At 53.2% G+C, this 234,214-nt stretch overlaps 51 protein-coding genes across 51 annotated transcripts; 27 read left to right on the top strand and 24 right to left on the bottom strand.

The window, feature by feature from the left end:
* Positions 1-16,415: 16,415 nt before the first annotated feature.
* On the top strand, positions 16,416-19,948 carry HRG_03333 (reverse transcriptase (RNA-dependent DNA polymerase) domain-containing protein; the record flags this gene model as incomplete). The annotated part of the gene is made up of 8 exons (XM_044861804.1): positions 16,416-16,818; positions 16,884-16,905; positions 16,988-17,799; positions 17,867-18,462; positions 18,704-19,080; positions 19,146-19,587; positions 19,675-19,831; positions 19,923-19,948. 8 exons carry the CDS (start codon positions 16,416-16,418, stop codon positions 19,946-19,948), a joined length of 2,835 nt encoding a protein of 944 aa, XP_044722830.1.
* Positions 19,949-21,006: 1,058 nt separating this feature from the next.
* On the top strand, positions 21,007-23,352 carry HRG_03332 (uncharacterized protein; the record flags this gene model as incomplete). Its single annotated transcript, XM_044861803.1, has 4 exons — positions 21,007-21,150; positions 21,229-22,311; positions 22,384-22,776; positions 22,837-23,352. The coding sequence occupies 4 exons, from the start codon at positions 21,007-21,009 to the stop codon at positions 23,350-23,352; spliced, it is 2,136 nt and encodes a 711-aa protein (XP_044722829.1).
* A 2,350-nt stretch (positions 23,353-25,702) lies between these two features.
* HRG_03331 (reverse transcriptase (RNA-dependent DNA polymerase) domain-containing protein) lies at positions 25,703-28,574 on the top strand (the record flags this gene model as incomplete). The annotated part of the gene is made up of 6 exons (XM_044861802.1): positions 25,703-25,878; positions 25,938-25,965; positions 26,032-27,438; positions 27,517-27,934; positions 27,992-28,458; positions 28,536-28,574. The coding sequence occupies 6 exons, from the start codon at positions 25,703-25,705 to the stop codon at positions 28,572-28,574; spliced, it is 2,535 nt and encodes an 844-aa protein (XP_044722828.1).
* A 6,008-nt stretch (positions 28,575-34,582) lies between these two features.
* Positions 34,583-37,301, bottom strand: HRG_03330 (retrotransposon nucleocapsid protein; the record flags this gene model as incomplete). Its single annotated transcript, XM_044861801.1, has 9 exons — positions 34,583-34,585; positions 34,648-34,834; positions 34,880-35,060; positions 35,118-35,624; positions 35,673-35,842; positions 36,178-36,221; positions 36,358-36,429; positions 36,496-36,509; positions 36,599-37,301. The coding sequence occupies 9 exons, from the start codon at positions 37,299-37,301 to the stop codon at positions 34,583-34,585; spliced, it is 1,881 nt and encodes a 626-aa protein (XP_044722827.1).
* A 1,503-nt stretch (positions 37,302-38,804) lies between these two features.
* HRG_03329 (tc5 transposase DNA-binding domain-containing protein) lies at positions 38,805-39,419 on the top strand (the record flags this gene model as incomplete). Its single annotated transcript, XM_044861800.1, has 1 exon — positions 38,805-39,419. The coding sequence occupies one exon, from the start codon at positions 38,805-38,807 to the stop codon at positions 39,417-39,419; it is 615 nt and encodes a 204-aa protein (XP_044722826.1).
* Positions 39,420-39,581: 162 nt separating this feature from the next.
* HRG_03328 (uncharacterized protein) lies at positions 39,582-40,127 on the top strand (the record flags this gene model as incomplete). Its single annotated transcript, XM_044861799.1, has 1 exon — positions 39,582-40,127. The coding sequence occupies one exon, from the start codon at positions 39,582-39,584 to the stop codon at positions 40,125-40,127; it is 546 nt and encodes a 181-aa protein (XP_044722825.1).
* An 18,409-nt stretch (positions 40,128-58,536) lies between these two features.
* HRG_03327 (uncharacterized protein) lies at positions 58,537-59,096 on the top strand (the record flags this gene model as incomplete). The annotated part of the gene is made up of 2 exons (XM_044861798.1): positions 58,537-58,688; positions 58,772-59,096. The coding sequence occupies 2 exons, from the start codon at positions 58,537-58,539 to the stop codon at positions 59,094-59,096; spliced, it is 477 nt and encodes a 158-aa protein (XP_044722824.1).
* Positions 59,097-61,073: 1,977 nt separating this feature from the next.
* HRG_03326 (uncharacterized protein) lies at positions 61,074-61,445 on the bottom strand (the record flags this gene model as incomplete). The annotated part of the gene is made up of 1 exon (XM_044861797.1): positions 61,074-61,445. The coding sequence occupies one exon, from the start codon at positions 61,443-61,445 to the stop codon at positions 61,074-61,076; it is 372 nt and encodes a 123-aa protein (XP_044722823.1).
* Positions 61,446-69,180: 7,735 nt separating this feature from the next.
* On the bottom strand, positions 69,181-70,895 carry HRG_03325 (nitrate assimilation regulatory protein nirA; the record flags this gene model as incomplete). The annotated part of the gene is made up of 5 exons (XM_044861796.1): positions 69,181-69,382; positions 69,451-69,648; positions 69,753-69,990; positions 70,060-70,199; positions 70,297-70,895. 5 exons carry the CDS (start codon positions 70,893-70,895, stop codon positions 69,181-69,183), a joined length of 1,377 nt encoding a protein of 458 aa, XP_044722822.1.
* A 6,749-nt stretch (positions 70,896-77,644) lies between these two features.
* On the bottom strand, positions 77,645-78,307 carry HRG_03324 (C2H2 finger domain-containing protein; the record flags this gene model as incomplete). Its single annotated transcript, XM_044861795.1, has 1 exon — positions 77,645-78,307. One exon carries the CDS (start codon positions 78,305-78,307, stop codon positions 77,645-77,647), a length of 663 nt encoding a protein of 220 aa, XP_044722821.1.
* Positions 78,308-78,942: 635 nt separating this feature from the next.
* On the bottom strand, positions 78,943-82,168 carry HRG_03323 (PIF1-like helicase domain-containing protein; the record flags this gene model as incomplete). Its single annotated transcript, XM_044861794.1, has 6 exons — positions 78,943-79,762; positions 79,821-80,245; positions 80,466-81,017; positions 81,083-81,410; positions 81,478-81,572; positions 81,770-82,168. The coding sequence occupies 6 exons, from the start codon at positions 82,166-82,168 to the stop codon at positions 78,943-78,945; spliced, it is 2,619 nt and encodes an 872-aa protein (XP_044722820.1).
* Positions 82,169-82,199: 31 nt separating this feature from the next.
* On the bottom strand, positions 82,200-85,026 carry HRG_03322 (ATP-dependent DNA helicase PIF1; the record flags this gene model as incomplete). Its single annotated transcript, XM_044861793.1, has 6 exons — positions 82,200-82,538; positions 82,597-82,963; positions 83,100-84,107; positions 84,168-84,640; positions 84,820-84,898; positions 84,965-85,026. 6 exons carry the CDS (start codon positions 85,024-85,026, stop codon positions 82,200-82,202), a joined length of 2,328 nt encoding a protein of 775 aa, XP_044722819.1.
* Positions 85,027-86,964: 1,938 nt separating this feature from the next.
* Positions 86,965-88,093, top strand: HRG_03321 (uncharacterized protein; the record flags this gene model as incomplete). The annotated part of the gene is made up of 2 exons (XM_044861792.1): positions 86,965-87,407; positions 87,694-88,093. The coding sequence occupies 2 exons, from the start codon at positions 86,965-86,967 to the stop codon at positions 88,091-88,093; spliced, it is 843 nt and encodes a 280-aa protein (XP_044722818.1).
* Positions 88,094-88,968: 875 nt separating this feature from the next.
* Positions 88,969-89,747, bottom strand: HRG_03320 (PIF1 protein; the record flags this gene model as incomplete). The annotated part of the gene is made up of 3 exons (XM_044861791.1): positions 88,969-89,036; positions 89,090-89,306; positions 89,388-89,747. 3 exons carry the CDS (start codon positions 89,745-89,747, stop codon positions 88,969-88,971), a joined length of 645 nt encoding a protein of 214 aa, XP_044722817.1.
* A 32-nt stretch (positions 89,748-89,779) lies between these two features.
* HRG_03319 (ATP-dependent DNA helicase PIF1) lies at positions 89,780-93,918 on the bottom strand (the record flags this gene model as incomplete). Its single annotated transcript, XM_044861790.1, has 9 exons — positions 89,780-90,124; positions 90,197-90,300; positions 90,826-91,301; positions 91,447-91,544; positions 91,742-92,242; positions 92,374-92,511; positions 92,594-93,251; positions 93,694-93,698; positions 93,757-93,918. 9 exons carry the CDS (start codon positions 93,916-93,918, stop codon positions 89,780-89,782), a joined length of 2,487 nt encoding a protein of 828 aa, XP_044722816.1.
* A 5,657-nt stretch (positions 93,919-99,575) lies between these two features.
* On the bottom strand, positions 99,576-100,774 carry HRG_03318 (C2H2 finger domain-containing protein; the record flags this gene model as incomplete). Its single annotated transcript, XM_044861789.1, has 5 exons — positions 99,576-99,765; positions 99,829-100,151; positions 100,199-100,442; positions 100,511-100,647; positions 100,733-100,774. 5 exons carry the CDS (start codon positions 100,772-100,774, stop codon positions 99,576-99,578), a joined length of 936 nt encoding a protein of 311 aa, XP_044722815.1.
* A 3,069-nt stretch (positions 100,775-103,843) lies between these two features.
* Positions 103,844-105,088, bottom strand: HRG_03317 (uncharacterized protein; the record flags this gene model as incomplete). The annotated part of the gene is made up of 1 exon (XM_044861788.1): positions 103,844-105,088. The coding sequence occupies one exon, from the start codon at positions 105,086-105,088 to the stop codon at positions 103,844-103,846; it is 1,245 nt and encodes a 414-aa protein (XP_044722814.1).
* A 3,716-nt stretch (positions 105,089-108,804) lies between these two features.
* Positions 108,805-109,574, top strand: HRG_03316 (putative lysine decarboxylase domain-containing protein; the record flags this gene model as incomplete). The annotated part of the gene is made up of 2 exons (XM_044861787.1): positions 108,805-108,967; positions 109,033-109,574. 2 exons carry the CDS (start codon positions 108,805-108,807, stop codon positions 109,572-109,574), a joined length of 705 nt encoding a protein of 234 aa, XP_044722813.1.
* A 415-nt stretch (positions 109,575-109,989) lies between these two features.
* Positions 109,990-110,904, bottom strand: HRG_03315 (proteasome subunit domain-containing protein; the record flags this gene model as incomplete). The annotated part of the gene is made up of 3 exons (XM_044861786.1): positions 109,990-110,634; positions 110,693-110,804; positions 110,867-110,904. 3 exons carry the CDS (start codon positions 110,902-110,904, stop codon positions 109,990-109,992), a joined length of 795 nt encoding a protein of 264 aa, XP_044722812.1.
* Positions 110,905-111,711: 807 nt separating this feature from the next.
* On the top strand, positions 111,712-113,053 carry HRG_03314 (aminotransferase class-V domain-containing protein; the record flags this gene model as incomplete). Its single annotated transcript, XM_044861785.1, has 3 exons — positions 111,712-111,999; positions 112,072-112,619; positions 112,684-113,053. 3 exons carry the CDS (start codon positions 111,712-111,714, stop codon positions 113,051-113,053), a joined length of 1,206 nt encoding a protein of 401 aa, XP_044722811.1.
* Positions 113,054-113,432: 379 nt separating this feature from the next.
* Positions 113,433-115,352, top strand: HRG_03313 (mnmE helical domain-containing protein; the record flags this gene model as incomplete). Its single annotated transcript, XM_044861784.1, has 3 exons — positions 113,433-113,729; positions 113,816-115,245; positions 115,334-115,352. 3 exons carry the CDS (start codon positions 113,433-113,435, stop codon positions 115,350-115,352), a joined length of 1,746 nt encoding a protein of 581 aa, XP_044722810.1.
* A 2,968-nt stretch (positions 115,353-118,320) lies between these two features.
* HRG_03312 (trehalase domain-containing protein) lies at positions 118,321-120,974 on the bottom strand (the record flags this gene model as incomplete). Its single annotated transcript, XM_044861783.1, has 3 exons — positions 118,321-118,587; positions 118,722-120,685; positions 120,743-120,974. 3 exons carry the CDS (start codon positions 120,972-120,974, stop codon positions 118,321-118,323), a joined length of 2,463 nt encoding a protein of 820 aa, XP_044722809.1.
* Positions 120,975-121,481: 507 nt separating this feature from the next.
* On the top strand, positions 121,482-122,315 carry HRG_03311 (uncharacterized protein; the record flags this gene model as incomplete). Its single annotated transcript, XM_044861782.1, has 1 exon — positions 121,482-122,315. The coding sequence occupies one exon, from the start codon at positions 121,482-121,484 to the stop codon at positions 122,313-122,315; it is 834 nt and encodes a 277-aa protein (XP_044722808.1).
* A 408-nt stretch (positions 122,316-122,723) lies between these two features.
* HRG_03310 (formin-like domain-containing protein) lies at positions 122,724-127,917 on the bottom strand (the record flags this gene model as incomplete). The annotated part of the gene is made up of 5 exons (XM_044861781.1): positions 122,724-124,366; positions 124,422-124,940; positions 125,010-127,277; positions 127,326-127,623; positions 127,681-127,917. 5 exons carry the CDS (start codon positions 127,915-127,917, stop codon positions 122,724-122,726), a joined length of 4,965 nt encoding a protein of 1,654 aa, XP_044722807.1.
* A 2,102-nt stretch (positions 127,918-130,019) lies between these two features.
* HRG_03309 (uncharacterized protein) lies at positions 130,020-130,571 on the top strand (the record flags this gene model as incomplete). The annotated part of the gene is made up of 3 exons (XM_044861780.1): positions 130,020-130,046; positions 130,114-130,460; positions 130,514-130,571. 3 exons carry the CDS (start codon positions 130,020-130,022, stop codon positions 130,569-130,571), a joined length of 432 nt encoding a protein of 143 aa, XP_044722806.1.
* A 545-nt stretch (positions 130,572-131,116) lies between these two features.
* HRG_03308 (uncharacterized protein) lies at positions 131,117-132,448 on the bottom strand (the record flags this gene model as incomplete). Its single annotated transcript, XM_044861779.1, has 2 exons — positions 131,117-131,998; positions 132,251-132,448. The coding sequence occupies 2 exons, from the start codon at positions 132,446-132,448 to the stop codon at positions 131,117-131,119; spliced, it is 1,080 nt and encodes a 359-aa protein (XP_044722805.1).
* A 596-nt stretch (positions 132,449-133,044) lies between these two features.
* Positions 133,045-134,215, top strand: HRG_03307 (hus1-like protein; the record flags this gene model as incomplete). Its single annotated transcript, XM_044861778.1, has 4 exons — positions 133,045-133,087; positions 133,140-133,245; positions 133,310-134,135; positions 134,189-134,215. The coding sequence occupies 4 exons, from the start codon at positions 133,045-133,047 to the stop codon at positions 134,213-134,215; spliced, it is 1,002 nt and encodes a 333-aa protein (XP_044722804.1).
* A 573-nt stretch (positions 134,216-134,788) lies between these two features.
* HRG_03306 (sec23-binding domain of sec16) lies at positions 134,789-140,747 on the bottom strand (the record flags this gene model as incomplete). The annotated part of the gene is made up of 5 exons (XM_044861777.1): positions 134,789-135,013; positions 135,191-135,378; positions 135,440-135,843; positions 135,928-136,134; positions 136,204-140,747. 5 exons carry the CDS (start codon positions 140,745-140,747, stop codon positions 134,789-134,791), a joined length of 5,568 nt encoding a protein of 1,855 aa, XP_044722803.1.
* A 1,203-nt stretch (positions 140,748-141,950) lies between these two features.
* On the top strand, positions 141,951-145,957 carry HRG_03305 (haloacid dehalogenase-like hydrolase domain-containing protein; the record flags this gene model as incomplete). The annotated part of the gene is made up of 5 exons (XM_044861776.1): positions 141,951-142,177; positions 142,226-142,788; positions 142,888-145,277; positions 145,344-145,753; positions 145,840-145,957. The coding sequence occupies 5 exons, from the start codon at positions 141,951-141,953 to the stop codon at positions 145,955-145,957; spliced, it is 3,708 nt and encodes a 1,235-aa protein (XP_044722802.1).
* Positions 145,958-146,749: 792 nt separating this feature from the next.
* On the bottom strand, positions 146,750-149,688 carry HRG_03304 (sucrase/ferredoxin-like domain-containing protein; the record flags this gene model as incomplete). The annotated part of the gene is made up of 4 exons (XM_044861775.1): positions 146,750-147,418; positions 147,473-147,842; positions 148,619-149,232; positions 149,314-149,688. 4 exons carry the CDS (start codon positions 149,686-149,688, stop codon positions 146,750-146,752), a joined length of 2,028 nt encoding a protein of 675 aa, XP_044722801.1.
* A 634-nt stretch (positions 149,689-150,322) lies between these two features.
* Positions 150,323-152,654, bottom strand: HRG_03303 (transmembrane amino acid transporter protein; the record flags this gene model as incomplete). The annotated part of the gene is made up of 3 exons (XM_044861774.1): positions 150,323-150,493; positions 150,558-151,831; positions 151,874-152,654. 3 exons carry the CDS (start codon positions 152,652-152,654, stop codon positions 150,323-150,325), a joined length of 2,226 nt encoding a protein of 741 aa, XP_044722800.1.
* Positions 152,655-155,552: 2,898 nt separating this feature from the next.
* Positions 155,553-159,683, top strand: HRG_03302 (amino acid permease domain-containing protein; the record flags this gene model as incomplete). Its single annotated transcript, XM_044861773.1, has 11 exons — positions 155,553-155,727; positions 155,785-156,002; positions 156,051-156,322; positions 156,381-156,828; positions 156,875-157,039; positions 157,094-157,537; positions 157,592-157,883; positions 157,963-158,939; positions 159,024-159,110; positions 159,180-159,229; positions 159,383-159,683. The coding sequence occupies 11 exons, from the start codon at positions 155,553-155,555 to the stop codon at positions 159,681-159,683; spliced, it is 3,429 nt and encodes a 1,142-aa protein (XP_044722799.1).
* Positions 159,684-160,363: 680 nt separating this feature from the next.
* On the top strand, positions 160,364-161,740 carry HRG_03301 (uncharacterized protein; the record flags this gene model as incomplete). Its single annotated transcript, XM_044861772.1, has 1 exon — positions 160,364-161,740. The coding sequence occupies one exon, from the start codon at positions 160,364-160,366 to the stop codon at positions 161,738-161,740; it is 1,377 nt and encodes a 458-aa protein (XP_044722798.1).
* A 236-nt stretch (positions 161,741-161,976) lies between these two features.
* HRG_03300 (cobW/HypB/UreG, nucleotide-binding domain-containing protein) lies at positions 161,977-163,086 on the bottom strand (the record flags this gene model as incomplete). Its single annotated transcript, XM_044861771.1, has 1 exon — positions 161,977-163,086. One exon carries the CDS (start codon positions 163,084-163,086, stop codon positions 161,977-161,979), a length of 1,110 nt encoding a protein of 369 aa, XP_044722797.1.
* Positions 163,087-163,537: 451 nt separating this feature from the next.
* HRG_03299 (uncharacterized protein) lies at positions 163,538-163,944 on the top strand (the record flags this gene model as incomplete). The annotated part of the gene is made up of 2 exons (XM_044861770.1): positions 163,538-163,664; positions 163,751-163,944. 2 exons carry the CDS (start codon positions 163,538-163,540, stop codon positions 163,942-163,944), a joined length of 321 nt encoding a protein of 106 aa, XP_044722796.1.
* A 1,528-nt stretch (positions 163,945-165,472) lies between these two features.
* Positions 165,473-167,279, bottom strand: HRG_03298 (PUL domain-containing protein; the record flags this gene model as incomplete). Its single annotated transcript, XM_044861769.1, has 2 exons — positions 165,473-166,945; positions 167,007-167,279. 2 exons carry the CDS (start codon positions 167,277-167,279, stop codon positions 165,473-165,475), a joined length of 1,746 nt encoding a protein of 581 aa, XP_044722795.1.
* Positions 167,280-168,462: 1,183 nt separating this feature from the next.
* Positions 168,463-168,663, top strand: HRG_03297 (uncharacterized protein; the record flags this gene model as incomplete). The annotated part of the gene is made up of 1 exon (XM_044861768.1): positions 168,463-168,663. One exon carries the CDS (start codon positions 168,463-168,465, stop codon positions 168,661-168,663), a length of 201 nt encoding a protein of 66 aa, XP_044722794.1.
* An 896-nt stretch (positions 168,664-169,559) lies between these two features.
* On the top strand, positions 169,560-171,311 carry HRG_03296 (GDA1/CD39 (nucleoside phosphatase) family domain-containing protein; the record flags this gene model as incomplete). Its single annotated transcript, XM_044861767.1, has 3 exons — positions 169,560-169,791; positions 169,848-171,186; positions 171,254-171,311. 3 exons carry the CDS (start codon positions 169,560-169,562, stop codon positions 171,309-171,311), a joined length of 1,629 nt encoding a protein of 542 aa, XP_044722793.1.
* Positions 171,312-171,601: 290 nt separating this feature from the next.
* Positions 171,602-172,811, bottom strand: HRG_03295 (uncharacterized protein; the record flags this gene model as incomplete). The annotated part of the gene is made up of 3 exons (XM_044861766.1): positions 171,602-171,976; positions 172,034-172,609; positions 172,668-172,811. The coding sequence occupies 3 exons, from the start codon at positions 172,809-172,811 to the stop codon at positions 171,602-171,604; spliced, it is 1,095 nt and encodes a 364-aa protein (XP_044722792.1).
* A 677-nt stretch (positions 172,812-173,488) lies between these two features.
* HRG_03294 (ras family domain-containing protein) lies at positions 173,489-174,494 on the top strand (the record flags this gene model as incomplete). The annotated part of the gene is made up of 7 exons (XM_044861765.1): positions 173,489-173,518; positions 173,589-173,642; positions 173,710-173,805; positions 173,886-174,065; positions 174,121-174,165; positions 174,226-174,328; positions 174,385-174,494. 7 exons carry the CDS (start codon positions 173,489-173,491, stop codon positions 174,492-174,494), a joined length of 618 nt encoding a protein of 205 aa, XP_044722791.1.
* A 2,122-nt stretch (positions 174,495-176,616) lies between these two features.
* HRG_03293 (glycosyltransferase sugar-binding containing DXD motif domain-containing protein) lies at positions 176,617-177,447 on the top strand (the record flags this gene model as incomplete). Its single annotated transcript, XM_044861764.1, has 1 exon — positions 176,617-177,447. The coding sequence occupies one exon, from the start codon at positions 176,617-176,619 to the stop codon at positions 177,445-177,447; it is 831 nt and encodes a 276-aa protein (XP_044722790.1).
* Positions 177,448-178,091: 644 nt separating this feature from the next.
* On the top strand, positions 178,092-179,629 carry HRG_03292 (acyl-CoA dehydrogenase, middle domain-containing protein; the record flags this gene model as incomplete). Its single annotated transcript, XM_044861763.1, has 4 exons — positions 178,092-178,115; positions 178,181-178,257; positions 178,313-179,057; positions 179,120-179,629. The coding sequence occupies 4 exons, from the start codon at positions 178,092-178,094 to the stop codon at positions 179,627-179,629; spliced, it is 1,356 nt and encodes a 451-aa protein (XP_044722789.1).
* Positions 179,630-180,492: 863 nt separating this feature from the next.
* Positions 180,493-180,991, top strand: HRG_03291 (spo12 family domain-containing protein; the record flags this gene model as incomplete). Its single annotated transcript, XM_044861762.1, has 3 exons — positions 180,493-180,620; positions 180,741-180,827; positions 180,904-180,991. 3 exons carry the CDS (start codon positions 180,493-180,495, stop codon positions 180,989-180,991), a joined length of 303 nt encoding a protein of 100 aa, XP_044722788.1.
* Positions 180,992-181,353: 362 nt separating this feature from the next.
* HRG_03290 (50S ribosome-binding GTPase domain-containing protein) lies at positions 181,354-182,927 on the bottom strand (the record flags this gene model as incomplete). The annotated part of the gene is made up of 5 exons (XM_044861761.1): positions 181,354-181,939; positions 181,997-182,428; positions 182,514-182,538; positions 182,814-182,842; positions 182,899-182,927. 5 exons carry the CDS (start codon positions 182,925-182,927, stop codon positions 181,354-181,356), a joined length of 1,101 nt encoding a protein of 366 aa, XP_044722787.1.
* A 333-nt stretch (positions 182,928-183,260) lies between these two features.
* HRG_03289 (torus domain-containing protein) lies at positions 183,261-184,532 on the top strand (the record flags this gene model as incomplete). The annotated part of the gene is made up of 2 exons (XM_044861760.1): positions 183,261-183,864; positions 183,925-184,532. The coding sequence occupies 2 exons, from the start codon at positions 183,261-183,263 to the stop codon at positions 184,530-184,532; spliced, it is 1,212 nt and encodes a 403-aa protein (XP_044722786.1).
* A 95-nt stretch (positions 184,533-184,627) lies between these two features.
* HRG_03288 (ureF domain-containing protein) lies at positions 184,628-185,643 on the bottom strand (the record flags this gene model as incomplete). Its single annotated transcript, XM_044861759.1, has 2 exons — positions 184,628-185,394; positions 185,493-185,643. 2 exons carry the CDS (start codon positions 185,641-185,643, stop codon positions 184,628-184,630), a joined length of 918 nt encoding a protein of 305 aa, XP_044722785.1.
* Positions 185,644-186,065: 422 nt separating this feature from the next.
* On the bottom strand, positions 186,066-188,069 carry HRG_03287 (spindle pole body formation-associated protein; the record flags this gene model as incomplete). Its single annotated transcript, XM_044861758.1, has 4 exons — positions 186,066-186,385; positions 186,635-187,639; positions 187,694-187,966; positions 188,015-188,069. The coding sequence occupies 4 exons, from the start codon at positions 188,067-188,069 to the stop codon at positions 186,066-186,068; spliced, it is 1,653 nt and encodes a 550-aa protein (XP_044722784.1).
* A 4,848-nt stretch (positions 188,070-192,917) lies between these two features.
* On the top strand, positions 192,918-199,595 carry HRG_03286 (kinase; the record flags this gene model as incomplete). Its single annotated transcript, XM_044861757.1, has 11 exons — positions 192,918-193,470; positions 193,528-193,779; positions 194,462-194,706; positions 194,763-196,892; positions 196,951-197,155; positions 197,201-197,289; positions 197,343-198,336; positions 198,398-198,641; positions 198,717-198,816; positions 198,870-199,142; positions 199,239-199,595. 11 exons carry the CDS (start codon positions 192,918-192,920, stop codon positions 199,593-199,595), a joined length of 5,442 nt encoding a protein of 1,813 aa, XP_044722783.1.
* Positions 199,596-200,923: 1,328 nt separating this feature from the next.
* HRG_03285 (eukaryotic aspartyl protease domain-containing protein) lies at positions 200,924-202,679 on the top strand (the record flags this gene model as incomplete). The annotated part of the gene is made up of 3 exons (XM_044861756.1): positions 200,924-201,335; positions 201,390-202,328; positions 202,390-202,679. The coding sequence occupies 3 exons, from the start codon at positions 200,924-200,926 to the stop codon at positions 202,677-202,679; spliced, it is 1,641 nt and encodes a 546-aa protein (XP_044722782.1).
* A 634-nt stretch (positions 202,680-203,313) lies between these two features.
* HRG_03284 (short chain dehydrogenase domain-containing protein) lies at positions 203,314-204,325 on the top strand (the record flags this gene model as incomplete). The annotated part of the gene is made up of 3 exons (XM_044861755.1): positions 203,314-203,368; positions 203,428-203,940; positions 203,997-204,325. 3 exons carry the CDS (start codon positions 203,314-203,316, stop codon positions 204,323-204,325), a joined length of 897 nt encoding a protein of 298 aa, XP_044722781.1.
* A 17,289-nt stretch (positions 204,326-221,614) lies between these two features.
* HRG_03283 (uncharacterized protein) lies at positions 221,615-222,232 on the bottom strand (the record flags this gene model as incomplete). Its single annotated transcript, XM_044861754.1, has 2 exons — positions 221,615-221,630; positions 222,108-222,232. The coding sequence occupies 2 exons, from the start codon at positions 222,230-222,232 to the stop codon at positions 221,615-221,617; spliced, it is 141 nt and encodes a 46-aa protein (XP_044722780.1).
* Positions 222,233-234,214: the final 11,982 nt, after the last annotated feature.

Genomic DNA, 234,214 nt, shown 5'->3' with positions numbered 1-234,214 from the left:
TATCGTCTCTGGTGAGTCGTACCGCGGCGACGTCCGCAAGGTTTCGCGCGAGCAAGACACCTCTTCACTTATACGCTCTTCGGAGGCGGACTCTCGCATGGCACCGGCTGAGTGGTCGGGTGTTGAGGCAGAGTAAGCACTATCGGATGCTTGCGGTATAGGTGGAATGCAGCGGTCATATGGTGTAGGCGCAGTGACGTTCATCAGAGTCTCGCATAAAGGATCCTCTGACGCCATTGAAGCTGCTTCCGTCGTGCTGGTGGAAACAGGTTCTAGTGCTGGCCTTGTGGTCGTACTTGACTGTTCAAATGGGCCTGGGACCTGCACTGCCTGTGTCGGCGATTCCTTGCCCCTCAACGGACAGTGCTTTGACGTCTTGATATGACCTGGTGCGTGACATCTGCTGCACTTTCTGGGGGCTCTCTTGCTACCTTCAACCAGCTCAAACCCAGATGGCTCGCGCCTCGTGCTTGTCGCTGGCTGAATACGACGCAGACTAAGTCGATCAATAGCTCGTTGAGGTTCCAAAATAGGGAGCGGCTGAACCTCATCTCGCTTCAAATGCCAGTGCGGATGGAAATGCTCCAGCGAAAGAGCTCGCTTTTCGTCTTCTAGTTTCTTCAGAGTCTGAGAGCATGGAAGTCCATGCGATGATGTGAAAGTCTGACTGCAGAGCTCCTGTTTGGCTTCTGGGTATAATTGCCGTTGCTCTTGTACCTTGCGCAATGCATGATGCGAGACCCAACCTCGTACTGCCTCGAACAAAACTCCAGAAACATCCAGCGGAAGCCTTATTTGTTGGGAGACTCGCACGTGCTTAAGCTCCTTCAGCTGGTTCGTGATAGCGTGCTTCATTGCCTGCCAAACGTCAAAGAGGTCAAACGTGGACGTTTTGATGTGCGATTTCATCAGCGAATGAATGCCTTCAGCCCTGGATCTTACACATTAGTTTCTGTTACGTGCTACAGAACGCAAGTCACCTGCCTTGGGGTGGCCACGTTCCCGAAATGCAAATGTTTATCCACCCAGCCTTGACGATCTTCTACTTGTGCGGGTCGAGCCAGTTTCGTCGGGTGACGCCACGATCGAATGCCAGAACCCAGAGAACTCATTCCAAGAGTCGTTTTTGGTCTGATCCGGAGTTGCGTGATCACCTTTCGGGGTAAAGAAGGGCCGACAACGTTGAAGAACAGCCTTGTTCACGTGCCACAGGCAAAGTAACGCTTTGGCAAAAGCGAACCAGATTGCAGCGGCATTCATCGCCGCTATGCATCGATCAGTTAAGATGACGGATGGCAGATCACGCTGGTACAGAGTTCTGAGATGTTGCAGGGCCCAGGAGTAGTCCTCTGCCGATTCACCGGACAAGAAGGCAAACGCAATGCAAAAGGACCTCTGGCAGGAGTCGACGCCAACCATGTCAAGGAGTGGCATCTCGTACTTGTTCGTCTTATAGGTGCAGTCCAATAACAAGACGTCTGGGTTACATTGCAAATATGCAACAGAATCCGGATGGGCGAAGAAGATGGCTGTGAGTCGGTTGTCGGAGTCCAGCTTGATTTGGCACCAGAAGCCCTCGCTATACAACTGATCAACCTATTGCAGTACGAGATGGGCAGCAATCATTAATCTTGAGTGGAATAAAGCTCTTGATTCTTCTATCTAGAGAGGGAGTGTAAATGATCTTATATAGCTAGAAGAACAGTGGAAGTGAATGAATAACCCAGCTGTTGGGTTGTGGCTGTGAAAAGCGTAGGCAGGAAGGTTAATTGCCTGCATTAGCCTAGGTTGACTGGAAGACAAAATGAGTCTTGGCTGAGTATACGGCCGAATATGCCTCGGCTGAGGGAATGGTGAATAAGCCTTGCAAAAGAAAGGTTGATGAGGCTTGTAGATATTGATGTGCCAGTGTAACAGTGCAACACAACCAGTGCTTGTATGCTGCTTTGGCCTTCTCGCAGATCCCTCCTTGTCGCTGCAATCCGATTGTATATGTCTCGCTGCGTTGCGAGTGTGTCTGAGTGAGTGCTTGTGCACATAGGTTCGTATGTCGCGCAGGGCGGTGCCAGATAATGCTAGGCTTGAAATAAGGGATTTTCCGATGATCTGCCGGATCTGGTGATCTGCCGGATTGCGGCGACTTCGCACGCTCAACATCAATCGACAATAGCTCAACAACAACGGTGCCAATTGACGTATCCTTTGATTTCCTGAATCATCAGAAGCAGTGAAAGTCTGGCATATATTTAGAACTTTTATCTAGGGGCAATGCGCTGCGGTGCTGACATCAAACCAAGCAACGGCCAAAATAGGATGCCGACAGATTGTGTAAGTCATTTCAGCCAATACAGCAAAACAGAACATTATTGGCTTTCATCGTAGGCTTTAATCATGTGGGATTCTCCCATTCTATCCATAGTGCAGAACTTGGCTCAGGATACTGCAAAAAATGGGGGTTGGAAGGGCGAGCTGGATAACTTCATTCTACGCACCCGTAATGAGCCAGATTGAACGTGATTCGACGGTACAAGCATCTTCTGAAAAGAACCTATCTATGCATCTGAATGTAAGGTTTATTTTTAGCTTGAAATTCAGTGCGCGAGGCTCCGCTTTCACACCTGACAAGGAAAGACGTGCACGAAAATTGAGAAATTCGACACCCTACCCTAAAACACGTATAACATGGATGAAATGGGCTTTCTATTCCTTATGAGCATTTGAACGAACAGGGTATTCCTCTTATTATAAGAAAACAAGGCAAAATTGCTCGGCGTATTAAAAAATGGCAACCCATCCTCCCTTACGTTCAAGATGTGCGTCAGTCAAGAGATGGCATCGCTGCCCCATTTCTCATCCACCAAGACAAGCCAGCACAAACTCTGGACTTTGGTTCGTGAAACGTGAATCAAGTCGTCAATAAATATTTTTAACACGTCAAAAACGAGGTGGACGAATCACAATATTGAAATGAGCAGCTCACCGGTACGTTCGACCGGTTTACCAGGGTGAAAGCTCGAAACGGTTGTGCTTATCGCCTTTGGTTCCCGATGGCCACTTAACCATTTTAGTATCGAATTTATGGAGTGGTGTGACCGGCACCGAGTGATCGTTGTGGTGTTTCCTCAATCCATTCATCGGCTGCAACCCTTGATGTATCGTTATTCAGCCTCTCTCAACAGCGTATACGCATGATCTTATCCAGTACACAGACAAATCAAAAGGTTCATTGGATTGCTGAAATCGAAGATCTAGACTGTGTTTTGGAACGCATTTCAGGAAGTAGTCGAGAAGTCCTCTGTTGATGCTGGCCGCAACAGCCGAAGGCTGAGCAGCACCTCGGGAGCCCTCAATATGAGTTTTAAGTGCTTGATATGAGAGTTAAAGTATGCAGAGAACAAGTAGTCACAAGAACCAGCGCAGGCAGACCGGTAAGGCTTCAAAGATGATCTCTTCTGCTGTACAGATTCTAGTGCAGACGAGGTGTTTAGCTCTAAAATTGTGGCTCAAGCTCGCCAAAAATGACAGTGAAAGGACTCAAAAGAAAGAGGAGGCTCTGAAGAAGGAGGCCTGAAAGCTTCAGCGACAGCAGAAGGCAGCGGAGCAAAAGCTCTCGCTCTAGAGAAGAGGAAGCAATGAGAGGCGGAAATTGGGAGAAAACGACGGATGACGGAGGCCGTGAAGCAAAATAAGGAGATAAATTGGCATTATTAACAAGAGCTGAAGATTTTGAAAGTGGAAAAGCCACAGAAAATGCAGAATGAGCGACGGTGGCTTCTGAGGGTCGCGAGAGGAGTCAGGATGTTCACGCTGCAAAAATTGTCACTCTTCCGTTCACACCAGAGCGGGCCATAGCATTGCAGGTACCAAACACACTATATAATAACGCAAATAATAAGGCAATGATAACTTCAAACGACATATCCTGTCCTCAAAGGCCCTCTTTAGCTGTTGATAGTGATCGGGAGGCAATGGGTGCATTTCGGGACTTGCGCGATCGGAGAGTAACAGAAGACGACCTCGATGGCTGGATGACTTCAAAAAAGATTGAGTGGCATCTTTGAGCATTATTAACTGCTCTTATAAGATTTTAGAACAATTCAAATAGTATTCGTGAAGTTATTCTCAGTTCTTTGCTGGAATGCAATGAGCCCAAAATCCGGCGAATCGCCAGATCCGGCAGATCACCGGAAAATCCCTTAGTCGCCGACGATGCGCCGGATGGGCAGACGGGTCCTCGCTTGGTGGATGATTGTGCCTGGCGCATTCCTCGTCTGGCCGATGCGTCAATGCCCACGTGGTTCCATCTCTTGACTGTTTGGCCAAGACTGAAAACTTGCAGCCAGTTCTTCGACTTGTGGTACGACGGACTCGTTCGGTAGAAGCACTTGGCGGTGGTTTGTTTCGATCACAAGCTAATATCACCCTGACGCTGTCGCGAAGAACGGCCCATGGTCGAGTCAACCAGGTCACCCATGGGTAGCTAGGGCAGCAAGGGAGCTGATAACCAGGTCTGAACGAGGAGGCTGAAAGCTCCTCTTAAAAGACTGGAACATCTCCAGTCGAGAGGCTGGGAACCCCAGGTCCCCAGCCTCCTGAACACATTACCTTTACTACGAAAGAGGGATATAAATAGGGGCTTGGGTTTAGGGCAGAAATGGAGGAGGACAGAGACACGGAATACAATATGACCTTTCTGCTGACTTTCTTCGTGAGAGTTATGAGCCCGGGAGAAACAGAGTTTCTGGAACTTCCGTGTGCACAATATTGCGCCTTCAACAGTGCCAGCAGGCACTCCCATTTATCGAAGATCAAATCCATCTGATCACTCATACCTTTATCCCTTTACCCTTCAAATCGCAATGTCGAAGAACACCAATTCCACCCGCCGCACGATTCTCTCAGAACCTCAGGACTGGGATAAGTGGAATAAGGAGCTTCGTGCGAGGGTTGACGAGACCATCCATGGACTAGTATTTGAGGAAGGAACAGTCCGTTACAATCCCCGTTCGGCCTACGTTTTCCGAGTTTGCTGCCGGTGTTATAACCTATGCAGGCCTCACTTCGGCTCAGCAGAAAGCTTTCTCGGCAGCCACTTCACATTATGAAAATATGCGTAAGGAATACCTATATGAGAAGAAGCTAATTAAGGAAGCTAGAACGGCAATTACGGAGTCAATCGGCACAGCAAAGATGATTTCGTTGCGTGAGGAAGATACACTTCGTCAATGGATGACAACACTGGAATCTTCAACCGCCCCTACCAAAGGATTTATGACTGAGCGAATCAGGAAGCTTTACTCGAGTCATCTTCGAAGCTACTCAAAGAGCAACAACATCCCTGAGTGGCTTGTCAAATGGGAAGAGATCATACAGGAAGCTATACAGTACTTCCTAATGGAAGTGCTTACTGGCCAGTGGCTGCGAGATATTGCAACAATCATTAAGCCCTTAGTGATGGCTATGCAACAATCTTCCTTGAAGAGAGCAGGCGCCTTGACGAGGATGCGGCTAGAAAGATGCAACAAGCATTTGATCGACCTGCATATGTGGCAGCAGCACCGTGGAAGCAGCAGCGGCCCCGCACCAGGAGTAGCGGCACCAGCACCCGCAGCCTCACCTTCCCGTTGGACGTTCCAAATTGTTGCAAGAAAAATCAGGGAAATTGCGGAACAACAACCGCAAAGAGGAATCAAGCGAGGCGGGGCTTTTCTTACAGATGACCCAATAGACGATTCGGAGCCAGAAGCACAGCCGAAAAGAAGAGAGCGAAAGGAGGATACAAATCCTTCATCTTCGTCTCGAAAACGCTGCCCTGCTTGCGAAAATAGGCACGAGCTTTCAGAGTGCTGGCAGCTGTTCGAGAAAACAGACCTTCCTACTACAGGGAAAACAGCAAGCTACGAGAGAAAGCAGAAAAGGCTCTAAAAGTGACCCTGAGCTGCAGAGGAGAGTCAATGAGATCAACAAAGGTTTGGCTTAGCAACTAAAGCCAGTTGGAAAGATTGTTGGCACAGCAAATCCCGCCTTCGTCTATTCAGCCGATCAGAAACCGACCTCTATAGACTACCCACTCCGTCACTCGACCCTCCTAGACTCGGCGGCCTCCTTACACGTCTGCAATAACCTTCCCGCTTCCGCTCCTTTAGAAAGGCCAGGAACGAATATCTAGTCACAGGAGACACAGAAGTCCGGATAGAGGGTTACGGAAGAGTCAATGTTACGGTTACAGCTCCAGACGGAACCCTCCGGCAGCTACGGTTAAAACGGGTTGCCTATTGCCCGAGATTCTCAGCCAACCTTGTTTCTTTTCAGTCTCTTCAGGAAGAAGGGATCTACTGGGATACCTTTACAAATCCAACCCAGCTGGCCTATAAGGAAGGGAGGAAACCAATTTGCGTCTTATTCCGAAAGCACCGTCAGTTTGTGCTAGATTTCCAACCTGCAATGCAAGACGACCTCGATGAGGCAGCTTTAAAGCTACAAAGGCACGAAGAAGGACCTCTCGAGACCCTAGGCCTGTCGCAACAGCTGATTCGGACCTTTGGCACGCTCGCCTCGGTCACCCTGGCCTCAAGCACTCGAAATGCTTGGCCAACGAAAGGGTATTCGCATTAAGGGCCCAAGGACCGTTGAGTGCGAACCATGCGCCCAAGGAAGGGCCTATAGACAGGTCTCAAGGCGAACCCCGAATAAGGATCGAAGTCATCCTTGCGAAGAAATCTGATCGACTGGACCGACCTATCCCCTGATTATAAGGGATTCGTTCGAGTGATGTTCATAACAGACGCCTATTCAGGCATGATTTTCCCTACTTTCTCCGGACCTATCAAAACAAACACAACTGGGGGCACTTAGGGACTTCGTTAGCTGGATGAAGCTTCGATTTGACTATAGTGTAAAGACCATTCGTTCAGACGGAGAACTCTTTACTAAGGCAACTAAGAAGTGGCTTCGAAAGAAGGGTATCTCAGCAGAACCCTCGTCCCCAAACACCCAATCCCAGAATGGAGGTGCCGAGAGATCAGGAGGTGCCCTAATGGAGAGGGCCCGCAAGATGAGGATAGCTGCAAAGCTTCCTCACGATCTTTGGAAAGAGACCGTGGAAGCGGCCTGTTATTTGAAAACAGGACCCCACGGAATCCAAAAGCCAGACCGGACTTATCAAGACCTTCTGATCAGGAGAATCTGCATCGACAGCTGTGGATGACCCCTTTGGAGCTATTTACAAAAAGAAGGAACCCGACCACAACCAGCATGCAACTCTTCAGGCGTACGGCTGTAGGGCCTACGCAATGACTGCCAACGCACAGTTGAAGAGGAGAAGGCTACAAAGCTCGATCCAAGAACTCACATCGGCTACCTGGTTGGTTATAGTTCTACGAATATCTTTAGGATATGGGTTCCCTTGCTTCGGAAGGTTATTTCAACCCGGGACGTTACATTCGACGAAAGAACCTTCTTCGACGGCAAGCTCGAGCAACCACCGCTGCTTGCAAATATCGACGAGCTAGTCGAAAAAGTCTCTATTCCAGAGGATCAGCAAGTAAATCAGGAAATCCTTGATGAAGAATCCGAGTCTGAGGAAGAAGACCTCTTTGAAGAAGAATCTGACGAGGAGGAGGCACAAGACCAAGAAAAAGCCAACGAGGAACTCTTGCTAACGCCGCCGCCATCTGAAGATGAATTTCAAGCCGTTCTATCAGTATTTCTTCCTGTCGCTACCCCTGAGGGTGGGGAGGAAATCTGCGTTAATAAATCCTTCGGTTTCGACTCCTAAGAAGAAAAGAGTTACCTTCTTGGAGCACTTAACGCAGGAGCCACTTGATCATACAGGGATACGCCAGGAAGATCAATTTCAAGACCGATTTCGGGACTTCTATCCCCAGAAGATCAGGAATATGCTCCATGGAACCTTCAATGCTGGACGAATCTTCAAGCCAAAGACACAAGGGCCGCATAAGAAGAACCTACCCGAACCGCCAGAGACACAGAAGCAGCTCGAAAGGCACCCTTATAAAGAGGAATTCATCAAAGCTCAGAAAGACCACCTTGCCTCACACGAGGAGATGGGGTCCTTTCTCGAGGTTCCTTGGAAGAGGGCTGCCGGCAAGCAAATTCTAGGCTGCAAGTGGGTCTTTATTTACAAGACAGACAAGCACGGGATCCTTCAAAAGTGCAAAGCTCGTCTCGTGGTCTGCGGCAACCAGCAGGAAAAGGGGGACCTTCCTACCCGGGCTACGACCTTAGCCGGGATGTCGTTCAGGGCCCTAATGGCGATTTCGGCAGAATTCGACCTCGAGCTTGATCAAATGGATGCAGTCAACGCCTTCGTCAACTGCCCACTCGAGGACGAGGTAGTCTATATGAGGATGCCTCCCGGATTCGTTAAGCCAGGCAGAGTTCTGCTACTTAGGAAGGCCCTCTATGGCCTACGACGATCGCCACTCCTTTGGCAACAACACCTTACCGGGTCCCTTAAATCCCTAGGCTTTCAGACAGTCCCACAAGAACCCTGTGTTATGAGAAAGGAGCAATTCTTGTCTTCTTTTACGTGGACGATATCATCTGGGCCTATAAGAAAGGAGACCAGGAGGTTGCAAAGGAAGCGATAAGAGGGCTTCAAGCTCGATATCAAATGACGCTTCTTGGAGAGCCTAGGTGGTTCCTCGGGATACACATCCTTAGGGATAGATCTCAACGAACGATTTGGCTGACGCAAGACGCCTATATCGAGAAGATCGCCCATAAGCTCCTAGACCCAAGCAGGCTCGTCTCAAATCCCCCTGATACTCCAATGGCATCTGAGGAACTGCTTCCCTCAACGAGCCAAGCAGAGAAGGGTTATTTACACAGATTTCTGCAAAAGGTTGGATCTATACTATTTGCGGCTATCTCAACGAGGCCGGATGTTGCTTTGCGGTCTCTCGACTAGCAAGGCACAACCAGAACCCCGGCGAAATACACCAGCAGGCAGCCGACAGAGTGATCCTTTACCTCTACGCCACACGATCATATGGTATTAGGCTAGGGGGTAACATGGGTCGAAAGGCTGCTGCTGAGATCTTCCTCTGTTCGAGCGATGCAAGCTTTGCGGACAACTCAATCGATAGGAAAAGTTCCCAAGGTTACGTCATGACACTATTTGGCGGACCAATTGCTTGGAGAGCTTCGAAGCAGGCCACAGTCACTACGTCAAGCACAGAAGCCGAATTGCTAGCTATATCAGAAGCTGCAAAAGAAGCTATATTTATTAGTCGGTTGCTGCGATCTCTGCAAGTTCAAATCCCAGAGCCGTTGTTGCTTGAGTCTGATAACACACAAACCATCAGACTGCTTGAAGAAGCTAGTGCAAAGCTCTCTACGAGACTTCGACACGTTGATATCCATCAGCATTGGCTTCGTCAAGAGACTCAACAAGGAAGGATCAAAATCCAATGGGTTCCAACGGCCCGAATGCGAGCGGACGGCCTTACGAAGGCCCTCCCTTTCCAAAAGCTACAAAATTTCCTCCGAATGATAGGGGTAGCTGACTTACGGAGCCGATTACAGCGAGAAGCCCGATTGGAACTCCTAGCTGACAAGATCAGAGCCAGCAGGAAAGCAAAACCCCCAACTAGCTTTGCAATAAAGGAGGGATTTCCCTCTGGCTTAGCTCAGTAATATTTGGGAGGTCACTTCCCCTGCCGCGTATACATGGCCCAGCTTTTCGCGAAGGAGTCCTACGGTTCTCCCTTCTTAATTCCGAAATGATGTCCCTCCGTCTAGGAGGCCCTATAAGGCTGATCTAGCTGTTCCCTATGGGGTAGGCTACAGCTAAGGGGGTGTGTCGCGAAGAACGGCCCATGGTCGAGTCAACCAGGTCACCCATGGGTAGCTAGGGCAGCAAGGGAGCTGATAACCAGGTCAGACGAGGAGGCTGGAAAGCTCCTATTAAAGACTGGAACATCTCCAGTCGAGAGGCTGGGAACCCCCAGGTCCCCAGCCTCCCTGAACACATTACCTTTACTACGAAAGAGGGATATAAATAGGGGCTTGGGTTTAGGGCAGAAATGGAGGAGGACAGAGACACGGAATACAATATGACCTTTCTGCTGACTTTCTTCGTGAGAGACGCGGCCGTTTGCTGTCTTAAGAGATTTATTTCCCTGTCGTAAATGCATATATCCTCGAGGTTTCGCCCAGGTGTTGATAGCCGCTACTAGAGATTCACGAGATTCGTATGTCCCTTCAGGCGGGAGAGTGTCGCTGGGGAATGCTGCTTGATCCATCTTGTGACACGCGCGAATTCCGACGCGACCGAGCGCGAAGCGGCGCGACCGCGCTGAAGTGAAGTTCCAATGCCTGACAGTGGTTGTATAACGGCTGACGTAATTTGGGCACCCAGGGTGCGCCGTCTGAATGGGCACCCGGGTGCCCATGTATCGGTCGCCGGATAGCGGCGGCGCCGGCCTCTACCAACTCGACGAACCGCTTCAATTCCTCATCGGAGCTGAGACGGATCTTCCCATTCGGAAGCAGATCAGGGACTGGAAGACCTTTGATTCTCCTCTCTAGGGTGTAGAATAGGCTGCACCTTTATAAGCGATACGAATGAGTGACTAGAATCTGATAGAAGGTTCTGTGACGGTTAATTTGTGACTACTGTGCGAGTTAGGGTTTCAGACTGTCGGAGGCCGATGTACCCTGTGTGACAGTTCATATGAGGCTTCACCTGGCTACATTCATGATTACAAGTCGTGTTGCTGTTAAAATCAAGACCATGATTACACCTCCGCATAGTATTACGACGCCCTCTCGAGACCATAATGGCCACACGCCGAGCTGTGCTCGTCCTTTTCTTGGGACCCTGCCAGCTTCTTTGGCCGGACGGTGGCTTGACTAGCTTCATCTCCCCAGCACAGGCATCTCGATGCGTTCCAAGTATCGTCGCGATGTACCTCACACCTTACTCCGTCTCCGCTGGCTTTATCCCTGGCTTGTGACCCGTGGGCTCCCCCACCGCACTCAAAGGGAATCAATCCATCGACTTCAGGCACTTCCAATGATAGCAGTAGTGGGAGGGAGTACCAGGCGAGTTCGCCATGCATTTCCACTCCGCACACTGGTAACGGGAGGTCAGTTAGCAAAACAACATATGCCAAGAACCTTGAGGCCTGCTCCGTCGGGCTGAAGGGAGGTATACCTGTGCCGACCGCGACGGGAGTTCCTGAGGTGGAGGTTGGGCCTGAGCAAGCTGGAGAATGCCGAAAAATAAGGCAACCGGAGACAGCTTCATTGTGAGGAGAGAGAGTTCGTCGCAGACTCGGGTTATGCAGTTCTTCAAAGACAAGCTGGTAGTGTTTGACGGTGTGCCATGAAAGCTCCTCAAGGGGCCACGCCAGCCTTTATATCTGCTGCTGTCAGTGCCACCTAGGTACGGCCGACCGCTCAACTTGGCATCTTGTGAGCGTGGTGGGTTCAAATGCCATTAAAGTTCGAGAGATCCACTGCTAAGAGTCCATGGCAACGAACAGCCACACCGCTTTACCCTATTAGCCGGCGGCCTCGCAGTTACGGTTAGTGACTAGACTTTTGGCCAGGCCAAAGCGTCGAAGAATAGGGACACAAAAGGGTGAGTTGAGCATGATCTTTCCTGGCGGGACGAATATAGTGGAGAGGTCAATTAATGATGTACCCGCATTATGCTAACAGAGGGGAGCGACTGCAATTCTACTAGTTAGCGTGCTCTTGATGTGCTTATTGCCCCGCTGGTTGCCTTAAAGCCTCCCTACGTCGGAGTGGAATGGTGCATGTCACTCGGGTATTCAATGACCTTCTCTTGCCGCCGTGCGGGATCCTGATGTGTCAACGTCAGACGGCTGCTTGTTGCGGCTCAGCTTGTCGATCTCTCAACTTTATGTTGCAAGGTTCATGTTTGGGCTTGCCCGTACGCGGGCCCGCGTGGTCTAGTTTTCGTCCGACCCTTGCATGATTCGGGATAATGACTCGTTAGTGCGGGATACCGATGGCAATGCAGTGGCAGTTCCCAGGGAGACAGGACAGTGTGGGATGCGGCGCTCTATTTATGCTGGTTTGTGCCCGAGCGCGTCACATACGAGGACGACCGATACATGGGTACCCGGGTGCCCATTTAGACGGCGCACCCTGGATACCCAAATCACGTCAGCAGCTTTACAACCACTGTAAAGGCGCTGCAACTTCAGCGCGTATGCGCTTAATCCTAGTGCGTGCGCCAACCGAAAGATCGGACGATACAGTGCTGTAAGACAGTTCTTTTTAGACGACACTGCACCAACGAAACGTTCATGGTATTCTACACTTTGACAAAGATACCCGTTGGCAGGTCCCTTTGTAAGCCAACTAGGGGCCCCTACCCTTAGTTGGGCACAAAAGGCGTGGACAGCCCCAAAACTCGTGGACAGTTTTAAGAAACGTAATCCACCCCCTTCCCGGTCACACCCCCTACCCGCTCAAAAATTCTCCACCGACGCGACCCGCACCGAACACAACAGACGGCAATTGATTCCAAGAGACAAACAAGCAAGTCAATTCAGAACTGTCTATCTATTACACGTCCGAGCATTGTGTTCAAAAGACCTGCATTTACTACACCGTGGTGGTGCACGCTGTCTTGGGACGCATAGCTCTTCTTCTCTCTGCCGTCGGGCCTGCTCCTCCTCGACAAGTTGTTGCCGTGCCTGCTCATCCTCCCTTGCCCTCAGTCTGTCGCGAAGCAGATTTGATGTTCAATTGAACATACCGCCTAAACAACAGGTGGCTTGATTTTTCGTGACACAGTCGCCTAGCGCGTTCCTCTTCCTTTTCTCGCCGTCGCTCGGCCCGCTCTTGCTTTTCTTGTCGTCGCTTGACCCGCTCTTCTTCTTCTCCCCCCCGTCGCTTTATCCTAGCCGTGCAACTCTCCCCTGTAAAAATTCTTCTCTTCTGCGGGCTGTTAGCAGCCTGTTAGTGGATAATTATTTTCAGGTCACCCGACCATGCTTCTGCCTCTCTAGCCCTAACGGGGCTCTAGCAAGCACCAAAGGCAGACTTTGGAGAGTTCGTCTCCTCTTGGGAAGCTGGTCTCGAATAACGGCATGCCTCGCGCTGCCTCGCCTTCTGCCGCCTCGCGGCATCGCCTTCTTCTGCCGCCTTTACTGGCTGGCCTCGACTTCTGCCGCCTCGCGGCCCGACTTCTTCTCGCCCTTCCTGGCACGCCTCGCGCTGCCTCGCACCCTCTGCCGCCTTTACTGGCTGGCCTCGCCTTGTGCCGCCTTGCGGCTCTGACTCCTTCTGCCGTCTCGCGGCTCCGACCTTTGCCGCCTTGCGGCCCTTTCTGCCGCCCAGCGGCCACGACTTCCTTTGGACTGGTGGGCCGCGGGGGCCCCGAGGAGCTACAAGAGCCTAGAGCTCAAGGCCTCACCCGGGTGTCCCCGGGCTGCACACCAATCGACAACACCTCCACCACCTGCTTGCTACGAGGAGCAGGCACGGGGACTTCGCCGACTGTCATAACCACGAAGTGGCCCGGATCGAACGCTCCTGCGGAGAAGACAATCGCCATCGGGGCGAATCCCCGACTAACATTGCTACGGGGCTTGCGGCCGGCCCATGACTTCGTGGGCTTTCTCAGTCACCCGGCCTCGGCCAAAGACTGACTACTATTACGGCTTCACTGCCGTGCCTGGAACCCGCTGACGGGGAAAGGGCCCCGAATTTCCGACCGGCCTCAGAGCCTCAGAATTGCTAGATGGAGTGGTTAGGTGCTACACACGGTCCTTAGTCCAGGTACTCGGGATATTCTATGTACCTATGTCGCGAAGCAGATTTGATGTTCAATTGAACATACCGCCTGAACAACAGGTGGCTTGATTTTTCGTGACATCTAGACCCATTTACCAAACCCCGCAGTCATGATGCTACTCAACACGTCCGAAAAATCCGAGGCCCGTTCCAGAAACATCAGAAACATCGCTTGTTCGTCATTACCTGGACGTTATGCACCAGCCATCAATCCAGGCCATGAACAGCGATAATGACTCATTTGGCTTAAACGACTTTGCTTCACCCTTGATCACTACTTGAAGCGGTAGCCGCCCCATAGATCCGCTCCTGTATCGACGCAGATCTACTTGCAGTGGTGCAGCCCTTGTTTGGAGGTATTTGCTTTGTCTGCCGCTCATAAGGGCACAGGTTATTGTCTTTCAGGGTGTCACTGTTTCCTTGGTGCTTCTACTCCAAAGCTTCGACTAACGTGTTAGCTCAGTAAGTCGGCCTGGGACGTTCCATTCTGTTACGCCTTTTTGCGTGTCGGCCGAGCGGATCCTCTTGCGGCAAACGGATATTGACGTCAGCTGTCCAAGGCATCAGATAACGACATATACCCTATACCGCACGCCGTCGCACAAGGTCTCGTGACCATGTGCCTGCTGAGGCCTCCGCGGGTTGCAAGGCCCTCACCACTTTTTGTTGACCTATTTACAGGCAGCTTTTTCCACTACGCCTGGATGTCCCGCTGACGGGCGACGGGCTCATTATGGATATGCAGCATGTAGATAGCCACTAGCCCAGCACGTCCTGTGCTCCCTCGCGGAGACCTGAGCGGCCTACGGCTGCTGGACGAAAAATACATTGAATTGAATTGAATTGTACTGTTATCGGCCATCCTTCCTTGTATTTTTACTTTCTTGGCACGCAAGTGTTAAGAAAGTAGCATATTCTCACATACTTTCGCTTAACAAGTGCTCTTGACAAAACTCCAATTGAGCCGCGCGCAAGCGCCGGCAGCGGCCATGGCACCAGCCTCAGGTTCGCATGTCGACTCCAATGCCTCGAGACAAGGCAAACGATCGCCGCCAAATTCAGCGGCTCACATATCGCATCTCCGACCTCGCTACCCGACGGAAGCTCGCCGACACGACTCGTTTCCCGCGGCCCAGCAGCTGGCCCAGCCAATCTCTTCCACCGAAACGCCTGAAGCTGCCGTCACGGAAGGAGCGCAGCTGGAAGAAGCCCCGAATCTCCTCGACTCGGCCCAGTCCACTGAGCACGCGCCAGTCTCAATTCTCGAAGCGGCCACGAAAATTGCTCGCGACAAAACGGCAGCCCATAACGCCAAGCTGGCAGTCTTACGGGTCTTTAGCGAATCATTCGAACAAGCAGCAAAGCAGTTCACGTCTGGCACCGAAAACAGCATCGCCAAGCAAGTCGCCAAATTTCTCAAATTCTGGACTCAATCGCTTGCCGAACTCGAGGAACCACCGAAGCCCACGTACAGCAGCGTTCTCGCATCCGGCAAGCCGAAGCAAGGACAGCTGGCCTTACAGCCTCCGCCCCACCACAGCGAAAACCACAGACCACCACTCGTCTGCCAGGACGACCGCCCGTAGCCCCACCGAAGGAAGACCTCCGTGTCTTCGTCCGACTTGACGCTGACGCTCCGGCCCGAAACCACGAAAGATACGCAATCCGGACCCACATCGCCGCTAGAGTCGGTATTGACCTGCGCCGCATTCCGGCAGCCTTCCCGGTAAACACGGGCTGGGCCATCCAGGCATCGGATGTGGCCACGCGTGACTTACTTGTGCAACGGCAGGCGGATTGGGCCGTAGACCTGGAAGCCGCGGCCGTCGAGACAAGCCAGAAATGGCATTCTTATGTAGTGGCCGATTGTCCTCGTAGGCTCACAGACCTACGAGGTGTCGTGATCAACTACGAGGAGGCTGTCAAAGAAGAGATTACCTGCCAAACCGGACTGAAGCCCATCAGCATACGTCTATCGCGACACGACTCGGGTGACATGCCCACCCAGACCCTGATTGTGTCCTTCCTGGAACCCACACAAAGACCCTGGAGACTATTCGGCGCCAGCCGTCTCGCCCGTTACATCGACAAACCCAGCATTCCTAGCCAATGCAATAAATGCTGGGATTTCCACGCTCGCCACAGCTGCAACCGGACGGCGCGCTGCAGACGTTGCGGCAAGACCAACCATCGTAGCCAAGAGTGCGCAGCCCTCAAGCAGTGCGCAAACTGCCTCGGGCCACATTGCGCTGATGACCCTAAATGCCCTGCGCGCCCCAAGCGCGTTCATGGCATTGTACGGCGCCTGACGAAAGAGGAGAAGGGTCTGGTGAGGCAGGCGGGAGCTCAGCTCTTCGCGCAGCAGAAAAGACAGACACCAAACCACAACGTGCCCGAGCAGTCTTGTCAGAGCCCTGATTCGAGTCAGTTACGTTCTTCGGAGTCGCAGGCAGCTGGAGAGGATGGAAGCTCCGGCAGAAGCGCCACCCAGAGCGAGCCGCTTCTCACCCTTGCATTGTCGTGGCCACGACGCCGCCGCACGCTAGCGATAACAACCAGTTCACCCCTGTCGTCCCGTCGAAGAAACGACGCACTAGCCCTGTGACGCTGCCCTAATGCATCACCGTCATCCCAACAATCGAAGCGACAGGAGGGCCTTGCGAGTCTTCCAAGCCAACGTGGGCAAGATCCCTCCGGCGCATGACACTGCGCTCGCGCTGGCTGATTCGGAGCGATACGACATTATCCTGCTGCAGGAACCATGGACAGGACTTAAAGACGGCCGATGCCTCACCAAGACGCATCCGGCCTACGACACATTCTCACCCGTCACCGACTGGGACGGCCGCGACACTCGTCCGAGAGTCATGACATACGTCCGGCGCTCCGCAGGCCTCGTCGCTGATCAAAAGAGACCTGCGGCGACTCGTGACATCCTTTGGCTCGCCGTGAACGGGACGACAGTAGTTAACTTCTATCGGCAGCCGGACTACGACGCGGCTTTGGAAATACTGCTGGGTTGGTGCGCGACGGATAAATGCCTTGTATCTGGCGACTTCAACGCTAAGCATCCCAGCTGGCAGGCCGGCCGACAAGAGCACCGCGGCGAAGACATCGCGTTCTGGGCCATGGATAACCGACTCAGCTTATTGAATGCTGTCGATGTCCCGACTAACGCGCGCGGCAGCACGATCGATCTCGCCTTCTCCAATATACCTTTGGCGGACGCGATTGTTGAGGATCATTTAGCAACCGGGTCCGACCACTTTACTCTTAGTATCACGCTGCCTAGTCAAGCCCTAGCACCCCTTCCATTATGCAAGATCCGCCTCAACTCCGATGAGGAATTGAAGCGATTTGTCGAGCTGGTAGAAGCCGGTGCAGCTTTCATCCCGACTACAACCTCAACTCCCTCCGAGCTGGACAACTTTGCGTCGGCGCTGGTGGACCTTCTTGGTTGTGCAGCGAGAGCTGCTGGCCGACCAGTCCGTAAGACGACGCATGGGGCGCGGTGGTGGAACGAAGAGTGCGCAAAGGCGGCGGCCAATTATCGCGCGTGGAGGAGGGTGTACCCTCTCGGCTTCGACCGAGAAGTGCAGCTAGCCAAGCGGGAGCTTCACAATGCAGTGCGCCGAGCAAAACGCCTTTACTGGCGTGATTTGATCGACAGCTTTGCCGACGGCGACTCCGTCTTTCGGGCGGTCCGCTGGCTAAAATCCTCAGGGCCGTGCCAGGCACCTCCCCTGCAAGTAGACGGCCGAGTGTACGAGACGCAGCTGGAGAAAGCCACCGCCTTGCGGCGAGCAACTCTGGAGCGGCGCACAGCGAGCGACGACATCCCAGACCCGTGGATTCCCGTGAACACGGATAAGATGATTCCCTTTCCCGATCAGGTCTCCTTCGAGGAGGCTCGCGACGCCACTCTACGCACCGGGAACACATCTCCAGGCTCGGACAACATCACGGTGCGGATGCTTCGCGCTGTCTGGCATGCAATCGGCAGTCCATCAGCTGTATCAAGGCTGCCTCACCATTGGTCACCATCCGAAACCTTTTCGGGAGGCAGAAGTGGTTATGATCGCCAAGCTAGGACGCAGAGATCTGTCTACACCTCGCGCCTGGCGCCCCATCTCCCTTTTGTCTTGTCTCGGCAAGGGCCTCGAGCGGCTCATTGCACGGCGTCTAGCGTGGGGCTCAATCCACTTCGGCGTACTACACCCACAACAAGCCGGCGCGCTTCCGAAGAGGTCGGCCGTGGATCTCGTAGCTGCCTTGGTTCACGACATCGAGGAGGCATTCGCCCGGAAGCAAGTCGCAACCCTGGTGACCTTGGATATACAAGGCGCCTTCGATACAGTTCTCTGCAATAGATTGGTCCTCCGCTTACGAGAACAAGGATGGCCATCGAACCTCGCGCGCTGGGCCGGCTCGTTCATGCAGGACAGATCGGCACGCATCCGCTATCAAGACATCGTGACGGATTCATCGCCCTCCAGTGCGTCTGCCGCAGGGTCGCCCGTCTCGCCGATCCTCTTCCTGTTGTACACGGAGCCGATATATCGCCTAGGTCACTCTCAGGGACGCTTCGGCTACGCGGACGACACTGCCATTCTATGCGTCGGTAATAGCCTTGATGAAACGACCGCCGAAGCATCTCACCATGTACGTGAGCTTCTTTCGTGGGCGCCGCTAACGGGATCTCTTTCGACCCCGACAAGACAGAAGTGATGCACTTCTCTCGAACGAAGCCCAAGACGGCGCCGCCGGTGCTCCACGGCGAGTTTGAGAAACGGCCGGATCGAGCGATGCGTTGGCTCGGCGTTTGGCTCGACAGCTCTCTCTCTTTCAAGACACACGTCGAGAAATGGACGGCCAAGGCGCAAGCTGTTGCCTTTCATCTTAGGAGACTGACGAACACGAAGCATGGCCTCTGCCGAGTGCTATGCGACGAGCCGTCTGCGCTTGCGTCATCCCCGTGCTACTGTACGCGGCGGAGGCCTGGTACCCTGGTCCGAAAAGCCCGCGCTGGACGAAGCCTTCCAAGGAGGGGCCGTCGGGGATTGGCAACCTCGTCAAGAAGATGAGCAAGGCACTCTACACGTCTCTTCGGGCTATTCTGCCAGTGTGGAGGACGACACCGACGAACGTGCTGCACAGGAGGCGAGAATACCGCCCGTTCCTCTACTCCTCGAAGGGCGTCGGACGGCCTTTGCTGCGCGCCTTAAAGCTCTCGACGAAGCTCACCCGCTCGTCCAGCGCACGTCGCGACCAAAAGCTCCCGTCGTGACCGTGAACAAACTTATCAAGTTGAAGTACCAGAAACAGCCACAGCCCTTCCGTACCAGACTGCGGCGAGCCGACGAAATGCTATCGAGCTGCCCGAGACCTGCTTTACTGCAGCGCGGATTTGCCGAAGAGCAGACTGCGCCTCTGCAGAGTGCATCGAAACACGAGACGGCGAAAAAATTTCGCGACTGGCTTCAGGCACTATCGCCCCGAACTCTTGTCGTCTACTCCGACGGGTCTCGTTCTGAGGAAGGCCACATCGGATACGGCTATGCTGTTCACCGGGACGGATCCACCGTCTTGAGCGGCAAGGGCCGTCTTGGAACAGCTGAGGTTTTCGACGCTGAGGCGAAAGGTGCATTGGAGGGGTTGAAGGCTGCGGTGAGCCTTCCAGAAACTGACCGCATCTTTGTCTGCCTCGACAACCTCGCGACCGCAACATGCTTACGGGGCACGCCGAACGACTCCTCGCAAGAGGTCTTCCTTGACTTTCAATCTTTGGCGCGAAAATACGGAGCTGTGGAGGTCCATTGGATCCCCGGCCATGCTGACATCCCAGGCAACGAGGAGGCTGATGCTCTGGCAAAGGCGGGAGCATCACTGCCAGAACCCGCTGATGGCGAACCGACGCTAGCGCATCTGCGAAAAATTGCCCGACTGCAGCGGAAAGAGGCTTTCAGTGCCTGGTGGGAAACCTCTGCGCCGGAGCGATACAGAGACCTGAGGCTTAAAGCCACAACCAGCTGTCCGTCAGAATTGGCGCTCTCTCGGCCCCTGCTTCATAACTTGCTTGCAGCAAGAACCCACCATGGGGATTTTGCTGACTACCACGAAAGGTTTGGTCACGACGATGCGCGACTGACGTGCTCGTGCGGACGACGAAAAGAGCCAGCACACATCTTTTACTGCAGAAAGGTTGCGCCACGGCATCGTATGCGGCTTGCACCTTCGCCGCCTGCAGCCATCAACCGCGCATTCAGCAAGGACATTGACAAATTCGTCAGGCTGGCGAAAGCGAGCTCCTTCTTCGGAGGGATCTGCCCACGCCACTAGACGGTCATCATTCTCCTCTCTCACCCTACCTTTTCCTCTCAATTCTTTCTGTTACCTGCTCCGATCTCGGGCGGCGTCAAGGTCTCGCGACCATGCGATCGCCGAGGTCATCAAGGGCTGCAAGGCCCCAGAAGCAAATTGGCTGATCTGACCACGGGACAGCTTTCTCTTCGTGCCTGGACGTCCCGCTGACGGGCAACAGGTTTGTCATGAGCGCCGTTGAGCCGATGAAATGCTGGATAGTGGGTGAAGTGTACGATATGTAGCATGTAGACACCTGCTAGCTCAGCACGTCCTGTGCTCCCCTACGGAGACCTGAGCGACCAAAAGTTGCTGGACGGAAAATACACTAAACTAAACTAAACTATTTACAGATCCTCCACTTTCGACTGCAACACCCAGAAGCCCCACATTTTGCTCCTATCCGTACATTTCATCCTCCAATTTCGCCATTGACAGGCCTGCGCTCTGCTGGTCCGCTGCGTCCCCGCCGCTGTATTTGCACCTTTGCTACGTGACAAAATTCAAAGAGATAAACGCTGAGGTACATGGAGCAGTGTACTGCGGGGCCGGATGTCCATGCCGCTAACCTATTTCGACACTTGTGTGACGGATTTTGGGGTTTTGCAACAGTCACCCCTATAGCCTGCCGTATACCATGACGCCTAACCGGTTAGTGGAGTTACATGGTGTGGAGTTACATGGTGTGGAGATACATGGTGTGGAGATACAGGGTTTCAGGGAAGCTGCGCGACGCGCACGTGACCAGTCGCGTCTTTTGATTCTAGTTACTTGTTTCCTCTCCTCGGTTTTTCGTTTTTCCTCTAACAACAATCAATCAGCCCATGCTCACTGTTCAAACCCAAGATGACCCTTTCAGAGCAACAGATCAGCATCATCTCAGAGAACCCGCTCAATGATACCTTAGATCGTTTCCGGATCAAGCTAGGCGATTGCGACCAAAACGACCAATTACTGTGGGATGAGATTGCAAGTCTCGTCGGAGCGTTGGTTAGCTCTACGGCGGCATTTCGCCTCCCTTTCCCAGACGCAAGCGGCAATGTGGCTACGAGGCTATTCTCAATACAGCAGCGTGTTCGAGGAGGTGGGATGACTCTTGAGCCATTCCGCCCTCTCATTTCCTCTGTCGTGGACAATGCTCCTGACGTCAACATTTGGGATGCCGTCCTCAGTCTCATCGACACCCTCAGCTCCCTCACTCCCCCTCCATCCAGCATCGTCCCAACCTACAAGGGAACACCCGTCAAGACCAGCTCGAGCCGACTTGCCGATAGCGAAACTCGCGACATTGTCGAAGGAGAGCTCTTCTTCGAGATCAAAGACTGCACCTTTCGCAATGTGGGAGGATTCTGCGACAAGTTCTTCGACTCCAAGAGCTGGCGCAAAGAACAGAAAGAGATGCTTAATAGGATGATGGTGGCGCACGACGGAAAGAAATGGACGAACTTCCCGTCCACTCCCGATGAAGACCCGGTCTGGACATGGCTCTGTGCGCTTGAAGAACGCTTCTTGACTGATGCACCCCACAAGTTATACACCACCCGAACCGCCAACCAATTCAAGGAACGGAAAGGCCAGATGGATCTCTTCTTTCAAAAGCCAGCCAGGAAAGCCAACAGCACCTTTACCTACAAGGACGTTCTCGTTGTTGGAGAGCAAAAGAAATCGGACAAGTTCAAGGCGACTCTCCTCCAGCTCACGCGGTATGTGCGGGGTGTCTTCGCCGACCAGCCGACGCGCCGATTTGTCCACGCGTTCTCCCTCTGCGCTTCCAAGATGGAGCTCTGGGTCTTCGATCGGTCTGGGCCATACAGCTCGGGGTCATTCGACATTCACAACGAGCCTGATAAGTTTGCGCGAGCTCTCGTTGGATATGCCACAATGGATGACGACGAAATGGGCCTAGACGTGTTCATTGAGCGAAAGAAAGGTCATCGCTATGTCACTTGCGCTGACACGAACGGCAAAGAGGTGAGGATTGAGTTGAAAGAGCTGCTGGTCAGACAGCGGGCCGTGGTATGTCGTGGGACTTGTTGCTACCGAACGCGAAAAGGCCATGTCGCCAAGCTCTCGTGGGCATCGGATAAGCGGAAACCGGAGGTGGAGCATCTCGAGCTCGCAGCGAAAAGAGGCGTCAAGGGGCTGGCGAGAGTTGAGGCTTATCGTCCGATCACCACAATTGCCGACATGCGGAAGGGGTTGGTTTTTCCAAAACCTCATAAGTTTCGGGATGAGGAAGATGTGCCTCTGTACGACATACCGCCTTCCGGCCCCAAGAACCCAGAGATTACCGACTTGCAAAGCTCTTTCGCTATCGTTAGCGTCAAGAAACTGACCGACAAGCGCAAGTCATCATCTGAGAACACAACACGATCAAAAAGGTCGCGGTCTAACAGCCAGAAGTCCAGGCCAAACTCGGATTTTGAAGAGCAGCGGCCAAGCGACAAGTCAATACTGAGTCTGTACACACCCAATCCTGAGGATCCCTTTGAGAACCGAGTCTACTCCTGCCTCGTCACTTCACCAGCCGGCCGCGTCATTAGCGATTTCGGATCAATTCTTGAGCTACTAGAGGCACTCCGAGACGCTATCAGAGCACACCAGTCGCTCTATACCGTTGGCAGCATCCTACACCGAGATATCTCCTCTAACAATATCATTGTTACGGATCCGAAGATTGCTGATGGCTTCAAGGGCATGCTTATTGACCTCGATCTAGCCAAAGTCAAGGACAGCGGGCCGAGTGGAGCACGGCACCAGACCGGTACAATGCAGTTCATGGCGATCGAGGTGCTGCGAAAGGCCGACCACACTTACCGTCATGACCTTGAGTCGTTTTTCTACGTCCTCCTCTGGATGTGTGCGCGCTTCTCATGGACCAACGGGTTTAGCGGCGAAGAGGAGCCGCCTCAGGAGAGCGTTCTGCGGAAGTGGGAGATTGGAGGTTTCAAGGATATTGCGCGAACCAAAGCGTATCACATGAGCGTTGATGGTCTTGAGGAGGTTATGGATGAGTTCCCAGAAAAATTCCGCGTCCTTAGGCCTCTCTGTCTGAGGATTAGAAAGATTCTCTTTCCCTTGGATAAGGACGAGAGGATGAGTGTTGGAACCCCTACAGGGGATCCAAGCCAACTCTACAACTCCATCATAGTAGCATACGACGAGGCTATCGGTAAACAACTGAACGATTGATATTTTGCACAGCTTGAGTTTGCCACCAAGACAGACAGATTCCTAATAGCCACAATTCTGGACCGGTACACTCCTGAGAGCCGCTCACCTCAATGCAGGTCTCCAGAGGTTACTTTGTTTTCCGAAGCTGATGCCGAGGTGGACAACCGTCCCCTTGTCATGAGACTTCGTACGCGGAAAGCTTCGCCACCTTCGGACCTCCCATGTATATGTTTAATGTATTGTCAAGACGAGGGGAAAGAAATCAGCATGATCCTGCATCACGCTCATCCCTGATACCCACCGCAGGAAAAGCTGCGGGCCTGTCTGCATCGTACAGTGGCGTAACACGGATCACTCGCTTTAACGGATGTCACGGGCTGTGCCCGGCTTGGTGGACCCGGTTGTACCGGGTCCGGTGGGTCGTGCTCGGGTGGCAGCACCGGCCCCGCTCCGCGGACCCGGAAGCTGCGAGAACATTTCTGTGAAGGGTAATATAAGCTCGCACTCGAGGCTACGCCTCAAGTTCAGCTTCCTTTCCTCCTCAGCTCTAGATAGACAACACATAGGCACCTGTTAGTTGAACAAACTCCGGGCCAGCCTCTTACATATCTAGAGCTCACTACCGATGGATTCAACCTTTGCCGACGAGAGCTCCCCGGAGCGGACCTCCCAGCTCCTCATGCAGATGATGAGCCAGATGGCTGAGCAGATGCAAAGTTTGCGTGCCGACCGCGATGCCGATCGCGACGCCACGCGCGAGCAGATTCAACTGCTGCAAGACAGTCTGACGTCCTCGAGGCCAACGCCCTTAGGGACCGAGTCGGAGAGCAGAGCGGAACCTCTGCATGAACCGAATCGTTTGGTCGACACATCATTGCGGAAGACCAGGCCGACTCTCCCAGACCCACCGCGATTCGAGGGCGCTCGATCCAAGTTTCGCGCTTGGCTGAGCGAGATGAAGAACAAGCTTCGTGTAGACGGAAGGGTAATTGGGAGTAAGGCGGACCAGTTCGCCTACATTTACGCGCGGTTAGGGGTGCCCTCAGCAAATGACGATCGCGTATGTAGAAGCCGGAGGAAGGGTGAAGACTCAGATCCGGACCAGTACCTCCAATATTTGGAAGAGTGCTATGGGGACCCGAACGCCAGGACTCGCGCGCTGGAAAAATTACGATCCTTGAGGCAAAGAGATAAGGAAAGCTTCGCGACACTGCTTCCTCGCTTCGAGAAAGAACTCGCTGATTCCGGCGGCGCTACCTGGCCGGAAGAAGTCAAAATCAGCTACCTGGAGGGCGCCCTGAGTCCGGAGTTGCGACTGGCAACTGTCTACGCGGCGCCCACTCGCTCCACGTACTCGGAATGGGTCCAATCTCTTCAGAGGCTGTCCTCAGGTCTAGAATGTGTGGAAAAAAGGAACGCCCTTCGAAGCGGGGGTGCAACTCACGATAGTCGAGGCCGCGACGCAGACGGAGATACCAAGATGGCAGATGTCAACCGTACTAGTCATGAGCCGAAGAAACGTCGCAACGCAGATGCGGCGCCCAAGAACGAGCGCCGCTGTTATCGATGCGGCCGGAAGGGTCATCTCGTCGCGGAATGCCCAGCTCATTTGGTCTTCCCTGGCGAAGCGAAGAAAGATCGGCCTACGACCGCCTGCGTGAAGCGGCCGGATACTAGCGATGATTCAAAATCGGCTGCAACATCCAGTGGGGATGACGAGCCGATGGGAAGACAGCCCCGGCGCGAAAGCGGGCGCCGGGGCCTTCGAAGGCAGATATCCATGACTGGAAGGCGTTCAAGTCGCGTATGAATAGTCGACCCGTGCTCGTTAATGCACGGCTCAACAGAGGTAATCCGATACGCGTTCTAGTCGACAGTGGATGTGACTGCTATGCCGTGATTGACGAATCGATCGTCCAAAAGTTTCGGATTCCTCTCGTCGATTCGAAGTCTCGAGAGATCGGGGATTCTCGAGTCCTCAGAAAGTGTCACGTCGCCGGGAGTTGTGGCTGTCGTTGTCGAGACCGCCGGTTTTGACGAACGCATCTTTGCGTACGTCGTCCCAAGCCTCGGCCAGGATATGTTCCTTGGCCGGCCTTGGATGGAGAGGAACCAGGTCGTGTACGACGCTGCTAAGCGGCAAGTGTACCACGGAAGAGCAGGCGTGACGGTACGCCTCGTAGGGCAGGAAGAGCCCGCCAAAGTACGCGCAATTCGGAGCGCAAGACTTGTGTCGGCAGCCGTGTTCACGGCGGAGTGCCGGCGTGCAAAGAGACGCCAGACGTGCGACGCGTTCTCGATACGAGCGATCAGCTTGGCAGACATAGAAAAGGCGCTTCAACCGAAGCCGCCAGTTGATCCGAGCAAGATGGTTCCAGCGGAAGTGTTGAACGAGTTCCGCCACCTGTTTTCACCAGAGGAGGCCATGAAGCTGCCGCCACACCGGCCAGGTGTGGACCACGAGGTAAACTTGCAGCCTGACAAGAATGGGAACGAGCCGCCCCTGCCCTGGGGACCGCTTTACAACATGTCACGCGAAGAGTTGTTGGTCTTGCGAAAGACCCTGAAGGACCTTTGGACAGAGGGTTCATCCGAGCGAGTAGCTCAGCGGCTGCCGCGCCGGTGCTGTTCGTGCGAAAGCCGAATGGAGGGCTGCGATTTTGCTGCGACTATCGAGCGCTGAATGCAATCACCAAGCGCGACCGATATCCACTGCCCCTCATCGCGGAGACCCTACAGAATCTGGCCAAGGCTAAGTGGTTTACCAAGTTGGACGTGGTGGCCGCCTTCCATAAGATCCGCATGGCTCCGGGACATGAGGGAAAGACCGCATTTCGCACGAGGTTTGGGCTCTACGAGTGGCTCGTGTGCCCTTTCGGCCTGAGCGGCGCCCCGGCATCATTCCAACGATACATGAAAAGTGTGTTGCGCGAGTGGCTGGACGACTTTGTCACAGCATACCTGGATGATGTGCTGATCTACTCGAGTGGTTCGAAGGCGGATCATGAGGCTAAGGTGCGACGAGTTCTCCAAGCACTCGCCGACGCTGGGCTGCATCTAGACCCAGCGAAGTGCGAGTTTTCGGTACAAGAGGTCAAATACCTTGGGTTCATCGTCAACGCAGGGAAAGGAATCGCCTGCGACCCCGAGAAGCAGCGTGCCATCCGCGAATGGGAGGCCCTGACCACGGTGAAGGGTGTCAGAAGCTTTCTGGGCTTCGCCAACTACTACCGGATCTTCATCCCCGACTATGCCAAGATCACGCAGCCTCTAGATGCCCTGCTTAAGAAAGGAACTGCCTTTCGTTGGAGACGAGCGGAGAACGAGGCGTTTCAGCAGCTGAAGCGACGATTTTGCGAGTCACCTGTGCTCAAGCAGTGGGACCCGAGCCTCCTGACCTTTTTGGAGACAGATTGCTCAGGCTACGCATTGGGAGGCGTCCTGTCTCAGGAAGGCCCAGATGGACGTCGACACGCATGTGCCTTCTTCTCGAAGCGACTGTCGCCAGCGGAGTACAACTATCCCATTCACGACAAGGAGATGCTTGCCATCATGAGATGTCTCGACAACTGGAGCGCCGAACTTAGGAGCTGCGGCCCATTCACAATCCTTACCGATCACCGCAACCTGGAGTATTTCATGACACGCCAGAAGCTCACGGAACGGCAGAGCCGTTGGGCAGCCGAATTGTCCCAGTTCGACTTCAAGCTCGAGTATCGACCGGGAAGCGAGGCTGTCGTGCCCGATGCGCTGTCCCGCCGCGAACAAGACAAGCCACAGGGCATTGACGACGAGCGGGAACAAGGAAGAATGATACAGTTGATACCGGATAGTGCCATTCCATCATCGACAAGAGCATGCATCAACGCGATGAGTTCTGAGTGTTCAGAGACATCCACCCTGCCGGAGATGAAGGTCTTCGAGGAAGCGGACCTGCAGCAACTCTGGGACGAAACGGTGGAGAAGGACTCGATATTCCGGGCAGCCTATAAGGCAGTCCGCGATCGCGAGCGTGCCTTCCCGCCCCCGCTGGGCCTGAAGATCCAGATTTCAGAGTGTGCGATCGACGCAGGCAAAAGGCTGACATTCAGAGACCGTATTTGGGTGCCGGGTGGATCCGGAGAGACGGGTAACCAGGAGGAAGCTGAGAAAGACCAGTTGAGAACCCGCATTGTGCAGCAGTCGCATGACTCTGTTGCGACCGGTCATCCCGGCAGGGAAGGTACGCTGGCTATCGTGGCTCGGCGATTCTACTGGCCTGGACAGTCCCAGCTGGTTCGCCGGTTCGTAGCCAATTGCGACACCTGCGGCAGAGCACACATCTGGCGTCAGTCGAAAAGGGGATTTCTCAAGCCTCTCCCGATTCCAGATCGACCCCGAAGCCATTTGTCCATGGACTTCATCACAGATCTGCCGCCTACTGGACCGAGAAAGGCAAGGTACCTGTGGGTGATTGTGGACAGACTGACAAAGGCTGTGACCCTCGAAGTGATGGACAACATGGAAGCTGAGCCGTGTGCAAAACGTTTTCTCCAGTGTCATTACCGATTTCACGGAATGCCACGGTCCATCGTCAGCGACCGCGGGAGCAACTGGCTAAGTAGGTTCTGGAAGAGGTTCTGCCGTCTTGCAGGTGTCACGCAGAAATTGAGCACAGCCTATCATCCTCAGACGGACGGAGGGCCAGAGAGAATGAACCAGGAGATCGAGGCCTACCTGAGAGCCTATGTGTCGTACGTGCAGGACGACTGGGGAGAACTGCTCCCTGCCGCGCAGCTGGCACTCAACAATCGCGAATCCGCAACGACCAAGATCAGCCCCTTCTTCGCTGAGCATGGTTACCACGTCGATCCCATCAGCGTCGAAGAATCGGAAGAGCCACCAAGGGATAGAGAGGAAAGCAGAGCTGATGGCCTACTCAGTCGCCTGCAGGAGGTCAATGAGTACATGCAAGCAGTGATGGCCGCCTCACAGCAACAACAAGAAGAGGCAGCCAACGCAAAGCGACAGCCTGCGGAGCGGTTCGAAGTTGGTGACAAGGTGTGGCTCTCGATGGCAAACTACAGATCACCACGACCGTGCAAGAAGCTCGACTGGCTGCATCACAAGTACACAGTCACGAAGGTAATTAGTTCGCACGTCGTTGAGCTCGATGTTCGTGGTTCAATTTACCCGCGATTCCATGTTGACCTTTTGCGGAGGGCGCATCAAGATCCGGCTCCTGGCCAAAAGGTGGATGACGCACAGCCACCACCGGTACAAGATGAGACCGGCGCGGATCTGTGGGATGTCGACGAGATTCTCTGCGCGAGATGGAAGAAGCGCGGACGAGGGGAATTCAGGCAAGCACTAGTGCGATGGACGGGCTACGCAGAGCCGACTTGGGAGCCACTTGAGTGGTTGCAAGGAACAATTGCGATGAAGGCATTCGAGGACAAGTACGGGCCAATCAAGACCAATGATCTCACGAAGAGAGCATGCAAGTGGGCATTGATTGTTTTAATAATGGGTGTTTTTTTTTGTTGTATTCCGTCGTGTCTTTTCTTCTTGCAATTGCCCTCTTCTAGGCTCCCTATTTATATCCCTTTTTCAGTTGTATAGGTACAATATCTAGGAGGCTGGGCTCCTTTCCCCAGCCCCCCCTTTGCATACTGACTTTCCCTAGTCGCCGAGGGCTCTTTCAGCTTCCCCCGTATATGCAGTCTCTCTACAGCCTGTGTGGCTGCCTAATGCGGTCTCCTAATAGTCTTCTGCAGCCTCAGAATTCTCTGCAGGCTGCCTTTCTGTCTAGCCCGTCGGGGCCCTTAGCTGTATGCCCCTTATGGTCACCCCGAGCTCAAGATCTCAGACGTGCTTCGCGACAAATGATGGCCCTAGGGAGAGGTACGAGACGCTGGCAGGAAAGCAAGAACCCCGCAGACGCCGACCTGGTCGGAGGGGAGAAAGGGGGCTAATGTCACGGGCTGTGCCCGGCTTGGTGGACCCGGTTGTACCGGGTCCGGTGGGTCGTGCTCGGGTGGCAGCACCGGCCCCGCTCCGCGGACCCGGAAGCTGCGAGAACATTCTGTGAAGGGTAATATAAGCTCGCACTCGAGGCTACGCCTCAAGTTCAGCTTCCTTTCCTCCTCAGCTCTAGATAGACAACACATAGGCACCTGTTAGTTGAACAAACTCCGGGCCAGCCTCTTACAACGGATCGAATATTCAATTAGATCACTTATCCTAACTGGTCGCCTATTTTAACGGATTACTCCCTTTGACGGATTAAATCTTCTATTAGATCTCTTATTTTAACGGATCACTCGCTTTAACGGATCAAATGTTCTATTAGATCTCTTATTCTAACGGGTCGATGGTATACAGGAACTTCGGCGAGAACTTGGACGCTTGAGGGCCAACGCACACTCTAAAATCATTTTTGACACTTCCATCGGAATCTACACCCTCGATTCGCCCTCGGCGCGATGGCGCGCCGCGCTCAGAGCGTCGGAGGGTTGGACGAGGTGCCGATGGTGATCGACGGCGGCAAGAAAGGGTTGGCGCAGAGCATGCACGATACATTTCCACTACTAACCCCATGCTCAGCAGCTCAATAAGCCGGACGAGGAGGACGATGAAGAGGAAGGCGAGGAGGAGGTGAACAATTGAGCGTTGATGTTTCCCAACTCGACCGCCACGGTGGCGGCAAATATCTGTAGGGCGTGATAGAAATGCGCTCTGCTGGTCCGCTGCGTCCCCGCCGGTGTATTTGCACCTTCTGCTACGTGACAAAATTCAAAGAGATAAACGCTGAGGTACATGGAGCAGTGTACTGCGGGGCAGGATGTCCATGCCGCTAACCTATTTCGACACTTGGGTGACGGATTTTGGGGTTTTGCAACAGTCACCCCTATAGCCTGCCGTATTTGGCCCCGCAACCGAAAGTAATTCCTCGGAGCTTCTTTGCCGCTACGGCATACAACCCTTGTCTCTTATAAAGACGCTTTATAAAGATATTTACATTACGTAGCAGATTCCTCCCGTATGCATTAATCTTCAATTTATGTGTGTATCTCTCGAAACCTAAGCCAATTCCCTATAACTCTATTTCTCGCCTTTCTTAATCATCGTTGGCCGTGTTTATTATAAAAGGCCTAGCAAATTCTTTGTACTGATATGAGCTTACCTGTTTATTTCCAAGATATATTCCTCGATAGTATTTATTCTCGCTCTCTGAGTATCTTGTTCTCTCCCACGATGCTCTTCCATCTTAAAGGCTTCTTCTTTGTCCTACTCTTAGAGCAAGCCTCTGCGCTTGGACATAATGTCCTCAACGGCAGTAAGTTACCTTTGGTGGCGAAACTGCGTAAATTAACCGCCATCTTAGATATGTACGGCGGCGATGGAAATGTTGTTCCCAGCAGCCACCCTATCTCTGAAGAGAACACTATTAGTTTTCAAGATCCAGTGACCCCGCCAATACACACCAAGAGAGGGGGAGGGGGAGGCCTCTTGGTCGGATCGAGGCTATTTTCCGGTTCAACTACTTGCACCACCTATTCGGACTGTTCCTGGTGTTTCTTTTATCAGAGATGCTGCGTACGTAGCTACGGGAGTGGATCGTGCGAATGCGGCACAAGTGGGCGGGAAAACCAATGTCATTAATACAGACATGTTTTGCGAGTCCCGATCGGCAAGGACAGGCTGCGGCGCCGAAGACCGCCGAGCCTCGGGGGGTGTGATCATCTCGCGAAGAGAGGGTGCAAGTGATGAATAGATTAAGTTCCTTGTCCTTATATTCTTCTTCCTCCCTAACAAAAAGTGACTTCTTATAGTTCTGTCACCTGTGGCTGCCTTGTGGTGGCGATGTCGCCACCCAGGCCGCCTAGATGACGTTGTCATCTAGAAGGTTCGATACCACCGCTTAACAACAACATTATTCATCCTTCTCAGTCACCTTTGCTAGAGTCAGCCCGACTAGGTAACCTCCGGACCTAGATCGTTAACCCGTTTTCACGACAGATCAAAGACAAGGCGCGTGCAAATTTCAGACTTGCAAACAGATAGATCAAATCCAGATATATTCAAATCAAATCAGATATATCCAAATCAGATCAAATCAAATCACCTCTCAGGTTATTCAAATCAAATCAAATTGACCTGCAACATATTCAGATCAAATCAGATCGCAGAGGTCGGATTTATTTGGATATTTGACTATCTGAATGGCAGCTTCAGGGTAAGCCTCTGCCCACCAAACCTGCCGACGAGACCTCGTTGATCCTCGTTTTGAGTTCCCACTTAGGGACCGGAGGAGGCTTGGGGTCGAACCTTAACGCGTGACGCGCAAATTTTCATCTTGGCGCGCACCAGCGGCTTTACGCATCGTCAATTGTGATCCTGCAAATTTGCGCAGCGTTTCCCAGGCCATTCCCCCAGCATCAACCCGATCCGCGGTTCTCGCGCGGATGCGCTTCATGATCTAGTATGGCCCTATCTCCCAATACCGAAAAAAATGTCGTGCCAGTGATTCAGGCGCGTGCTTTTTCTTCCAGTGTCACAGACAATGCTCCCCAATCCAGTGCATCGAATCCAACAAGAGAGCATGGATACGACATTGAGAAAGACAGCTCTGGTCATCGGTTTTGGCTGTGTAAGATGTGTCACCGGAAGAGGGCCACCGTAACGCACATATACGACGCTGCATCTACGAGCCAGGCGAGCGCCCATATGGCAGTTACTCACCACATCAACAAGGACGGGCCGATGCCAGCTCAGAGAAAGAAACAACGCACTTTGCTCGACATGATTGACCTGGATTCCCACCAGCCTAGGGAACAAGCTCTGATGAATGCTTTCGTCGCGTCCTTTGAACCTATTCGCTTTCAGCAGCTGCTCATCCGCTGGGTGACTTGCGATAACATCCCATTTCACAAGCTTGAAAGTCCGTATTTTCGCGACTTGATGGCATATGCGAATGGAGCTATCGTCGACTCGGGAAGTCTTCCCACACATAGTACATTCCGCGAATGGATTGTACGGTCGTTCGATCGGCATAAAGGCGTCGTGACAGAATTGCTCAGTCGCTCGCTTAGCCGCATCAACGTGTCTTTTGATGCATGGTCCTGTCACACACAGGATATCAGCCTCCAACAGGCTAACCCCTACCATCTACACTATGCCAAACAGCCACACCAACCATCAACATTATGCACACATTATAGGCACTTACACTATATAATCAGATGCTTCTAGCATCTCCCAGCCACTCCTTTATGTCATCTATAAAGATGTTGCTCCTTTTCCCCTCTAGATAGCTAAATGAAGAGTTCTTCCACTTCCTGATCTTCATGCTTGCTGCTGCTCTACACCCCGTGCGATAGGTCCTCTCGTAAATTCACGTCCCTACTCGGACTTACCGTCCATTTTCTCGATGACGAAGGCAAGTTTCGAACGTTTCTCCTCGGCCTGCCTCGGATCGAGGGTCGCCACAGCGGTGGGAACCTTGCCGACCGAGTGAGCGAGATAATCCACGAGTACGGCTTTGAGAGCCGCGTGGGATACTTCGTGACGGACAACGCGGAAAGCAACGACACCTGCCTCGGGCACCTCAGCTCCGAGATAGGATTTAGGAAGCAGCATCGGCGACTTCGCTGCTGTGGGCATATCATCAATCTTGTCGCCCGATCCATCCTTTTTTGGAACAGACGTCGACGCCTTTGAGGAAGATTGTCAAGCTGAGAAAGAGATCCAGGATGACATGAAGCTTTGAAGGTGCAAAGGTCCCATAGGAAAACTCCACAATATCGTCCATTGGGTGCAAAGGTCTGGTCAGCGCATTGAGAAGCTTCACAAACTGCAGTCCATCGAGAACATTGCCCTGAACCTCGAGGATCAAACGACCTACGATGTTATCGTGGACAACGCGACTCGTTGGAACTCATCCGAAGCCAGAGTTGGAAATCGATCTTATAGATCGATTTTCGAGCCTGATCGATCGAATTTTATCGATCGTCACCTTCAATCGATCGATATCGATCGATCGCTGTTTGATTCGAATCGATCAATACTAAAAATCATCCCTATCTAGGGTGATCTTGCCCATCAGTTGAAGAACTTGCCTCCAATTGTCCCCTTCAAGCAGACCAAGAGGAAGTGTGAAAGGCCTCTAGTGAGTTGATACAACTAACTAGTCCCTATGCTGTTTACTATCAAGATAGAGAAGAAAGAAAGAAAGAAAGAGAATCTACTACATGAGAGCACAATAGCATTTTATAGCTTCGAGCCAATGGAAGGTTCTAGAAGCTAGGCGGCGCAGCCGCCGTTAAAGCAACTTGCCCGTTACATTACCCCTCCTTCCAACGTTTCCTCTTCCGGGGATCGTGGCAATCTGTGGCAAGATGACTTGAGAAGGTGACACTCCTTTTATGCTTCTTCCATTGCTTCCATGCATCGGTGTGTCGAATAGTAGTAGGGGTTCCACGTAGGCTGCGAGTAATCATGCCATTTACGAGCACCTTCTTATGCGTACCTTCCATTCTTTCATCCAGAATTCTTTCAACAAGGTACATCTTTCGCCGTCCACCAGCACCGGTGGGGCACTCTCTTGATCGAGTTTCTGCGAAGGCAATGGGTCTCCGGGACTGGCCGGAGTAGGTCGACGTGAAAGACTGGATGGATGCGCCCAGGCACATCCAACCTGTAGGCATGTGGGCTAACTTCCGCGAGCACTTGATATTTGGCATGTAGCCAATCGAGCTTCTTGCAGGGTCGCGATGTTTTGACATTTCTCAAGTTGAGGTATACCCAATCCCCAGGCTCGTGTCTCGGTGCGGCTGTCCTGTGCTTGTTGGCTTGCGCTTGCTGTATTTCCTGGGCCATAGCTATCGCTGCTTGCGCAAACTCCGTGGCGTCCTGTAGTCTCTGAATAAAATCCTCCGCTGTCGCTTCCCCCTGCGTCGTGTCTTCCGTTCTTCGATGCTCAACTAACTGGATTGGCTCGTTGTGGTAGCCGTGCATGAAGAAGAACGGACTCAGTCCGGTGGAGGTTGCTTCCCTCTCGTTAATAGTCGCCATCGCGATTGGAAGCAAGTCTAACCAGTTCTCCTGCAGATAATTCGTCCATATCCGAAGAATCCTCTCTACCTCTTGGTTCATTCGTTCTGTTGCACCGTCGGTTTGTGGATGGTACGCCGTCGACAACCGCTGCTCGATCCCTAGCATCTGACAGAAACTTTTCCACATACCACTGACAAACTGGGGACCCCGATCACTGGCGATAGCCGTTGGGATGCCATGGACAGGGTAATGTCGTTCGAATAGTCTTCTTGCAACCGCTTCTGTGGAAATATCGTTCAATCCTTCGAGTTCGACGCCTTTGGTGAGTCGGTCCGTGACCACCATGCAGTTCGTCGCGCCATCCTTCCCCGACGGTGGGAGGTCAGTGATAAAGTCAATGGTAATTTCGCTCCATATGCGTTGCGGAATAGGGAGCGGCTTTAGGAGTCCTTTCTTTGTATCCCTCCAGATGGTGTTTCGTCCGCAAACCTCGCAGTTGCGCACAAACCGACGTACATCGCTAGCGGCACCCGGCCAGAAGAAGCGTCTCGACAGAGTCGAGTACGTGAGGTCCCTTCCAGGATGTCCGGTGATATGAGAGTCGTGAGTTTCCTGGATGATCCTCGTACGTAGCGGCTCCGAACCGGGTATCCAGACGCGTTCTCTAAAGCACAGCAGGCCTCTATTGTCTAATGAGCACTCTGAAATGCTGACAACCTTCTCCTTCTGTAATTCTGTTGGCAAACTCTTCGCTCCATCTGCTACCAGCTTCGTGAGTTCTTGATAGAGCTTGTCTTCTTGGCGTGCGGCGTGCCACAGCTGCTGTAACTCCTCATCTTCAAATATCCTGATCTCTTTTCCGAAGTTGATTTCCTGGGCACCCTCGGTGTTGGTAGACAATGTCGATATTGGGACCCTTCTAAGGTGATCATCTTGGAATAGCCTCATAATGCGTCCCTTTAGTCGTTCATCAGAGTGGTTGGCCGGCATATCCTGGTCCCGTCGAGAGAGTGCGTCAGGCAATCCGCCCTTGCGGCCCGGCCTCCATTCGAGTTCGAATTGGAACCTGGACAGGAACTCCGACCACCGCACTTGTCTCTCTGTCAACCTCCTTTCCGAGTAGAAGTATCTCAGGTTCTTGTGGTCCGTTAGGATCTTGAAGTGCTCTACTGCCCGTAGCTCTGGTTCCCACTGCTCCAAACATCTGAGAATGGCGAGTAGCTCCTTGTCATGGATAGCGTAGTTCGCTTCGGCTGCCGAATGTTTCTTCGAGAAGTATGCGACAGGTCGTACCAGTCCACCCTTATCATCTCTCTGCAAGAGCACGCCTCCCGACGCGAATCCTGAAGCGTCTGCTTCAAGATAGTCTCCTTTCTGGATGGAAGTGTGCAGGATCGGGGCCGTGATCAACAGGTCCTTGAGCTTCTCGAAGGCTTCGTCGCACAATCCATCCCAACGGAATGGCGTCCTTCTTCGTTAGCCGCGTTAGCGCTCAGCTATCACCGAGAAGTCTGGCATAAATATCCTGTAGAAGTTCGCGAATCCGATGAAACTCCTCACGGATTTAACATTCGTCGGGGTTGCCCATCCCTTCACAGCCTCAACCTTCTCTGGGTCGACTCGGATCCCACACTCCGCCTCGATGATAAACCCAAGGTATTTCACAGCCTTGACTTCGAATTCGCTCTTGTTGATGTCCAGTTGCAGCCCAGCATCCATCAGTCGTTGGAGGACCTTGCCGACTTTGTCGCGGTGGTCTTGCAGGCTTCAGAGGAGAAGATCAGGACATCGTCGATATATGCTGACACAAAATCGTCTAGGTAATCCTGGAGCGCGCTGTTAATGTACCGCTGAAAGGCTGCTGGTGCGCCTGTCAGGCCGAATGGAACTACCAGCCATTCGAAGGATCCATAGCGCGTTCTGAAAGCTGTCTTTTCTTCGTCGGCGGGGCGACCTGATCTTATGGAACGCTGCTATTACATCTACCTTGGTGAACCACCTTGCCTTGGCTATAGTTCGCAAGGTCTCGCTCAGTAAGGGCAAGGGATAGCGGTCCCTCTTCGTTATATGGTTCAAACCTCTGTAATCCACGCAGAAGCGGATGCCTCCACCGGGCTTCTTCACCATAAGGACTGGTGCTGCGGCTGGCGAGCTGCTGACTCTAATAAATCCCTTGTCGAGTAGTTATGTGAGGGTCTTTCGTAGCACCAATAGCTCCTCGCGGGACATGCTGTAAAGCGGTCCCCAGGGTAGGGCTTCTCTCGGCCATGCTCGTCTTTCAGCACTTCGATCTTCAGGTCCACACCTGGCCGATGAGGGGGCAGCTGGTCGGCCAGTTGCTGAGAGAAAGCTCGAGACCACTTGTGGTACTGTGGTGGCAGCTTCTCCATTACGTCAGTCTTCGGTTTCGGTCTTAGGGCCTTGTCAATATCCGCCATTGTGACCGAGTGAACTCCAATGCCGCCTTTGCGTTTGTCACGGCGTGCTTCCGCTAAAAAGGTTGCGGCCATGACATTAGAGACGTCTAGCTGGGGAGGCTGGTAACGTCGTCGGTCTCGTACTTGAACTCCACTGGACCCGATCTCGAGATATCCTTCCTTTGCGTGGATGTGAACATCCTGGTCTTCCATCCATCGTTTACCCAGGATCATGTCCCAGTTAAGATCGTCGATGACGTACATGAAAACACGATGCTGCTGATGTCCATCGAGGTCGATCGACACATACGTGATCTTGTCGATTTTGACCTCCTTGCCGTCTCCCGCTGCATTCTCCAAGATGCGCGGCTGGACGCGTATATGTGGCAACTGGAGAGAGTGAAATGTGCGCTTGCTAACCGCGCCGTAGCAGAGGCAGCCATAGTCGACAAGAGATGGCACAAAGTCTGTGCCGTTCACCCTGACGTCTGCTATGAACGGTTCTCCGTCCATTTTTGCTTTTCCGCTCACATCCCATTCTCTCACAGCCGCCGCGTGTCCTAGTCTGAATCTTCATCGCTATGAGACGAAGCTTCGTCTTCGGCGATCTCGGCATTAGTGACCGCTGGTCGTGTCGGAGCCACGGCATTGACCTGAGTGCGACGGGTCGCGTTTGCGGGTCGGATAGGCGCAGCCAATGGGCAGCGCTCGATCCTGCAGTTGTCTCTTCCACAACGAAGGCAACGCCCTTCACGGTAACGGGCGTCCATCTCGGTCTGATCGACCCACTTTGCACGCTTGCCCAACAGCGCTTGGTCTTCTGGTCGGTTGGATTGGTGACCATATGTGTTCTTATCACTGCGGGTGCGCGCAGCGTTCACTTTCGCGGATGCTTGTAGAGTTGGCTCCCATTCCATCATGTCCTCTCGTCTAACTTCAGTTTTCTGGCCGGACTGTTTCTGGGCGGCCTGGCCTCCATGGTTCTGGTGGTTGTCATAGTTGTCCGAACTCTTTGTGTTGCCTCGGGGCCTTTTCCACTGACCCAACAGTTCCATCTGGCTGCTCAGCGAATCGCATCTCCTCGCCAGCCCAACGTAGCTGCTGATGGCAGAGGGGTCAGAGCCTATAAGGGCTGCTTTCATTTTGTCGTTTAGTGCCTCCTGGGTAGGAAATCTTGCTGTCGTCTGGCCAATACTCGGCGTTGGCATTGGCGATCTCCTCTCAAAGCGGGGTAAAGGACGTGAATGGTTCATTCTCCCTTGCTTAATCGAATGCAAGTTGCGTGTAGCTCTCTGCTTGCGATCCCTCTCCCCGTACAACAACTCGAGGCGGTTGAGTAGTTCAGCAACATTGAACGTTTTCTTCTCGGTTTGCATCTCCACAAATGTGGTCACGTTGTCTTTAGCCTTGCCTTCTAGGCTCATGAAGATGTACATAAAGTGGCCCTCTGCATCTCCAAGGGCTTCTTTATCGACTCGTAGTTTTCCTTCGGTTTCTAGTTTCCAGCTTCGCCACTGGGCCTTGTCGCCGCCGAATTTCGGGATGTCTCGTAATTTGGGGCGCTTGGTTGGATGAGGGCTGTGAGTGGCGACTACATGGATGTCCTCGATGGGGACAGCCGGGGTGACAGATGGCGTCGGCTTTGGGAGTTCAGACGAACGGGATTGCTGGTGTTGCTGGAGTTCCAAGGCAATAAACCGTTCTTCAAACTGGGTATTTCTTCGGGAATTCTCTTCTCTCAAACTTCGTATCTCGGCAACCAGGGCGCTGAGGACGTCCGGCTGCATGTTGTTATCTTCGGCCATCGCGACTTCGCTGAACGTTACCCGTTGGTCTAAGCGTGGTGGGGCCACGGCAGCCCACTAAAGGTCTTACGCCCTTTAGTTGGCACAAAAAATCCGTGACATCACAAAAATTCCGTGACAGTCGCCTCTCTTTTGAGTACCGTCTCAATTGCCGTCAACGCGTATTTTCAACCCAAACCAACTTGAGAGGTTATTCTCTATTTCATACGGTATGACTCCCAATGACAATGCCCTAGCCGCCGCGCGAGACGTCATCGCCTCTCGCCGGCCGCCTAGAGCGGCCCTACGTCGTGCCACAACACCACAACGAACCCCCCTTTCTATCCGCAAAGCGGCTCCTAGGTACAAAGTCAATAGAGGCGCTGTCGAGAGGGCCATCCGTTCTTTGGAAAACCCATTTGCCCGAGGTCAGGGGCGCCCAACTGCGTTGACCGAGGATGAAGATAACGCCCTTGTGGCGTACATACAGTGGATGGAGCGTACTGGTATTCCAGCGGGAAAGGAGCAGCTTGAGGCTGCCGCAAATACAATCAGGCAGCGACGAGATCCATCATCAAGACCTATGTCTCAGAACTGGCTCGCAGGCTGGCGCCAAAGTCACCCTGAGGTCAAGAAGACTTACTTGAAGGCCGTCGAGAGAGCACGTGTCACACATAGGATATCAGCCTCCAACAGTCTGACCCCCTATTCGCACAGTCCGTTTCCACATTTCCCCACAGAAACTTCTAGGAGGCATCATCAACGCATCAGTGGCTTCCAGATGATCCGATCAGATGCTTCCATTCACTACCATTCCCTTCCATTCTCATATTCAGGCAGTCTATAAAGATCTCGCCTCTTTCCCACCTTAGATAGCAGAATCAAGAGTCTTCCAGTCCCTGATCTTTATGCCCACTTGCTCATCCTCCGTGCGATAGTTATGAGCCCGGTCTGCCATTGACTGGGTATCTTATTCTCGTTCATTCCGCTGCGCAGAATAGCTTCCACAATGAGCTCAGCTCTAGATCTTGATGGCTCTTCCAAGGGCACCGTGCTCAACGGCCCTTGCGACTGGAAACAATGGATTTCTATCATCAAGAAATTCGCCACGTCCCACAGTCTTTGGGACTTTCTGGACCCTGCCGTCAAGGAGGGTAAGCCGGTTCTTCAGCAGCCAGTTGAACCAACATTCCGACAAATCAACCACGAAGCATCTGATCTCGTGGATCTGACCTCGGAGGAATTTCGCCGTCTCGAATTCCTCCACACCCAATACCGCTCGAAGCTTCAAGGGTATAGGGATCAAGTGAAGGCACTCGCCAGCCTTCAACAACACATCGTCAAGACCATCGGCAACTACTACAGCACCATTGCCGAGGAACACGACGTTGCAAAGCAACTTGCCTTGCTTCAGGCTCGTGTGGCCCCAACCGACTGGGCACTCGAGAGGAAGTTGTTCAGCGTTATCGTTCCACCCTTCAGTCGCCAAACAGGACCAAGATCGAAGCTTGGGTCACCCAATGGCAGAAAGTCCTCACTGAGGCAAAGCAATTAGGGCTTCCTGATGTCCAGGACCTTCGCCCTACCCAAGATTTCCTACAGGCTGTTTCGTCCATCAACGCCCCATTCACAGACTATTGGGTCAACAAAATGGAAGACGAGGCCGTATTCGGCAAGCCTGATTGGAAGACCGACTTCCCGGACGGCATTAAGATCAGTGAGATCTTTGAACGAGCTCACCGAATCAAGGCCGCCAACAACAGCAAAGGATCATTCGGAGCTGCCTTCCAAGGCAAGGGAGAGAAATCGGAGAGGAAAGAGGACAAGCCTAAGTGGTCTTCAAGCAAGAACGCTGATGGTGTTCCTATGTGTGTCTGCGGAGAATATCACCGCTTCGTAGATTGCTTCTATCTCATCAAATCAGCTCGGCCTGATGGCTGGACTCCTGATCAGAAGGTTGAGAAGAAGATCAAGAAATCCTCGACTCCAATCCATGGGCAAAGAAGATGACGGAGAAAGCACAAGACTTCAAGAAGAAGGAAATGGAGAAATCGTCCGACTCCTCCGTTAAAGGTACAGCGTTTGCCGGTCTTCTACCAGCTCCTGACAACACACCGCCTCCTCAACACCTCCATCAACCAGTTTCTCGACGGAAAGGCAGTCTACCCGCTGTATGACTCCTTTATCCTTGATTCCGGATCAGACACACACATTTGCAACAACCGATCCCGTTTTCTTGACTACACCGCCCTTGCAGAGCCAGAAGAGCTCTTTGCAGGCGATAGTCAACTTCAGATCCTTGGCTACGGCACAGTCCGTATGAAGCTTGAAGAAGGAGGACTTTTCAGCTCAACGAAGTTGCCTTCGTGCCAAAATTCCACACCAACATCGCATCCCTCGACCGCTTTCTTGCGAAGGGATACAACTGGAATCCACTATCTGGACGCGTCTCTAAAGACGATCAGATTATATTTCATACGAAACGCCGCTTTCGTCAACCGGTCATCGAGTTCAACCCGATTAAGGACTCTCACGCCTCCAACTTCACATCTTCATCTGCACCTCGCGCAGTGAAAACAGCAGATGCTACGCTTTGGCATAAGCGCCTAGGTCACTTGAACGCTCAAGCCCTAGAGCATCTTGTTGAGAACACGACGGGTTCGAAGATCAAAGGCCCAGTTACCATCGATTGCACCGCGTGTTCCTTGGGAAGGGAAAGAAGGTCGTCTCGCCGAACCCCTCAAAACCGAGCCCCAGACCATTCTGGAGAATCTACGTTGATATCTTCAGTATGAACACCTCATTCAACGGCAAGGAAGCTGTTCTTCTTATCAAAGATGAATTTACAAGCATGATCTTCATCTACCTTCTGAATGACGCGACACAAGGGTCCGTTATGACTGCTTTGAGAAACCACGAGGCAATGGTTCAACGCCAATGGAATCTCAACATTTGCATTATCCACCGTGATAACGATCGTTCTCTTCAGAGTGCGTATGAGAGCTGGATCGAGGAAAAGGGATTCAAGATGAACCTTCTGCCCCTTACACTCCCGCTCAAAACGGTTCTGCAGAGCGATCTGGGGGGGTAATATCTGCCCAGGCCAGAACAATGGGAATTGATGCCAATTTACCATCTGATCTTTGGCCAGAAACCTGGAAAGCTGCAGTGTTTTTGCACAACAGATCGCCCATGCAGAACCACAGCTTCCGAACGCCTTTCCAGCTGCTTCATCAGTGGCTGCGAGACAACAACAGAGACATAGGCTACCAGCAAGACCAGCCTGACATCACGTTTCTCAAGGCATACGGCTGCAGAGCCTATCCCTTGACACCCCAGGCCATTCAGAACAGACAGAAGAAGGACCTAAAGACCGACCCTCACACAGAAATCGGTTATCTCGTTGGATATGATTCCACGAACATTTTCAGGATCTGGATTCCGTCCACATCAGAAGTCCGAAGGGTCCGAGATGTGACCTTCAATGAAAGCATCTTCTATGACGGAAATGATCAGCCACCAGAACCTATCCCGCATCGCGTGAAGTACAGCTTCCAGCCCACATCGAGGACGAGTCGGATTACGAGGAAATCCCCACTCAAATCGATGAACCTGAACCTGACCCCGTTGAGCAATCTCCCTCAACCTCAGACCAAGGAGACGCCACCACGATTGTGGTACAACCCGAACCATCTGATCGCGAGGACTCGGATGATCAGGATGAGTTTCATGACATTCAGCACCCATATCCGACACCGGACCCCGGTCCGAGTGACTCTCAGCCACGGCGCTCAGCCCGCACTCCAAAGCCTCGCAAGCTCAGTGCTTTTCGACCAACACTAAGGGTCAATTCCACAGCTCTTTCTTTCTCGGCAGAGAAGAAAAACTTCACAGACGACACCTTCCTCCCGAACCTACGACGTATAAGGAACTTCGCACCCACAGATTTGGTCCTCAGTTCAGAGAAGGGCCCACGCCGAGTGGAAAGCACTCCAACAGAGAGGAACCTTCAGAGCGGTCCCCAGAGACCAGGTCACGGGCAAGCTTTTGCCACTTACCTGGGTCTTTAAGTATAAGTTCGACAAGCATGGCTTTCTTACAAAGTTCAAAGCCCGTCTTTGTGTTCGAGGAGATCTTCAACAGCTAGGTGACAAGGACACCTATGCAGCAACCCTTGCAGGACGTTCTTTCCGGATTCTCATGGCCATCACCGCCAAATTCGACCTTGAGACCCGACAGCTCGACGCAGTTAATGCCTTCACAAACGCCCTCTTAGAAGACGAGGAGGAGGTCTATGTAGCCTTCCCAGACGGATACTACAGACAGGGATGGGCTCTTCGCCTCATGCGAGCCCTCTATGGCCTCCGACGGTCCCCTCTTCTTTGGCAGAAGGAACTCACTGCTGCATTCAGAGAGCTTGGTCTTACACAGTGTCCCGACGAACCCTGCATCTTCCAGAACGACTGGCTCACTGTTTTCTTCTTCGTTGACGATATTGTTTTCCTCTATCGCAAGGAAAACGAGGACGCAGCTGATGAGATGGTTGCAGCCCTCAAGAGGAAGTACGCGATGACAGACCAGGGAATTACAATGGTTCCTTGGTATCAGAGTCCTGCGTGACAGACCCAACAGGAAGCTTTGGCTATGCCAAGACTCCTACATTGAAAGGATGGTTCAACGGTTCGACCTTCAACGGCGTGACCACTTCAGAGGAGCCTTTCCCGTGCAACGAAGTCCAGCCGCACACAGGGCAGGCTTCTCCAGACCAAATTCAGCTATACCAGAGCAAAGTTGGATCACTGACCTACGCCGCAGCTATCACCCGCTCGGACATAGCCAAGCCAGCGTCTAAACTAGCTGAATTCCTCAACAACCCTTCCGAGCATCACTCCAAGCTCGCAGACCATCTGATCGAGTACCTTTACGCCACTAGGTATCTCGCCATCCAGTTTTCAGGAAAACCCTGCCTCGACGAGGATGTTGTTCCTCAGCTCCACGCTCAACATCATAGCGATTTCCAAAGCGCATCCGACGCTGCTTTCGCTGATGATAAAAAGACTCGCAAGTCATCCCAGGGTTCAATCCTTACCCTCTTCGGCGGCCCTATTGCTTGGAAAGCCGGTAAACAGGATACAGTCACCACTTCTTCCACAGAAGCTGAATTGCTTGCTCTCACGCACACGGCAAAGAGACTATTGCAACCTTCCGTCTCTTTGAGCAGCTCTCTTAAGCTTGATGGAATTCCGACGATCCAATGTGACAACCTTCAAACCATTCGTCTTGTCACACAGGATATTCCACGCCTCCGCACAGCCCTTCGTCACGTTGACATCCACACCTGTTGGGCTAGGCAGGCATTTGAGAAAGGCCTCTATAAGCTCACTTATACGCCTACTTCCCAGATGATTGCAGACGGCCTCACCAAAGCTCTGCCAGGCCAGAAATTTGCTACTTTCGTCAAACAACTCGGTCTCATCGATATCTCTACGTTGCTAGGGATCTAGTTTCTTTCTTCAGTTTGCACTGCCCACTAGCCAGCACAACCTGGGGGGGTATGTCACACATAGGATATCAGCCTCCAACAGTCTGACCCCTATTCGCACAGTCCGTTTCACATTTCCCCACAGAAACTTCTAGGAGGCATCATCAACGCATCAGTGGCTTCCAGATGATCCGATCAGATGCTTCCATTCACTACCATTCCCTTCCATTCTCATATTCAGGCAGTCTATAAAGATCTCGCCTCTTTCCCACCTTAGATAGCAGAATCAAGAGTCTTCCAGTCCCTGATCTTTATGCCCACTTGCTCATCCTCCGTGCGATAGCACGGAAGTATTTTGAAGCGCAGAGTGTTGAGGAAGTGAATGACTTCTTCTCTAACCTCGACGAGACTATCAAGAAGTTTCGCATTGGGGCATCGGAGATTTGGAATGAAGATGAAGCCGGCATTCGGATCGGCTGCTTGCGAGAACGCGTACACGTTCTCGTGACCCGCACCACACGCGTGAAGAGTCGGGTGGAAGTTCTCGATCCGGCGAATCGAGAATCCTGCACAGTTATTGGCACGATCAATGCTGCAGGGGACTCTCTTCCTCCTGGATCATCTTCGCGCATTTCCTACGAATTGGGCCGGTATCGCTATTGATAGTGGCGTCCGCTTTGCTCAATCACCAACCGGCTTCAGCAACGCTCAGATACATCTCGAATGGGCGAGGCACTTCAATCGCTGGTCCTGGGCATCCTCAGCGCAAGCACAACGCTCTGGGAAGTCACTAGAACAATGGTTTGGCTGTGATGAGCATCTTCGTGTTCCAAACCTTGGGATGACGACGGTTGAGGCACCTCCGACCCAACGGGACGAGAAGATAGGATTTTCCGGTTGCTCGTTGTAGATGGCTTCACAGGGCACACGACTCTCGAATTCGCTGAATACTGCATCAAATTTGATATCATCATCGCCATTCTCCCCCTCATTCCACACATCATGCAGCCGCTGGATGTTGGTGTTTTCCAACCACTGAAAGCGGCACACCAGAAAGCTCTACGAAAAACACTCGCAGAGGGCCACCTTGCTTTCTCGCGGGTTGACTTCCTCAACGCTTTTCAAAAAGTCTACGAGGCTGGGTTCACGCGCCATAACATCATTGCGGGCTTCGAAAAAACAGGTCTTTACCCGGTGACACCAAAACCCGTTGTTGCAAGGCTTCTCAACGAGCAGCTTCGGCAGCAGAGACTTGTGAACCCGGCTTATAACTCACTTTTGCCTAATGAAGCCCGTTTCCAGATCGCTGCGGATACTACGAACAGGATTAGGCAGCGGTACCATGACGTACTGAGTTCACCAACTCGTGAGGGTTTGCGTCAGACTGCTAAGGTGGTGACAGAAGCCCTCATCCTGCAATCTCAAGTCAATCCTTTATAAAGGACCGAAATAGCCGTATAGAAGCGTGGGCAAGCAGGAAGAAGCGAGGCAAGATCGTTAAGCCGTCCGGTCAATTCATCACGAGCTGCAACATCGAGGACATCCAGCGCGAATACGAATGCAGTCTCGAGCAGCATACCAAGCGGCAAACCCGGCGAGCTACGGATGCATCTCAAACGAATTCGCGACGAGATGGCGGGTATAAGGGCGGATTACAGCGCTAGCAAGAAGCAGGAAGTCAACGGGAAACTCAAGACGATGAATTTCAAGCCTTGGCTACAACATACGGGGCGTGATATTGAGTTCTACACACTCCAAGAGTCCCACGAGACATTCACAAAGGCCCTGAAAGAACCTAAAGCAGACCCATTCTTTGTAGACACTACAAAGGCGAATAACACTGCAAGCGATATCCTCGCCCGCGCAGTTAGGCGGCCGCATCCCCTAGAGGATATGTCGTCTTTACCTGGCAGTGAGGATACAGTTCACTTTCACGGTCTCGGCCCCTTCAACAACGACGACGAAGACGACGGAGAAGAGTACAATGATGACGAAATGCTCCAGCGATCTATAGAGGAAGACATAGCATTGGGGGAATCGTGGATGCCTTCATCGCCTCCAGTTGTCATGGCTGAATCTCTCGCAGATACTCCATGCCCACAACATCACACTCGGCCCTACGATAACATACAAGAGATGCTACGAGACTTTCGTGAGCAGGGTGGGAGTAGAGTTGCGTTGGGTCATTGGGCTCCAAGGTGGCGATCAAAGCACTAAGACGAAGACGGGGCATGGGGAGCTGGTCAACCATCAACGCAACGCCAACCAACTCAACATAGGGCCAAGGTTGATCAACTCAACGGAGGAAAAGCTTATTAATCGGTCAACTCACTCAACTGAGGGCTGAGGTTGAGTTGGTTGCGTTGATCGCCACCCTGGGCATGTTGATATACACCAACACTGGCTACGTCAGGAAGTGCAAGGAAGCAGAATACGCCCTCGTTGGGTTCCAACAGCTGAAATGCGAGCCGATGGGTTGACAAAAGCTCTCCCAAAGCAGAAGCTAGCGGAATTCCTTCGGCTGATTGGGCTTGAAGAGATTGGTGAAAGGTTGAGACTGGGGGCTAGGCTGGAGGCGCTGAAGGACAAGATCAAGGACTGTAGGGAACACCGAATGAGGCCGTCTCACGACCTACACGAACACTAGCCCGGCTCAACTGAGGTTGCCCTTGCAAGTCTGGTTGTATCTGTTCCCTCTGCTAGGGATAGGCAACAGCTAAGGGGATGTGTCGAGAAGAAGGGTTTAAGACTTGGTCCTGAAGCCTGATAGCTAGCTTAAGGTGTAGGGACGAGACAGGATGAAACTGGGAGGACGTGGCAAGCTGACGCGGAGAGAGGGTGCCTATGCATTAGTAAGTCAGCAAAGAAGGAGATGGAAGGCTGAAGAAGAGAGGGCAAAGGGCATAAATGGGAGAATGGTACAGCAGACAGGGAGGAAAAATGGAAGAGAACACATGCATCCTAAAAACATTATGCCCCTTGCCCTGCTCTCTTCGCGAGAGCTCCCGACCCGTGCGTGTACGGACCCGTGGATCTATTGGCTCCCAGGAAGGAGATGGAAGACTGAAGAAGAGAGGGCAAAGGGCATAAATGGGAGAATTGTTCAGCAGACAGGGAGGAAAAAATGAAGGACAACACATGCACCCGAAAACTTTATGCCCCTTGCCCTGCTCTCTTCGCGAGAGTACTACTACCATTCTTGACTTTGATGCAACACGGTCCCCCTGACTGTCATGCTTGCCCGCTGTGGTCTCTGATCCATGCGCGTGTGTATCTAGAATATGGACGAAGAGATATTCTCTAGACGGCTTGCGTCGCTCCCCTCCCATGGAGTTTCGTCCTTGATTCTACGCAACAATTCCTCCTTTTGGGCGTTTCTCGGCCTGATTTTGAATGGGAAATCGGCCGGGTAAGCGATAAGACCTGGTAAAGCCCCGAGCTTGACGTCAATCTCCGATCCATCTTCGGCAACGGCTTTGCTAACTTCAAAAAGCGAAAGAGTTTGTGCGATGATGAGGAAGAGGTTTGAGTCGGCAAGGAACTGGCCCGGACAAATTCTGCGCCCGAAACCGAATACGGCGAATCGAGGATCAGGCTCGTTGCGCGGCGCGGAATATCGTTCTGGGTCGAAGGCGTCGGGGTCGCGGTGGACATTGGGGTCATGCGTGAACCACCAAATTGCCGGTAGTAGATGAGCTCCCTTCGGAATATCGTAACAGTCGTACGTGGTATCCTCGCTGATTGTGTGGGCGGTTCCTATCGGTGCCACAGGTAACCAGCGAAGAGACTCCTTGGTTATCCCGTTAATGTATGGCAGCTTGTCTCGATCCACAAAGCTCGGTAGTCTATCCGGGCCGGTCACGCTGTCAATCTCTTTTTGTGCCTTCCTCTGCACCTCTGGGTATAATAGCATGGCCAATACGAAGCTGCTCAAGTTGGAAGCAGACGTATCTGCGCCCCCGCCAAACAGTATCGCCGCCGTGTGCTTGATTGCGTCCTCATACTGACGCAAGTCTTTTTCGGAGTCGCCTGAACCTTCCTCTCTGTACTCTTGAAGCAGTCTTGAGACGTATGACGGCCGATTGTTGCCACTGTCCATTTGCTTGCGAACAAAGAGGTAGGGTACGTCGGCAACTGCCTGGTTGATTTGATCCCATCGTCGAGCCGTCTCCTTGAACTTCATGCCGGGAAGACTATTGGGGAGATGCCTGAGCGCCGGCACGATATCCACCATCCAGTGCATGGGAGTAAAGGCAAAGGAGAAATTCGTCATCATTTTGTCGATGAGGTCGACCAACGGATCGGACTTTTGCTGTTCGATGGAATAGCCATATGTTATCTTGAGAATGATGGCACCTGTGACGCTAATTACGAAATTAGATAATGAACATCTAGCTGCCACGCAACAATTAATCCGTTATACTATCTCCGCTCCAGTAATGCAACAAATCCATGGGGTTCTTTGGTTTGAGGGCATTTAATGACGAAAGAAAAATAAAAGCCTACATCTTGAAAAGCTTGAGCAAGTTTTCTGGCTCACGCGAGATGCGTATCAGAAAATGCTGCACTTCTCCGTAGACAATGTCGTTATACCTGGTGGCCGCTGATTTAGTGCCAAGCTGTTGATGAATCAGCTTGCGGTGCCATCGATAGGTATCATCGAACTGGCGACCAGGCAGAAAGCGGTTGAAGCCACATAGCTGGTGAGCAAATTGCATCGGCGGTCGGCCGGACGTCTTCCTCGCCGCTTTCTCCAAGAGCTCAAATGCCGCTCTTCGGTCGTGAATGATGACAAGCGTCTGGCCCAGTACGGTCACGGAGCTTACCAGGCCGAATGCATCTTTATGCTTGAGCCAATGCTGATACTCTGGCACTCCTGCCGGGGGAAGATCTTTGAGGTTTCCGATAATGGGCCACGGCTTTGGTCCCGGTGGGAGTTTCAATGCCGATTTTCGTCGGAAGTATCTCAGAAAGACTAGAAAAATTATGGCAAGAACGACGCGTTGCACAATTAGCAAAGTCGCCATGGTGCCTTGAGGAACGAAAGGATGAGGAACGAAAGGACTTTATGCCCGTGGCTTTGAGTGAGGAACGAAAGGACTTATTATTATTATTATTAAAATACTGCGTCACACCTTGCACTTCAGGGATGTGGTGCAAGGCGTACAATCAGCCGAAGGCTGCGAGTCTGGCCAACAGTCAACCAGTCACCGAACAATCAGTACAGTACTCCAGGCGCCCAGGCGATATCGTACACTGTACCACGTGCGCCGTTGCAGAGGCCAACTGGCTGCCAAGGTTGGACGTCAGCATCAGACGGGCGCCAACGCATACGGGACTCTGCTTCGCAAGGTTGCCTGCCTTGTCGTCAGGAGCAGCAGCAGCACCGGCACCAACGCTCATAGCCATGACCTGGATGACAGGCCGGCCTAGGCGGTCGAGGTGGTAGTTGTTATACTCGTTAACCCTGTCTTTCGTGGCGTATACTCGTAGGGGATTGACGAACATGGCCACCTCCTGATTGTCCAGCTTCGTCTGCACGCGGCTGGAGAGGAGCTTCCAGGACTCCTGGAATAGACGGTGCAGTCGCAATTGATCGAGGGCCGTGCGAAATGTGCCCCCTTCTGTTCTTTGCCGCGCTGACGCTGGGCAACCGTCAAGAAAACCGTCTTGTCGAAGCGCCGATGTGCATTCCTGCCCTTGATCTCTACTCCTTGCACCTCCTTGCACCTCCTTGTCGTAATAAAGACGCTTCTGCAGCACAGGGGAACTGAAAGAAGTCGCCAAGCAGGAGGATATTTAGACCACTAATGAACTCTCGTGATCCATGCCTGTGCAAAGAGAGCGTGGGCTTGGTTGTGAGAGAATTTTTCCATGGCTAAGAGCCGCGCAGCAAATAAAGGAGCAGCTGAGAAAGGAGCAGCTGAGAAATTAGTGGCTTCCCGATACCCACTTATCTACTGACGGGTAAGGCAACCCCGCACGGGTTGCGCAATAGGCCTTTCGGAACGAAGACGGAAGACTGGGTTAGAAGTGAGAGAGTGAAAAACCCAGAGGGTGAGAAGGAAAGAAGGCAGGCGGTAGCGTCAGGGACTAAAGCATGCAGGAAGGCATGTCCATGCGGTAGCAAGCGGCGATTTATGCCTGGCCTGGGGCGTCGTGCCTGCAGCGGGAATGGGCAGAAAAAGCAACAAGGCAAGCAAAGCAGCGATGACATGTGCGGGGTAAGTGAGGGAAAAGACTACAAGAGAAGCATAAAGGAAGGAATGGGGGAGAGGAACAGAGGCGTTTATTTAATCTACCAGGCAAAAAAACAACGACACCATGGCTACCCGGACCATATCCGTCAAGTTCTGGTGCGACTTTGGGGCGACAGAGCTTGAATACAGGCATAGCATCCCGGAGACACTCGTCACGCAAGCAGGGCGAGCTCAGCCGGGTAGCGAAGACGGTAGACGATTTTTACAATGGATAGGGCCAATTCTAAAGGAGCACGAGGCAGCATGTCGGAAGGCGGCAGAGGCATACTGCGAGAGGTGCAGCGAGCCGACCAAAGATATCCTACAGAGCCCAATGTCGTTCCTCCACGCAGAGACTCCCTTCGTCCTCGTGGTCGTGTCGTGGTTTTGCGGCCAAGAAGAGTGCGAAATAATGATGAGGCAGCTGGCAGGCAATGCAAGACACGGTGGCGGAAATGGGGAAGGCAGACAGAAGTACAGGGCCGAGGCCGAAGCAAGGGCAGGAGCCGCAGAGCACGGAAGGGAAGGTATGTCGGGTGTGCGGAGAGACGGCCGGGGCTAGGTGGTGCAGCCGATGCAAGGCGGTGGTGTACTGCAGCACGAGCACCAAAAAGAGGACTGGAAGGCGCACAAGAAGGGACGTAAGCCAAAGATAAGCTGGAAGAAAGCTACAACGTTTAGGATATAGACAAAGTGATGACGAAAATCGGGTATATTATTAGTAAGTAAGGTTATTAGCTTGTGTAAGGTTAAAGGTGTTGCGAAGTGCGAGGTAGCAAAAGATGTATCTTTTTTTGTGTTCTGTTCGCTCTCCTTTAGAGAAGAGCGGAAGGCTACGTCTTATATAGACACAGCTGACAAATCCGACATGACCTAGAACCTTCTAAAGACAACCAGTCTCTTCCAGCAGAAGCTCAGTCATCCTCCTTGCATCTCACTCCTTTTGGTCCCTCAAGCCTGGATCGTGACCCTACTTTTCAACAAAAGGAATAGATAATAGCCTCATACATGGAGTAAGAGAGTATGAAGTAGCCAGTTTGTAGACCAAATGTAATGTTTAAAAATAAATGTAGTAGATAGTATAGGTTATCCCTTGTAAGGACAGTAGGTATAGATGGTGATAATATTCAGGTACTGGGATTATTTGTCCTTGCGTTGGCGGAGGGGCCGGGCAGGCGGGTCGGCAGTGCTCGCAGTGATAGAGTCAAGAAGGGAGCCCAGGCCGGCAGCCGGGGCAGGAGCGGGCGGGTCACCGGGCGGCCTAGAGGACAAGGCGGATGGTTGGGGGGAGGAAGAAGTGGCAGGCGAGCCAATAGTGCTCGAGGAGGAAGAAGGAAGGGACTGCCGCTGCTGCAAGAGGCGCGCCCTCTTGGCCAGGACATCAAGCGCGCCCGGGCAGGCGTGTTTAGGCGGCGGCGTCACAGGATCAGCGACAGCCGGTGCCTGGGCCTTAGAAGGCGTGGGCGGCGCGGTCGACGGGGGCGTGGCAAGCGAGTAGGAGGCGGCGCGGACGAGGTCGAATGCAGACGAGGCAGAAGAAGGATGACGCCCGTGGGGCGCGGCCAGCGGGGAGGCGGAGGCAGCCGCCGCCGCAGAAGGCCTATCAGGAAATGTCCAGCTACCCGTTGGTCTAAGCGTGGTGGGGCCACGGCAGCCCACTAAAGGTCTGACGCCCTTTAGTTGGCACAAAAAATCCGTGACATCACAAAAAATCTGTGACAGCTGACTTCCTTCAAGATCCTATCCCAAATGCCTTTCACTAGAGTTTTTCAGCCCAACCCAGAATTTGATACCTATTAAAACGGAGCAGACTATCGTGATCCAGAATGAAAGCGTCCTGTTGGCCGCACGAACCGTTATCGCGTTACAACGGCCGCCAGGGGCTATCCTGGAACCTGCCGAAGCACCATGTTCGACATCCCGTTTCATCCGCAAAGCAGCTTGCTGGTGGAAAATAAACAATGTAGCTGTATAGAGGGCAGCTTTTAATATAGTTGGATTCTTTTCCCGGGCTCTGGACCCCGTCGACAGTGGATAAAGATAGCGCCCTGGAGGCGTACATGCAGTCGTGGCACGTCCCGGTATGCCAGCAGGCAAGGAGCAGCTTAAGCTGCCATATATACGAGACGACAGAGAAATCAAGCCATAGAATGTCTATAGTCACGTAATTTGCTCGTATCCTGGCACGAAACCCGCTTGTTCATTGAAAAGACTTATTCAAGTCGCCGAGAGAGCACGGGGGTTTTTCGAAGCGCAAAGCATTGTGAAGGCCAGTGGCGTCTTTTCTAACCCCAAGAGAACATAATAGACACTTGTGTAAGAGTCTTGGGGATTCGGGGTCAAAATTAAGTCGGGTCGGGACCGATCATTCGTGTGTAGACTGTAATACTAGCACCACGCACTAGAGTCGAATAGAAGTTCCCGAGGCAGAAAAGCCACAATCATGCATGTTTATGAGCAAATAAAATGCTCTGGAATGTTTCACTTTACCTCAGGCTTGTTCCGCGCGTTCCATGCTACGATTTGGGCTTGTAAATTGCTATTGATATCAGCGTCTGCTTTGCGCGGGTTCGGCAACGCTCGAATATTTCCTGGATGGACTAGACGCCTCTACCGCTGGTTCTGTCGTGAAAACGGGTTAACGATCTAGGTCCGGAGGTTACCTAGTCGGGCTGACTCTAGCAAAGGTGACTGAGAAGGATGAATAATGTTGTTGTTAAGCGGTGGTATCGAACCTTCTAGATGACAACGTCATCTAGGCGGCCTGGGTGGCGACATCGCCACCACAAGGCAGCCACAGGTGACAGAACTATAAGAAGTCACTTTTTGTTAGGGAGGAAGAAGAAAAAAAGGACAAGAAACATAATCTATTCATCACTTGCACCCTCTCTTCGCGAGAGGTTCATGGCGTCTTCTGCGCACTAAAAGGCACGCTCAGGCCTCGGGAGACAGGTCATTTGGCTGTAACAGGTATCTTCCTTTGCCAAACTCAGGGAGGACTGCATTGCTACAGTCGACTGCAAGAGATGGAACAGAAGCGCTTATCCCGCAAATCCAGGTCGAGCCCTCCATAAGTGAATGCGGCAAATGTATGGAGAAGCAAAAATGCAGGAGGGTGCGTGGCAATTTCGGCGAGCCGTTCGGTCTGTTCATCAAGAACTGCAAGACAAGCTCAAGCAAAGCTTAGCTTTGAGAGTCACACCGAGCAGGGACCCGGTGACAGCAAAACTTGCATTCGAAGCAGCTTCGCAATTAGTTACCGAACTTATGAGTTAATTGAAGCGCTGGCAGAAATCAGAACGAAAATCCCCCAAAATAATTAACGCCCAGGTTACAACTCGCCGGGGGCGAGCGGACGTTACACTTGAAGAGTCTTCCAAAACGAGACCCTCTACAAAGGCGCCTCTTAAAAATTACAAGCACATACATTATTTACTGACAATAAAAGTGCAAGTAGCAGCTCAGGATATGTCTTTGTCTGCGCGGAGCGGAGGCCGCACCCACTCGAGAATAGGTATATCATAATGTCGTCGTTGCTCGGCAAGGTTGATATAGCAGCCCCGTGGCATAGACCGCTTTAACGGCAACGAGAACAACAAAACTAGTGACTATAATGTTTATAGAGATATACACAGAGCGGTAGAATTCAAGGACTCAAGGAATTCTTCTTCGTCGCCGCCCAATTAGGGTGGCTAGATCTCTTGCGGATACGCCGTGTCCTGAACATCATATCCGGCCATTTCGTAACATACTGGAGACGCTAAGTGACTGGATGAAGCAGTGTAAAGGCTCGAAGAAGCACAAAAGAGGTGCTAATATCGTGTAAACGCTTGCTACGGATCTCTAAAGGCAGGCAATTGTCTCGAAACCCGTCGGCCAGCGGGTTAAAAATGTCGCCAAAGACGTAGCCTTTTGCTTTTTCTGTCAATATATGAAGTTTTTGAGCTTATCATAGAAGCTGGTAAAAGTGATTGTTTGAGATAAAAACGTCTATTTCAAGGCTGTGTGAAGCGATTTGTAGAGATGCACCCATTTTCACTGGCCAGAATTGGCGAGGCAGCTGTCACGGATTTTTTGTGATGTCACGGATTTTTTGTGCCATTTAAAGGGCGTCAGACCTTTAGTGGGCTGCCGTGGCCCCACCACGCTTAGACCAACGGGTAGTCCAGATGACGTTCCTTCCGTCTGTCCACGCTCTGTGGTACGCTGGTGCATCCTAGTAGGTTAAAGTGGAGCCCAACAACGAACTGCGATGATGCATTAGCAGCACAGCAGACCAACAACGCAACGATAGTGCTCACCAATCACGAGTCATGAATAACCAAAGCGGCACGGGGTGCACTCTTTGTTGCCGCCGCCTTCCTCGTCCTTGACCATATTTTGCACTTATAGGGGGGGGGAATCAGGTTTCTGCATGGGACGAAAGAAAGTGGAGCAGAATGTGGAGAGAGGAAGGTACGGCACGGTTAAAGCCTACGATTATATCTGCAGCCCTGAATTAAGTCACGTCAGGTTGGCGCATGGCGCTAATTACCCCGGTCAACCCGCCGACCAAGGTTCCCGTTGGGGCTCCAGCGCAAGCAGAGCGAATTTTCCGCCTGTTCTCGCCATCTTTGCAGCCACGTAGCGCACCCGCAACAACGTGCGCACGGCTGCACTTCCGTAGGCAGGGGACGGCGGTCGAGGCGATTTTCATGGTATGGGTGTTTCGGATTTCAGTGGCCGTTTCGAAAATTTGGCCAGAAAGTCAAAGAATTGTTTTTTGCACGTATTCACCTTGTTGTGTGCTGAGCCAGTTAAGAAGCGGCAAATCATGGTACCCCCCTGGCGCACGAACTCCACTGATTGGCGCACTGGCGTTCCCGCTTATTGTCGTAAGGCAGAATTTCGGTAATATAGCATGTTGTTGGAACGCGAGCAGGAAGGGCGGAGTAGGTCACCTGCCAGGTCACGTGGGGCATTCGGCTGAGATGAACCAATCAAGTATGGCAAAGAAGCTCTAGGCACCGCCTCGCAGATCACAAAACGAGCGATCACCCCACAACTATTTGTTACACCTTCCTGCAATCTTCCTACACGCTCTCTTCATGCCTGAGGCCGTCCACCGCGATGGCCGAGCCGGTAGGACTGGCTTCCGGGCTATTGGCCCTGGCTACGTTCGCCTTCCAATCCAGCATTACGCTTTACAGCACTGTCCAGAGTTTTCGAGACCATCCCAAACGTGTGCGCGATCTCATTGACGAGCTTGAAGCTTTGAGCGGAGTCTTAGGCCCACTTACGGAGACGGTCAGTGCCGTCCATACTGTCGACCTCTCAGCGCTCGATCGACCGTTGCTGCGATGCGGCCATGCCTGTGCAGAGTTCAATCAGGAACTCATGAAATGCGTGTCGCAGTCCGGGGGGACTCAGACCAGGCTTTCTAATCATACGCGTATTGTTTGTTTAAACCATATATTGCCCATATATTGTCAATAAACCTATACCATACGGAATTATCCGTATGACCATATATGGCCATACGCGGTATAAAGTTCCTCCGAGGTTGAAATGCTTGGCAAGTGGGCACTTGATATTATTTGGTGGGAAGAATTGCCTACCGACATATGTCAAAAAAAAAGCTATCGCGATAAGACTTACGTGCAACTGACGTTTGGTGAAGTTTCAACAAGTCACAAAAATTTAGTGATTTAAATTGCATGGACGGGTGGAGATAGCGCGAGAACGTAGATCGCCTCCTCAAACTTTGCCAGATAAAAACAGAGGATTCCTCATGAATATGGCTAAAGGAGTGTAGGGTAATCAACGTTGCTTAGACCGTCAGGAAACATAATTCGGAAGCTAAGAGTGAATTGCGTGTAGAATTGAAAATATGATTGCAGGTAAAAGTAACGTTGGATACTTGAGTTGAAGGTCATATTTGGTTCAATCCGTGCATTCCGCGACTCTCGTGGTGAGTTCTCTCGTTAAGTAGTTTGGCCGACGACAATTTCTCCATTAAAGATGGATGGCGTCGTGACGGATACGGAGGTCATGAGCAAATGACGTCATTTCTCGTATGGGCAATATAAGGGATTTTCCGGTGATCTGCCGGATCTGGCGATTTGCCGGATTGCGGCGACTTCGCACGCTCAACATCAATCGACGATAGCTCAACATCCACGGTGCCAATTGACGTATCCTTTGAGTGCCTGAATTGTCAGAAGCAGTGAAAGTCTAGGATATATTTAGAAGTTTTATCTAGGGGGCAATGCGCTGCGGTGCTGACATCAAACGAAGCAACGGCCAAAATAGGATTCCGACAGATTGTGTAAGTCATTTCGGCCAACACAGCAAAACAGAACATTATTGACTTTCATCGTGGGCTTTAATCATGTGGGATTCTCCTATTATATCCATAGCGCAGAAATTGGCTCAGGATACTGCCAAAAATGGGGGTTGGAAGGGCGACCTAGATAACCTCATTCTACGCACCCGTAATGAGCCAGATTGAACGTGATTCGACGCTACGAGCATCTTCTGAAAAGAACCTACATATGCATCTGAATGTAAGGTTTATTTTTAGCTTGAACTTCAGTGCGCGAGGCTCCTCTTTCACACCTGACAAGGAAAGATGCGCACGAAAATTGAGAAACTCGACACCCTGCCCTAAAACACGTATAACATGGATGAAAAGGGATTTCTATTCCTTACGAGCATTTGAACGAACATTTTATTCCTCTTATTAGAAAACAAGGCAAAATTGCTCGGCGTATTAATAAATGGCAACCCATCCTCCATTACGTTCAAGATGTGCGTCAGTCAAGAGATGGCATCGCTGCCCCCATTTCTCATCCACCAAGACAAGCCAGCACAAACCCTGGACTTTTGGTTGGTGAAACGTGAATCAAGTCGTCAATAAATATTTTTTAACACGTCAAAAACGAGGTGGATGAATCACAATATTGGAAAAGAGCAGCTCGTCAGTACGTTGGACCGGTTTACTAAGGCGAAGCTCGAAACGGTCGTGCTTTTCGCCTTTGGTTACCGATGGCCACTTAAACATTTTAGTATGGATTTTATGGAGTGGTGTGACGGGCACCAGATGATCGTTGTGGTGTTTCCTCCTCATTCCACTCATCGGCTGCAACCCTTGATGTATCGTTATTCAGCCTCTCTCAGCAGCGTATATGTATAATCTTCTTCATTGTACAGACAAATAAAAAAGGTTAATTAAATCGTTGAAAATGAAGCTCTAGACTGTGTTTTGGAAGGCATTTCAGGAAGTAGTCGAGAAGACCTCTGTTGATGCTGGCCGCAACAGCCGAAGGCTGAGTAGCACCCTCGAAAGCCCTCAATGTGCGTTTTAAGTGATTTATATGAGAGCTTAAGTTAGAAGAGAACAGGTAGTCACAAGCACCAGCGCAGGCAGGGCGGTAAGGCTCCAAAAGATGATCTCTTCTGCTGTACAGATTGGAATGCAGACGAGGTGTTTAGCTCTGCAAAAGTGGCTCAAACTCGCTAAAGAAATACAGCTTAAGGACCCCAACAAAAAGAAGAGGCTCTGAAGAAGGAGACCTGAAAGTTTCAGCAACAGAAGAAGGCGGCGGAGCAAAAGCTTTCGCTCTACAGAAGAGGAAGCAATGAGAGGCGGAAATTGGGAGAAAACGACGGATGACGGAGGCCGTGAAGCAAAATATGGAGATAAATTGGCACTATTAACAAGAGCTGAAGATTTTGACTATGGAAAAGCCCCAGAAAATGCAGAATGAGCGACGGGTGGCCCCTGAGGGTCGCGTGAGGAGTCAGGATGCTCACGCCGCAGAAATTGTCACTCTTCCGTTCACACCAGAGCGGACCATAGCATTGCAGGTACCAAACCCACTATATAATAACGCAAACAACAAGGCAATGATAACCTCAACCCACATATCCTGTCCTCAAAGGCCCTCTTTAGCTGTTGATAGTGATCGGGAGGTAGTGGGTGCATTTCGGGGACTTGCGCGATCGGAGAGTAACAGAAGACGACCTCGATGACTGGATGACTTCAAAAAATATTGAGTGAAATCTTTGAGCATTATTAATTTCTCTTATGAGATTTTAGAATAATTCAAATAGTATTCGTGGAGTTATTCTCAGTTCTTTACTGGAATGCAAGGGAGAAAAAAACCGGCGAATCACCCGATCCGGCAGATCATCGGAAAATCCCTTATGGTTTATTTCACCATATGAGAATAAACCATACACCATAAACCATACGGGTCCGTATGGCATATGGCGTATGGTTAGAAAGCCTGACTCAGACGACCTTTCGGGGGTGGGCTAAACTCAAGTACATGGGTGATGATATCGACGGATTTAGGCGGTTGTTATCCGGCTACAAGTCGACAATCACTATTGCCCTCACTGACGCCAATCTGTACGTTTCACGGTCTGCAAGCCACCACCCTCCATAAAATAAACCATTCAGTAACAACTCTAATGTTTATGCTGTGAATGTAGCCGCGTATGCTCTGCCACCGCCGAGACCATTCGAAGCTACAAAGACCTTGTCGAGACAGCGCACAGTGACCTCCGGGCTCACCTCGAAAGTATCGACGAGAAAATAGGTGTCTTTCTCGCAGACGCCATATCGGAGACCGGCTCAGGCGCGCCAGAATTGCAAACCATGCAGGAAGAGCGATTGAGCACGCAGCGATGCCTTGAAATTTGTGACCAACTGTCGAAGCATATCGATGAATTTCAGCTGGCCACCAAACGCAGTGGAAGCTCGTCCGAAAATGAAGAGCCAGCTACGTTCCCCGAAAGGTCGTCAATGAGGGTCTGAATGGGTGCAGGAAGACCCTTGACAACACAGTCGTGAAACTGGGACAACACGAGAAGGATTTGTTCGATCGCTTGCTGGGAAAATAAAGAAAGTGCCTGCTTCTGGGGATACTTCCGAGATTGCGAGGCTGCGTGAAGAATGGGAAAACGCGCGCCAAAGCTTGAGCATTTGTTCTGAAGCAAACAAGCGCTTAAAGGAAAACATTAGCATTATTGACAACTACGCTACAGGCGACGCCATGCAGTTCATGGTTTCGACTGACGGAAAGACGATTCACGGACAAAACAAGGGACTTGGATGGAGGAGCAGGCAAGTAGGGGGTCACCTTAGTGATGAAACGGTCCGGCAGATATCACGGGACATGATCACACTTAATATCCAAAGGCCCAAGGAGGAGGAATCTCAATTGCAAGACAATGCGTATCCTGGACCTGATGTCGGTGCCAAAACAGAGGCCAGGTCCCAATTTGGGGCAAGGTACGGGCGAGGCTTCATGCTATCGCCCAAGTCTTCTGATACACCCAAATCTCCTGGATCTTATTCGGGAAAGTAAACTGACTTTTGCGGACGAGGTTATGGGGGCAGGCCGTGGCCAGCCACATCATTGTCGATTTGGACCACGCAAGGGACTATCTCTTCTTGACAGGCGGTTGTTGGTTAGGCAGCCATGCAGCGTTACTGTTCATGGCGGCGTGCCTGTATACGTGCGTCCAGTTGTTCAATCTGCTGATACGTCTTGCTCCATGTGCCCAGAGTGTTGCCGCTCGTTTGGGGTTCCTTTGTAGTATTAAGCTACCATCCTAAGCTGGTGTCAGAACAGCGGTTCTGCGGCTCGTCCGAATGAGGAAGGTGGCAACGATAGTGGGCACACAGAAGAGGTCAATTGGAGCTATAGGCACGGCTGTGTGTGTGTAAAGGCGATGTGTGTGATGCCCCCTTCCGGCTAGGAATGTGCCCCTTTTGGGCCCGCAGAAATCTCAGCTGAATGCCCCACGTGACCTGGCAGGTGACCCATGCCGCCCTTCCTGCTGCGCCGTTCCAACAGCTGGCCATCTGTCACGGGCTGTGACCGGCATGGTCGACTAGGAAGCGTTCAAGCCACCAATGAACGGTCGACCCGTCAACAGAGGCTACTGAATACGCTCTCGTCGACTATGGATGTGACTGTTACGCCGTGATCACGTGGCATCTTCCCAATGACAGATTCGTGCTCGATATATATTCTTCGTGTAGCCGAAGAGTACTCGGACCCACCCTCGGCGCCTGCTTAGCGAGCGCGACCGGGCCTACCATGCCCCACCCATCGCCTGTTACACCCCCTTCACCGGTACCGCAAAAAGGTGCCTTGACCATACAAACTATATCAATTGAATTGAAGCTATTAGCCCATAATAAATTATAAAAGAAATACTACTCTGTAGTGCTTTCAATGTTTAATTGCCGTGGACTGTTGGGTTTTTGGTCTGTCTCCGCCCATGTGTAAGAAGGCGACGAATCAGGTGGCTTTACCCTCCTTCCTCCTCCTCTTCAACCTGACCAAATGCACCTTCAATCGCATATAGCACCTCTTCATCGCCCTGTGGAAGCACATAGACATTCCTAATATATATCGGAGGTTTATGAACATATTATTAGGATTGGGGATCATTCTTTCCTTCCTTGGCCTCATGCGATGCAGCGTAGCCGCCGAGGCCTGAAATCTCTGATCCTTCAACACCAACTCTGCTCCTTGCGCTCAAACACTCTAGATATCTTTCTCAAAGTCTTCTCGAGGCTACTAGCTTCGAGATTTTTTAGCCTGTGGAGTTGTCGGCTCGTGCTCCTCGTAGGTCTAGCTTGGCGTATAGCATCAAAACCATATTTCTCTGTCTGGTTAGACCCAGTGAAAATGACGCGTGACCTTGAAGCCACGGTAGTTGAGATCTAATGTTAAGATCTCCAGCACTATACCGCCGTCGATATCTTTACTGATGATATTTATCCCTTTTGGTCCGACATCGAGCACAAGATGCCGTCACCGGCGGTAGAGTCGCTCATACTGTCGCTCATACTGCCGTTCATGGTGCCGCGCAGGATTCCGTACGCAAGGAGGATAAACGACAGGGTAATTACGAGCTCAATAAGCCACAGCAGTTGGGTGACAATGATACTGACGACGATACACGAGACCGGCTGGCCGATCCGGAGCATGCTCTGGGTGCGGAGTGACCTCGAGGCGGAGCAAGCGGTAACGCAGTCAGCGGATTTGACGGCGGTAATCCTTCGGCTACCGGGCCGAGATCTGATGGTAGTGTCGGTATACGTAGAGTAGAAGAGCGAGGTGCTATCGAGGCGGTAAGAGAACTGCATGGATTAGTGGTGGGCTTCCGTGGTGGAACTGGACGTCGTCGCGGGGACTTTAATCGCCACGATCTGCTCTGGGAGGCGATGAGGTAGCAACAAGAAGACAAGGGAAGCGCAGCCGATCATCGACCTGATGAATGACTGTGGGCTCTGCAGCCTGCCGCGAGGCACCAAGACGTGGCAGGGCCAAGACTCGGAAAGCACCATTGATCTAGTGCTTGCGTCGGCCGAACCGAACCGGCAGACGAGATGGTGACATGCAATATACACCCCATGGAGCACGGATCGGACCATACAGTTCTTGATGAGGGTGACGAACCGTATGTTCACGGAGCGTCCCCTGTCGCAGGTCGAGGTCGTCGCTCATCTTCTAGGATCTCAGCCGAATTTTCCAATGGCAGCGCCTAGGCGTACCTAAACACATACCGGTACTAGCTGTACTGGCACGTCTTTCGACGATTGCGGCATCTGCGACAAGTAGCGCATGGGTCACAGATGATCCCCTGGATGAGTCGGTCGTCGTCGAAGAAGCAGGCCCCAGGATCTCCGCGTCGAGGCATATCAGCACCGTGGAGATCTCCTGCGAGGCCTATGCCTGTACGACTACGTATCGCTGGTCAGACTCAAACGCAACAGCAACGACGGGAGCTGTGGGGCTAGGGGGGAGGTGCCTTTCGATGATGGGCGGGCACCAGGAAGACGCTGGGTTCAGGTGCTCAGGCGGCCGGGAAAGCAGGCCACCGTTTGCCTTGACGGCTACCTGAGCAAGACTTTGCCCACGACGAGGACTCGTGTCATCGGAGGTTTGCGCGAAACCGATTCGCCGGAGGATATGGGAGACGCTAATTTTTTTCCACCTTTGAAAGGGCAACCGTGCAGCACTTTGTGCTATTTGTACCATGGGAGTCTTTCATGTGCGAAGAAATGGGCGACATCAACAGCATCTGGGCGCGGGCGCGAGAGGCGCTGGCTCCGAGAATATCATGTCTCGACGACATCGTGCCGATATCGTGCGGCTGGTTCGACGATCAGCCGAAGACGCAAAACGCGATGCTAAGCAATGGGCATCCTCATCCGGAGATGCCTATCCGACGGTCGCACACGTGGAAGGGGCGGGACGGACGAGGCGGGCGCAGAATCAACAGCGACGTATCAGTCCAAACAGCATCGGAAACGCAACGCAGCTGATCGACGTCGTCCGAGGTGCACTGGACTCGAATCAGGTGACGGCCAAGTCGCCGGAGCAATGGCGATGATGCAACAGCTCTATCGGTTCCATCGATCAGCGCTTTCCTCGACGGCCGAGCTGCAGGCCGCCGTGGTACAGTACCCGAACAAGGGGCGAGACGGATAAGCATGTAGGGGCGGGTATTTTCCGGGGTCGCACTGCCACCGTAGGATCAGGTCAGGGCCACCAAGTCGCAGCAGATGAGTGCCTCGAAAGAGAGGGAGAGGATGATCCAAGGCATACAAAGTATAACCGTGGTCCGAGAAAGCGACTGCCGTGCTGCGTTGCGGAGGGTCATGGTCGGCTTAGCTGGCTTCGAGGAGGTCGATGTCGAAATGGCGATGGCCGACTTCGACGAGACCGCAGACGACGTAGAGGCGGGAATGCAGGCTTGGCGGGCAGAGAGTTGGCAACACGGCCGACGCTGAACAAAACGCAGTCGATCGCTTTCCCAATCATATGCTGCCAGCTCGATTTGATGCGACAAAACGACGGAGGCGAAGTCGGCCAACTCTGCCAGTTCGTCGGTGGCGAGGGCAGGACTGGCAAGTCGCGAATCATCGAGGCATTCGTCGAGTTGTTCAGTAGGAGGAGCCTTTCGAATCGCCTGCTGATCACGGCGACATCAGGACTGCCGCAGCGATCATCAACAGTATCACGATCCACTTCCACCTGCGGGTTCTCCAAAGACTAAGGGGCGGCCGCGAACACGGCCAGAGATCTTGTCGAGTGTGACTGCCAACCAAGCGGACCGGCTCGTCCATGGCCAGTCTCGGATGGATTGGCGGGAGAAAGACGCACTGGTCATACCATGCGCCATCTTCGTCAGAACATATTTCCATGTTATACCGGGACGCTGATCTATGAGCGGAGAATTGTTGCAACGCCGTGGTAGAGTGATGGTGAAGTCAAGAGGTTGGCGGAGGGCTGGCATGACTAGATCACCAACTGTTGTAGAGGCGAGTGGCGGGGAACGGGTTGGTCGAGGAAACTCGGGGTGTCGCTCCTAGACCCTTCCGCTGCTGCCTGGTGCTCGGCGCCAGCTCACTTTCTGGCTGCAGTGAAGACGATTTTGCTTACCAAGAGGGGTTGCAGTCCTTACAGCTCAGTACTACCAAGCAGCAAGAAGCTAGGATGCTGTCAATCGCCCAAGACGAGGACTTGCTGCACTGTTGTGAAGCCAGAATCGGCCGCAGGTACGGTAACGGGAATCCAGGCACCCATGATGAGCGGAAGGGTCTAGGAGCGACACCCCGCGTTTTCTGTACCCAGCCTTCTCCCCGAACTTCTCTTTGCGACAGCTGGTAATTTTGTCCTACAGTACCAATCATCCGCCAACCACTCACTTGAGTTCACCATTATTCCGCCATAGGATAGAGCCGCTACTAGATGTCCAAGGCACATGTTCAAAGGCTCATACCGGCGGCACAATCACAACCGCGGCCAGCCAAGTCCCTGCGAGCAGAGTCCCCCTGCCTGGCCGACCCCTGCCAGAAGTATCGCTTCCCAGAAAATGAGGCAATGACAACGACAATAACGACGACTTCGAAAGCGGTGTCGATACTCAGGCTGACAACCCGAGGGCACGACCCCATCTAAGCTTGAAAGCTCTCAGGACGACAGCCTCGCACAAACCAGCAAGCGTCAGGCAGTTGTATTCACCGGCGAACGACGATGACACCTCGCGCGAGCCCAGCTGCGTTTCCACTACAAGCGGAGACATGGGAGGCGTTACAATGACTGCCTGGCGGGGCTATAGAGCTTTCCAACCGATCAGCGGGAGCAATATTTGCCTTTACAAGTTCCATTATACGTGCTATCTCGCACTGAATGATCGCCTCTTCATTACGCCTGTTGGCCCTAACGGGGCAAGTATCTCTCGATACTGGCATGGGTGCAGAGGAGCACGCAGGCCATTGGACCATAGACCGGCCGCCACGTCTGGGAAACGACTTCATCCACTGATCCATCATCAGTCAGATTGATACCGCTTCACAAAGCCGCAGACGCTTCTGATTGGAGCACATTGTCACCTCATCGTACATATCTCGGCCCGGAGGCTTGCTGGGCGGAGCCTACGGCGGTATGGCGGCGAGCCAGTCGTGGACAGCAGTCAGTGCGGCGGGTGGAGGGCTGCCAGCTCAAAGGTCTGCACGGCGATGAATTGCGACGTGACGGCGTGGTCTAGAGCTAGCCTCTAGATGGTAGCCAGATACGCCGGACGGAGAATGGCTTGGGCTTCTGGATTTGCGTCTCGTATCACACCGTTTCCGGGCTGCCCACAGCGACTCGCATACCCGCAGGAGAACGAAAATAGGCGGAGGTGCCCCTAACCACATACATGGCGAAGTTCCATTGCGCCGACATCACAGGAACGACATCCGTGTAGGAGAAGATCACGAGATGTCCTTACGCGAGGTTTGCCTATAAAGACCATACATTCCGACTCCATGTGTCTTCGTCTCCTCATCCTACCTCTACAGTCTACACTATCCTCGTCACGTATTTCCATCCTTCTCACACTCTCCCGTCCACAGCGCCATGGCAAGTAAAAAGCAAATAGCGACAAACTCACCGGCTGGTCAGCCCGGGGCGGAGAGAGGTCAATCCGGGCCGAAATATATTCGCGAATACAATGTCGACGACTCCAGTTGTGATCCCGTTTTCGAAGGTCACATCGAATTGGAAGAACTTACCTATGTGAACGAGGCACTTAAATCCTGCCACATGCCAGCAGACAGTGGAATCGATCATGTCGGCTGTAATGAAACTGCCGCTGCGAGCACTACTTGTACATGTGGCAGCCTCTTTGCTGTGACGGACCGCAAGATCAGAGACCTTTGCTACAACGAGCACTGCGAAATTCGAAATCAGCTGGCCGACATCAGCTCTCGTCTCGGCGCCTTAGAAGCTCAACTTGCCAATACCAAACCCGTCTGTCAGAGTGCCACAGCACCAAGGATCGCAAACGGCATGCCAAACAGGACCCGCAGCAGCAGCGAGACCAGCCACCTCATGGGCCCGCAGAGCAGGCGCTGGATGACGAACCACGCGCGCGTCGCCGAAGCGGTGGAAGGCATCGGAAGACTTGCCCAGAGGGGCGAGCGGAGCCGCGAAAACAGTGAACAAAGTCAAGCTCTCACGAGTCTGGCTCGGAAATAACCAAGAGTGCCCGCCATGAGTATACGTTGAAAGGCCCAAGAGAGCATGGTGGAGGGCCGGAGGGCTCTGGAGGTCTGAAACAATCGGGGCCGATACCACGCTGGAAGGAGTACATTTTGCGCTGATGACGGACGTTCTTTTCTTGAAGTCGAGATTAACGGCGGCAGCCACCCATAACGCTGCAATGGAATGACGAGACCGAAGCCTTCGAGGGCAGGATATGCTGAGGGAAATGAATCTCCTCATCGGTTACGACGAGATGTTTGAGATGCTCTGCAACCCCTATCAGGCGTGTAGGGATTGGCGGGTTTGTCAAGTATGAGTACAACGGATCACAATAGTCTGCTAGAGCCTAGTCGTACTGTACGGTTTGCAACGAGACGCAGCATTTGTTGCAGATACGAGTGGGATACTACTTTCTGGAAATAGCGCTGGGGCAGAGATCAAGTGACAATATACATGCGCCGGTTGCCGTGAAGCCGTTTTGGGTTGGCACAGGATGCCAAGGAGGTCGCATTCGAGCGTCCAGCCGTGAACATGTTTTGCCGTTCATGGCTATTGCGTTGCGAGGTCAGTAGTCCCACCTAACCTTCGAACTAGAGGTGCCGAATCCAGTCACGACAAATAACTTGGCAAGGCAGAATGGGTACTTATGTCGCAAGGGCTGTCAGCCGCAGCGACGAGATTCACGACGTCGTCATTAGACGGAGCAACCCACCCGCATGCTACAAGTCTGAGTTCGCCTCGAGGGCCATAGATTCAGTGGAAATGGAGCAGGGAGGACATCGTTTATAAGTTGGATTACGACTCCCTCCGCTCATCCCAGAGCTTGTGCTAAGACTCATTCCGTCATACATTCGCCATCCTCTGGTTGAACAGCCCTGGACTACAAATATTCAGCCAATATGCCATTTCCGTTGCATCTCTTATGTGAACTCCTCAGTGAACTCGAAAGAAATCACACGAGGTCTTTCAGTATTCAGAAGACCCAGGACTTCGATGTGCGCAGTCTTGTTGGCTGGTTCGACAAACATGATACAGCCATCCCACGTCTAGGGTCAGAAGCCGTGGCATTCTTGTCATGCCTCTTTCCCGAACGCAGGCCGGACCGAGTTTTCGGCTTGTCAAAATTCAGCTCGAAAGGATTGTCCAACAAGCACAATGTCTTGGATCGTCCCGAATGAAGGAGCTACAGATATGGCAAACCAGGAACGGCCCGGACTTCGCAACTTGTGTTGAGCGCGTTATGGCTATAACGGACTGCGAACCAAGGATGGGTCCGAAAGTGACTCTGCAAGAACTTGACGATGTGCTCGATCGGATTGCAGCCTTCTCACCTTTCTCGTCCGCTGATCTGCGAGAAAAACTGAGCGGAAATACCGTCAACCCTGCAGCAGCTCGGACGATCTGCTCATCAGTTTGTTCCGAAGATTGAACAGCTTTGAGGCCAAATGGCTGGTTCGCATGCTATCAAAAACTACAATCCGGCCTCTGTCCCAGAAAGACTGGCGATGGGCAGATTTCATCCGTTTTGTGGAATCTCCTCCGTTTTCAGAATTCAATCCAAGTTGCCGTAAGTATCCTAGGGGACTTGAGATCCGGAATACACCCCTACAGGCCGTGGTAAATCCCTGGGAAGAGTTGAGGAAAGTCCTACAGCCGCAGGTTGAGTCATGATTGAACGGCCAGCTTATGCGAAAGCAAGGAGCATCAAGCATTGCTGCCACTTGGCTGGCTCAAGACTAATGAGCGTGGGCGGAAATACGATGGAGAATACTGTCAACTTCATGTTGACTTAAGCAAACCAGGCCTGCATCAAAATATTCTCCAAGAGTGGGAGGGACTCTACCATCGACCGCATTGGCCTTCATCGCGCGTTACGAGAAAGCCTCAACCTTGGCACGGCAGGCTGCAGGATCAAGAAACAATGCATACTGGAGGGCGAGCTGCTGGTATGGAACGACGACAGTAGGGTAATCGAGCCCTTCCACAAAATTCGTAAACACGTCAGACGATCAGGACGGCTCCTTGGGCGGCCCAAGACCCCATTCAATATGAATGAACATCTCATGATTATGTTCTACGATCTTCTGTTGCTGGACGACACGGTCTGCGCTAGAAAAAGCCATGCTAAGCGGCGACGACTACTTCGGTCTCTGGTTCGCCGGACCCTGGTCTTTCCGAGGTCGGGTTCCGCGAAGTGGTTGCATTCTCCTCAGCCAATGCTGCTGAGCGGCTCACTGAACTATTCGCACGAGCCATTACACAACGGTGGGAGGGACTGGTGCTGAAAGGTTGCAACGACCTTACTTCACCTCCGATTGCGACAAGTCATCCATCAAACTCAAGAAAGACTACATTCCAGGCCTCGGTGACTCTGCCGACTTCACTATTGTCGGTGGCAACCATAGCGCGGAGGACGAACAAGAGATTGGAATTGGCAAGCTCTGGTGGACGTCGTTTTTTATCGGATGCATGGAAAATAAAGATGAGGTCTGCCGTTATAATTCTAAGCCAAGACTTCGCATCATCGACATCATCGACAAACATGGCATCCCGAAAGACCATATGCAATATCTCAACCGACATGGATATTTCACACAAATACCCTTCATTGAGTCCACGCCAAATTTTGACGTGGTCTTGGACCCGACCGTGGACTACGCCCAAAGGCGTTATTTCAGCATCCATTTATAGTAGAACTCGTGGGATCTGGCTTCGACAAGCCCGCAAATGCACGGTACTATACTCTACGGTTTCCACGAGTGTTGAAGATACATGGCGATCGCTCGTTCACTGCTACCACTAGCTTCGACGAACTGCAGGAATGGCTCAAAAATGCTCAGAGATACCTGACAATTGCGAAGGGAAGAAAATTCTTGGCTAAGGAGGTTGCGAGGTCACAGGCACTGGCTTGGGTCATCAAGCCTTGGGACATCAAGGCGATCTCCTAGCGTCGATTCAGTTTCTTTGGACATTCAAGCCACCAGCCCAGATCAGAGGCAACAGGAAAACGGGGGGGAAGCGGTTGAGCTCCGAGCCTGATAATATTTCCGTCGATTCATCGAAGAGAAGGGTGGATTCGGACAGTCCATGGCATAGTACAGTCAAACGCGTAAAACAGGACTAGAAAATATGTGTATGCATATTGAAGACTTACGCAATGGGTGGGTAATTATCAAGATTCGGCGTTTGGCAAGAGAGCAAAAGCACTGTGGCTGCCTTGTCCAACGGCGTTCGAACCCGGTGAGGCGATTGCCTTGCTACTTGTACTGAAGCGCGCCCGCAAAGACCCCGGCCGATGCGAGAACCCGTTAAGTTACAACAAGACTCTGTCGAGTCTACTCTGCATCACCATAAATCGGTAAGATATCCTCGAAGCATCTTCTCTATGGATGAGGCCATTCGACGGTTGGAGCTCATCTCTGCCAGCAATTGGCTCGCGTGGGCCATTATGGGCACTTTGGCGGCAGTCGGGGAGGGGGACACGTCTTGATAGGTGCTAAACCCGTCCACGCTTGAAACATCCGAGATGGTCGCCAAGGACAACTTTCTTGGTTGGAAAGGTTGCGAGCCAGCCAAGGCCACAGAGTTGCATGTTGACTCAATTGTAAGCCATGCAGGGCAGAGGCACAAACAAAATAGGGGACGAATGGGGAGACGCGTCTAAGGGTGAAGAGCCTGCTGTAGGACTGCGACAGGGTGAGGATAGAGTCCGCAGCCTGGAGACAGATTTCGCGGGGTCGGACGTCGGAATCAGCCAGGACAAGGTTGGCGAGAGGGCGGAACAGGCAGAGTAGGCAGAACTGATAGTACATGCTACATGCGGGCAGTCAGCCGGATGATGCTGTCTCTTCTCCCCTCTGTGTCTCTCGGCCCCCTCCCGAGTCCTGTGAGCCGGGTTCTTGTGTCTGTGTACATACTGGATAAAGAGTACAAAGGGGGTGTCACTGCCGCCGGTTTTGGGTAGGGAGAAGAATCCTTCGTACCAATCGAGACACTCGGTATACACTGCCATGACCTCGGCTGTGTCGAATCGTCCGTTTGGGGTATGGGTTGCTGATGAGAGGAGCTTGTACACCCATTCCGTGAGCTGGAAGACTCTTGCTGGAATGAGCTGTAGATTGCGCAGTTGCGAGCCGCGTGCTTTCAGGGCAGGGTCTGCAGCCGTGTTACGGTGCGACTCTGATTGGATACAATTCCTGGGTATACCTAACTTGATGCATTCACCTGGTGTAGTTCCGCTGCCGCACTGGCCGCCAAACAGGTACTCGGCACTGCAGGCGGATTGGTCTAGAAATATTGAGTCGTCTTGTAGCTTGCAACTCGTAGACATGGTGAAGACTTGGCCCGTCGTGAGACGAAGTATGCTGTGTGCGGAATCCCATCAGTTTATGCTTCGGAGGAGTCGGGAACAGGGGCTGCAAGCGGTTTACAGACCGAATCAGGGACACGGCGCCGCGGTACGAAGTAGCCCAAACTTTGGCATATTCTCGGCCTCGGAGCCCATCAGGGCTCTTGAGGACAAGATTGACTATCCTAGCGGCAAAGGAGTCGGCAAGCGCTTGAGCTTCGGCCTCGCGCCCGCAGGTAATCTGGTAGAGCGAGAGAATCCCGATGGCCTGTATATCTGGGAGGTTGGCCGAGGGCCGGTTCTGCGGATAATGGCCTCGGCCTTGTCGAAAGTGGTTTGCTTCCGCACTTGAAGCCAGGCCCGGGCTCTCCGCTTCGTCGCTGATCTCGTGGACCACCCGGGTTGCCAGCGCGATGAGCGCGTTTACCAGGGCAGAGGAGCAGTACCGGCTCGAGCCGCTGCAATAGTCTCGGAAGAAGGGTCCTTGCACATGAGGCAGAAGGGAGGTAGTCCCAGGTGAGGAGGGCGTCGAGGATCTGCCGAACCGAAGCCACCGTACACCCGGCGCACGTCCACCTGTCGGTTTGCGCGTGTGATGCATCGTCAAAGGGCAATGACGGGAAACAGGAGCCGCCAGGGCCGGTGTCGAAGTCGCCTTGGGAGCCTCGCTCAGTGTGCTGAGGTCGCTCGAGCCCGAGGCAGAACGGTGCATGGTGGGCGACGGCAGTCGGCTCAGGCAGTGCGGGCAGACGGCTTCGTCGAGAATGGAGCTGGAAGAGCCCGCCGATGATTCCTGTTCACCTCCATCTGACGAGCCACGCCCGTTTTCACCGTTCAGGTGCGCCAGCTCCTGCAGAATGGCTTGGTGAGACTTGGTCCCCTCGACCAAGTCTTGTATAAAGGCATTGCTGACTTCGACGTCGTTGATTGAACATATTGCGCGGAGTAGTCGGTCATGCTCCTCGCTGTACCGCCGTAGACTATCGATCTCGGCCCGTAGATCGTCTTTGGACTTGCGTCGCGGGTGGTCGTATACGCGTCCTTCTCCGGCCTCGTCGCATCTTTTGCACGGTGCCTGGCCATCATCACACTAGAGAGCGAGAAACCAATCAGTGAAAGTATCCAGCTAGGCAGGATATGGGATGAGACAGACGACTGGGGGCTCTTTGGGCTTTGGCTTCGGTGGGCTATCGACTGACCTTTGCTCGTTTCTTGCGGCACCTCTGACAAGCCATTCGTATCAGCATTCGACGGGGCATTGTCTTTGCTGCCAAGTACAGTAGGGGCCCGTGGAAAGGAACCGCCTCCTTATGTAAGGTACGCCTATCGTGCCCGGGGCCAGTCGAGGTCAGACCCTGAGGTATCAAGACAACATGGCTTAGGCGTCACGGCGAGATGGTGGTCAGGGCCGCGATCGCCACGTGCTGTCCATGGCAAGGTTTAACGTGCCGGCCCCGAGGCATGTTTGTGCATACGTACATGCATATATATCTTGTATTTATGTATGTATATATGTATGTACATATGGTTGCCCTGGTCTGCATGAGCTCAGGAGAGGAACAAGGTTTGGTGTTTGGGTCACTACAGCTGCAACACAACATCGCAGACGTCATGCCGACCTCGATGGCGCGCAGGTGGGTCGCTTTCTGTCACGTCGCGCCACATTTTGTCTTGCCTTGTCTCGTCTTTGTCCCCCCGTCATGTCGTGGCGGCCCAAACTAATTGGCAGGGGTAGTTCGAGCACGATCTCACTGCAGCCGATCATTAGCCCAAGGGCGGGGGGTCTTTAGACCCCCACTTGTAAGCTTACCCCTGACTCGTATTGTGTGTGACACACCGCCACTAGCTCGAGGCAACCCCAGGTACGGATACTCAGGATACTTTATGTATCTAGTATGTATGTATGTATGTGTATTTCACCCGGAGGATTTCTCCTATAGGGCCTAGACGTAAAAGCTACTGACATTTCAATACATTAATGCGTAACACCTTAAGCCCCACGGGTCAGCATACGCTACACCAACCTCGCCGCTACTCGCTCCGTGACAGGCCTGCTTGAAGGCCAATTTCTCCAAGTGTTCAGCGTCCTACCTTCAGCAGCTGAAGCGCGGTCTGTCGAAATCCGAAGTCGAATACCTGTGTGTTAGTATTGTTGAAGGTTAGTGCCATAATCGATCCTAAGTGGATTCTCACTTCCGCTGCTTAGCCCGAAGGGCCAGACGCTGCCTGCGTCTCATCCCCAGGGTTCCGCGCCCGACAGTTCCGGCTGTACGATTCGTGTGGTCCACCGCAGGGCACGCACTTTGGCACTGTCTCCTTGCATTCTCTGTGGTGATGTTCTGCTTTCGCGCATCTGCCACATCTTTGCGGCTTCTTGCATGAAAACGCCTTGTGTCCCATCTCTTGACAGTTGAAGCACTGAATCGGTCCTACGCGGCGTTCAAAAACATTGGTGCAGGCGGACTCTCCCGCAACATCGAACCACACGCCGTCCAGAAGTCTTTGCGCGTCACTCTCTTTGGTGACATAGATCACCATTGACCCGTACGCTTTGGCTTTCTCTTTGTTGCTAAGCCAGGTGATCTTGGCAATCGTGACGTAATTCTCGGCTCCGAGCGCCTCAGCTGCGCCCGGCAGAACGTTGCCTTCGGCGTCCAGCACTGCGGTACGCTTGGTGTTGTCGACTTTGACAGGGTAAAGCTGATCTCTCAGTACCCTGGCTCCCGAAGTTACCGTCTTCTGCGCTGCTTCCTTGACCTGCTTCAACTCGGTTTGGTCTCTGCATAAAATTTTGATCCGGTCGGGGTTTCGAGCGTCTGTCACGACCGCTGCGCATTTCCAAGTCTCCTGCCTCTGACTCTTTCTCATGTCGCTCTCTATGGCCTTTCGGATGTTGCCGATCTGCGTCTGGCACCTGTTCGCTTCTTCGACTCGTGATGTGTCCACCGTACAGTAGAGACTATCGCTGACGGCTGTTCGTGCCGATTTAGCTGCTGGTACGGTGCCCCGGTTCATTGTCTGGATCGTCGGCGATGACCCTGCAGCGCTCGCATACGACATCTGCGGACTGCTCTGCAGAGAAGATGCGGCGTAGCCAGGGTCTCTAACTGCGCTCGGATGTGACGAAGCTCATCTCTCATCTCTTTCCCTTGTTGATCCATTTCCTGGATCATCTGCTGTTGCTGGATATGATCTCGTTTTGCGCATCTATCGCTCGGCTGAGCTTTTGCGTTTCTTGACGTGACTCGCTCAAGAGTTCGAGAACTTTCTGGAGCATGGCTCGGCCTTCGTTCGCGCCACTGCTGCTGCTGGCAACTTTGCGCCGCTCAGTCGCGTCACTGATGGCGACATCGTCCGAGGCAATGCGCGTTGCAAGCCTAGTTGCGCGTGTTGTCTTCTCAGCCAGATCGTCGGGCTGTCGCGCGGCTTCTCGAATTTTGGTGCTTGGCCTCACGACGCGTGTCGATCTTTTCGCGGGTGTCGACGCAGGCGACGCGCTTCGCCCCACCATGATCACGGCCTCAGCCGGCGTCTCCATGATGAGGCCCCTCAATGCCTAGCTGGCGTTCGCTTCAGGCTTCTTGTCGAGTTCGTCCGACCTGATCCTATGGTCTTTTTAGCAGCGAAATGACATCGGTTTATTCGGGCGGCTTGGTCGTGACGTCTTATGTATCTAGTCTTCTCTAGCCTAGCACGTCTTTTTGCTTTTTTGGAGATGTCCCAAACGGTAATCAATACTACTAAGTTACTAGTTATAGTAATTAAATCTCGCGATAACCTCACTTTCTGGATGCCAATTGCCTTTGCCTTATGTTACGAAAAGTTGGAGCTACTGTCTAATGATTCAGATGACACTAAGTATCTGGCTTCGCGACACCTCTATGTTATGTCAGACATGTTTGTCGATAGTGTAAGTGCGCCTCACCAATCGTGACTTACGACAGCGCCATTTCCAGAGGGGAAACGCGCATAGCTAAGTTACCGCTAGGTGTGAGGCGCCCTTGCCTAATACGGCTAGACACATGGAAGATAAATATCGCGCATAGAGCGATTAAGGGGGTCCTGGTTTAGGGCCATCCTGCACATGGAGATCGTTGGTCAGCAGCGTCCTGCATCTTTTGCTGCAGGTCATCAATCCTACCACCTGTTCGCGTGGGGCTTAAGGTGTTACGCATTAATGTATTGAAATGTCAGTAGCTTTTACGTCTAGGCCCTATAGGAGAAATCCTCCGGGTGAAATACACATACATACAAACCACCTGTTCTCGGATGGCTGCCGCCACAGCCCAGAAAGGATTAGTTAACCATGAAATTGCACTGCCGGCCGAATCGCGCTTCTGCTTCACCCGACATTCTCGAGATGGTTGCAATATGTACACAGCAATGACCTGACGTCTTCGTTCTACGAGCTGCTATGCCGCAGCCACAGTGTGCTTCCACCTCTCTTAGCACTTTTTCTGCCAGATTTTTGCGTTGTACCAGGCACTACGCCCTCTTCTTGAGATGGCTGCGTTTAGAGGCATATGGAGAAACCCGAAGGTGGGCGTAGTGGAGGGTCTCGTGGCAGCAGCTCGGTTGGAGCGCGATGAAGCGGGATAGTGCAGAAGTACTTTAAAGTAGAGCTAGAGAGAAGAGGAGTGAAGGCGAGGGTGGGAGATGTGGGGTCTCGGAGACGTATGCGAGAGAATGGTCAGGGGCCACAACTTGCGTCACCAAACCGCGTCCTTTTTGGGCGCATTTCAGCGACACTACTTCCAGGTACATGGGCACAAACCGCGATGATGACGTTCGAGGTGCGGCAGGGCTATTTACCTACCCCAACCTCCAGAATTGCCGCTTTTGGCGGCTCCAACACTGTCTGTTGATCTGAAACGTGCTTGTGAACTACGCCCAGAAGAAGGTTAAGACATTTTTCGTTTCTTCTGCGACATAGGCTTTTCCGGCTCTCCGCCCGCCGAGCCAAGAATATAGCGTCTAGATTGGGCAAAAGCAGGCTCAGGTAAGTCTGGTGGGCAACGGTCGTGGACATGCGCGAGTAGTTCATACTCCTGTGGAGCTAATGAGCGCCGAAGTGCTCCTTTATTGTCCTGACTGGCTTACTATGTAACATAGTGTACACTACAGTATTATTTCCGTTTGAGCTGGTCTTTTACCAGGAGGAGGCAGAATTCAGCCGGGCAGGGAGGGCTTTGCACAAACTTCATGCATGTTTCGAGAGACGGCGCACGTCTGGATGGCGTCATCTTGTCCTCTTAGTAGAAGCGATTTTGACCAATGAGAACTGGAGCTTAGAACATCAATAACTCTGGGCTGCGCGTATGATTGGTCAAGTGACGCAAGCTGCATCAGAGGCTGTGCACCTGATGGCCGTTAGGACCTGCGGGACGGAACAGAGTGAGTCAGTCAGTCACAGATCGGAAGAGACAGGGTCACACAACAAGGGGCACGGTTGGTGTGGATGACTGAACAACGATCGGGAAGAAGATCCCTGTGTATCGGACAACGAAAGACTCTTGATTCTCTATCTAAGTGATGGTGAAAAGTTGGCTTCTTATACTTGGAATTTTGGGCTGAGTGGCGATGTCGCCACCTAGGCAGCATGTAACGGGCTAGGCCCTGCTGGACAAGGCAGTGCCTTGTCGGTCTAAGCACTGTTGCTCCAGTAACGGCTTAGTCTATTTTGTTGGAGGATTTCTGTCCTTCTATTTTCCTTTCCTTCTTCTTTCCTCAGCTCGAATGTAAAACGCACGAGGACTACATAGCTGTAATTTACACTATTAGAACCCATCACACAGCATAGATGACGATGTCACCTAGAAGGTTCGAATCCATCACTAATATGGCATTACGAACTGCTTGCTGCCTTTTAGGCAGCACCGTGAATGAGCGTCTTGATCTTGACAGGGCGGTAGAAACCTTTCGCCAGAACGCAAGTACGGTACGGTCAAAGCCTTGAGATGTACCTACGGCAAGCAACTGCCAACTGGTAAGTTAATTTTCTCCTCGATGCGTGATACTGTAATTTCGCATCTCGAATTTTTGTTATTTGAAGAGTTCAAAGAGCATGAGAGGGGAGTATCTGCAGATTATGGAAGGGCCGGAAAAAATTACACGATGTGTATTTCGCGCAGCATCGAAGACTGTGAAGCGTAGACTGGTACACCAGATTCCTAAATACGCTACAACTTGGCGACGCGTGTAAGCCAGGATATCACAAGTATTGCGGCTGCGAAAAATGCAGCGGCTGTACAATGTTCGTTCAACCGCTTGGCAGTGGCTTATTCGATGCTCCACACGCCGGAGCGGGCAACCCAGGGCAGCTCAGGGCAGCTCAGGACAGGCTCAGGCGGCTCCAGGCAGCTCAGGGCAGATCAGGGTAGCTCAGCCCCTGCTCAGGGTAGCTCAGTCCCTGCTCAGGTTCGGCACGTACTTACTCAAGGTGGATCAGGTGGTGCTAATGGAAATACAATAGAGTGTGAACTTTCAAGGGTAGACCATGATTGCTTTGTCGCGCGGCTGGAATAGATCTGAGCGTGTATCCTGAAGCTTCGGGAGGATTCTCGCGGCCAGCCCTTCATGGCAGACTGGTTGCTCGCTAGCTTGCTGGGGAAAAGTAAGATAGCTGCGTGCCTCCCTAGGTAACTGTTAAAGGCACCACGATAGCCCAATTGACCTCCATCATGCCGTAAGTAATGAGCAGGCAAACATTCGAGGAGCAAATTGACGTTTTCAAGAATGCTCGTTCCTTAGTTACGTTGTGTTCTAGTCACATTGACGATCGATGCACTTCCCGCGACTGAGAGCCGATACGATGCCGCCCACGTGGTTGTCCTTGACAATTGGTTTGTTGCAAAGGACGCTGGACGCTCGATCATGCACGCCTTTTATCTAGGTGTGGATTTTTAGGTGGCCCGACGGCCGTTCAAGCGAAAGACAGAATTAATGTTTAACGACGATTACGCCAATACACATTGGAAGAGGTAGGAGCCAAGTACACAAGTTGTTATGAAGATCTAGAAAGGTGCGGCCCAACGGTCCTATTTATGCCGTTGGGTAACTCCATGGGCACCAAATTAGCCATACACGTGAGGTCACTATAGGTCCTGATACATGGCCTTATAATGATCTTTCAGGTGGTCCTTGATAACACCTAATAGCCTAACACTCCGACATTCCTCGTAAGAACGATTGGAACACTTCCACCGCAAAAGTTCCTCTATCACCACCGCGCGAAAATGGACGTCAACTAGAAGGCTGAAGCTCGAGGAACGTAAGTTCTCCTTGTCTCATACTAAAAAGAAAGGATATTCTCCTGATTAGGGAAGTCTGGTTGAGAACAAGGTGACTGCTTTAGCCACACACATAGATTTCGCGCGATGCAGGTTGACCGTGGAGATACCAAGCGATACATTCGATTTGCTACCTTGCAGACCAACAACTTCGATTGGTCAAAGGCATAGCTTAGGACACTGTTCCGTGTATTCGTAGAGCATGGTTCCGCAGATGCTCCATATGGTCCAGTGGCAAATCGCAGATCGAACATCTAATCTCATCGCCCTCGCGTAAATTCGACAAGTGCTTGCGTCGGAAGTGCTTGGACAGGTCTCCAGGAGTGTAAAACTCGCGAATGAGAACCTCCACGGCCCCATCATCTGATGTCAAATCAAGGGCCTTGCCGACACAGATGAAGCATCTTCGAGGCCTGTCCGTGACTGTCTTAATGAAGGTGGACATCAGAGCCGTGAGTTGAGGGCTGTTGATAGGCGGTTCGTTCATGAGAGTAGGCCTAGTTGAGTCGACCGACGCTCGAGCGCCGCGGATCGTCTGCCCTTCCTCGACCATACAATAAGCTACGATGGCGGCGATAGCATTGTCTCTCCGTCGATATTGACCTTCGAGCGTGTTGCCAAGTGGAGCGGCGAGGGCCTCAACCAATCGCTTTTGAGCCGGTCGCTGAGGACAAATGGGAGTGTTCACAGTCGCTTGTTTGACAAACCCAATACCTTGCAATTGCCCCTCAATGTCGTCCACCGCCTGTCTGGCAGTCCATTCATCTCGAATCTTCTGCTTAAGCACCCTCTTCAATCTTTGCTTCTCGTTCCTCAGTCGACGGCGGAGTTCCATGTGCTTCTTTGAACCTGGGCGATGATGCCGAAGGTCTTGCTCTAGTCGCTTGATGATAGGATCAGTAGACACGGATGCTATTTGTTCAGCTGTGAGATCCGTGGGTCTCCGCTTGCTGATAGAGTGGCCGACGCTGCAGGCCTGCCTTATGAGCGCCTGCTGTGGTTTTTGTCGCCGGAGAATACCCCAAGTATCCGCGCAAACCTCCCGTCCCAGGTAGTGCTTCTGAAAGGGATTCGAATTGGCGTGATGCCTTGCCTTGAGGAACGAAAGGACTTTATGCCCCCGGATTTTTTGTCCCCCCGGATTCGCGCCCCTGATTCGCCAGCTTTTGTCCGCTTCTCGTTGGTTGGCTTTTTCTCCCGGCCTGCTTTCCGGTTGGCTTGAAAATTGCCTCTTTCGTCTTGTTTCGTCTTAAAATGGTTGCTTTCCGGTTGGCCTAAAGGTTTGCCCTCTTTCGTCTTGTCCCTTTGCCCTTTGTGCGAATCCCGCCTTCCTGTTGGGTGTGAAAAGCCGTTGCCGTTCCCGCTCAAATTCCCCAATTCCGCTTTCCGGTTGGCCTCCGATTGGCCTGGCAGTTACGTCCATTGCCTTAAGTCTCTTGCTTATACGTTGGCCGTTTCCCGCGTCCGACGTCATTCATGCAATTCATGCCTGTCCAGGGCTTCTCTGTTTCTGCGCGAATTCAATTCGAAGTCGTCGCCGAGCCAGCACAGCGCCTCCCGGACGGTTCTGTCGCTCAGTTCCTCTAGCCTCGCTTGTGCGGCCGTCATCTCCCGGGGGACCCGGTTTCCCACCAGGTCCCTCTCTCGCACCTTCGACACGAGCATGATGCCGTCCAGCGTCGGGCACCGCGACAGCTGCACGTACAGGCTATACGGGTCGCACTGCGAGGGGACGGCACGTCCGCCGACGTTTATCGTCCTCGTCCCTCGCAGCTCGAGCGCGACGCGCTCGAGCGTCCCCCCCTGCACCTTGTAATCCGTGCATGCGAAGGCGGCGGCGCACGGCAGGCCCTTGCGGCTGACGTCGTTCTGCTGCCACGGTCGCTTCCGGTGACACTGGATCCTGACGCTCATGGGCGTCAGGAGGATGGTGCCAGGCGGCATCCCGACGAAGCGGAAGTCCTTGGTCGTCTCCGACCCCAGTATGATCGCCGCCGGCGGCCGAAGTGGATCACCATGTCGGCCGAGCCGATGCCCGGGTGCGCCTTGTCGACGATGACCTCCGCCGCCGTGTAGCCGGCGCCGTTCACCAGCTTTAGCCCCTGGTGGGTGTTGTGGTTCGACGACCGGCATCCCCGGCACGAACATGAAGACGGCCGGCACCGGGATCGCGCTGTCGTCGCCCTGGTTCAACATCATGATGGCCTCTTCCTCGGTCGGCAGGCCGTCCTTCCATTGTGCTCGGAGGAAGATGCGCACCGTCGACCGCTGCTGGATCTGGAACGCCAGGCTCGCCTCCATGTTGAGGTTCCACCGGTTCCTGTTGAGCGGCGTCACCACCGTGATACCCGTCTCCCACGGGATCCGCCTGCCTTCCGGTGGCACCTCGAGTTGAGAGATCCAGGTCCGTGTGGTCCTGCACGCCCCGTCGGATCCGCTTCAGCAGCCGCCGCAGCTCCGGGTCGCCGGCGGCGCGCATCTGCTCGTCCAGAATGACGACGGTCGTGAACCCCTTCCACAGCGCGTGCGCCTTGTCGTGCTGGTGCCGCTGCTCGGCACTGAACGAGTTGTCCTCGTCCCACGAGACGGCCGCGCTCGGCAACAGGATCGACCTCTCCTGGACGGGGCGGAACTGGTGGAAGTCCCCGCAGAAGAGGACGATGGGGATCCCCCCGAAGTCCCGCTTCGATCCCCGCAGCTGGCAGAGCCGCTCGTTGACGGCGTGCAGCGTCCGCGCGCCGAGCATGCTCACCTCGTCGATGACGAGCACGTCCTATCCTGCCAGTCCATCCTGGACTGGCCGTTAACGAACCGCTCCGCCTGCCTCGGCAACCGCACCCCGTCGACGTCCCTCGCCGTGTTCGCGCCCGGCGCTTGGTCCTGGTGAAGCCGCAGGCGGGTGGATGGTGATGCCATTGACCCGCGCCGCGGCGGTCCCCGACGTCGCCGTTATCAGCAGGCGGCGAGATGCCCTTCGCGGCGAAAAGGCCCACGAGTGCTCCGATGACGCGAGACTTGCCGGTGCCGCCCTCGCCGCCGACGAATTGGCAGAGCTGGCTGACGTCGCCTCCGTCTCCTTGCCGCATCGAGTCCAGGTGGCGGCATAGTATGGAGAAGGCGATCGCCTGTTTCTTGTTCAGCGTCAAGCGTGTCGTCAAGCCTTTCCCGGCCTCGAGGAAGGAGGTCGACGGGCCGAGGCGGACTTCCATTCCAGCCCCCGCGTTACCTGCCGTCTCCTCGGCTTCCGCTCGCGTCATCTGCACGTCTTCCTCCCCGAAGCCGGTCAGCACGCTCCTCTCCGCTGCACCACGATCGGTGCCGTGGGCCGGGGCCATGCTTTGTATGCCCTGGATCATCTTCACCCTCTCCCTAGAGGCGCATGTCTGCTGCGACTTGATGGCCTTGACCTGGTCCTGCGGCGGCACCGCAGCCCCGGAAAACACCTGCCCCGGCATGTCGATGTGCCTCCCGTCCCGTTCCCTCACGATGGCGGCCTGAAGCTCGGCGGTCGAGACCAGCGCTGATTGCTGGAAGCGGCACAGCTGCTGTATCATTCCCGAAAGCTCGCGCGATCCGCCGTGATCTGGCTCGCTCCGGCCGCGCTTCGGACGACGTCGATTAGTCGCGTTGCGTTTCCGACGTTGTCGGACTGGTACGCCGAGGCCGCGTCGTGGTCCCCCGGGTGTTGGCCCCCCTCCTCCCCCGCGCCGAGAGCGCCGCCGGGATCCCCGTCACCGCCCGAGGCCGCCCACTGCTTGGCGTCTCGCCTTGCGTCCTCGGCGGACCGCCGGAGCAGTTGAACGTTATCGACGAGGCAGAGAGTTCTCGGCGGCAGCTGCTCTCGCGCCCGCCTCCATATATCATTGATGTCGCCTCGCTCTTCGCCGAGAAAGGCCTCCCACGGCACAAACAGGGCAGCAAGATGCTGCACGGCTGCTCTGCGACGGCACAGTAAGCCCCCCCGCGTCGCGACCCCTCTTCGCCCCGCCGTCTTGCCGAACTTACCTGCGATGGCCCGATTCCTCGTCGTCCTGCTCGAAATCCTTGCTTAGGTAGCCGTCAAGGCAGACGACGGCGTGCTTTCCCGGCCGCCTTAACACCTGCACCCAGTCCCTACCGGCCTCCCAGCCGCTCTCGAACGGCACCTCTCCCAGGCACCGGAGCACCCTTCCTTGCCGACGCGTTGGAGCCTAACGAGCGAGACATAGTCATATAGGCACAAGCCTCGTAGGACGTGTCCGCGATGATGGTACGCCTCGGCGAAGCTGATCCGTTCGCCTGCTTCATCCACGACGACCGACTCGTCCACGGACACGTCTGCGACCGCGGTGCCGCTCTCCTGCCGAAGGTGTCGCCACCGCCTGGAGACGTGCCAGTAGAGCACCGACACGTTCAGGTACGCCCAGGCGCTGCTGCCCGTGAACTCGCTCAGGTATCCCAGGAGATGGGCGACGACCTCGACTTGTGACAGAGCCCGCTCCGTGAATACCCGATTCGCCACTCTCATCAGAAACTGCCGCGTCTTGTTTTTAGTTCCATCGCCGTCGCCGACGACGCCACCACGGGCGTCATCCCCGGCACCCGGCTGGCCGCCGGCCGAGAGAACGGGCAGCAGTTCCGCCGCGGCGGCGACGCGCTTCCACGTCGGGTCCTCCACCTTGGTCGCGTAGTTCGTGACGTAGTAGACGAGCGCCATGGTCTTCCGTTGCGTCGCTATGAAGGAAATGTCATGGTTGTGGCGGAGCCACGGCGATGGCCTTGTTCCACCGGTTCACCATGGGGTGTGTCCTGCGGATCCGCAGTACACCGTCCGATGAGAAGGCAGTCTCCTCGACCAGCTTCCATGGCGCCTTGAAGCGACAGAGGTCGCCCTTTCGCCCCTTGTTGCCCAGGGAGTACTTGACGCATGTCGGGCTATGGGTGTGGATCTGCGTCGCGCCGGCGCAGAAATTGGCTTCCTCTTCGAATGAGGCCGAGAACTGCTCGGCACTGTCCAGCAGGGATGATATATCAGACGTCGCCGAACGCTCCGCCTGGACGGCGCAGAACCCTTCCTGGTCTAAGTCCTAGTTTCCGCGTCAGCCTGCGTCCTCTTGGCCTATGACTACGACGCCCTGCCGTTACCTCGCTAAAGACACTATCGACGTAGCGGACGATTCGCTCGCGGTAGGCCGCCTGTTCCTCCCCGTCTGAGTCGGCAAGCATCGAGCTCAGGCGCGTGTTTCCGTCTAGCCAGAGCAGCCCGTGGACATGAAGAGATCCTCGCTCGTTGGTTTCCACGGCGCCATAGTACTGGCTGATGCGGCCGAAGACCGACTCCCCCCCCATGTTGACGTAATGCTCAAAGAACAGCGTCATCTCCCGGTGGAAGAAGATGGCTGAGCTCATCGGGTCGGAGACGGATAGCCGCACCCGTTTGAATGACTTATCGAGGCTCCGCAGAAACTCCTCGGCCGCTTCGGTCGCGCGCGCGGTGCGCTGCCAGTCGGAGCTTCACCGGTTTCGTGATGTCGTTTGGGTTGATCGTGAACCAGATCGCGGGCACGCCGTAACGGACGATGAGCGCCAAGATCCTATGCCGCATCCCGAGACGGAGCTCTCTGGACATGGGCTGACGATAGCCATACAACGAAAGGCTCCTGAGGAGCTCCTTTACGGCGTCGTCGGTCGTCTTGCCTGTGCTCTCCAGCTCGGCTCTAGCTGCCGCCAATCCGTCTGCGGTCAGCGACCGTACGATGCGCTCCACCTTGCGGAAGTTCTTCCTCGTCACGCTCAGCATGCTGACGCGACGGTTCCTCGACCGCACGCCCATGTTGAAGACGAGGAACGCGAAGATGTGGTGCGTCGCGAACCGGCCGCCGTGGCGTCGCAACACCGTGTCGGCCCACGTCCGAAGGCTCATGTTCCGAGACGACAAGAGGTCCCGCGTCCCGGCCTCTTCCGCCTCGCGCGTGTTGGCGGTGCCTCTGCCCAACTGTACGGTTGCCTCTTCGACCGGTCGCGGCCCTCCGACGCCAAATGGCAACAGCGTGGGAAAGGTCTTTGCGAAAAAGGAGGCTTCGAACGAGTCGGCGAATTCATCCCCGCGGCGAATGCGTATGTGCGGCTCAGAACCATCGGCGTGCCCTAGCTGCCCCCTTGCCGAGGTTTGCACCCACGTCCTCGGGCCCGTGCCGCCGTCGCCTGCGCCTTCGCGGACGACATCGCACGCGAACCGCAATTTGTCCACGTCGGCCACGTCGGGCGGCCCGTCCAACGCAAATATTCCGGATGAGGTCACCTCGTTGATCGTCTTCGCATCTTGATTAGGCTCGCCGCCGCTCTGGCCACGCGCCTCGTCTACCTCGTTTGACTCTGGCTCGTCGTCCTCGCGAATCGTCGTGCTTCCCCCTTGGTTGAGCAGAGAGAGGATTTCTTCGATCTCTACCGCCCCCTCGTCGTCCATGGCCCGCTCCGTGGGCGGCACGACGTGCGCCGTCCGCGTCTTCTCCCACGCCGACGCCTCGTTCCGCTCGAGGCGCCCGTACACCAACGGCGGCACCCCGTCGGCCGAGTCTCCCCAGCTCTCCATCTCCGCCGCGTCGATCTCGATCCCGGCGTAGTGTGGGTTGTTCCTCTTCAACCAGATGAGGGCCCTCTCGACCACTCGCCGCCTCACCGACAGGAGGCTCGACATGTCATGGTGTCGGCCTTACCGCCCCTGCCACGAGACGTGGATCTCGTCCATCACCCGGACGAGCGGATGCGGCAGCACGTTCGTTGCCAGCTCTTGCACGTTGTTCGGGAACACCGTGATGTGGCCCTTGACGTGCTTGGGGTACGTTAGCGTCTGCTTCTGGCCGCCTGAGACGTTGTACCTTGTGACGAACCCATAACATGAGTTCAGCGCGATCAGCTTCTCCTCCACCGGCGTTAGGCCCTTGAGCTCGTCGGGGAAGACGTGCTCGCAACCGAGGCGGCCATGGAGCAGCGCCGCCGGCGACAGCACCCCGCGCGCCAGGTGTCGAGAACACTCCGCGCAGAGCGGGACGGGCTCGCCCTCGCGGAAGCAGCCTCGGCACGCAAACGGCGAGCTCCCACCCTTGGGAATGGGACTCGACAGCCACCGGTCCCATGCCGTCTCCCTCAGCTCTTTTCTTGTGCTCTTCCGGTAGCATAGCATGCACCTCTGTATCGGCAGCGTGTCCACGTCGTGGAACGCCCGATAGAAACGTCGTACCGTCGACACCTTCCTCTCATGCGGTACTGGTATGCACCAGGTTTGCTCGTTGGATAGCCTCTCCTTTACGGCGAATTCCTCCTCAAGATAACGTAAGACGCTGTCTAGGTCTTCCACCTGTAGCTCACTTCTCCTCTGCCTCTGACGGCCGCGTCGACTACGTTTTGTTGGGGGCTGGTCTCGGTCGGGCTCGCGGATCCTCTTTCTCTGTTCCACGGGCTCCGAAGATCTCGCCGCCGCCTCGACTCGCCTCGGCCGATCCTCCTCTCCTACCGCTGCCTGGCGTGGTGGACGTGGTGGCAACCGTCCGGATGACTGCGTATCTCCTGCTCCATCTCCCGGCTCTTTGGGCTGGATTGCCTGCACGGGGGGCTCCCTGACGGCTGTGGAGGATAACCCGAGTGTCGTTGCCGGCCGATCCTGTCCTGCCTGGCGTGACGGCCGTGGTGATAACCGTCCGGATGACTGCAGACCTCCTGCTCTGTCTTCCATCGCTTTCGCTCGGATTGACTGGACGAGGGGCCCCCTAACGACTCTATGCGACCCACCCTCGTCTGAGGAGGGCCCTTGTCCAGCCGTCTTCCTGATCTCTCTGGGCTGGATGGGTTGCGGCGAGTGCTGGCTTACATTCTCTAGCCGAAATCTTGTTAAACATCGCGCTTGCCCTCCATTTGAAGAGGCACCATTGGCGCGCGTCGTATTTTCTCGCGGCCGACTGCCTAGCCGGCTTCCCTGAGGCATCGCTCTTTCGAGTGCTTCTGCCTGTTCTCTTCGTGAGGCCTCCTCGGACACCGGCGCCTGCTTCGCCTCGATAGGCCGTAACCTGCGTGCCGGGCCCGCTCGACCTTCGTGGCCCAGCACCCGCTTCGGTCCCCCGTCCGTTGCACTTCGGCTCGCGTCCGCGGTACTACTCGTTGTAGCGGCGACCGCTGCCCCGACGCACGACCCGCCCTCGCCAAAGGGGATGTGCCCGGCCGCGTCCTGATCTCTTTGGGCTGGATGGGTTGCGGCGAGTGCTGACAGCTCTCCCAGCGGATATCTCATCCTCTTTCTACTTGTCGGTCTCCCTCCCGTGTTTCCCCGGCGCCAGTTGTCCGCTCAACAAGACCCTTCAGAGTCAGCTGCATGCCACCGCTAGGTTGCCTGGCCGAACGGTCTCGGGGCCATCTCCGGCCACAACGGAAGATCCCCTGACGCCTAGGCCTTCGTTTCGCCTGACCAAGACCCCTGGGGCGGATGGTGCTTGTAGAGCAACCCCTTCTCCCTCCAACACTGCGCCAACGGACGGCACAAAACCCCCCATGGCCGGCTCAGCACTTACCGGCCCTAATCTGACAGCGTCCGCTTCTATGATTAGAGGCATATCCCGCACGTTTGTCGATGCTGAGCGTCGCGCTCGCCCTCCCTTTGAGGAGGCACCATTGACATGCGTCGTCCTTCTCCGCGGCCGGCCGCCTCGCCGACTTCCTTGGGCAACGCTCTTTTGAGCGCCTCTGCCTGCTCTCTTCGTGAGGCCTCGTCGGCCGCGGCGGCCGGCTTGGCCTCAATAGGCCGGAACCTGGGTGCCGCGTTTGCTTGACCTTTGTGGCCCGACGCCCGCTTCGGCCCTTCGTCCATTGCGCTCGATCTCGCCGCCGCAATCCTCCTCGTCGCGGCAGCGGCCGCTGCTGCTGCCCCTGTTTCGCACTCTCCTGCCACCGACCTTACCTCGCGGCTACGATTCTCCCCCATGATGGTGCTGTCTTATCGGCAGGGCTCTGCAAACGAACGATAGATTGGGAAGCCTTCGCCCGGGATATGCCCCGAAATTGTCTCGCTCCCTGGCAATGGCGTTCTGCCGTGTTGGCATTCTTCCTACTAACGGTTATATCCTTCCTTGTTGATATCCCCTTTCTGCATTAGACCTCTCCTCTCTCGGACCTGCCGGGCTTCCTTTGGAACCTATCGACAGGCCTATCTGCCGACGGCCTAGTTTTCGGCATCCTATGCCGGTAGCCCTGCCGGACACCTTAATCCGCGTCGCCCTTGGTGCCCGATCAGTACCCAGCTCCGCAACACCACGACGCATCTCTTTGACGTCTGCTTACTTACAGCGGCAAGGCTCCTCGCTCTTCCCGGCGAATCCATACCACTATTGATCTACTATAAGTGCGTTTACGCTCGACTTCTTCCCTACTCCTTTCTTGACGCCGAGAACCCGTCCTTTTAGTGCGTGCGACTGGCCTATCGACCTGCGCAGATACACTATGTCTTCCTCTCTACTTCCTACCGATATGCCCGCACCGCACCTTCGAAAGCCGCTCGATAGCCAAAGGGGCGCTGGCGGTGAGATGTCTATGATGTCTTTTGTCCAGCCGGACTGTCCTGCTAGATTTTCCCACCAGGACGACCACCGCATTAGGGGTCTTAACGCCGAGGCCATGGCCCGCGTCTTCCTGCCTCCGCCCGCCTGGCTGCTCGCGACGGAATATGCGCCCCTCCGATCGGATGCCGCTGATTCCCCGACATCCGTCTTTTTTAGCCTCAACCTCTCCATCTACGGCCAGCCTATTGATCCCTCCGACTGGACCGAAGAGTGGTTTTTCATGCATGCCCGCGTCCACCCCTACGCGCTCGCATGGGAGGTTGAGCAACGCGACGGCCTGGAGTCTGGCACGGGCCGCACCCTTCTCTATACGATGCCCGCCCTTGCCGTCCGCGATCAGGGCTACCAGCCGTAAGCCGTGCCCTGACCCTTCGCGAGTGCCGACGGAACGGTATATGGCTAAGATGGGCCTGAAGCGTTCTCCTAGGCTCTTTGCCTCTATGGGCGACTTCCCTGCATCCCGCCTATTGTTTCCTTTACCGGCCTTGTCGTCGGCACCGGCCACTCCTCGCTGCGGCGGGACCTACTGCCGGTCTAGACGCCGCCCAACTTAACTGTTGCGGCTTTGTCCGCCTTTCTACCTATGTCGCTCCTGGGATGCCCAATAAGGTCCCCTTCAGGGCTTCCACCCGTTCAGGTCTTCGTTATCTTCCCTATTCGCGCTAACCCTGGGCCGTCTTGGGCAGGACTCTCAATTTCAGCCTAACGTCCCCTTTACCTGCACAGGCAAGGTCGCTGGCCTGCTCCGCCATGACGTTATGCTCTACCCCCCGGGCTCTTACCGGGACAACGTCTTTATCGTCGTCCCAGATTCCTGGACTTTTCTCGACAAGGCCGCCGCCGCCGTCACCACGATGGCACCGCTTCTCTCTACGCCACAGAGGCAACAAGCTTCCTCCGCTTCCGCGGCCTTCCAGGACATGCGCGCTGCCTCTTTGTCTTTGATCACCCTGGCTCCCGCCCAGTCCTCCACCTTTGGCTTCGGCTTCGCCCTCGACCGGCCACCTTACGCCGCCCGGGAAACGATATTGCCCTGAGCCTGCCGATACGGCGACGAGGCGACCGTGTCTGCTGCATAAGGCCCCGGTGATCTCGTCTTCCCCTAAGCCCGCCTCCTCTGCCACCCAGTCGTTCTCTGTTTCGGCTGCCTCCGCCGCTCATGAGCCGGACAACCCTAAACCGGGTCCTGACCTACGGGACTCTTCCCTCGATTCCATTGTCGCCCATGGCTTGGGCTCGCCGGCCCGTCCCCTTCGAAACCGCCACCTATATAAGAAAGCTACGGAAATGGAATAGCGTACGCTGCTATAACTTCTTAAATGGGAAGTGTTTTTCGTCCAGCCTGACTGCCCGTTGGTCGCCGTTACCTTTCTGCCTCTGTACATCTGCCCCTTGTGTAGACTTTCGTTCCTCAAGGCTCTTTGCGCAACCCCTGTTGGGTTGCCTCTCCCGTGAGGAACGAAAGGACTTCATTAGCGCGCGGGGAAAAAAGGCCCCAGACTGCTTCACCCCCACATCCTCCGCCTCTGATTGGCTGATTTATTTCCTCTTTCGGAATAAAAGATCCCGTGTGATTGGTCGCCGACCCTTCCGTCCCTCCCTCATCATTGGTCGCTGCCGCCTTCTCTTGCCCCTCTCATGCCTTGCCCTGTTTCCCCCCCGTTTATACTCCTGTTTACCCCTTGCCAATGCCAATGCCAACCTTTTTCCTTTCGTCCGCCGGTTTTCTTATTGTGTCTAAAACTTGCGTCTTTTGTCTTTGCCCTTTTCGTTCATGCCTTTCTAGCGGGTTCTTCCTTCAAGTCTAAGTCGCCCCTCGTTGATCGCTGCTGCCCAGTGCCCTTGTCTTCTTGCCCGCCGGCGCCTCCGTCTTCTCCCCTCGTCACCTCACCTGACAACTCTCCTTGACTCTTCAGCGTCGCCATCCGACCGACGCAAAGCTTCCTCGACAGTCCTCTCGCTTAGCACCTCCAGCCTGGCCTGCGCGGCGGTCATCTCTTCGGGGACTCGGTTGCCCCAAGTCTCTCCCGCACCTTGGACACGAGCGTGATGCCGTCTAGCGTTCGACAGCGCGATAGCTGCACATATAAGCTGTACGGGTCGCATTGCGAGGCACGGCCCTTCCATCGACTTTCGTCGTCCGTGTCCCCGCAGCTCCAGGGCCACGCGCTCTGGCGTTCTGCCCTGCACCTTGTAGTCCGTGCAGGCGAAGGCTGCTGCGCACGGCAATCCCTTCCGGCTGACGTCGTTCTGCTGCCACGGCCGCTTTCGTTGGCAGTGTATCCTGACGCTCATCGGCGTTAACAAGATCGTGCCCGGCGGCATCCCGACGAAGTGGAGGTCCTTTGTCGTCGCCGATTCCAGTAATATCCCCGCCGGCGGCCCGAAGTGGATCGTCATGTCGGACGAGATTCGATGCCCTGGGGACGCCTTGTCGACAATGACCTCCACCGCCGAGTAGCCGGCGCCGTTCACCAACTTCAGCCCCTGATGGGTGTTGTGGTTCACGACGACCGGCATCCCGGCCACGAACATGAAGACGGCCGGCACGGGGATCGCGCTATCGTCGCCTTGATTGAGTACCATGATCGCTTCTTCCTCGGTCGGCAGGCCCTCCTTCCACTTGTGCTCGGAGATGAAGATGCGCATCGTCGACCGCTGCTGGACCCGGAACGCCAAGCTTGCCTCCATGTTTAGGTTCCACCGATTCCTGTTCAGCGGCGTCACCACGGTGATGCCAGTCTCCCAAGGGATCCGCCTGCCCTCGCGGTAGCACCTGAGTTGAGGAGGTCCAGATCCGTGCGGTCCTGCACACCCTGCTGGATCCGCTTCAGCAGCCCCTGCAATTCCGGATCACCGGCGGCGCGCATTTGCTCGTTCAACATGACGACCGTCGTGAATCTCTTCCACAGCGCGTGCGCTTTGTCGTGCTGGTGCCGCTGCTCGGCCTTGAACGAGTTGTCTACGTCCCACGAGATGGCCGCGCTCGGCAGGACGATCGACCTCTCTTGGACCGGCCGGAACTGCTGAAAGTCTCCGCAGAAGAGGACGATGGGGATCCCCGAAATCTTTCTGCGATCCGCGAAGCCGACAGAGTCGCTCGTTTATGGCGTGCAGCGTCCGCGCTCGAGCATGCTCACCTCGTCGATGACAAGCACGTCCTTCTCCTGCCAGTCCATCCGAGACTGGCCGTGGATGAACCGCTCCGCCCGTTTTGTCAGCCGCACCCCGTCAAGGTCCTTGGCTGTGTTCGCGCCGCCCGCCCTTGGTCTTTAGTGAACCCGCAGGCGGGTGGATCGTGATGCCGTTGATCTGCGCCGCGGCAGTCCCTGACGTCGCCGTGATCAGCAGAGGATTCGAAAGGCTCTTCCCACTGAACAGCTCGACGAGTGCCCCAATGATCCGCGACTTGCCGGTGCCCCCTCGCCGCCGACGAACTGGCAGAGCTGGCCGGCATCGCCCTATTCGTTTGTCGCATCAAATCGAGCTGGCGGCATATTATTAGGAAAGCGATCGACTGCCTCTTGTTCAGCGTTAGCCGTGTTGACAACTCCTTGCCCGCCGCGAAGAAGGAGGTCGATGGGCCAAGCTGGACGCGCATTCCCGCTTCTGCGTCGCTAGCCGTCTCGTCGGAGTCGGCTGTCGTCATTTCGACGTCGTCCTCCCGAAGCCGGTCATCACCCTCCGCAACGCAGCTCGGCGATCGCTTTCCCGGACTGCGACTGTGGTTTGTACGCCTTGGATCATTCTCTCCCTTTCCTCGACGCACTTATCTGCTGCGACTTGATAGCCTTGACCTGATCCTGCGGCGGTAGTGCGGCCCCGGAAAATACCCGCCCTGGCATGCTTATGCACCTCAACCCTTGTTCGGGAATCGCGATGGCCTCGAGCTCGGCCGTTGAGCAGAGCGCCGATTGCTGGAATCGACAGAGCTGCCGCATCATTGCCATGAGCTCCGGCGACTTGGCCGTCACCTGATTCGTGCCCACTGCGCCTCGGACGACGTCGATCAGGCGCGTTGCGTCTCCGATGTTGTTGGACCGATACGTCGCTGCAAATTCTGCGCCCGCCTCGCCTGTCTCGCCCTCCTCGACGTGGGCGACCGTGGAATCGCCATCGCCGGATGAGGCCGCCCATTGCTTGGCGTCGCGCTTTGCGTCTTCGGCTGATCGTCGAAGCAGCTGCACGTTGTCGACGAGACATGATATTCTCGGGGCCAGCGCCTCTCGCGCCCGCTCCCAGATGCTATTGATCTCACCTGTTTCTTCGCACAGAAAGGACTCCCACGGCACAAATAGCGCAAGATGCTGCACGGCTGCCCTTTAAGGGGAAGGGGGGGGAGGTTAGCCACTCTGATGATGCCTGCCGGCAGGGCGGTTGCTATACACACCTCCGGTGGCACGACTCCTCGTCGTCGTTGTGGCCGAAGTCCTTGCTCAGGTAGCCATCGAGGCAGACGGTAGCATGCTTGCCCGGCCGCCTGAGCACCTGGACCCAGCGTCTCCTGGCGCCCATCCATCCTCGAAGGGCACCTCCCCCCAGGCCGCACAGCTCTCATCCTTACTGGTGCGTTTTAGTCTAACGAGCGATATGTAGTCGTATAAGCATAGCCCTCGCAGGAGCTCTCCCCGGTGCTGGTACGCCTCAACGTGGGAGATCCTCAGGCCTGCTTCTTCGACAACGACCGACTCATCCAGAGTATCATCTATGGCCGCCGCGCCACTTGCTCGTCGGAGATACGGCCACCGTCGAAAGACTTCCCAGTACAGCAGAGATGTGTTCAGGTACGCCCAGGCGCTGCTGTTGGTGAACTCGGCCGGATATCCAAGAAGATGAGCGACGACCTCGACCTGAGATAGCGGACGCTCCGTGAACACACGATTCGCCACCCTCATCAAGAACTGTCGCGTCCTGTTCCCCTTGGCGGCGTCATCGCCAACAGCACCTCCACCGTCGTCCTGTCCTCCGTTGGCCGTGCCGTCACCCGTTGAGGCGGCCAGGAGATCGGCCGCGGCCGCCACACGCTTCCACACCGGGTCCTCCACCTTCGTCGCGTAGTTCGTGACATAATACATAAGGGCCATGGTCTTGCGCTGCGTCGCAATGAAGGAAATGTCGTGGTTGTGCCGGAGCCCAACAGCGATAGCCTTGTTCCATCGATTGACCATGCTGTGAGTCCTCCGGATCTGCAACACCCCGTCTGCCGTGATGGCGGTCTTGTCGACCAACCTCCATGGAGACTTAAACCGGCATAGATTCCTTTCCGCGCTCCTTTGCCCAAGGAATACTTGACACAGGTCGGGCTATGCGTGTGAACCTGTGTAGCGCCGGCACAGAAGTTGGCCTCCTCGTCAAATGCGGCCGAAAACTGCTCGGTGTTGTCCAGCAGGGAGGAAATATCGGACGTCACAGATCGCTCCGCTTGCACGGCGCAGAACCCTTCCTGATCCAGATCCTATCTTGCACGTCAGCCTGGCCCCGTTTGTCCATCGGACGAGCAATTCAGGTTCTCAGTGACACGTCTTAGCTATTCTTACCTCGGAGAAGACACTATCGACGTATCGTATGATTCGCTCGCGATACGCCGCCTGATCCTCCCCGTGGATGTCGGCAAGCATCGAGCTGAGATGCGCGTTTCCGTGCAACCAGAGCAAGCCGTGAACATGAAGCGCCCCTCGTTCGTTGGTCTCCACAGCGCCATAGTACTTGCCGATGCGCCCGAATACCGACTCTTCTCCGACCTTCACGTAATGATCGAAGAACAGCTTCATCTCCCGGTGGAAGAATACGGCGGCGCTCATCGGATCGGACATGGCCAGCCTTGTCCGCTTGTACGCACTCCCAAGGCCTTCTAGGAACTCCTCGGCCGCGCCGGGATCGCGTGTCCGATATGCCGCCAGTCGCAGCTTCACCGGGTTCGTAATGTCGTTTGGGTTGATGGTGAACCAGATGGCCGGAACGCCGTAGCCAACGATGAGCGACTGGATTTTCCGCCGCATATTGAGCCGAACCTCTCTCGACATGGGTTGCCGGTGGCCGTACAGCGAGAGGCTCCTGAGAAGCTCCTTCACGCCCTCATCGGTCGTCTTGCCCGAGCTCTCCAACTCGACCCTCGCCGCCGCTAACCTTTGCGCGGTCATCGAGCGGGCAACGCGCTCGACCTTGCCGAAGTCCTTCCTCGCCACACTCAGCATGCTGACGCGGCGGTTCCTCGACCGCACCCCCATGTTGAAGACGAGAAATGCAAATATGTGGTGCAACGCAAACCGGCCACCATGGCGCCGGAGCACGATGTCGGCCCAAATCCGGAGGTTCAAGCTTCGGGAGGATACGATGTCTCCGCTGCCGCCCCTGCCTCAGCAGCTCTACCGGTGCCTCGCAAGTTGGTAGGGCCTTCCCGCCTCGGCTATGGCCTCTTCGGCCAGCCTTGGTCCCCAACGCCAAATGGGAACAGGGTCGGGAACGTTCTGGCGAAGAAGGACGTCTCAAAGGAGTCGGCAAACTCATCCCCGCGAGACTCGAATGTATGGCTCACTGCCATCGTCGCCACGCCCTCGACCCCACCGAGGATCCGACCCACGTTCTCGGGCCCGCGCGGCCGTCGTCGGCACCTGCGCCAACAGCGTCACAGGCAAACCGCAGCTTCTCGACATCCGCCACGTCTGGCGGTCCGTCCAGCAAACATGCCGGAAGACGTCACCTCGTTGATTGGTCGAACGTTCTGATCGGGGCTAGCACCAACTCCATCACGACCCGCGCCTTCTTCGTTGGGCCCGTGCCCTTCAGCCTCGCCTCCCGTTTCCTGCCTTTGGTTGAGCAGAGCGAAGAGTTCCTCGATCTCCACCGACCCCTCGTCGTCCATGGCGCGCTCCGTGGGCGGCACAACGTGCGCCGTCCGCGTTTTCTCCCATGCGGACGGCTCGTTCCGCTCCATGCGATCATACACCAAGGCCGGCACCCCGTCTATCGGGTCTCCCAACTCTCCATCTCCGCCACGTCGATCTCGATCTCGGCGTAGTGGGGGTTGCTCCTCTTCAGCCAAACAAGAGCCCTCTCGACGACCCGCCGCCTCACCGACAAGAGACTCGACAGGTCGCTCGGTGCCGGCTTCTCCACGCCCTGCCACGAAACGTGGATCTCGTCCAGTGCTTGCAAAAGGGGGTGCGGGAGCACCTTGGTCGCCAGCTCCTGCACGTTGTTGGGAAACACTGTGATGTGGCCCTTGACGTGCCTCGGATACCTCACGGCCTGCCTCTGCCCGCCCGGAATGCTATATCTCGTGACAAACCCATAGCAGGAGTTGAGCGAGACGAGCTTCTCTTCGACCAGCGTGAGTCCCTTGAGCTCGTCAGGGAACATGTGCTCACAGCCAAGGCGAGTGTGAAGATGGACCGCCGGCGACAGACTCCGCGCGCCAGGCATCGGGCACACTCCGCACACACCGACACGGGCTCGCCTTCGGGAAAGCAGCTCCGGCATGAAAATGGTGAGCGGCCGCCCTCTGGCACGCAGCTTGACAGCCATTGATCCCATCTGATCTCCCTCAGCTCTTTTCTCGTACGCTTGCGGTAGCTATCATGCAGGTCCGTATCGGCAACGTGCTCGCATCGTGGAACGCCTGATAAAAATCCCGCACCGTCGACACCTTCCTGTCGTGCGGTATTGGCGTACACCACGTCTGATCGTTAGACAGCCTCTCCTTCATGGCGAAGTCTTCCTCCAAAAAACGCAGCACACTCGCCAGGTCTTCGGCCCGCAGCTCCCGACTCCTCTGCCTTCCGATTCCACTCCGAATCTGTTTTCTCGGGCGCTCGTCCGGACCAGGAAGACGTTTTCTCTTCTCCCGCCTCCGGGGCCGCCTCCGGGGCCGCCTCCGATCCATGATTTCTTCTCTCCGTGGCTGATTCGCTTCTTCGCAAGCCGTCGGATGCGGCAGCTTTGGCGACGACTGCCCGACTACGTGCGCATCCCTGACACGCCATCCGGCCCTTTGCACTGGACAGGCACCGGGCCGTGCTGGCGAACGTTTTCCACGCCGAACCTTGACCTCAGTCCTTGCCCTTTCCAGCACTCTCCTCGTTCTTGCTGCCGATCAAACTGCACGGGCTCCCCAGCCGCCACCCGCGATGAGCCGCCCACCTCCCTTTGCTGCAGCCTCCGCCCGCTCAGCGAAGCGTCCGCTGGCTCTGCCGCGGCGTCGCCCACCCCCACAGGAGACGGCCCCGGATGCTGCGCCGTACCTGCTGCGTTGGAGACACCCCTGCGGCCTGGTACTCCTTTACCCGCCAACTCCGTCCCCGACGGCGCTTGGGCAAACCAGACGCAATCGCTGCTGCTAATTGCCCGTTTTCTCTTAAGTTGTCGAATACCGGTTCCCTAGGCTGGATGGATCGAAGCTTCGGTACCTCCTTCGAATGAACACTCGGGACATCGCCCGCCGCCGCCGTAACACGTTGCTCCTCATCTTCAGGATCTCCTCCTGAGGCAGAAAGTGCCGATGAGGGCGGACGATCAGAGTCCGCTACCCCATATCTCCACGTTCCCTAGGCAACAGGGGCCTCGGAAGCTGACCCGGTGACTGATGTTGCGCGGAACTTCCGCTGCTAACCATATTATGGAACTTCCGTGCTCTGTTTGACCGCAAACCGCCTCGCGGCGGTCTTCTCGGCAACGACCTCGCAATTGCTTCTGCGTGCTGTCTCCATGCGGTGTCTTCAACCACAGGTTTCCTAGGCTGAATCGGCCGGAACGTTGATGCCGCATTCGCCCGTGATTCGTATCTTCGTAACCGTCCCAGGCTCTCCCCCCGTGCTCTGCGGCCCCTCTCAGAAGCTGCCACCACATCTACACCGGCTCCTGTCGCACCATCTCCGAGCCCCGAACCCGACCGCTCACGTTCTCACCCTCTTCTCCATCCCCGACTGACAACGAACAGGCTTCAGGGTGAGCAACCGCCTCGCTTAACTTCACTGCAGGACTGTCCGCCATGCTGCTGCCTCCTCGACGTCGACTGCCGTAAATTGGCAACAGGCTATAAAGCTTTGGCTCGGAGCACCTCCACTTGGACAGTCTCGCTTGTTGACGACGCTACTTCTCCCGAATGGGAAGCTCCTAACCATCACTTCCCTCATGGCCGTGGCGTTTCTTCCTTATAGCTTCCTATAAAATGCTTCCCTATGGTACCGAGGCGATGCAATACTACCCTCTATATTCCCCGTTACCATGCCTATCTATGTGCGTCCACCGTCCCGGCCTCGCCTGGTCTCCACGTGCGACCTGCTACCCGGCTTTGCCAAAAGCGACCCTTCCATCGCCGTGCTCTCTTTGCGCACTCCAGCGAATCCTGGCCACTGCCGACCTCCGGCACATGGAGATGGCCGCGACAACCGCCTGCCGCACACTTCAAACCATACTCTTCAGCCCTTCCAACACCATCCTACCAACCTTGCGCATCAGTTCACCATCAATACCCGCCAATCCGCCTCGTCGAGCAACAGCCACAAGGCTGCCGGCGATAACATGTCCATGACGTCCCTCATGCAGCCGGACTACCCTTCTAGATTTGCTCCCTCGCCAGCACCAATGTCGCATCAACGGCCTTAATGCTAAAGCGATAGCCAGGACCCCCCTGCCTGTCCTCTTGTAGTCGCTAGCCACCGGAGTCTCGACTTGCAAACCCTCTTGGAAAGTTCTCGTGACCAACTCGCATCCTCCTCCTCAGGTCGACCCATATATCCGACTTCACCGTGTCCCAATAGTAGACTCGACACGGTCGGCACCCGCCTCGCTCAGCCGCACGCAATGCCCATCCAACTACCGACGACCGTCAAAAAGGGAGTCCTGCAATACTACCATAACCTCTTTCTTTCCTTCACTCTCATTCGTTATTGCCCCCTTTGCTATCTACTCCATGCAACGATGACACCGAAGGGGACTACTGGACTTTCTTTCTCCGCAGTCTTACCCACACTAACCTTACCGTTCGCCGACCTCCAACTTCTCGCAACATAGCCATCACCCCTACTCAACTTCCAACCCCCGGCTCCCTACTTCACTCACGACCACAGAACCAGATGGTCGAGACTGCTCGAGAACCTCGCCAGCTCATTCCCGCATACCCCCGCTTCTGATCTATCACCTAGGTAGCATTCACTGACTCTCAAGTCTCCCCGACCCGAGCCACGAGCCCTCTTTCGAGCAGCAAGAAAACCTGCTTTATAGGATGCCTACCTCTACTCTGCCTAACCCTCCTTTACACTTCCACGGTGACCACATCTGCCATGTTCTCACGATGTCGGCCTCCCAGCTCAACGTCGATACCTCGTCCTCCCCGCGGCAACCTCTTGACAGCCAGAAAAATGCTGGCGCCGACATGTCCATGATGGCCTTTGTCCAGCCCGGCTGCCCGTCTAGGTTCGCCTACCAGAATGAGCATCGTGTCAAAGGGCTCAACGCAGAAACCCTAGCGAGGGTCTTCCTTCCAACGCCCTCATGGCTGTCGACTCCAGAGTATGCAGCAATCCGGTCAGATCCTGACAATCCATCGACCTGCATCTTCTTGAGCCTTAATATTTCCATATACAACCAACAGATAATCCTCGGAATGGACCGAGCAGTGGTTCTTTATGGTCGGCCGTGTTCATCCCTTTGCCCTGACGTGGGAAATCGAGCGACGTGATAGCTTCGAGTCGGAGGATGACAACATTACAGAATACACCATCCCGGCTCTCATCGTCCGCGACCACAGCTACCAGCCGTAGGTGTATGCTCCAGACCTCCGTCACCACTACCATCTCTGACGATGGCCACAGAGTCATCCTCGCACCCTCGGCTCGGCGGATGCCTTCCCAGCGATACAACCCATTGTCTCCTTCACGGGACCTGTCATCGGTTCCGGCCGCGACCTTCTGCATGGAAACTCGGCTGCGGCCCTTGACGACACCAGCTGAGCTGTTGCGGCTTTGTCCAGCTCTCGACCTTTATCTGTCCTGGGATTCCGGGCAAACACCCTTCAAGGGCTTTCATCCCTTTCAACTTTTCGTCATCTTCCCATTCACGCCAATCCTTGGACCTCCCTATGCAAGAAGATGACCGAGAGGCGCGATAGCCAGTTCCAGCCGAACGCTCTCCTCACCTGCACGGGCAAAATCGCCGGCTTACTCGATCACCAGATCATGACACATGCCCCGGCCTTCGAGCAAGACTATATCTTCATCGTCGTCCCCGATACATGGACTTTCCTTGACAGGGCCATGTCCAACCAGGCTTCTGCGACACAGCTACTGCCGACGACACCCAAGGGCTCAGTCGGCAACCCCTCGGACTATAGCGATGCGTTGGCCAGGTTTACCTCTACCAAAAAACGCAATGCCGCCCCAAGCGGCGCCTCCCCCACGCCGCCTGCATCTAGGTCAGTCGATCCCCTTATGATGACATCAAAGCGGTCATTGCCCGATCCCGACCAAACCCCAACCAAGAGACCGCGACTTTCTCCAGAAATTTCCACCATAGTCGCCGCCTGTGATAGTCGAGGCCCCGCCAAATCCGACACTTCCTCCTTCTGTCCCACGAAGACCCCGGAGACTCAGAGACGGACACCGAGCCAGTCAATCACCCAGCCACATCCGCCTCTGGCCCTATCAGACCTCCGGCGTCAATCTCTTCCCGACCGCACCGCGCCCGACATCCGCCCAAGAATATTCTGTAAAGCAACGAACGAAACAACACAACATGACAAGGAACATGTTTCATCATCCTCAAACTCAAGTGCGAAAGGCCCTAATGGGATATTTCCTTCTCCTCTTGCTCTCCTTTTCACAAAGACAATCCAGTCAAAACTTCTCCAATATACTCCTTATTCTGTTTATATCCACCACTTATAGCACCTGTAAATCCTCAGAGCCTTCCACTCGCCCACACATGCATTACCCACCCACAACTCTCTTCACCCCTGCCGCCTCTCCACGCCCTTTGCGCCTTTGCAAGCAAAATCTCCCTTGCAGCGGCCTAGGCTGCCTCTCTGACGCTCTGTCTCGATTTCACTCACGATAATGCTCTACGTCTCTCGCCGGATCTCCATCTCATATCTCTTATCTCACTCTTCTTCCTGTCTTCCTCTCACTTCCCCTGTCTCCTATCTCCTGTCGCCAACTCTCTCCTCTCCCCGACTTTCTCCTGTCGCCATCGCCAACTTTCGTTCCGAAAGGCCTCTTTGCGCGAGCCGCGGCTGGCGAGCCTTCCCCTCGTCTAGAGCAAGATTTCGCAGCGACTCGCTGATATCGGCTGAAGCTGGAGTAAGCAACAAGGCTATCGTGATTGGAGGACTTGACGAACCACTTCGATCGAACTCATTGGCCGCATTATAACGCAAGTTGTAGGGGATGGTGGGGTATTCCAACCCCAATATTTCGCCAACCCTTCTGATCCATTGTGCAATCATCTGGTAAGAAAGAGGCTTGTCCTGGGATAGCTCATAGCCGGTAAAGGTTTTCATAGCCCGTCGGAATATATATGTGTCTTTTAGATCGTCCTTGAGCGGCAGAGGTAGCTCCGCTCCTCAGGGTGGATATCAAGATTGGCAAGCTGTGCGGGTGAATTGAGACTTGTTGCTCGGAACGCGCGATGGCGGAAAAGAATGCCTAGCAGGAAGATGTGAGGATTGAGTAGCAAGGAAGGGTCGGCTAAGGTCTCTGGAAGAGGAAATGTTTTCCTAGATTCGCGTCAGCGCCATATCCTACGAGCAGATGAAGCACGGCGTTTCTGGCGTCCTTACGCATCTTTGACACCGAGGTACGTTTTCGTGAAGGCTAAGGTGAAGCGAATCAAAATATTATGCGGTCCACCTTCTGGGTCTTTCACCAGTGCGAGCCGGATGTCTCCAAACCGGAGACGCAGGATGGATGTGGGGCGAGCTCCAGCGGGTGCAAGAAGAAGGAGAAAGAGAACAGCAAGGATCCGAAGTTCCCCAAGCCTGAACGATTTTTTTGTCGTGCTAATTGTCGTTTCGATTTGCTCCTTGAGATCTTCGATCGTCATGCATCGATTCGCTCGCCTCTGGTCGCTCAAGTCATGTTTTTTGGAGAGGTCTCGGAGAACCTGCAGGGTTACCTTGTGACCTATTATTCGGAGGGATCGGGCTGTACCTTGTGCATACGCCGATTTAGTTTCGGCTCGAGTTTGTCTCCAGTGGCTCTCTCGAAGACGAGTCGGAAGACTTTCCAGTATGTGCTCAAAGAGCTGCTCTTCCTCGTTCCTCGCCTTTTCCTGCCATCCTTACCGACCTTCTGGTTGAGGGACCAGTCAAAAAAGTTATACAAAAGCCGCAGGAGCTGGACTCGAGACAGACTCCAAACATTTTTGGGGTCACAACCCAGCACCTCGCAGTACCTGAGGGTAGGACCATTACATGTTAGAGGCTGGGAGTCATAAGGGACATGATGTCGTTGGTGACGTACTGGCGCCATTGTGCGTCGCAGGCATCGAGGAGCAGTAGACTACCGTCGCTATAGTCTTGAGCTTCGTAGGCGGTCTCGTTGAATTTCTCAACGGCTTCCCGGTAGTACTCAGGTGGATGAACGTTGCCACCGAAGAGCTGGACTTGGTCTTCAACGTCAGCGTCGACGAATCCGTCTGCGTCATCGAAGTTCAAGTCCTCTACATCCGTTGCCTCCGCATACGTATCCGAGTGAAGGGCTCAACTTTGTCAAAGAGACCACCATCGTCAAATTCGTTCTCGGGGAGTAAGACGCGTCCGAGTCGTAAGAGATGGCGGAATGGCGTGCTCGGCGCGTCATGGTTGACAATGGATCGTATAAGTCAGCGGGATGCGGCTTTCCGTGAGCTGGCAAGAGGAAAGAGTTTCCACAGTAATGCTTGGTTGTGTAATAGGTAAGATGCTACCAAAATTTGAGGCGGAGTAAGAGCTTCTTAAGTATGACCTATGCGACGCCACCGTTCTGAGCGCTTTGTGGCTCCTTCTTTTGAGGCTAGAAAGAGGTGTCGGAAAGGCACACAGCTTAAACGGGCCGCGGAGGCGTCCCGACGTGGCTCTGCGGGCTGAGCATGATGGGTGACATGCCAAGTACATCGGAGATACTTGGAGGGATGAGCCCGGCGATACATTTGTCCGTTCTCGCTCTGGATTCCTGGCAAATTGGCCGCCACCTTTGGTGGCAGAGACCGTCCAAACGGGTGGTAAATCCGCCGTCTCATAGTTTATTAGAGTATCTTTTTATTTTTTATATAGTATTTCTATATTAATTCTTCCTTAGTTAAATATAGCTTATAGCCTTTATATATATTACTAATAATCTTTTAGTATACTATTATATCGTTTATACTATACTTATACTTTTTTATATTTATAAACTCTATAGTTTAGGTATATATATTCGTTATAATCTTCTTTATTATATTTAACTTATTATATAAGTCTTTAAAAGATTAAGGGTTTAGATACCTTAAAGTAAGTAGCGTTATACTATTCCTTTATTTTAGTATATTTATAGATTTTATATATCTTTAAAAGATATCTTATTAATAAACCGTAATTATTATAGTAAAATAGGAATATAAGGGTATATTCTTATAAGTAAAAAGTAGTTTATAGCCCTTAATCTTAAAGGCGCCTATAACTTAATATATATAAAAAAGGGATATAAATAGATAATAGCCTTTAAAACGAAATTTAGACTATTTAAATATCTAGTAATACTATTTAGACTTATAAATATACTAGCTACCTTTTAATAGATAATTAATAATATCCTATATAAATACTTAGATATCTTTATAGTAGTATACCTAGATAATATATTAATCTTCTTAGATACCTTAGAAGAATATAAGGAATACGTTTATAAGGTACTCCGCGTACTTTAAAATATAAAGTTACTAGTTAAACTAAAGAAAAGTAAGTTTTATATATAGAAAGTAGACTTCCTTAAATATACGACCTTACTAAGAGAGATATAAATATAATAAGATAAGATTAACTTAGTTAAAGAATAGCTAACGCTAAAGAACGTTAAGGACGTATAAAGTTTCCTAGGATTTATAAATTACTATTAACGATTTATTAAAGATTTTAGAAAGATTATAGTACTACTATATAACTTAATAAAGAAGGAAAAAGGATTTATATAAGATAATAAAGCAAATAAAGCTTTTAAATATATTAAGGCTATAATTAAGTAAGAACTAGTCTTAACTACCTTTAATCTAAAACGATAAATCGAACTTAAAACTAATATATTAGACTTTACTCTAAGAGTATAAATCGGATAAAAAGATAATAAAGAAAGACTACGACCGATTATATTTTATTTAAAGAAGCTATATAGCGTAGAACTTAATTACCCTATCTACGATAAAGAATTCCTTATAATTATTTAAGCTTTTAAGGAATTTCGATATTACTTTCTTAGAAGTAAGTATAAAGTTAAGGTCTATCTAGATTATAAGAATATCTTATACTTTATAATAATATAATAGTTAAACGGATAATAGATCTAATAGGCCGAATATCTATTAGAATATAACTACGAAATAATTTATAGAAATTTCTAGTAATATAACTAAGTAGCATACTACTTAAGTATGCTTAGAGTATTTACTAGTAAATTAATATATACTAGTAATCTAAGCTAAAACTCTTAAACTTAAAAGTAAGATTTACGCTATCGATCTTATAGTCTTAGTTTAATATATAAGATAGTATCCTTCTTTAAGATATAAAGATTAATAATAGTATTAACCTATAAAAAAGTATAAAGATTAGTTATATAAGCTTAAAGTAGCTTTAAAGATATCTTATACTCTTAAAAATAAGAATTCTTTTAATAGAATTCGTTTTAATAAAGAGGCTATAATACTATATAAGGAAGATTAAGATTAAAGTAAGAGATTTTATACTTACTTATAGCTTATAGGTATTATTTAATAAAAGATTTTTATAGACTTTCTTTAAATATAAATATAAAGCTAATAAAGGAGAGATAAGTATAGTAATATAATTAATATTACTTTACTAAGTAATTAGAAAGTTAAAGGAAGTAAAGAAGTTAAAGGAAGGAAGTAAAGGAGATAAAGGAAGTAAAGGAGATAAAGGAAGTAAAGGAAATAAAGGAAAGTAACTTTTATTAGGAAGAATAAGTTTAAAGCTATAAGAAAAAGTAAAAAGGCTATATAGTAATAGAAGTAATAGTCGCCTCCTTTATAAAGAGAACTAGATATAAGGAGAATATTTAACTATAATAATAAGACTTTAAATATAAAAAGGATAGTTAAGGTAAAGAATAAGTAATATCTATAGGATCTTATTATTTAATTTAATACTACTTTTAGCTATATAACCTAAATATATTTTATAAGTACCTTATATTAAGATAAGTATAAACGATTAATATAATAAAACTAAATAGGTAATATCTATAGGTAGCCCGAATATACCTATATATATTTTAGGTACCTATTTTAAATTTACCTACCTACTAAGTATTTATAGTAGCCCTAAAATAGCCCGTAGATAGGTATAGGTAGCCTATAAGTAAATACCTATAGGTATTTTTAAGTCTAAACTACGTAAAAGCGGGCTATAAAGTAGAGCAATATATATATAAGGATTATTGATATGTTAATTATTCGAACATTCGATAGAGAAGGGAAATGTTTGCTTAGATCTACATCCGTTTCGGGGAACTAGGGAGGTGCAAGTAGCCTAGCCTTTCTTCGATCAATCAAGCCACCTCCCTCTAGGACTCAGCCAAAGACATTTACTCCGACAAAACCTATTCGCAATAGGGATGCTCGCCTTGGACCTGCGCAGAGACCGTCGACACGGAAGGCTGGCCGGAAACGCCGCCTAGCTTGGCCTCGGCCTTCACCTGCGGCTGGCTGGTGCCGACTTGCGTGGCCCCGGCCTTCGCCTTCGGCTGGCTGGTGCCGGCTTGGTTGGTCTCGGTCTTCACCTGCGGCTGGTTGGTGCTGTCTTGACTCGTGACTGAAACGCCTCGCATGGGCATGAGCACATTGGGGTCACGTGGCCCGGACACGCCGACCCGGATGGAAATCTGGCTCGTCATTGCCTCGCGCTCATCGTGAGACAGAGGCTGCCCAAGGATAACCGCGACGCGCTTGGGAGCGGCCCCGGAACAGACCTGACAGCCCTTTTCGTAAATGGCCTGGGGTGGAACACTGTTGACCTTGACGCGGGACGTGAATCCTTCAACTTGCTCGGCCGGGGCGGCAAAGACGCCACCGCTAATCTGGCCACCATGCAAGGTGGCGGTGACGTAGAGCGGCTGGCAGTAGAATTTGAGATCCGCCATCTCGGCGGCGGATTTGGACGATGCGTTGAGATCCTTATCGTCAGAGGAGCGAGAGCTGGTCATGATGAGCTTGGGCATCGTTTGGAATTCGACCGTCGTGTTGGCGATCTCGGGCTTCACGGGAGTCGCCACAGCGGCATTTAGAGCATCGCACTGCTTAGCCGGCTCATATTGGGCCTCCGCCGCAGTCTGGTTGGTAGGAGGCGGCATTTGCGCGTCCTTGTTCCTCCACTGCCACTCATCCATCAAGGCTGTGAAATCGGACTTTTCCGCCTCCCAGGCTTTGGTATATCGCCCAGCGTCGTAAAAAGTGTCGACCCACCATTTGGCTAAGTTGGGGGTCAGGCTGGCCGGAAGCCCCTTCTCCCAAGCGTCCACCTTGCACTGGATGCAGCATTTGCGAGCCTCGTGGAGACGCTTGCTATTCTCCCACTGCTTAAACCAGTTCCTGGCGGCGCCCGCATCCGTCTTGGACACGGTCTTGGCCGAGGCGACGAGGATGGCGTTCTCGTGCTGCTCGATGGTGCATGGCTTGGTCGATGACTTGTCCCCGTTAAGACTTCCGCACATCTCGTCGACCGTCTCGACGTCCTGCTTGGCGAGGTTGCCGTCCTTGACGGCCTGGTCGACGGGCTTGATCTGGGCCGAGACGCCCTGCAGGGCGGCAAGGGCACCTAGCATGGCCACGGATGCCTTGTTGATCATGATGACTGTCTAGTCCTGGAGCGGGACGATCTTGTTTGGTGATGGTGTGATGTGGGTGAAGGGATGAAACGAAGGACACTGATAGCGAGGGAAGTCAGGGATGGTGTGAAGTTACAATGAATGATGAAGAAACCGAGATATATATCCCGTAGCGAAAGGAATGGGTGCCACCGACTAATGCCAGCGAGAGGCGATGAAAAACAGGTAATCCTTCGTCCTCGGTGGGCCATATTATGCGTGTCGGCTCCGCAGGCCTAATGATAAACTACTCTTGGATCATTCATGCGTCCAAGGGAAGCATGTCATGGCCTCACAATACTTGGTAGGGCCCGACACTTGTAATTCCCGGCACACTCCACTTCTTGTGTGTCTGTGTCATGTTTCGGCCACACGCGAGGTCGTTTACCTCGCTGGACACGCTTGGGGGCTGTCCCTGCGTGACACCATGACATAGCCTAGGAGGGCAGAAGCCAAGGCATAACACCCGAAGCACACACCACCCACGCAAGGTCGCCAAGGTTTTCGAGGTATCTTTTTTCAATAACTGAGACGACTTGAACGGTTCCCCTGATGCACGGCAACTTGGCTGCGGAACAGCCCATGAGGGTTCGCGTTGAAGACCCCTGTTTCACCCCGTATTTCATGTGTCATGCTGCTCGCTCTGGGAACTCGTCCTTGGCCAGTTCAACTCTCTTGCTAGGTTATCCTGAGCGAATCTCGGCGGCGATACGAAATAAGCCTAGGAGTAGTTTTCAAAGACGACTACCTACCTACCTGACTGACTTGACCGGTCCCGCTTCGAATGCGAGCCCCTCAACTTGGCAAGCGGCTGAAGAAGCATCTTGTTGGGTAACCGTATCTGATACCGAGGCGACGTGGACTGGCCAGGCGGAAGCTGAAAAAGCTTGCTGTGGTATATAAATGGAGACAAGCATTGGACTAGGCAGAGATGTCTAGGCCGCTCCGCTGCATGGGTCACCCACGCCTGCCCTCGTGTCCTTGCGCCGCCTTCCTTGAAATTGAGCTCCATGGAGGAGGCACCGAAGCTTCATTTAGCGCGGTTCTGGCTGGGACATGCGGGATTCCGCATTGAAGGATCACGCCATTGCCCACGTGGAGTTCAAGCTGGGTGCGGAGCAGCCCGGTTAACCCTCCTTGATTGAGGGTTGCGCATGATTTCCCTCGTGGCAAGGGCCTCGTCGCTACTGTTCAAAACGCCCCTGAACAGCATGCGCTCGTTTTGCCCCGCGGCAGACAGACAGTGGCTTCAAGGCGACGATCAAGGCTGTCAACCGTAGCAATGCGGCGTCATGTTGACCTGGACGCGATTAGGTATCGTTCTCGTGGCAGCGGGCTGAGTCAATCAATGGCCGGCCGCTTCGTTGATGAATAATACTAATAGTTTTCCAGCCCAATCTAAAGCGTGCGGTGGGGGGCTAGGCTAGGTGGATTTACCATGTCTGGACCGTTATTAGTTGAACCAAGAACCTCGTATCAATGTACGTAGCTGGTTGCTTGACTGGCAATGCGGCGGCATTGCACGTCGTTTGGAACCTGAAATTGCATAGACATGCATGATCCCCTACATGAACAACGTCGTCAGCCCAGCGTACCAACTCCGCCCCGAGTTGCTCATGTCCCGCCAAACCAAGCATTTTCTTGTTGCCCGTGCGGCTGGCAGCAGCCTCCGGCTAACGCTCGTGTGCAGGCATTTCACCCCAGGTGATGAGCATCAGACACTATCTTCGCCTCCCATTAGTCCCTTCCGTTTTCCCTCGTTTCTCACTGCCCTACAACCGGGTTCCCCCTGCCTTCTCGTGCCTGCTCGTCTGTGGCTGTGCCCGTCTTTTGCCTGCGCTTCCTGTTCGTGGATCAGGCGCCGGTCCTTATTCGCCATGTTACGCACGCGCTCATCCCTTTGCTACTTTCACCCTCGCCGTTTACCAGAGCTCAGTCGCCTCCCGCCCGCTTTTACGAGTCATTGGTATGCTTGCATTCGCCTTCATAAAGCAGGCGAGTAAACAAACAAGCAAGAACAACCCACTAGGATTGCAAATACCCCCTGTGGGGACATGCGTTGCTATGATGACATCAAAGTCGGAGTACCTACCTTGACACTGATATTTGACCACAGTTGAAGTAGATACATTTCTTCCCTATCTGGCTGGTATTTAACTACAAGTAGGTGCCTCTGTTCTCAAGCACTTTCCGTTAAAGCGTACAAGCTGCTTGTCAGCTATTGTCTTTACAATCAAGGTTAATAGATATGTACATAATCCGGGATCAGATACCCCCCTAACAGAAATTTTGTAGCTTGACGCGCTACAATGGTTAACAGCTACTTTTTTTTAGATATAGCCAATCACCGTCTCATATTCGAGGTTGTGCTTGCAAGGATCTTTGTAATCCTAGTGGGTTGAACTCTAAGTTATCAATGCTCAAGAAAAGTCTATACATACGCAGGTTTGAGTTGGCCTCTCCGGGCCTGGTTTAGTGGAGAGAGGCCGCCAGAGCTGAATACTAATTAGTACGTACTGGTGGATACTGTAGGGCCCGCGGATCGGCTTCTATTTCAGTCCGTCTTGGCACGTACTACATTACGTACCCACCACTCACCCATTTGCCTTATTGTAAGGCTGGCAGCTGAAATGCCAAGATCAACAAGGCCACGCACGGTGAGCCCATCGGGAGATGAACATGACAAGGTCGGTGGCGTCAATCTCGCATCCGGTCATGTCAAAGAGTGCTGGTAGCGCGCCTTGACAGCCCAGCCTCCCGGGCCGTCATCGAGGGCCGTCATCGAGGGCCGTCAATCATGGACCGTCAATCATGGACCACGTGGTGGCGTCATGCCACAGGAACACAGGAATGCAAGGGGAAAACGTGGCAGGCCATAAGCCACTGCCAGCCGTCGTACATGTAGGTAGTTACTGCACTGCACTGTACTGGACTCCGTACATACGCTCGGCAAGACGCGCGACGGGGCGGCTCACGTGACCGGCCTGGCCCCCCTCCCAAAGCGGGCGTTCAGCGGGAAAAGCCTTGGAGCCAGCCGATGCCGGTCGCCGCTGAACACGGGGGACTAACTAAAGCATCTCACCGCATAGTTATCACCTGTGCCGTCGGATGAGGCAAACACACAAGAAACCACTTGGCCGTCTCACAGTCAACGCGTGACTCTCTTGTGCAGCGTCTTCCAGCGTCGTCCAACACGTAGGCCGGGCGATTACGTGTGTGTGTATGCCATGATGCCACCGCCATTGCCGCCGTAGTGCTCCTCCGTAAGTCCGTATCTCCCTCGCTCCCTCGCTCCCTCGCTCCCTCGCTCCCTCGCCCTCCTGTCTCTCCCTTCCCCCACCTCTGACAATTCAGCGGGAAGAAATCTAAAACCTCGCGCAACCGCCTCATCGCCCCTCCTCTCTGCTGGACCCGCAAACTGAGAATCAGAGGTTGATCCGTGCCGAGTCGTCATTACCCAACTAGTCACTTGACTCGCTCGTCCGTCATCGCAGCTCTCCTCCTCTCCGCTCCCTCCTCCCGCCTCGACACACCCGACACCCTCCCCCCTCCCGCCCAGAAGCTCCACCAAACCTCCAAACACGAGCGCTTCCAGGTTCCCACGCATCGAATCCCCGACGACGCTGCGTGTACATGTCGCATCGCTCTCCCCTGCGGCTCGGTCCGGAGACAACCACGCACCTCGGCACCCCGCCACAATGATCTCGGACGAGGGCCAGAACGGCTCCGCCCTCGGCGGCGGCGGCCCCCCTCGCACCAAGATCTGCGTCTACTGCGGAGCCAGTGCCGGCAGCAGCCCGGCTCACATGGAAATGGCCCGGCAATTGGCCCGAGCCATGGCTGCCAACAACATTGACCTAGGTGAGTCACCTCATGTGACTCTTCTACCGCCCACCCCCCAAGCGGGCTGACACCTCTTCAACCAGTCTACGGGGGCGGCACCGTCGGCCTCATGGGCGAGGTGGCCAAGACGCTCTGCGAGCTCTCCGGGCCCGACTCGGTCCACGGCATCATCCCCGAGGCCCTCGTCAAGTACGAGCGCGACGGCACCTACCAGACCCTCAACGCCGACAACCAGATCGTCCCCGACCAGGCAAAGTACGGCCGCACCACCGTCGTCGCCGACATGCACACGCGCAAGAAGCTCATGGCCGAGGAGGTCTTTGCCGGCGCGCCCGGCTCCGGCTTCATCGCCCTCAGCGGCGGCTACGGCACCATGGAGGAGATTTTCGAGACCATCACCTGGAACCAGCTCGGCATCCATAGCAGGGGCATCTGCCTCCTCAACGTCGACGGATACTGGGACGGCATCGTCCAGTGGATCGACAAGGCCGTCGAGCAGGGCTTCGTCAAGCAGGCTAACAAGGACATTGTCGTCACTGCCACCACCGCCGACGACGCCGTTAGCGCCCTGCGCGACTACAAGGTGTCCGAGGCCATTTTTAAGCTCCATTGGGGGGCCCAGTAGCCGCGTGCGTGCCGAGCTGAGGTGGGAATCGACATGGGCGGGCATCATTTCGAGATGCACACCGTGGTACAGGATGGACGTAGACATGACAGCATTTCTCCCCTTCTTTCTCTTCCCCTGCGGCGTTTCTCGGCGGCGTCTTCGAGGTGGGTTTATATAAAAGGTACGAAACGTCTAGATCTATAGAGACGCAATGAGAATACGCAGCCGCCAATCTTCCACCTGCAGCTCGGGCACCTTGTCTGGTTAGGGAGTCTTTTTTCATTCATCGGGTTCAGGTCTGGGCCCACGGGCGCTGCATTGCAGGGCAGCTTGTATTGTACACGTAGTCTGCGGTAGCAGCAGCAGCCGTTTGTGACGCTCAGCTTGCCTGCTGTTATTCTGTCCCCCCTTTCCCCACAGTGCATGGGGCTCTTCAGCTGTCCACGTCCATACCCTCGCCCTCGTCATCGCCGCCGCCACCGCTGGCTCGGGCCTCGCCCAGCTTCTCGATCCACTGCTTGACTTCAAACTCCTCGTACAGCTTGAACGACTCGATGCCCTTCTTGGGGGTCGTCTCGACGCCTACCAGGCCGACCGACGTGTTCTCCACCGTCAACTCCTTGTCCTGCACCAAGCTCTCGCGCAAGGCCTGGAGGCCGTGCTTGACAAGCTCCTCGCGCGTGCAGTCGGCAAAGGCGTCGATGTTGCGCTCGAGGTACGTCCGCGCCATCTGGGAGCGCGCGCCGATGGCAAAGGCTGTCATCTCTTCCGTCATGCCCGACGGCTGGAACTCGAACAGGTGGGGGCCGCGCTCGTCAACGCCGGCAATGAGCAGGCCGACGCCGTACGGCCGCTTGCCGTAGACCTGGGTGTTGATCTGGGCCTTTTCGCCAATCATGTCGACGAGGGATCGAATGGGCATGGCGCGGCCGTACGTCAGGCGGTGGCCGAGACACTGCTGCTTCATAAAGTTGGAGAGGACGCGGGCGTCCGACGTGAGGCCGGCGATGGCGATGCCGGCGTGCTCGTCGACGGAGAAGAGCTTCTTCTGGTACGAGGAGAGCTCCTCGGCGTTTCTCTGGGGCCGCGTGTCAGCAATGCCGCGAGCTCAGGGCGGTTGGGGAGGTCGGGCGTGCCTTGACAGCGCAGAGGACGGCATGCGTCTTGCTGGCGATGCCGACGACGACGGAGCCTTGCTTTACGGCCTCTGCGGCATATTCGATCTGAAATATCCGGCCCTGGGGCGAGCTGGGCGCGGCGAGTGTTAGCTTTCCAGCGGCCAGCTCCACGCAGGGAACGAGGGCAGGTACAATGTGACGGAGTCGTTGTCGTAGTTGTTTCTGAACATGATGGCTGTGTGGCTACGAGGTCGAACCTCCGATCGCTAGACGGCAGTGATCGGGAAGTGGAAGGGGATGAGGTGTTGCGAGATGGCGTCGATGGTTGAGTGGAACTGGCGAGCAGGCAGCCCCAAGCTTCGTCGTCGTCAAGGTACAGCAGCTGTCGCCGGAGCTGCCCTGCTAGCAGCGGCACGGCGGCACCTCCGCTCCGGGGGTACCTTGAATGATGACTATGCCAGGTGGCTTATGCCGTAGATGCTCCGCTCCACCGCCTGCTTGAAAGGAGCACTGACTGCTTCAAAGTAGTTACATAGGTAAATAATTAGGTACCCCATACGGCACCCTGAGCAGCGTTGCTTCGATGGGACCGACATCGCCGTCGTTGGATGGGCCAGATTCATGAGATGGCACTGGAACACAGCAAACAGAGACTGGAGCGTATGATACACAATGAACACCCTGATGAACAAATTGCCGTTTTCAAGCTGGCATGTTCCCCGCTGCTACTGCTGCTGCTGCTGCTGCTGCTGCTGCATCACCAACGCGATTGGCGGGGCAGAGGAAGACCACAGGGTGGGAAAAGAGAACCCTGACGGTGTGACTACTTAACCTCTGACTCCAACCCATCGTCCGCTGCCTCTGCCGTCTTTTCCCCCATCCCTCTTCGCTCCGGCCTGACTCGTGAAATATTGCCCACCTTGCAAAGATCCCATGACCTGAATTGGACCATCGTCCTCGGGAAATCTAGATCGCGTCTTGCTGCCACCTCGAGCGACTCACACACCGCCCACACCGCGGGCACAGCCATCCTCGTTATGGCGGCCAAGGAGCGGAAAGACGTCAGCTACTTCGGCGCCGGGCCGGCCCTGCTTCCCACCGACGTGCTCGACCAGGCGGCCCAGGCCCTGCTCAACTTCAACGGCACCGGCCTCGGCATCGCCGAGCACTCACACCGCTCCGCCCTCGCCGCAAACATCATCAACGAGGCCAAGGCCGACCTCGCCTCCTACCTCGACGTCCCTGACGACTACGAGGTCCTGCTCATGCAGGGCGGCGGCAGCGGCCAGTTCTCCGCCACCGCCCTCAATCTCGTTGGCTCCTGGGTCCTGCGCAAGCGTTGTGAGGTCTTTGGCGACGCCGAGGCGTCGGACCTGGATCGTCCGGACCTCACGCAGAAGCTGCGCAGCCGCGTCGATGCCGACCTCAAGCTCGACTACATCGTTACCGGCAGCTGGTCGCAAAAGGCCGCCGCAGAGGCCGCCAGGCTGCTGGGCCCCGAGCACGTCAACATTGTGAGCGATGCCCGCAAGCACAACGACGGCAAGTTTGGCCTCATCCCCGACGAGAGCACCTGGTCCCTGTCCCAGGACGCCGCCATGGTCTACTACTGTGACAACGAGACGGTTGATGGCGTCGAGTTCCCCAACTTTCCCAAGTCGCTGGCTCCGGGCTCGGACGGCAGCGGCCCCATTGTCGTCGCCGACATGTCGTCCAACATTCTCTCGCGCAGAGTCCCCGTCCGCAACTTTTCCGTCATCTTCTTCGGTGCCCAGAAGAACCTGGGGTCTACTGGCATCACCGTCGTCGTCGTCAAGAAGAGCCTGTTGCCCCAGCCCTCGTCCGCCCTGATGAGGGCACTGGCTCTGCCGCAGCCGCCGGTCGTCTTGCAGTACGAGACGATCGCCAAGAACAACAGCCTGTACAACACCCTCAGCATCTTTGAGTGAGTCAGCCCGTTCTTGCCACGCTCTGGAGTGGCGAATAATAGTTGTTGCTGATTGCGTCAGCGTCTACGTGGCCGGCCTGGTCCTCAAGAAGCTGCTCGCTACCTACCCAGACAAGGTCGATGGGCAAGAGAGCGTGTCCAATGAAAAGGCCAAGCTCATCTACGACGCCCTCAACGCCAACCCTGACGCGTACCGAGTGGTGCCCGACAAGTCGGTGCGCTCGCGGATGAACATTTGCTTCCGCGTCACAAGAGGCGGCGACACGGACGCGGCCGAGAAAGCGTTCCTAGCCGAGGCGGACAAGCTTGGGCTGACGGGGCTCAAGGGCCACCGCAGCGTGGGGGGCATCCGGGCGAGCAACTACAACTCGATCTCGCGGGACGAGGCCGAGAAGCTGGCCAAGTTTATCGAGTCGTTTGCCAGGGCGTGAAGCGGCGCGGGCTTCACCATGGTGCCTGTGAGGGCTAGTTAGCTTTATGAATGATTAAGAGAGCATGGATGAAGGAATTTTTCAGAGTAGTTTCCATCTTTGAATCGAGACTCGTGTATATAAATAGGTCACATCAATGCCGCAACGTGAGAGGGCGATGGCGGCGAACAAAGGGCCCCGGCCGGTACAGGGTAGCAGCCTAGTCAAGGCCAGTCGCACGCCTCGTTGCCTTCGATCCTAAGCTGCGCCTGGATTTTCTCCTCCGCCATCAGGACGCCAACGAGGGATTCACCCCCACGCGACGCGCAATCCAAGCCCATCGTCGGGCGCTGAATGAAACCCACACAAGTCTCCCATCTCCCGCCCCCACCCCGGTCGGATGCTCCGGCGCGGCTTCAGGCCCGAGCGACTGGCCCGCCTCCGCGTCGCCCAGAGCTCGAATCCCCGTCTCGTCTGGCGCAAGCCTCTGCGCGCCTTGGCCCCCAGCAGCCGGCCGACGGCGCGCGGCGCAGCATCCCTCGCTCCCAGCAGCCGTTGCCCAGGCCTTGGCAACGATGATGGAGGTGCTGCCTCGAGCAGCTTCCCTGCCACGGGCGACACCATCTACGCGCTGTCGACGGGCCGGGGACGAGCCGGAATCGCCGCCATCCGCATCTCAGGGCCGTCATGCTTAGATGTACCGACACGATTACGTTGGCATTTCTTTTTCCACACAGTTAACTCCGCTGCGGTCCCGGCGCTGACATCAGATTCCGATTCAAGGTGTACAGGGCGCTGTGTCCGGCCAAGGCGCTGCCCAGGCCACGATACGCGGCTGTGCGCACGCTGTTTGAGCCGCAGCCGGCACGCGAGCCCGTCGTGCTCGACTCGCAGGCCCTGGTGCTCTACTTCCCGGCCCCGCGGACCGTCACGGGCGAAGACGTTCTCGAGCTGCACGTCCATGGGGGGCCCGCCACCGTCAAGGCTGTGTTGGCCGCCATCCCCCGGTCTCGCTCCAGCCACGCCAGCATCCGCTACGCCGAGCCGGGCGAGTTCACCAAGCGCGCCTTTATCCATGACCGCCTCGACCTGGCCCAGATCGAGGCGCTGGGTGACACCCTCGCCGCCGAGACGGAGCACCAGCGACGTGCCGCCGTCAGGGGCAGCTCCGGCGCCTTGGGCCGCACCTACGAGGCGTGGCGTCAGCAGCTCCTGCTGGCCCGCGGGGAGATTGAGGCGCTCATTGACTTTTCCGAGGACCAGCACTTTGACGAGTCGCCGTCGCACCTCCTGGCCAACGTGACGAGGCAGGTCGCCGACATGGTGCACGCCATCGGCATGCACGAGCTGGCCGGCCAGCGAAGCGAGCTGCTGCGCAACGGCATCCGCATTGCCCTGCTGGGCCCGCCCAACGTAGGCAAGAGCTCTCTCATGAACCTCGTCGTTGGCCGCGAGGCGTCGATTGTGTCGGGCGAGGCCGGCACCACCCGAGACATTGTCGAGGCTAGCCTCGACGTGCGCGGGTACCTGTGCGCCTTTGCCGACACGGCTGGCTTCCGATCCACGGCCTCGGGTGACGACGGCGCGGCCATTGGCGCCGTCGAGGCCGAGGGCATCCGGAGGGCAAGGTGCAAGGCTCAAGAGTCGGACGTGGTCGTGGCTCTCGCGTCGGTCGAGACCGGTGCGCAAGGGCCGTTTCTACACTACGACCTGGAGACGCTCGACCTTGCCGCCGAGGCCGATGCCCGTCTGGTTGTGGTCAACAAGCGAGACTCCGTCGACGATGCCACGCTGACTGCGCTGTTGGCCGGGTTCCGCGAAACCCTCTGCCAACGGAGCCCAGCGTTGGCCGCCACGGAGCCCGTAGCCATCTCCTGCCAGCAAGGCGAATCTCGGGTGCTCGGCAGCGCGGACCCGGGCGGTATCCAGGGCCTCGTCGACTCGCTGGCGGCGGCCTTTTCGCGCATGACGGACATGCCGGCGCACCTGCAGGACCTCGTCGGGGTGACGGAGCGGCAGCGGCAACTCCTGGCCCAGTGCCGGGACCACCTCGAGGCTTTCATGGCCGAGGCGGGCCCGGACGAGGACGGCCTCGAGCCGGACGTGGTGCTGGCGGCCGAGTACCTGCGCTACGCGGCCGGCTGCCTGGCGCGCATCACGGGCAGGGGCGAGGCCGGGGACGTCGAGGAGGTGCTCGGCGTCGTCTTTGAGAAGTAAGTTGAGCGTGAAGACGGCGTTTGCGTCTGCCCTGAGACGAGGTGAAAAAACAAGGGCGAGTCGTTGGTCTAACCGTCTTGATAGGTTTTGCGTGGGCAAGTGACGACTCAAGGCTCACGGCCAGGTTGTACGATATTTCCTCGGGAGCATGGACGCTGCTTCAAGTGTGAGGAAGAAAGAAATTGATTCTGCAATGGCTCTTAAAAGACCAATTCTAAAATGCCACGGCGGAGAGAGCCTCGCATGCTGTTGGCGTCTCCATGCCTGGCCCTGACGAAAGTGAATGCAAACTACTCCCCTGCCCAGTCTTCTGTTTCCTCGGTGAGAGGCAATGTCTCTTTGTGTTTATCCCAACTCCAGGTTATGCATGATGCTGTTGCCGTCCCCCCTTCTTGATGTATGTGGTCCGTCCGCATGCTATTATGCCTTTTTTGATCCCCCCGCTGCGTCCCCAAGAGACTTGTCTATGCCCAGATGCCTTCCAAGATGAGACGCCGTCTATCAAACAGAATGAAAAAAAAAAGAAAGAGGGGAGAAAACCCCCGACCGGGACCGTGAAATGCGTCTTGTGCTGCTGAATCCGATGCCGATGAAAGCAAGTTGACGAAGTGTATTTTTTGTGAGGCTGTCTTTCGATTATGGTGAATGGCGAATGAAGAAGGAGAAGGGAAAAGACAAGGCGACGTGTTCGTCGGCCGGCAGCGCGAAGCCGTTACCGCTTGTCCTCGCCGTCGCCGCCGTCGTTGCCGCCGCCGCCGCCGCCGCGGACGACGTTGTATCCCGAGCGGCCGTAGTCGACGGGGGCAGCCGAAGAGGAGGAGGAGGAGGAGGAGGAGGAAGCAGCCATTTCTTCTTTCTTGTTTGGGAGCTTGGTTTTCTTTTTCCCTTTGGGGGGGTGTTGCAAGGTGTGAGGGCCGAAGAGTTGGATGCTTGAGCGAGGTGCGTGTGTGTGTGTGTATTGCTGGAGTGGGTGGATGGAAAGGGGGGCTGGAGAGAGAGCAAGGCTTGATGAATCGACGCTTGACTTGGGGGATGGAGCGAGAAAAGGACGAGAACGTGGCGAGAAGCCATCGACCCTTTTATAAGCTGCGCACGCACGCAGACACACACACTCTCGCTCCTCGCCGCAACGCGCAGCCATCGTCATCAGCATCAGCAGCATCATCATCATCAAGGCAACGACCCAAGCCACTCGGCAGCCGAGAATAGGAACCACGCTGCCCTCCCCTGCTGCTGCTGCTGCCACCAGCACCACCAGCACCCACGCAACCCCTAACTCGGCCGTCCGTCCGAAGAAAAGAAAACGGGCTCACCCCCCCTCCCCTGGCCCCGTGTCCCGGTAGCCTCGGGGTGCGGCATAGGGCTGAGCTGAAGGCCTCAGCAGCAGCAGGAACAGGAGGCGCGTCGCAGGGGTGGATGGATGGATGGATGGATGGATGGATGGATGGATGGATGGATGGGCGAGAGTGGATGGGATGGGCGAGGCAAGGCGAGCCATCTCTCGCTCTCCCTCTCCTTGTTGATGAGCAAAAGGGCCTGGCCCCCTACAGTACTGCTGTAATTATGTGCCCATACCATGTACGTGTACGTGTACGTTGTATCATGTACAGTTGGTACGAAAAGCAAGTGCCTTGGCTGCTGCCGCCTACCGCTCCTTGCAAGTACTGCGCGCCTACTGTCCCGAGTATGTAAGAATGCACTGTACAGTCTCAGCCCCGGCCTCGGCGACAGAGCTGCTGCCCCTGGCCCAGCGCCGGGCTATCTCAGAGTCAGACGGGCAAGCGAAAGAAAAAAGGAGCCAAAAAGACGAGACGAGGCAGAAAAGGCAGCATCCAAAAGAAAAGAAAAAAACCCCCCGGACCAACCGTTTGCCCATGCACACACCTCCCCCCTCCCATGTCCCAGTTCTTGTGTTCTCGTCACCCTCTTTTCGCCGACCACTCGCATCCTCCATCCTCCGGCTCCCCCCCCCTGGCCGCCTTACAGTGCTCTTCTTCTTCACCATTCTAGAAGGAAGCGCTTAGGACGGGGTAGGGGGGGGGGGCGGGGGGCGGAAACAAAGGAAGCAGAAACGTGTCGGTCCCGGCGTTCCGGACGCGGAAACCCTCCCCGTCATTCCTCTTTTCCTTCACACACACAGCCCGCCACGCGAGCTGGACCCCTGGCCCGACGTCATGCTACCCTCCCCTTTTTTCCGCCTCCCCCCTCGACACCTCGACAGGGCGTGTTTATTGGCCCCCGGTCGACGGGCAGGGCCAACCACGGGCGAGACCGAGGGCCCCGTCGTGTGTCCGTCGTGGTGCGGGCTGCTGCTGCTGGCTGGTGTGTGTAGTGTGCCTTGCTGCTGGCGCCGCCGCCGCAGTGTATGTATGTATGTATGTATGTATGTATGTATGTATGTATGTATGTTAATACTGTATGTATGTATGTAGGTATGTAAGGTATGTATGTGTGTATATATGTGTGTATATATATGTATGTCTGTATGTGTGTCTGTATGTGTGTGTATGTGACCAAAATAGACACACACACACACACACACACTTACACACACACTTCGCCCTCGCCCTTTTTACACTCCTCTTCATAGCAAGGGCTACCAAGCCGGGGCCCCTTGATCCTGTCGACTGCCTGTCGTCGTCGACTGCCTGTCTGCAGCCGTCAGGTCAGCCCTAGCCGAGGGCTTGAACAAAAAGCCAGCGTCAGCACACAACGGACACAGACACAAAACATGGCACCGGCCGGCAGGGCCCAGACCCCGACAAGGCCTGCCGAATCCGTACCTACCTCCGACCTTTGCCTGGCCGCTGAGCCGCTGCAGCCACGAGCCTGTTCGTGCGTCCAGGCAGGCAGGCAGGCAGGCGATGACTCGACGGCCCCGGCCTGCAGTCCCCATTGGCTCGCCTTGTTGGTTCATCGTGAGCACACACAGTAGTGCCAATGACTCTATTTTCTCTCCAAAACAAAAACAAAAAATCCTCCGGACCCTGCCTCCTGGCCTGGCATGGCCTGCCCTGGCCTGGGGCCCGGCAATCATCGTTCCGCCTGCTCGGCCGAATCTTACTCCACGCTCACAGCTCGTCTCGTCCGTCTCGTCCGTCTCGTCCGTCTCGTCCGTCCCCGGCCACTTCCTCCATGGCCATCAGCTTGACCACCAGGCTCGTCCACCCCGTAAAGTGCTGCGTCCGCTGTCCCGCCCCCGTCTCGGGGTTGTACTGCTCCCACGCGAACCCCGTCTCCGCCCAGCTCCTGTAGACCGTCTCCACCAGGTTCCTGCGCAGCTTCGTGTACAGCCCGCGCGCCTTGTCTCGAAAAGGGCCGTCTCTCGTGGCGATGCTCTGCAGGGCGGGAGAAGAAAAAACTGTTAGATCCGCCAACACGAAGCATTCAGGGGTAGCGAAACATCAAAAGGAAAATACTCTGCAACGGAAAGCAACCGATTGGGGGCTGGACACGGGGAGATCAGCCTTACGTGAAGCTGCGTCACGGCCATGTAGTTCATCGGCATCCACACCGGACCCCTCCAATAGTTTTCGTCGGTGCCGTAAAACTCGTCCCGTTGACTCAGGCTGCGGATGCCATGCGCGCTCCAGAGCTGGCTCTCGTCACCCAGCAGCTCCAGAACCCTGCCCAGCTTCGGGTCCTCCGGCTTCATCAGCCCGACCAGGAACGGGAACAGCGACACATAACCCTTGTGGCAGACCAGCTTATGCTCCTCAAACTCGTCAATCGTCGCGTCGCAATAGCACCCTTCCTTGTCCGACCAATGAAGGTCGTCGAGGTTGTGCTCAATCGCATCCAGCTTCTGCCTGAGCTCCGCCGCCTCCTCGGACATGCCGAGCGCGTCCGCCGTCCTCATGAGCGACTTGGTCATCAGCCCGACCCACGACATGAGGTCCACGTGCAGCTCGCCCGGATGCGGCGGCTGCGGACGGGGATAGTCATCCAGCCCGCTCGTTAGGCAGTGTCTTTCCGTCCGGCCTCGCCACCGGTACGCCTCCTTGGTCGAGTACGCCTCGCGGTCGTACGACTTGATATCTCCCTTTTGTGTCTTGCGGAACCAGTCGTACTGCCGTCGGAGCAGCGGATACAGCCGCCGCACATAGTCCTCGCCCAGCTCCACGTTGTCGAGGTGTGCCGTGTACAGCGTCTCGCCCGGCCCGAGCTTCTCCCTCGTCGCCGGCTGGCTGCCGTTGGCCTTGCGCAGCCGCCCCATGACGTCCTCGACGACGAGGAAAAGCGTCGGCGGGTTGGCGTAGTGCGGGTACTGCACCTGGAACTCCTCGGGCACCTTGCTCCGCGCCTCGGCCCCCAGGATCTGCTCTCTCGGGATCCAGCCCTCGTCGTCCATTGTCTTGTACCAGCTCTGGATAATCTCGAGCGTCATGTCCAGGTCCCAGTCGGCAATGGGCAACAGGTGGAAGCCCTCGTCCCACAGGAACCCGCGCGGGAAAAACGGCCTCGACGGGACGCTGGTCAAGAGCTCGTACGGCCCCTCAAGCTTCTGCTCCTTGCGCGCCCTGGCCTCGGCTGCATCCACCCAAAAGTTCTCGTTTTCCTCGTCGTACTCGTTCGCATATGACCGGTCGATGAGCTGCTCGCCGTAAAAGTAGCCTACGCCCCCGAGGAGGTTGGAGAACATGCTCTTGCCAAACGCCTTGTACTGGCCGGCCTTGAACGGCGCCTTGATATCGAAGACGCGCGAGAAGCGCTCGGCAAAGGATGCAGAGGTCCCCTTGATCTCTCGGCTGACGTCGTCGACCGTCAGTTCTTTGCCTGCTGACGCCGACGAGAAGATGACGTCAAACTCAAAGGGCCCCTCAAACGTCTTTTGCACAATGTGGACATTGCCCTTGCCCGGACTGTGGTCGATTCGGTAGACTTGCCAAGGCGGCGGCGCATCGTCGATGCCATACGTCTCTTGGACGTAAGCCGACGCCTTTTGCATCTGTTGGTAGAGAAGGGCCTTGCCCTGCCAGAGGAGGTCGTCGGCGATTTGTTGGCTGCCGACCAGCGTCGTGTCGCCTCGGCGCCTCGCCGACAGCTCATGGTCGCTCGTCGGATGGCGGCCGTCTCCCTTGGTCACGACAATCTTGTAGTCTCCCAAGGGCTTCGAGCTGCCCTTGAAGGCGACATCGCCCTCGAAGCCCAGGTCGGTGCCCTCGCCCACGGCCTCAAGCTCGCCGCCGCCCTCCTGTGCAATGTAGTAGTAGACGGTCGTCTTCAGGTTTTCCGGCGCGTCGTCTCGGGGTCTGCCCTTGACCCTGACAGCCCAGCTGCCGCCGTGACTGCCGCCCGGGACCTTGACAAAGGACGTGGTGATGTCGATGTTGTTGCCCTTGTCGTGAATAGATTGCACGCCGCCAGTCCGGGCATCGTATTCGTCCCAGCCGTAGCCGTGCATGTCCCCCCCTTGCTCGCAGGTGTATCGGAGCCCTAGCCACGACGTCGGACTCAGCATTGCCTATGGTGCAGAGGGCCGACATAACTCACCGTCCTTGACGTCAGTGTATTGCTCCATCCTCGCCCACATGAGGGCCGTCGACAAGCTCTTGGGCACTCTGGGCCGCACGCCAAAGTACAGGTTCGGCTTGTAGGGCCCCCAGAACAGGCTCTGGTTGTTGAGGCGGCTGATTTCGCTCGTCAAGACCGACGCATCTCCCGCGGCAGAGACGCAGAGAGCCAGCGCTGCGGCTGCCGCGAGCAATGGGGCGAGTCTGGCCATTGCGCGGGACTTGGCGGTTCGGGCTTCAGGCCTCAGGCTATCATGAGCTCGGTAGATGTCGAAGCAGAAGCAGGGCCAAGAGAGGGTGGCGACGAAGTTGAGACCGAACGCAGCTTTGGCGGATGCAGGTACCGGACGTGTCGAAGCCACGTTATCTCCTTGACTAGCCCAAGTGACGACGCGAGGGGAGCTCCCCCCAGACGGTGCCGGATGAGGGAGCTTGGGGTGGTGCAGCAACAGGTCACAGCGAATCACAGGGGACTCCCCCCACCACAGCACGCTCTCTCCCCCACAGCACCCCTGCTGTGGCGTGCAGCAGCGGCAGCCATCATCACAAGTAACCACCGTCTACCTTCTGTCGATGCAGTTCGGCTTTTTTTTCTCCCACCAACCACCACCAGATCAACCTCAACACCAGACACCGAACACACCCCCAACGCCCTCCCCTGCGACCCAAACAACCCGAAAAGGAGGAACCAAAGCAATAGAAGACAGCGAGCGGACTAAATGAGCGACCCACGTCGCAGTCGCCGCCCCGGCAGCTACCAGCGATGGGACGACGCCGACCCCCGTCGCGACAGACAAGCACGAGACCGAGACGGCGAAAGAGGGGCCCGCGACCCCAGAGATCGCAGAGGCTACCGGTCGCGGTCGCGCGAGCGCCGTGGCCCCGCAAATCGCTCCAGGTCCCCCGTCGACACGCGGCCGCATCGAGATCGTCGTGGTGACGGGGGCCGCCGCGAGGGGGAGAGGGAGCGAGACGCGTACCGGGCCAGAGAGCAGCAGCGGGACCGCCACGACGATAGGGACCGCCATAGCGATAGGGACCGTCGTGACAGGCGACGGGACGACGCCGACCGAGACAAGGACGCCGACCCTCGCCGCCGCCGCCGCTCCGCATCCCCTCGAAAAGCCAGCAGCCCTCAGCCTCAGCCTCCCCCATCCGCCCTCCCCTCTCGCGCCCGCCCTCAAGACGCCAACGACACCAGAGTCGGCACCTCCCCAAACAACAGCCACCACCACCTACACCGCAGCCCGTCCCCTCGATCCAGCCACCGTCAAACCCCCCCCGCAGCCACGCATCACGACCCAGGTCGCAAAAGCGCCCTAACCCAGCAGCAAGACGACGACGACGACGACGACGACGATGATGACATCGAGGTCGATCCGGGCCTCGGCGCCATGCAAGCTATGATGGGAATTGGTGGCTTCGGCTCCACAAAGGGCAAGAAGATTGCCGGCAACGACGTCGGCGCCGTCCGCAAGGAGAAGAAGACGGAATACCGGCAGTACATGAATCGCCAGGGGGGGTTCAACCGCCCACTGAGTCCGTCCAGGTAATGGGCGTCGGGGAGAGGAGCTTTTTGAGGGGCCAACCAGAGCCGCAGACATGCACCCCTTGACAACCGTGTACATATATCCAAGCACAGCCACTTCATCAAGCTCGTTGATGCCGTCAAAGATTTGCTAGGCAGAACGTGACCCATCGCTCGCGGAACGCGAGCTGCACATACACTTAGACAGAACTAAAGCCAACGGTTTTCAGCAATGAACAAAGGTATAAGCTCTGTCTCTGTCGCGCGCAGGGTCGCAAGTAAATCACCGCCCCCCGCAGGGCCCGTCTCCTCGATCCAGATCCGCCAAACAGATTCCCGCGCCCTGCCCGTGCTATGTAGTTGCTAGACATTACGTACTGCACACAAGTCTCGCTCGTGCCCGCCGCTCCAAACGCTCGAGCGACGAGCAAGCCTATTTCTCTTGACCCTTGACCTCGGGCTGCTCGCCTGCTGCACTCTCCGGGTCCTCGTCTGCAGCTGCCGCCTCCTCCTCGCCCCTCCTCTCTTCCTCCGAGTGAGCTGTGTCTGTGGTTGGCGTGCGGACTTCCTCTCCGACTGCTCCGCTCTCTACAGTCTCCTCCAGCTGGCTGGCCGTCGCCTTCTCTCTCCGCCTCCGTCGCAGCCGTCGCTCTTCCTCGGCAGTCTGCCTCCTTGCCTTGCGCAGGCTCTCTCTCTTGTCGGGGTCGTCGCCGTCTCCCTCGTCTCCTCTCCGCATGCCTTGTAACAGGGCGGCCGCCCTGTCTGCCACGTCGTCCTCGCCTTCTCGGGGAGACGTGAGCGCGGGGCTAGTCGAGCTCCCCTCCTCATCAATCGTCGTCTCCTTGCTCGGCGAGACCACCTCGATTTCGGCAATCTCGTCGATGTCAGGGGCCTTCTGGCCCGACGCCACGCGCACTTGGTGCCGGTCCTTGAGACGCGCGCGCCGCCGCCTGTCTCTCTGATCCCGAGCCTGTGGCGCGGCCGCTCGCAGCTTCTCAAGCAGCGAGTCCATGGCCCCAGTGTTGGTGTGAGTGGACGGGCCATCCGTCAGGACGCTGCTGGCCTTGGGTTGCGCGTGCTTCCGTCGCATGGACGCCTCGTTGCGTTTCCTCATCTCCTCCAGCTGGACGTTCTTCTCCCGCGACTTCTTCCATTCCGTCACAAAGGTGGCCAGCTTGGCGAAAAAGTCCCTCCTGGCGTTCTCGTCCGCGGGGTCCTCGCCGTAAAACACCATGATGTCCTTGTAGCTCTTCATCATCTCGTCCAGGTAGAGCTCCATCTGCTCTGCCTTTCTTCTCGCATCCTTCATGCACCTTTGCACCACCTGGCTCACGCGATCCTGCGGGTGGAATCTTTTGGGGTCGCTCAGGTTGCCAGAGTCCAGGGACATCTGCACGTTCCTGATGTTGTCCACGTATTTCTTCGCGTCGGCCTGGAGCTGCTCGATGTTAATCTTCTGAGCAGTCACAACCCCGTTGATGTCGTTGCCGAAGCCTTCCCACTCGGGGTACTGGTTTCGCACAATCCGTTCAACCATGTCGGCCAGCGTCGACTCGTTCTTGTCGTCCTTGACCATGCCCAGCCTGGCCAGAGAGCTGAGCTTGAAGCCTCGGGCCTGCTTGTTCGCGTCGTTCATGTAGTTACCAATGTCTAGAATAAGCCCGAGGACGTTCATCAGCGACACCGAGTCCCTAAGACTCTCCGACACCGTCACCACCTGGCGGATCTTCTCGCTCAGCTCGTCGTACTCAGGTTCGAAGCTCTTCGTTAGCGCCAGGGCCCTCATTCTGCTCTTCCAGTAATGGTGAAGCTCAAACGCCGTGTAAAGGTATATCTGATCCTGGCGCGTCAGCTCCGCAGGGTCCATTTCCCTGGCTTGATGGCTGGCATCTGGCCCAGTCAAGTCCCTGCTGTACGGCGCCATCTGCTTTGCCGTGTTATCGGGGATATTGCACATGTCGTCCTTTTGCAAGAAATCCATAACCACGGCATTGTCCAAAACGTCCTTGTCGCAGTGAATGACCATCTGGACAATCTTGTCGACCGAGTGCTGAGAGAACTTGGCCAACGCAATTTCTAGACAAAGTCAGTTGAGCGATGCTCCGCACGAGGGGGCTGCTGAGGAGCTTACCGTATGCCTTTCGGAGATCAGCAGATATGATTTGCTTCTTGTCGTCCTTCTTGGAGCCACCAGTCCCGAGTCGTTTGATCTCCTTGGCCATGAACAGCTTTTCCACTTCGTCCAAGATGCCTTTTCTGTTGAGCTCATTGTACTTCTCCTCTCTTTCTTCCGCCGTCGGCGCATGTGCGGCCCAGTGACTGGTCTCAGGGGTATCGACCTTGTCCCAGTGCAACGCCTTGAGCTTCTTCTTGGGCCGCACAACGGGCAAGCCGATGCCGGGCGATGCACTGAAGGTGGGCGTTTCCGGCAAGAAGTTTCCAGACAAGTTGCCGGGCATCGGCGGCGGCGGTGGGGGAGGCGGAGGGCCGCCTGAGGCCTTGCCCGGCAGTGGGGGTGGCGGAGGCGGAGGCGGGGGTGGAGGAGCACCGCCCATGCCAGGTGGAAGGGGAGGTGGAGGCGGCGGAGGAGGCGGCGGCGGGGGACCGCTGGCAGTCGGTTCGCTGACTTCGATCTTGGGAGTCTCATTCTCTGCGGGTGTAATAGGTGTCGATGACGACTCCATGCTTGGGTGGGACGTTCCCGTCGTGACGCCATCGCCTTCCTCGGAATCGCTGCCCTCGTACCTCTTGATCTTCGAGCCAATCTCATTGACCAGTCCGGCCTGCTGCTTGGGATCGATGATTGGTCGTTTCATCTTGACGATTCGCGGGCGCTCATACACGACGCCTTCGTCGCCTTCCGTCTCGTCGCCCTCTTCGATGGTCTCGTCACCCGAGCCTTCCGTCTGCTCGAGTCGCGGCCTCCGCGAGGTCCTCGTCTGACGGCTGATGCTGCCAAGTACACTGTTTGTAAAGTCCCGAGGAGGGGTGCCTGGGCCGCTGCTCGAATCCGCGTTCTCGCCGTCCATCTCTTCCCGAAGAGCGCGCAACCGATCGGAAGGTCCGTTTCTGTCCCCCCAGGCCCTGCCCTCGAGCTTGTACTGCGTCTTCTGACGCTCGAGCTGCATCTGGAGACGCTCCAGGAGGTGCTCCCTGTCGAGGATGCCCTTCATCTGCACCTCGTTGGCAACCCCCGCCTTGACGCTGCCCTTGACGGCGTTGGACGCGGCGATATCCTGGGCATCCCGGAGCATGAGATACAGCTCTCTCGTCTCGAGCTCGTTCCTCTGCGCCTCTTTAGCCCTGAGGGCCTGAAGGCTGTCCAGCTCCGCCTTGAGCCCGTCGGCTTGCCGTTTCTGCGCCTCGATGAAGCGCGCCTGCTCATCGATTTGCCGTTGCATCTTGGCCACGAGCCCATCCGCCCCGAGCTCCAGCCGGGCCCGCATCTCGTCGCGCTCGGCCATGGCGGCCTCTGCGATTTGCCGCGACTCGAGAGCCTCATCCTGCGCCTGTCGGGCTTCCGAGTCGGTGTGCAGCTTGTCCAACAGACTCTGGACGGTGAAGTTGAGGCTTTGCTTGAGGTCCATGTTGGGCAGGCGCCGATCCATGGCCACGTAGCTGAGCATGGAGTCGACGAGCTGGAACATTCGCAGGCGCTCTTCGCCGTCGCCGGCGCGGATGAGCATGAGATGCTGGAGTGCGGAAATGAAGTAGTCCTGAGCCTTGCTGCCCTGGATGCGCTGTTGAATGGCGTCGGCAATCTGCACGGGGTCATTCAGGTCCTTCATTTCACCCTCGATGCTATCCTTGATGCTGCTGTTTTCCCTCTCCAGCATGTCCTCATAGTCGATGACTTCGTTGGTGCGATAGCGCTCAATCTGCTTGTCGAGGAGCTCGTACTGGAACCCCTCCATCTTGGTTAGGATGCGCTTGATGCCGCATGCTGTGAACTGGGCCCGAATATGGACCCTCAGCTGGACGTCCCGCTCAGGCGAGTCGATGATCATGTTGATGAGCATGAGGGTTGTGACGGCGTATTCCATGAGCAGGTTCTCCATGCCAATGCCGCCGGTTCGGAGCTCCTCGCTGGCGCCAACCAGGCTGCCCATCTTGCCGCGGCCGTCGACGGTGACTTCCACCAGGCGCATCCAAGCGTCGAATCTGCCGTTCTCTCCAGACTGGGCTTTGACCTCGTCCAGAGCCTGTATCACCTTGAGATGACCCTCGCCGTTCTCGCCCCACGTGCACAAAAAGGTCAGAATCTCGCTGACGAGCTTCCGCGTGGTGAGCCGCGACGAGATGAGGCAGGTCGCCAGCGCCAAAAGAACCTTTTGCTGCATCAGGGCATCGTCGGCGCCAAACTTGTTGTTCATGAGCGCCTTGAGGCACTTGACAATGTCGTACTCGCGGTCCAGCTTCTTCTCCGCCTTGAGATTGTCCTGGGGCGGGCCCAGGGCCGTCTTGCGGTTGAGCTTGAGCAGCAGAGTCACGAGGGCGACCTGGCCCTGGCACTCGACGAAGCGCTTGACCCAGCCTATCTGCTGCGTCCGGAGATTGACCTCTAGGCTGCCCATGCCCTTGGAGTCGAGCTTGTCTTCCATGACCCTCCGGACATACCATTCCGGCGTGCCCTCCTCGTCCGAGTACGTGGTGACGTCGGGCGCTGCGTATTGGTTCGAGCGGGCTGTCTGCCGGCGCTTCTGCTCCCCTTGCCATTCGGTGAGGCGGTCCTGGTGTAGCAGAGTCCACTTCTTCTGGGGCGGGTAGGCCATCATCTGCCGTCTCGCTTGTTCGGGGAGGTTGTGCCAGCCTCGTTTCTGCATGAGCTGCAAAAACATTTGCTCGACCACGTGGTCGTCGTCTGGCTTGGGGAAGTAGAAGCCATCGTGGGCATTGGGCGCGGGCCCGGGGAACCTGGTCATTCGACTCGACTCTCGAGGCGACAAGTGGGAACCATAAGAGCTCTGCGACGATGCAGTAGGCATGGCTGCTTGTGATGAGCGTGACATTCTCGCCTGGTCATGGCTTTGATTACCTGAGAGGGAGTAGATGCTTTGACCATCGGCGGAAGCTCGGCCGTTGGGGGCCATGTACGAGTCGTAGCGCGAGCCGTTGGAGGTGCTGGCCATGCTGCCGCGTGAGGCGCCCCAGTGCTGAATCTGGGCCTGCCGCCCCGTCGAAGCCATGGTGACGTTGGAGGGGCCCAGCATGGACCGTGTTGCCGAGGCGTGAGAGCCTGCGGGGGAAGGCGAGTTGTCAAAGGAAGGATACTGGTGAAAATCGCCGCCGCCCTTGTTAAGATGATGCGGCAGGGGTTCTCGGCGCACGGGCATCTGGTCGGGCTTTGGCAAGTACTCGACGGGGATCGGAGATCGAGAGCCGGCCGGAACGCTGTCATAGGGGATTGACGTTATCACTCCCGCCATGGTGTTGATTCCGGCGTCAGGCGAGGCGGGCGCGTCCATGGACACGTTGGACGAGTCTCGCTTGTGGCGCGAAGAGCGTGAGCTCACGGTGCTGATGGCATCGAGGTTGTCGGTGTCCGCCGTCCGCCGGTCTTTGTTCTTGTTTCGGGAAAAGATGGAGCGGCCGCCCGAGGACTGCCTCGACTTGTCGGCGGCCGACATTGTGAGCGGGGGCCAACAGGGGATGGCTATATCAAAGAGGAGAAGGCGACAAAGGGCTGGCTCGAGGCCGCTGGCATATTGGACAAAGGGCGTGCCAGTCGAGGCCGGATTATGGACAGCCGGGGAAGATCTGCTCGGGTCGAGGTGCCGAGTCGAAGCTGGAGGATGTGGCCAGATGTAGCCGTGGCCACGCGCCAAGGGCCGTGGGCGAGGTGCTCAACGGTGTGGGAAATGGGGCTGGGCGTGGCAGGTTGACGACGATGGGGCTCGCAGGAAGTGGCCGGGGAACCGAGGCCACCCGCTGACGCGCCGAAGACAGCTGCCGACGGGGCGGCGCGGGGAGAGGCTGGCTGGATGGAGACGGGTTGGACGAAATTGACGGGCGACCGAGGCTTCGGAGGATGCGATGCAGGGAGGGGCGATTGATGTGTTGGGTGGCCACAATGACGACGGCGAGGCCCGCCTGGCTTTCGAGAGAAGGAGCAAAAGATGCGGAGCGCCTGCGCATGAGGCCCCTGACGAGACGACCGGGGTGGCTCGACAAGGGGGTTGCTCTCTTGGCTGGTGTAGGAGGATGGGGAGTTTCTGTACAGTATGGAGGTTCGGCAGATCGCACATTGAGCGAGACGGGCCAGTGGGAAACGGCCGAGGTGGCTGGCGACTGATTGGGCAAGGTATCCACCTAGGCGTAGCCAGGTATTTGTTAAACTTTGGCACCGGCAACAGCAGTGGGCCTGGCTTTCAGCAGCACTTACGATTTGATAACGGGATATCTGCGTAGAATGGCACACCAGTTCGGCGCCTACTGGCTACAGGGGGGAATGGGGAGGGGGCCTCATTGGCCCCTGGCCCAAGGCTGCTTCTCCCTTTGCACCCGGTCTTTGGTTGGTACGATAAGACGAGTGCTTATGATTAACTTATAATTAAATATCGCTCGCAAGGGGACTGGGATGGGGTTATGGATGGCGGGCGCGAGAAGGCTGCTATCCGCACTGAACAGTGCCCTGCGCTCATAAAGAACCGAAAGCACGAAGCATCATTTCTGCGCCAGCCGACTCGTCCGTCGGCGACAAACCGCCTTTGACGCCTAGGTACGCATGTGCGATACGGCATGTAATTAAGCGACAGGCGGTTCCGTCCGGATCCGAAGCCCTGGGACCAACAGCAGCCGGCGATCAAACGTCGCTGGACCCTCGTGGCCAAGGGGCCCAGGGGGGACTTGTCGCAGATGACGCTGCTGCGTCACACGGCAAGGCGTGGATCGCGATGAGATGCAGATGCCTGAAAGAGCGCACATGACACGAGCCATTTTGTTCCGAGGGCCGACTTGATGCTGCTGCTACCTGGAAATCGCTGGGCAACTTGATTCTCAGAGTTGGTCCGGAAGTTAACAGCACGACAGCACTTGGTAAACATCCAGAATAATTACCTACTACCCAGGTCCTCGGACTCCGCACTTGGTTAAAATACCAGGGCCAGTACTTACCGAGATGAAGCTGGAAATGCCCGGTCGTCTCGTGCCTCGCATCAAGGCATCTCGCTCTGCCTTGCAGGAGCAGCCCCATCTGCCAAGCTCGATGCGAGGCGGTGCTGCTTCGCCCGTGCCGTGTGCCTGGGTCCTTTGCATCAATGGAATCAGCAGCTTGAACCGTCCCGGAACCTTGCAACTACTGCGCCTTACCGCAAGCAGTCTCCGACTTACACGCCGAGAGCAGTACACCCGCTGTAGGCTCCCTCCGTACCGTACTAAACCCATCCGTCTCGTCTCCCTTTCTCTCATCAGCGCCCAGCTGTGATCAATCAAGTAGCAGCCGGCCGCCGTCACTCAGTTCCCGGCTCAGGCTTCCTCGACTGAGTCGACCGAGGATGAGTGGCTTCCTTGTCGCCGCCGTCGCCAGCTGACAAATAAAATACCCGCACTTTCTGCCGAGTCGCGCACACCCACCACCCAGCAGCGTCCGCCCGCCCCCAAGGCATCCGGAGCCTTTCGCAGTTTCGAGGACAAAGGGCGGCGTTGCTCGTCCTCCCTCGCATCCGCCCCGTCGCTGGGAAGAGCGCTCTGTTCCTCTGCTGTCCGCTCACGTCGCTGTGTCTTATAAACCATGGCGTCCACACTGTCTCTCGCCAAGGTGCTTTCCCCCCATCCCCTCACGAGGGAGCCATCGCTCGCACAGCTGGCTGACGTGTGTGTCCTAGACCCTCTTCGTCCCCGCCGTCGTCTCCCTCGTCATCTTCCTCCTCCTCACCTTTGCCCTCGTGCCCATCTGGCGCCGCTACCGCAACCGCTATGCCCAGTACCTGCCCCTTGACTCCATCTCGGAGCGCACCTCGTCGCTGCGCCATCGCATCATGGGCCGCTTCGCCACCTTCGGCCCCTTGGCCACCTTCATCGGCGGCAGGAATGTCGCCTTTGCCCCCAACTCGGTCCTCGACGACGAGGCCGACGGCGAGGAGCTCGACGACGTGGACGAGGAGATATGGCGCGCCATCGAGAGGCACGTCCCGGCGGTCCAGCCCGACAACACGCGGCGGCTGAGTCGCGAGTATGCCTTGTCGGTGTATCGATGTCATGTGCTGGTGGCTGACGCTGCAGTAGTTTAGAAGAAGGGTTCATGGACGACAGCGACGACGAGCCGGTTCCAGGCCGGCCCTGATCCCGACTTTGCTGGTGTGAACAAAAGAAAAAAAACGAAAACCAAGTTTCCATAATCCGTCATCTCTTACATTTCCGCCCTCTAAAAAGTGTCCTCTCCATCCCGGACAATCCTCGTCGCGTCACAGGCACTGGGTAGGCGCGAGCATACTGACCGGCGCCGATTTATTTCTCCGCGTCCATGGCTTTTGATGCCCTCTTTTCGCAAGAAGCGGTCAATGTTTCCGTGGGTCGCGCCCATATGTCGTCGAGCCTTTGTCTCGCTGCGTCTAGGGTGAGATTGATCGACGAGGCCGCCCCCTCTGCTACGAGTCAGTGGCACTGCATCTCACAGCTACTTTTTATGTACCATAACTTTACCCTTTATTCAAGTGCGTACGTGTTACCCGGCCAATCTCTGGTCTACGTATGCTGCCTATTGCGCTGACTTGAATTCGCTGTTGGATCCGACATATAAACTCAGTCTCGCCTCGTGCCACCCATTGGAACCCTTCAGATCCTCAAAACGTGGCAGGCGAACGATTCTGTCAGCAACGCCATATCCCGTTACTCGGGCAGTCCAAAGTTCGCCCATTTGACAGCCCACCAGGTCTTGTGCTGCTCGTCCAGCTTCTTCTCAGCTCGGACAACCGTGTGCCCGTGAAACCTGCGGATAGCCTCGTGGGCAAAGTCCATGGCCGACTTTTCGCGATGCATCTTCCTCGTTTCCGCCTTGCGCAGCCGGTCGGCCGTCTTCTTAATCGTCGCGTGGAGCTTCAGGCCCTTTCGCGATTCGCAAAACTCGTAGTTCCAGGGCATGACGGCCGCTTTCACGTCGGTGAAGGCTACGACCGGAGGAAACTTGGTTGGGGCTGTCAGATGCTCACATGCATGGCGCATGGGGACGCAACAGTCGGGGCAGTACTTGGGGACGCCCGTGTCCGTGAGCCAGTGGAAAAGGCACTCGTGGCCAAAGGCCTGACCACATGGCAAAAACGCCAGCCTCTCGATCTTGTTCCCGTGACCCCTGGGCTTCCCAAGGACGTAGCCGCATATGTGGCAAGGGTACTTGTCCGGCTTCCTGTCGCTTCCCAGCAAAGTCGAGCCGGCTGAGAAGGACGAGTTGAACTTGCGCTTACCGACAGGGGGTGCTGGCGTAATGGCGTCTGGATCTCCAACCTGGGTGTCGGCCGATCTCCATGCGCTGCTCCGTCGTCTATACCCGGGAGTAGTCTGGCCCAGCAGAGAAGAAGGGCCCGATCTTGCGGGCGTGGAGGCAACTGGACCTCCAACCTGGGTGTCAGCAGATTTCGCTGCGCTGCTCCGTCTTCTATCCCCGGGCGCAGTCTGGCTCGGCGAAGTGGGAGGCTCCGGTGGTGCGGGCGTGGTGGCAACTGGGTCTCCAACCTCGGAGTTGGCAGATTTCACTGCGCTGTCCTGTTTTGTATCCTGAGGCGCAGTCGAGGTCAGCAAACCGGTGAGTTCCGGTAATGTCGGTGGGCTCCGGGCGACCTGCGATGAAGACGCATGACAATCTTCCGAGCCTCTCTCAAGCAAGGGTGTTGGGGATGGCTGCGAGCGGGAAGAAGGGGGAGTATGGGCAGAATGGGCAGAATGGGCAGAATCCCGGCGGGCGGGGACGGAAACTCTCTCTTGTGAAGAGTCAGACTCGATGCGAGCGGTGCCTCTGCTGGCCCATACAATAGGATGTTGCGCCAGAGGGTCGGGATGTTGCCCCAGAGGGTTGACCAGAGGCTCGGCCGGCTGCGCCTGTGTCTTCTTTTGAAGCTTGCGGGCCTTGCGCTCGATGCGTTGCCGGCGAAGCTCGGCGCTGAAGCGCTTCAAAAGATGCCGAGGAGGAGGCACTCGAGAAAGATCGATGTTCGGAACAGACCGCATGATGGAGGCTGACCGAGGCCACTGTCTTCGTTCATAGCGGAGGGCTTTGCGTGGAGAGTTACGAGTGTAAGATGAATACCTGAGCGAAAGATGCGTTCCAAGGTCTTGGGAGCAAAGAGCGTGGTGAGCCGAGAGAGCGATGCTGATCGCAAAGGCCGCGAAGTTGGTCGGCGATGGTGGGAGTGGAAGAGCCAGGGTTGGACCAGAGGCGGGAGGAGTCTTGACGTGTGCTTGCTTCTCGCACCTCGAGCCTACCTCATGTGGGCGGACGGGCTCAGCAGGAGCCCAGTGGTCCCCCCAACACCCCCTCCGGCGGTTGCTCTCTGTATTCCTTGCTTGAAAACAGCTGCGGGTTGTTCGCCCAGGCAGCAAGTACTGTGGCTGTTGCTGGTAGGCGGTTACCTGATTAGGCAAGGTCAACTGGCCTACATCTTTTCTCGGATAGGCAGTCGGCTCCTAGGCGTTTCCCTTTCCTAAAATGTCGAGGCGCAAAGTACCAGTTACCCCCCACACCAACGCTCACTCACACTAACATATCTGTACCTGCTCACACGTCAACGCCGACGACGAATCGCCCGTTCGAGGCGCCTTCCAAGATGCGATTCCGAACAGAGCTCAAGAACATCCGCACCTTTGCCAGTGAGCCTTTCTTTACTCTTGGGCTTGCCCTGAAGCTCACATTTGTGGCCAGAGCTCACCGCGGCGCTCTCCTCGCTCGAGAAGATTGCGTGGGTGCGCCTCAGCGATGACACGGCGCGCTTCACCGTCATCCCCGACATGGGATCTCAAGTCTGGGCGTACGTCTCTCCTCGTCACTCGGCGCTTGCATCATGAGTCGTAACCGCCGCCTTCTGCCTGCAGGTCGCTCGCCATGGACTTCATCTTCGACAACTACCACATTCAGTCGGCCGAGGCTTCCAACACAATCAACCTCGAGTTGCCTCTTCAGCCGCTCCAGCGCGCCCTCAAGTCCGCCCTCAATAGCATCTCCGCCTCGCTCCGCCTCACCAAAAAAGACGGCCTGCCCATCCTTTCCATGACCATCACCACCACCACTTCGAGCGGCTCCGCTGCCGCCGCCAAGCCCTCTGCCGACGACCCATTTGGCGACGACGACTTTTTCCAGCCAGAGCACCTTGAGACGTCGTTGAGAAGAGAGCACGAAAAGATCATCACCCAGGATATTCCCGTCCGCGTCCTCCATCCGGAAACCGTCGAGACCATCATGCAGCCCAAGGTTCGCGAGCCGGATGTCCATATTCAGCTTCCTCCGTTGCTTCAGCTCAAGGCCATCTCGGACCGCTTCACCAAGCTGGCCCTCGCCTCCTCCAACGCCAACAAGTCGCCAAAACTCGAGCTCAGCGCCAACATGCACGGCAGCCTGCGCCTGCGCATCGCAACCGACACCACCGACATCTGCAGCGTCTGGTCAGACCTCGAGAACCCGGAACTCGACCCCGCCCAGCTCGACAGGCCCGTCGAGCAGCACCCCAGCACCAAGTTTCGCGACGGCGGGCCTGAGCGCTGGGCCACGGTCCACGTCGACGGTAAGGACTGGAGCCGAGTGCTGAGCGTCGGCCGCCTCGAGGGCAGGGTCATTGCTTGCTTTGCAGATGGCCACGCCCTCATCCTCTACGTTTACGTCCCCCATTACGACGATGCATCGGCCGAAGACTCGGTCGTCACGGTAAGACCTGTCTCGAGCCACCCATGCTCTCCGGCTTGACTGACATTTATTAGTACTATGTTCAGTCCTACAGCGTATGATCTCTCTGTCAATTTGGTTTTGAGCGTCGGGCAAGCCTACGAAAGATGTATTTCGGGCTGTCATCTTTTGGGTTTATGTCATGGCCCGATTTTACACGGAATGAAGAATTTGTCCGTCAAAAGCACCACATATATCTTGCAAGAGTCGTGCCTGTACAAAAGGCGTTTATGCACCAACGGAAGCCGGCTTCTGTCTCGCCGTCATTCCCCCCCGTTACGCCGCGACCGAGTTCGTCGTTGAGGTATCATTCGCCCAAGCCCAAATCTCTAAGGTAGTTGGCCAGCCGCTCTCCCTTCCCCGGCGGCCCAACGCCTCGCCTCGTGATTCCCCTTTAGCTTGGTACTACTTGGGTAGGTAGGCAGAAGCAGGCAGCCAGGCGGGTAGGTAGTTGGAAGCCGGGCAATGCACGTGCTGTTGGCCAAAAGCCTCGTCTTGGGCAACTTCTATCATACCTAGGTAATGTATATACAGCACCAACTGCAACTCGGTGTGCCGTTGATTTTTCCGACTTCTTCCATTCCTGCTCGTGACCAGCTTGCCCCTTGCCGCAGTCCAAGGGACCTTGCTCCGCATCACTTGGCCATGACGTCAACGTACCGGCCACTTTTGCGCGCCTTCTTCTGCCCTGCCTTGCGCGGCGCAGCAGCGCCAAGCAGGTCGTCGATGCTGCTGGCGTTGCTCATGCTGGTGGCCGGTCTGCTGGGCGGCCCGCTGGGCGGTCCGGTCGCTAGCGCCGAGTTGGAAGCCGAGCGGCTCATAGGCGGGGCCGCCGCGAGGCCCATGTTCTCCTGGGACGCCTTTGGCGCGAGGCTCGGCATCGACCGTAGCGGTCCCGCCAAAGGAGGCGCGCTAGAGCGATCCAAGGCCGGCGGCGAGGTGGAAGACAATGGGGGCGGTGTGCCGCTGACGGAGCGAGGAGCAGCTCTCGGAGGCGGGGGCGTCGCCTTCTTGACCTCTGTATTCTCCGCGCCGACCTTCTTGTTGATCCAGCGCTTGAGCTCAGGGTCGTAGACGAAACTGCTCGCCTCGCCGAGCTTGGCACGGACCGGCTTGCCAGGAGAAGAAGACTCGCCCATGTTGGCCTCTGCCTTTTTGCTGCCGCCGAACCAGCCGGAGAAGCCCCAGCCCTTCTTGGTCGACTGCTGGGCAGCGGCTCGCTTGGCTGTCGGGTAGTCTGTCAGCGAACAGTTGCCTTGATTTCAACGGACGAGGCCATATCTCACCGTCCTCTTCCGCTGCCTTGCGGAACATTTCCTCGTTTTCGCGATCCTTGTCGGTCTTCGTCTTTGTCCCATGCTTCAGAGCTGGTATGTCATCGTCGTCATCGTGCATGAAGCCTTTCTTGGGTTTCGGAGCGTCATCACCACCCTCAGCAGACGGCTCCGGATCAGGCTGGTATGATGGTGGCTCATAGCCGTAAGGCTGATATGAAGGGGGCTCGTAGCCTCCGGTGGCGCCCTCATCTTTTCTTTCTTGGTCATCGTGGACCGCCGCCGTCATCTGCGGAGGCTCGTAGCCATAAGTGGGAGGCTGGTAACCTTGGTCAGGCGAATACATATTTGCTTCGTTACCTCCACTTTGTGTGGCAATGCTGGGAGACTCCTGATGTTTGAGTGGCTGGTAGCCTCTTGGGGTCGACAGCTGTGGCGCTGATGAGTGCGCATAGCCGTTTGAGGCCACCAGAGGGGAATCTAATTGGCTAGGCTGATACCCAGGCCCGGCCGCAGGATATCCCGCAGGAGCGTAGTCACCGCTGTTAAGGACCGGTGAGTGGCTGATTCCTCGGTGAACAGGTTCGTAAGCGTTGCGGGAGTACTCGTTCGAGTTTCGACCAGAGGACGCCGATGCCGGGGCATATTGAGACATGGGTGTAAAAGGCTTTTCCAGGGCGGCAGGTTGCATGGGCGTCGGTGCATATCTGGACGATGTTCCAGGAGCAAGGGGAGGAGCTGAGTTGACTGTGTACCCAGGCGATCCTCCGCCGTACGCCTCAAAGTTGGAGACGGACGGCGAGCGGCTCAAGTTGGGCGTGGTGGCAACTCGGGCAAATGGGCCATGGTCTGCCTCACCAGCGGCCCCGTTGCCACCATTATCGCCCTCGTCGCCCGCTACAAACTTGTTGAATCGATTCCACATGCTATCGGAAACCTTATTCATACTCGGCTTAGATATCCACGAGGATGATGCGTCCTTGGGAGCCTGCTTCAGTCTTGTCATGAAGTCGTCGACCGCTGCCTCCAGGATAGCATGGTGGTAGGGAGACCGCCGTGTCTGCGAAACCATGGCCGAGGCGATGGCGTCGCAGTACTGCAAAGCTTTGTCCCGATAGCCGTACTCGGCAAGGGTAACGGCATGCTGGAATTTGTATGCCGCGAGGTGAGGAGCTCCCGCGGCCGCAGCCGCGCCACCCGCCAGAGACAACCCGTACTCGTAAATCTCGCTCAGCTGCAGCGCTTCCGTTTCTTTGGCGAACTGTTCCGACTGCTGGCGGTGATCAGATCCAAGCAGCACAAAGTCGGCCTTCTGTTCATCCAAGCCACCAAACACCGAGAGGCCCCTGCTGAAGATGAAGCAGACTTGCGCGGCTTCGGCTCTTCCGTAGCTCGAGAGCAGCTTGCCAAGGGCGTTTAGGCCTCGGACATCATCGGAGCTGCGGTTGTTGAGAATGAGCGTCAGTGTCTCCCGCCACTTATCCAAGCCATCGGCCGCGTCTCTTGCCGGCTCCTGGGTGGATTGCTTGGAAACTAGCTGCAGACCGACCCGAGCGTGAATCGGCACGAGCTCGTCGACACAATCGTCAAAGTTGCCCGACAGCACCTCGTACAGAGCGGCAATCGACTCGTTATTGTGGCCGGGGTAGTTGACTTCCTTGCGCACAAACTCTTGCGCTACTTGTTTGTAGAGGTCGGGTGAGATGGTATGGGATATGAGCATGGCGTGGCCCCAGAGACGCTTGTCCACCGCAGACCACACAGCAGTCTCACGATTGCCTCTGAGCAGATCAAGCCGAATCTGCTCCACAGCTGCAGGATCAGCACTGTCTGCCATCATAGAAGTGACCGGGCCGGCCTGGCCAGCTCCGGCGGGAGCAGCAGGAGTTAACGCGGCGTTGCCGGCGGTCGAGCTTGCTGTCTCTGGAGAGAGAACATCTCTGACGGCTTTCTCAACCTCAGAGTTGCCCTCCAAAGTCCCGTCAAACTCGACGAAGATGCGGAGTAGCTTCCACAGCAGAAGGCGCTCGAGGCCTCGTTTCGCCTCAAGCGAGAGCTGAGAGTGAAGCGAGATGTCAGGGAGGTCTTTCTCCTGTGCGTCGATGCCTGCCGCCAGCCAAGCCAGGGCCTCCTTTTTCTTAGACTTGCCCTTCAGCGGTCCCGGGAATCTGGCCAGCTGATCTGCAAGAGGGTCAACATCCTTAATGTTCTGCACCTTCATTTCGCCGGCCGTTCGCAGTATTGTCGGAGCCGTTTGATTCATGGTGTATCGAGGCACGCTCTTTGGGAACGATGTGACAATGGTTCCCCCGACCCCCCAGGCCAGGAGAGGCGCCCCTTTCCATCGTTGCAAGGGATCGTGTTCCCTTCCATCCGTGGGGGGGACCATGTTCATCGAGAGCGACTGGCCGCGCCTCCTGGAAGTCGGGGGATGAAGTGGATGAAGTGGCTGAAACGGCTTCGGCATGGCTGGGGCAGCTGACGCGTGAGCAGACGACGGCCGGGCATTGTAGTCGGTGGGGTTTGCCGGTCGACCGCCTTGCGCGGCGACAGGGGATTGAGTTGACGGACGAGGCGGCGGTGCGAATTCAGGATGGACTGCGGGTGTCGCCTGAGGCATGCAGTTGGAGCTGACTCTCTGCGGAGACGACGAGGCCGGTGGACCATAGGAACGAGACGGGGGAGGCGGGGGAGGCGGCGTTTGGCGAGCTGCGGCAGGATGGGGCACAGGGGCGAACCTGGACTCCATGTTTGCAGGGCGGCTCGCCTGGGTCGTGCTAAAGGATCTATAAGTGGGCGACATTTGGTCGTCCTCCTCCTCGTCCACCTCACGAGTAGGAGGGAGTGAGGAGACCCTGTTAAGCCTGTGCTCAAAGGAGTTGGATCGACGGTCAGAGTGGTGCGCATCGCCGTTGGGTGCATTCACCCCCCGGTGGATTTTGTCGCTGCTGGCTTCGAAATGGGCGAGCGGGCTCGACGTCCTAGGCAGATGGGGCAGCACAGCTTGCGAAGAAGTCGCCGGAGCGCCATGGTTGTGCGAGCTGCTGGGCCGTGGTCCCTGGGGAGCCGGTGAATATCGACTTGACGCGGCAGGCGGCGCTGACCCGTGACCAACCGGCTGCTGTGACGAAGCTGGCGAGTACCTCGACGTGGTGCCTGTTTGGGGTGGTGCAGAGGCGGCCGGGGGAGACATTGCGGCGTATGGGTTGACTCTCTCGGGTGTCACCAGGTCTCCAACCCCCGGTGGCGGTTGTGGAGCTCTGTTGGCGGGCGGAGACAGGGGACCTGCCGGGGGAGGAGCCGACTGCGAGTGATGCCCGGCCGGGGCGTATAGGCTTTGCTGCTGCGGTGTGCTCCCTTGCCCCGAGCGTGGCCTGGGCTTTGCCGTGATGGGTAAATCTTCAAAAAAGCCGCTCGGGTTCCGGGAAACAGAAGCAGGGGCTTTTTGGTTTGGGCTGGGTCCCTGGGATGGATGCGTAGGAGGTGGCAGCGAGCCAGGCGCCGGTGGATGGCCCGGTGCGAACATGCTCGTGCTCCTTGGAGGCGGTTGTTCGCGAGGAAGCTGTTGCAAGCTCGCTCGTTTGCGTGGCTTGAGCGTATTGCTCAACAGGTCTGTGGGCAAGTCGTACGGAGAGGAATAGCCGCCTTTTGACTTGTCCGCAAAGCTTGAAACCCTAGATTGCTGCGGACGCGTCTGAGCTGCGTGGCCTTGTAGCTGGCCCGAGTTCGAGGGCGCGAGGGGTGGTTGTTGGTGTGGATAGTTGGATAGAGGAGCGTTGGCCAAAGGGAAGTGCGGCACAGATGGCGGCGGCGGCGACGTGACGGCGGAAGGGATATACGGGCTCGATACAGAGTGTTGCCGACTATCAGAGACAGCGGGCGCCGACTGAGGCACGGAAACGGCCCCGTCATCGTCGTCTAGAAAACCGTCATCGTCCAGGAGACCTTCGTCGTCGCTTCCGAGAAAGGCAGCAGCGTCAATCGCTTTGTCGCCCGCGGCCGAATCGTCGGAGAGGAAGCCGTCTTCATCTCCAGCAAAGATGTCTTGCCATTTAGCTGTCACGTCCTCGGCGGCAGGTTGCTCTTTGTCGGGCTCGTCCCTCAGGTCAGACGAGCTCGGAATATCCCACGAGTCGGATTGATTCAAGCTTCCTGAAGCTTGCGTGGCTGCGTGCTCGCTCGCCGTCTCCCCGGGGGCGCTGTGATGCAACGCCGGTTCGGGGTTGAGGCCATCCATGGCCTGAGCGGTAGATTTGCGCTCAATGGGTAGTATACCAGGGCCCGCATCCCCTGCCTGCAAGTCTGGCTCTTTTGACTGGGCGAAGAAGTCGTCATCATTGCCGTCGTCGGCGAAGGAATCGGCAAAAGCACCCGCGTCCTTGTCTTTGGCTACACTAGCCGTAGCGTCAGAGAGCGACACCAAAGGAACGCCTTCCTCGTAACGGGCCTCAAAATCTTGTGCCTCAGATCCTTGCGTCTCGCCGCCTATCGCTTGTGATGCTCCTTGCGGCTCAAGCTCATCCTCGGACTGCGCAGGTGAAGCCTCGGGCGCCGCGTGAATGGTCCCAGTCAAATACTGTCGCTCGCCAAGTTCGGCCTCCCTTTCGGTCTCTTGCATGACGTACAGAGCTTGAGTTGGAGGAAGAGGCTGGTCACTGTGCTCCTGGTGACTTCCGAGCGTGGGGGGGACATCTGGGAACGAGTTTGATCTGTTGGGTTGGGCCGGAGGATCGGAGACGTCGGGATCTGATCGCGTCAAGTTCCACTCGGCGTCGTCGTCGTCAACGAAGCTGACCTCGTGCGATACCGTGCGAGCAAAAGACATGGAGCTAGAATGCTGCGCATGTGTTGGCTGTCGTCTGCCTTCCTTGGACACCATGGTCTGAAAAGACTGTTCGCTTGCCAGAGCGGGCAGCTCAGTCTCCTGCACGGCGGTGCCATTCTCGCGCGCAGTATCTTCTAGGTCTGGCAGAGGATCCTCATTTTTCGCTTCCTCCGGCTCGACGTCAGCCCGTTGGGTAGGCGCCTGGATCTCTTGCGGTGCGATGCTCGCGGGGGGATCTGGATCGTCCGAGACGAGCCAGGCATTCATGTCGTCGGCATCACCCTCTCCGGATAGCCAGGGATCGACCGAGGCCTGTGGTTTCTCATCGGCTTCGGCATGATCGGGCGACTCGATTTTCTCAGGCGCCGCTTGCTGGGCCGGCTCGGTTGGACTCTCCGGATTCGAGGGATCGGCTCCGGCGGCCGCCGGAGGAAGGGGATAAGAATCGGGCATCAGAGCTGGGTGCCATGACGCGCTGGGCGGCCCGTTGGCCATGGTTTAGAGGCAAGAAAACAGGCTCGATGATTAAGTGACGCCAGATAAGGTGCTCTGCCTTGGGGCTGAAATCAGTGACGTGCCCGGAGTTAAAGGAGCCAGCGCAGGATGGAAGAGGATGCGCGGCGCTGCCGAGTGAAACAACCTTAGTAAGGAAGCGGGTGGAATCGAAGACAGATCTTCAATCCGAGCTCCGTCCCGCCATTCCAGGACGGGGAAAGGGGGAGTATCGGAGAGGCTGGGAGGGGGTTTGGCAGCGCGCGTTGGATGATGATGGCGATAGATGCAAGCTGGCATCTACTGCGTGCAAGTACCTGCTTGACGTAGGGGATAAATCTCGGGCGGTAATGGCACTGTGGCTCTTGCTGGAGGAGCTGTCCGTCCTGCCGCAAGGAGCACCGTACAGTGGCCCTTACCTAAGTAAGGTACCGAGTACGGAAGTCTCTGTCAAAGTCAAAGTGCCCGCGACCTGCCACTCTGCAGCATCTATTTGGCCAGTTTAGCTTCCATCCTCACACGCCACCACCAATGAAGGGCTTCCAGATGTTCACATTCCGCCCTCCCTTGGTTGCGCATTTACATATACCACGGCAGCTCGTGCAATCAGAAATTAAACACTAACGAAACAGAGCTTCAACTCGCTCGACGTACAACTATAGTAGCCCGGTCTATACTTTCCCTCGAGTCAATAGCGCCCCCTTATATGTAGTTACCCCCCACCGCCTGGTCTCTGTAACGGCCTGTACCTGCAGAGGCGGCCAGGCGGAAAGCTGCCGTGCTAACGAACATTCAGCACTCCACTCTGGTGTCCCGTACCTTGCTGCGCATGGAACGTCAGGGAGCTTCAGGGAGGGCCGCCCCCTGGCGACTCTGGCCCATCAGCCCACTTCGTCGAGGTCGCAGTGGAACGTACTCATGCGAAACCGATGCTTTCAGTGGAAAAGACCACCTCTCCTGGGCGGCCAAAATCTTCCACCTACACACCACTCTCGCTTTCGTGTCTCCAGACGCCCGCCATCCGCAACGTCGGAGCATGCTGACCGCTGACGTCGATCCGCGCCGCCCGTGACCAGCCTTGCCCCTGCCTCACACAGCCAGGGTCCAGTCGTTTGCGCCTCGCAGCGCAGCATGGTCAGCCAGCACCACCGGCGCTCCCTCTCACTCCACCATACTCACGAGGCGCACGGCGGCCACTGATGCGGGATGCCTTCGACTCCTCCGTACCGACCGACCGAACCCCCCGATTCGCCTACCCTCGACTCCGACTCCGACCTCGACCTCGATCTCCAGGAGCTTGACCCTGTCCCGGCCGAGGCGCCTCCCGCCGGCTCGCGCCGCCCCCTGCCCGCCACCGAGCAAAGCACATCGAGAATCGCCTTGCGGAATCTGCGTATGGGAGGCTTGCGCCGGGCTCACAAGCGCGGGCGCGGGTACGGGGATCTCGGCGCCAATCCCGACGACTCTGACGATGGGTACAGGTTGCCGTGGTCCGACGGCAGCGGCAACGGCGACGACGATGCCCCCCTGCTGGGAGGAGAAGCAAGAACCCACGCCCGCCGCGAATCCCGCTCCAGCCTTCGCCTGCCCAGCTTCATGTCCCCAACGACGAACAAGACGGACGACTGCGACCCCTCGTCGTCGAGGCAGGTCGTCGTCGGGTCTGGCCAAGCCACCCGCTTCCCCACGAATATCGTCTCCAACGCAAAGTACACGGCACTAACCTTCTTGCCCATCACGCTGTACAACGAGTTCTCCTTCTTCTTCAACATGTACTTTCTTCTCGTCGCCTTGTCGCAGGCCATTCCCGCCCTGCGCATTGGCTATCTTTCGACATACGTTGCGCCTCTGGCCTTTGTTCTGCTCATCACCATGGGCAAGGAGGCTTATGATGACATCGATCGGCGGAGGAGAGACACCGAGGCCAACTCGGAGGTGTACAGCGTTCTTGGCTTTGGTGACCCCGAATCGCGCCCTGCCACTCTTCGAGCGCGCCGGCCGCTCAAGTCCGACTCGCTTAGACGTGGTTCTCGGAGATCAAGAGGTGGGAGACACGACCTCTCGGACATTCAAGAGGAAGAGGAACAGAGCGCCCTAGCCCAGCCGTCGTCCCATGTTCAGGAGCTCGGCCGCAAATCAAAAGACCTCAAAGTAGGCGACGTGCTCAAGCTGAGCAAGGGGCAGCGAGTCCCCGCAGACGTCATCATCCTGCAATGCTACACGACAGACGGTGCAGTTGTTTCCGCTGCCAAGGAACCCGCAGAAGAGGAGGTCCTGTTGGCTCTGGAAGAGACCGATCAGCTGCAAAAGGGCAAGCAGCCCGCGACCGAGACGCTCAATAACGGGACCGAGACCGGCGCGGGTGGGGAGACATTCATCAGGACGGACCAACTCGATGGCGAGACGGATTGGAAGCTACGACTGGCCTCTCCCCTGACGCAGAATCTGCCCCCCGAAGAGTTTGTGCGCCTACGTGTAACGGGCGGGAAGCCCGACAAGAAGGTGAACGAGTTTGTCGGGACAGTCGAGCTGCTTCCGACGCGACATGATGCTCTGAGCCATCAGCCTATGCTCCCACAAGACGACGAGAGCGCCAAATCCGCCGCCTTGTCCATTGACAACACGGCTTGGGCCAACACGGTGATTGCATCGCAGGGAACGACCTTGGCCGTCATCCTGTACACAGGCACGCAAACACGCTCTGCCCTGTCCACCTCGCCCTCGCGCTCCAAAACAGGCCTGCTGGAGTATGAGATCAACTCATTGACCAAGATTTTGTGCGCACTAACGCTGGCGCTCTCCATCGTTCTCGTCGCCCTCCAAGGCTTTGAGAAGACCGAGGGCAATGTGTGGTACATTAAAATCATGCGATTTCTGGTCCTCTTCTCGACCATAGTGCCCATCAGCCTGCGTGTTAACCTGGACATGGGCAAGAGCGCGTACTCGAGGTTTATCCAGCGCGATCCTGGCATCCCTGGCGCCGTTGTTCGAACCAGCACCATCCCGGAAGATCTCGGGCGCATCGAGTACCTGCTCAGCGACAAGACTGGAACCCTCACCCAAAACGACATGGAGATGAAGAAGATTCACGTGGGCACGGTATCGTACGCTAACGAAGCCATGGACGAAGTTGCCGCCTACGTCAAGCAAGGATTTCATATCCAGCCCACCACCGACCCGTCGTCTCGGACGATGCTCATCACGCCGTCTTCCACATACTCCAACGCCGTCAACGTCGGCGCAACTCGCACGAGGAGGGAGATTGGATCGCGAGTGCGTGATGTTGTTTTGGCCCTGGCGCTCTGCCACAACGTCACGCCGACAGTCGACACCGAGGATGGCCAGGAAGTGACCTCGTACCAAGCGTCGTCCCCCGATGAGATTGCCATAGTCAAATGGGCTGAGTCGGTGGGTCTGAGGCTCACGAGTCGCGATCGTAAGAGCATGACGCTCGAGTTCGCCGACAGCGGGCGACCGGTTGTCCGTGTCCGCATCCTCGAAGTGTTCCCGTTTACGTCAGACGGCAAGCGAATGGGCATCATCGTCTACTTTCAAGAAGATCTCAACGCACCATCAAGCGACCTGAGCAGTGGCGATATTTGGTTTTACCAGAAGGGCGCCGACACGGTAATGAGCTCAATCGTCGTTGCCAACGACTGGCTTGACGAGGAGACTGCCAACATGGCGCGAGAAGGGCTGCGGACGCTGGTCGTCGGCCGCAAGAAGCTGTCTGTGCAGCAGTACCAAGAGTTTTCGTCCAAGCACCAAGAGGCCTCCCTAGCCATTGTCGGGCGTGAAGCCGGGCTGCAGAGGGTCGTCTCGCACTATCTCGAGAGTGACCTGGAACTTCTCGGCGTGACGGGTGTGGAGGACAAGCTGCAAAAGGACGTCAAGCCGTCGCTGGAGCTGCTGCGCAACGCGGGCATCAAGATTTGGATGCTGACGGGCGACAAGGTTGAGACGGCGAGATGCGTCGCCGTCAGCTCCAAGCTCGTGGCCCGGGGACAATACATCTACACCGTTGCCAAGTTGACCAAGAAGGACTACGCGCGAGACCACCTCGACTTCCTCCGCAGCAAGACGGACGCCTGCCTCCTCATCGACGGCGAGAGCCTCGCCCTCTTCCTGACGCACTTTCGCCTCGAGTTCATATCCATCGCGGTGCTCCTGCCGACGGTGGTGGCGTGTCGATGCTCGCCGACGCAGAAGGCCGAGGTTGCCAAGCTCATCAAGGAATACACCAAGAAGCGCGTGTGCTGCATAGGCGACGGCGGAAACGACGTCTCCATGATTCAGGCTGCGGACGTGGGCGTTGGCATCGTGGGCAAGGAGGGGCGTCAGGCGAGCCTGGCAGCCGACTTTTCGATTGAGCATTTCTACCACCTGGTCAAGTTGCTCGTGTGGCACGGGCGCAATAGCTACAAAAGGAGCGCCAAGCTGGCGCAGTTTGTCATCCACCGCGGCCTCATCATTGCTGTGTGTCAGACCATGTACAGCATTGCGCTGAAGTTTGAACCCGAGGGGCTCTACAAGGCAAGTCGACGCTGCGTACTCGATGTGAGGAACTTACTGCTGACTTGAAGGGTTTCCGATCAACAGGACTGGCTGCTTGTTGGCTATGCGACCATTTACACAGCAGCCCCAGTCTTGTCCCTGGTCCTCGACAAGGACGTGGACGAGAACATGGCCAACCTCTATCCCGAGCTGTACAAGGAGCTTACGTCTGGGCGTTCCTTGTCTTACCGTACCTTCTTCGTCTGGGTGTTTGTGTCGATATATCAGGGCGGCATGATTCAGGGGCTGTCCCAGCTCCTCACCGAGGTGGACGGCCGCAGAATGGTGGCCGTTAGCTACACGGTGCTTGTGCTCAACGAACTCATCATGGTTGCCATTGAGATTACCACGTGGCACCCGGTCATGATTGTGAGCATTTTGAGCACCTTCGTTGTCTTTATCGGGTCGATGCCCTTCCTGGGGGGCTACTTTGACCTCGAGTTTATCATCACATGGTGAGTTTTTACCCCTCGGTGAAGCCTCCTCTTGATGAAACGAGGAGTCTTCAAGGATGATGGACCGTCTCTAACACCGTCTGCAGGGGCTTTCTCTGGCGGGTCATGGCCATTGGGGCTGTATCGCTCGTGCCTCCCTACGCCGGAAAGCTGATTCGCAGAGCCATCAAGCCGCCGTCGTACAGGAAGGTACAGGATAGATAGATAAAAGGGAGGCTTTAGAAGCAAGTATAGATGGCTCGGCGTTTTGGTTGGGAATTAGGTATTCGCAAGTACATTCTTGGGAGGCGGGGGCGCGTGTTGCTGTTTATATTTGTTCACTCGAGTTCTCACAAGGCTGGCTAGAGAGAACTTTGCTGTCAAGCGATTGCGAACGGTACCTATAAAACGACGGACTAGGCATTCGGGGTGAAGTGGGAAGCGTTTAACAAGGTACAGGATTCACAATGTGTGCCGTTGACTGCATGTGTCTCATTGCAGAACAGGTGAAGTTACTCGTGCATTGCCCGCATCTCCTCGGTGCTTCGAGGTCTTGCACTCGCATCTGTGAAAGAGCAGGCAGAGCCCAAGTCTCTCGCACCCCTTCCTGCCTGGCCTACCGGGCTCATTGCGTGTGAGCGTCTAGCACTCGCCCGCCTATCGGTTCGGGGATGCTTCCCCGGCCTGCAATCGGCACACGCCGTCGCTCGCCGGGGTTCGAGCGAGCACGACGCCATTGGAGCGAAGAACCTTGCCTTTGATGCTGGGGCCGATGACCCAATAGCAAGGCGGCCGGGGGGAGACCGGAACTGCGCCGCCAGGCTGTTTGAACGCCGGCTCGCTGCCGACCGCGACAAGCGACCGAGCACAAAAGTATTCGGATAGTGAGGTGATGGTGGCGATGTTGTTCGCCCCGTCCCAAATACTCTGCATCGGCTTCCCGCCTTGTCAGACGTGAATTATACAAGACTTTGCCGAGGCCTTGACCTGGTTTTCTCTCCCGCAACAAAGCGGGTTTCAGAGCTTGAGTACGAGCCACTCGTCGGCCAGGCGGGCGTGACGCCCCTGCAGCCGTCGAGCCACGCCGCCCACAGGCCCTTGGGTCAGGGTGCCGCGCAGCCAGGCCTTGGGGCCTGCGTAGTGCGAGACGAAGCCGTCCGGGCCCGAGACCATGAGCAGATTCTTGCCTCGCGCACGCGAGCTATCGGACGATGGACACCGGCAGGCCGCCTCGGAGGCGTCGAATTCAGAGGCGTCGATGTGTAGGCGCTGGTCGTGAGACGGGCATCCTCGACAGGGCGGCGTTGGCTGGGCGGGGGGTGGCGGGAGGAGTAGGGCTTTTTCGACGTCGGCTTCGCGGATAGTGGTGCCTTCTTGGTCGATGGCGACGCGGATGTCGAGACGGTCGCCGTACCTGGCCTTCATCCGCTTCAGGTGGCGTGCAATGGGGCTCGGATCTGCGAGATCGGCCTGTATCTGTGTCGGCGCCTTGGTCGACCACCAGGAAGACCATCGTGATGGAGCCGGCTTGTCGACCACCTGCACCTCGTCCCGCTTCCTGACAGCCCACAGGAGCGTCATGGTAGTCTCGTCACTCGCATCAAGCACCGCCCTGGCAACCTGCATAGCCGGCACCAGGCCCGTGCCCCCAGCAAGAAACACGACGCGGCCCCGCGAGCCCAACCTCTGCAAGACACCAAAGCCCGCGTGCGGGCCCCTCAGCCAGACCTCGTGCCCGACGCCAAGACGGCTCAGATAGCTTGACATTTCGCCGCCGCCCATGGCGCGGATGTAGAAGCGCAGACACGCTTGCGCCGCGTCCTCGTCGCCCTCGACCGGCGGCAGCGGGGTGTAGTGCCTCGCAATCTGCACCTCGGGCTGCTTGAACTCGACGGACCACAGCGCATGGCGCCAGAGGGAGGCGCTCCCCGGGCGCAGGTACGGTGGCGACGGGTCCGGCGTGCGTGGCGAGACGGTCAGGATGGCCGAGGTGGGGGAGATGGCTTCGCGGGCGGTGATGGTGTAGGGGACAAAGGTGTCGCGGTTGAGCGTCTTGCTCCTGGGCTCGGGGGTGAAGAGGTAGTAGTAGGCTGCGGTCCCGATGGCGAAGCTTGAAGCGAGGAGAGCTGGCCATGCCCTTGAATGCCTGCGTGAATTTGTTCGTCGCTGTGTTGAGAAGAGTCGGGGGAGTGAGGTCGAGGGCGGTGAATGGCTGTACGTAGCCGTCCATGAGCGAGGACTGGAGGTACGGAAGCTCCGCTGGCAGCATATCATGGCGTTTCGTAGATCAACAGCATAGATTCTTGGGGAGAAAGGGTTGATTAGCCCCGGCCGTGTCATTTGTGTGCTCAGGGGGCCATCCAGAATTCCAGATGCCCACCTCTTTCTCTCTCACTCTTGGTATGATTTGGTGGTGAGCAAGAACACGATGCGAGGAAGACAAACGATTCAAATCGACGAGAGACAATCGAAATGGTTGAAAAAAGTCCCCCATGCGACTTTGATACACGGAAACGACGAGGTCGCGAACCAAGGATAGTCGCCAAAGAATTGCATCAACGCGCGGTCACGTGCACGACACTCGGCCTGAGCAGCCCAGAGGACGGACGACATGCAATCGCAGTCATCCCAAGGTTCTCTCTCCAACACAGGTGAAAGTCATGCCATACATGTACATATGCATCAACGACTCTAGTACACACAATGACGATCTTCAGGTATATACACAGGCCAGAGAACGCGCCCATACTATGCGGATAGCCTCATATCCGCAGTATCCTCCTCTGCATATCGATGCCTCCCCGGAACAAGTCCGCCACGACCCTCCCCCCCAGAACCGTCTCTTGCACAAGCCCCTCGACGTGTCGCGGCTCGACCCGGCCGTACCAGATTCCGTGGCCCGCCAGCGGCTGCAGCTCGCCGTCGAGCCCCCTCAGTCCGGGCGGCAGGTAGATGATGACGTTGCCGGCGAACTTGTGTCCTCCGATGTGGCTGATGAGTCCAATCCTCGCCGTCGTCTTGGCCGTCGCCACCGTCGTTGCGCCGCCAGTGATCCATGAGGCGCTCTGCTGCTGCTCCTCTCCCAAGGCCACCTCGACCGGCCCCGTGCGCACGTCCACGCCCATCTTGGCAAGCTTATCACCAAATTCGGCCCTCAGCAGCGGCCCCATGATGCCGCACCGCGCATCCCGCCCGCCGTGCCCGCAGACGAGCACCAGCACGTCGCGCACGTCCTGTACGCCCGGCAGCAGGCCCTGGTACGCGTCCTTGCGCGTCAGCCGGTCGCGGTGGATGGGCGAGAGGCCGTCGTGCGCCGCGTGCAGCGTCGAGGGCAGCAGGAAGCCCTTGGCCAGCGCCTGCACGCTGTCAAAGGATACGCGGGGCAGAAAGGGCACGTATTTGAAGCTTGGGAAGAGGTATGCGGATGTGTTTTGCACGTCTGGCCGCGGCGGGACGGTGCTCGGTAGAGATGCGTTGAGGACGGAGACGTTGTGGAAGGGCTGCAAGCGAAATCAAGTCAGCTCCTCTTGTCCTCGTCTACCCGTTGATCAACGACCAGAGCGGCAGCTGCAGCAACTCACATCTCGGTAGACGCCTCCCCTGCCGAGCAGCTCCTTGAGATCCGCCGCCAAGTTATCCCCCCCGCTCTCGTCCTCAATCCTCGAGGCCCAGTCATCCCGGCCGGTGCAGACGAGCACCTGCTCCGCATACGCAGCCATGACGCCATCCAGCGGACTCGTCCGGTCAATCTCCAGCCCCTCGGGCATGGCCGGCATGTCGGCGCATGCGCACGTCGGTGACGGACACGTCTGCACCGTCGGTAGTCGCGCCGCGGGTGGCTTCGTCGAGGCGACGCCCCGGCGGGGTGTCAAGTCAAGGGCCGGGCGCCGCCGCCTCGTCAGCCGTGCCGTCGTCGTCGTCGCCGTCCGGCGCAGGGCGGCGGGCACGGAGAACATGCTGAGCACAGGTCAATGATGAGCGCACGTAGGACGGCCATGTTGTGAGCTTCATAGGCGTCAATCGATGTTAAATACCTGCGTGTGTAAACCGGCCGAGCAGTAAAACCATATGGCTCAACCCTTTCCCGTGTCAGCAGGCGGTCAGCCTCGGTCTCCGAGCTCTCTCCAACAGGCTGGAATTTGCCGGTGCCCCGGGGAGCCGGACCCGCAATCGCCGGCCCATCACCCTCCGATACGTCATCCGCTTCGAGTCTTGACCAAGTGGTAACCTGCACCATGGAAAACAGAAATTCCTTCTATTTCATTCCAACGTACTGCATCGATACCACGCTTATCAAACAGAGAATTACACATGTATTCATTCGCTAAAGAGGCATCGTGTCTACCCCCGTCTCCACCAGCAGAATGAAATAGGCCCCGAGCCACGATAGATCGCTGTATCTGCCAAGCCAAACGTCAACGTCAAGCAGTGCCAGGACTGCACTGCCAAGCCGGCGGTCCACGTCGTGGACAGAGCCGGGGTGCACACGACAGCCCTGCAGGTATTCCAATCAAACGGTCCCCGTAAGACATCTCATACAACCGCAATCAACTCCAATCGACGCAAATCCCCGGCGTCAATGCCTCCTCCTCATGGCAATCTCCTCTCGCAGTAGCCGGGGGGCTTGGCTCCCGCGTTGGCCCAGCTCATGATGGTGAGGCTTGTGGCGTACGCCATGGCGAAGAACCCGAAAATGCAGAGCGCGACGTCGGCAATCTTCCAGGCCCTGTTTCGCGCCACGGCCTTGTAGTGCAGCAGGGGCTGGGGACCGCGTTAGCATGGCCTGTGCGTGCCGCGAGGAAGGCGTTGGCGCCGCGAGACTTACCGGATAGATGTAGACCAGCGGGATGCACGCAAAGTTGCCAACCAGCGCGACAAACTTGTCGAGGTTGTCCGCACCGCCCCACGCAATGGCCGCGCAGAGCATCACCATAAAGAACCGAAAGACATTCTTCTGCCACTTGATGTAGGGGTTGTACTTGCCGCTTCGCGTGAAGAGCTCCGTCTCTGCGATTCGGACGGCTGGGAAGATTTGCAACGGCGTTGAGAGCAGGATGGCCACCGAGTAGAGAAGCTGCACGCCGTTGACCAGCTTGTCGTCTTGGGGCAGGTTCAGTAGGACGACCGTCTCTGTCTTGGATCCGTACGCGGCGTACGAGATGGCTCCCATGGTAATGAAGACGACGGTGATGATAATCATGACGAGGAACAGGACGCGCGGAAACTTTTGCGGGTGCTTCATCGATTCTTGGATCGGCAGGACGAGGCCGATGCCTTCAAACGTGAAGATTGCGGTGCCGATGAAGAGGGTCCAGTCCTTGGAGTTGAACATGATGATATCCGCAAGTCCGTTGGCATGGAGCGTCAGGACGTCGTAGTAGAAAAGATACGCCAGCCCAATCAAGATGAAGGCGTCTGCGATGAGCGCTGTGAAGCCGAGCTTGCCAATGTCTCGTAGCAGGGAAAAGGGCAGGAAGATGACCATTTGCATGAGAATCAACAGGGGGATGCTGATCGAAGACTTGCAGTCAGACACGGCGTGGATAAAGGCCTGCAGGTTCTGCGCGGTGAAGACGGTATAGGCGGCCGTGAAGCCGATTTGGCTGATGACAATGGAGCCAAGGATGAGAGTCCGCATCCACTTGCCGTAAAGGATGCCGCCCATGTCACCAAAGGAACCGTCCACCTTCATCCGGCTCGAGACCAGGAGCACAAAGCTGTAGTAGCTCAGGCCGGCAAGGCAGAGCAACACGACGTTACTGAGCAACATGCCGCCGCTGAGGTATGCGCGAGGCAAGAACAAGACGCCGGTGCCCACAAACGACTTGAGCAGCAGCAGGGCTGCGTTGAGTGGACTGTTTTTGCCGCTGCCCCCGCGAGGCTTGCGCTTGCGCATCCTTTTCGACGACGAAAGCAGCGCGCTGTCTTCCATGGCTTCCCTCTCGTCTTCGCTGCCCTCGCCGTGAGGGTAATTGCCCGACCAGAATTCCTCGTTGGGGCCAAGCGCCTCGTCGTCTTCCTCGAGCTCTTCGCCCGCAAAGTGGCCGTAAATGGTCAGAAACTCGAGGAAACTCGAGGTGAAGAGCCGGGGCTGTTCTCCTGGCGGGGATTCGGCGCCCGAGTCGATGGCTTCCGGGTTACGACCGGGACTCATGGCGCTTCGGCGAAGATGGTTTCTTCGGAAGCCTCCGGGCACCTTGATCGAGTTGATGTCGAAGACATCGGTCTCTGGCTCTGGCCGCGAGTGGTCGAAGCTCTTGCTGCGGTGAAGCTTGCCCTTGGCCTCGGCCTGCTCTGTCCATTTGTAGATGCCGCGAGTGATGTCTCCTCCCTGCAGCCGCAAGCTGGAGAACTCATCTTGGCGGAGGCCGGAGCTGGCGTCGGCTGGCTGCTTTCCTCGCGCGGTGCCTAAGGTCGACGATTCCTCAGAAGGCAAGTTTTCCGATTCGCCAGGCTGGACCAGGTGACGTTTGATTATCTCGGGGTCTTCGTACGGCCCGGCGGCGCTTGCCGGCCCAAAGCGAGACCTCGAGTCGAAGGAGCCGTAGTTTGTGGGCGTTTCAGCTCGGCCAGGTAGTGCAGGTGACTGTGGCCTCGGCGGAGGCGAGTTGACCCGCGCGGGGGGCGTTCCATAGCGAGGCGGCGACTGGCCCAGCGAATCTGACAGGGCTGCGGCGAGGGCGGACACGCCTGGGCCTTGGGCGAAGGAGCGGCTGCCGGCAAAGGAGGAGTCGTGTTCCGGCATGTTGACGCCCGGGGCCGGCGAGTCGCTTCGCGTGGGAGTATGTCCCGAGGGAATGGGCTCGGCGAGCCGAGCTGTCAACTCATCTCGCAGCAGCGACGACGAGAATGATCGTGGCTGCCCGGCGGCCGTCGACGCTGCGCCGGGCGCCGGGCTGAGCGTGTTCCTTGGCGACGACATTTTTCCTGCGTGATGGCGAGGTTGTGATGCCCTATTTCATATCGTCACGCAGCTTCTGTGTGGTGAATAAGAGCCTGCAGAGGCGTCAACTGTGACGGTCGTAAGGGGGTGCCGACGCAGCGAGGGCCCGAGTCGCAGCTCCGGGGAGGAGGTGAGTCGATAATGCGGTGATGGCGAGCGAGAAGAAGGTGACGATGGATCAGGGGCGCAAGAGGGTAATTGCCGAAGTGCAGGGTCAAATTGAGCCTTGGCCAGGCGTGGATGTCGGTGACGGCGTTGGAACGAAGGGGAGTTGAATCGAAAAGAAGGTGCTTTTGGGCGACCTAACATGCAAGATACGTCAGGTCCGGCGGGTACTGTGTACAGGCACTCCGAGGTACCGAGGCGGGCAATCCGGCAGGGCAGGTACCTGGCTAGGGGACGTGGCCGCTGTGCCCCGGTTCATGGCTGTCGGTTGGCTGCTGGCTGGTGGATGATAAGCCCCAGAAAGCCGCCAGTGGCTTCGCAGTGGGGTCTGGTGACTGTGCCACAGCAGGGGGGCTCCACTCTAAGCCGCCGCGGGAGCAAGTGGCATCAAATGTGTCGAGATAAGGCGCTCAGAACTCCATTGGAAAACGTGATGGAAGCTTTTGCGATGGACATCCCAAAGAGGAAGCTCGCTCTGCCTTGGTCATGAGCGAGGCTCGGCAGAACAGGCGTTTCAACGGACGTTGTGCAAAGTAGTAGATGCAGTGACGTTATTCAACGTTTACTTTGCAGGTCGGTACTGTATGTAGGTAGGTAGGTACCTAGGTACTTGGTGGCTTCAGCACATCCGGGCTTCTATGTACATCTACAGCGTGCTTGCGTACGACCCGACATGGCTCATGTACTTTCTATTTTGAAATTCCGTCTTGGTCCTTTTTGTGTGGTGTGTGCTGGGCGCGAGAAACATGCAAATGATGATGAGCCAGGGCCACCGACGGACGGAAAGGGCCGGGCCTTGGTATCTAGCCGTCGGTGCTTGCTGCTCACGGGAGCCATGGCCGTGACGATTCTAGCCGCCTAGTGTTGAATCAAATGTGCTTCTGCCGGCGTAGCGTCTCCAGGCCTGCAGCGGGATGGGCTCCGTCACGAGCAGAAGAAAGGGGCGGCAGCATGGAAGTTCTCCGCGGCTTTCAGCTCACGCGCCACCGACGCACATCAAAGTTCAAGATACCTGATAAAGGCCGCTGGCAACGGCGCCGTCGAGGCCGACAGACCGAAGTGGATATGCGAAGTAATTAGAGTGTAACGGCCATGCATTTGCCATCCAAGTCACCGTGGGTCGGGACGGAGGACGAGGCAGACAAAGAGGCTGGCGAGCCACAGGGCAAAAACTTGATTTGCCCGACTGGCGAGTCTTTGTCTGAGCCTCGAGATGAGTGCCACCCAGGAGACGGCCACGCGTTGGGTCGATTGGCAGCCACATCTCAAGCTATGCGGCCGATTATCTGCCCCGGGTCCGATTCCATGGGCATGATCCACCAACGCATGGCAGCACCTAGTCTTGCTAGTTGGGCTTCGCTCGGGGCAGAATGCTGAATTACTACTTTGTACCGCACGTATTCGACAAGTACTGTATAATAAATAAATTACTTGACACGCTCCGGCGTGACTGGCGCATGGTTCAGCTGACCCAGACGTCGCACGGCAGGGTTTCCACGCACAAGGGCGACCAAGATTGCGACTTTGAGATGCCCTGTCCAACCTGCTGCTCGACGACTCGCACGTGGGACAGCAAAGCACGACCCATTGCCCTTCCGGGCCTGATGCTTGAGGTTGGTCGCAGTGGGTGCATTGGCGGTTTTCCGGCACGTCACATCGTCTATGGAGAGATGTGCTCGTGCAAGGCGGCGAGCTCGAGATGGCGCTGCTGCGTCGGATTGCGGTCGCGGATACGTCGAGTAGATGGAGCCTTTTGGGCAACCTGCGCATTGTTGGTTAAGCGATAGCGCTGCAAGACGTGCGTCGGCTGGAACTCGCTGTGCCGGCGACGAGCAGAGCTGAACTCCGGCTGCACCTACGGCGGCCAATCGCCCGTCTGTCTCAGGGGGTTGTTGGTGCCCACCTTGTTCACGTGACTAACCCGTGACAAGTCGTGGACATCACTATGAGTGCATGCCCATGCCGACGGCGATGCTGCGGGTCTTGCGCTGTGTGTGAATGTCGGCAGGCAGGCAACCTGACCACTGTTTGAGCGCTGGCATCTGCTCTTGGAGTCGGAGAGTTGGTGGGAGGGAAAATGCGTATCCAAGGGGTACCTACCTACTTGTAGGCGGCGAGTCGTGTGCCCGAGGTACAGCCCGAGCATCCTCTCCCGGCTGCTCCTTCTCGTCCCGTCCTCACACCCGGTACATACTACAGTAGTACTGTAGTCTGTACCATCAGCTCCGCCATTCGGAAGCCATCCACGTCTACTCAACTTTTGCCCAACGACGCTCTCTTCCGTGCGACGCTCGATGCCTGCCCCGGCGTCCATCCTCGTGCGTCCACACAGACGCGGACACGATCGACGCTGTGCTGCGCTGCATATCAGGCAGCACTAGGCTCGCCCTCTGCCTACCTACCTGATACCTCCAAGCCTCCCCAATCGAGCCCAAGTGGAGGCAATCCTGCGTCCCGAGTTCGAGTGGCGTTTTGAATCATGCCTCCGCGCTCCCGCTTGCGATCCGGAGTCGGGCTTCTGCGGAGCCGCACCAACGTCCTTGAATCGTCCGTCAACGTTGTCCTCCCGCGCTTTGTTCCTGCCACCGCCTCGTCCCATGGCCGCCTCTCTCGCTCTCGGCCTCCGATTCTCGAGCCTCCAGCCGCCCTGGACACTTGACGGCTCGAGAAACTCGTTACATGGATGCCCCTCGGGAAGCATCACCGCTCACCATGACTTCGCCGGACGCCAAGAGCGGCCTTCCGGCCGGCTCCGAGCCACAAAGATTCGACAAGCTGGGCATGATGTCGGGGGTCTTTGTTCCCGTCTTCCTCAGTATCATGAGCATCCTCATGTTCCTGCGCTTCGGCCTTATTCTTGGCCAAGTCGGTGTGCTCGGCATCGTAGGTACGACAACTCCCCACTCCCGGGCCGGCCGCGGCTCACAGACGGCTAACTTGCCAGGCCTTCTCGTCGTCGCTTACGGCATCGATCTGCTGACGATTCTCTCCCTCTCGGCCATTGCCTCCAACGGTGAGGTCAAGGGCGGCGGCGCCTATTTTCTCATTTCGAGGTCTCTTGGGCCCGAGTTTGGTGGCTCCATCGGCATCCTCTTCTTCCTCGCCCAGGCTTTGAATATCGCCATGAATGTCATTGGCCTCATCGATTGCATTCGCCTCCATGTTGGGCCTGCGTTCCCTCAAGGTTACTGGGCCGGTTACGGCTTGCAGACGGCCGCCCTGGTCCTTTGCACCGGCCTTAATCTTCTCGGCTCCGCCACCTTCTCAAAAGCGTCCAGTGCGTTGCTTGCCATATTGACCCTCTCGCTTGTCAGCATCCCGCTTTCAGGCATGTTCAAGGAGCCATTTCACGACGACACTGCCGACGTCGAGTTTACCGGCTTTAGTTGGGATACCCTCGCTGCCAACGCCTTTCCCCGGGCCGGCAGCGACGAGTACCGGGGCCTGACGACGTTTCGTCAGCTCTTTGGAATCCTCTTCCCGTGAGAACATGACCTACAGGCCTCGAGCCGTTGCGAGCAATGCTAATGCTTCGTGCAGAGCCACCTCTGGCATCTTTGCCGGCGCTTCCATGTCGGGCAAGCTCAAGGACCCGAGCAAGGCCATTCCCATCGCGACTTTGTGGGCCATGCTGACGACGTTCCTCATTTACCTGCTCGTTGTTCTCTGCTTGGCGGCCAGTACCACTCACGAGTCATTGCTTGCCAACGCCAACGTCGTTCTCCTCACCAATCTGTCGGCGCCCATCATCCTGGCGGGCGAGTGTGCTGTAACCTTTGTTTCCGCCCTCATTTGCATGGTGGGTTCTGCGAGTCTGTTGCAGGCGCTGGGGAGAGACGGGCTTCTGCCTGGCCTGTCCGTATTTGGGATGGGCGCCAAGAAGAATGACGACCCCATTCTTGCCATCCTGATGACCCATGTCATAGCTCAGATTGCGTTGCTGGCCGACTTGAACCGCATCGCCACCCTGATTTCCATGGGCTACCAGGTAAACACCCAGTCTCCCGTCACGGAGCGCTTTTGACCTGTTTCAGATGACCTTTTTCGTCATGAACCTCGCCTGTTTCCTCCTCAAGATCGGGTCGGCGCCCAACTTCCGGCCGGGCTTCAAGTTTTTTAACTGGCAGACGGCCTTGATCGGCAGCCTATCGTCTGGTGCGGCCATGTTCTTCATCCACGAGACCTACGCCGCCATTGCTGTCTGCGTTCTCGTCTTCCTCTTCTTGTTAATTCACTATCTCTGCCCGCCGAAGCGGTGGGGTGACGTGTCGCAGAATCTCATCTACCACCAGGTCAGGAAATACCTGCTGCGCTTGAAGCCGGAGCACATCAAGTTTTGGAGGCCTCATATCATCCTTCTCATCAATGATCCGCGCCGGCAGACTCGGCTGGTACAGTTTTGCAACTCCATGAAAAAGGGGTCCCTGTACATTCTCGGACACGTCATCGTGACCGAGAACTTCGACAGCGGGGTCGACGAAGCCCGACTTCAGCAGCAGGCCTGGACGAATTACATATCCGAGACTTCCAGGATTAAGGCTTTCCTGCAACTTTCCATGTCCCCCTCGCTCGTCTGGGGCATTCGGAACCTCATCCTCTCCGCCGGCCTGGGTGGCATGCGGCCAAACATTGCCGTCTTGGGGTTCTACAACATGGATGACCTTCGCAAGTTCAAGCCGGGAATGCCGGTGCCTCAAGTGCCTTCGCCATCGGCTTCGAGGACAAGGCGGCCGGCACGAGCCGAGGAGAAGGCCCCCAGGCGGCGTCGCGTGGACACATCCGCCCGCCTGCTAGCAGGGGTCTTGCCGACGGACGTGATCCGGACCGAGGGCATGATGTCCCCGACAGATTACATGGTTGTGCTCGAAGACCTTGCGCTCAAGTACCGACTCAACGTCGCCGTGGCGCATGGGTTTGACTCGCTGGAAACACCACGGCGAGACGGCTCCAACGCCAAAAAGTACATCGACCTGTGGCCCATCCAGATGTCGGCGGAACTTGCTTCTCACGGCAAGAATGTTTTGACGACAAACTTTGATACGTGTAAGTGTGACCAAAGGATCCCACCGCTGTCAACGTCTGCTCTCATCTTCGCCTGCTAATGTACCGGTAACTTCATTAGATACTTTGATTCTCCAACTGGGGCACATACTGCGGAGTGTCCGAGACTGGAGGCGCGTTTACACGCTCCGCGTCATGGTTTTTGTGGAGTATGAAGGCGAGGTCGAGGAAGAGAGTGCGCGCGTGAAGGCGCTTCTGGAGAAGTTGCGGATTCAAGCCCAAGTTCTCGTGTTCTGGCTAGCAGCGGGTCACTTGAGCACCTACGAGCTCATCATCAATGGAAAAACCGACAACGCCGAGACCGAAATCATGGTCAGCGACGCGCTCAGGCACGAGGAATGGTGGGATGAACTGCAGGACTTTCGCGGCCAGTCTGACAATATGGGCTCGAGCCGGGAGACGCCGCAAATGGCGCACTGGATCGACCTGGCCGTCGGTCGGCCGGGCTACAATCCGCATCAGGAGAGCGGCTCCGACCGCCGACGCCAGAGCGTGACCGAAGTCACAGAAATGCCCAAGAGACCCGATATTGCCATGCTCGCGAAATGGGGCGTCAATGTGGGCATCCACACGCACCATCTTCCTGAAGATGTTCTGCACGAGCCAAGGCTGGACGACGCGCTGTGCACGATTACCGAGCACTCTGACTCAGATGGGGAATACGGCTTGGACCCGGAAGATCACGCCGCTCAAGCAGCGCCCGGATCTGATGACTGGGCGAAGCTGCCGCTGCTGACAAGGGGACGCCAGCCGGCGGCGGGAGGCTCCTCTGCCAGGGTTGGACGTGGGCGACAAACCAAGTCTCTCCCAATCGGCACCTCACAGCCTCCGACGTACGGATCCCTATCCACAGCTCAAACCTTGGCGGGGAAGCAAGATGGGATAGTCTCCCAACACATCCCAGAGCTGGTGGAGACGGGCGCGAGCCCGCCACTTCAAGCCGGGCAAGATGCTCAACAGGGGACTGAGCCGTTCCCTTCCCTACGGCCGCCCGCAATGCCGGAGCTTCTCCCTAATGCGCCGGGCCGGTCACGATCTGTGAGCCCAGCGAGGGTTCCCGGAAGTCGGCGAAATTCCAAAGATGAGCCTATGATGCCCATGCGGCCCAGCTTCTCTCGGCAGTCATCGGCCTCGCGGTTCTCCAGCCGACCGGTGCCAGAAACGAGAGTCATCGCGGAGGCAGAGGGGCCCAAGCTCAGCTTCGCACCGGCAACCGGAAGCCCTACATTGCCAAGGATCGAGCGGCCGTCCCATTCTAGGCAATCCTCTTGGAGCAAGCTTCCGAGCAAACCTGCACCGGAGACGCACGTCGAGGGCGGCGACGCGACGTTGGGAGCCGGGCAAGTCGCGGAACGAGTGCCTGCACCCAGCATGCACTCGCCTTGTCATTCCCGGCACCACTCGCGCCAGGACTCGCAGCATTCTGTCCTGGGGCAGGGGGACGTCAGCCTGAGCATGCCTGAACTGTTTGACTCGTACAGAAACGATGCAGCCGGCGGCGACGATTCAGGGGCCGGCTCGACGTACTCGACCCAGAGCGTCGCACTCTCGTTCAACGACTTGCCCAGCCGGGCGCAACACCTGATCCTCAACGAGCTAATGCGACAGCACTCCCAAGACACGGCGGTGCTCATGAGCACCCTGCCTATACCTTCTGAAGGGACTAGCCTTGACGAGACGGCCACGATCCGGTACCTGTCTGACGTCGAAATCCTGTACCACGAGCTACCGCCCACGATGATGGTTTTGAGTAATAACATGACGGTGACTGTAAGCTTGTGAGCAGGGTGCATACATCGGTGGACGGAGAAGGCGGCGATGTACGCGGTCGCGGGCCTTTGACGATTCGGCGGTCAGTTCTTCCCACGGTGCTCGTTTCGTGAACAGGACGGGCTCGAAGACGAGTGCGCCGCTGGTGGCGTCTCACGGAACCAAGGAATAGCGTTCTTTGCATTGGTCGTTTTTGTCGGGGCTCTTTGTTGACGCCTGGGCGGAGATCATAACCGGGAGACGGATTGAACAGCATCGACCAGCGGGCGCATATTGCAAGGGCTCTTTGTGCACTTGTCGCCTTTGCGAAGGAAGCGCTTTCCGCTGCAAATGGAAATTTTCAACTTGAAATGACAGAACAGCTATTGCACTTGGGGTGAATGCGATGCTCTTTGCCTCAGTCTGTCGCGCACGCTCTCTCTGTCTGCATCCGACATAAGAACGATGCAAGTCCGCTTCTCACCAGCCCGGCTCGACAAGTCGGCATCATCTCCGCCTCGAAGACAAGATCTATCGACACGCGGTCAAGCTGCGCATTTCCACGCCTTTAATACGAAACTTCGCTACCAAGTGCACTGGAGAATATCTACGTCGTGCTCACACAGCCAGCAAGGCCTACATTTGATTATATATTCCCACCCCTTTTCGTCACTCTGAAAATTTGTCCCAAGATGACGGTACAGCGACGGGGGATGGCGGCAGAGCCGCAGCCGCCACCGGGCGAGAGCGAACAGACGGGCATGTGCACACCCAGGCGGCCGGCGACTCGGCCGGCGCAACTGAGCCTCGATGCGCAGCTGTGCAATGTTTACCTCATGGCCGTGGTGCGGGACAAGAAGCGGTCGGACGGGGAGAAGCTGGCGCGGTTTCTATGGGGCGAGGATGCTGCGGACATCGTTGAGTCTGAGGCGCTGTTTGTTGACAATGGGGACGCGATCGCCTGCGCCTCGCTTGTGGCATCGCCCGTTAGGGTGCAAGAGCTGGACCCCGGCGGTGATGAGGCCGTTGAGGATGGAGATGACGTTGTCAGCACGTCGGTCTCGCAGGATGCGGCCAGCGGCTGGCATTGCGGAAGGACGAGGCGAGCGTCGTGCCCGGCCGGCCGTCCGTCCTTGCTGCAGTGGTCGAGAGTGATGGTTCCCGACGCGGTCGTTGGTTCGTCCCAGCCCTTTGGACGCGCGTCGGAGCCCAGGACGAGCCTTGGCCGGAGATGGGGAGCGATGTGGGTGAACGCCGGGTCAGGCCATGATCCCAGCCACGACGACTCCCATGTCCCGCAGCGGTCTGGGCCGATGCAACACGGGGGCAACAGCTGTTGCAGCCGCGGCTTCGTGGCTTCGTGGAGCAGCAGCATCGCCTCGCATCCCGGGTTCTCTCTCCCCCCTTCTCCCTCTCCTCTCGGGCCTCCTTCCGAAGCGGTTCCCTTCCAGGCCTCTCTCCAAGCAAGCCTCACCTCCACGCCCGACCACGCCCCAGCACATCCCGAACACAGTCCCGTCAAGCACAGCCGCCAAGAGGGAGTGGTGCCCCAGGTTCTCAGCCTTCACCAACTCCTCGGAGACGGAGGCGGCGAGCCCGACGAGGAGCCGTCGACGCCGGCACCGGCGCCGCCTACTCGCAGCTCGGTTCGTGAGTCTCCGCTGTCTGCGCCTCAGGCGCAGCCTCTCAGCCTGCGACAACTCCTCGGATACGGAGGTGGCGAGCCAGTCGAAGAGCCCCGGCGCCGTCCCACCAAGCAAAGCCGCCGCCAGGAGGTGGTGGCACCCAAACCCCTCAGCCTTCGCCAGCTCCTCGGATACGGAGGCGGCGAACCAGACGACGAGCCGCCGTCGCCGTCGCCGCTGTCCCCTGCTCGCAGCCCGATCCAGGAGTCTTTCGTCCCACGGCCTCTCTCGCAGACGGCGGGCCAGAGCCCCCTGGAGAGCCGGCTGTTGGAGGAGCTCCCCTTTTCCTCTACCGGCGAGCATGTGGCAATCAAGGCGCGGGCCATCTCGCTGCCGCCGCCGCCGGCCCCGGTGGCCGCCATGTGTGCCATGCGGGTCAAGCACGGGGCGACGGGCTGGTTTTGAGGGCCGGCTGGTGATGGGCTCGAAAGCCGCCTGTCTATATAGCCAGTATCTTATACCCCTATTATATCGATAATGCCTTAGATGCCGTCTATCCCCGTGACCCCGCTCATCATCCCATGCCCTCCCTAATGGCCAGTAAACTCCAGCCCGTGGCCCGCGTAGAAAAATACGCCAAGAACAACATCAACAGCACGTACTTTTCGCTTCACCTTCGTCATCGTCGCCGTCGTCTACGTCTATAGTACCCTCTTCACGTTTAGCTGCCCCATTCCTGCCCCCACAGCTTCGAGCTCTATCAACCCGCCAGCCTCTATCCTCTTTTTCCACTTGTTGGCTTCGCACCGGGCCAGGATCATGGTCATGCGCAGGGCGACGTCTTCGCTCGAGGCATGCTCCTGCTGCGCGACAGGGAGCGACGTGAAAGTCCAGCGGCCGAAGGCCCAGTTGAGGATGTAGCGGCGGCCGGCCTGGGGTGCGGGCTGGGGCCCGTCGGGGTCGGAGCTCTGGGGCGGGGTGGAGAGGGTCATGATGGCTTTTATGCGGTAGACCTCGTCCTTGGGCGCGGCTTTGAGGAGGGCGAGGAGCCTGTCTGCTGAGACGGCGACGTCGTTTGCGCCCTTGAGCTCAACGGAGAGAACCTCGACCTCTTGCTGGTGGGCGTGGTCGTGTGCCTGCTCGCCGTTGGCGACGTGGTCGTCGGTCAGGTCCTTGGCCAAGCCGCCGTCGACGCCGAAGACGAGGTCCATGGGGACCCAGCCGCGATTGCTCTTGACCTTTGCCACGTCGACGTCGAGATCGCCGACGCGGTCGAGGCACTCGTCGTAGCGATCTTCCCCGGCCAGCTCCCACTTGTTGAAGACGACGAGATCGGTGTACCTCGCCTGGATCTTGGCCGTGTAGCTCGTATCCTCGTAGCCCTGCCAATTCTCGACATCGACCACGCTGACGACGCCATCGAGGATGAAGCGTCCCGTCTCCCGCGCCAGACGATTAACCTCGAGGGCCAGCGTGGCCGGAAAGGCAGAGCCACTCGTCTCGACAACGATACGATCCGGCGCCACCGTCTCAGCCAGCTCGCGCAGCGCCGGGCCCAGCTGGCCGACGAGGTTGCAGCAGATGCATCCGTTGAGCAGCTCCTGGACGCCCGAGACGGCGGCGCTCTCGGCCAGCTGCGAGTCGACGGCCACGTCGCCAAACTCGTTCTTGAGCAGCGCGAGCTGGTAGGCCGGGTTCTTGGCGCGCAGCTGCGGCACCAGGTTGAGGATGAGCGTTGTCTTGCCGGAGCCGAGGAAGCCGGTGACGATGGTGATTGGTATCGGCGGCGGCGGCGGCGGCGGCGACGTCATGGCTTTTGATTGATGCCAGGGGGGTTTGGATGGGGATTCGGGGTTCGCAATTGCGGTGTTTGTTGTGAGAGAGGGCTGCGTTTTTTTTCTTTCCGCCCTTTTTTCAGCCTTGCCGCCTCGGCAGTCCAAGAAGGACGTGTCCCGTTTCGGGAATCTTCAGCTTCAAAACAGTCGTCGCATCTGCTTGTCCGTTATCTAATCGGGTTGTGCAAGCATGGAAACCATGAAAACCCCACCATCCATTCCGCCGTTTGACGTCATTTTCGCCGGCAGTGCAACATGCAGCGTCGCGCGGACTCTCCTTCCCACTTTCCTTGCCTCGTCCCCTGGCTTCTACCAACTTTGCTTTTCTGCTTAATCAATAATGGAACGGGAATCCAACACTTTTTCATTTGATTGAACCCTCTCCAATCCCTTCAGCGAGACTCAGCACGGGACAAGAAGCAGCAAGATGGACAAGACCAGCAAGGCCGACGAGGTTCGGCAGGAGGAGAGCTTCAAGGAGCAGCTGGACCGAATCGCCATGCAGAGCAAGCAAGACGGCCAAGAGCAGCAACCAAACACCCTCGTGGAAAAGAGTAAGCCAACTCGAATGCCTCTTGCTTATTCCCCCTGTCTCAAGACGCAAGACGCTGGCTAACACCCCGGTCACTGTCTGTCCTAGTCACCGAATACATTCCCGCAGCGTCCAAGATCCTCGGCGGCGCCAGCAAAGAGCAGCCGCAGCAGACGGCGCAGTCTGGGGTCCCCGGGCCCCCTCACAGACCGGACCACGACGACAAGATTGAGGAGTTTGTTCGAGACCAGCATCGCAGCGGCAGGGAGACGGGCGTCCCCATCGCGGGTGAGGACAACTGAGGGGCCTGTTTCTGTCTGTACTTTTAAATGCTTGCGGCAAGGGGTCGGGCGCATATACGACTAGTCGGAGTTGAGCAGGATGGTGTCTTTGCCTGGGTGCATAATTCAATTCCATGCTTCGTCTGTTCTCATGGCAGGGTCTGTGCTTGCCGGAGGACTCTAGATCTCCAGATCCACGCCGGGCTTGTTTGCCAGTCTAGAGCAACACATTGCTGACATGCAAAGAGCCCATAGCATATTACCCTTTTCGCATTCTTCGCATTGGCCCCCCGGTGCGTCGGCAGGATTTCAAAAGCCCTCTGAGCATCCACAGAAGACAAAGGCACCCTTCCTTGGCAAGCACCTTGTTCGGAGCTCGGCGTGGAAGCAGTGCAGCGACCAAAGTCCGCTTGCTCGTTGAATACCCAAGGCATTGATTGACGAGTGGTTGAAGCAGAGCAAACCTCTCCCTCCACTAAGTACCACATGCGATAAAGTATCATGGGCCCACGGGTCTTGATGGCCTCGAAGTCAGCGTGGCCATAGCCAGTCGGTCATGTAGCACAAGAGATCGAGCACGACAACAGGACGAATCCGTCGAGCACTCCTCGCACTCATCGGTGCGAGCGAGTCTTTGTTGACAGTATCGCCGTGTCAATAGTCTCATCACGACAATCACAACGCATGGGCATGTCCCCTCTTCTTGGCATCTCCCGCCTACCGAGCCGTTAACGAGTAACGATGTGGCGAAAAATTTCCTATATACAAGGGTGTTACTCTGCTGAGCGCTTCCTCCCGTGGGAGGAAAGGCAACGCGACACCGTGGGAGACTAGGTGAAGGTCGTGGCAGCCCAGTGGCTTTTTGATGAAGAAGAAAAAAGAGAAAGGAGGAAAAGATTTCAGCGGCCGGGTCTGTATAAATAGACGAGGGGCAGGGATCCACACCTTGCTTTGCCACGCTATCCCTCATTGGTTCGAGATTGCTGATTCAGCCACTTCGAGCGGCTCACCACTCCGGGCTGGGAGGAGGGAAGAGTAGGCGATGTATGTACATTGTACAGTACCTGCAGTGCATTTATTACACAAAACAGAGTCTAGAGTGTAATTATATATAACTTATAAGCCCGACGAATCCGAGCAACCTCCATCCCTAACTCGTATGCACCCACATCTTAGATACGAGTTTCAACGCCGTCAAAGGAAGCTTTCCATCACTCAAATAGTGGCCAAGTTGCCTGCCTGCCGACATCCCCCACCATCGAAGCGTCCGAATGGCCGAGGTGTTGGACTCCCGACAGTTCGCGAGGAACGAGGGGACATCAATGCTCAAGCCCGGAGGGCCCGCCGCCAGATGAGAGCCGGAGAAACGTGTCAGTCGGGAGATTTGGTGATGCTGGTGCAAGAGGGAAAGTCATCCAAGTTAGAAGTCCACTGGAGGGGACCATTTCGAATTTCCGTCAAGTGGAAAGGGCACCCATCAGCATTACTCTTCCCTGCGTGAGTAGCCTTCCGCCTCTGGATCTTTGGTTTAGATGGGTAGGTATCTTTCCTATGGCCTCGCAAGCCCCTTGCCCAGCAGCTCGTCGGCGACCTCGAGCACGAGTTTTTCGGCTGGAAAGACCCGTCGCTTCGCCGCCACCGTCCCCTGCGCATCCATGGCCCGCAGCAGGTCAGCCAGCTCGCCGCTTAGATCCGAGCCGTAGACCAAGTGACCCAGGGCCGATAGCATGCCCTGCAGCGCCTCTGCCGACTTGTCTTCCTGGCTGATGGCCTCGATCACAGACGCTGCCAGCTCCACCTGATCGCCTTCCGGCAGAGTGGCCTTGGGCTCTTGGCTCCTCGTGTGACGGTTGGCCAGCGCCAGGTTGAACAGGAGAGAGGATGCCGCCACTCTGACATTGTTGTGGCTGTCGTCGAGGAAGCTTGACGATATCAGCTGGGTGATGGGCGTCCGGAGGGCCTCGTTGCCAACTATCTCTTCTGGGAATAGGGGCGTAGAAAACAGGTTGCATCCCATTTGCAGCGTGACGAGCCGGAGGGCATACGGGCAGTCGTCTTGCTCGTTGACAAACTCGAGAATGCGGCGAACTGTCTCGTGCCCCTTTTCCTCGGCATAGAAGCCGCTGATGCGAGGGTCCACGAGCGCACACCTGAAGAGATCAACAACGGTGAAGAGCATGCCAGGCGCCACCTTGTCGACGGATTCGCGCATCAAGCGAGACAGCTGGCTCATGTCTGGGATGAGTGCATTCTGCGCCCCCGCGCTTCCTCTGGTCTCGATGAAGCGTATCAGACTCTGCACCTCGGGGTTTTTGGGCAATTCATCCCCCATCTTGGCCGTCAGCTTGGCCACGGGGGGCATTTTGGGGAACAGGACAGGTCGGGCGTCAGGATTGGAAAAGCTTGGTAAGCGCAGCTTCTCGTGCGGATGAGCCGGGTGCGCCATTTGCACGAGGAGCTGGACATTGCCCCTGAGGCCGGCTGGATCGGCCCCGGACCAACGGTTCTCCTGCTCCCCCTTGAGAAAGGTGACAAAAGTGGGCGTTGCACTGATAGAATAGGCTTGGGCGATGGGGGCGGCCTGGGGCAGAGCCACGTCGATCTTGATGAACGACGCCTGAGTGCCGAACTCGTCGGCCAGTTGGTCGTAGATGGGGTATAGAGCCTTGCACGGCGGACACGTGGCCGAGGTGAAGAAAATCACGGCGCAGGATCTTTTAGCTTCGTCCAGTAACCGGAACAGGTCCTCCTGTCTGGCCACAATCTGTACTTTGCGATTGTGTACCTGGCTTGGAGGGTTCGGAGCAGGTGGCCTTGCGCTCTGCTCGAGGCCGAGTATGGATCCGTTGGACCTGCCTGCATTGACGCCTTGCGAGAGCTGGGTAAACAGCGTCCTGCCCATGGGAGACTCCAAGACGGCCTGAGGCATGTTGGTGATGTAAGCGGGAATTCCTTTTCCTACGAGAAAGTTGGAAAAGGAGTCGGTAAAATTGTTGCAGTTGTGGCGGAAAAGATCGTAGGCCTGGGATGGCCATGTTAGCAATTTTGAGCGACGAGACGCGTAAACGACATGAAATACCTGCCTCGAGGGTGAATATGGGCCGTAGCGAGTCGAGAAACTCTTCAATGACAATTAAGGGCAGGTGCGTGGTCCCGAGATGCATCCTTTGCATGGGCTGGCCGAGGTGGGAGGAGCCCGGGGTGATGGCAATGATGCCGCCGTCGTAGACGTATTCGCGGCCGTTCAGCTCGACGGAGGTGTGGTAGACGGCATCGAGCTGGAACCCAACCAGGGGCATGGACATTTGGCGGGCGAGCCCACGGGAGAGGTCGTAGACGAGCAGATGGACGTCCATTGGCACGGAGGAGACGAAGGCGTCTTTTCTGCAGCTAACAAGGCGTACGAGAGAAGCATCCGTAGAAACGTCGCAAAGGGTGAAGGCGGTGGCCGAGAGCCCGGGGATGGTGGCGGCGAAGAAGAGGTTGTTGATGCTTGCAGACTATGTCAAGGCAGCAGACGGGCTACGTCAACGAAGCTTCTGGACTCCGGACTTTAGGGGCGTCCCCGGAGACTCGGACGCGGACCCCCCCTCGCCGGTCTTTGTTTCATTCTGGATTTTCCGTCCTTGCTCTGCCGCAGGGTGGGTCGGTGCGGAGGAATAGATCGAGGCCCGTGATTCGACGTCGGATTGCATCTCGTCCTTCTTCCTCTGCCTGCATTTCCTGGGGCGGCATGCGGAGATTAGAGGCCCCGGGACCCGGGCTGGTGGCCGGTAACTACCTACCTACCTTACTTGGCACCCTGCTTGGCACAGAGTACTTTAGAGAGTGCACAGCGTGTACCTACCTAGGCAGTCCCCAGCGCAAGGTACCTCCGAGATACCTCGGCCCCAGTTGCGGCCATGCCTATGCCTTGGGTAACGCGTCCCGCCAGACTCGCTCGCGTCTTGCTCCGGCAAGGTGGTCCGTGCAGGGGTCCGTGGGGGGGGGATTGCGGCGGATTCACCCCTGGGCTGGCGGAACTGGCATGGGGCTTATTGGCTGTGTCAGAGAAAATCTATGGTGTATTGATATGAGCTAGATTGAAGCAGAAGATAAACGGCCAGCAGAAGCATGGCGGGAGGCAGAACGACTGGAAGAACAACGGTCAGCCTGTATTGCTGCTAGTAAGACTCTAATTCTGGCCCCTTCGTGGTCTTTCTCTTTTGGTAACAAGATAATAATTAATACATCGTCTAATTCCGCCTCGGGAGCTGGAAGCCCTGTAAACGGGTCAATATAGCATGAGGTTTTCCTCCTTTTTATGGATACTCAGCATATCGCTTTCTTTTGGGGCACCTAAATGATATAGCAGCGGAACTCATGTTTATAAGGATGTATGCCAACATGAGACCTCGGCAAAGTTGTAGCCGGGCGAGACATGCCTCTGCCGGACGGGTAAATTAGGCATTTGGCTGCCAGTACGCCGGAGAAGCCATCAACGCATGCATCGACAAGCAATAAAATTGGTGCGATGGTTACTCCTACGCAGATGACAAAATGATCAAAACATGCAATCCTCCGGGCGTGATCGGCAAGTCATATGATAAGACGGCGGAGCTGCTCAACCATTTCAAGACGACCAGGGATTTGAGTGGCTACGATGAGCTCATGGCCGACGCCACGTCCCTGCCGTCGCTGACCACAGAGGCCGCTGTTGATGGCATGGACAAGATTGTCGAGAAGGCCAAGAAGAAATAAGACGAGGAAATAATCGACCTTTTCTTTTTTATACCCTCGTCCGAGAGGATTGTATCATCAGATATTATCCGCATTTTTCTCAAGGAGAATTATGTACACGCCATGCTTCCTGAGGCCAATGTTTGCACGAATCAACCGTCATTAAACCGGATTATCTGTAGTCGGGCCCATCCAAGCTGACGTCGTCGGCCTCGTAGCATCTGTCAATCCGTTGTCATACAATAGTGGAATAGCATCGGCTGCGTTGTCGTATACGCGTCCAACCTCTGGCGCCTAGCACACCTCTCTCTATGCCACTGAAAAAGTCCTGCCTGCAAATCGGCCGCTAATTATTCTGCTTGACCGACTTGGGGCGCCGACATGATATAGGGCAACGTGTAGCAAGAAAACAACATCTGTTACGAACTAATATGTAGGGATTACCTGTAGGCTTAACACCACACTGACGGAAGCAGCCAGCTCACCCGGCTCACCCGCAGTCGCGCGATTCGCCGGGGCGCTAGAGCCAATTGCGGTTGACAGGCAAGTCAGTTGCGGAGCTGTACTGTACAGATCTGGTACGCTAAGCAGCACATCACAAGTGCAATGCGCCAAGGTACCACAGCAGTACCCGCTCCAGCCCTGACGCGTAATTCGTCCGCCCCAGTACGTATCAAGTCATGCACGTCTCCTTTTTCCCGCCCTCACGCGGCCTTGTCCATCAAACACCTAATTAGTCCCTTGCCCTTTGGGCTCCTCGTCTCCACACGCTCCTCGTCCGCGTCGTCGTCGTCTGAATCGGTCCTCTCGTCCGCTTCCTCACGCTCGCTTCCCCCTCGCCATCTCCCATGCACGACGGCGTCGCTCCGTAAACCGCCCTCTTCCTCTCGCCGCCCCGTTCCCGAGCCGGCGACCTGATGCGAAGGACCTCGGTATCGCTGCCGACGAAACAGGTTGCGCGCGACCCCCACGAGAAACCAGATCGCTACCAGCCCGCCCGCCGAGGCCACGACTTCTTCTCCACCATGAAAGAGGCCTGGGTTCATCAGTCGCAGAGGACGCGATGGCTTAGAACCGCCGCCGTTGCCTTCACCGTCCTCCTTTTCTTTTGGTGGCTGTCGCCTCGCGGAGTCCAAGTCTACAATGGCGGTAAGCCACTGGCGCTCGCCCGTCCGCCCGTAGTCGCCCGCTGACCGACTGAGCAGTCTCCCGCGTCCAAGGCAACAAGGGACAGATGCCCTCGGACTCGACGTACGGAACCGACCGGTGCCAAAAGTCGTATTCCAAGGACAAGCCAATCGTCCAGTACGCCCTCATGGTCGACGCCGGAAGCACGGGTTCGCGAATCCACGTCTACAAGTTCAACAACTGCGGTCCCATTCCCGAGCTCGAAAAGGAAGAGTTCAAGATGACGGACAAGTCGGTCGGCGGCTTGAGCAAGTACAAGGACGACCCCGTCGCCGCCGCCAAGACGCTCGATCCCTTGCTGCAGCACGCCATGGAGCATGTGCCCGACAGCCTCAAACGCTGCACCCCTATTGCCGTCAAGGCCACCGCCGGCCTGCGCCTGGCCGGGCCCGAAAAGTCCCAGGCCATCCTCGACGAGGTCAGGCGCCATCTCGAGACCGACTACCCCTTTCCCGTCGTCTCGGCCGAACAAGAGGGCGTCGCCGTCATGGACGGCTCCCTCGAGGGCGTCTACGCCTGGGTCACGGCCAACTATCTCCTCGGCAAGATCGGCGGTCCCGACAAGGGCGAGACGGCCGCCGTCTTCGATCTCGGCGGTGGCTCCACCCAGATTGTCTTTGAGCCCACCTTCAAGGGAGCGTCGGGCGGAGGCATGCCCGAGAAGCTCGCTGAGGGCGACCACAAGTACTCGCTCGACTTTGGCGGCCAGAAATTCGACCTCTACCAGCACTCGCACCTCGGCTACGGCCTCATGTCCGCTCGCAAGGCTATCCACCAGATGCTCGTCTCCGACATTGCCGCCAAGGAGTCCGGAAAAGCCTGGATGGCCAAGCCTGTCGTGCACCCCTGCATCGCCCCCGGCATGTCCCAGGAGATCGAGGTTGAAATGGACGAGGACACCAAGCTCTTCAACTTCACCGGCCCTTCCCAGCCCGCTCCCGCTCAGTGTCGCCACCTGGCCGAGAAGATTTTGAAGAAGTCTGCCGACTGCAAGCTCGCCCCCTGCTCCTTCAACGGCGTCCACCAGCCCTCTCTGGGCAAGACCTTTGCCAAGGAGGACGTATACATTTTCTCCTACTTTTACGATCGTGTCAAGCCACTAGGCATGCCCGACTCTTTCACCGTTCGGGAGATGCACGATCTGACACAGACTGTTTGCATGGGCAAGAACGGATGGGACGTCTTCACCAGCATGCCCGAGGCCATGGAGGAGCTCGACGGCCGTCCCGAGTACTGCTTGGACCTGAACTTTATGATGGCCTTGCTCCACACGGGTTACGACATGCCCATTGACCGAGAGGTCAAGATTGCCAAGAAGATCAAGGGCAATGAGCTGGGGTGGTGTCTCGGTGCCAGGTCAGTCCTTGGTCCTCCCTCGTCGAGCCTGTCCTATTGCGTATATCCTCTGCTAACCCATCATCAGTTTGCCCCTGCTATCTCCCAGTTCCGGCTGGAAGTGCAAGGTTCAACAGGTCATTTAAATGGAGTTTTCCGTCGGGATTTCTCTCCAACAAGATAAATACACGGTCCTTTTTCCGATATCGGTCCCTGACGGGGGACCGCATGACGTTTACGGTTAATACGGGCACGTCAAGGTCAGCGCTGCCCTTGCTTTTTGGGCAAAATCGACTACAAAGGATCATGAGTCGCGACTGTGTCTGGCATGACTATTCACGGAGCATGACACCCGAACCTTTTTCGGAGATGTTGAACGGGATCGAAGCGGATGGACATTATTGTACGGTAGAGCAATACATACACCCTGGTGCACCTATAGCGGCGCCGTTACCATGTCCAGCACGTCTTGGATGACTTGGTCGGGGCCGACATTTTCCAGCATGGCCTCGACGGCTCCCAGCCGGCTACCCCATTGCATGCTGCGCTCGTTTTCAGGAGCGGTGATGCGGATGCGGTGCAGGTAGACTTTGCGCGCAGCCAGTCCGACAAGGGCAGGGGTCACGTAGTCGAGCTTGTGCATCGGAGCGAGACTTCGCATGAGCTTGTCGAAATGCTTGGTGGCTGCCGGCGTTACGCCTTGCGCGACGGCGCGGTGCATGCGCAGGAAGGAGATGATGTTCATTTGGTAGCGTATCACGTCGACGTCGACCTGGACCTGCTGGCTCAACTGCGCGAGCTGGCTTATGTCCTATGGCGGTCGCGTCAGCTGGGCCATAAGCGGTATGCAGCAGGTCCGGGCACGTACGGCCTCGGCGATGAAGGGGGCGGCAGAGGGGACGTGGCTATCGGCTAGGTTCTTGCTCCGGACGACACTGTCAGTCGAAGCAATCTCGGCAGCCTCCCCGTTGTCCATCATGTCTTCAAGATTGACGAAGCCATCGTCCGGATCGTGCCAGTGCGCAATGGAGAAGAAGTCGTTGAGGTGGGCCGTGACGTGTGCCTCGCCGGCGGCCTCGGCGCCGACGACGGGCACGAAGACGAACTGCTTGGGAGCAGCCTGGACCGAGGTGCGAGTGAAGATGCGGCGGGTACGGAGCAGCTCGAGGGCCTGGATCTGGACGGCGCGCGGGGCGCGGTCGAGGTTCTTGGCGAGGACGCAGTTTGCGATTTGGGCAGAGGGCGCGGTCGTCAGGGGCGAGGCAGAGCGCCAGGACCGAGGGCGCGGGCCGGAGACAAAGTATGATTCGGCGGCAAGGGGTTGGAAGGATGCGCTACCGGGGGGCCGATGGGGGTAAAGCAGGGCGGATGCGAATTGCTCGAGGGTGGTTTCGGGGGTGCAGTCTACGACGACGCACTTGAGGCCAAACGTCCTGCTGGCTACCTAGGCGGTGCAGAGTCAATACAGATGCCAACTGTCAGCAAGGAAGCGGGCCGGGTACCAGTCGCAGCTCCTGGACGAGGTGGTCGAGGGCGTCGGCGGGCGTGCTCAGCAGGCCGTGTTCCCTGCTGACGAGGCAGAGCAAGAGGGCGAGCTCCAGGTCCGTCAGGTCGTGGACCTTGGCGAGCAGGCGGTCGTCGGCCATGGCGAGGCACGGGTCATCCGGGTGACAGCATGGCAACGCCAGTCGCAGTCGAGAGGAACAGGCATTGAATCAGAAGTTGGATGTTTGGGGAAGACGGTCGGAATCCAAGCACGGTGGACATGCAAGGCGCGGTACTTGGAAAGCGCATGATTGCATGTGCCTTTTGGCTGCGGCAAGGCTGAACCCGGTACCTCGGGAGATGGCGCCTGCCGCGTACCAGTGCTGGAGTGGTGGACAAAGATGTGCATGACGGGCCCCACTGTCCTGGCTCATTGCAGCCAGCCAGGCACGACCGGAACGAGGCCACGGTCCTTGTCATGTATTGCTAGCGCCTCCATGCCTCGGTTTTGCTACTGTCGGGTACGGGGCGAGTACCTCGTCGGTCGTCCTGCGGCAGCTCGACGGCAGTTTATTAGCTGGGGGCAAAGCTGCTGACCTAACGACGACGTCGAGCCAGCGCCCATCACGGTCCACCATCACTCACCACCAACATCGTGCGACACTTGCGCCGCCACCGTTAAACGGATTCATCACGTCGAGTATTGCGGCCGCTGATACTGCATCCCTACACCCGCTGCCAACCCGCCTACTCGCCGACGGGAATCGCGGCGCTCGCCTCCTCCTTTTCCCACGGCATCCCATCGTACTCATCACGTCACTGCCGACGACAGCACAGCATGTCTTCGAGAAAGAAGGTTCTCCTCAAGGTACGCGCTGGCCGTCTGCAGACTCGAGTCGCCCCTTGGCCGGTGCTCTGGCGCTGACAGACGTGTGCAGGTCATCATCTTGGGGGACAGCGGCGTCGGCAAGACCAGCTTAATGAACCAATATGTACGGCCGTCCCGCTCGCTCCACACATCGCCTCAGCGTGCGTGCTAACGACCGTTTTCCCCTCAAGGTCAACAAGAAGTTTAGCGTGAGCTACAAGGCCACCATCGGCGCCGATTTCCTGACACGAGAGGTCCTGGTCGACGACAGACAAGTCACCATGCAGGTACGGCGAACGGCGGCAATACAACCCGCTTGGTGGAGCAACGGGCGGCGGTTCGAGATGCTGACGGGCCCCCCTCCTAGCTTTGGGATACCGCCGGGCAGGAGCGCTTCCAGTCTCTGGGCGTGGCCTTTTACCGCGGCGCCGACTGCTGCGTCCTGGTGTACGATGTCAACAATGCCAAGAGCTTCGAGGCCCTCGACAGCTGGAGGGACGAGTTCCTGATCCAGGCGTCGCCCCGTGATCCTCCCAACTTTCCATTCGTGAGGCTCTCGAGACTGCCCGTGCTCTCGCCCTCTGGGTCTGACAGGAGTCCAGGTTGTTCTCGGGAACAAGATTGATGTTGAGGAAAGCAAGCGAGTGGTACGTCGGGCCCACCTCCAAGATGGACGCTGGCGACGCAGCATCTGACAAGTTCCCCAGATCTCAAACAAGAGGGCTATGACCTTCTGTCAGTCCAAGGGAGATATTCCTTACTTTGAAACCAGTGCCAAGGAGGCCATCAACATCGATCAGGCATTCGAAGGTGCGTCTGAGGAGCACAGGTCCTGACGTCTCACCGTGCTAACATGACATCTTCAGTCATCGCACGAAATGCCCTTGCCCAAGAAGAGTCGGAAGAGTTCAGCGGCGAGTACGACGACCCCATCAATATCCACATCGACAACGACCGAGACGGGTGTGCCTGCTGAGGCGTGTTGCCGCTGTCATTGTCACGCCAGGCCGGGAGAGCTGGAGTCGGTCCGGGATGGTGTCTGTGCCCCTTGACTCTGTCATGCCTGTCGATGCATTGGTGTAGAATACTCGGGTGCGAGTTGTTGTCTCCTTCGTTTCTTGTCTCATTTTGGGTGTTTGCACTGGCAGTTTTGACTTGAGCCTGATTTACTTCTACGATTCCTTTTGGGCGGTTGACAGAGACAAGTGCACGAGTATAGCACGAGGTCATTCACCGGGAAGCATTACCGTTCATAGAGGGCATGCGTAAACGAGTTGTCTTTGAAGACTAGCCGTAATGATAATCTTTGATTGTCGGGTGATGCAGAGCTGTCGGATTGCCCATGGCTCAAGGATGTTGCCCACTTGCTGGCCTCGGTTCTCTTACTGCGAGTGGCGTACAACAGGGCTGTTTCCGGGCTAGAAAGAGTTTGTGTTGCTGGACCACTTGGGATTCTAGACTGGAGTGATTCCAAGAAGGAAACCAAGGTGAGGAGAGAAACACACACCAACCAGGAAGGAGATGGTACTCAGTAACTCATACCGAGTAGACGGCCTGCTCATTGATGTGGACAAGCGCCGACGTCCACTAAACAGGGATCGAAATCAGGGCGTGAGAGAACATACATCTACCTGTAGGCTTTGCCTCTTGGGATACGGACTATTCGAAAGCGTCCCTGGATCTACGAGTACCTAAACGACCCGGAACTTTCCTCATCACTTATTTCGTACGCAGGACACTTCTCGAATTCTTCGTAGTCAACTTTGCCGCGCAGGGTAGCTGCACAAGCCACAGCTGGTCGAGAGAGGCAGACACTTTGTAGCTTTGTTGCCGTATACGGTACGGCATCTCTGCGGGTTATCGCAGTGCCACCTTGGCCTGCCCATCCGATCCTTGGCTTTCTTATCCCAAGACGATTTGAGTCTATTGGCATAGGCTCCCTTGAAGTTTCTCTTCTCGCTTGAGCGTGCCTCTTTTCCGTGATACAAGCTGACCACAGTTGAGGTCCTTTCCCTACAGAACAGATTGAGGATAAGAGAAGGCTTATAATTCGCGCCAGTTATGCCCCTGATGGGTGTGCCCCCTCAGGCCCCCCTGTTCTGCCTGGTGTAGCGGCATTTTGCCAACTTGACAAGATCCTTGACCGGTCTTCGTTGTATCAACCACGCTTCGGCTTCTCCTACTTTGCCGCATGTAGACCTCCTCATCTGTCTTGGCGGCCATCTCTTAATTATCCCCGGAGCCGAATCGGCCTTATGCAAACTCACCGGCGGAGTAACAGTGCCTAGGTTTTTCAGACCCGTGTGCACTTGAATTATGCGCGAGCTTGGTGCCGTATATTTCGCCGCGCTATAGACGGGGTACAGGAAAGAACGGTGCCGATCTTGGCGGACCTTTCACGTTTACTGGTGATGTTGGCATGGCCTCCTCCGACTGAAACCGCTTGGTTCTTTTTCTTCACGGTGCGACTCTTGACGACCAACGAAATCCGTCTTATGCTGCCATGCCGGCAGGCTTCCACCCCGTACCGCGTCTGCTTTTGGTTCTGAGGTGCATCAACGATACTTCAGGGGTCCACTCCAAACTATATCAACCACTTGAGGCTATATCTGACAAACGCTAGCTCAGGCAATATACGTAGTACATATCAAAGAGAGTAATTTACCGGAGCGAAAAGCTCGCTCTTATGACTGCGGCTCGGCCAGACCCGTGTCCTGTTGTAAAAATGTGAACAGAGCCAGTTTCCTCCATCTGATGCTCGCCCAAAATTACAGTCTCTCAGCTTCTCAGTTGAATATTGGGCAGCCGGGACATGTTGGGCGCGCATATGGCCTTGCATGGTTTCCTTATATGTCGATTCCAGCCTGTCAGAGATGTTTGTTCCTTGCCGTTGGCGTCGGGCCAGCCTGTACCTGCTCGTAGCCAGTCTGATTCTCCTTGTCCCCCTCTACCTTGACGTCGAATTAGGCGATTATACACTCGATCATATCCGTCCTGCCTGGTTTTACGTCAACGGTCTTACACGATACAATTTCCAGCCAACACCCGACGAGCAGGCATGCCTCGATGGGACCGCAATCCGCATCAATGCACCGGGCATGCCGGCGACAATCCCAAACGTGGTCCATTTCGTCATAGGTCCAGATAAGCCGAATCCCGTTACCTTGATGCTTTGGCTGGCCATCCGCGCCGCAGCCATCAACCTCCCGGGATGCGAGATTCGCCTCCACTACGTCTACTTAAGCGAGGACGGGCCTTGGTGGAAGGACGTGCGACGCCTCGTCACGCTTACGCGTCATGGGCCAGAGTTTCTCGACGACTTCTCACATCTAACACCGCCGCCCTCGGAATGGAACCCAGCACACAAAGCCGATATCCTACGACTGCAGATTCTGCGAGCCCAGGGGGGTATCTATCTCGATACTGACGCCATCATCTTACGACCGCTTGACAAGTTACTAAGTGGACGCCGCGACGTGATACTGGGCCACGAGGGCGGCCATCGCAAGGGCATGACCAACGCCGTTATCCTAGCTAAGCCGGCTGCCGGTTTTGTTGAGCGTTGGTATCAGGCTTATAACGACTTCGACCCGAAGCGGTGGAACCAGCATTCTGTGATCCTGCCGGCGAAGCTCGCCGATGAGCACCCGGATGAAGTCTGCCAGCTACCGCCAGCCGCGTTCTTCTGGCCGCTTTGGCCGCAGCATCACGTTGACTGGATGCATGTGCCGCTGAGTCGGGATGAAAGCGCCGCCGTCGCTGCCGCCATGGAGCGCACCAACGGGTCGCTGTTCGGCGAGCAACTTGTCTACCATGCGTGGAACCACCCGGCGCAAAGATACGTCAGAGATTTGACGCCGGAGCGTATCAAGACGGAGGATACGAGATTCAACATGCTGGTACGACGGTATGTCGAGGCGCAGTTCTAGGGAACTGCGATGGCGTTGGGTTCATTTGGCGAGGTCACGAAGGGATTCTCAAGGGGTTGGTCGTGTCTCATCCAAAGAACAAGGATGGATCTACTTCTTTGTATCATAGAACGATATTCAGCATTGGGTTTGAATATATTGAATTGACAAAGCCGTACCTTTCGAGGGCTTCAGCGCTGATAAAAGAGGTCTTGAGTGGTCCATGAACTTGGATGCAGGGTAGACGAGTCTGCTTTGGGCTACTCAGGTTGGATAAGCTGCGCTTCGGTTAAAAACAAGGGAATGACAACGCCAAAGGAACTGCGTAAAGGGTCAATCAAAACCTCTGTGGGCATGTCTGGCGGCAGTCTGATGTGATGTTGTCAAAGAAGGAAGACAAAGTGACAAGAGCGGGAGATGGATCGCGCGGGGCTGACTAAGCGCTGGAGGTTCGGGAACGGGAGCCAAGAGGAGGCGAACCTCGGCTCCGCATCGACCGACCGCGGCCCGGAGCGGCATCATCAGAAACGTTTAGACTAGCCAGCGACCGTTTCCTCTTTTCACTTACATTCTTCGTCTGCGTCGCGTGTCGTCGTCCATATGAATTGACCCTTGGCCGTCCACTGTGAACCTACCACCACATCGACCTCCCGCTCTACATCGCCATGGCAGCCAGGATCCCAGCCATCGTAAGCCCCTTGTTCGCCGGATGTGGTTCCGAGTACGAGTGTGCTGATGCGCCCGACACAAACAGGTCGCGAATCGCGTCAGCGACGAGGCCAAAAGGATGATTGACGTGGTGGCCAAGTTTGTCGACGAGGACTGCGTCCCGTGAGCTCTCGATGGCTTCACATGCCCTCTCCAGCATGGCTGACAGCTCCACCAGCGCCGACGCCGTGCTCGAGGCCCAGATCGGCGAGGGCGACGCGCGGTGGGAGAGCCACCCGGCCATCATCGAGGAACTCAAGGCCAAGGCGCGCCGGCTCGGCCTCTGGAACATGTTCCTGCCCAAGGGCCATTACGCCGAGTCGCCCGGCTGGACCAACCTCGAGTACGGCATCATGGCCGAGTGGCTGGGCCGCTCGCGCTGCGCCTCCGAGGCCTGCAACTGCGCCGCCCCGGACACGGGCAACATGGAGGTGCTGGCCAAGTACGGCAACGCCGCGCAAAAGGACCAGTGGTTGCGGCCCCTCATGGACGGCCGCCTGCGCTCCGCCTTTCTCATGACGGAGCCGGGCGTCGCCTCGTCCGACGCCACCAACATCGAGCTCAGCATCCGCCGCGACGGCGGCCACTACGTGCTCAACGGCCAAAAGTGGTGGTCCAGCGGCGCCGGCGATCCGCGCTGCAAGCTCTACATTGTCATGGGCAAGACGGACCCGGCCAACAAGGACCCCTACCGCCAGCAGTCGGTCGTGCTCGTCCCCGCCGACACGCCCGGCATCAACATCAACAGGATGCTCAAGGTTTACGGCTACGACGACGCGCCGCACGGCCACGGCCACCTCACTTTTACCGACGTCAGGGTTCCCGTCGCCAACATGGTCCTGGGCGAAGGCCGGGGCTTTGAGATTATCCAGGGCCGCCTGGGTCCCGGCCGCATCCACCATGCCATGCGCAGCATCGGCGCGGTACGTTGCCCCCCCTGACTGTCCAGGTTCACGCCAAGTCGGTTGACTGACCCGCTCCCAAGGCCGAGTGTGCCCTGGACTGGATGCTGATGCGCGTCAACGACGAGCGCAAGAAGCCCTTTGGCAAGGTGCTGCGGGAACACGGCGTCATCCTCGAGTGGATCGCCAAGTCGCGCATCGAGATCGACGCAGCCCGGCTGGTGGTGCTCAACGCGGCCGTCAAGATGGACGAGCTGGGCCCCAAGAAGGCGCTGCGCGAGATTGCCGAGGCCAAGGTGCTGGTCCCGCAAACGGCGCTGACTGTCATCGACCGCGCCGTCCAGTCGTTTGGCGGCGCCGGCGTCTCTCAGGACACGCCACTGGCCAGCATGTGGGCGGGCATCCGGACCCTGCGCCTGGCCGACGGGCCCGACGAGGTGCACCTGCAGCAGCTGGGGCGTAACGAGAACCGCAGGGGCAAGGAGGCGGCGGACGGGATTCGGCGGCAGCAGGCCAAGACGGCGGAGCTGATGAAGCGGTTCGGCGTGCAGACGGCCGAGCCGGGGACCAGGATTCGTCATTCCAAGATGTGAGGATGGGAGTTGGACCGAGTTTTGCAGGCTACAGTGCAGAGTACTTTGTGTCTGCTATCGATAATGCGCAACTTATGCTATTATGCATGGTGCTCAAGTTATGAGTTATGCACACAAGGCCAAGGTCCGCTTCTGCCTGGTGCTTGGACCCGTTCGGTACATCTTACTGTGGGTCCCCCGGCGTGACTTGCTTAGGTAATGCCGGAGTAAGTGGCTTGGTCAGACGAGGGTGTCCAAGCACCAAGCAGTGGAAACTCGAGACTGGCGATGTTTACTGTCCCGTGAGAAAGTCTAGCAAAGAGTTCGACTGCTGCTCAACACAATACAAATTTCTAACCGGATGGTCATGCTCTCTCTGTTGGTTCTCCAAGTCTGGAAAGAGGGCGGTTGCAGGTACCAAGTACTTTTGCTCGGCATCGGAGTGACGTAAGCAGGGTTTGGAAAGAGCCACATTCCAGCTGAACCTCTGTTGCCCCACCGCCTGCAGCTCTGGCCGTTGCCCTGCCGACCAGCCTCGCCAATCGGCTCGTTTACTTTGCGGTCTTGGTCGGCAGCCCGCAGGGAGCTAGCTGGTAGGTGCCGACTGGACATACAAGTGACTCCAGGCCTCGCTGCTTTCTCTGTCCTCTCCTCTGCACGCAACAACCAGCCCCGAGTCCTTTCACCATCCACCAACACTGTTGTTGTCTTCATCTTGCTGTCTGCCCACGCGCATCTTGCCATTCTTCCTCCTCTCCAACTTGTTCGTGAAGCCGTGCGACTCCCGCTACCGACGAGAAGCCTCAAGCTAGCCGAGCCGAGACGCAAAATTCACAGGGGAACAGCAGCCTCTTCTTCTCGTCTCAACTCACCCGCCCTTCAATATGTCGAGCAACGTCCTCGGCGACAAGGACGTCAACGCCCCCGTTGCGGAGCAGCAGGCGTCTGCCAAGGATGTTAAGAGCATGGAGTATCACCGCCAGGTGTTCCAGTCCAAGATGGCCGAGGACAAGTACGTGCACAAGCCCACCATCACCAGATTCCTCCTCTCTCTTTCTTCTCCCGTGCAGAGGGAAGACGGAGAATGCGGCAGACGAACACGTGATGCTGACCAGCGGCTCCGCCCAACCAGGTCCGGCAAATACGTGTCGCCATCCGACAACATCATGAGCCCGTGCACGGCCAAGATCAACGCGCTGCGCAACAAGCACGCCGCCAAGTCAGTCTCCAATCTTTCTTGACGATCACAAGACGCTTTGTTGGGAAGCCCTCTCACTAACGCCAAGTCACTGCAGAGTCAAGCCCAAGTCACTCTTCGCCCAGGCCAGCGTTAAGAAGCTTAACGAAGAAAATGCCCTTGGGGCGCGGCCGGCCCAGCCCTGAACATCATGCGTCATCATCCACCCCCGGTATTTGCTTTTGGCGGCTGCGCTGTTTGATGGCTGTTTCGTGATCCGCTTTGCTTGCTGCTTTGACAGTCCAGAGGCGGGGAGAGACGACAAGATGTCCTCGTTCTGGATGTTCACGATTTTTGGGCAAGGGGACTCGGATACCGGCGTTTCGGGGTCATGATACAGAGATTAGTTCTGCCTCAAGCTCATTTCAAGGCTTGTAACGACATGGTACGACATATGTATGCTTTATCAGACCGATGGTGGGAGCACGATAAAGCTCCCACAGCACGGAGTTTGAGTGACAAGCCGCAATCTATTCTGTATCCGCCAGGCCTGCCTACACGTCTTGACTCATGCCCGCCATGCACTGACAATGTAGACGACGTCCTCGTCGGCGACGACATGGCTCAGTCCGACTCGCTGCGGTATGTGCCGCGCACTCGCTCCCCACACCAGCGCGTACTTAAATGTGTCCTTCATGCTGCGATGGATCCGGTCGCACACGTCCTCGACGGAGCTGTTGTTCCTCACAATCAAGGCCTCGCTGAAATTTGGGTCGATGCCCTTCCGCTTCGTGTAGAGGCGGATCAGATTCAGCTCCTTCCAGCACCTGTCGACAACGTCCTGGATGCCCAGGTCCAGCTCGCAGCTCATGACGACGGTTTGGGGCTCGCGGGCCAGGCTGTCGAGAAAGTCGAGCGACACGCTGTCAATCTTGTTGTACACGTACAGGCACTTGATGTATTTGCGGTGGTCCTTCATGATGACGTCGATGAAGTCGTCGACGGTCGCGAACTCGTCGCGCACCAGCACCTCGCAGTTGAGGATCTTGTAGTCGCGCAGGATGTTGTAGAGCATCTTCTCGTCCAGGTACTTTGGCGGGGTCTGAAAGGTGATTTTCATGCCGCCCGCCTTCTTGGCCTTGAGGTAGATGTTGCTGCCTCCGTCAGTGCTCATTGTCCAGGGCATGGTGCCACGTCGGGTGAGTCCTTACGGTGGCTCGCGGTTTAGCCGGATACCGACGGCTTCCAGCTCGGCCTCGAGCAGCGCCCTCTGCTCCGCCTTTTTCGTCGCATCAAGAATCATCAAGATCAGGTCACTCGTCTTGGCGGCCGAAATGACCTGGCGCCCTCGACCCTTGCCCTCGGCGGCACCCTCGATGATTCCGGGCAGATCGAGGAGCTGGATCTCGGCGCCGCCGTACTCGAGCACGCCGGGAATGGCCGTCAGGGTGGTGAAGGCGTAGGAAGCGACTTCGGACCGCGTTTTAGTGACCTTTGACAGGAACGTCGACTTTCCGACCGAGGGGAAGCCGACCAGCGAGATGCGCGCGTCGCCGCTCTTGCTGACGTCGAAGCCCGAGCCGCCGCCGCCGCCGGCTCCGGGACCGGGCTCCAACAGCTGGGCTCGAAGGCGAGCGAGCTTTCTGTTCCCGTTAGCATGCGGGTGCCGGTGAGATGGTCGTCTGTGGTAGGGAGGGGAAACTCGTCTTGGATCGTACGGGGTCTCACCCTTTTAAAAGTCCCAGGTGGTATTCTTGACTTGTAAGGTTAGTCTCTGTTTATCCGTCGGTCGCAGGAGCCTTGTGACTAACCTGTCGCTTTGTTTTCTGTGATGCTGTTAGTGCCGTGATTCGTCTAATAAGAGTGTATCCAATAGAGAGTGAAGTTGTCGAGTGAGTGCCAGGTTCCATGCCTCCCCTGGCCGTGGACTTATTCCAGATGGAGTCTCTCCCAGTTTCCACGAAGCCGACATGGAATCCTTCTCAAAATGAAAAAAAAAAGAGGCGAAACAAACCAGACAGGACTTACTTTGTGTCCTCTTCATCTCATCCTCAATCCTGGGGATTTATGTCAGTCATTCTGTGCACACGGCGTCGACATGGAGGGCACGCACTCCTTGATCTTCTCCGTAATGTTGACCATTTTGACTGAGTTTTATTTATAGACGGCGTACCGTCTCTCTCAAGCGTGACGAACCCAAGCAGCGCTGCTTTTGAAGAGTCGCGTCGGACACTGGGAGACTCGGTCCAGGTGGGGTTGGTGCTGGGCAGAATTGCGTGCCGTGGGGTCCTCGGCGTGGAGGAGGGAGGCTACACCGCCTGCCTTTTGTGTCCACCGTCTGGGTCGCTCTAATCGCTCCGCTGTACGGAGTACAAAGTACTTGGGACCCCGGAAAGGTTAGGTTGCCTGCCTCTCAACTCTTCATCACCGACGACAGTCAACGCCAACCCTATCGCCAGACCCGGCTGATGCATCATGGCCGACGTTGAAGCTCAAACAGCCACGGCGACGGCCGTCGACAAAAGCGGCGACGAAATTGCCCTCGTGGCCGCCAACACCGACGTCGCGGCGCCAGCAGAAAAGAAGATGGTCAAGAAGATGATCCGCAGGAAGAAGCGCCCGGCACGGGCGCAGATCGACGCCGACAGCATCACCTCGGAACCGCCTCCGCAGACAGGCACAATCTTCAACATCTGGTACAACAAGTGGTCGGGCGGCGACCGCGAATCCAGCCAGCAGTTGCATGCCAAGGGGCGCTGCAACATCGCCACCGATAGCGGCTACACCAGGGCGGATAAAGTCACGGGCAGCTACTTCTGTCTGCGTTTTGCGCGGGGGCTGTGCCCTCTGGGCCAGGACTGCGAATACCTGCATCGGCTTCCAGGCGTCTACGACCTCTTCAGCCCTAATGTCGACTGCTTCGGTCGCGAGAAGTTTGCCGACTACAGAGACGACATGGGCGGCGTCGGCAGCTTCATGAGGCAGAACAGAACAGTCTATGTCGGGCGCATACATGTGACGGACGACATTGAAGAGATTGTGGCGCGCCACTTTGCGGAATGGGGACAGATCGAACGCAGTAAGTGACGCCTGCGGAACCCCGGCGCGCCGGCTTTGGTACAAATGCTAACGACTTCAGTCCGCGTGCTGAACTCAAGAGGCGTCGGCTTCATCACCTACACCAACGAATCCAACGCCCAGTTTGCACGAGAGGCGATGATGCACCAGTCACTAGACCACGACGAGATCTTGAATGTCCGATGGGCGACGGCCGACCCCAACCCCATGGCGCAAAAGCGAGAGGCCAGGCGAGTCGAGGAACAGGCGGCTGAGGCTATTCGAAGGGCATTACCCGCAGACTTCGTGGCAGAGATTGAAGGCAAGGACCCCGAGGCCCGGAAGCGGAGAAGGCTGGAGAGCAATTACGGCCTCCAAGGCTACGAGGCGCCGGACGAGGTACACTTTGCTCGTGGCGCCAACGCCGTCAACCCCGTCGGACGCCAGGGATACGAGACGGAGCAGCAGCATTGGATGATTGAAGATGGGGGGCGATCAACAGAGGAACAAGCGACGGGAGGGCAAACCGAACACTCGTCGACGGCACAAGGGGGGGGCATATTCTCGAGCAGCACTCTTGCTGCCCTGCAGAGAGCCAAGGTCTCTGTGGCGTCAAGGCCAAAAGCAGCGGCGCATGCGGCAGCGGCTGGACCGCTGGTGGCTTACGGTAGCGACAGCGAAGACGACTAGATGTCGAGGGACAGGAGACATTTGAGGCGTGCCTGTGCAGTTAGGACAAAGATGATACCATACAGCTACCCTCGGCCATAGGCGGTGCTCCCCGCTCAGCTGTTGAAAATTCTCGAGTACAGAAGCTCATGACGCCCGACCCACAGGTCCATGACGGGGACACTTTGACCGGCCTCGTCGACGGGCGTGTCCCACTCCCTGCTGACGACGGCGTCAATCATGCGCTGGACCTGGTCGCCCGCCAAGACCTTTTGCGCCTGGAACGGGCCGAACATGCTGGCGCGCACGGCGGCGGAGATCAGGGCCTTGACATGGCTCAGCATAAAGACGTAGGCGGCCTGGCGCAAGCCGAGGCCGACAACGGCGCAGACGGCGCCGAAGAGCGGCGCCAGGTGCGCCGACACGAGGGGCGGCACGTCGTCGGCGGCGTCTCGGCTCTGGCGGCCCGAGCCCTCCCTGAGCAGGGCTGCGAAGCGGCGCAGGACGGGCGCATGGGCGGGGGCGGGAGCGAGGGCAGGGCCAAAGGACCTCTCCCATATGCTCAGCAGCGCGCGGCCCTGGGCGACGCTGGCGCGGCGGGCGACGGTGCAGACGACGGCGGCGTCGAGCTGGTCGTCGAGCGAGGCGAGGCAGGCCGGGTCGCGGTGGGCGGCGAGGACAAAGGGCAGCGTGGCGGCGGCGAGCGAGGACACGGACAGCGGTAGGAAGGAGGCGAAGCTGGTGGGCGAGGAGGCGCGCTGCTGCTGATGGTGTGCCAGGTAGGACTCCAAGCCGCTGCTGAAGGCAAAGGAGCCGATGGGCAGGGCCGAGTCTGCCAGCAAGAGGAGGAAGTGCGTGGTTGGCGGCGCGCAAGACGGCGCGGCTGCGTTTCCGGGAGTCAGTCGATTCATTCATTCATTCATTCACGCCCTCATCCGGATATCATTCAAGGGACGCGAGAGAGGGAGGCAACCGGCTCACGTGGCAGCGTCAGCGCCTGCTCTTGCCGGGCGGCGACGACGGGCGGCGACGACGACGACGCTTGCACGGCGCGGAGACGAGCCCTGGCGCTGGCGAGGCGGGCCTCAAGCTCGTCTACTTCGGTTTGGGCGGCGCGTTCCGATGTCGCCATTTCGTCTTGTTCCCCCGAGGCCATTTGGACGGCATTGAGGGGGTGAGTGACGGCGGCAGACTCGGTGCCAGTAGCGGCCGCGCAGCCACTCGTTTAACATACACACAACGTACATACACTCTGTATGCAGGCGGGCATACCGTATGGCCGGGGATGCCGTGCCGGGGCAAATGATGCACGTCAGGTATGCTTAAAACAAGTGCCAGCTAATAAACACCGAGACCCCAAACGGGACATGCAGTCTGGAAGCCGGTGTAACAACCCTCCTCTCTGCATCCCCGCCCCGCCACCAGACGAGGACAAGCAGGCAACACTCATCGACGAATCCCGATTATGCCATTCCAAACACCTTGCTTCCAAAGAAAAGGGAAATAATTCGTCAAGGGAAAAGGACCCGTGGCCAGAGTGCTATGCGCTTGTTCTCACGGCCGCTGGTTTTCCTTGTTGTATCCGCCGCTTCTCGGCGCTCGCTTCTTCTCCGCCATCCTCTTCTCGATCCGCGCCAGAGCCGCAGCACGGCGCTCGGGCGGGAGGACGCTGCTCTTGGACGAGTTGCCCAGAATCGAGCCGCCCGTCTTGTTGCTGTTCCTGCTGATGCTGCGGTTGGTGTCTGGTCCACCCACTCGTGCAAACCGACCGTGCAGGAGATCAACCTCGCCGTGGTCCTCTGCCTCGCCCATGCGAACCGCTGCCCCGCTCATGGTTGGCAGAGCGGGCGCGGCAATGCCCTTTGGCTGCGTGACTGCAGGGACGGCGCGAGGGCGTCTCGAAGCATCGTCACCGAGATATGCCCTATTTCTCGGCGACCTCGGAACAAAGGGTTGCCACCTAGGCTTCCCGAGGTTCGTTCGCTCCGTCAGCGCATTCGCCGCGCCCTTTGCTGCGTCGTTGGCATCATCTCGGGTTTGCTGTTGCACCTGCCCAGTCGGTGCGCTCGAGTCGCCGACGTGTCCACCCTCGCCTTTCAAAGCGCCCTCGGCCCCTTTCCTGCCGCTTCCCGATTCCTGGCCCGCGTCGGACTGGGGACGCCAGCTGCTCGGTCGAGACTGATCTGGGCCAGCCGACTTCAGCGTCTTCACCTCCCTCTTGAGATCCGAGATCTTGGTGTGAGCGCGTTCCAGCACAGCTTTGGTGTCTGCCTCGTGGGTCTCGCTCTCCTTTCGGAAAGCTTCGAAATCGCTCTTCAGCTGACGTATCTCCTCTGTCTTCCTCCTCGACTCTTCCCGTGACTGGTCCAGGTCAGCCTTCAAGGTCCGAACCCTGCCTTCTCCAGAGGAGCCCACGTCGGCCCTCTCGTGTTTGCTCGCCTGAGCCTCGGCGACCTTGACTTGGGCTCTCAGAGTCAAAACTTCCTCCCGAAGCGAATCCAGCTCCCTGAGCTGCGTTCGAGCTCGACGGAGTTCCCGTTGCGTCTCCACCAGCGTCTTCTGCGTCGTCGGCGACGCAGCTACGTGGCGCCGCCGCCGGCCCCTGCCTTCAGTGCTTCCATCTTTTTGGCGCACGAGTTGATCAAGCTCGTCTTCCAGCTCCTGGACTCGATGCCGATACTGCGCCGCGAGGGCAGTCTGCTTGGTGAGCTTGGAGAGCGACTCGGAGGGGTCAGCGTCGGAGGGGTGGCGATGCTTGGACACAATCTGCGATGCGTTCTCCGCTATCCTCTTCTCCATATCAATCACCTTTTGCTGCTCGTCTCGGAGGCGCTCAGCGAGTTGGATGGCTTCGGCATCCTTTTGCCGGGCGTAGGACTTTGCCAGTTGCTTATACTTGAGCAATTTCTCCATCTCGGCCTTGGCTTCTTCGTGATACTTTTCAAACTCCTCCTTCCAGTACCGGCCTGATTGGGAGTGAGGCTCGTTCAGGTCCACGGTGATGTCGTGTGTGCAATAGTCGTCGTCTTCCTCCTCCTCCCACTCGCCGTCGGAGTCGTTGGCGGGCGGGCCTGCGCCAGAGCTCTTGGAGGCTTTAGCGCTCTCCTTTTGGGGTTTTTTGGGCGACTCTGCTTGCCGCGTGTGGCCGCCATCACTCGCCATTGCCGTCGCTTTGCTCATGCCGGGCTTGGCTGTTTCTGCGACATGGTTGCCAAAGGAGACGCGCTTCCGCCGCGTGGTCCCAGTCCCCGGGGTGAGGAGGATACCGGGTGGTCGTGTAGGGGTTCCTGAGCCCCTTTCTGGCTTTGCGCTTGTCTTTCGGCCTGCCTTTTTGTCCTGTCGCTTGCTCCGAGACTCGTCGCCGGGTGGCGCTGGCGTTCCGAATAGCGCGCTCTTGAAAGCTCTCGCGGCAAACAGCGGCGCCGGCGTGTCTGGTTGATCGAGCTGGGCTGTGTCTGCATAGATGGTCAGACCTTGCTGTGTCAAAGGACCTGGTTGCGCACCTTCGGCATCCGCCTCCTGCGCATGCTCGCCACGCTTCAACATCCACCCGAGCATGCTGGAGGGACTCGATCGAAATAGCCCGAGGAGTCGAGGATTTGATGATTGTGGTTTATTTCATCGACAGGGCAGCCTCTACTGTGGGCGACTGCGCACAATGCAAGGGCGCACCTGGCGTTGTGCCGCGTAAATTGTGCGGGCGGTGGTGTTTTGTTTACTTTCGCGTCCCTGCTCGCAGCCTCGCACCAGCCAATGGGTGGCAGCGTGAAGTACCTCGAGGTACTTGCTGTCCTTGCTTCGCCCCGCCCGTGTGACGTCTATCGGCCGCAATCTCGACTTGGCCAAGACTTTCTGCTCTTCCCCTCCTTTTCGATCCATCTTTCGAGTCGTCCCTAACTTAGTCCAACGCAATGCCTCCAGTCACGGGCGTTATGCCCCGTGACCGATATGAAAAAGTCTGCGACGGTATCACAACGGAGCAAAAAATACTTTTGGGTTGGTGGTTTCGTATATTAAAGCGCAGCCTTCATCCTTCTGAATGGCAGTATAGCCCTTTCGGCGGCTCACTAATATGCATACCTCGCTTTTGGCAAAGAACGCCTCTTAAATGAGGCTGCTGCCTTGCGATTTATCCCCGATAAAACAGACATTCCTGTACCAAAATTATACGGATGCTTCGAGGATGCCGATGCTGTTCACCTGGTTATGGAGTATATTGATGGAGTGGAAGGTGGATAGTCTGGCTCGGGAGCAGCGTAAGATTGCTGAGGAAGAGTTGGAGGGTTATATAAGGACTGTGCGAAGCCTGAAGTCTGACATCTGGGGTGGTCCCTGTGGAAATGTGAGCTGTCTTTTCTACCTACCTGCGTTTCTCGGCCCTTTGACTATTCTGCATTGACATATATGGGTCATTCCAGCATATAGAGTTATGAAGCATCCTGTCCATGTACGCCGGGCAATGAAATCCAGGGAGGTCAAGGATCTGGTCTTCCGCCATAACGATCTATCTACTTCGACGGGGACGAGGGCACACACCCAAAGTACGCGCAGCACACGGCTAAGGGTAACCAGAATAGTTAACGTCTTCATAAACCTCTGGATTATCTGATTATTAATGGCTCAAGCGACTCCGTAAGTCTCTCGCTCGTAGATGCAAAACTCTGATATTTTTTACTTCATGATTCTTGACAAGCCGGGGCTCTGCACGATTGGCAACTCTCGCTAAAGGGGAAAATAATATTCGAATTGATGATGAAAGAATGAGATGCCCGTAGGTACAGCTGGAAGTGGCCCCAGACTGCCAAGTCTTGTCAGGTTGGTGTCCATACGGGGTATGACCCTGCCCGACAAACTGTGCATGACGTTATTGTTGAACCAGAAACACTGAATGTTGAGGCTATATCGAGGAGTTCGAAAGCATGATCTTCCGCCGCCCTGGCCCGTCCGTTGCGCTCGATGGGGAGGTCGACGATGAGGAACGATTGCTAAAGATTATGTACATGAATGAGCAGTAGAAGGCAGTGCAAAATGGAGAGTAGGCTGGTGTTGCTATTCTGACATCACAATTCATAGTAGCGGTGAAATTGTTCTGTTAAGTCCGTGCGAGTTGCAGCTCCATCATAAGAACATTATCAGACGAGTTCAATAACCCATATTCCTGACCAATGGCGTCAAATAGCAGCTTAAGGATATCCTCCGGGTGAGTTGCGAATGTTTCAGCTCCGTCTTCATGTGTCGTTGTTAGATCAGGTGGCTTATGTTACATGGCTACATATTAAGCATGCATGTCGTCCGACTTGATGAAAGGGCATTGGTCCATTGAAAGACACTGCAGGTAAAGAAATTTACATTGCGTTGTGCGTTGACGAAGCATATCTGCGAGTGTTTAATGTGGTGTACTATTACCTGGTGCCTTGGGCCCCTACTTTCCTGCTAAGACTGCTGTGTGCCTATTTAACAATCACGACGACGCCGCATGAGACGACGATGCCGCAAGAAACAGAGGCAAAGGCAGCGGCATCACCGTAGGCCGGAGATGGCCGAAGGCGGAAGCTCCCCGCAGCCGGGAAAGGGGAAAATAGAATTTTGTAGATGCTCTCCGTGACCTAACGAGTGCGTATAAGACGTGTGTGTGCGGGCGCTGTGTGCGTCCATGCATTGAAGAAGAATCCGGTCTCGGGGTTCTGACGGGAGTTTTTGGGTTCTCGGAGGTTTAACGGGAGTTTCTAGGTGAACTTGATCGAAGGGGTCCTTCGAGTTCCAGGAGGGATTAGCGTTGACCTCAATAACTGTCACGTCTGACAGATGGTGCTGCAGGTGGCTGTCATAATTGGCCGATCTTACGGACACACGTGTCTATGTGCCGGAACTCTAACTTATTCGAGGAACTCACGCGAAAACCAGTTGAAAACCCCACCACTGGAAACACCGCAAAATATGTCCGCAGCGGTGGAGAAACTGCCCCTGGACGAAACACCCTGGCCTAGGCCGAGCTTGGGGACAATGACGGTGGCGCATGAACTTCCCGCGTGTCTATGGGCTTACCCACGGACCCCAATGCGGGAGCTATGAGTGGTGCCCATACGCACCGAGCCCGGGGCTAAAGAGATGTGATATGCCGTAGCCCCATACCGGCACCTGGAGCCAAGAGGCCTGCTTGGGCAGCAACAGACTTGCGAGGGAGCCAACAAATCGTGCTACTGTCGTAGGCACCAAGACATTTCCTATGCAATGCATGATGCGATGACAAGATCACCGTCAAGGCTCTAAGAATTAGGGATTGCTTATAAAAAGGGGCTGTTGAGACAAAGAGGTCTGACAGGTTCCCACCTTATTAGTGTTTTACTACTGTATCCAACTGTGTGCAGGGACCGGGATTGCTCTTTGGACCGGGCCTGCTCTTTTTATGCCCGTGACCGTGGCTGGAGCTACGTCAGACTTGCTAAACCTACTCTGGAGACGTCCAAGAGTTGTCATAGGCCGGGGGGCAGTTTAGAGTCTCTTTTCCCGTGAGATCAGGGACGCGGATCGGTGACCTTTAAAGCCCCCTAGTATACCTTGTACGATAGGTATCGATGACTCGTACTGTAACGGGGAGCAACCTTGAACTGTTTCAGTTCGGGCTCTTGCCTACTAAAATCTCCTTTTTAAGAGACTCTCCCCTCATCCTTCTTCGCAACACAAGCCTCATTTAATGTCTCTTTGACAGAAAGGAGCAGTTTCAGTTAGAGCTCTCACCAACCACAATCTCCTTATTAGGGGACTCTCCCCTCATCCTTTCTTCGCAACACAAGCCTCATTTAATGTTCCTTTGACAAAACAAGCGCATTTAATAACCTTGCACTATCCCACAGCCTTCGTTCTAAGATTCAGAGCCAGCCTTCTTTCCACAACTGTCAATTAATTTTCTCTACCATGACGCAAACACTTATCATACAAGCAATCACTCTTGCTCTGCTTGCCTTCATAGCCCATCGACTTCTCTTCCAAAAGAGGAACATATTAGGCCCCCCCCCTGGCCCAACACCACTGCCTTTGGTCGGCAACATCCTGGACCTCCCCCCAAAAGGGATCCCGGAGTTTCGGCACTGGCTCAGGCATAAGGAATGTTACGGACCGATTAGTTCGGTTACTGTGATGGGCCACACGCTTGTTATTATCCACGATAGGGAAGCGGCACACCATCTCCTAGAAAAGAACACGATTAGAACCTCGGCACGCCCGGCGATTAGTTACGCGATTCAGTCGTGTGGCTTCAACAATCTCGTACCTCTCCTACAGAATGACGCTTATCATCGCAAGGCTCGCAAGGCCTTGCATCAACAGCTGGGCACAAAACCTGCGGTGGCCCGGTATTGTGGCATCCAGGACGTGGAAGCACGACGACTTCTTCTACGTGCGTTAAAGCAACCAAATGACCTGTTTAAGCATTTTAACATCCCTGATCTCGGCCTCGTCGGGGCCGTTGGTCGTGGACATCAAGAAATAGCAGGATTTTCAGGCGGGAAGGGAAAGAGCACTGGAGCAGAGGATAGATCTTTAAGATGGAAAAGGATAACTAGTTACTTGGCGATTCCTTCGGCTTATTCGTCTCGTCGAGAACCATCTTCATCGCCCTTTCTAAAAGCTTTCTACCCTTAACGCTGTCCATCTCGGCAACAGAACACGATTCTTGACCCTCCATAAAAACCGCGCTCGCACCGCAACTCCCTAATTTGACGATTCTTCTGGTCTCTTCCTGCCATGTTTCGCGCATGCTTGTTTCCATTTCGGCGGTGATGCTCTCAAAAACCGGGATGTTTACTCCCACACCCAACATGAAAGGCCCCCAAAAATTTCTATTCTCACTGAGCTTTCGACACTCCCAGTAAACGCGGCGAGTAGTAGTATTAACCGCTATAACTAGAGTTATACCTTAGATTAAGTTATAGGCTAATAATAGGTCTCTTAGAAAGAATACTAAGGTACGATCCCTTAGTATATCCTTAATCTACGCTAGTAAGCGTTTTATCTTATATACAGGGATATCGACGTCGGCTTAGTATATAACCTAATAATAGATCGCGTAGCCCTATTAAGTTAAGCGAGCTATAACTATTAGGTTACTATATAAGCTAATAAATATTATTCCCTTAGAATTTAAGATATCGACTTTATTTAGTACTAAGAAATCTTATCTAAGTAATAATCTTACCCTGACTTTCACGTTTCCTGGAATGAGAGGAAGGTAAAAATGTCTTCTTATAAGTCCGGGCGGGCCTCGATCACCGGTTTGGCAACTGGAAGGGTAGACCAGGTTCTAACTCTTGACTGTATAGCTTGGCTGGTGCCATCATCCTTAAAATAACGTATGGTTATTCCATCGAGCGCAAGGAAACCGACCCTTTGGTCGACCTGATCGAGAATATGGCGGAAAACTTTGCAGCTGCAGCTGTGCCTATGGCCTGGCTAGTCGACATTATCCCTGCCCTTAGGTATCTGCCTCGCGGCTTTCCCGGCACAGCATTCAAGGAGACGGTCAAGCAGTGGAGCAAGGTCAGCCAGGACGTGGCAGACGTCCCCTACCATTTCGTTCAACAGCAGATGGAGAAAGGAAGCCACAGACCGTCATTTGTTTCCAGGATGCTTGAACAAAACGGCGACAGCAGCAGCCATGACGAGGACTCCATCAAGTGGACGGCCGCGACTCAGTACGGTGCGGGTGCGGATACTACCGTCGCGAGCCTCAGTGGCTTTATCGTGGCCATGGTCATGTTTCCCGAGGTGCAGCGCAAAGCGCAAGAGGAGATTGACAGAGTTATCGGCACGGACCGACTTCCCCAGCTTCAAGACCGAGATAACCTACCATATATCGAATCTATGGTAAAGGAAGTCCATCGATGGTCAACTGTTGTGCCGATGGGTCTCGCGCACATGGCAAACGAAGATATTCCCTACAACGGCCATCTGATCCCAAAGGGTGCGTATCTACTTCCTGCCGTTTGGTGGTTTTGCCACGATCCCGAGGTCTATACAGATCCGGATTCATTTTGCCCGGACCGGTATCTGGAGCCACGCAATGAGCCCGATCCCAGGGCAACAACGTTTGGCTTTGGACGCAGAGTATGCGCCGGCCAGATGCTGGCCGAGTCTACATTATTTATTACCGTTGTACAGATGCTGGCCGCGTTTAGCATTCGGAAGGCGGTTGATAGGCGCGGCAGAGAGGTTGAGGTAAAGCTCGAGCCGACCGCCGGCGTGGTTAGCCATCCGGTGGCGGTTCCTTATAGTATGTTGCCCAGGAGCGCCAAGCATGTAAGCCTGATCGAAAGCGTCCAGGTCGAGCACCCTTTGGAGGAAGGCGATGCTTCTCTTCTTTAATTAGCCAATTGCTTGCCCGCTCGATGATCTAACAGCGAACCGTGGTCCCTTATTCTGCTATAAAACTTTCTGTACCTACAAAGACCCCTTTGATACCTATCCCACTAGATTGAGTGGAACACACATGAATAATATCCTGCGCCTTCCACTGTGCCTTCATCCCCCCTACCTGAGAGGCTGAGACTTAACAACCACACGGTTCCCGTGCCCGTCTTTCCGTGCCCGTCTTTCCGTGCCCGTCTTTCCGTGCCCGTCTCACCGAAACCATCCGGCTGTTCGTGCATCGCATCAGCCAGTGATGGACAAGAGCGAGCACTCAGTGATATCCAGGCGGTCTTCAATATGCTCGTCATTTTTCTGGACAAGTCCTGGGCAGACCGAACCGGGCTTGAGATTTGCCTATACGAAGTAGTTACAAAGTACTCACTCTTATGTGTATTTTACTGTACCTAATTAATTACCCCGCCACATGGCAACTCCACCCAGAAAAGAAGCGTCGCTCAAACCCTTGGCCTTGCATTGCTCCAACTCACTCCCTCACTCGATGCGATATCCTTCCCCCATGGCCTCTTCCGTGTAAAATGTCGCAGCCTCGGCTGGGACATTTGGCCTGCACTCGCGCGACATGGCGCGGCGAGCACCCGGGGCATGGAAGACGCCCCCTACCCCTGACCACAACCAAGATGAGACGAGCTTCCCCGGCCTCAAGCCCGCCCGCCCGGACGCCACCTCCAAGATCGAGTACGACGAGCTCCAGAGGAATGAAGTGCTGGCTCTCGAGGCCATCTATGGCGACGACTTCGTCAAGCATGTCGGGACGCCCGGTGCGTGGAAGGTAAACTCGTCATGCCCCCGTCCTGGTCGTGCACCACGTTGCTTACCTTGGCCCAGAAAGCCGAACCGTCTTTCGATATTCACGTCAGGGCCTCGGCCGACAGCGACTTTGCCGTGACGGTTGGCTTTGTCATGACTGCCACGTACCCCAAAACGCCGCCCTTGCTCAACGTCAAGGGCCTCGACAATCTCCGCGAGGCGACCCAGTTCAAGGTCCACAAGTTCATCGAGACGCAGCCAAAGATCTTTGCCAAGGACGAGCAAGAAATGATTGACAAAATCATCGAGGGCATCAGAGACATCCTTGAGGATGCAGCACAGGCAACGGCGACTGGGAAACAACTGCCCTCGCTCGAGGAGGAGCGCGAGCGTCACGAGGCCAGCCTCGCCAAGCTGGCCCAAGAGCAAAGGGACAAGGACGAGCGCAAGAAGTTGGAGGAGACAAAAGAGAAAGAGCGAGTCATGTCCGAGATGTTACAGCAGCAGCTCGATCGCCAAAGACAAAAGGCAAAGGAATCCAAGCTCAGTCGGCGCCCGAACGGCTTCTTCCCGGGCCAGTCAACTGATTCCGGCCCTGACGTTGATCAGATTGACTTTGACCAGTTTTGCGACACTACGGATAAAGCTGGCAACGTCATCACCTTTCGCTCAGTTGCCGGCAAATGCGACCCGCGCCAGGGCCAGGTTTCCGTTGTCTACACGGTGCGTCCGGTCATTGTCCAGGGCCTGAGCAATCACATGGTAGCCCTCAAGGAGGCCGTTCTGCGTTCATCTGAGAAAGATGCCAAAGAGGTCAAGGAGCAGCTGCAGTCGCTCGAGTCCCTGCTGCAAGATCTCAAGACTGTCAAGAGAGTGCTTCATCGCCAAATCGTGGAGATCATGGATTTCAAGGTCGAAAGCGGGCTTCCCGACGACCCAACGGCCTTGAACGCCTGGACCGTGAGGATTCTTACTCCGGTGGCTGACAAGGGGTCTCTTGAAGAGCTGTTGGAGCTTGCTGGCAACATCGAGATAGACAAGGTTCGGTCTTGGACAAGAGACTTGCTCGATGCGCTGAATTTCTTGCACAATAAGAACATTGCACATCAAGACATCCATCCCGGGAACGTCCTGCTGTTCCGTGAAATCACCGGCGAGATCGTCCCGAAGCTATCCGACGCCTGGTATCAGCGGGAGATACACAACGCCAGCACCCAGAAGCAGAGCCCTTCGCGCCTGGGCTCTGCCAAGTCGGCTTACTGGCTTCCGCCAGAAGTTGCCGGCGCGTCGAAGCCGCAGTACACCCACAAGACGGACATTTGGGACTTTGGCGTCGTCTTCGTGCAGATGATATTTGGCCTCAATGTCCTCCAAAAGTATTCGTCGCCGAGGAATCTCATGGAGGCAATCACCCTTTCTCAGCCCCTTCAAGAGCTGGTTAGCCGTTTCTTCAAAGACGACAAGCAGAAACGCCCGCGAGCCTTCGAACTGGGATCCAGCGAGTTCTTGGCCACTGATGCCCCGGTCTTCTTCGATGGCGCCTCGCCAACGCTCTCGACTCTACCATTGATGTCTTCACAGCAGACGGTGCCTGCCAGGCTGAGACGTGAATCCATGAACCGGAGCGCAGTCGTATCACGATACACGGAGGACTTTGTCGAGGAAGGCCGGCTGGGTAAGGGGGGTTTTGGCGAGGTCGTCAAGGCTCGCAAGAAGCTCGACGGCCAAGTCTATGCCATCAAGAAAGTCACCCAGCGGCCCCAAGCCAGCCTAACCGAGGTTCTCAAGGAGGTTCGCTTGCTTTCGCAGCTCATTCATCCGGCAATCGTGCGATACTATAATACTTGGGTCGAGGAAGTCCCGGATCTGACGGATACCGAGGGCGATACCTCTACCGATGGTTTTACAAACGAGACAACCGGCACGGGGTCCGCAGGCGTTGATATGCAGTTCGCCACAAGCACCGGCGGGCTAGACTTCATGTCGTCCAATGTCCCGGTCGAGTTTGGCTACGATGACGAGTCCGATGAAGGCGAAGACGAGGATGATTCTGAAGACGACGAAGAAAGCTCCATTGTCGAGGACGATGTCGGGCTCCGCCCCACGTCGTTGGAGAGGGCAAGGCGAGCTTCAACCCTGCGACGTTCCAGGCTCCAGAGACCGTATAGAACAATCCTGTACATCTCGATGGAGTACTGCGAAAAACGGGTAAGCTTCTGCGGCGCACCGTGCGCGTGGTCGGGGCGTCTATGCTGATTTCCACCAGACACTTCGCGATCTGATTTCACGTCATCTCTGCAAGAACGCAGCCGAGATCTGGCGCCTGTTTCGGCAGATCCTGGAAGGCTTGGCCCACATCCACGGACTGAGCATCGTCCACCGCGATTTGAAGCCAGAAAACATCTTCATCAGTAGCGGTGTTGACGGGGTAGACAACGTGAAGATAGGAGACTTTGGCCTGGCGACAAGTGGTCAGTTCTCGGTCGATAAGGTCGCCGCTGGTGCCCACGAGACAGATGACATGACCAGAAGCATCGGGACGGCGTACTACTCTGCGCCAGAAGTGAGGTCGACGGCAGACGGCATGTACAGCACAAAGGTCGATGTAAGGATCGAGCTCCCGCTGTTGACATGGCCAAGACACTGACTTTCTGGCAGATGTACTCTCTGGGAATCATCTTCTTCGAGATGTGCTACGAACCGATGCTGGGAATGCAAAAGGCAGACGTCATCGGCCAGCTCCGACGCCCGAGTCCGCTGCTCCCCGCCGACTTCAAGCCCGCCGAAAAGACACAGACCGAGATTGTCCTCGCTCTCATCCAACACAACCCAAGGGATCGACCATCGAGCGCGGATCTGTTGGAAAGCGGCAAGCTACCTGTCCAGATGGAAGGCGAAACCATCAGACGCATTCTTTCAGGGTTGTCGGACCCGAGCTCTCCCTATTACCTCAAGATGCTCAGTACGCTGTTTGCCCGGCCAATTGCGGCCACCAAGGACTACGCGTGGGACATGATTGCAGGCACGCCCAGCCCCGCCGAGCTGCTCAGCCAAGGAGCTGCCAAAAGCGCGCTCACGTCCATCTTTCGTCGACACGGTGCCTTGGAGGCTCGCCGCAGTTCCATCTACCCCAGGTCGCCCTATTATGGAGATAATGTCGTCCAGGTCCTGGACCCGAACGGTACGGTGCTTCAGCTGCCCTATGACCTGACTCTGGGCCACGCCCGTATGGTGGCAAAGCACCCCCCCGGCATACAAAGGACCTTTACTTTCGGAACTATTTTTCGAGACAGAAAGGACACGGGACAACCGCAGATGTTTGGAGAGGTCGACTTTGACATTGTCACCTGCGACACGCTGGACCTTGCTCTCAAAGAAGCGGAGGTGTTGAAGGTGCTGGACGAGATCATCTTTGCGTTCCCGTCTCTTTCGTCAGGCCAAATGTGCTTCCATGTTGGCCACTCGGATCTGCTGCAGCTCATCTTTGAGCACTGCAGGATCGAACCGGCCTGCCGAAGGGCGGCGGCGGATGTGTTGAGCAAGCTGAACATTCACAACCACACATGGCACAAGATCAGACTGGAGCTGCGGTCACCGGCCGTCGGCCTCTCCGCCACCAGCGTCGATGAGCTCCAGCGCTTCGACTTTCGAGGTAAGGAGAAGCAATCTGCCAAAACCTTGGGCGAAATGTGCCCATGCTAACAAACCCTCAGATACCCCCAACAAAGCCTTTTCGAAGCTTAAGATGCTCTTCGAGGGTGGCGACATTTATCAGCGAGCCTCATCCATCCTTGCACACCTCAAAGAGGTCGCTGAATACACAAAGCGCTTTGGCGTCAGCACAAAGGTCTACGTCAACCCGCTCAACAGTCTCAAGGAAAGCTTCTACGTCGGGGGCATCTTGTTTTCGTGCCTATACGACAAGAGAGTCAAGGACGTCTTTGCCGCCGGCGGTCGGTACGACCATTTGATCAAGGAGCAGCGACCCAGGATTGGCGGCCAAGTTGATGAGAGACATGCCGTCGGGTTCAGTCTGGCCTGGGAGCGGCTGGCTAGGATTCATAAACAAGGAGGCAAAGCTTTCCTCAAGAAGCCCGACGACGAGATGGACATGTCATTCTCCGGGAAAAGGGTAAGTCCAGAGTGATGCCCCTCCTGTCGACATCTCTAATGCGGCATTTGCAGTGCGACACCCTCGTGGCCAGCTTCGATGCGGCGGTCCTTCGATCTACTGGGATCGAAATCCTGCACAAGCTTTGGGCGCACGACATCAGCGCCGAGCTCGCCAAGGATGCGCGGTCTCCTGAAGATTTGCTGGTCAAGCACAGGGATGACAACTATTCGTGGATCATCATCATCAAACAAGATTCGATGCTGAAGATTAAAACCATGGGCAGAAACGATGTCGCAGACGTGGACATTCACATGACGAAGCTGGTTTCATGGATGCGAGTTCAGGTTCGCGAGCGAGACTCGCGATCGATGATGAAGCTGAGGGGCAACAGCCATCAGTCGGAGTCAGCCCCGTCGTCTGGTGAGAGGGATCACGACCAGGACGTCAAGGTGTTGATTGCACAAACGAGGAGCAAGAAGTTCAATCGACGCACAGTTGTGGAGCAGGCGCAGGCCAGCGCAGCGAGCTTGGTGCGATCTTTCTTGGACGGCCCGATCCTTGCGGTTGAGACGACGGATCAAGTCATGGATCTCATCCGGGACACGAGCATATCGGATCACGAGAGCTGGAGAAAGGTCGAGCACGCGGTGACGACTTCGGAGAAGAAGTACGTGAGAGAGCTGCATGATCAGCTCGACACGTGGCGGCAGGCGTACGATACGAAGGACGGTTCGAGGCATTCTTTCATATACAACTTCAGGACGGGCAACTGCTTGTACTACGACTTGGGCGACTGAGAAGAACCGGGACCATGGAGTGGAGGGGGAAGGATGGCCATGATGCAGCGATCTGTGACGTGGTTGGCACTGGATAAGTGCGTAGCGAGGATGCAGCTCTTCTAGCCCCGGACGTGGAACGTTATTGAGCTGCCTAGACATCATGAGTCAGCGCACAGGAATAAAGTATGAATGATCCAGTCGCCAAGTTTCTCGCTGACTCTCTTGACCCTTTGACTGGGGCCCTACATCGTTGTGGATAAGGGGTGAGGTGGTTCTCTCAAGGTACTCTAAGATGTGTAATTGTGTGTGTGTGTGTTCAAGCTGGGCAATGCCATCTCAAGAGCATGCATATCAGGTAGTCGCCGTATTCGGCCACCATCAGCGCTTCTGCTTTCGCATCTCCCGTTACTCCTTGGCCTCTGGTGTTGTTTTGCTGAGCCTCAAGTTTCGAATGAAAATACCGAGCAGAGCTCATGCTCCGAGAACTCGTGACAACAAGTTTTCAATATACATATACATATATATATATATATATATGAATGAGTGCTTCTATATAAGCCATAAACAAGTGAATAATAAAGCATGCTACAAGTCAAATGCATATGTGCTCTTTATAGCACCTTTGCGACCTATAAGTATCATGAGCAGCAATGTCGACTCCAGAAGGCGGAGACACTGTGTTTCCCCACGGTGTTTCTTACAATAATAGTTCCCCGTAGTTGTATCTGACTAAAGCAGTTCGCGCTAGGGCAAACAAGGAAAAGATGCCGTATTTGCGTAGTCCACGGGGGAGCCAGTCGCCAGTTTGATGTTCGTCGGTATTACTTACTCTGCTTCGTCTGGCTCCATTTGGCTCCATTTCGAAACCGATACTGCGGGATGAGCAGCCTCGAGACGTTGGCGCCGCGTATGCAATTCAGGGCGCAAGGCGTATATGGAGCTGAAGGCGATATTTGTCCTGTTTTAGCAGCAGCGACTAAACACCGGCCCTCGTTCGAAATAGAATATCTATCTTCTACTCTCATGATTCAATCACGTCGAAAGTTCCGCCATGCGTGGTTCGGTTTGTTTTGTCGCGATTTTGTCGCACCTTTCTATCCCCCCTGGAGTCTTTAGTCTCCATCTCAGACAGCATAACGAAATGCCACTCCCGGCGGCAGATCGCGTCGTTTCGGACTTGTTTACGGGGTTAGTAGTCGAGGTTTGGGGTGGCAAAGACGGCGGATATGCATTGCGATCTCCTGGCCAGGACATGGATCCGTGTCGTCTGATGTGATTCTATATAAACCCCGTGTGCTGCTGGCCGTCAATGTCCAAACCAACTCTGCCCTTCCCACACCGACGCAATGGCACCACCATGGCTGTTCGTCTTGCTATCCGCCGCTCTATGCGTGCATTCGCGCCCTCAAGATCCCAATGCCCCTGCAGAAGCTGCAGCCGGGTCAGACGCCCTGGCTCCGATAATGAACCTGAAGTCTTCGGAACCGTCCCAAGCCCCCCCCGGTAAGGCCTGGGGCATGGGGAGCTTGACAGTCCCGATGGCTGTCAGGAGATCGTGGATTGGGTCCCGTCTCTTTCCCGATAAACGACAGGCCGGCAATGCGGGCGCCGATCCGAACAACACAGACAACGCGGCCGGTGCCCTCGTTCTGGTCATAGAGCGCCGCGAAACGCCGAAACTGGTGAAGCGGACCGGGGGCGCTGAAGCCTTGGACGAGAGACTGCAACCTCGCTCCGACATTGCATACTACACCACCCGTATGTCTCGTCCTCCGTCTTCCGGCGAGCAAGAGATACTGACGAGCCCCTCAGTCAAGTTTGGCAACCCTCCCCAAGCCATCCGCGTCTTGGTAGATACCGGGTCGTCGGAGCTTTGGATCAACGCAGACTGCTCGACCTCGGGCTCTTCCGCCGAGCAGGCATTTTGCACCAGCAAGGTCGGCAGGTACAACTCGAACAGCTCGAATACAGCTTCATCCTCGGGGGAAAAGAGCGGCATCAGGTACGGAAGCGGCTCCGTCAACTTTACCTACTTCATCGACGATGTGGCGCTCGCCAACTTGCCCAACTCGCCCGCCATGAAAGGCGTCAAGTTTGGAGTGGCCACGTCGTCGCGCATGATGTCGTCGGGCATCCTGGGCATCGCGGCCGGAAAGGGCGTCTCAACCAAGTACAAGAACTTCATCGACCAGCTTGCCGATCAGGGCTTGACGAGAAGCAAGTCGTACAGCATCGGGCTCGGGCTCAAGGGCGAGAAGCAGGGATCAATCATCTTCGGGGGCATCGACTCGTCCAAGTTTGTCGGCAAGCTCAAGCCGCAGCCCATTATTCCACCCGCCAAGTCCCCCGATAAAGTGCCGCGCTTCTGGGTGCGTCTTGACTCCATCTCGCACACGGCTCCCGGCCGGGCGAGCGGCAGCAGGCTGGGCAACTCGACCATGCCCGTCATCCTCGACACGGGCTCGACCCTGGCGCTTCTCCCGACGAGCTTGGTCGAAGAGATGGCGTCTGCCCTGTCGGCTGGCCCAGCGGACCAGACTGGCCTGCGCCAGGTCCCGTGCCAGATGGCCGAGCGAGCCGGGTCGTTTGACTTTGCCTTCGACGGCGTCACCATCAGAGTGCCATATAAAGAGGTCATCAGGCAGCAACAGGTGCAGTCCAACGCAGGCATTGCCAGCCAGTGCTACTTGGGCGTCATGGAGAGCGACAGCCTGGCGCTGCTCGGCGACACGTTTCTGAGGTCTGCCTACGGTGAGTGCCCAGCAGGCAATATCTCAACTACATTCCGACATGCTAACGGATGGAAATCAAGCCGTCTTTGACATTGATGGAAACAACGTCCTTCTGGCCCAGTACGCCAATTGCGGCGATACTCCCAGGACGGCCCAGTCGTCGGAGTTTGCGAACATGTCGGGACAATGCGGGCAACGAGACTTGGCGCCCAACACCCGCCTGGCCGAGAGCGGAGAGAACGCACAGACAGAGACAAAGGCAGAGGGCGGCAGTAATGGGCAAAGCGCAGCCGCTGGCAGGCTGGCGGCCAACACAAAGGGGCTCGCAGCGGCCGTCGGCGCGGCCTTGGTCCTCACCTTGGGGCTATAAAAGCATGAAGCCGGGAGCGACATTGACTGTCGGGGCAACGTATCATTCTTCCATAGTATTTTGCTTGTCTAAATGAAACCACGTAATGTATTGAAGAGGCATTTATTAGTGTAGATTGCGCCCCGGTCAGGGATGGTAGTGAAGCGGCCTGGTGTGGATTCAGGGGTGGCTTTGGACGCATCCGGCCACGTCGGTGAAAGCAGGATCCATCCGGCCTGTGGGTAAAGCGGCGTGTGTAATCCTTTGATGACGTTTCCGGTATCATCGGCGGCTTTGAAACAAGCGGCGCCGCCACTGTCGGATGTACGAAGTAGAACCGCGTCTTGCGACGAGGGGCTCAGCCAGGGCGACTGGAATAAGCGGCCTGCTCTCCTGTGTTTGACCCATCGGCCTTGTCGGGGCTGACGCCGTGTGACTCACCTGGCCAAGATATAACTTGGCCAATTGGCCATGGGGTTGCGGCTGCAGCTGGTGCATATTGGTAGAGAATTTAGTTAGTAGACGGTAACTTAGATCAAGTCGGACTGAAGCTTCGAGGCCGCGGGGTATATAAACCCGGACAAGATGGCAGGTTTGGCATCCGGGCTCACTTATGTCAAGTAGAGTATAATAAGACTCAACTCACAAGACCGACATGAATCCAGCCAACACCAAGCCCTACCATCTTCCGGATGGCGCCATCTGGCTGAGTATGGTGCTTCTAGCGTAAGAGTAAACACAACGACATGCTGACCCTGCCGTCGTACAGTCACCGGGTGCTCGAAGGGCATCGGCCGTGAGATTGCCAAGTTCATCGCGGCAAAGCCCACGCAGCGACTCATTGCAACTGCGCGGGATCCCTCTACCCTTTCCTACCTTGCCGACAACGACCCCGACATCCTCAAGCTTGCCCTAGACGTCACCTCACCCGTCTCCGTCAACAATGCCTTCAAGGCGGCCGCAGCTCACTTTGGGGAGACCCATTACATCGACGTGGTGGTCAACAACGCCGGATACTCCCTTTCAGGCGATACCGAGGCCGCAACAGACGAGGAAACTCATCACGAGATGGAAACTCTGTTTTTCGGCACCGCCCGTGTGACTATGCGCGCCGTCGAGGCCATGCGCCAGGACAAGCAGCGCCGCGGTGGCTTGGTTTTCAACATATCCTCCTTGGCCGGGGTATGTGCCTTTCCCGGCCACGCGTACTATCACGCGGGCAAGTTCGCCGTCGAAGGCTGGACCGAGTCTGTCGCTCGGGAAATGCATCCCGATTGGAACAGTAAGCCAATACATGGTTTGCGTGGTAGACGCCGTCGCTGACCAGCACCTGCACAGTCAACTTCTGCATCGTTGAACCAAGCGGTGTCAAGACGGACTTTGAAAGCGGCGGCAAGAAATACATGCAACCCCATGCAGCCTATGCGGCCGACGACATGCCCTCTCGAAAGTTGGAGGCCTTTGTTCGACAGAGTATCAAGTCTGGTGCTGGCATGCTTGAGCCCGCCGCCCTCGCCAGAGTTCTGTTTGAGGTGGCCAGTCGAGGCCAGGAAGTTCCACTTCATCTGCCTTTTGGCGCTCCTGCATTGATGCTGATCAAATCCAAGTTGGAGGGACGCCTGCAGGACCTGGAGTCGATCAAGGGCCTGAGTGCCATTGATCAATAAGCTTGAAGTGACAGATTTATGTTGCGATGGCCTCATGACCATAGTAAATGACATGACAGAGACTACCAAATAGGTGCAATATGACGTTGCGTCGTGCAGCCGATAGTCCCTCCGCTGCCGAGTGATTCAGTTCCGAGTCACCTCAACGATAATGGTGCAGAGACAACACGAATTCGTAGGTGCTGAAGTGATGTTTCCATGTGAAGTGGTACAGGGCCGAACAAAGGGATGGATTCCCGTGCTTAATTCTTACTGCGAGATATTCATTCCCCATGGCCAACCACTCGTAATTCTATTTCACCACCTCCTCTCCTTGCTTGGCCCACCGCCTTATACTGCCTCCTCTCAGCGAGCGGATGTGGGTCAATTCGGAACACCTAAGAAACCAAGGAGCATGGGCTATCAGGCTCTGCAGCGTTGAATCCTGAGAAGGAGAAACTTCCAGCATGTTACTGCAATAGCGCCCATGCAACTCGAGAGTTTCGTTCTTGGAATCATGATTCATAGCTGTCACGCAGTCAGACGTCCTCGAAGCCCTCGCATTGAACATGTAGTGATTTGAAGCTCTCGCCGGTTGGTGAAAGACTGAACTTGATATCTATGACACAATATTAGAAACTGATGAATGTAGCTTGTGAAACGTGCAAACTACGCTTACCTGTGCCAGTATGCATCGGCCGTTGGTCTCCAACTATACACATGCCAATCAAGAGCCGCGTGATCCCAGCGTTGGTCAAAACTCGCTCTTCCTCGCTGCCATTAACCCAGTATCGACGAGCTTGACGTCGCCTAGGATTTCGTAAACGGCCATATCCGCCCGCATCGTCTTGGTCAGTCAATTTCGCACCTTTAGAGAAACGAGTGTCAATTCCAAGTGAGTTCCCATCGCTGATTGTCCTATAGTCGGCTTCCAGGCCCAGAATCTTGCAGAGCTTCAACTCTAAAGCCTCGGCAACACTGCCCCTGCTACAGCAGGTGAAGCTGCTTCTCGGAACATGGCAGCAAAGTCTTGGGCATTGGCCTTTACCCTCGTATAAACTGAACCGCGTGATCTGCGGGAAGAGGATCATAGGCTGCCTTGTGCTCGACCCATTGGATAGTATCGAGTAGTCTTTCGAGAAGCCCGGGAACGTGCTTGTTCAGCGTGACGCGGGGTGCTGAATCAAGGCTTCGGACCTGTACATGGTTCTCGGTTCGAGTGAAAATATACTGATCCAGGTGTTTTCTCTGACGCAGGCGACTGACGAAAAGACAGCCTGAATCCGCCATGTGTTGGTCGTCGGCCTCCACTTGATGGCCGCTGGTCGCTTTCCAGATTTAACGATTTGGTTTGTCGCTACTTCAGCGGAGCGGCCGATGACGCATTCCAACGTCAAGTTCACGATTATGTCCAGGGGATTTTCATTGCCGCTCACTCGGCAAAGTCCGTCGACCACAGCGTTTCATGGCGCATAGTTAGACCACTCGCTATACGTTTGTATCTAGAGGACAGGCTCTAACGTTATAAGAATCTTCTAGTATAACCTAAAAGTTCTTAGCTAGTTATCTTTTTATATTTAATAGAGCTAGTAATATCTAAGGCTATATATAATTATAAATAGCTAGTTATAATATAAGCTATTTAAAATTAGATATTATTTAAGCTATATATACTATAAGATATATAAAAACTAATAACCTAGGCACTTATAATTCTTATAAAGAGAGATATAAAAAGTATATATAAAATATATAAAGGGAAATTAAGAGTAAGGGGTTAAATAAGTAGGGCAAAGTTATTTAAATCTTTAAAAGGTAATAATTATAGTAAGGGGGTAATTATTATATTACCTTACTTATCCTTCTCTCCTTTATTTTATACCCCTCTTTATATCTTATTAGTATCTTAATTAGTAAAGAGAATCTTATTTAAAGAAGCTCTTAATATCTTTTTAACTAATAAGCTTTTTACTAGGTTTTCCTTTATTTCTAGCTATTTTTAATTTATCTATCTTATCCCTTATTACCTTTATAAGAAGCTATTACTGCCCTTAGAAAAAAGTATTTATATGTCTTTTTAGCTAACTTTTCGAAACTAAGCCTAAAATATAAAAAAAGTATACGCCTAGAACCGCCGCGAATAGCGTATTACGCCCCCCTAAGTATAGCCTCGTATAGCTACTAGCCCGGATATAACTTAGGACCCCGGCCTAGACTAAGGAGGGCCCCTTTAACTTTAACCCCCCCCCCCTTAACCTAAGGGTCGAAATAAGTACCTTAGAGGCTAGGGCCTACTTAGAAGAAGCTCTAAAAGGCTAACGCCTTTTAAGGACCCTAGAAGAAAGGCCTAGGACCTAAGACTAGGACTTAAAGGATTATTAAGATAGAAGATAATACTTAGCCTATACTAAAGACTAGCCTCTTTAGGCCTAGCCTAGCCCTGCCTTATACTAGCTACTTTTAGCTTAACTAGCCTTTAAAGTAAGTAAAGGGGTAAAAGAGAGCTGCCCTTAGTAGCCTTATTAGCTTTATACCTATCCGACCTATATTTTAATACTTATAATAGACCTAGCCCCGGCCCTAGCACCCCTTCCCTAAGGACTAGGCCTAGGGCTTCTTTTAGTAAGCCCTTTAAGCCCTTAATAAAGCCTAAAAAATCGAACCCTTCTATAAGACCCTTATAAAAGGGCTCGAGAAGGTAGCTATAAGGACCCTAGACTGCTAACAGCCCCTATAATAGCCCTTATACTAGCCTAAGGCCGCCTAGTAGCTTAAGGCTACCTAAGGAAACCTTAAAGCAAGCTCGTAGGCTAAGGTTACTATAAAGAAGGCGCCTAAGGCCCTAGCTAAGGCCCCGGCTAAGGCTCCGGTAAAAGCCCTAATAAAAGCCCTAACTAAGGCCCTAGCTAAGAGGAACGTAAAAAAGGACTTTTAACTTATCTTAAAGCTAAAAAAGGAATCGCTAACGCTAAATATTAACCTTATTACTCTTCGCAACGAGCTTAATAAGGCTATAAGGGAACTAGCTATATTAGCTCTATCGACTTTAAATAAAGGTAATATAGTTATAACGATAAAGGCCCTATATATAGCAATAAAGCTTCTAAAGTAGTAGGAGAAGTAGTCCCTATACCTTAAGGAGCTACCTATTAAGTCGGCCGACCTTCTTACTAGCTAAACTAAGCTAGTAGCCCGGAGCGTCCCTAACCTCTTAGAGACCCTTATCCTCGATATCTTCGCCGTAGAAGCTAGAACCTTTAGCGGGATCGATATCCTAGGGTAGCCTAGGTAGCTAGGTACCCTAGGCCTAACGTAAAAGGTAGGATCTATTATCTTTATAGTCCCTTTAAAGGCTATAAGGGCCGAATACCGGAAAAAAAGCCTCTATATAGTAGGTCTATAGATTTAAGTTAAGGCTTATAAGGAATATACTATATATACGTAGTACTATAGGTGCCTTTCCTTTATCTATAACCCTTAGACCTACTAGTAGCTTATTAGGTATACCTTTTACCTAGAAAAGTACCTAACTAAGGACTATAACTACCTTAGCTATAAGGCTAGCTAAGGCTACTCTTACTTTAAGGTCTAATACTATAACTATAAGGGAGAGCACCTTATAACTAATAAGGTATAATATAGAGTCTATAAGGGAATAACTAATACTTAATAGCCTTAGCCCCCTTATACTTATAAGGCCCCTAAAGCCCCTTAGGCCCCCTAGGCCTAACTATAACCCTATTAGTATTATATAGTATAATACTAATAAGTAAGAAATAGCTAACCTATTAATCCTAAAGTAGGCCTTAAAAATAAAAGTAGACCTTATCTTATTATAAGAGCCCTACCTTTATAAGATTAATAATAGCTATATTCTTATATAGTATCTAGCCTATAACGTTATAACCCTTATCCCTTTTACTAACTTTCCTAAGCCTATTAAGAGGCCTAGGGTTATTATAAGAATATACCCTTATATTCCTATTTTACTATTATAAAGAAATAGTAGGCATAGGGAGGCCTTATAGAATAAGCTAGTAAAAAGAGGCTCTATAATATAGTCTAAGGGAATAACCCTTAAAGACAAAGACCTCTACTAGACATCTATACCTTCCTCTAGGAAAAGCGGGTTAGGATAAGCCTATCCTTATAAACAAAAATTTGCATAAAATGCATAAGTTAATTACGAGTAGAACGGATACCCTATTACCTATTTTGGCCTAGTAGTTCCGAAGATATCCGCGATACGAGAATAGGTAGGGCATAGAATATTCTAGTTAAATCCACTACTTATACCAGAACCCATAGTCTTACGTTAACCATCACGCTATAATCAGACCACCTACTAAGTTATAAAGACATGCTATAGATAGAGCTTTTTAAGCACTATAGAATATGCTAGAAAGCTAACTAATTAGTCTACTAGTAGGCGAGCAATAGTCTATAAAAGACGAAGGATTTCCCTAGGAGTAGTAGATAGAATAAGTAAGTTTATAAGCATCCTTTGCAACGCTATTCTTTTAATATATTATTTAGCCCCTTATATACTCGTTATAAACTCCGGACGAAATCCTACCCTATACTCCTTCGACCGATCTTTCTGCTTACGTTATCGATTACCCGATTCTACGCTTATTACTTATACCTTCTTATAGTTATAGCTTATAAGAGGAAGGAAGCTTAGATAGAAGCTAGCCCTAGCTTTAACCTCTTTTATAATCCCGATATATAGGCTATAAGGGTAAAAGGCATCGAACTATTTACCCTTATTAACCTATATAATAAAAAAGAGGTTAAAGGAGCCTTAGCTAGCTAAGGCTAGTAAGGGCCCCTTATAATAGAAAGGCTACTACTAATAGCCTAGCTCCTATAGTAGCCCTTTTTATTAGTAAGGGACTTTAACTTATACTACCTTTAATAGAACCTATTTATAGAACCTTTTAAGGCCTATAAAGTAGAAGCCCTTATTAGCTAGCTTAACTACTATAAGGCTTCCTTACTAACGGACCTTAAGGTAGCTATAGAAAGTACCTATTAAAGGAAAGGCTTAAAAGGGGCCTTAGTTATAGACCTTACTTTCTATAGCCCCTTTAAATAGCTAACCTAGGCTAACTTCCGCTTCTTAGAGGCTATAGGCTTAGATTATAAGCCTATAGCCTTTAAAGCTAGCTTAAGGGACCTTAATAGGCCCTTACTAGCTAGGCCTACTACTTATATATAAGGAACGGTATTCCTACTATAAATAAAGCAGCTATAATATACTCTCCCGATTATATAAGCTAATAAGTAGTATATTAATTATAGATAAAATCCTATATTATAAAGCAAGAATCGCTTATTATTTTATATATTATTATATATTAAACAGGTTGCCGGTTATCGTATAATCGGGAATTGAAGAAATAGAGCTAGCTTAGAATACTAACTAAGACCTCTTAAGAACACCGGCACGACCAACCTCCTTTAAACACGAATATTAGTAGAACTAAGACACTTCCTAATATACTCGAGGTATTACTAAATTCCTTAGTCTTAGGGCTATACGGTAGCTTAAATCTAGTCCCGAAAGGTTCTTCCGTTTAGCTATAATTGTCTATATAAGATAGCATGTCCGCTAGTAAATAGAGAGAGGATTATTAACTTTAACACTTCTTTTATATACTAATATACTACTAATAAATTCCGTTAAAAATCCTACCTTATACTCCTTCTTCCCCTTTATTATATAGTCTTATATAATTCCTTGATTTCTTAAAATTCCGCTTTTGCTTATATACCTTTAGAGGTTATAAGCCCGGCTTACTCCTTTTAAGCCGGGAAATTAACTACTTATACCTTTAAAATTCTCGTCGAAATATTTAACTAAAATTCCTTTCGAAATTCCCCCTAACTTCTTTTACCTTCCTACGCTCTTAAACTCTCGTTTAGACTTCTCGATCCTTATAAACGAAATAATACTAAATTTATATAAAATAGGTAGATAGAAAGAATACGAATTTACTAGACTTAAGGGAAATTTAAATTATACCTTATAGACTACGAGGATAGAAGCTATCCTTATAAAAGAAAAGCTTATTACTACTCTAGAGTAAGTAAATTATATATAGACTACGGAGGCTTTATCTATAATATTCCTTTAAGTTAAAGATAGTCCCTTAATATAAATTCGGTATCTAAAAAATATAAAAGAAGTATAGGATAAGCTTAAAAAGCTATATAATCCGTCGAACTTTTCGTCGAATTATCTACTTATTAAGCAGCTCTTTAATCTTAGTCCCTTAGACTCTAATTTAGAGAAATACCTTTATAAGGTAAAGGAAATCTACGAGGATTTAAAATCCTATAATATAGAAATTCTAAAAGTTATTCTTATAGTATAGATTCTTAATTGCTATAATAAGGAATTTAGAAGCTATATTATAAATATTATATAGAGCCTTAGGTATAATTCTACGGCGTTTACCCTTAAAACCCTTATAGCTAGTCTTTTAGATAAAGCTAAAAGAATAGAGGATATAGACGAATCTTTAGAGAAAGCTTTCCTAATACAAAGGAAGCCTTAGAAATCCTATAGAAATTTTATAGATACTCCTTATTATTAGGAATATAAAAAACCAGGGCATTTTATAGTAAATTACTATAAATTATACCCGAATAAGGCTCCCGCTTATTAGGTATTAAATAAAGGAAAAAAGGACGATAGGACTTAAATCTCTAAGAAAAGAAAATCTTCTTCTTCTTCTTCTTTTAAGAAGAAATCCCCTTTTAATAGTATTTCTACTACTAATAAAAGAAGGAAGGCTTAAATTACCGAGCTAGAGTCCGATTTAGAAGATAGTAATAAGGTCTTAAATATAGCTTTATAAGAAGAAAATATAGACCTAGATATCGACCTTATAGACCTCTCTAAGGCTCTAACCCCTATATATACGTCTAAGGATTTAAAGGTAATTTTAACCTCTATAATTACCCCTATAGTAGAAGCTAATAAAGACTTTCTTTTAGGACCTCTAAAAGCCTCGATTGCTAAAATAAAGGAATTAGTCTTAAAGGTAAGAGAAGAAGGATTTCCTAGTTATAAGAATAAAAGGATCTATAATTTTATATATAATACCGGAGCTACTAGGTATATAGTATCTAATAAGAATTTCCTTATTAACTATAAAGAAATTAAGTTTAAAGTTTACTAGGGAAAAGCTTCCTTTATATTAGTAAAAGGAAAAAGGGACTTAGTATTTAAGTTCCCGTATAATAGAAAAAGGTATATCCTTCGAGACTACTTTTATATACCTAAATTAAGGGTAAATATACTATCCTAATTTTATTTTAATAATACCTATGCCTTAATAAGAGGAAATAAAGTCCTTTTATTAGATAATAAGGCTAAGGTCCTTACTAAAGGATTTCTTAGAAATAAATTATATTATATTCCTATAGAACCTTTATTAGAAAGCTAATCGATCCTTATTATATCTTTAAAAGCAAAGGATATAGATTTTTATACTTAGTACTTACGCTTAAGGTATATAAATAGTAGGGCTATTTTAGAAATATTAAAAAGATATAATAAGGATATAAAAATGCCTCTAAAAGAGGAAAATAAAATAAGGTAGTACGAAATATATATTAAAGCTAAAGCAACGAATAAGGTTAATAAATACCCCTCGTATAAGTCTTATTCCTATTTAGAAAAAATAGTATTAGATTTTTAAGGGCTAATTAAAGTACTTACTTATAATAAATATTACTATTATATTTCTTTCCTAGATATAAGAACCTAATATCTAGAAATATTATAAGGGCTTTTGCCCTATATAGGCCTAGACTAAGGTCTAAGCTAAGTCTATATATAAGCGGCCTCCGCGCCTATATAGGCTAGGCCCGTACTTCTCTTCCTTTTCCCCTTTATAGATTATTAACCTTCTTTTAATAGACCGTACCTAAGCTTACGCCTCTACCTCCTCTATAATAGTATAATCTACCCTTTATTTTACCCTCTTTATATCCCTATATATAGAATAGCTATTTTTTTTTTGCTACCTTTAAAGCCGACGTTTAATTACCTAGTCTAGTTAAACCGCCCGCGCCGGTATATACGCACGCGAAATATCTATACTCCTATAGTCGTAAAATTAAGGCGAACGTAATACTTAGTTCGCCTAGGCAATTAAGAGCCTCTTATAATAGTAGGGATCCGCACGACTAAGAGCGGTACTACCGTACCTTAGTAAGTTCGACGGCTCCTCTATAGAGCTTAAGCTATAGCTACTTTATATAAAAGCAAAGCTCTATACCGATAGCGCTATAATAAGGGATATCCGCGCCTAATTCGACTATCTTTACGCGAGCCTATCCTTATACCTATAAAGGTATCTCTTACCGTTTATATATACTAATATAAACGGACTAGCTAACCTCCTCGCAAAGCTCTATACTAATTACGGCGAACCTAACGTAGCTAAGTTAGTAGGCTAAGAGCTTATAATACTCTAATAAAAGCAAAGTAAAGCTATTCCGGCCTACCTTATATAGTTTAAAGAGGTACTTTATTAAGTAGATATATATAGCTAGCCCGACGCGGTAAAGTATAATTACCTCGTTATAAGCTTAAATATAGATTAGCGTACCCGTTTAAGTAAAAGGTCTATACTACTAAATATATATACCGATCTTATTTACTTTCTTTACGAGCTTAGTAGTAATAAGTTTCTTTTTTATCTTCTTTTATAGTATAAGAAGTAGATAACGCTAGTAATACTATAGATATCTCTATCTCTACCTTAAGGACCGAGGATAGAAAGAGGTAGCGATAGGAGGGTTACTATATAGGCTATAGTAGTAAATCCTACTAGTTTTTAAAGTGCCTACGCTAAGAGGCGCGGGTAAATATACTCTAAGTAGTAAAGGGGCGTACGTGCTAGGACGGAAAGGAGGTTAGGTTTAATAATAGCGACTCTAGCGACGAGTAATCTTAGTAACGCCTTTACGGGCTTCGTCGGCGTTCCCTCGCGTATAGTAGTAGCTACTATATAGATAGGACATATGCCTATAGCGACTAAAAGGGCGGCTAAGAGGTAGGAAGGCCGCTAATATAATATAACTATAGCGAAAGGGAGTGCCTATATAGCCCTATATAGGAGGGAGCGGAGCCTTATATACTAAAGTACCGTCCCCTACGTTATAGTACTAAGAGCTACTACTATACGCCGATATAGGGGGGGCGGGATACTATAAGCTTATTAAAGCTAGCTACGCGCTATTTTATATACCTTTACTTCCTAGCTATAAGTACTAAAGCCCGACTCCTAGGGCGCGGCCCCTACTAATAATATAGTCTATTTAAGAAGCTCGCTTAGGAGGGTATTATATATTATTTACTAACGTTTTTTCCGCGATTAAGCGTATATAGTCTATGCGAGGGTTCTATCCCCTTAAGCGCGGTATTAAGTATTATTTAGAGGCGCGCCTCTTTAAAAGCTAGGTAGGGGTATAATATAAGGGCTTTTGCCCTATATAGGCCTAGACTAGGGTCTAGGCTAAGTCTATATATAAGCGGCCTCTACGCCTATATAGGGTAGGCCTATACTTCTCTTTCTTTTCCCCCTCGTAGATTATTAAACTTCTTTTAATAGACCGCACCTAAGCCTATGCCTCTACCTCCTTCGTAATAAATATACCTTCTTCGAAGAAAAGGGGAAGCTCTAAATAGGTTCCTAGAATTTAAAAATAAGGTAGAAAATAACCCTAAAAATACTAGGATTAAAGAAGCATTTTCTAATAATACTAAAGAATTTATATATAAAATAAAGCTCTACTATAAAAAAGAAGGAATTACCTTTAATTCTAGTCCTCCTAGGACGCTTAAATCTAATAGTAGAATAGAAAGAATAAATCGTATAATATTAGAAAAAGTACGAGCTCTTTTATTTACTACTAAGCTTCCTAAATACCTATAGGGAGAAGCTGTTTTGATAGCTACCTATTTATATAATAGATTATTATATTCTATAATAGGATTTAAAAGTTATATAGAAAAGAAGGATAATATAATACTACCCTTTAAGACCTTAAATAAAATTAAGATCTTTAGAAGCCTTATATATTATAAAAATAAAGACCCTAAAGATAAGCTAGATAATAGAGCTTTTAAGGGAATAATAGTAGGCTATTTAGAAAATATATATAAAATCTAGGATTTTTCTAAGAGAAAGATTTCTATTTTTAGAGATATTACTATACTAGAAATTAAATTTATAAAAAATCTAGAAATCTCCAGTAGTATTAATACCTTTAATTTTAATTCTATTCCGAATAAAGATAAGCTAGAAAGCTATATCCCTATAGAGGAAGCTATTAGAGAACCTAGAGATAAAAGTCCCTCGCCCTTTATAGAAGAAGAGTCTCTAAATAACGATCCTATTCCTACTACTAGTAAAATAGTAGTAGAATTACCTAAGAAGCTAAATAGGTTCGATTCTAACTATATCGAATACCTTAATATTAATTTATTTTTAAACTACGATTTTATAGAGTTAATTTTAGCTAGTATAGTAAATTAGGATCTAAAAATTCTAAAGACCTATAAATAGGCAATAAATAGCCCTAAAATAGCTTTTTAGAAAGAAGCTATAGTTAAGGAAATTATTTAGCTAATTAAATATAAAACTTAGGAATTTTCCTACCTCCTTAAGGATAAGGAGGCTATAGGAGGTCGCTAGGTTTATACTATTAAGAAGGATAGTTAAAATAATATAATAAAATATAAAGCCCGTTTTATAATATAGGGATTTAAGTAGATCTATAGCTTAGATTTCCTAGATACCTTCTCGACTATAGCTAGACCTAAATCTATTAGAATTCTACTTATTTTAGCTATTATCTACGAATTTAAAGCTTTATAAATAGATATAATAAATACCTTCGTATATACTAATATAGATAGCGAAGTATATATCGATCTTCCTATAAGCTACGAAGAATATACTCTTAAAGAATATTATTTAAAATATAGATTAGCTTATAGAGCTAAAGGAATTAAATTAACTAAATTCCTAGACCTATATAAAACCGGTTAAATTAAAGCAAAGCTAAAGAAAGCATTATATAGCCTAAAACAAAGTCCTAAGCTCTAGTATAATTATTTAAAAATTATATTAAATAAACTCGGATTTCTTTCTCTTTTAATAGATAAAGGAGTATTTATAAATAAGGACTATAGTATAGCCTTAGTAATTTACGTCGACGACTTTCTTATAGTAAGGCTCTTTAAATCTATAATAAAAGAAAGATTATTTAAAGAATTATTTAAATTCCTAGATATTACTATCTTAAGAGATATAAAAGACTTCTTAGGTCTAAATATTATAATAAACCGAGAAAATAAAGAGCTATATATATCCTAAGAAAATTATACCTTAAATAAATTAAAGGAATTTAATAAAGAGGGTTTAGGAACTTTAAATTTACCCGCTATAGTAAGCTTTAAGCTTATAAAAGTAAAGGAATTACCTTTTAAGGAAGATATATTATAATTTTAGAAAGAAATTAGATTTCTATTATACTTAGCCTTATTTACTAGGCTAGATATCTTATATTCTATAATTTCCTATGCTAGATTTATAGATAAGCCCGATTAAACGTATTTTATAGCTTTAAATATAATTTAGAAATATTTAAATAAATTTCCTAGCCTAAAGATTAAGTATAATTGCAATATCCCTTTTACCTATCTATATATAAAGGGTTTTACCGACTCTAGCTAGGCGTCGGATTTAACGGACGGAAAATCCTTTTCTAGATACTATTTTTATATATATAATAATATAATAAGCTAGGCTTGCTCAAAGTAGAAAGCCGTTACCCTTTCTACCTACGAAGTAGAGTATATTAGCCTTAGGAAGGTAAATAAAGAAGCTATTTATTTAAATATACTTTTTAAATATATTACTAAGGATCTATCTATTAAGATTCTTAATACTATACCTCCTATTTTAACGGATAATACTACTACTATTAAATTAATAGAAAGCCCGGAATTTTATAAAAGGTCTAAGTATATAAGATTAGCCTATTACTATACTAGAACTAGTATAAGAGAAGGGGAAATTAAAGTTTTTTATATTAAATTAGAAGATAATATAGCTAATATTTTTATAAAGGAATTAAGACCTAGATTACTTTATAAATTTAGAGACGGTCTATCCTTAGTATAAGTTCCTAAGTAATTAATAGGGGTTTTTAGATATTTCGTATACTTTCTATATCTTTCCTCTACTAGGTTTTTCCTTTTTAGGTTTCCTAAAGAAATATTTACTAGGTTTTTATCTATTAAGATTTCCCTAGCAATAATAGGTTTTACCTTATATAAGGTTATCCTATAAATAATTATTATAACTATAGACTTTTCCTACTATAGGTTTTTCTATTAGTATATACTTAAGGATTTTTTTCCTAAGAAAGAATAGGTTTTTATATATCCTATTAAGGTATAAGAATAGTTTTCCTAAATTAGGTTTTTACCCTATATATATACTACTATAAATAAACTAGTAAAGAGTATATAAATCTACTCTTTAAGGGAGGCTATAAGAAATAGTATTCCTACTATAAATAAAGCAGCTATAATATACTCTCCTAATTATATAAGCTAATAAGTAGTATATTAATTATAGATAAAATCCTATATTATAGAGTAAGAATCGCTCGTTATTTTATATATTATTATGCATTAAATAGGTTGCCGGTTATCGTATAACTAAGAATCGTAGAAATAGAGCTAGCTTAGAATACTAGCTAAGACCTCTTAAGAATACCGGTACGACTAACCTCCTTTAAACACGAATATTAGTAGAACTAAGACACTTCTTAATATACTCGAGGTATTACTAAATTCCTTAGTCTTAAGGCTATACGGCAGCCTAAATCTAGTCCCGAAAGGTTCTTCCGTTTAGCTATAATTATCTATATAAGATAGTATATCCGCTAGTAGATAAAGAGAGGATTATTAACTTTAATACCTCTTCTATATACTAATATACTACTAATAAATTTCGTTGAAAATCCTACCTTATACTCCTTCTTCCCCTCTATTACGTAGTCTTACGTAATTCCTTAATTTCCTAAAATTCCGCTTTTGCTTATATACCTTTAGATTATAATTATAGGAAAGTAGACTAAAAGGTATTTTTAAAATACTTAGCTAAGAAGGAATAGGACCTTCTTAAAGCTATAGAGAGGGCTATAAAAAGAGATAACTTAAAAGGGATAGCTTTATTTTTAATAAGAACCTTTATAGAGGCTTTAAACGTAGCGATACCGAAAAAGAGGCCTTATAAGGGATCTAAGCCTTAGTAGACTAATAAGCTAACCTACCTTTAAAAAGCCTTAAGCCTAGCTTAATAGGCTTATAGGCTAGCCTAGGATAAGGAGAGCTAAAAGAGCTTTATAAAGGCCTGAAATAGCTTTAAGTATACTATTAAGGCTATAAAAAAGCAATACTAAGAGAGTTTCTTAATAAAAGTAATAAGAAAGGATATCTTTATAGCCTTTTCTTATACTAAGGCTAGAGCTAACCCTACCCTTCTTAGTATCTTATATATAAAAAAAGGGATAAAAGTAAAAGCTAATACCTTTATAGAAAAATATAAGGCCTTCCTAACGACCCTTTTCCTAACCTTAGACCCTAGCCCTAGCCCCCCCCTTAGCCCCCCTTAGAGCTTAGAAAAAGAAGAGCCTCTAGGCTATATAAGTAGTAAGGGTATAGATAAGTAAGACTAGCTAGAGCTAAAGGACCCTAAGATTAAGAGGGCTATTTTTAGCTCTTTTAATAAGAAAGCCCTTAGCTTAGACTCCCTTAGCTTCCTCCTTATTTAATACGTATATAAAGCTATCCTTATAGTCTTTAATAGGGCCTATAAAGCTTTATTTAACTAAGGATACTACCCTAAGGTATAAAAGGAAGCTATAAGAATTATACTTCTTAAGTAAAATAAGCTAGACTATACTATCCCTAAGGCTTATAGGGTTATAAGTCTATTTAACTACTTAGGAAAGGTCCTTAAAAAGCTATACGCTACCCGGCTAAGCTATTTAGCTAATACGGCCGGGCTTTTAAACCCTATATAGCTAAGGGGACGAAAATAGCGGTTAGCTATAAACACGGCCTTCCTCCTTTTATACTATATCTAAAAGAAGTAGGAGTCTAATAAGAAAGCTATTACTAATACCCTCTTATTAAATATAAAGGGCGCCTTTAATTTTATATTAAAGGAATAGCTTATAAGGGTCCTAAGGGACTTAAACCTCCTTAAGGCCCTTATAAGCTAAGTAGACTACTTCCTTATTAAAAGGAAGATCTAGCTAGCCTTCGAGGGGTAAGTCTAGGCCCTTATAGACCTAGTAATAAGGGTGCTTTAAAGGTCCCTTATTAGCCTTATTTTATTCCTCTTATATATAAGGGGGATACTAGCGGCTAAGGGATACTAGCTATCTTATATAGATAACTTTAGTATCTTTATAACGTCGACCTCAGCTAAGAAGAACGTTTAATAGCTAGAAGGAATAGCTACTAACCTATTTAAATAAGCTAAAGACTAAGGGGTCTACTTTAACCCCTTAAAGATAGAACTTATTTACTTTAATAGGCAATAGCAGCCTATTTTAAAGGGTATAATAGTAAGAGACTTATTTTTTAAAGTAAAGCCCTTAGTATAGTAGCTAGGGGTCTTTTTTAATTCTAAGCTCTTATTTAAATAATATATTAAGAAGAAGGTAGCTTCTATATAAGCTACCTTTAAAAGACTATCCTACTTAACCTTTATATAAAAAGGCCTATTATTTAAAGCCTTTAAATAGCTTTACTAGGCCTATATAACCTTTATAGTAGACTATAGGACCTAGCTTTAGTATAAGGGGCCTAAGACCCCTAAGAGCTTAATAAAGCTTTTTTAAAGGCTCTAAAACTAAGCTCTTTTAAAGGTCTTAGGGGCCTTTAAAGGATCCCTTATTAAGGCTTTAAAAGCTAAAGCAGCCCTACCGCTACTAAAGGTATAATTTAAAAGGGTATACTTCTCCTATACCTTCTAGACCCTATACCTTTTACCTAGTTACCCTATAAGGCAAGCTTACGACCTAGCTATATAGGACGACCTCGCTAACTTAGGCTCCGACCTAAGGGCCTTAAGCTATATTAGGCTATATATATAGCTTTTCCGCCTCCTTAAAGGCCTAGTAGCTCTTATAGGACTTAATTATAACTTAGAAAGAAAGAAAGCTAGCTAGGAGCCCCTATAGGCCCTAGAGCCTAAGGCCTTTATTATAATAATAGAGGCCCCTAAGCTCTTAGCTAAGAAGTAGTACTAACGCCTCTTAGCTAGCCTAGCTAGCCTAAAAGACTTTAGGTTATAGCTCCTAGCCTTCTATACTAACGGCTTTAAGGGGTGCCTTAAGGGATCCTTTATAAAGACTAACGCTTACTCCTTTTACGAAATAAGCCTAGAAAATAAGCCTATTAAAGCGTACTACGAGAACCTAGGGCCCTTAATTAAAGTAGCTAACGTAGAGCTATTCGCGATACTAAGGGTCCTAGAGGACCTAGCTAGGAGCCCTCGGCCCTTAAGGCTTAGCCCCCTTAACCCCCTTATAGATACCTATATCTTTATAAATAGCTAAGCCGCTATAAGGAAGGTTATAAGTTTCTTAGACCTAGCTATATATATTAAAAGGCTTCTATTTAGCTTAAAAGCCTTTTATAACGTATAGCTATATTAGTGCCTTAGCTACCTAAGGATCTTTAGTAACGAGCTTACTAACTAGCTAGCTAAAAGAGGCTTAGGGGCCCCTCCCTAAGGGACCCCCTTAGTCTCTATTAGCTACTTATAAAGAAAGGTCCGGTAAGCTATTAAGGACTATTAGAAGGGACTCTAGGCTACCGAGGCGGCTAAAGGCCCTAGGGCTAAGGGCCTAGGTAAGTACTATATATCTATTTAAAAGACCCCCCGCCTAGCCCTTAGCTTAGAAAAGGACTCTATAGGGAGGCCTAAGCCGACCCTCTCGGCCTTTTACTAGCTCCTCTTTAAGGCTAGCTTCTTATTTTCCTTCTTAAAAAGGACTAATAAGGTAGACTAAGATAACTACCGCTACGGCTAAGGAAGGTATACGGCTAAGCACCTTATCCTAAGGCGCCTAAACTATAGGAGGGAAAGAGAGGTCCTTTACTAGACCTCTAAGAGATAGGAGGGGGCCCTTAGCCTACCTATTCTCTATAGCTCTAAGGAAGGAAGGGAAGCCCTTCTAACCTTCTTAGCTAAAATAGGGATAGGGATAGCTAAGTAGCTTAAAAAGGAGTAACCTAGGGGCTATAGGGCCCTTAGGGGGGAAAATCACCGCGCGGGAGGAACTAGACTAACCTTTCCTTTATCTTTACCTTTATAGCTACCCTTTCCCTAATTAGTTTTAAGCCCCCGGGCTCTATAGCTAGCTAGGGCTACTAATAGGGGCCTAGGCCCTTATTAGCCTTACTATAGCCCTAGAGGCTATATACGAGTAATAATATAAAAAAACTCTAAAAAAACTAGCGTCTCTATATAACGACCGTAGCTATCTCCCGCGATAACTAATACGGAGCAATCTCTATACGTCCGTTGCTCCCGCTAAGTTACTTAGTAGTATTACTAGCGTTTTTAGAACTCACCTATTACGGATCGACTTTTCTAAACTATAGTCGCTAACGATATTATTAATACTATATTCCTACTAACTAGCAATCACCCTTATCTATAAAAGCTTAGAGCTTACCTTACATCCTAGAGTCGCTAGCTTTATTAGCATTTCGCTAGCAATACCTCTCGTCCGTAACGAGTTAAACTTACACACTAGAGTCACCAGCTATATCAGTATTCTGCTAGCAATAACTCTTGCCCGTAATAGGTTAAACTTACACACTAGAGTTACCAGCTATATCAGCATGCCGCTAGCCGTCACTCTTATTGTGATAAATCGGAACTTACTCCCTAGAATCGTTAGGTATATTAGCATTCCGCAAGCAATACCTCTCGTCGTGACGGATTGAACTTACACACTAGAGTTCCCAGCTATATCAGCATCCTGCTATCTATAACCCTTAGCCCTAAGGGGTTGAACTTACACACTAGAGTCGCCAGCTATATTAGTAGTCTGCTAGCAATCACTCTCGGCTATAACGGGCGTCGCGTTATAACTTACAGTCTAGAGTCGCCAAGTATATTAGTATTCTGCTACTTAGCTGTCACTATTATCTATGGCGGCTAGGAACTTACATTCTAGAGTCGCCAGTTATATCAGCATGCCGCTAGCGATTACTCCCGTTAGTCATAGGTCGGAACTTACAGGCTAGAGTCGCCAGATATATTAGCAATCTACTAATAGTTCCTCTCGGCTGTGACTGATTGAGCTTACACACTAAAGTCGTCAGCAACGTCAGTATGCTTTCAGCAATCACTCTTATTAGTCATAGGTCGGTGCTTACAGGCTAGAGTCACCAGACAATATACATATATCAGCATGCCGCGCAGCCGCTAGCAATCACTCTTGTCCATGACGGTATGCAACTTACACACTAGAGTCGCCAGCTATATTAGCATGCCGCGAGCAATGCCTCTCGTTAGTGGCAAACTGGAACTTACACGCTAGAGCCGGCTCCTATATCAGCGTGCTGCCAGTAATCACTTTTATAATTATATAGCGGGTGAAACTTACACACTAGAGTTATTAGCTATATCAGTTCTCTGCTAGGAATCACTCTCGTCTATAACGACATAGAACATACATTCTAGAGTCGCCAGTTATATCAGCATGCTGCTGGCGATCACTCTCGTCCACGGCGGCTTGCAACTTACATCCTAGAGTCGCCAGCAGATCAACATGCTGTTTGCGATCATTCTTGCAAGCCATAAGTCGGAACTTACAAACTAGAGTCGCCAGCCATATTAGCATGCCGCCAACACACTGGGCGGCTGCAACTTACACACTAGAGTCGCCAGGTTGGTCATCATATCGCGGAGAAGTCGGCTTTGATCTTGTTGACTGCGGTATATACTTGCCTGTTCTTCCACTTTTCCAACCGGTGCTGGGCTCGCCATAGCCAATCCAGTCAACATCGTGAAAATCGCAATAAAAACCGTCATTTTAGTGGGACGGGATTTAATCATTGCTAGTCTGACCGGACTCAATCGACAATGTTAAATATAGCGTAGGAGTAAGAGCCAGATTCGCGCTTTGAAGCTGCACTCCTTTTCTCTAACAGCCTGGTCTTGCCTACTTTAAATACCCGCAGTCGGAGACTTTTTCAATGCGGATCAATGTCTTATAGTGGTATTGAAGAGCATGTTATAGACATGGCGGGCTTGAGTCATCGAGTGAAACCTGTCTAATCACCTAATCTATTCCCCGCATCCATCGTTCCTTCACCGTTTTATAAGAATCCGCAAGAGAGTATTTAACTATGGCACACTGATGAACGTCCAAGTGAAACATATAGTTATAAGAGGAGAGTTAGAAGGAAAGTGTAACAGGCTAGGCCCGCGGAAGACTCGGCTGCGCTCTCGATAAGACCCATACTGCCTAGTAGACAACGCTACTAATAGGAACTCTTCCGAAACTATGATAGAGCTAGGATACCAGCTCCGGAATGCACTTAACTTACTTATAAACTAGGGTTTTACGGTTAAGAGTAACTTATAGTAGGGCTACGATAATAAGAAGGAGTTTATAAAGTTAATCTCTTATTACTTATACTCTAGTTACTACTATCTTCTACGCGGCTTCCTTATCCCGCTATAACTCGGTTTTATAGATAGTCTTTACTCGCTCTATGTTCCGGGCATTCTTTATAACCGCTACGTTTCTTTATATCGCCTAGCTTTTATTTATCCTTACCTTACTTTCGATAGCTTACTAAATAGCACCTACCTATAGTCGGTCTCTATCTTATTTCTTATCTTATAATATATTAATAATATAATATAGCTTACTTACTAATATAGATCTTATAGTACTACTAGTTAAGAGTAGTTAGATACTACTTTATTATAGTAATAGTAATAAATATATAATAGAAGTAAAATTCTATAGTAAAGTAGCTGCTATATTTATATTAATAGCTTTAAGTTACTTATAAATATAATTTAGCTTATTACGTATTTAATAGTTAATAATTATTAAACTCTAGCTTAACTTTAAAATAGCTATTTATATATTTTTAGCTATTTATTTAACCTTTAAGATATCTTTTACTAATTATTAATAGTTATATCTTACTTTTAAAGTATTTTCTTTTTTTTTAAAAACTTAATTAAAAACTTTTAAACCCTTTTAAATTATTATTATTCTCTTATAGCTACTTTTATTACTTTTATTTACTAATATTAGTATTTAATTAAATTTACTTATTATTCTTTTTATTATTACTCTTACTTTAAAAAAGCTATTTATATTTAACTTTTTTAATAACTTATTAAATTACTTTTATTTTATAATTCTACTTTTAAATAGTAAGGATAAGTAGCTATATAGCTTTATTAATAGACCTATACTTACTATTAAGCTTATAATATATAGCTTTATTAATAGACCTATACTTACTATTAAGCTTATAATACTAGCTTATTATTAAAAGGTATAAGGGGCTAAATAATATATTAAAAGAATAAAGTTATAAAAGATACTTATAAACTTACTTATTCTATCTACTACTCCTAGGGAAATCCTTTGTCTTTTATAGACTATTGCTCGCCTACTAGTAGACTAATTAGTTAGCTTTCTAGTATATTCTATAGTGCTTAAAAATTTCTATCTATAGTATATCTTCTAGACTTAGTAGGTGGTCTAATTATAGCGTGATAGTTAACGTAAGACTATAGGTTCTAGTATAAGTTATAGATTTAACTAGAATATTCTATGCCCTACCTATTCTCGTATCGCGGATATCTTTAGAACCGCTAAGCTAAGATAGGTAATAGGGTATCCGTTCTACTTATAATTAACTTATGCAATTTATATATATTCTTATTTATTAGGATAGGCTTATCTCGACCCGCTTTTCCTAAAGGAAGCTATAGATATCTAGTAGAAGTCTTTTATCTTTAAAGGTTATTCCCTTTAAACTATATTATAGAGCCTCTTTTTACTAGCTTATTATATAGAGCCTCCCTATACCTATTATTTCTTTATAATAGTAAAATAGGAATATAAGGGTATATTCTTATACTTATATTATCGCGAAGTATAGCTTAATTTTATAGTTCTTATAGATATCCCTTAATAAGAGGGACCTAGGAAGCTAAAAAAAAACTAGTATAGAAGAAGGAAGAAGGAGCTAAAAGGAGGTATAGAAAGGAGGGTAAGGGTAAGAGGGGAAGTAAAAGTAGCGATAGCTTCTTATAGAAGTAACGAGAGATAAGATAGATATACTAGAACCGGCTAAAATAAAAGGGAAAACCTAGTAAAAAGCTTAGTAGTTAAAAGGATATTAATAGCTTTTTTAAGGAGGATCTTCTTTATTAATTAAGATACTAAATAGATATAAAGAAGGGTATTAAATAAAGGATAAACGGATAATTAAAGTAATATAATAATTACTCCCTTACTATAATTACTACCCTTATAAGAATTAAATAACTTTACCTTACTTATTTAACCTCTTATCTCCTTTTTTACCTTTATATATTTTATATATACTTTTTATATTTATTTTTATAAGAGTTATAAGCCTAGGAGGAATAGAATTCTTATACTATATAGCTACTATAAAAGGTACCTTTCTTATATTTCTTATAGCCCCCTTTTACCCTTTATATTAAAAAAGCTAATTTTTAACTAGCTTTTCTACCCTCCTTTTATAATAATATCAAAAAATAACTCTACCGCCCTTATAGTTTATAAAACAATTCTTATAAAGCCTTAAGATTAAGATAAGTAAGTAAAGGAGCTATAAGCTTAAGTAGATAAAACTATCTATAATTTAATCTTCTTTAATAAGTAGGACCCTCTTAAGCTCCCTCTTTATCTTAAGGCAACGGAATTTATAAAGGGAGCTACCCTTTTCTCTAAGCTAACCTTAGTATAGTAAAGAGCTTCTTTTACTACCTTAAGTAACTATAAGAGTTACTATAAGGAATACCTCTATAAGACGAAACTATTAACTACTATATATATAGAGATAATAAAATCTATTAGTACCGTAAGCTAATCTCTTTTTAAGAAGAAGAGACCCTTAAGTAGTAGCTTTTTCTTAAGGTATATAAGCAAAAGCGGAATTTTAGGAAATTAAGGAATTACGTAAGACTATATAATAGAGGGGAAGAAGGAGTATAAGGTAGGATTTTCAACGGAATTTATTAGTAGTATATTAGTATATAGAAGAGTTATTAAAGTTAATAATTCTATCTCTATTTCCTAGTAGACATACTATCTTATATAGACAATTATAGCTAAACGGAAGAATCTTTCGGGACTAGATTTAGGCTGCCGTATAGCCCTAAGACTAAGAAATTTCGTAATACCTCGAGTATATCTCGAAGTGTCTTGGTTCTACTAATATTTATATTTAAAGGAGGTTAGTTATACCGGTATTCTTAAGAGGTCTTAGCTAGTATTCTAAGCTAGCTCTATTTCTTTGATTCCCGATTATACGATAACTAGTAACCCGTTTAATATATAATAATATATAAAATAACGAGCGACTCTTACTCTATAGGATAGGATTTTATTTATAATTAACATACTACTTATTAGCTTATATAATCGGGAGAGTATATTATAGCTGCTTTACTTATAGTAGGAATACTATTCCTTATACTTTTAAAGCTAGAGACCTTAATAGCTCCCTCGAGGGGCTATATAACTAACTGTATTAAGAAGACCTATATAGCCTACCTAGGAGCCTTTTTTACTAAGAACCTTCTAGCCTCTTTATAGCTAGCTAAGTAAGAAGAAATCCTTAAGGAAGCTAATTAATACTTCTTAATAAAAGCTCTTTCTAGCTAGTAGCTATAATATATATCTATACTAATAAAGCCTATTAGTAATAGTTACTTAACTATCTTTTAAGAAGCTAGCTAAGAGCTAAATAAAGACGCTACTAAAGTATAATAATAAATAGTCTTATTCCTTTATAGCTAGTATTCGACCTAGATAGCTCGACCTACTATCCCTACTACTACTATAGGTCCTACTATTATAGCCCTTGCTACTACTACTACTACCCCTCTAGCTCCTTCTCCTTTAAGGGCCTTAACCTTATTATTAACTATTACCTTAGTCTTAGCCCTAGCTCCGCCTACTACTCTAGGCCTAGTCTTAGTAGTTTATTTATTAGCCTAACTAGTCCCTTAATAGACCTATTAGTCTATTAGTTAAAAAATTAAAGAACTAGTTAAATTAAAACCTTATTAAAATTAGTAATAAGGTATAAAAAAGGGGGGTTTTTAAATAAACCTTTTAAATTAAGATAAGGATTCTTTAATAAGATAATAAACTAAGAAGAATCGACCTACTTACTAAGTATATAAAAAGCCCTATTAGCTAGAAGACTACTAGTAAGTCTTTAAGGAACGTTGACTTTTTAAAATTACGCTTTTTAAAGGACTAAAAGATATTATTAAAAAGTCTCTTAAAAAGGACCTTTTATTATAAAAGAATATAGATAAGATTTAGGTTACTAGGAAATAATACCTAACGCTACTACCCTTATTCGACCTATAAATTTAAGGAAAGATTATTAGTATAGTAAATCCGGCCTTTATCTTCCTAATAAATTAAAAAGACTACTTATTAAAACCCTTTAACTATCCTTTATAAAAATTAGCTATCTTTAATTTTAGTACTTCCCTTAATATCTATAATACCCTCTTATAATTCTAGTACTTTAAGAAGGTAAAGAGGAAACACCTTATTATAAGGGAACTAACTATATAAATAAAAGGATATAAAAGGGTAAAATTTACGATTAAATTACTTAATAGTTATAAAACTATATAAAAACGCGGTATAGCTCTACTAGTACTTTAAGTACTACCGAGTTAAATATATCGCTAAGTACTATTATATAAAAGCAATATATAGCTAATATAGAATATTAGTATATAAGGGAGGTAAAGATATATATTAATTAAAAACTAAGGAGATCCTTATTTAATACGCGCTTTATTAAGGTATATACCTAGTATAAAGCTATACCTACTTAAAACTATAAAAGGTATAAGATAGCGCTTAAGGCGCTTATTTAATTAGGCCCGAGAGGTTCTTAGAGCGCTAGGTAGTAGAGGTAAGGCCCTAGGCTAGGGGAAGGGCAGAGGCTACGTTAGCTAGGAGGCCGGCGAAGAGGTAGAGAGCTATAACTATAGCCCTAGAGAAAGAGAAAGATAGGGAGAAGAGGCTAGGGCGGCCGTCTAAGCTTAAGAGAGCTAGGCTTATACTAGGGCAGAAATAACTCAAGATATACTCCCCTAAGGAAATCTACTAGCGAGCTTAAGTAATAGTAATTAGCGCCTTTAGCCCGGCTAAGGAGGAGGACCTTTAAGAGGACTATTTATATACCTAGCCTAGTTCTTAACTAGCTTACGTCTACTACTAAAAAGGTAGGTATTATTAGTCTAAGATAAAGTTTAAGGATATAGTAAGACGCTATACTATATAATAAGATAGGATACTTTATTAATCATTAAGTACTAGGTTAAATATAAACTTAAAGAGGAAATAAGGCGGGCGGCTAGTTTACCTTAAGCGAAATAAGCTATAGTTTTTAGCCGCTAAGAATTAATAGCTTTCTTAGATACCTTTAATAGGTTTCTTAGTATAAGTTAATATATAAATAATTAAGCTTATTAAGAAAAGATTTAGTTAATTTATTCTTAAATTCTAACTAAGAAGTTAGCTTTCTCTTCTTAAAGGAGGGTAGGTATAAAGGACCCCCTTTTAATAGCTAAAGGAGATAGCTTTTTTTAGTATATATAACTTAGTTACCTAAACCCCTTAGCTTTATATAAGCTAGGCTAATAATAAAGCGTTTAAATTAAGGGCCTTAAAACTATTAAAAATAAATACTATTCTTATAAAGAGAGATATAAGTAGTATATAAAAATATATAAAGGTAAAATTAAAAGTTAAGGGTTAGATAAGTAAGGTAGAGATATTTAATTCTTATAAAGGTAGTAATTATAGTAAGGGAGTAATTATTATATTACTTTAATTATCCTTCTTTCCTTTATTTAACGCCCTTTTTTATACCCTTTTAATATCTTAATTTATATAGAAAACCCTACTTAAAGAAGCTATTAATATCCTTATAACTACTAAGCTTTTTATTAGTTTTTCCCTTCCTTTTTAGCTATTACTAGTATATCCGTCTTATTTCTCGCTACCTCTATAAGAAGCTATTATTACTTTTACTTCCCCTTATACCCTTACCCTCCTCTCTATACCTCCTTTTAGCTCCTTCCTTAAAAACTAATTTTTAACTTCCTTAGTCCCTCTTACTAAAAGATATCTTTAAGAACTACGAAATTAAGCTATACTTCGCAATATAACCCCTTAGCTATAGCCTGCCCTTATAGTAAGAGTATAGCTAATATAGCTTTAGGCTAGTAAGTATATAGAGGATGTTTTTAGCTTTATACTTATCCCTTTACTTAAGGAAAGTATAAGCCCTTTTAGGTCCCTAGGCTCTTTTAGACCTACCTAAGGAATAGGGGCCTAAAGAGGGGAAAGTCCTATAAGAGAGAGGGCCTTCTTAGAAGGGAGAACCCTAATTAAAATAAGGGGCCCTTTAAAGTATAACGACTAGTATTATTCCTAAGGGATAAACCTATTAAGGGGTTTATATTAATAGATATAATAGGGCGTAGTCTAAGTAATAATAAGTATATTACGTTAGTAATAAGTTAGAGGTTATAGACTATAGACTATAACTAAGTAATTAAGTAATTAAAATTAAAGATAAGATTATAATAAAGATTATAATAATTATATTAAAAGCTATTAAGCTATCTATTTAAAAGAGTAAAAGTAAGTAGCTATATATACTTATAAAGACTATCCTTAGATTATAGGCCTAGCTATAATCCCTAATATTAGATCGTATAAAGTATAGTAATCTTATTAATCTTAGATTACTTAAATCTTTATAATCCCTTTAATCCTATATCTATTAAATAGTTATACTAACTATTTATCTATTAAACTATATTATATACTTAATATAGTCGACTATTAGTAGCTTAGTAGCTATAGTTATAATATAATATCTCCCCTCCTTTTAGTCTTATCTATAAGACCTACTATAGCTACTTTAGCCGCTATATATAAATATACCTTTATTATATTATATATAAGTATATCGTTCTTTATTTCTTTATCCTTTTAAGATATACTATTAATAGTATATTTAGTTATATCCTAAAAATTTATTCTTAAAAAGCCTTTAAGCGCGCTACTCTTACCGAATATATTAACTAAAGTAGAGATCCTACTAATATACTATATACTTAATACTTTAAGGTAAAGAAGATAAATTATTAGATAGCCGAAAATTCTTTACGCTATAATAATTATATTACTAGTAGTCGTCTCTATTATAATAGTATTTTAATAGCCTCTTTTTATAGGTATCTTTTAATTCTTTTTATATATAGTAGCTAATATATTTCTTTTAATAACTAAATTATTAGCGGAGTAGTATAGGCTATATTTTAAAGGGGAGGAAGCTAAGGAAGCTTTATTAAAGCTTTAAGTATAGCTTATAAACCTTTAGTTATATATATCTATTACTATTAATTATTTAGCTTATATCTAAAAGATTTAGAATTATATAAAAGAAAAGAGTTCTAAGTTATTTTATTATAGTATTTAAGAAGTAGATACTATTACGGGCTATGCCCGTAGAAGGCTAAGGCTATAATATAGCGACCGTACTAAAGTCGGGCTAAAGTAGACCTATGTATAGGCAGAGCTTAACCTAAACTTAGGCTAAATAGCACCTAAATATAGGTCGAGCTAGGGACTAAGGAAGATAGATAACTATCGCGACTAAGATAGAGTTTTCCTCCTTTCTCCTTAGCTTTAGATAAATAATTATTTAGCCCTATACTACTATACTAAGTATATACTAGCCCTTAATATATCTAAAGCTCCTTTTAGATAAGGCTATAAAGCCTAGAGAGAGATCGGACTAAAAGGATATAATATAGATATCCCGACGACCTAAAGGAGGGAGAATAGGCCTAAGGACGGAAGGGAGTAGTAACGGGAGGGCTAGACGCCCGGCTAACGATAGAGTAAGCGATACTCTCGCTATAAGTAAGAGAGGTAGAGATAAGGTATTAGGTAATATAGAGCTAACTATAGATATAGGAACTAATCGGCTAGATTAAGAGGATATACTAAAGGATAGATAAACCGATATAGATAGGTATATAGGAGGGGGCTAGGGGCGGAGTAGGTAGTTTAATACTACCCTTAAGGGCAATAGGGGGGGCAGCAACGCCTATAACCGAGGGGGAGGTAGTAAGGAAGAATAGCTATAAGAAGCTTCTCTTAAGCCTAGGAAAATTTAATAGATAATAATAGTACTATACCCTATAAGCACGATATATATAAAAGAAGTATAAGATCGATAAAGAATTCTTCTTAAGCTTAAGGGAAATCTTCTACCTTATCTATAACTACCTAGACGCTAGGCTATAATAAATAGTCGCTATATACTATAAAATAAGGGTAGAGAGGGGCTATAATTAAAAGGAATTCCTAAAGTACTTTAACGGTAGCTACGGTATATACCTAAAGATATACCTACGCTAACGGCAATAGTAGTAGCTAGATACCGAAGGACGAGGGGGTCTAAGGGGGATAAAGGAAACGAGAAAGTACTAAGCAAGGCAAGGTAAAAGTAAAGAGGGCTAAAAAGGTATATTAATAAAAGAGGATATAGAAGAAGATAATACTAATACTAAAAGAAGAAGATAATGCTAATGCTGTCTGCTAGCTAAGGAGGAAAAGAGACCTCTTTTATAGACTAAATTTTCCCTCCTTCTTCTCTAGTCGAATAGGGGCTAAGGGATTATCTAATTAAGAGGAGGGCTAGCTAGAGACTCTACTAAGGATCCTACTAAGGACCCTACTAAAGACTCTACTACGTAGGCTATATATTCCTTAGGGTATAGATGCCCCCGTTAAAGTACCTTAACTTAATCTACCTTAATATAGATATCTAGTTACGCGCGGCGGCGGCGATCTAGATAATAAAATAAGGGGAAAGTTAAACGTTTATAGCGTTCCTCTTAAAGTTTAAGTAGAGACTCTTTAAGGCTAGAGGTAGGTCCTAGCTATATAACGTTTAGATCGTTTTCCTAGAAGGGGCCCTAGGAATCTAGCTCCGCGAGGCGTTAGCTATAGTCGACCTCCCTATATTAAGCTTCGCTACCTATACTAATTAGGTAATATAAATAGCGGCTAAGCTAGAGAGGGTCTAGTAAATAAGATAACCCCCCTTAAACTAAAGAAGACTAGCGGATATATACCCTTAAAAAAGGAAGGATAAAGATAGGGATACCTTAATAACTAGTATTAACGCCTTAGATAGATAAAGGGAGGGGTAGAGCTAGCTAGAGAACTAAACGTACTTTAACTATAGAGTTAAAGGATATATCGCGCTCTATTATAAGAAGAGGAGATAGGAACCCTAGAAGGCGGGCGTAATAAAGGAAGAGAAAGATACTAAGGATAATAATAACTTAGAAAAAGGGGAACCTTAGCGTAAAGTTAGGCGCTAAAGGTAAAAGAGAAATAGTAAAAAGCTTAGAAGTTAACGAGGGACTATCTTACGCTAGGCCTAGTAACGCTAAGGGTAAGTATTAATAAGAAGAAGGGACTTAACGCGCTTATAGATACCGGCTATAATTACTATACTATAGTAAGTAAGAGGGTAGTAAGGAAGCTATAGATGCCTCTCGCTAATAGGAGGAGAAGATAACTTTTAAGGCCGTTCTTAAAAGATACTCTAGCCTTATAAATAAAAGGAATTATAGTATTTAAGATAGATATTAACGGCTATATAAAGTAGACCTTTATATACGTAGTCCTTAAGCTAAGCTATAATATATTCCTAAGAAAGCTATAGATAAAGAAGAACTAAGTAATATATAACGTAGGTAAGGGATCGGATTTAGTATAGTAAGGCTAAGATCTAAATAGGCTTATAAGGATCGGAAGTAGTAAGGAGGGTAGAATAGATCTAAGGGGTAAAGATCGTTAGCGCGGTAGTATTTATAGCGGAATATTAAAGGGAGAGGGCGGTAAGGGATAATAAGGGAAGGTAGAGGATAGTTAATATCTAGGCGATTATAATAAAGGATATAAAGAGAGCACTCTAGCTAAAGATAGTAGTAGACCTAGCGGACTACGTCCTAAAGTAAGCGCTAGATATATACCTAGACCTCTTTATACTAGAGAAGGCTTTAAAGATACCCTTATATAGGCTAGGGGTAGACTATAAGATTAACCTAATACTAGATAAAGATAAGGTAGAGCCCCCCTTATTATAGGGACCCCTTTATAATATATTAAGGGAGGAACTCTTAGTACTAAGGAAGACCCTAAGCGAGCTAATAAAGGTAAACCTAATCTACTTAAGTAGCTCCTTAGCCGCGGCCTTAGTACTCTTTACTTAAAAGTTAAATAGTTACTTACGATTTTACTATAACTACTAAGCCTTAAACGCGATTATAAAAAAGGATAGGTATATACTACCCTTAATTATAGAGATACTATAGATACTTATAAAGGTAAAGTAGTTTATAAAGCTTAACGTTATAGCGGCGTTTTATAAGATCTAAATAGTAAAGGGCTATAAGTTTAAGATAGCCTTTTAAATAAAGTTTAGATTATTTAAGTAGTAAGTATACCTATTTAGCTTAATAGGGACGCCGGCTACCTTTTAACGATATATTAATAAGGTACTAAGGGAATACCTATATAAGTTTATTATAGCGTATATAAACGATATTTTAATTTACTTATTAAGGTCTCTTTAAGACTATTAAGAGAAAGTAGTAAAAGTACTCTAAAAGCTATAAAAGGTAAGCTTAATATTAAACCTAAGGAAGTACGACTTTATAATAAAGGAGGTTAAGTACCTAAGCTTTATTATATAGGTAGGGGGTAAGGTTTAATATAACTTAAAGAAGATCTAGGTAATATAGATATAGCGGGCACCCTAGAATATAAGAGGAGTCTAAAGCTTCCTTAGCTTCGCGAACTACTACTAGGCCTTTATACTACTTTATATAAAGGTATTAGTATACTTAGACGGCCTTTATAAGAAGGGCGCGATCTTTAAGTAAATAGATAAGTACTAAGTAGTATTTAAGTTTATTTAAAACGCCTTTTATAACGCCCTAGTACTATAACTCTATAACTTAGAGAGAGAAATATACCTAAAAGCGGACTATTCTAGATATATAATAAGGGGGGCGCTAATATAAGTAGGGCTAGACGGTATACGATACTTAGTAGGATTCTTCTTAAAGAGACTAAACCTAGTAGAGTATAACTACTTAATCTATAATAAGGAGATACTTATAATTATATAGTACTTAGACTTTTAAGGAGTAGAACTCTAAAATATACTTACTTTTATAGTACTAACTAACTATAATAACCTAAGGTACTTTATAATAAAGAAGAAGTTAAATAAGAGATAAAGCTGATAAGCGATAGAGCTTATATCCTATAACTTTATACTAGAGTTCTAGCTAGGGAGGCTAGCGGCGGTGCCCGACGCGCTATCCCGCTAAGAGTAAGATCGGCCGGCGGGCGAAATTACCCGCGGGGCCGCCTAGTTCCCGCTAAGGGCCGATACGCCGACTTACTAAGACGCTTAGC

This window comes from Hirsutella rhossiliensis, assembly GCF_020360975.1.
Source record: "Hirsutella rhossiliensis strain HR02 chromosome Unknown scaffold00003, whole genome shotgun sequence".
Lineage (NCBI taxonomy): Eukaryota > Fungi > Ascomycota > Sordariomycetes > Hypocreales > Ophiocordycipitaceae > Hirsutella > Hirsutella rhossiliensis.
The sequence above is the reverse complement of the archived record's forward strand: the minus strand, read 5'-3'. Positions and strand labels throughout refer to the sequence as shown.